The sequence below is a fragment of the Xyrauchen texanus genome, chromosome 11 (assembly GCF_025860055.1).
Source record: "Xyrauchen texanus isolate HMW12.3.18 chromosome 11, RBS_HiC_50CHRs, whole genome shotgun sequence".
NCBI classification, from domain to species: Eukaryota; Metazoa; Chordata; class Actinopteri; order Cypriniformes; family Catostomidae; genus Xyrauchen; species Xyrauchen texanus.
The window spans coordinates 4,264,056-4,496,956 of NC_068286.1; the positions used below are offsets into that span (position 1 = coordinate 4,264,056).

Here is a 232,901-nt window from a genome sequence, read left to right on the forward strand (position 1 = left end):
AACTTCTGACTATTGTGAGATCAATTAAAAGTGAAACAATCTGTCTGTAAACAATTGTTGGAAAAATTACTCATGTCATGCACAAAGTAGATGTCCTAAATGACTTGCCATAACTATGGTTTGCTTATATTAAATCTGTGGAGTGGTTCAAAAAATTAGTTTTAATGACTTGTAAAGTGTATGTAAACTTCTGATTTCAACTGTATTTATTTATTAATCTTTATCTTTGACCTCAATGGAAAACTCTTTAGCTTTTATTTACTCACCTGTCCTTGAGATTCATTAAAGGAACAGTTCACCCATAAAAGAAAATCCTCTCATCGTTTACTCATCCTCATGTCATCCCAGATGTGAATGACTTTTGCATTTTTTAGAAGAATATCGCACCTCTTTTTGTCCTCTCAATGCAAGTCAATGGACACCAGAAATTTGAACTTTCAAAGTTCTGACCACACTTTTCTTGCATTGAATGGATGAAAAGAGCCGAGATATTCTTCTAAAAAAAAAAAAAAGTGTTTTCTGCAGGTTTTAGTGTTAATATTTAAAATGACCAGTATCACACAACGTTTTATCTAGTAAGAGTCAAACACCAACATTTTAAACTTTGTTCAATTAACTTTTATTATGAAATTATAATAAAGTATCTTGTCCAAAACATTATTATTATTATTATTATTTAAAAAAAAAAAAAAAGCTTTATTTAGGGTCAACTGAAGAATAGTATGCAAGAGAGAATATGTTTGATCTTCTGTAATATAATCATTTGTTATATATTTATGTAGAGCATCCTTCTGTTTGTAGCTTATTCTCGAGAGTAGTGATGCCGATGTACGATTCCCTGTACTGTGCAGTATGACTTTCCTCTCTTGTTGGCCAGTATTCAATCCAGGTCTGCTCATCCAAGATGTACTGTATTCTAAAAACAACAGAAGTAGAACACAAAACTTGACTTAGTTTGCTGGTTACACTTGGGTATAAACAACCATCTAAGCATTTTCAATAAATTAACCATCATTTATTTAACACATAAAAGAGACACACAGTGGACACCTACCTTCCTCCTAGCTTAGGCAGATCAATGGATTTGCCCATTATGAGGTACGACTTTCCTTCTTGTAATAACAAAGATTCTCTGCATTTTGGATGACCCAGAAAGGCTCTTTCCTGTCCTTCCACTTCTTCATCAGAGCCTAGAGGACAGTACAGTACTTAAAAACTATTCTGTTGTAAAGGAACAAGATGTGGGTGATTAAATGATGACACCATTGGTGAGTGAACTATCTCTTTAAGACTAATAGGACTGAGAAAGACTGACCAGGAGCATCTGCATGTCATTTCTTGCATTTTATGGAATCCGGTCAAGATACACGTAACATGCTCAACAAAGAGACATTTCCACATACATTGTGAACACAAGAGAAAAATGAAACTTACCTTCTTTCAGGACTTTCTCCACCTTCATTTTATAAAAGTCTGAGTGTTGTGACAGATCCATTTTCACCACTTTGACTTTATAAACTGTAAAACAGTACAATGTGCTATTTCAATATCTACACCAGATCAGTAATGTGGAATGAAAACATTTATTACTTGACGGTCATGAAAAACAGTTTGTATGTATGTAAATTTTGAATGTGTTTACCATAATCCATGCCAGCTTCACAGGCTTTATCCGAACGCAAATCTTCGTCGACATTGTTTTTTTTCTGGTAACTGCAGTTTTCTATGTTAAGAGATGACGAAGCACACTTGCAATAATCACCACCAAAATCAATACCACTTTTCCATATAAAGGGCCATATAACAGTCATTATATAACACACACACACACACACACACACACACACACACACACACACACACACACACACACACACACACACACACACACACATATATATATACATATATATATACACACAACAAATTTTCAACATTTATCTTCCATGTCTTCATTCACTAGATGGATGTCTTTGACCACTGTGCCATGTTTCGCTGTGTTTTCAGCATCTCTTGTACAGGACAGTTGCAGTGGCATGTCAGGTTATACAGATCTTCAACTGTTAAAACGCATTTCGAGACTCCTGCGTTCTGCTCTATTCATTGCGCGAATTAGTTGCGAGTTTGTTCTGAATGGTCACTATTTTTTTTTTAAATGCCTTCGCCAATAGTTACATGATTGTTACACATGCTCAAGAAAATTAAAATAAATGCTTCTCTGTCTAATGTGTGAAATTATTTAAAAAATTATTATTTTCTCAAGGTCCCTGATCATCGAACAGTGCTCTTAACAGTGGATTACTTTTGGATTTTGTCACAACTTAATGCAGCTTTGCAAAGAAGTTCATATTAAATGATGGGATAGTGCAAACTAGAGGTCGACAGATGGTGGATTTTGCAGATACTATAAGGTGGTGGAAAAGGCAGACAAAAAATTAATCGGTCCATTGTTTTTAAGTTACTTTACAATGCTAAAAAACTTTGTCTTTTCTTACTTTGACGGCTAAAGTCATGGAGGCTACAAGAATAAAATACAAGATTCAGTTTTTTCTGCAACAAAACTACAGAAAATTACCATAAGAAAATTGGGATTTGGTGCATAAAGCAAAAACTATAAACAAGCCTGATTTTCACAGAGGACTCTTATTTTAAATTGACGGAGACTTGACTCGGTTACAATGGTCTACATTAAAGTAAAGCAAAATGGATCTAGCAGCATTCTTCACAGAACTAACCCAGGCGGATTTATCAATCCGCAAGTTTTCATACTTCTTCTCCCCGGTTGCCATCCACACCGGTTTTTATGACACTTCCCTGAAAACCATCTACCGACTCGGACTACCAACATGCCGGCAGAGGGAATTGCTGGAACCCGGAGATCACACATGGAAGGAGTATGTGAGGCTCGTTTTGGAAAAACTTGCTGCCAAGGAACCACCTCTCTCGATCCTGGGTTCAGCTTCTGAGCTTTCCACGCCTGCCACGGTCAACGCCCACGCCTACCACGGCTGACTTCCAGCACTCTCGTCCGTCCCAGTGCCAGCGTTGCCAGCCTCGTCCGTCCCAGAGCCAGCGTTGCAAGCCTCGTCTGTCCCAGAGCCAGCGTGAATGGCCTCGTCCGCCCGGAGGAGGAGGAGAAGAGGAAGGGCCTCTGCTCTCCAGTCTCTGCCTTCCATGGCTCCTTCCACAGAACCCTCCATGGCTCTGCCTTCCACGTTCAGCGAACCAGAGCTCACTCATGCCACGGTCAACGAATCAGCGCCTGAAGCCTCGACCGTCAGTGAGCCAGCGCCTGTAGCCCTGACCGTCAGTGAGCCAGCGCCTGTATCCTCAACCATACCAGAGCTGGCGCCATCGCCTGTAGCCTCGACCGTACCAGAGCCAAAGCCAAAGCCTGTAGCCTCGACCGTACCAGAGCCAAAGCCTGTAGCCTCGACCGTACCAGAGCCAGAGCCAGCACCTGTAACCTCGACCGTCCCAGAGCCAGCACATGAAGCCTCGACATTTCCCATGACCGCGCCTCCTGCTGGCCGAAGGAGAAAGAGAAGGAAGAGAGCAGCTTCTCCCCAGTCTCCGCTAGTACTCACGACCACTGAGGTCACCCTCGAGCCTCCCAGGGCTCCGCCTCCTGAGCCTGACAGGGCTCCGCCTTCTACGGCTCCGCCTCCTGAGCCTTCCATGACTCAGCCTTCCACATCTCTGTCCCCAGAGTTCTCCATGACTCCGCCTACCACGGCCATGTCTCCAGAACCTTCTACAGCTCTGCCTCCTGAGTCTTCCACGGCTCCGCCCTCCATAGCTCCGCCACCTGAATCTTCCATGGCTCTGCCTTCCACGGCTCCGCCCTCGGAGTTCTCCATGGCTGTGGCTCTGTGGCTACCTCCCGGGCCTCCTGACCCAGTTCCTGTCCTGTGGCCACCTCCCAGGCCTCCTGACTCAGTCCCTGTCCTGTGGCCACCTCCCAGGCTTCCTGACTCAATCCCTGTCCTGTGGCCAACTCCCAGGCCTCCCGACTCAATCCCTGTCCTGTGGCCACCTCCCAGGCCTCCTGACCCAGTCCCTATCCTGTGGCCACCTCCCAGGCCTCCTGACCCAGTCCCAGTCTTGTGCCCCCCTTGGACTGCTGTCTGTCCTTTGTGCCCACCTTGGACTGCCTGTCTGTCCTTTGTGCCCACCTTGGACTGCCTGTTTGCCTTGTGCCCACTTGGACTGTCTCTTTGCCCCTTGTGCCCCCCTTGGACTGTCTGTTTTCCCCTTGTGCCCTCCTTGACTGTGTTCCTGCCTTGCCCTTCGACGATGTTTCTCATGTTTATATTTTGTTGTCCCCTCGTGGATGTTTAGTTAATTTTAGTTATCTTGTTCACCTTTTCCTCTTTCATTAAAGAAGCTGCATTTAGATCCTCACTCCTCGTCTGCCCTCGTCTTAATCATAACACCAGGTTGTGGAGGACAAGTCTCAGTTGCCTCCACTTCTGAGACGTCAATCCGCACATCTTATCTCGTGACTCGTTGTGCATGACACTGCAGAGACTCGCAGCATGTGGAGGCTCATGCTACTCTCCACAAGCCATGCACGACTTACGTGACCACAAGGAGGTTGCCACATGTGAACACATAGGTTTGCTAGCAATTTGGTTATTTAGGAGACCTGGTTTGAGTCACTCAGCACACCCTATATTTGAACCTGCGACTCCAGGGGTGGTAGTCAAATTTACTTGCTGAGCTACCCAGGCCCACTAGCTTTATATAGCTTTTATATTCACCAGGATTTTGTGTATTTTTCCACATTTTTGTTATAGAGGAACACAGCAGAAGAAAGAAAAAACTATCTTCATGGATTTTTTCCGATAACCTATAGTTGCCAAAAAGCAACTATCAGCACAGATTACTCAGCAAAACCGATATATCGGTCTAACTCTAGAGCAAACTATATTAATACCCAAATGGAAAATGGTCATTAAACTCTTTTTGCAATGACACTGTCTAAATGCTACAAAGATACATGACCCCTTTAAACTTTTGCACTGAAGTGTCCTTCTTGCACTGTTTCTGGGTTACAATACCTTCTGCGCACTGACATATTTCCTTGTTTAAGCACAGTCGGTTTAGAGCGCCATCTTTCTTTTCAGGGTGGTAGAACTTTGTACAGCGTGCATCTAAGAAAACACATGGGTTTCATGAAAGAGAGGTGGGTATAGAATATAGCATTGGATCATCCAAAAACAACAAACTATATAATATAACATAATAAAGTATAATTTATAATGTATGTGCCAGCAGATTACCTGGAGAGTAATATTCATACACAGTCACTGCAGCAGGTTGAAGTAAACCCACATTATTCATCTTGTGTATTCTGAAGGAAATCCTTTCATGCTCTTTATGAGAAACCTAATAACACCGAAATCAAAGCAAATTTATAACAGCAGAAAATTATTTCCAATACTCCCCGAAATAAAACTTTGTACCATATACAAACCTTTTTATATCTTGTAATCCAAAATAGAAGTTTATCTTACTGCATTTGCTTCTGAAGAAACTCTTTATGCATTAATTATAAATCAATTCAGAAATAATTTAATTATCCAAGTCGTCTTTTATATGAAGCCAAATCCCTGATTAAGCTCATCACTCCCTCAAAAGTCTTTTATTTGATAGTAAGCAAGGAATCATTAAGATCATTGAATTATTGGGAAAAAAAGGTGGAAATGCAGCTTCAGCACTTTTCAATCTTTACTTTTCAGTAATTCAATGGTTCGGAGTTAATTATATGGCTAATAAAATGGTTAACATATGTACATGTTTCTTGAGACATTTTTTAGGTTTTAGTCCCTAAAACGCCACCAATAAATGTGCTTGCTTGGAAACTGTGACGAAGCAAGTGGAGAATGAGGAGCTAGATGCAGCGGTTTATTCAAAAAACATAGAAAAACTCAGAAAAAAGCAAAACAAGGGAGACCTGGCACAGAGCATCAAAAAACATGCAAGAACTAACAAGGAAACTAAAAGGGCTTATATACAAAAAGGAACAAACAAGGGAATTAGGAACACCTGGGGAAACAATCAGGGAAGGAGAACTAATCAGAGGAAAACCAATCATAAAATGAAACTACAAAGGACTACAAAAACCAAACAGGAAACAGGAACTAAACTAAACTTCAAAATAACAGCACAAAAACAAAAGACAACAGAGAACATGACAGAGCCCCCGCTTTAAGGAGCGGATTCCAGACGCTCCAAAAAAGCAAAATAAAACAAGAAAAACAAAAAACAAATTGTCCAAGGGGGCAAACAGGCAGTCCAAGGGGGCAAACAGGCAGACCAAGGGGGCAAACAGGCAGACCAAGGGGGCACAGGGGACAAACAGGCAGTCCAAGGGGGCACAAGGGGCTGACAGAGCAGCCCAAGTGGGCACAAGGGGCTGACAGAGCAGTCCACAGGATGGGGACTGGGTCAGGGGGCCTGGAAGGAGGCCACAGGACAGGGACCGGGTCAGGGAGCCTGGGAGGAGGCCACAAGACAGGGGCTGGGTCAGGAGGCCTGAGAGGAGGCCACAAGACAGGGGCTGGGTCAGGAGGCCTGAGAGGAGGCCACCGGACAGGGGCAGGTTCAGGGGGCCTGGGAGACGGAGCCAAGGGAGGCTCAGGGGGCGGAGCTGAGAGAGGCTCAGGAGACAGAGCCGTGGAAGGCGAAGCCATGGAAGGCTCGGGAGGCGGAGCCGCAGGAGGCTCAGGAAGTGGAGCCGTGGGAGGCTCAGGAGGCAGAGCCGAGGGAGGTGGTGCCGTAGGAGGCTCTAGAGACGGAGCCGTGGAAGGCTCGGGAGGCAGAGCTAAGGGAGGTGGCGCCGAAGGAGGCTCTGGAGGCGGAGTCCTGGAAGGCTCTGGAGGCGGAGCTGTAGGAGGGGGAGCCGTGGAAGGCTCAGGAATTGAAGCCATGGGAGGCTCGAGGAGCAGAGCCCTGGAAGGCGGAGCCGTGGAAAGCTCGGGAGGCGGAGCTGAGGGAGGTGGCGCCGTAGGAGGCTCTAGAGGTGGAGCCCTGGAATGCTCTGGAGGCGGAGCTGTAGGAGGCGGAGCCGTGGAAGGCTCAGGAATTGAAGCCCTGGGAGGCTCGGGAGGTGGAGCCCTGGAAAGCGGAGACCTGGGAGACTCGGGAGGTGGAGCACTGGAAGGCGGAGCCCTGGGAGGCTCGGGAGGTGGAGCCCTGGAAGGGGAAGCCCTGGGAGGATCGGGAGGCGGAGCCCTGGGTGGCTCGGGAGGCGGAGCCCTTGAAGGGGAAGCCCTGGGAGGCTCGGGAGGCGGAGCCCTGAGAGGCTCGGGAGGCGGAGCCCTTGAAGGGAAAGCCCTGGGAGGCAGAGTCCTGGGAGGCTCGGGAGGCGTAGCCCTGGGAGGCGGAGCCCTGGGTGGCTCGGGAGGCGGAGCTCTGGGAGGCGGAGCCCTGGGTGGCTCAGGAGGCGGAGCCCTGGGAGGCTCGGGAGGCGGAGCCCTTGAAGGGGAAGCCCTGGGAGGCTCTGGGACGGTCGAGGCTACAGGCGCTGGCTCGCTGACCGTGGCAGGCGGAGACTAGGGAGCAGAAGTTTTTCCTCTTCTCCTCCTCCTCCTCCTCCTCCGAGCGAATGGAGCTGGCTCGGTGGCCGTGGCAGGCGTGGGCTCTTGCTCGCTGACCGTGGCAGGCGTGGGCTCTGGCTGGTTGGCCGAAGCAGGCATGGGGCGATGAGCCATGGAAGTCTGGGGGGTGACCTCAGTGGGAGGAGATGATAAACCCTCCTCCTCTACACCCACAGTGAACGGCGAGCCGCTCACTCGTAGAGTCTCCTCCACAAACTCGAGGAGCGTCCAGTGAGGTTCCGCCGGAGGCAACAGCTCCTTTAGTGAACTACAGAGACCTGCCCTGAAGAAAACCACCAAGGAAAATTCTGGGTAGTCCACCAAATTTGCCAGATCTAGGAACTCACGTACGTGATCCTCAACTGGACGGTCCTCTTGCCTGAGGAGGAGAATTCTGACAGCTGCTAGATCCATAAGGTAGGTTAGTTCTTCTGTGACGAAGCAGGCGGAGAATGAGGATCTAGATGCAGCGGTTTATTCAAAAAACATAAAGAAAAACTCAGAAAAAAGCAAAACAAGAGAGACCTGGCACAGAGCATCAAAAAACATGCAAGAACTAACCAGGAAACAAGGAAACTAAAAGGGCTTATATACAAAAAGGAACAAACAAGGGAATAAGGAACACCTGGGGAAACAATTAGGGAAGGAGAACTAATCAGGGGAAAACCAATCATAAAATGAAACTACAAAGGACTACAAAAACCAAACAGGAACTAAACTAAACTTCAAAATAACAGCACAAAAGCAAAAGACAACAGAGAACATGACAGAAACAACCCAAGCCGCCATTACCGTTGTTGCTATAGTAACCTGTATGTCTCATGGAAATTTCATCCATTTGAAACGTTTAAGACATTCGGAAAGATTGTTTTCAACCTGAAACTACTTCAAAGCCGTGCAGTTATGGAGAATTACTCAACACATCAGAACGTCTGTCAACCAATCAGAATCAAGAATTCAACAATGCTGTGCTATAAACCAAAGTGCATATTTTCTTTTAAATTCTCTTTTAGTGTTGCTTTAGACATCTGACAACACAATCGGCTGAAATACCTTATCTAAGTAGATGATGAGGGATCCTCGCTCCGAGAGCTCTTTGTCCATCTCAAATTTCTGAATAGTACGATCCTTCCCTGTGGCTAACTGAAAGTACAAAAAAAGAAAAGTCAATAAATGATATGATCCAATGTTGTTCATTTTGATGTCTTATATTTTGCATTATTCTTCTTGAATATACAGCGAGGTCTGAATTATTAATGCAATTATTTGCTATTTTCTACAGAACTATTACAGTTCTTTCCACTAAATTATCTTATTAGCATAACAATTTGAGTAAAAAGTATAATTGTAAAATTAGCATGGATTTTATCATTTCTTAGTGTTTGGTATGTCCCTCTTTTGCTTTGGAAGGAAAAGGAAATCAGTACGAAAATCTGACCTTTTGTACAGATTTAACATGGTCAGTGTCACAAATTTGCTTGTTTTATTAGAGACCTACATTTTTCAAAATCCTCAAACTTTGCTTATTTCCATGTTTAAGTTGTATCTTCAACACCAGGTGTTCAATGTGGACTTTTGAACCTCATTGTACATACAGTGTAAGCTGTTCCACAAAGGGCAAACTGGAATCTAGAGCAATTGATTCGTTCTATTCAGACTTGAAGCATCATTGCATCAATTTATCATCACAGTACCTCTGCAAGATCTCCTTCATCCACTTTATACCCGGTCAGTAAGCTGATATCCATAATTGTCATGGTGGCATCATTTGTCTGGCTTTTGTAGCTGTAAAGACAAATCAATGGCAAAAGTTCTTTACAGGTTAATAATAGTTTTGCTCCATCCACTCTGGATCCATCCAGTCTGCATTTGTGTGAATTTGACAGATTACAGTTACTGACTTTCAATTAAATTAGGTGCTGTACTTTTCTGTACTTTTTTTGGGTTACACATTTCTAAAATACTTTTTCCTTACACATTTAAAACATGGAATATGTTCTTGTGTACGTCTGTTTGCGTTTGTGATTCTGTGACAGCTAAAAGTGCATTTTATTCTCTTATCTTTTACTTATAAGTACCCACATGCCCTCCTAGATGTGTATGAGTTTCTTTGCTTTTTTCAGCAGAACACAATGATTTTAGAAAAACAGTATCTCTGCTGAGATGAATGAGTGAATGAAAATCACATCAAGGAAACATAAAAGTAATCCACACGACTCCAGTGTTTAAATCCATATCTTCAGATGCAATATAATAAAAATAGGGATTTATAGTAAATAAAAATGACATAAACATAGTTCTGTTTCTCACCCACATCTATTATATTGCATCTAAATAAATGGATTTAACCACACAAGATATGGATGTCCGTGGGCTGTTTGTGTTTTTCTAAAATAACTGAAGTCTGCAATTGCAAGCAAGCCATCTCTAACATGTCCATGTTCAGTTTCATGAACTATAGCTTATTTTTGGAATTGACTAGTCCTTATCCACTTGTGACTCAGCTTTACTTCTTTTAATGCACTGTTGTTGTAACCAAAATCACCTGTACAAGACACAATTATGTGGGTTTTAAAAGTGACAACATGGATGAGTCGCTTACTTGCTTTTTAGACGATGAATGGATTTGTACTTACTTTTACTTAAAGTAGTATTTTTATGAATTACTTTTTCACCACAACATAAATATTTTTTTATGGTGATTTCAAGAGACAACAACTGAAAACGAAATAGGTAAAGTATGGACTAAGAACGACTCGGTTACTAGCGTAACCTCGGTTCCCTGAGAGGAGGGAACGAGTATTGCGTAAGTAGCTTACGCTATGGGAAAACTCCGTTTCTCGAGAAATATTGAAGTCTTTATGTAAAATGCATTGCAGCTGCACAGGTGACAGCCAATGGGCGCGCGCCTCGCGTTCGCGCGCTCAGAGCCTGCCGAAATTAGCATGGGCACCCCGTCATGCGAGTTCCTTTAGGTTCAATCGACTGAAGCGAACTGACTAAGCACAAGCACGGCAGCTTACGCAATACTCATTCCCTCCTCTCAGGGAACCGAGGTTACGCTAGTAACCGAGTCGTTCCCTATAGAGAGGTCTCTCCTATTGCGTAAGTAGCTTACGCTATGGGAACACCATGTAAAACGCCGTGCGTGCTGACTTCGCTCTATAAAACCAGAGGCAGGTGCCTGAGCTTTAAAGCAAAGTGATTATTCCCCAAGCCGGCCAACGGCGAGCTATATACTGGGATATTACAGAGCGTCCTTGCCCAAGGCGGGGCGCTCTTTGTACAAACACAAGCACACATCTTATGTACTGAGCTTTTTATGTACTGATACGCATAATAAATCCTCTAAGTCGGTCAGAGACGGACCTTATAAGGGAGGAGGTGATGCCCAGCATACACACACTCTATTCCATTCTATAGTCAGGCTGATAGAATGTTGGAATGCAATGAGGGGACCTGTAGGTTATAAAACCTGATAAATGTCGAAGCGAGACTCAGCCTGCCGCCGCACAAATACCTTCAATGGGTATCCCACTCGACCACGCCCACGAGGAGGCCATGCGCCTCGTAGAGTGAGCTCTGATGCCTAAGGGGCATTGAAGGCCCTTGGCTTCATAAGCCAGCGCTATAGCATCCACTATCCAGCGCGATATTCTTTGCTTTGAGACAGCGAGACCCTTAGTTCGGCCGCCAAAGCATACGAATAATTGTTTCGTCTGTCTGAACAGGGCAGAACGTTCCAAATATACTCTGACGCCCTGACCGGGCAGAGTAAATTTGCGTCGCCTTCGTCTGCTGGGGACGATAGCGCTGCCAGAGATATCACCTGTGCTCTGAAGGGTGTAGAGAGCACTTTAGGAATATACCCGTGCTTTGGCCTAAGGACAACTCTGCAGTCGTTAGGTCCAAATTCCAGGCAAGCAGCGTTTGATGACAGCGCGTGCAGGTCGCCCACTCTTTTAACTGAAGCGACGCCAGCAAGAGCGGTTTTGAGCGAGAGCTGCTTAAGGTGCACGGTTTGGAGAGGTTCGAACGGGGCACCCTTGAGTGCGTCCAGGACCGTGGCCAGGTCCCAGATCGGCACCGAAGGTGGGCGAGGAGGGTTCATCCTCCTAGCGCCTCTTAGGAAACGAACGATCAGATCGTTTTTCCCTAATGAATGTCCTTTATCAGGATTGTGTGACGCCGCTATGGCAGCCACATAGACTTTGAGCGTGGAGGGTGTGCGGCCCGCCTCCAGCAGCTCCTGCAAAAAGGCGAGTACACTTGGTATCTCGCGACGTTTTGGGGTTCAAACTCTTGGTATCACACCAGTCACTGAACACTTTCCACTTTCGGGCATACAAGCACCTCGTAGAGGGCTCACGCCTCAGTAATGGTTCTCAAAACTCCACTGGGGAGGTTCTCGGGAACCCGTTGAGGGGCCATGCATGGAGGGCCCACAGATCGGGCGGGATGAAGAATCATCCCGCTGGCCTGTCCGAGGAGGTCTTGCCTCAGCGGAATCGGCCATGGGGCAGATTGCATCATCTGTATCAGTTCTGGAAACCACGTCTGGTTTTTCCAGAGTGGGGCTACCAGGAGCACTGCACATTTTACCTCCCTGATCCGACTGATGACCTGAGGTAGCATCGCGATCGGGGAAAAGCATACAAGGGCGGCTCGGCCAAACTTGGGCGAAGCGTCCGTGCTTTTTGAGAAGAAGAGAGGGCAGTGCGCGTCGAAGAGGTCGACCTCTGCCTCGCCAAAGGTTTGCCATAACCACTGAACCGTCAGAGGGTGGAGAGACCATTCTCCTGGGAAAACCTTGTCTCTGGATAGCATGTCCGCTCCTTGGTTCAGGACACCTGGCACGTGCGCTGCGCTTAGCGAGCGCAGGTGGTGTTGTGACCATAGGATGAGCTCCCTGGCCATAGAGTGCAGGGAGCTCGACCTGAGTCCACCTTGGCGATTTATATACGAAACTACCGTCATGTTGTCCGTTCGGACCAGGACGTGTTCGTTTTTTAGGTACGGAAGCAGGGGTCTGAGAGCCAAGGCGACCGCTTTCATTTCCAGACAGTTTATGTGTAGGCGCTTTTCGGGTTTGACCAAAACCGGAGACAGGCCTGCCCTCGTAAAGGGCCCCCATCCTATTTTGGAGGCATCTGTCATGATCATTTTTCTCCGCGTACTCACGCCCAGACTCACGCCGGTTTGATACCAGTTGATGGCTTTCCAGGGCGTCAGGGCTTTTATACAGCCGTGATTCGCTCTGATCAAAAAGTGGCCTGAGCGCCACGCGTGAGTGGGGACACGGCTCTTGAGCCAACGCTGGAGAGGACGCATGTGCAACAATCCTAGCTGGAGTACAGCTGATGCCGAGGCCATGAGACCGAGCATTCTTTGAAATCGTTTGACGGGGGCGTGCGCGCCCGTTTTGAATGATGTTGCAAGGCGTCGAATAGAGAGCGCGTGCTCTGATGAGAGGCGCGCTGTCATCTGCACTGAGTCTAGCACTATTCCCAGAAAAGAGATATTCTGGCTGGGGGATAGCACGCTCTTTGCAAAATTGATTCTCAGACCCAGGCATTCTAGATGGCTGATAATCCAAGATCTGTGCATCATTAACTGGTCCTCTGATTGTGCTATGATTAGCCAATCGTCGAGGTAATTCAGTATTCGCACTCCCTGCTGTCTCAGGGGGGAAAGTGCCGTGTCCATACATTTCGTGAATGTACGGGGGGCCAATGATAGGCCGAATGGTAGTACTGTGTACTGGTATGACTGTCCCTCAAGCTGAATCTCAGAAAGGGCCTGTGATGAGGCGCTATCGAATGTGAAAGTAAGCGTCTTACAAATCCACTGATAGAAACCAATCCCCGGGCTGAACTTGCGCGAGGATATGTTTGGTTGTTAACATTCTGAACGAGCGAATCATTAAAGCTTTGTTCAGATGTCTGAGATCCAGGATGGGGCGAAGGCCACCGTCCTTTTGCGACGAGAAAATAGCGGCTGTAAAACCCGCCTAGCTCAAAGAGGGAGGAACAGTTTCTATAGCCCTTCTCTATCAGTTTGAGCACCTCGGTGCGTAGAACATGTGACACATCTTTTCTCACTTTCGTCTCAACCACCGCTGAAAAGCGGGGTGGTCTGCGAGCGAACTGAAGTGAGTATCCGTGTTTTATTATGTTCAAAACCCATTTCGGCAAGTCGGGGATTTTTTCCCAGGCTTCTGCTCGCACAGATATGGGCTGATTGCTGGCTGGGGGCGTGTCGCAGTGACGTATGGGCCCCACCGGCAAATCGCTTTGTGCTAACACAGAGTTTACAGCTCTCAGAGGCGCAGGTGCGCGCTGAGCAGCCGTATTGAGTGCCAAGTGCAGGGGTGCGTGTGAGAGTACAGGCACGTGCGCTATCTCCGAGATGCTCACAGCATGATTCGGAGAGATGCTTGAAACTGTATGAACAGTGTTTTGGGGTGGGGGTGCATACATCATAATAGGCACGCGCGCCACATTCATAAAGCTTTCCGCATTTAGCGGGGAGTTTCTTTGCTCGCGCATTGCATCTGTGATGCTTGCGGCATGAAATAGAGAGCTGTTTGAAACTGTATGGGTAGCTGTGTGTAGGGGTGCGTGCAGTACAGCAGGCATGCGGCTACACTTATAGTATTTCCGTTTTTACTGGGGAAGTGTTTATAACTGTGGGAACAGTGCTTGTGTGTAGTGGTGCATACATGACAATAGGCACACGATCTACATTTTTGGGACATCCAGCCTGAACTGGGGAGGTATTTGGCACTGTTTGGACAGTATTGATATGTGGGAATGCGCACTTTAGTGTGGACATGTGAACCCTTAGTGACACAGGCAGAAAATGACTCTTTTCGTGATTTCTGTGTGTCGCCGTAAAACGGCGCTTTGATTGCAGGTGAGCGAGTTTTATGACTGGCCCATTGACTGCTGTATAGACATTTCCAGCCACCTGTAAGGGGACTGGGTAATGTTTTAGATGTTTGAGAGAGAGCGGTCCGGCTTTTGTGAGACACGTACTCTCTCTTTTTCTTCCTGTTGCTAGGAAGACTTACGAGGCTCCGTGTTCAGAGTGATTCTGGGCCGAGGACCTCGTTGCTCGTGCGGCTTTCTTCGGCCAGCGGAACGCGAGCGGCGTCAAGCGTCCTTTTCAGTTCTGCTCTTCGGCTGGGAGATGGGCGGCTCTGCCCTGGCTCGCTGCTGCTGCTGGGGCGGTTTCTGAGACAAGCTGGAGCGCTTGGGCAGGAAGTGATGCATAGCTTGCAAATCCTTCCGAGCCTCAGTGAAGCGCTCAGTGAATTCTCTCACCGCCGGTCCGAACAGGCCGCTTGGAGTGACAGGCGCGTCAAGAAATGGTGCCTTATCCGCGTCCTTCATCTCCGTTAGCGTTAGCCACAGATGGTGCTCAAGGACGGTCAAATTAGCCATGGCCCGGCCGATGGATTGGGCGGTGGCCTTTGTGGCTCGCGAGGGCTACGTCCGTGAGCGCTGCGCAGGTCCTTGAAAGCCTCGGGTTCAGGTCCAGACTTGTCCATGGTGCGGAGGAGTTTGGCCTGAAAAACGTGTAGGACCGCCATCGAATGCAGCGCTGACGCAGCTTGGCCGGCGGCGGCGTATGCGTGACCGGCGACAGCTGAGGTGGTTCTGCAGGGCTTCGAGGGGTGAGAAGCTCTGGCCTTCCATCCAGCGGTGGAGGGTGGGCATAGATGGTTGGCCACGGTCTCCTCGAGGGGCGGAGTTGCCTCGTAGCCTCTTTCTCTCGCGCCGTCCACTGAGGAGCGAGGAAGAAAAAGAAGGCTTTAGGCTGAACAGAGTGCGGGGCTTTCCACGACTTTGTGAGCTCGTCGTGGACCTCAGGGAAGAAAGGAGAGGGTCTCTGTTGGGGGCCTGCCGGCGCTCTGCAGGAACCACTCGTCCAGCCGGCTGCGGGCGGGTTCTTCCGGGAAGACCAGTTGAGCCCGAGGTCTTCCACGGCTTTTGATAGGATACTGGACGATTTCCGAGTCCATGCTGGTGCCCGCTGCGTGTACGCTGATGTCGATGGCGCAGGGTCGAACGAGCCCGGCCAGTCGTCGGATGCAGCGTCAAGAGAGAGGCTGTCATCCTTTCCATCGTCGCCCCTGATGTGCCGAACGAGACGAGACCCACCGCTTTGTTGGAGGGGTGCAGGTCCGCCTCGTGAAATGGACTGGCGGCGGGAGATTTCTGGTAGCAGTGATGCACGCGGGGACTGGGCCGGCGTGACGTCACCGAAGTCGCCGTGCTCTGGCAGCCTCTGTGAGCGGCGCTTTTTCTTGCGCGGCTCGAACGGAGGTGGCAGCACGGTGGAAGCCGGCTCGTTTGCGGTGAAAAGCTCGGCGAGGCCCAAGGAGTCGCATTCGGGGCATCCGCCCTGAATGAGTGCAGCTTCTGCGTGGTCCAGACCCAGGCAGCGAGTGCAGATGATGTGCCAATCTCCGTCGTGAAGAGGGCCTCTGCACGAGGCGCAGGCTGAAGGCATTTGAAACAACGCCTTGGAAAATTACTCTTTTACTTTTAAAAGCGTTGCGGGGGCGAGCGCTTGCAGTAAAGGATATGCGATGCATGCCGGATGGCGTAGCAGAAGGCTTCGAAGGCGGCTGAAGGCGCTGACGTCCTCTTAGCAGTCCCGCTGTAAGCTTGTCAACGGCGGCGAAAGACTCCAACAATCCAGAGGATCCAGCGAAGAGAAGGTCTTCGCTGAAGGAGATTAAATCTAAAGGAACTCTCATGACAGGGTGCCCATTATATAGCCTGCCTATGCTAATTTCGGCAGGCTCTGAGCGCGCGAACGCAAGTTCAGAGTCGCCCCGTCATTGGTTCGAGCAGCTGCCGCGGCACAGCCAATGACCGAGCTGCCTCGCTCATCGCTGTCTGCTGTGCAGCTGCAATGCATTTTACATAAAGACTTCAATATTTCTCGAGAAACAGAGTTTTCCCATAGCGTAAGCTACTTACGCAATAGGAGAGACCTCTCGATAGGGAAGCCAAGTTTAAATTAGTTTAAAACGTTTTTTGTTTGATGGTTATATTGACATTACAGTTAAATAAACAGCTTACTAGCTTTGTTCATTAATTCAAAGTCCAACTGTCAAAACTTCAATGTAAACAAACCCACAAATGTTCAAGATAAAAGGACTTTTGTGGGTTTGTTTACATTAAAATTTTTGACAGTTGGAGTTTGAATTAAGGAGCATTCCATTGGCTCATTTGAACATTCCATCAATGTATCTGTAAGTCTATGGGACATTTCAAATATTTGGTCATCCTCTGCATGAACACCGACAGTTTGATAGATTTGCCGCACTATTCCAGACCAAACTTGAAAGTAAGTAAGTAAAGTTTATTTATAAAGCGCTTTTCACAGATAAAATCACAAAGTGGAGGATAAGTAAAAACAAAGTATAAAATGTATATACATGTGTAAGATTAAAGTGACAATAGTGAAAACCCATCAACCAAAAGTCTTCTTAAATAAACATGTTTTCAGAGCCTTTTTAAAAGAAAGCACTACGAGGAGTTGTTTTACAAATTTGTACCTTGGTTTATAGATTTATAAATAAGCACTAAACAAGCTTTTTTGAAAAACAATATGTTATAATAATAAAATGGTTTATTTATTGTGTTTGTGTGTGTGTGTGTGTGTGTGTGTGTGTGTGTGTGTGTGTGTGTGTGTGTGTGTGAGCGTGTATTTATCACTTTGTGGGGACCAAATGTCCCCATAAGGATAGTAAAACCCGAAATGTTTGACCTTGTGGGGACATTTTGTCGGTCCCCATGAGGAAAACAGCTTATAAATCATACTAAATTATGTTTTTTGAAAATGTAAAAATGCAGAAAGTTTTCTGTGAGGGTTAGGTTTAGGGGTAGGGTTAGGTTTAGGGGATAGAATATAAAGTTTGTACAGTATAAAAACCATTATGTCTATGGAAAGTCCCCATAAAACATGGAAACACAACTGACTGTGTGTGTGTGTGTGTGTGTGTGTGTGTGTGTGTGTGTGTGTGTGTGTGTGTGTGTGTGTGTGTTTGTATATATATATATTTATTTGTTTACTTACAGGACTTTAACAGTAAGTTTGTAACTTTCAATGGCTCCTTGGTATTTTGCTGAAGAGAAAAAACACATTAGAAAAGAGAATAAGCAATGAATAAAGAGGTACACTGGGGGTTTTGGTTTAGGACTAAAATTATGGAAAGAGTTTCAGAAAGCACAACAATTCTCTGTCAGTCCTACCATTGTGTTCTGGATTCATTGCGACACTTAGATCGAAATGTTTACAGTCAGCCTCCTTCACAACAGGCTTGGCATAGTACAGGGTAAACACCTGAAATAAACAAAATACACTTGGGTTAGATGTTTCAACATTTTTTAAAAGAATCTTGCTCTTGACTACTGTGTAAATGAACACTCACGGATAGAGTGGCTGTTCCAGTTCCTTTAGCAGTTACATTGAAGATATTTTTCATCTGGACCTGTTGAGTGAACATAGACAGATATCAGCATGATGCATGCATGATACAGTATGAACATTATTCATTTCCTTTATCTGTCTCCTCACCTTGTCTGATCTTGTGACATGCATAGTATCCTTTCTGAAACTCCATTTGACTGGTTTGCTTCTTCCTGCAACAGACAGCTCAACGTCCAGATCAAAATTCTGTTGGTTCTTCACCTGTGTGCGGTATTCAGCCACTGCCTGGAACACCATGATGGTTGCCTAGAAGAGAAGGGTGCGTAAAATGTTGGCTTATTAATTCAACTGATTATGCTTTTCATTTTGTAACATTTTAAGGGATAGTTCACGCTCAAATGATAATGATGTCATTTACTCACCCTCATGTCATTCCAAACCCATCATTCTTTCTAAGGTAGAATAAAAGTACCCCTACAGTATATCCTCACCATATAATGAAAGTGAAACTTTCAAGAAAAAGTACAGCCAAAATAAAAAGCAGCATAAAAGTATTACAAAAGTGGTCCATCTGTCTTCACAAGTTATATACTAACTTTTTTCTGTGAGGAACAGACCAAAATTTCAGTCATTATTATGTTGGCTTTTTGAAGCCAACATACAGTTATTTGACAAACATGTAGCTTTCAAGCTACATCCACCAAATTTGGCACAGACCTTCAGAATGTTCTGGAATAGCTGGCCCTGTGTTTTCGAACTGATCACACTTGCGGTTTTTGCAAAAGGTAAAATTACATAAACTTACATTGACAGAATGTTTAAACGGGACAACGGAATGCTCGTTATTTCAAACTCCATCTATCAGTCTGTCCGTCCACTAAAGTAAGTCAGTTCAACTCTAAAAACTTAAGCTGACTTTACTCAATTGATTGTTTAAACTTGTTCCCATAATTGAATTTGAGTAGCGGCATCTCCAAAACTTGGGTCATTATGTTCACTTTACTTTGTGTTCATGTAGAATTATCTAAACTGCTTAAATGAATGTAACTAGATGCAACTAGACTGAACTCAGATTTAAATATTGCTGTTTCTAATTGATAATTTTGGTAACACAAAATAAGTTTCCATTCGTTAACATTAGTTCATGCATTCGGTATCATGATCTAACAATGATCAATATAGTATTATTACAGAATTTATAAATCTTTGTTCATTTTAGTTAATAAAAAATACAATTGTTCATTGTTAATTAATATTAGTTCATAGTACATTAACTTATGTTAATTCATGCAACATTTGATTTTAAAAATGCTGTAAAATTATTGTTCATTTTTAGGTAATGTTGAGTAATGTAGTTAACTAATGTTAACGAATAGAACCTCATTGTAAAGTATTACTTACATTTACATCATACAATAACAGCTTAAAAAAGAAGATGATAACCGATTTAATCAATCATTAAATAATCTTAATTCCCCACTGATATACATGTACTTCAGGTGCTCATGCACAAGGTAAGGTGAAATAGAGCTAACAGGGTCCAACTTGACCAAAGAGGGCACAAATCACCCTTAAGGTGACGTCACAAGAAACATCTATTTGCAACAAAACAACATAAATTATGCTATAAAAGAGCTAAAAATGTAAATGCCACCATAAATTTTCTTTGACCAAAGAAACAATTCAGTAATTCAAGTGCAAGGAATTCTGGGTATTCCACATAGTTTAATTGTGTATTATATATTTCTAGGATAAATAAATTCAAGGTTAAGAGTTATGAGCTCAAAATGTAACATTTCAAGTCATGTTTAAGACAATATTAGGGTTTACAGTGTAGAAATGGATCAGTCCAATTAATGAACAAATAATTTAGTTTTGTAGATCATAATGATTATTTGACTCAAAAGAATGAATCATTCACAAATCGGACCTCGTTGCTACTTGCATGAACTCTCATGGTGGATTTCAAGATTTTCAGTAAACAGCTACTTCAATTTTGCTCGGTTTTTCACACAAAGCTCACAGTCTTATGGCTTCAGAAGACTTGCACAAGTTGTTGGAACACTTTATGATACTTGAATGGTGCCTTTTTTGTCATTTTGAATATTGAGTCACAGTCCTCATTCAGTTTCATTATATAGAAAAGAGCAGACAGTATATTCTTCAAAATTTTACAGAATTGTAACTTTTGGCTAAACTATTCCTTTAAATATAAATGTGTTTGCCTATTTATGTTGGCTTGAAAAAGCCATGGTTTAGAGTAGGAGCTGATCCATATCTATCAAACTCAAATGACAATTTGTTACTGTACCTGTGTGGTTCCACTTGCACCATACTGAGCCTGTTGTCTGGCCAGCCAGTGCACGGCCTCTCCAGCTTTGTCATAATCTCTTGCCCTTACGAGTGCGAGCACTGCATAGGCTGTAGCTTCTAGAGAGTGATGTTTTTGATTGGTGTTCCAAGCAGTTCCTTCTGTTTAAGAGACACAATAACAATACATACAAGATGGTGTCGCTTTTTCATTCTCTATTCATACCATTACTGTGAAGATTACTAATGATTTCTGAACACAAAATGGCTTTCAGGCTAGAACTAGGAAAGCCTTCTCTTCCATAATGATCACTTATTGCCAAACTCATTGAATTGCTTCATGATGTATAAAACATTCTGTCTTTATGGATCTGGTTGTGATGCTACTCACCTTCCATTTTGGTGGAATGCTTCATCAGCAGGTCTTTATTGAGTTTGTCCGCATTGGCCATGGCGTAGGACGTCATCGCAACAGCATAAGGATTGGTCATTTTTGGAAGTCTGGCTTCCAAATAGTCGACTGCCTTCCTCATACTGTCATGAAGACTCTATAAAGTGTGCGTAAGTGAGGTTAAAACCAAGAGTGAGAGATCAGTGCAAACAGTAGCAGGACAACATGCTAACTCCTGTTACTTACACCATCTGATTGGGCACAAATCTTGACGCCCTCTTGCATGGCAATCAGGACAAATGCAGTGAGAGATGCATCAGCATCATTACCCCGTACATCACCCTAAAAGCACAAATCAACACACTGTCACAAAAGACCATCAGACAGTGTTGTTTATTTTACTTGTTTTGTGTGTTAAAGTGGCTAATCACAGCAAAATTCAACTTACGACCATCTCTCCATGAACTACAGGTGCTTCTTCTTTAAAGGAGCCATCTGGCAGTTGTTTATTGAGAACCAGCCACTGGAGAGTGCTGCAGATCACATTCTCATTTATAGTAATGAGGTTATTAGCCATAGCAAACACTTTTGCCACATATGCTGTTAGCCTTTAACAGACACACAAAACAGAAACAAAAGCCTGTTAATGTTACATATGCATAATGGGAGAAAATGGTCATAAACAGCAGAAGGCTTATTTCTCAAAAGCATTTATTGAAATGAAAAACATTTTACCACGTGCTGCTTGGTCTGTGTATAAAGGTAGCGTATGAGCCATCTGGTTTACGGTAGGCCAGCTCCCCTAGATAACCTAAACCAAAAAATAATAACCCCATAAAAGTTTAGGCCCATTCTGTTTCGTTGAAAATGCTTTTGATTTTATTTGAATCCCACTTCTGATTCTTTATCTTACAGGAATAGTTCACTCAAAAATGAAAGTCCTGTCATCATTTGCTCAACCTGACGTTGTTCCAAACCCAAATGAATTTTTTCCGTGGAACACAAAAGGACATTTTAGGCAGAATGACAGTATAAGTCACCATTCATTGTCGTTGTAGAGAAAAAGATGCAATGAAAGTGAACGGTGACTCACATCCTGCACAACATCTACTTTTGTGTTCCACAGAAGCCATCTGGGGTTGGAACAACATCCAGTAATGGTGAGTAAATAATGACTGAATTGTCATTTTTGGCTGAACTATCTTTTTAATTTATTGTATTCTGCTGACCTGTGTTGATGTGTTTAATGGCTTCATCACGGCGGTGCATGCCAACAGCATCCCACTGATTGGTGCTGTCCAGGTAATGAGTGGCAATGAGAGGTAGTGTCATATAGATCATGTTCTGCTCTCCAGAGCCTCTGGGCTGGATGATAAACCGACCCATGAAATCTCCACTGATGGCCTGCTCAACTGTCTGTGTGATTTCTTCACCTGGAGGCATGAAAGAGTGATGCAATGATTTCAGTTCAGTTCCTTTATTATCATTGAACAAATATTACAACATTTTTCATTGAGGCAGTGTACATGTAAATGGATGTATAGAATTCACCTCTCCTTAAAACAAAACAAGCAAACATTTCTGAACACAAATGCAAAACCATAATGTAAATGCAATATATGCTAAACATGTGTCACACCGTGCGCTAGTGACTGTCATTCTTTTCAGTGCAAACACAGAGGGCCGAGCATGGATGCAGATTTCCCCATTCAGATCTGATCCACAAGCTCACAATTTGATTTCAATTCCATTTAATTCCAATTCTGTTGGGTACATTTCCGTTGTAATGTCCATTTTGATTACACATGAACGAACTCAGCTAATGCTGGTATTTATCACAGGTGGGAGCATGTCACACATGTTCAAGTCACAAGCAAGTCTCAATTCTTAACCATCAAGTCTCAAGTGCAGTGTAGACAAATCAAGCAAATCAAGTCGAGTCAAGCTACAGTACTAAAATAAATAGAGGTGCAGCAGAAATATAGCTGTTACCCAGGTAACGCCTGTACACAAAGCAGCCCTGCACTTATAAACAATACTTTATTAGGCATTATACCAGGGGTCGGGAACCTATAGATCGCAAGCCACAAGTGGCTCTTTGTTAAATATCAAGTGGCTCGCTGGGTGTCTAGCATTCACCGACCCATAGGGCTGGGTATTGCTCAAACATATTCAATATTCAATACCGATATCTTGACTCTGATACCGGTTCCTAAAAGATACTTTTTTCGATACCAATTTATGAAATCAGTTTTAACAAGATTACAAATATTACCTCAAGAAAGCTTTGAAAAAATATTCACCATATAATCGGATATCGCAATATTCTAAATGCGATTATCATTAAAATATTTTTTACATATCACCAGCCCAAAAGCAAAGTTTAATTATTCATGAACAACTGTAAAAGTAATTTTATGGAGATCGCACAAACACATGTACTCAATTCCATATTGCAACGTGTTACATATTAATGTTTGCATATTTGTTTGTTTTTGAGTAGTCTGTGGGCAAAATAATCATTTTATTTGATTGAAAAACATTGTTTTTGAAAATAGTAAATTATTTGTTTGTGGTAGGACTCTTTTGAATAAAATTGGCTCCTATGTGAAAAAAGTTTCCCGACCCCTGCATTAAACGGAGGTTAGATGAAAAGTAAATGCCATCGAAACTTTAATGAAGACAGTCAGTTCCCTTCAGAGATACATTTATATAAAATAGTCATAAAAGTATTGATTCAAGGCTTTAGTTAAAAAACAATGAGAGGCGGTATGGCGACGAGCTGAGTGAACGCACGTTAATCTGCTCCTCTACCCTGTTGACTAATTCCTTCTTAAATATTGGTTTGGAACGGGTACAAAACCTCCATATTTATAGATAAACTAAGGGTAATGCCGTTGTCACAGAAGAAAGTCGGTCAGGGGCGGAATAAAACCCTTCAAGCTAAATTATCTGACTTTACGAGTGCTAACGTTAACGTTAGCAAGAAATCCGCGGCTAACCTCGAAGCCATGGACTCCGACGAGGCTAGCTCGACTCCTGAGGAAAAATCGTCGGACAAAAGTAATGATACGGAGGAGGGAGGGTCCGGTCATATGGCAGCTTCCATTCTGACTGCTATAAACGACATGAAAACGGAGTTTTCCACCAAGTTTGATGGCATATTGTCCGCGATTGAAAGTGTCAGGAAAGATATCACTGACTGTGCAGAGCGTGTCACCGAGGCAGAAACAAGGATTTCGACAACTGAAGATAACGTCACCTCGCTCCAAACAAAAGTTTGTGTCCTAGAAAATAAAAACAAGGACATGGAGGGAAAACTTCTGGACCTGGAGACGAGATCAAGGCGCTCCAATCTGAGGCTGGTCAATTTGCCTGAGGGAGCGGAGGGGGACGACGCGTGTGCCTTTTTGGAGAGCTGGCTACCGGACACACTGTAACTGCCGTTGGGGCGCACCAAACTAACAGTGGAGAGGGCTCATAGAATCGGACCAGGAACACACAATAACCCCTCACCCCGAACGTTGATAATGAAGTTTTTGGACTTCAGGGATAAAGAACTGGTGACGAAAGCAGCCAAAACAAAAAGAGAGGTGCGTTACAAGAACCATACAGTGAGATTTTACTAAGACGTGGCGGCAGGTGTTCACAAGAAGCAAAAGCAGTTTGACGAGGTGAGACGGCAGCTCCGTTTAATGGGTCTCTGATATGGCATCATCCCTCCTGCCCGACTGCTGGTGACTTATAAAGAACGGCCTCATATCTTTAATAACCATGTCGAGGCGGAGGACTTCATCAAACGGATCAGGTCAGAAGGGGGACCGGACTGAATTATGAGTAATCGACTTGGAATGTCGCGGTTTACAAAGTAGAAGGTATCAGAAGACGTGAAATTAATGGTTCATGACTGAGCCGAGCTAACACAAACTACATGGTTAAATATATATCTTTGTTTAGTATGTTGAAGGCTTTTTCTTAGAGTTTATAGTTACTGTTAAGTTATGTTTCTCTCCTTTCTCTGTGCACTTTAAGTCTAAGCGCTTTAGGTATTTCCTTTTTATTTATTTTTTCTCCTCTTTATAAACAATATTAAGAGGTAAAATGTATCTCTTATTCAATTTTAAGGTAATTATGATTATACTACCGTATTTCTTTTGGGTTTGGATTCTCTTAGAACAATATGGTGCCTTCACAGAGTGAAATTCGATTTAGTTCATGGTAAAAGGAGGTTTACGAAAGAAATTTGTAATGTTCAATTATGGTAGCATGGAGCGTAAGATTGATGTTATTAGTTGTGTATCTTCTTCTAGCTCAGTGATACTGTTTTAACCACAGGTTAACAGTTAACAGCTATCTGGAAGTCTTAAGATTATAAGGGGAGGGTTTCAGGCTAAGTGTCCTGAATATGGGTGTTGGGCTGAGTATAGTGTTCATCAGTAGTATTACTTCAAGAAACACACCTGATGTACAACGAGGATTTGAGAATCAGGAGGAGATGGAGAGGCAAGGTTTTTTCTGCATCGTTTAACTCTCAGGCTAGGGGTGTCACTATTTTAGTGCATGAGTCAATACCATTCCAGGTGAATAAGGTTATCAACGACAAATTTGGACGACACCTTATTATTCAAGGAATTATACTAAAAGAGCAAATTATCTTGGCGAACATCTATGCACCAAATATAGATGATCCCAACTTTTTTCAAAACTTTTTTCTTATTTTATCCAATCTTCCTGGTAAATGTGTGGTGGCGGGCGATTTTAATTGTGCATTAGATCCGGCAAAGGATAGGAGCTCTGGAGCTGTAGATTCTCACAGTCGTAGCAGGGTAACTATATATCACTTTATGAAAGAATTGAACCTAATAGATATCTGGAGGGAAGAAAATCCTGACGATTTAAAGTTTTCGTGTTACTCCGGTACACACAAGTCCTATTCAAGAATTGATTTCTTCTTGATATCTGCAGAGTTAAGGCACAAAATCAAGGAATGTACTTATGATGCTATCCTAATTTCAGATCATGCTCCCAATTCATCGGTATATCAAGACTCAAAGCTAGTTAAAGATGCTAGGATTTGGCGTTGCAGACAAAAGTGGCTGACTGACCCCGGCTTTGTCTCTTTTCTGGATGAACAAATCGGGTTCTATTTTGAAACTAATACAACAGAAACTTCAGCAAGTACAAGATGGGAGGCCTTTAAGGCTTATATTAGAGGTCAAATAATTAGCATCACAAGCTCTAAAGCTAGATCGACTTTTGAAAAGGCAAAAAATTTGGAGACAAATATAACGAAAATGGAAAATGAATATTATCAAACAAGGTCAACAGAATCTAATCAAAAGCTATTGCTGCTTAGAACACAATATAACGAATTATCTGCATCAAGAGCGGTGGCCAGTCTGTTGCGACTTAAGCAATCTTTCTACGATCAAGGTGAAAAACCTGGGAAAGTTCTTGCTTGGCGTCTTAAGCAGCTACAGAGCGAAAAAGTTATAATCTCACTGCTGAGCGATCAAGGAGAACCCATTGTAGATCCAACAGAGATTAATGAAACCTTCAAGACATTTCATGAGGGTCTTTATAGTTCCGAAATGATTAATGACAATTCTGAACTTAAAGCATTTTTAAATAGTATAAATATACCCAAGATACCAGAAATTCTTAAGGCAAATTTGGGAAAAGATATCACTGTAGAGGAAATTTCTTTAGCAATTGACAGCATTAAAGCAGGGAAAACTCCCGGACCTGATGGTCTCCCAATTGAAATCTATAAAAAATGTAAAAATAAATTAACTCTGAAATGGTACCTTGCCGTCATTGTTAAGAGGAGCATTAATTACTCTGCTCCCGAAGGCAGGTAAACCAACTAACAAATGTGAAAACTGGAGACCTATTAGCCTGCTAAATGCAGATTTGAAAATACTTTGTAAGATTTTAGCAAAAAGAATCAAAGACATAATAACTACAATAATTGGGAGGGACCAGAACGGGTTTATTCGTGGCAGACAAGGCTTCCATAATGTCAGAAGGATCTTAAATATTCTTTACCATCAGAAGGAGGCCCCAGATACTGCTTTGCTGTCACTCGATGCTGAAAAAGCATTTGACAGAGTGGAATGGTCTTATTTGTTCGAGGTTTTGGCTCGCTTTGGTTTAGGGGAGACGTTTTGTAATTGGAAAAGATTACTTTATAAGGAACCATATGCACAAATTTTAACTAACAGTAATATTTCAAAAATTATAAAAATAAAGAGAGGGTGTAGACAAGGGGACCCTTTGTCTCCATTGCTGTTCATTATGGCAATTGAACCCCTTGCAATTGCAGTGAGGTCAAATGATAGCATTTCTGGAATAACTATAGGACGGACGGAGCATCGTTTAGCTTTATATGCAGACGACATAATTGTTTTTCTCAAAAATACTAACAAATCCATCCCGGCTTTGCTAGATTTGATTGGGAAGTTCAGCAAGATCTCAGGTTATAAGATTAATAAGTCTAAAACATCCATTATATTATTAAACCAAGTAGACAGGGAAAATCCACCTAATGTAGTATCACAATTTAAGGTCGTCAATTGCTTCCCTTATTTAGGCATTCAAATTGTCCCATTGCTTAACAATATCATAGAAAGTAATTATAGACCAGTTATGCAAGGGATTTCAACTTCTTTAGATAGATGGGCTGCTTTACCAGTGTTGTTAATGGGGAAGATAAATACTCTCAAAATGAATGTACTACTTATGCTGTTGTATTTGTTTCAAAGTTTGCCTTTGCCTCCACCAAGCAACTTATTTTCTCAGCTGAAGACACTTTTCATTAAGTTTCTATGGAACAATAGACGCTCCAGACAGCGCCTTTCATTGTTGTACTTGCCTTATGACAGAGGTGGGCTTAAATGCCCAAATCCACTATGGTACTACTGGGCGGCGCAACTAAGAACAATGATGTTCTACTATTCTGAGGAGAATGTGCCACTTTGGAGAGAAATGGAAGGCGATACATTGAAGTTGCCTTTGCCCATTTACTTGTACTCAGCTAAATTTAAGAAACTTAAAAATACCACCAAGAACCCTATGGTTAAAAATATGATTAGCGTGTGGCAACAGGTCAAGACATTTCTCCAAGTAGCTGACTCGCTCTCAGTATTTAGTCCGATATGGGGAAATGATCTCTTCCCCCCAGGAGAGGGTGAGGGAGGGTTTAAAATTTGGGCTGATCAGGGGTTACAAAAAATAGGAGATCTTTATAGCCCTGACGGTACACATCTGATGTCTTTTGACGAAATTGTTGTCAAGCATGACATAGCGCGCAGCCAGTTTTTCAGATATTTACAACCGAGAGATTTTATTAGAACTCAACAAAATCAGTCCTTGTCCATTCCTAGCTTATCAAAGTTCGAAGAAATGATGGTGAGGGACTGCCAGGGAGGGGGCGTGATTTCCAAAATATATAATGAACTGGTTGGTGAATCCTCAGAATCATCAGTACATAAACTTGAGTCCTGGAGAGAGGACCTACAGGAGAATATCTCCATTGAGGAGTGGGAAAGGGCGTGTATCAAGGCACAAAGACAAACTGTGAACTCACGTTTAAAACTTTTGCAGTACAACTGGTTAATGCGTTCTTATATGACCCCAGTTAAACTTAACAAATTTAATAACGACATACCGGATGTTTGCATAAAATGAGACAAGGAGAAGGGCACAATCTTCCATTGTTTGTGGCAATGTTTTCAAATAAAATAATTTTGGGGAGAAGTGAAACAGTGTATTGAGGAAATTTTAGAGATAAAATTACATTTAGATCCCAAAATGTTTCTATTGGGTATCTATCCAGCTAACTGTAGCATAAGAAAGAAGCATAGAATATTTTTAGATATAGGTTTGTTGCTGGCCAAAAGAGTTATTGCTACTTCCTGGAAAGAGGTGGCTAGACCAAGGATAGGTAGATGGCTTTCAGAATTAATAGCAACGCTGCCCTTAGAAAAGATCACGTATGCAATCAGAGGAAAGTTACCGATTTTTGATAACATCTGGGGCCCCTTTAGTAACTTTCTTGGTAATAAAGACCTATCTCGTGTGGTGGAGATGTCTGGGGACGATCCATAAGTAACCTGCAGTTCACTTGGAAAATGTTTACTAATTCATGTGTATTGCACACTGGTGAGAACTGTGCATGGTAGGTTTTGTACTTATTCTCTCCATTAAATAAAAATAAATAAATAAATAAATAAATATATATATATATATATATATATATATATATATATATATATATATATATATATATATATATTTATTTATTTTTTATTTTTTATGTAGCATTTGTTTTATTATTTTATAGTACATTTTTGTTTCCTTTGTTTTTAGTTATTCATTTGTATTAGTTATTGGTGTTATGAGGTCATGTTTTGGATAGTCTGATGGACAAAGTTCTGTGGGTTGTGGGGCAAGAGTTTTCTGAGTTTATGTAATGTTATTATGTTTGAAAATATAGATATTGTTGGAAAAAAAAACAATGAGAGCACTTGGTTCCCCTTCTGTCGCTCTCTCCACGTTGTGTCAGAGAAGCAACACTAGGGGTCTCTCTTGAGTGCCGATATACACTTCTGATCTATGAAAAAAGGCCAAATCAATGAGAAGTTGGCAGCCGGTATTTGCATATCCCGCCCCCGGACATACGGGTATTTAAGCAGGGCAAATACGGGAGTTCATTCAGAAAATTTATTCTGAGCCGATGGTCATGTCTGCAATTGCTGCGAGTTACACACCAGTTCCTGTATTCCTCTGCTGCATGCTGTTGGATCTTACGGCACATAACAGCGGCTTTCTCCTGTTTGCACGGCTGTGCATTCCTGCCCCTGGGCGCTTCGACAGCGCAGATAAAAAAGAACTTTCACGAGTCCTTTTTATAAAAGAGTGATTTTATTAAAAGAGTAATTTCCTCTAAAAGAGCAAAACACAGCGGCGTTGAATGTCCTTTTAAGGACGCGTCTTTATAAAGATGCCTTTCCGCCCCTGTGTTGTTCCTGGATGCGGTAGAGTGATCTCCGCTTCAGACGGCCACAGGCGTTGCCTCGTGTGTCTGGGTAGCGATCACACCGAGGCTGCGTTTGTGGATGGTTCATGTTCTCACTGCGAGAACATGACCATGACAACGTTAGGGTCGCGGCTCGCTTACAACCGTAAGCAAGCCACTCCAGCCGCCCCCAGCGTTGCTCCTTCTTCCCACGGGATTGAGGACAATGCGGTTGGCAATGGAGGCGATTTGGGGATGGCAGCGGGTGCAGCTCCGCCGGGTACGCCCCCTCGGACCACCCACACCCCGGCACGCTCGTTGACTCCAGTCCGTGCTCGAGGCAACGGCGACTCGCCTTACAGCCAGTCAGCCTATCCTCTAGAGACAGAAGCAGATGAGCTCGCCGCGGCATCGGAGGGTGCAGTATCTGACGCTGAGTACTCCCCTGGGCTGCCGCTTTTGGGCCTGCACGCCCAGGCTGAGGCCGACGCACAGATGACCGACATGCTTTCCCGGGCAGCCAACAGCGTGGGCTTGGATTGGAACCCTCCATCCTCCCCACAGCCATCACGGCTGGATGACTGGTCCCTAGGGTCTGGGTGCCGCTCACAGCCTCGCCCCCCCCGTCCCATTCTTCCCGGAGGTGCATGATGAGCTGACGTCTTCGTGGAGAGCACACCTCTCCACTTGTCACACCGCCACCTGCTCATCCGCCCTCGCCACCCTCGACGGCGGAGCGCACCACGGGTACACGGCGATTCCCCAGGTGGATAGGGCAGTTGCGCTCCACTTATGCCCCGGAAGCCCTACCACCTGGCGGGGCCGCCCTGTACTTCCTTCCCGGACCTGTAGAGCAACCTCCTCGCTGACCGCGAAGGCCTAAAGCTCAAGGTGTATGTCACCACTCACCACGACACGATAGACGGCAAGTCTCTTGGTAAGCACGACTTAATTATCAGGTTCCTAAAAGGTGCCCGGAGGCTAACTCTGCATCAGATTGTCTCTCGATCGTCCTCATGGGCCTCCAGAGACCCCCCTTCGAGCCGCTAGATTCAGCTGGACTCAGGGCCCTCTCTCTCAAGACTGCCCTGCTGAACCTGCAAGTGTTCTCTGTTAGCGACTCTTGCATGGAGTTCGTTCCGGCAGACACATACGTGATCCTAAGACCACGACCGGGCTATGTGTCCAAGGTTCCTACCACACCCTTCAGAGATCAGGTAGTGAACCTGCATGCGCTGCCCCGGGAGGAGGTAGACCCAGCCCTTTCGTTGCGGTGTCCGGTACGTGCTTTGCGTATCTATCTGGACCGCACGCAGAGCTCTAGACGCTCTGAGCAGCTCTTTGTCTGCTTCGGGAGACAGCAGAAAGGGAACGCTGTCTCCAAACAGAGGCTTGCCCACTGGGTTGTCGACACCATTTCATTGGCTTATCACACCCAGGCCGTGCCCCCCCCCTTGCGGGTCCGACCTCACTCCACCAGGAGTGTTGCGTCCTCATGGGCACTGGCTATGGGCACCTCCCTAGCAGACATCTGCAGAGCAGCAGGGTGGGCAACACCTAAGACATTTACGAGATTTTACAATCTCCGAGTTGAGTCTGTATCGTCCCGTGTTCTCTCAGGTCCGAGCCCATAGAACACGCTGACGATCTGGCCGGGTGAATCGCTTGCGCCTGGCACCCTTTCCCTCAGCCGAGGTAAAATAGTGCGCCTCTGTTCCCAGGAGACCCCATCTTTGGGTCCCTGGTTGACTCCTCCCTAGCCCTTTTTGGGTCCGCAGTTCAGCGGAGGAACTCGCCGACCCAAGCCACTATGGGTACCCAATCTACCCTGTACTGGAATAGGTGCTCCACAGGTAAGGCCTCCTGTTCGGACTCCCCCTGTGTGTAATCCTGCGGTACTGTCCCCTCACGAGCGGACCCCCGTGTCTCCCTTAGACAGTTACAGCTGCCTCGGTCGCCGTGCTGTAAGCTTCCCCCCTCTATGAGGCTGGATCTACCACCACACCAACTTTCCCACATAGGTCCTAAACAGGCCATGTGATGTATTTGCCACTCTTTGCCTCCTCTGCAGGGTAGGTGTGGCCTCCGCAGGGTCTTTTCCCCTTGAAAGGAGGGCTAAGACCCCCTTCCCTTAATGCATGTAAGGGCCGCGGCCGTAGTTGCTCTATGCGAGAAACATAGAGAGAAAAGAGGCCCAGCCAGGCTGGCCCGTTCCCAGGTTGGCGGCCATCACCTTGTTCCCCCCTCCAGGGTAACCAGAAGGACTCTGATGGCTTGAATGGGGCATTGGGGAAGGGTACGTGCAGTCTGATACAGCTGGTCACCTTTGCACGTAAGAATACCTGCCCGCTCCTGTATCAGCAGTACACGTACACGGCTCAGCGCATGGCATGTTTAAAAGTGGACCCCTAGTGTCGCTTTTCTGACACAACATGGAGAGAGCGACAGAAGGGGCACATCTAGGTTACGTATGTAACCTCCGTTCCCCGATGGAGAGAACGAGACATTGTGTCTTCCCCGCCACGTCGCTGAGCCGAGCCACTGTTGAGCCGAGCCATTTCTGCTCCTCAGAAAAATCCTGAATTAACTCCCATATTTGCCCCGCTTAAATACCCGTATGTCCGGGGGCGGGATATGCAAATACCGGCTGCCAACTTCTCATTGTCCTTTTTTCATAGATCAGAGGTATATATCGGCGCTCAAGAGAGACCACTAGTGTCGCTTCTCTGACACAACGTGGAACGGAGGTTACATACGTAACCTAGATGATTTCGTCATGAGTCATTCTGTATTTTTTTACTAGTCACATTTTAAATAAAGTGTTGTGACTGCAAATCTGCCTGTTATTTATATTGCCAACAAATGGTTCTGATATATTGCTGACTGTTGAGAAGGTTTAGAAAAGGCACACACACACACACACACACACACACACACACACACATTTAGAGGCAATGTTGGGTAATTTCAAACTTGTCGTGCTACAAAACATGAGATTAATCGTGAATCATTTTCATTTACTGACAACCCTCAAACATTTGAACAGTAATTTTACATATTAATCTTTCTGGATAATGAAATTATTTACTTATCTTTCCTTGTGGTTTTTGAAACATCTGGTAAAATTCGAGGTTGTGGTGGTTGTATCGGATAATTTTGCATTGCATATTTTCATACTTCTTTATTCACATGGTCCAATTCGAAATCTTTATATCCAACAGAGATTATTTTGGGAACTGGACAATCATCTGTCATTTTGGCGCATTGTTAGCGCAGCGTTAACTGCGCAGATGCAGATCAGTGGTGCTGGCGGGCCTACATTTTTTGCATATGAATTAATTGGTCACAATATTTTTTAAACATTTCATTACGGTTTATAATAAGTTATTGAAAATACTAATAAAAAAAAAAAACAGTCAAGTCTGGAGTCGCTAGTTCTCAAGTCAAACAAACAAAACTATCTGCATTGATCTTTGCAGTTGACCGATATTTCCAAACAGCAAATATTGGCTCCGAATAATCGGTAAAACTGATATCTCATATGGACACAGGAGTTGATTTAAATGGAATACTTCATCATCATCATTATTATTATCATTACAGTCTCGAAAGGCTCTCCTCGCCGGGCCCTCGCGGGCCGGCTATTCCAGGCAAATCGGCGTCCCGCGGCGCTGCGGTATCATTACATTTAGGGGGGATTCTGACTTAAAGGCGTTCAGTTATAATCCCACAGATGGTAGCTTCGCACCTGTGGCTCCTCAGCCAAGCACACGTGCCAAATGTCTGAACCTGCAGTTCCTCTCGTACTGAGCAGGATTACTTATGCAACAAAACATCATCAAGAGGGTAAAACTAACCTGTCTCACGATGGTCTAACACGTGTGCGATTAGTGAATCGTGCCAGCTGTAATTGTAATCTCTAATTGTAATTAATTTTTTGATTAATTGTGCAGCCTATGTAATATATAATACAGGTGAAAATCTAAAAATTAGAATATCGTGCAAAAGTTCATTAATTTCAGTAATTCAACTTAAAAGGTGAAACTAATATATTATATAGACTCATTACAAACAAAGTAAGATATTTCAAGCCTTTATTTGATATAATTTTGATGATTATGGCTTACAGCTTATGAAAACCCCAAATTCAGAATCTCAGAAAATTAGAATATTGTGAAAAGGTTCAGTACTGTAGGCTCAAAGTGTCACACTCTAATCAGCTAATTAATCCAAAACACCTGCAAAGGGTTCCTGAGCCTTTAAATGGTCTCTCAGTCTGGTTCAGTTGAATTCACAATCATGGGGAAGACTGCTGACCTGACAGTTGTGCAGAAAACCATCATTGACACCCTCCACAAGGAGGGAAAGCCTCAAAAGGTAATTGCAAAAGAAGTTGGATGTTCTCAAAGTGCTGTATCAAAGCACATTAATAGAAAGTTAAGTGGAAGGGAAATGTGTGGAAGAAAAAGGTGCAGAAGCAGCAGGGATGACCGTAGACTGGAGAGGATTGTCAGGAAAAGGCCATTCAAATGTGTGGGGGAGCTTCACAAGGAGTGGACATGGGCTTCAAATGTCGTATTCCTCTTGTCAAGCCGCTCCTGAACAACAAACAACGTCAGAAGCATCTTACCTGGGCTAAAGAAAAAAAGAACTGGTCTGTTGCTCAGTGGTCCAAAGTCCTCTTTTCTGATGAGAGCAAATTTTGCATCTCATTTGGAAACCAAGGTCCCAGAGTCTGGAGGAAGAATGGAGAGGCACACAATCCAAGATGCTTGAAGTCCAGTGTGAAGTTTCCACAGTCTGTGTTGGTTTGGGGAGCCATGTCATCGGCTGGTGTTGGTCCACTGTGCTTTATTAAGTCCAGAGTCAACGCAGCCGTCTTCCGGGACATTTTAGAGCACTTCATGCTTCCTTCAGCAGACAAGCTTTATGGAGATGCTGACTTCATTTTCCAGCAGGACTTGTCACCTGCCCACACTGCCAAAAGTACCAAAACCTGGTTCAATGACCATGGTACTGTGCTTGATTGGCCAGCAAACTCGCCTGACCTGAACCCCATAGAGAATCTATGGGGCATTGCCAAGAGAAAGATGAGAGACATGAGACCAAACAATGCAGAAGAGCTGAAGACCGCTATTGAAGCATCTTGGTCTTCCATAACACCTCAGCAGTGCCACAGGCTGATAGCATCCATGCCACGCCGCATTGAGGCAGTAATTAATGCAAAAGGGGCCCAAACCAAGTACTGAGTACATATGCATGATTATACTTTTCAGAGGGCCGACATTTCTGTATTTAAAATCCTTTTTTTTTATTGATTTCATGTAATATTCTAATTTTCTGAGATTCTGAATTTGGGGTTTTCATAAGCTGTAAGCCATAATCATCAAAATTATATCAAATAAAGGCTTGAAATATCTTACTTTGCTTGTAATGAGTCTATATAATATATTAGTTTCACCTTTTAAGTTGAATTACTGAAATTAATGAACTTTTGCACGATATTCTAATTTTTCGAGTTTCACCTGTATATAAATAAAAAGCTTTCATAAGGAAAAATTATTTTAGCAAATTTCCCCCTGAATGTTCATGGAAACACAACATATTACTTTGCCTTTTCCCTTACCAGTCACTGTGATGTGCGTGCTAGCAGGCGTATCTGGGACCCAATCCTCTGGTATGTCTGTTCTTACAGATATATGTTGCTCTCCATCTTTTCCTTATGGGATGAAAAAAGAGAGGAACATGATGATGCAGAAAGTGTAATGAGGCATCTTCATAATAGGAAGGACAATGTGTGATGTCAAGAAATGGTCAAACATCTTTTGGCTACGCTAATTCGCTGGTCAGAGTTCACAAACATAAAAGTTTGTGCGCAGTGAAAGAAAACACCTCTTTGCATTGGCTTGCATGTCTGCTTTCCTGCATATGAATGGAAGTGAATGGAGAGCCAAGGCAAGTGTGACCTTTACTGGTTGGAAGTATAATCCAAGAAGTTAAATCTCACCGTACTTAGCAGGATTGAGCTCCACCTTTTTGACCTGTAATGGAACTAGCACACCCTCCGACTGAAAGAGAAAGAGAGAGAGTTTTTCAGCATCCTATCAAAAATGACAATTAGTCTTGTTAAAGCATATACACTCACCTAAAGGATTATTAGGAACACCATACTAATACTGTTTGACCCCCTTTCGCCTTCAGAACTGCCTTAATTCTACGTGGCATTGATTCAACAAGGTGCTGAAAGCATTCTTTAGAAATGTTGGCCCATATTGATAGGATAGCATCTTTCAGTTGATGGAGATTTGTGGGATGCACATCCAGGGCACGAAGCTCCCGTTCCACCACATCCCAAAGATGCTCTATTGGGTTGAGATCTGGTGACTGTGGGGGCCATTTTAGTACAGTGAACTCATTGTCATGTTCAAGAAACCAATTTGAAATGATTCGAGCTTTGTGACATGGTGCATTATCCTGCTGGAAGTAGCCATCAGAGGATGGGTACATGGTGGCCATAAAGGGATGGACATGGTCAGAAACAATGCTCAGGTAGGCCGTGGCATGTAAACGATGCCCAATTGGCACTAAGGGGCCTAAAGTGTGCCAAGAAAACATCCCCCACACCATTACACCACCACCAGCCTGCACAGTGGTAACAAGGCATGATGGATCCATGTTCTCATTCTGTTTACGCCAAATTCTGACTCTACCATCTGAATGTCTCAACAGAATTCGAGACTCATCAGACCAGGCAACATTTTTCCAGTCTTCAACTGTCCAATTTTGGTGAGCTCTTGCAAATTGTAGCCTCTTTTTCCTATTTGTAGTGGAGATGAGTGGTACCCGGTGGGGTCTTCTGCTGTTGTAGCCCATCCGCCTCAAGGTTGTGTGTGTTGTGGCTTCACAAATGCTTTGCTGCATACCTCGGTTGTAACAAGTGGTTATTTCAGGCAAAGTTGCTCTTCTATCAGCTTGAATCAGTCGGCCCATTCTCCTCTGACCTCTAGCATCAACAAGGCATTTTCGCCCACAGGACTGCTGCATCCTGGATGTTTTTCCCTTTTCACACCATTCTTTGTAAACCCTAGAAATGGTTGTGCGTGAAAATCCCAGTAACTGAGCAGATTGTGAAATACTCAGACCGGCCCGTCTGGCACCAACAACCATGCCACGCTCAAAATTGCTTAAATCACCTTTCTTTCCCATTCTGACATTCAGTTTGGAGTTCAGGAGATTGTCTTGACCAGGACCACACCTCTAAATGCATTGAAGCAACTGCCATGTGATTGGTTGATTAGATAATTGCATTAATGAGAAATTGAACAGGTGTTCCTAATAATCCTTTAGGTGAGTGTATATTTATTCTTATTTTACAATCAAAACAACTGTAATAGGAGTGACAGATTTCACATCAGACTTACCACCACCTTCAAGGTCTTCTTCACTCCATCAGTGCTGACAGAGTCATACGATGCAGCTTTCAGTTCAATCACATGATTGCCCACCGTCATGGGAATAATCACAAATGAAACCGCTCTGGTGGATTGGCCCTGGACTTCTACCACTGTGCTGTATTTCTTCTTCTTACTGGCAGCGCTGCAAACATTTTCTGTCTCCATAAACTCCACACGCACCTGGTGAAAATCAGACAGTGGGGAGGACCTTGTCAAAATTTTGGAGGAGCGAGGAGTCTTGTGGAAGAACTTGTCTAGCCTGCACAAAGCCCAGAGGACTCCGATTTGAGTTTGACCTCGTTCGTGTCCCATTACCATTTGCAAAAAAATAAATAAATGTTGCCCAAAATCAAAACATAAAAAGGTCTAGGTTACTGGTTTAACCTCCATTACCTGATGGAAGGAACGAGACGTTGTGTCGAAGCGACACTAGGGGTATCTCTGATCTATGAGAAAAGGCCAATGAGAAATTGGCAGACAGAATTTGCATGTCCCGTCCCCGGACATACGGGTATAAAGGGAGGGAAATGCGTCTGTTTCATTCACGATTTTTCTGAGGAGCCGACAATGAGAATCGGCCGCAACAGTGGCTCGGTTCAGTGACGTGGCCGGGAGGACACAACGTCTCGTTCCCTCCATCAGGGAACGGAGGTTACAACAGTAACCTAGACGTTCCCTGTCTGTCACTCACTTCGACGTTGTGTCGAAGAAGCGACACAAGGTGTCCAATTTAAATCACGCCATGTGCTGAACCGTGTAAGTGGGCTGCTAACAGGTATTTTACGTGCCAAAGCGACAAGCTGTGTCAGACTGCATGAACCCTTCCCCAATGCCCCATCAAATTGTCAAAACCTTATGGTTCTTTACCGCCGATAGGGGGGGGATCAAGGCGACGTGCCAAGCATGGGAGCAGGCCGTGCCTTTTCTCTCTCTATGTTTCTCGCATAGAGTTAAAGCGGCTGGGGCCATCTTAACGGTTTCACGTGCATCGGGGAAGGCGATCTTTCCCAGATCCTATTCTTTCATGGGGGAAAGACCCTGCGGAGACCACACCTGCCCAAAGTGGGGGAGGTAAAGAGTGGTGAGATACATCACATGGGCCTTTATTTCACATGTGGAAAGTTGTGCAGTGGTAGATCCTGCTTCATCGGGAGGGAGGAATTGCTACAGACACGGCGACCAGGGGGCAGTGGGAACAGCCTCCCCTCCAACCTCTCCTGCAGAAATGAGAGCACTGATCTAACTGCGCACCTCTGTGGGTCTTCAGCCCGGGAAGAAACCAATTTGCGAACAAGCACCACTTCAGGGTTTAAAGTTTCCTGGTAGAGGGAGCTCTGGCTTTGTTGATCGTGTCTACGACCGCAGGTGGTAGACCAGCTAGATCTTCCACATTCCGTCCAGGGCCCAGACATGGAGATTCCAGAGGTCTGGGTGCGGATGCCAGAGGGAGCCCCGTTCCTGATAAAGAAGGTCCTTCCAGAGGGGAATTCGCAAGGGAGGGGTTGTTGCGAGGATTACGAGATGGGCCAATAGGGGGTCACTAGAGAGACTTGGCTGGTGTGCGGCTGTGAGCGGCATGCAGGCCCAAGGAACCAATCGAGTAGCCGTGAGGGGGAGAAAGAGCACTCGCGCTTGTGGCAGCATGGGAAAGCATAGCGGACATCTGCACGTCAGCCTCAGACTGGCGAGCAGACCCGAAGGTGGCGGTCTAGGAGAGTCATCGGCATCAGATACGCCGCTGTGACGCCCTCCAATGCAGCGGCGATGTTGTCATCCAATTCCGGAGGCTCAAGGGAGAATGCCGGCTGGCCCAATCTCGGACGGAAGCAAGCAAGCGTGCCAGGGGGTTCACGGGGATTTACCCAGCAGAACCAAGCCCATCATTATCCCCAAATCGCCTTTATCACCAGCGGTGCCGGCCCCAATCCCGTAGGAAGGAGGTGAGGTGTGGGGGGTGGCTGAAGTGGCTTTCTCTCGTGAAGAAAGAAAGCCGTGACTATGCTCTCGCACTGAGAACATGAACCATTCATAAAACGCTGCCTGCACACGAGGCAGCTTTTATGACCGTCAGAAGTGGAGAGAAATCAACCGCATCCAGAAACTACACAGAGGCGGAAAGACATCTTTAAAAAGACGCATCCTGAAAAGGACATTCAATGCCAGCTGTGTATTGATCTTATAGAGAAATAAAATCTTTTAAGAGAAAACATTCTCTTTTAAAAGCGCTGTCGAAGCGCCCTGGGGCAAAGCTGCACTGCTGTGCAGAGAAGGAGAAAGCCACTGATATGCACCGTAGATCCAACAGCAATCGAACAGCAGAGATGGGAGGAACAGTGTGTGACTCGCAGCTCGCTGCATGCACAACCATTGGCTCCGAAGAAAATTTCTGAATGAAACAGATGCATTTCCCTCCCTTCATACCTGTATGTCTGAGTGCGGGACATGCAAATTCTGTATGCCAATTTCTCATAGATCAGAGATGGAAAAGGATCTCAAGAGAGACCCCTAGTGACACAACGTCAACGTGAGCGACAGACAGACGGGGAACAATATCCAAAACTATGCTTTAGTTTGAGTCAAGACTAGCTCAAAAACATACATTACTCTGTGATATGAGTCATGGAATTAATTTATCCTGATTTTTGGAAAATGATTTCACTAAAGCACAAATGATTATAAATGATCAACATTTGTACACCTCATCTGATATTTTACAGACAGACTGACCTTCGTCTTCCCTTTGTTGTAGTTGTGAATAATGGCTCTGATTTCTACTTGTTCGTTGCGCACAGCTGAATAAGGCATCTTCAGATCAATGAAAAAGTTCTTGTAAGTGATCATCTCCTCCGGTTCTGCCACACAGATACCTTTGGAGAAGAAGACGTTTACAGAGAATGTTTTAAACTGGCAGAATTATTTCTGTTTCTGCATGTTTTGAATGTCAAAAAGTTCTGCATGTTTGTAGCTTCACTCTTACTGTTTGTTTGTGACAGGCTGATGGCTAAGATTTGCCAGGTAGTGATCGATTCATTCAGGTAGATTCCATTTCTTGTAAATGATGTTGTTTGACTGGAATATGAGGAAAGGACAAGTAAAGATCAGAGCAAACAGCATCCCCAGCACTCATATTGGAGGTGCCCATTTGTAATAACTCACTTTTACATAAAAAATAGCTCATTGAAAAACATTCACAAAACCGGCGAAGCCTCAGCTTGCATGTTCAAAATATTTAGATGCAGTGCATCAGAATGGAACTTTATGGAGGAGTATGGAAGTATATTTATAACAAATGTCTTTAAAACAAAAAAGCACACTGAATTGCACTAATTGAAAAATAAATGCATGGCATTAACAGTGCTTGCATTTTTGGGGGATGCAATTTCACATAAATGTAACATCAATTACTCGCCCTCATGCCATCCAAGATGTGCATGACTTTCTTCAGCAGAACACAAATTAAGATTTTTAGAAGAATATCTCAGCTTTGTAGGTCCATACAGTACAAGTGAATTGGTGCCAAATGTTTGATGCAGCAAAAAGCTCATAAAGGGAGCAAAACAGTAATACACAGTGTTCAGAAAATCCATGTCTTCAGAAGTGATATGATAAGTGTGGGTGACAAAAAGATCAATATTTACATCCATTTTTGCTAGTAATACTTCTCCATGCCTAGTAGGGGGCAATATGCATGAAGAATGTGAAGACATGGATTTAACCACTGGAGTCTTATGGATTACTCATAATGTGCAGTGCTGTGCTCCCTAGGACTAAAAGTGAGAATCACGGATGTAGATGAAGTCACAGCTTTTGTCTATCAGGTGATGTTCACTCACCAGTTCTTATATTTGCAAGCTGGTAGATCTATCTCCTCCCAAAGCCAAGCCTCAGGGAACTTTGTCCGTGATAAGATCTTATCAGACTCTATATAGTAGTCATCATCATCTTCACCTGTAACGGATTACAAAATACAATTCAGGGAAAATCAGATCATATACAGTATTGTAACGTATAGGAAGGAAGTTCAGGAGCTGGATCTAGGTGCGGCAAAAGAGTTTAATGAAAAAACAATAAACAAGTACAAAATAACGGGTAAACACAGGAACAAATAAAACACCCAGGATGGGGAAATAATGACATAAACATCCACGAAGGGCACGGGCAAAACAAGTTAATACATTCAAATTCAACAACTGATAATGAATGATCAAACAACAGGGCTTAAATACACAAAAAGACACATGAGTAAATGAAACATAGGTGAGGACAATAGAAGACAGCTGGCAGTGATGAGGGCAGGGAATTATGGGAAGTGTAGTCCATGGGGAACAGATGACAAAGGCAAAACACAGGGCAGAAAACAGTGAATCGTGACATAGCCCCCCTTTTAAGGAGCGGATTCTAGACGCTCCCAAAAACAGACAAAAAACAAACAAAAAAATTGTCCATGGGGTGTGAAAAAAAAAGAAAAAGGGAAAACAGGCAGTTCAAGGGGACACTAGAGGCAAGGGGATGATGGGAACAGTACAAAGACAGGGAGGTAGGGCCAAGATGGAGCCGGGGACCAGGTAGACCAGAGCTGGTCATGCAGACGGCTAGGAGACCAAGGGGACCAGAGCAGATCAGGCAGGTGGCCAGAAGACCAAGAGGACCCAAGCAGATCTGGGGGACGGCCTGGAGACCAAGGGGATGACCTCAAGGTGGGGACCGGGTCTGGAGGCCTGGGAGGTGGCCACAGTACAGGGACCGGGTCAGGAAGCCTGGGAGGCAGCCACAGGATGGGGACTGGGTCAGGAGGCCCGGGAGGGCCTTCCTTAATACCTTAGTTAGGTTTTACAACTTGCATTTATTTTCCCTCTCTTCCCAGATATTGACAGAGAAAGAAGGTTGATCACTGACCAATTGGTTAGTATTGGTGTTTTAAACTATGGTGTCTCCATTCATGCTGGTGTGAATTAGAGCAGGTGTGCAATATATCACTACACTGTTGGTTAGTGTCATTATACAAAGCCCTTGTCAAGACAACTGGTCTGCTCCCCTCCTTTCCGCTAACCGGGAAGATGTGTTAAGACATTGTTCCACTGCCCGTTACCCTGTCTTGACATCAAGACATTTTATATTGGTTTATTGTTACCACTTCTTTCCTATTTCTAAATATGAAGAGGTGGCTACAGCAATGCTTTTGACTACTATAATGGGCAGTAGGCATTGCATATCAGATCTTCGGCATTACAGTATACAGCTCCTTTTACATAAGCTTCTCATGCCATGTTAAAGTTACCATCTTGAAAGGGAACGTCTCGGTTTCTACACAACCTTGGTTCCCTGAAAGTAGGGAATGAGATGCTAAGTAGCTGTGCTGCAACTTCAATTATTTTGGTGTTAAGGGTCTAAGAGATGCACTCTCTTTTTGTGTTTCTACTTTTTAAAAGTGGTAAATAACTTGGGAAGCTACAGTTTCAAAGTAGCTTCACCAAAAATGTAGGGGAGTAGTGGTATATTGGAAACTACTTTGTAACTACTAATGTAAGCGTAAGCATAATTCTAGCAGGAAGAATCAGGCATCACATCCCATCACAATACAGCCTCCGGTTTATAAGGCTGTTAGCTGCCTCTCGTTGTTCAAATACTTCCATGTTTTCACCCCCATCCCACCCCATCTCCACAAGTTTAGGTCCCATACTGGGCGGGGGTAAGCTCTGCTCCCAGATATCGCCTCCAGCAGGATCTGACAGTTCAAGCCTCAACTGTGTGCAGAACAGTAGGATGGGGCTTGCAACAAATGATACAAGTATCTTTTCGATCACATTAATAAAATAATCTTGAGATTTTCTGATAGAACCAGAGTTCTCTAAAGTTGGGAAACATGAATCTTTGTGTTTGAGGCCAAAATATTGACTTAAAAATGTAAATATGGGAATGGTTCAAGATCTTTAACACAGTGAAAAAACATGATCAAATAATATTTTTTCATCTTTTTACAAATCATTTTAATGGTTTGTTTTAAATCAGAATAAATTGGTGTGAAAAATACAGCTTCTCACCCAGTGTAGTGGTGACATGCCAAAGACTCTCAGCTCTCCGTCGTCTCTTTGGAGGGGCGGGACAGTCAAGTTCTAGAGGACGATTAATCAGAATGAATTAGCATATTGTACTAAAACTCTGATGACTACAATGCAGATGTAAAATAATTATTTTGTAAACTTATTAGAGTCTTTCAAGTTCTATCATCAGTGACACTAACATCACTTACCTTGAAGAAAGAATAAAATATTTACCTGTTCTGGTGTTGGTGCCTCCTGCACTGTTGGACTCAAACATCAGACCTGCATCATAAAAAACCCCCATACTGTCCTTTCCACTACCTGCTGTACAGCCAGTGTCATGTTTCTCTATGATGTCCCAGATCTAGAAGTGACATCAAGAAAGAAACATTGAGACCAGTGAAGTATGTTTTATACCAGTAAGAGTCATGAGCTGTTTGTACCACTGTATGTAGTCTGATGAAGATTCATCACCTTAGTCTGAGTGAGTCTGTTCTTGTTAAGGACCTGCACAGCCTTGTCAACCACCACCAGTCCAACTTTAGCTCCAGGGTCTCCAGTTATTTGCAAGCTGAACTCTTTTCCTGGTTTATAATACATTGCCTTGTCCTTCACCTCAAGTTTGAGCTATTTTTAAAATGAGAATTAGGCTGGTTTAAGACATTTTTTTTTTTACAGCAAGACACTGATAGCTTGTCCAAGTTAATGCCTTCCCTCTAAAACAGGGGTCGGGAACCTATGGCTCGTTAGCCACAAGTGGTTCTTTGTTCAAAATCAAGTGGCTCGCTAGGTCTGTCACCATTCACCAACACATGAACCTTTAAAACGTTCTAGAGATAATGTTCCAGCAGAAAGTGTGGATGCGATTGCAAAGCTTGAAGTCAATGACAGTTTTGATTTCCTTGCTTCCGAATTTGTATATTTGTATCATACAGCTACTCCTGGTGAACAAGGTTTGAAATGAACACCTGCCAAATGCGGATTTTGCATGCAGAATATTTTGCTGATGTACCAGACACTGTGGAAGGTGACCTGTTAGACTTCTCTGAGTGATATATTACAAGAAATTAGACACAAAGATGCGCATTTGACAAAAGGTGATTATATTTTGAAGACCAGACGAAGAAAAGCCGCCGATGCGCATCTGATATATTGTGTGCGTGCAGTGAGCTCTGAGTGCAATGAAAGCTCCGACACACAATCATTCATAGAGTTCTGGGACACGTTTCCCTATAACTATTGATCTTAGCTGTTAAGAGCATTTTCTACGTGCGATTTATGAATGTTTGTTATTTTTTACGTGCAGCCAGGGTGTGATATAGCACCCACCACCCGCAAAATGCGATGAGCCTTAATCCAGTTAGCGAGCTCCTCGTTCAGTATTTCATGTGTGGGTAAATTTGCTCATCTACCTGCAACAAGTGGGTGACCTGTAAGATGTCTCGCAGCGACACGTCAAGAAATGCTGTTATTCAAAAAGACACGCAATCGAAGAAACACATTTTATTATATTTTTAAGAACAGATAAATGAAAAGCCGTCAGTGCTCATGCCTGATTCATTGTTTGTTCAGAGGCATGCAGCGGGACCCTGTCTCGTGAAACAAGCCCATGTAAAGAGTTATCTCTCTTTGAAGAATAATGTAGCCTATGAGAATGCCACAAATCATCTTGTGAGGTGCTGTGATGGAGCAGTTTGCTCTTACACATTGTGAACGCAACTCTGCAGGTTCAGTAATATATGCAGGTACCTTTGTATTAAAGAAACAAAGACGAAAATTATTAAATCATAAAGTAATACATTACACGTTCACCTTGAACCTAAAATTGAGTTCTAGTTTCTTTTCTTTAGGCAGCATTAACTGCATTACCAAAATGCAATACAAACACATTCCATAAGAACACACATTTGGCAGCATTTTTTGGGAACACAAGGGAACTTATTAGGCTTATTTATTATGATGATTATTATAATTATCTTTACATTTATAATTGTCTTTAGTTCTTAATTGGCACCTGCTGCCACATACTGATACTTGCGTAATGGCAAATGGGGCCGTTGGAGACCATAAATGTTTGTATTTGGGGGGTTATTTATAAGATTTTTTAAACACTTTGTTTTTGTCGTTTCGTTTAAAGTGCAATTTGAATTTAGAAATGCCTTTTTGTTTACGTTTTCCGTGTTTCAATAATTTAATGTAATGTTTAAAGCAAAATCAATAAAGCAAAAATATTCACCATATAATCGGATATTACGATAATTTAAATGCGATTATCATTAAAATATTTTTTTTACATATCACCAGCCCAAAAGCAAAGTTTAATTATTCATGAACAACTGTAAAAGTAATTTTATGGAGATCGCACAAACACGTGTACTCATTTCCATATTGCAACATGTTACCTATTAATGTTTGCATATTTGTTTGTTTTTGAGTAGTCTGTGGGCAATTTAAACATATTTTATTTTATTGAAAAACGTTGTATTTGAAAATAGTAAGTTATTCATTTGTGGTATGGCTCTTTCGAAAAAATGCATCAACCAAAAATGTTACAATTGGCTCCTAAGTGAAAAAAGGATCCCAACCCCTGCTCTAAGGTGCCGAATGCAGGTTCAAGGTCAGACTTTTTAATCGTCAGCTTCACACAATTGACGGGAACTGTCAAAACGAGCCTTATCGCTCTCCCTCTCCCGCAGACTGACACATGACCACGCACACATGCCACAATCAGTTAATGTGTTACATGCTTTGATCATATTGATAATTTCTTCTGATTGTTTACCCACCGTTCCCATGCACGTGTCCTTCACATCAACCCAGACTGAGTCAGACACCACCTCAGAGCCCACATGGTAATAAGCCACAAAGCGGAAGGAAGGCAGCATGTTTTTGGTCACAGGTAGAGACAAAGTCACTAGAGCTTGTTCTTTCCTCTTAAACCTGTCGGCTTGCACAATCTGCCCTCTACTTAAGATCTGAAAATATACCAGAAACAGAGTTGAGTAAAAAGACTGTAAAGCATTTTGAACAAAAAAACATCTCTCACCATGTATGTATAATCTTGATTTTTGGCTCCTGGACTGTTTCCCGTGTACAAGTTGACTCTCATTTGATCACCAATCTCAAGCTCTGCAGCATCAATGCCAATGTGCAGGTAGTTTTTGGAGTCACCTTTGGGTATGTAGGCTTGAGCTGTCATCTTATTCACCGCCTGCTGTTCTTTACTTAACATTGGATCTTTGGTCTTCACCTAAAAATATATATTGATTTGAACCAGCACAACCAACAAAGAGCTATTTCAACAACACTTTTCTGATTGTTGACTAAAGCTCAGATCTGATTTGAATCATCTTTCACTAGTTCACCAGTAAAACTGACTGAGCGTCAGTGCAGTTGAGATGGCAGATCTTACAGTGATCTCCAGTGTAGAAGATCCTCCCTGAGAATTGATGGTAACCTTCGCAATGCCATTGGCTTTGGTTCGACCGTTGACCCCTCCAGGGTTGACCTCCACTTCCACATTTTTAGCAGGTGTCTGGTCGGGATTTGTCACATAAACCTTTTTGGAAAAAAATGAATAATAATAAATAATTGTGGTTTATTGAGCAAATTTATAATATAACCAATTGGATTGGACATTGGATAGCATTAAAAATTGTTGCTTTCTTCTCAAAGTTTTCTACCGAGAAATCAAAGGGCATTCCAGGTTTAAAGAATTGCGGTGTTCTTTTGAAGTGAATGGTGTACGGTGATGTCACAATCTGAATACCTCTCCTGTGAGCTTCTACCATTTCACTGCCTGAAACAAACACACACAAAATTACTCACCCTTATCAACAGTTTACACTCACACACATACTGTACAGTGAATCAGCATAGATTAACAGTACCAGTATACGGTTTCAATCTTACCACTTTCTGTTAAAACACTGACTGAAACATAGATTGAGTGTCCAACCAGCTGTTCAATGTTTGGAAAGGTCTTAAGTATCATATCGCTGGTCAGCTCTGCAGAGCTCTTTCCTTTATTGATCTATTTAGAAATAAAACAGAGAACGGCCTCAGTATACCAGAAGTGTATGATTGTGTTATTGTGTCATTGTGCATAACTGTGAAAGTGATCCCAAGTTTAATATTTTAGCTCAGATCTGTAGAGCTCACCCGAACCCTTTGCAGAGAGGCAGCAATCCTTGTTTTACTGTCATCTTTCATCACGCCAAACACCACAAATCCATATCCTTCTACCTTCTGTCCAAACAGGTAACTAAAAAAACAAATACAATTTATAAATGACTGTTAATTAGCCAAAATTGAAAATGCAAGATGACAGGTGATGGGCGAGTTGCGACATGCAACTAACAACTAACCGCCTTAGTTGTCATCGTTTTGTCCATCCGGACCAACACGTGCTTGACCTGGATCAACGGCAATAGCCTCCGCAGGGCGAGCAGTACTGCCAGTAACTCTAGGCAGTTGATGTGCCAATGCAGGCGAGGTCCTGTCCTCATCTCGACCAGGTTCAGCGTGCGCTGTGACTTTAGACGCACAGAGGGTGAGGTCGGTTGCCGAGCGCAGCTCTTGTAGCACACCGGGATCAGAAATACCCTTGTGCAGCTCTTTCAAAGCCTTGGCGTGGTGGACCTGTAAGAGGGCCATGGCATGCAGGGCGGAGGTGGCCTGACCGGCAGCACTGTAGTCTTTAGTCGCCAGAGATGACATCATCCTACAGGCTTGTGAAGGGAGTGCCGGGCGATTGTGACAGGTGGTGGCGCTCAGCGGGCACAGGTGTGCCGCGATCATCTTATCCACCTGGGGTATCTCGGCATAACCTCGGCTGCCCCACAGTCGAGGGTAGTGAGAGCGGACGAGCCAAAGGATTGCGTTCGGGCAGTGAAAGGTGCCCTCCGCGATTGCGTCAGCTCCTCATGAAACTCAGAGAAGAAGGGGACTGGACGGGGCGCCGAACCCAGATACCAGTCATCAAGCCACGAGTGCTCAGGGGCGGAGTGGAGGATTCCACTTAAGCCCAACACCTGCAGCAGCCCGTACAAGCATGGTGGTCAGCTCCGCGTCAGCATCAAATTGGGCTGCCACACCCAAAGGCGGCAGCCCGGTCGAGTCCTCGGCATCTGACATCACCAAGGCACTCTCCGATGCAACGATCGACATCTCATCCGGCTCACGAGTTCTGAAAGAGAAATTAGGCTGGCACTGAGGTGAGCTGCCTGTCTCATCCCAGAACTAGGCTGGCGCAAACGAGCGTACCGGGGAGTGGGCGGTCCATGGGGTTTTACCTGGCGGAATCGTACCCACTGAAGTCACCAAATCACTTTCAGCATCAACCGGGGCGGCCTCGTACCCATAGGTAGAAGGACCAGCATGGGGGACAGTTCTCACAATGAGAACATGAACCTTCCACAAATGCTCCCTCAATGTGATCCAGGCCCAGAAAAATGAGGTAGTGATCCTGACCATCGGAGGCGGAGAGGTAACGACCGCATCCAGGAACTGCACAGTGACAGAATGACGCATCATTAAAAAGACGTTCAACGCCACCGAGTCTGCTCTAATAGTAGAAAAAATACTCTTTTAGAGGAAAAGCTCTTTTAAAGCACTGTCAAAGTGCTCAGAGGCATAGTTTGCAGTGGAGGGCAGAGTGGAGAGAAACCACTGGAATGTGCCGTATATCCAACAGCATACGCTCTGAAGAGACGAATGGTTTGTGATAGTATTTCAGCTTGTTGAAACACATCCGCTCGGCTCAGAAGAACAAATCTGAATGAATCCACATTCCAGCCTCCCTTTTAAACCCGTTTTTTGGGGGGAGTGGCATGCAAATTCTACTCACCAATTCTCATTGGCCTTTTCTCAAAGATCTGATGGTATCTCGGGCTCTCAAGATCGACCCCTAGTGTCACTACATCAGCACAACGTCGAGTGGGTGACAGAAGGGGAACAGGAATGACAAGACAAGTTGAAAAAGTCGTTGGTCAATACGGTTGTAGAAGAGGAGAACATTCTGAAAATTGTGCTGTCACTCCTGTTTAACTCTAGTGTACTGTAGGTGAGATGGCAGGTTTCACAGTGATCCCCAGGGTAAAAGTTTCTGGCTGAGAGTTGATGGTTGTCTTTGCAATACTATTTTCTTTGTTTTAACTCTGACCCCAACCTTAATAAGCCCTGTCCCTCCAGACTGGTTTCAAATCACACCCTCAGAAGACGAAATGGATAAGAATATATCTTACTTTGCAGTAATGTCGACTGTCAGACTCTTAGCACGCACATAGAAGAATGACTCACTGGGTGTTAATGTGACTTCAAATGTTGGTAGCACTAGAGACCAAACATAAGACACACATAGATAGATAAATACATACATTCTTTTAAGTTGTGATCTCATTCTTCTACAACATACTGGTTTGTCGATGAACATCTTACCATATTCTTTGACCTCAAATTCGGCAGTAAACATCTTCTGTGGAGTGTTTATGCATCGTGTGATCACCTTCCAGATCCCAGGGCTTAAAACATAAACATGTCAGAATTCATAGCAATAAAATAGATGATAATAGACCACGAATAGAGATGAATCTGACAACAAATAGAGATCTTACCTACAGCTATTGTCAAGACTTTTTTATTAAATAACTTAAATGTCTTGAAGCAGACGGCAAAATTAAAAATGAATTTTAGTCGGTTCATTTGAGTACACTAAATTCAGTCTTGATTGCACTTCACACATGTACTTAACACACCTGGCAACCTCAGGTATGGTGTATGTTCCAGACTTCATCCCATTAACTGGCAATATCTTCACTTGCACAAGGGTGATGTTTTGTGGAGTCTTAGTAGACATTGAAATCATACAAGATTATTAAACAGTGCCTGATAAAGATGGTCATTATAGCTGTGTTGACAAATATGTACCATGATTTCCACAGAGATTCCAGACTGACTGAGAGGTGTCAGATTGGGAGTCAGAGAGAATATCCTGTATTTAACTACAGAAAAAGAAATATGATTTTTAATGGTTGGTTTTCTCTATTAATCTATTTGACAAACAGTGGAAACGTGAAATCATCCAGAATGACAAGAACTATTGCTAATTTTATTAGGATTATTAATAGAACAGGGCTGCATTTCAGTAGATCATTGAAACCATTGAAGCCAATAGTCTCTACGATCAACTTAAACTTACAATGCTGTTGGGAAATGCAGCTCAATGTTATTTGTACAGATAACACGAGATTACAGTCTGCATTAATGCATTCTCTTTAACACTATCTTACCTGTGCTAGCAGGTGTGTAGATGGGCTTGTCGGTTTGTACAAATATAAATCCAGACTGGAATGAGACCATGACCACTTTCTCTAGAAGGTTGCCTGGAAATTCAGCTTGTAGATACACGTACTGCTTCTCCAGAGGATCATCAGTGAAATAGTTTTTATCATCAGGAATCTGAACAACAGAAAATTAAGTCATATACATCAAAGAATTTACAGCACAAAGTTTCAGAGGCTTAAATGCACTTAAAATTCATCATAGCATAAATACAAGATACGCTTGGGACATAAGAATGGTGGTGTCACCTTTATATCTGTAAGGATCTGGTAATTGTTTTCTGCAGTCAGGGTCACTTGTTTTGACATCATCTCTATGATTTTGTGTGGGTGGTTCTTCACTGTGATCTTCACATTCAGGGGTCCTCCGGTGTAGTCCTGAGCCTCCACAAACACATTTTCCGAGGAACCCACCCTCAGCAAATTAGGAGCTGAGAGAGCATATCTGAGAAAACAACAATCAAGTAGTTTGAATGCTTAAAGTCAGACATACGGGAGACCAGAGTACGCAGTGTCAGTATACTGTAGCCTGGACTCCCCTATACATAAATATATCGATACACAGTTTTAAATACTCACAGTGGGTCACACAGTGTCAGCAGGGGTGAAGAGAGAAGAACTACAGTGAGCCACAGCAGCTTCACTTCCATCCTGTCCGTCTGTGTGTGTCTTGCTGTGAGTGTCTGTTGACATGCAGCACCTCAGATTTATACTCCCTTCACTATCAATCAGATTTCATCTCCCTCTGACACCCCTCGTCCTATCATAGAGATTACATAAGACACTGGGAAAGAGGAGGATCTTGGATTTTCTGCAAAATAATTTGATCTAAATTATTTTCTTTCTTCCATGAAATACACATACAATTTTAATTAGTTTTAGTTCTTCTATTCCAAGTCTTAAAGCCATACAAATCTTTATGTGAGGAACAAATGGTTATTGAAATCATCATTCACAGTTTATTACTTCTATTGTAATCTGTTATTATCAAATCTTATTCATCCTCGTGTTTAATTGAAAAGTGGCCAATTTAGATGCGTTGTACACCAATGCAATATTATATTATTATTACTATTATTAGTAGTATTACTATTATTAATTAAAATATGTCAACTTTAAGTAATATTGCGTTTATAAGTCTTTAGATTTGGCATCCTGCAGAACTTATAAACTGTACAGCACTTTTTCAAGAGCACATGAGAATGTGAAGAGTTAACTGCAGTCAAATACAGATTTCCCGTAAATGACCTGCACAAATTTCTTGTGTACATTCAACCTTTGGTAAATTGGCAGCTGCTCTGTTGATTTTTTAGGTTAAGAGAATATTGATCGGTACATTTCCATGATGATGTGTATGTAAACTGCAGCTCTTCAGTGAGGTGTGTTGACAGACCTGATTAGTTTACATTGCTCAACATTTTAATGTTTTTGTGCAATGGAGTATTTAATGTTATTAAATGTGTGATTTCAATAATTTAATAGGCTTTAATTTCCTACTTAATAATTCATAATATCGCTAGTTTAAAAACACTTTGCATCAATATTTTAATGTGAGGATCGATCCTCTCGATGCACAACATAAATAGAGTCAATACTACAAGATAGATCCGCTAACCCTATATCACACAGAGAGCTGATTTCTCAGGACATCTATTTCAGTGATTTCAGAGATATTTCAGAGCATAGCGCTTCAGTCCAACGTCTCCATTGTTCACCAGCATCTTGAATTGTCATCATGTTTTGCCACTGCCTTCAGCTTCTTTTGCTACCTTACCATGTGTTATTTGACTGTCCGAGTCTACGACTGCCTTGGGGGATCCAATCAAGTGCAGTTCTACTGATGTCTTGTAGAGGCCGATGGAGGGCATGACCAATCCATCACCACCTACGTTTCTTGATGTCACTGGCCATTGCATTTCTACCTGTGAACTCAAGCAAATGTTGGTTGGAGATACAGTTGGATCAAAAGATATGTAAGAATACGATGAAGGCATTTAATGGCAAACACTTGCAAACGTTTGATGTTCTGATTTGTGATACCCCAAGTTTCACAGCCACACAGGAGCACACTCTCTACATAAGCACCAGAGATAAGAAGCTTCACGTAGATTACTTCCACACCTTGCTCAACGCGAAATAGGCTTGGACGAGCTCAGTTGATGTGATTGAATCAACATCAGTTCCACCTCTTTTGATAACTTTGCAGCCAAGAAAACAGAATTCCTCAACGTCTTTGACTGCCCCATCTATACGCGCTTGCTCATTTACTAACCTGTGTTGTGTGTGTCTGTGTGTTAGTTTAGTTTTATGTTGTACTTGTAGATCGAACAAAATCTCATTGGTATTTAAGGAGAAGTTGACTGTGGTGTATGATTGTACTTATTGGTCACCTAAAATCTAGTTAATCCATACCTACATGCTTATAAACTTTGATTTCACTATATTTGTGATTTTGTCAGAGGCCACGACTAGAATCTCTAGAATTATGTGCACTTCAACTTATCACTGGCCAAATAGGTTGAGCAGATGTAAAAATGTATTCTTTCAATATTCCCTAAACTAATTATTAATTCTCTTATTGAGCTAAATTCCATACACTGAACTGCTGTATAAAAGTAAGATCACACTCGCAATAATGCTGAATATTCATCTATAGTGGCATCATGCCTATGGTCGAATAACAGCCATGCTGATCGATGCACACACAGCATTCTTGCTCATGTGATATTGCTTCATTCAATTTCCCAACCTTCAGATGTGCAATCATTAACCACAAGTTTGAAATCCCAAATTGCCTGCTTATGTGGGGAGAGCCACTGATATTAAAGCATTATTGCACAAGCAAGAGTGTTGCATAGCCTTATATGTACAGTGTACATGTGGCCACAGGCAAGTAATCACAGCTGTGCTGATTTAAGGCCATACAGCACGATTGCAAGTGTGATATTGCTTTTAAACAACAGTTCAATGAACAAGTTAATAAAAACATATGAGGAAAATCTAAATAGTCTCACAAAATAACTCACTTGTGCATGGAACTACTTTCTTAAACCATGGATTGGGATCTGCCATTTTTAGTATAAAAGATGCGCCCAATCTTTCATTACTACTTCGAAAATGTCACTTTAGAACTAGTAACGATGGCTTGGGCTGTTTCTAACATGTTATTGGAGAAATAATATGTTACATGTTAGGTATGTGTGAGTGAGCATGTGTGTGTGTGTGTGTCAGGTCAAGTCATATTTATTTGTATAGCACCTTTCACAACACACATCATTTCAAAGCAGCTTTACAGAAGATCAGGCATTAACAGAAGATACAAATGTAATATCAATAATGTCTTATCAATGTGTAGATTGATCAAATACGATTATGAATAGTGTTTAAAATAAGCAATTACTCCAGGTAGGGAAGAAGGTATTGCCCCAAGTGAAGCCGAAATGGGCTTACTCAGAAGGGTGGCGGGCTTCTCCCTTAGAGATAGGGTGAGGAGCTCAGTCATCTGTGAGGAGCTCGGAGTAGAGCCGCTGCTCCTTTGTGTCGAAAGGAGTTAGTTGAAGTGGTTTGGGCATCAGGTAAGGATGCCCCCTGGCCGCCTCCCTAGGGAGGTGTTTCAGGCACATCCAGCTGGGAGGAGGCCTCGTGGAAGACCCAGGATTAGGTGGAGAGATTACATCTCCACACTGGCCTGGGAACGCATCGGGGTCCCCCAGTCAGAGCTGGTTAATGTGGCCCAGGATAGGAAAGTTTGGGGGCCCCTGCTGGAGCAGCTGCCCCTGCGACCCGACTTTGGATAAGCGGTTGAAGTTGCATGGATGGATGGATGTATTTATAACCCCAGTGAGCAAGCCGAAGGCGACTGTGGCAAGGAACACAAAACTCCATAAGATGTTGATTGATGGAGAAAAATAAACTTGGGAGAAACCAGAATCAGTGTGGGGGCCAGTTCCTCTCTGACTAACATCATGATTATAATGACAATATTAATTATGTATAGTGCAAGTCGTGGTTTAAAATTATTAAACTGAGTAAGTGTTAAGGGACAGTGTTTAAACATTAAACATTTAGTTTGAATTTTAAGATTAATGACTAATGTCTTTAAGTCCATCCTGGATTAACTGCAGAAGTTAACATTGATGTAGTTGTCCTTGTTAGTTGGCTGAAGAATTTTTTTGTTGGCAATCAATTGAAAGCCTATGTATTCCATTTCAAGAGTGTAGTCCATCATTAGACCAAGGTGATGCAGGCAGAGACCAGTGAGGTGCATCGCAGTTCAACCAGTAATTTTGGTGAGGTCTATCCTAAGTCCAAGTTTCAGACAGTGGCATAAGATGTATCGCATGTCTTGTGGTTTGAGTTGGCATCAGTTCATCCTCTGAAGTTTCTCGTAATAATCTGATGTGAAGTTTGGCTTGCACCGACTGCTATTAGTAATCATCAAACAGTAACCCATAGCAGTGGAGTCTAACACAAAGCAGGTATGAAGCTGGATCTAGCCTGTTCTGGTGACCTCAGAATAGGAGTCCCGAGGTTGAGACAGGAAAACAAATAAAATTATATTAGCATAGATGCTATTCAATTTATTGCAGAGTTAGAGATCATGATCAATGTTTCTGGTTCCGGCAGAACTAGCCAAAGCAGCCTAATTGTGAGTTGAAGGAAAGAATTAGGTGTATGCTTGGCTAAATTGATGAGTCTTTAGTCTAGACTTAAACTGATTGAGTGTGTCTGCATCTCAAACTGTGTTAGGGAGACTATTCCATAGTTTAGGAGCCAAATATGAAAAGGATCTGCCTCCTTTTGTGGATTTTGATATTTTAGGAACTATTAACAGGCCAGAATTTTTGGCGCTGGAGGCAATTTACTCCAAACACGTTTGCTCCAGTCCGATTCTGAAATGAGACCAGCCCACCTCACAGCCAGCATGACGTCTCTTTTGGGGCTAGCGAGCAGGATGAATCTTCGATTGCTGCATAGGAGAGCACACTGGCATTGTCGGACGCCGATGACTCTTTGTCGACTGGACTGCCACCTTCTGGTCTGCCTGCCCAGTCTGAGGCTGACCGCAATGTTTGCACAGGCCGCCACGAGCATCAGGTTGGACTGGAACACTCCGTCATCCCCTCGCAGTTAGATGATTGGTTCCTAGGTTTGGGGTGCTGCTCATAGAACTAAATATTTTGACCCACCACATTCATCCAGTCCAGAGTGTAAAGAAGAAGACACCCAAATCCTTCCCAATGTCATCCAAAAGGATAACACCAAAGTGACTGTAGAGACACCAGTGGACCTATCAACACAAACAAAAACAGAGGGATAACACTAAAGTGCATGGAAACAAAAAAGAGCATCTAATATCTACATCCTCTCAAGGCACAGCAGATCAGGTATTACTTAAAATCTTATCTTGTAAACTAATTTTCCCAGTATTTTCCATCTTACTAACCATGAAAATATTATTGGCAGGTCCAAAACCTTTGGTCAAAAAAGGCATGTGAAGTGGTAGTTTAAAAAGCCAACTTTCACTCTCCATCACTCGGAGTTCAAATCTCTGGAACCACACAAATGGCTCGTGGGAGAGGCAAGAATAATCATGTGTGATTTAAGTGTTTCAACTGCCGAATGTGCACGGTCAACATTTTACACATCTGAGAAGCTATCAGTTACTATTCTGTAACATCTAATATGCATTTTACATGTAATATTTCATAGTATATATCATTTGATCTTTTACTCAGACAACTGAATGTTTCTTCCAAATAATCTTACACCAAATGGTACAAAACACCGTTTATCTCCAGAATCACTTCTCGGCTGGTGTCATCATCAATGGAGACCGAGATGCTGTACGCGGATAGAGCCTACGGAAGGTGCAACTTTATTATTATACACTGAAGACCTGAAAGCACACCTTTAACAGACTTTACTGATGTGACACAATCAAACATTTATTTCAGGTGGACTTTGGAAACTATAAGGCCATACGTTTTCTGAATGTCAATAGGAACCACTGGAAGTTTTTGGGAAAAGCTTTCAAAATTACCAATAAGTCTGACCCCTTCATGGATCTGAAGTCAAAACTCAGCTTTGATTTTAAATATTTATTTTACCAGTTTCTGCATGCATCCTCTGGTCAAGTGTTTGTGATTGACCCAGCAGGATATCAGGAGGAGAAGGACCAGATTGAGGTAAAAACACCCTTCAAAACTGTTAAAATAGCACTAAACCCAAAACAAATGAATAACAATCATTTTAAGTGTATTACCCTTAACTGTGTCATACATTATTCCTAAAGACAATGCATTAAGATGAGGTTTGTGTGCCATGCCAAAAGTGACTGGAGTGATGTGAAGTGGCAAGGAGGTTTTTGTAAATCACACAACCCAGCAGGACTCTTCCAGTGGTGGATTTGTCATGCAGGTATTTTGTTCTCATATTGCAAGTGTCCATGTAGTGAAGACAATAAATAAATGAAATTCTTTATTGAACAAGAACTATTATTTATTATACAGTGAAGCCTCACACTTCACAATATCAGTCCAACTGAAGAAATTGCGGTAAAGTTAGACTCACAGACATTCGGGTTCATACCCATTAAACTCAGACCGTTTGCCATAAAGGTGTCAAATCAACTGCAAATTACTCAGAATATTATTCCTTCTGTTGCACAAGGCTTATTTGTGTGTGTGGCAGTGGGGGCGTGGTCAAGCGCCCGTCGGGGAGAGGAAGCGGTAAGGGCGCTTGCACCTGAGCTAAATCATGTCTAACACCTGTCTCTAATTCTAGTGAGCACGGGGAGAGCGGCATAAAAGCAGCCACAGAACCTCCAGAGTTGGAGAGAGAGTGACAAGGGAACCTAGTGGTCCCAAGAAAGACTTTAAGAATTGTTGTAGAAAAAGTGTGTGAAGGAATATTAAAACCCTGTTACCTGTGAAAGTTTTCTGTGTTTTCCCTCTCTCGGAGTGAGAGCGTTCCACAATGTGTTTTTCCTTTGGTAGTTTAGCCAAAACATTTCTCCTTACACAGCACTATCCTTTCGTTAGTAGTATTTTGGTTTGTTTTTATATATGCCAGCAACATGAGTAACAGAGTCACCAGATTCCCTCACTATAGGGGTCGAGCATGTACCATTCTCTTGGTGTATGCCATGCATGCACACGAATTCGCGAGCAAGCGCCACTTTAGGGTGTAAAGAGAATGAATATCCCTCATCCAACTTGAAAGGAACGCAGCATCACTGTGTACCCTGACAAAACTAATAATTTAAATCGCAAATATTATTAGATATATTTTTACAGGTATTATAGACCTCCTTGATAGACTCATATGAAAAAGTATGATTTTTGAATGTCTGTTCGGGAGATGTTCATTTCACAAACAGTCATGCTGCAGTTAAAATTAGGTTAGCTTGAGCATTAAGTGTCATTTCAAGTTCTGGCTTTTGTGTTTATAAAATGTCAATTGGTATTATTAGTTAGCTGCAGCATAATGTATGATGCCCAAAAGCATAGGGTGTCTTATTCATTGTGAAACTACAGAAGAACTGCAAGGTGGAAATAAAAACATTAAAAAGCACAAGATTACATGTTTACTGTTAGTGGCGCCTGGTGGCCAAGGTTGGTACCGCATGCATATATTTGAAGAAAGAAAAAAAAAACATTTTTGAAGAGAGAAAAAAACTATTTTGAAGAGAGAGAATCTTTTATGCTCGTTTCAAGGGAAATAACACCGCCCTCGTGGAGAGAGCTCTTGCGGTCGAAGCTACAGAGGTTAGCACTCTCCGTCTCTGTAGCTTCCAATGGGTGAATATCCATAAAGCTGTGGGTCTAGACTTTAAAACATCCACCATTGTGCCTGTACCAAAGCAATCCAAAATCACTTGCTTAAATGACTGGTGTCCTGTTGCTCTGACCCCATCATCAGCAAATGCTTTGAGAGACTAATCAGAGATCACATCTGCTCTGTGCTGCCCACCTCTCTGGACCCATTGCAGTTTGCCTACCGCAACAACCGTTCCACTGATGATGCCATTGCATCTACTCTACACACTGCTATCTCCCATCTGGAGAAAAGGAACACATATGTGAGAATGCTGTTTGTAGACTACAGCTCAGCATTCAACACCATAGTGCCCTCCAAGCTTGATGAGAAACTCCGGGCTCTGGGCTTAAACAGCTCGCTGTGCAGCTGGATCTTGGATTTCCTGTCAGGCAGACGTCAGGTGGTTAGAATGGGCAGCAACATCTCCTCATCACTGACCCTCAACACTGGAGCCCTGCAGGGCTGTGTTCTCAGCCCACTCCTGTATTTACTATACACACATGACTGTGTGGCAACACATAGCTCCAATGCCATCATCAAGTTTGCTGACGATACGACGGTGGCAGGTCTTATCACTGACAATGACGAAACAGCCTACAGAGAGGAGGTGCACACTCTGACACGCTGGTGTCAGGAGCACAACCTCTCCCTCAACGTCAGGAAGACCATTGAGCTTTTGTGGGATCAGTTAGACTGTAAAGTGCGTGAGAAGTGCTCGACAAGACAGTCACATCTATGGCAAGTGCTACAGGAAGTGTGGGGTGAAAGGTCAAGTGCTACAGGAAGTGTGGGGGGTGAAAGGTCAAGTGCTACAGGAAGTGTGGGGTGAAAGGTCACCTGAGGATCTGGACAAACTGACCGCTAGAATAGCAAGGATCTGCAAAGTTGTCATTGCTGCACATGGAGGATTATTTAACGAGAATTCTTTGAAGTAGTTTAAGAAGTTCTGAACATTGTAATAGTAATTTATCACGTTATTAATGTCCTGACTATACATTATGACCAGTTGAATACCACTTTGGTGAATAAAAGTACCAATTTCTTTCCATAATAGCAAAAATCTGTACATTTATTCCAAACCCCACAAAATTATTTTACTGCAGATTTTGAAGTCAAAGAATATGGTAAAAGCTAGTACATTTATATATTTTGTTGAAAATAACCAAATTAGTTATGTTATGTATTTGAACTGTTATGTTCTGTTTTATGGCCATAACTTGACTCAAAATGTCATTAAGTGATTTTATCACATTAAAACATGTTAACACACTTATAGTTTATATCTTGTGGCTGTACTTTTAAAAAGTCAGAATTTTAGCGCATTCGTATTGGCCCCATTCACTTTCATCATAAGTGTTGTCAGAGGTCGAACAAAGGCCAATGGCATTGCAAAACTCACCCAGGAGATCAGTGTAAGACTTGCCATCTCAAATTCACTTTCACATGCTGACTCTGTGTCTCAATTCAAATTCTACATTTGTTTCCTTTCATTCTCTTGTTTGCTGGTCCTAATTAGCATTAGCATCAAATCAAGATATTTTCTACTTTCAGGCAGAAACCAAAGATCCAAATCTAAGCGATGAACAGCAAGCAGAGCAGAAAATAACAGCTCATGCCTACGTAGCAAAAAGTGGCTCCAAGAACTTCCTTCGTGTTGCCATTGATGCTGCAGAGTTTCAGATTAGTGATCAAATGAAAGTCAACCTGAACCTGGGAAAAAGTACAGGAGTCCAAGACCAAGATTTCACCTTCGTATACAGTATCATACAGTTCTCCAGTTTAGTCAATCTGTGACCTGTTTTTATCATAAGGTGCACGCAAACCACACTTCTGCACTATTCTGTGTCATTTAAAGAGTAAATATAGTGACACCATGGTATTTTTTTAAAGTACCTTGGAGTGCCATGACAGTATCATGAAATATGAACACGATCAATCACTCAGTACTATGGCATTACCCTGGTAACGTGGTGCACGGTGTGAAGGCATGATGAGAAAGTGCGATCGACTTGCGCCCCTGCTGCCCTCCTTCTGTAGGACAGCCTGCAAATTCACATCATCGTGATCTGTGGTTGACTTCTGCCGAAATGTAGATAGATTGCTTTTATACCAATTGCATGAACACATGAACATTTTAGCTTTATGTGGAAACTGAGCCTTAAACCCCTTTAGCTTTAAGTTAGTGACCCCATCACAACTCAATCCTGATTTGTGAAACGTGCATGAGTCTTCTTGTGTGGTCAGTATCGTTGATCTTGTCTGCATGGGGACTTTCAGACTGAGGTACAACTTGGTTGAGCAGATCTGGATTGGTCAACACTGGCCAACACAAGATGAAGCCCAAACTGAACAACTTACAAAGATAAGTACATTGGCGTCACTGCACTGGCCCACCACCATTCCCATATTCTCTGGAAGAACGATGTACTGGCACAAAGATTTAAGTAATGCATTAAAAGAACTGTTGTTATGACTTATTCAACATGCCCTGAAATTAACTTCAAATTCATAAAATAACATTTAATTGTGTTTTTAACTCTCAACCATTTGCTAAACCAGGCATTATTTACCGAGCTACATGAATCTGCAAAACACACCGGTTCATTTGATGATTGTGAAAGACGAACATGCGCAATAACAGGCCAGACCCATTTCTGATAAAAGAGATGTCATGGTTGCGTGAGAAACACGTCAGATCTATATTGAACATATTTAGTATAAAGTTAATGAGCACAATCATGATAAAAGATGCATATATAAGATATAATCTACTGAACCTGTAAGGTCTGTTCTCAGTTACACCTGCATGTATAAAATATAGACATAAGGTGTTAAAATCATGCTAACAGCAGCTGTACTGATTGAGCAATTGTGGTTTTTTATTTCATGTGCACAAAGAGTTTGCAGGCAGATAACAACACATTTCTCCATTTGGGTGGAAAAGGTGAGCACCAGCTTTTGTTTTAGTTGTTTATGCACTAAAGAAAATATACACAATAACTGATAACATGATTGATAAAGTTTATAAAGGAGGGTACAAAAGAGAACTCATTGAGATTTTTTGGATTGTGTAAAAATTACAATTCTGCACTATTTTGATCAATTAGCAAATCATGCTGATTAACATGAGCATCAGGTTTTCTACAAATCATTATCATTAGAAAACACAACACAATGACTGCATATATTAATATACTGTCTTTTTAATGAATCATCAAAATCTATTGATTATTATTGGTTAATGAATTTATAAATTAACATTAAAGGTATACGGGAAAAAAGGAGGCAAGAACCTGCTTGACAATTTAAATAATTGTATAATGAAAAACTAAACACAAAGAAAAACACACAAAGTTGTCGGACAGCTGTCTGTAAATCCCTCTCTCTGTCCCACTGCAGTCTCCATTCGGCCTATATCCCTCTCTGAGGCTTGATTAGCCTGATTAGGGGCCGGATGTGTAGCATCATGACCCGGCCCCGCCCTCTCACATTCCTCCCTTGTTCCCTCAGGCCAGGGGAGCCCCCGGCATGCCGTACACCCCCCCCCCACTTTCCCTGTCGGCGGTGTCTTACCCTGCCGTACTTCAGCAGCTGGTAAGGGTCTCCTCCGCCCCTGGCAGTGGATCTAGGAGCCCCTTCTCCCTTTGCGGTCGGCGGCCGTTTGTCTGTTCTCAGGCGGCCGGGCTCCTCCATCCTCTGGCGCATGGCCGTGGCTGCTCCGTTGGGGTGGATGGTAGTGGTGAGGACTCTACTACAGCACATTCCTCCTCCTTCCCGGGTTTCGGCACCAGTGTAAAGGTATCCAGGAAAGGAGGAGGCACGAACTGGCTTGACAATATAAATAATAGTTTAATGAAGAACTAAACAAAAAGACAAACACACAAATGTTTCAGACAGCTGCCGTTAAATCTCTCTCCCTGTCCCACTGCAGTCTCCAGTCGGCCTTTATCCCTCTCAGAGGATGACATCTAATGTATTAACTAATATTAACATATAGAACCGTTTTGTAAAGTGTCACCCATTAATTAATTTGATATATTCAATGCATAATACTGCAGGGACATTGAGAGAGGAGGTCCGACTATAACTAGATTTCACAAGTTTAATTGCACAGAGCCACACATTTAAGTGTGCACTGCTGAATCATGGCCCAGCTTCCTCCACCCATCTTACCCAATAACGGACAGCTATAATGAAGATGATGATGAGGAGGATGCTTTGAGGGAGGGACTCAAACCACGATAAATACATTGTGAATTTCATTCTGATAGTTAAGAGACAGTGAGGACGAGACAGGCATGATGCGGGTGGGTTCAGTGTGGCTGGCTGCTGTAATCGTTTCCTTTCCTCTTCTGGCACTCTGTCAACCCCTGTGAGTATAACAACACACACATACACATTCAATAAAAACACACATATATATATATATATATATATTTGGAACTGTGCTATTTTAGGATTTGTTCCTTATCCCAGGTAATAAGAATAGGACACATTCTTCTATATCCTTCTCTTCGCGCTTCTTAAATTCATCTTTGATCTGTTGTTAAAGTTACATTCTCTCGGCTCCCAATCTGCTGAGGGTGGGAGCTTCTGAGAAAGTGTTTGTGGAGGCGCAGGACTATAATGGAGCAAATCTCAATGTTAAAATCTCGGTGAGAAGCTCTCAAGATAACAGGCCTGAACTGACGAGCACATCGGTCACTCTGACCGCTGCCAAGAACTTCCAGGAGCTGGTGGAGATCGAGGTAAGCGCTCTACATGTATGAGATTATTTGATGTGGGAAACAGAGTGAAGGGAATGCACGGGATCTCTTCAAATAATGTTTAATTAGCTTCCAATAGTTCTAATATCCAGGCTAGGATTTTATGTGTTAGCATGTCATTTCTCATTGAGCAGTATTGTGTCCCCCTTCTCTCTCTGTAGGTGCCTGGTGATGCGTATTCTTTTGAGAAGGGACTGCAGCAGTATGCGTACCTTCAAGCCCAGTTTCCACAGAAGCTGCTGGAGAAACAGGTCATGTTGACCTTCCAATCCGGACACATATTTTTACAGACTGATAAGACCATATACACTCCAGACAGCATGGGTGCGTAACTTATAAAGCCAATATTTTCAAAAATATTCTTTTTATTGAACGATCAAAGCAGGTTTGTCTCCTGAGATCTAATGCAAAGGAACACGTACTGCACATGTCTTCTGCTCCAGTTTATTACAGGGTGTTCTCACTGAGTCCGGGCATGACACAGCCTCTGGAAAGTGGAGTCAGAGTGGAGATCTTGGTAAGTGTGTGCTCTTGACTGTTTGTATGATTATGTATTGCAGCGGGACCCAAAAGTCTCTGTCATCCTAGTAGAAATAGTTTTTGTGTGCATGAGCATTTACATTTGTATTTATATATACAGTATCCGACTGACAGTAGTGATGAAATCTGAATAAAAATCTGTGATGTTAACAGACACCTGACGGCATCAGTCTTCAGACTAAATCTGTGTATCCCAAAGGAGGAATGACCTCAGGAACATTCACCCTCACTGATCCAGCCAGGTGAGTGTGTGTGTGTGAGTGAGTGAGGGTGTGTGTTCATGAGTGTGTGTTCATGTGTGTGTTCATGTATGTGTGTGCGTGTGTGTGTGTATGTGTGGGTGAGTGTGTGTGTGTGTGTGTGCATGTGTGAGTGTGTGTGTATGTGTGCGTGTGTGTTTGAATGTGAGTGTCTGTGTGTGTGCAGGTGTGTGAGCGTGTGTGTGTGTGTGATTGTGTGTGTGTGTGAGTGTGTGTGTGCATGTGTGTGTGAATATGTGAATATGTTTGTGTGTGTGTGTGTGTGTATGTGAGTGTGTGAGTGTGTGTGTGTGTGTGTGTGAATGTGTGTGTGTGAATGTGTTTGTGTGTGTGTGTGTATTTGAATGTGTTTGTGTGCATGTGTGTGTGTGACGGTGTGTGTGGGTGTGAGATCGTGTGTGTGTGAGTGTGTGTGAGCGTGTATTTATCACTTTGTGGGGACCAAATGTCCCCATAAGGATAGTAAAACCCGAAATTTTTGACCTTGTGGGGACATTTTGTCGGTCCCCATGAGGAAAACAGCTTATAAATCATACTAAATTATGTTTTTTGAAAATGTAAAAATGCAGAATGTTTTCTGTGAGGGTTAGGTTTAGGGGTAGGGTTAGGTTTAGGGGATAGAATATAAAGTTTGTACAGTATAAAAACCATTATGTCTATGGAAAGTCCCCATAAAACATGGAAACACTACATGTGTGTGTGTGTGTGTGCATGTGAGTGTGTGTGTGTGTGCGTGTGTTTGTGTGTGTGAGAATGTGTGTGCGCATGTGTATGTGAGTGTGTGTGAATGTGTTTGTGTGTGAGAGAATGCGTATGTGTGTGTGTGAGAGTGTGTGTGTGTGTGTGTGTATTTGAATGTGTTTGTGTGCGTATATGTGTGTTTGAATGTGTGTGAATGTGTGTGTGTGCGCGCGTGCGTGTGTGTGTGTGTGCGTGCGTGCGTGCGTGTGTGGTGTCTATTCCAATACTTTGTTGTGACGAGGAGGAGGGCGTAGCCAGGCCATGAGAATACACAGCCGGCGCTGAGTCAACTCAAGAGAGAGAGACGCACTGTGTTTGTGTCGATGTGTTTTATTTGTTTTAAGTTTCTGTCATTAAAGTCTAAGTTGACTGTTCTGCCAGATCCTGCCACCTCCTTGCCCAACCTTACCCGTTACATTTGTATTTTAGGGTAACAAAATAAAAATGTAATAATGCAGATTGAGTTTATTTGCACTTTATATGAACAGCACGGTACAAATTGGTGACACATCACTTTTTTTGTGCAATTTTGTGTGCAAACCGGTTATCATATAATTTACCCCTTGTTCAAAAAAACTGAAAAGTACATAAAAATGTGACACCCAGTAAGAGTTTATTGGGACCATTTTACAACATGTTGAGAAGACAAGTAAATAATTTTTTATATAGATTTTAATACATTTTTAAATAACAAAATCTCAGAAATCTATTTAATAATATATAAATGTACTGAAATATTATAATTTTAAGCTATTTAAAAATGTTTTTTTTTTTTTTTATTATTACTTTATTATATATCAATATATTTCAGCTTATATTGATGATACTCAATATTTATCGTGTTTTTATAGTATTTGCTCTGAAATAACTTTTTTATTTTATTTTTTTTTTTAAATCAGAGGAACCACCAATACAATGCAGGAAATATAAGTCTAGTAAAAAATAATGAATGCATGTTTACTGCAGTTTTTCGCTATATGAACACAAGGAACAATTAAATGTAATCGGTTTTACAGGTGACACTCGAAAAATTAGAATATCATGCAAAAGTTCATTAATTTCAGTAATTCAACTTAAAAGGTGAAACTAATATATTATATAGACTCATTACAAGCAAAGTAAGATATTTCAAGCCTTTATTTGATATAATTTTGATGATTATGGCTTACAGCTTATGAAAACCCCAAATTCAGAATCTCAGAAAATTAGAATATTGTGAAAAGGTTCAGTATTGTAGGCTCAAAGTGTCACACTCTAATCAGCTAAACACCTGCAAAGGGTTCCTGAGCCTTTAAATGGTCTCTCAGTCTGGTTCAGTTGAATTCACAATCATGGGGAAGACTGCTGACCTGACAGTTGTGCAGAAAACCATCATTGACACCCTCCACAAGGAGGGAAAGCCTCAAAAGGTAATTGCAAAAGAAGTTGGATGTTCTCAAAGTGCTGTATCAAAGCACATTAATAGAAAGTTAAGTGGAAGGGAAAAGTGTGGAAGAAAAGGGTGCAGAAGCAGCAGGGATGACCGTGAGCCTGGAGAGGATTGTCAGGAAAAGGCCATTCAAATGTGTGGGGAGCTTCACAAGGAGTGGACTGAGGCTGGAGTTACTGCATCAAGAGCCACCACACACAGACGGGTCCTGGACATGGGCTTCAAATGTCAAACGTCTTACCTGGGCTAAAGAAAAAAGAACTGGTCTGTTGCTCAGTGGTCCAAAGTCCTCTTTTCTGATGAGAGCAAATTTTGCATCTCATTTGGAAACCAAGGTCCCAGAGTCTGGAGGAAGAATGGAGAGGCACACAATCCAAGATGCTTGAAGTCCAGTGTGAAGTTTCCACAGTCTGTGTTGGTTTGGGGAGCCATGTCATCGGCTGGTGTTGGTCCACTGTGCTTTATTAAGTCCAGAGTCAACGCAGCCGTCTTCCGGGACATTTTAGATCACTTCATGCTTCCTTCAGCAGACAAGCTTTATGGAGATGCTGACTTCATTTTCCAGCAGGACTTGGCACCTGCCCACACTGCCAAAAGTACCAAAACCTGGTTCAATGACCATGGTATTACTGTGCTTGATTGGCCAGCAAACTCGCCTGACCTGAACCCCATAGAGAATCTATGGGGCATTGCCAAGAGAAAGATGAGAGACATGAGACCAAACAATGCAGAAGAGCTGAAGACCGCTATTGAAGCATCTTGGTCTTCCATAACACCTCAGCAGTGCCACAGGCTGATAGCATCCATGCCACGCCGCATTGAGGCAGTAATTAATGCAAAAGGGGCCCAAAACAAGTACTGAGTACATATGCATGATTATACTTTTCAGAGGGCCGACATTTCTGTATTTAAAATCCTTTTTTATTGATTTCTTGTAATATTCTAATTTTCTGAGATTCTGAATTTGGGGTTTTCATAAGCTGTAAGCCATAATCATCAAAATTATATCAAATAAAGGCTTGAAATATCTTACTTTGCTTGTAATGAGTCTATATAATATATTAGTTTCACCTTTTAAGTTGAATTACTGAAATTAATGAACTTTTGCACGATATTCTAATTTTTCGAGTTTCACCTGTATTTAGTTGCACCAATATACAACAATACGCATTTGTATAAACCATAATTTGCCCCGCTATATTTTTACTGAAACACTGTTTGTGAATGAACAGGGTGTGCAAACACAAAAAAGTTCACACACTGACATATAAAATTGTATATAATACTGAATTATTACTACACGATTACTGGTTCTCGCTCTCGGTGGGGCGTGTGCTGAGTTGTGCGTGGATACCGCAGAGAATAGCATGAAGTCTCCACACGCACTAGGTCTCTGCGGTAACGCACTCAACAAGCCACGTGATAAGATGCACGGATTGACGGTCCCAGACTCGGAGGCAACTGAGATTCGGATTGCCACCATATATGCAATATATACAACACAAATGGGCGCCATTAAGGGGGGGCACCGGTAAAACACCAATTTAGTTTTTTTTTACAAAAAAGTGCCTGTTGTTTTTAAATAAGATTGTGAAATGACAAATAAATGACTTTTGACCCTATTGGTTCATTAGTCCAGGGATGTGGAGAGTCGTGGCGTGGCATCAGAACAGTCCACAGAAGAACTTCTCCAGTGAGTTTGAGGTCAAAGAATACGGTAAGTGTCTGAGAGCGTTTTTGAACATTATATGATAATGCACTCATGATATTATCTATCCAGTGACATGAACACAGGTTCTTTTTTTTCCTCTTCCAGTCCTGCCCAGCTTTGAGGTGTCCTTGAGACCACAAAAATCCTTTTTCTACATCAATGATAACAGTCTATCGGTTGATATCGAGGCCAAGTAGAGTATAATACTATTTTATCACGAACAATTATGACTGAATGCGTGATGTGTTTCTTAAATCAACATTAATTTAGATGTCACTACATTTATTCTGTGCTTTTATTATTGCGTTTATGTTCTTGTGTGCTTTTTCCCTGCAGATATTTGTTTGGGGAGAAGGTCAAAGGTCATGGATTTGTTGTATTTGGTGTGCTGACTGAAGATAAAGGGAAATTAAGTATACCAGGTTCCTTACAGAGAGTACAGGTACTACATGCAAACACAGTTTTTTGCCATTTGTTTATATGCATTTGAGATGTGTTTAGTATACGGTTATGCTCAAAAGTTTGCGTACCCTTGGATAATTGGTAATTTTTGTACCTTTTTTAAAGAAAAAATTAGTGAGCGGGCGAAACACATTTCTTGTATTTCTTATGGGATTCATATTCAACTGCAGGTTATAACAGAATTGCACAATCATAAAACAAAACATGAAATAACCCCTGTTGAAAAGTTTGCACACCCTTAGTTCTTAATACTGTGTATGGCCCCCTTTAGCATCAATGACAGCGTGCGGTCTTTCGTAATAGTTGTCTATGAGGCCCCAAATTCTTGCAGGTGGTATAACTGCCCATTCGTCTTGGCAAAATGCCTCCAGGTCGTCTTACTGTACATGAACCGCACGTTTGAGATCTCCCCAGAGTGGCTGGATGATATTAAGGTCAGGGGACTGTGATGGCCACTCCAGAACCTTCACCTTTTTCTGCTGTGACCACTGGAGGGTCAACTTGGCCTCGTGCTTAGGCTGTATTGCTGTGCAGGAAAGTCCAAGAGCGTCCCATGCGCAGCTTTCGTGCAGAAGAATGCAAATTGTCTGCTGGTATTTTCTGATAACATGCTGCATTCATCTTGCCATCAATTTTCACAAGATTCCCCATGCCTTTAGAGCTCAACCCCCCCACGCAAAATGTCACAATTTCTGCCAGGGTATGCAAACTTTGAGCACAACTGTATGTAGTTAGTATAGACCCAGACTGTTGGTTGTGCGTGTACTGTCAGATTCGGGATGGCACTGCAAGAGCGGAGCTGAAGAGACAACACATCCTGGAAACCTTCCCAGACATAAAGCAGCTTGTTGGCCAATCACTGTACATCGCTGTCAGTGTGTTAACCGAGACTGGTAAGCACCACACACACACATTACATTTGCCCTTTACTCTAATTCTGTGCTTGTGTAACAGGAGCCAGCTGGCAGAGGTGGGTAGAGTAGCCAAAAAATAATCCAAAAACTTAAGCAACTGCCTTGCTGCCTAATCAGTAATTGGCTTCAATGACAGTTGACATTTTCTCCAAAAATGTACTCTGAAGTAAATGTAACGGAATAAGTGTAGCCCGTTCCTACCCACCTGGTATGAGATAGCTATGCGGTATGATGCCGGTTCGAATCCCGCTCAGAGCGGGTCGAGCAGGACCAGTTACACTTCTAAACTGCGGCTCTGTTTTGATAGGGAGATGGACAGCAGGGAAAAACAATGCTAAATGAAATGCAACTAACCATATAATCGCAATATAAAAACGCTTCCCATATCTTTTGTTGTCGATGACATTAGTCGTGTTTCCATTGAAACTCAGTATTTTGGCACAAATTCATCTGTCACTTGGTATTTAATACTTTAATGTAGGGGGTCTGGGTAGCTCATCGAGTTAAGACGCTGACTACCAAACCTGGAATTGCAAGTTCTAATCCAGGGTGTGATGAGTGACTCCAGTCAGGCTTCCTAAGCAACCAATTGACCTGGTTGCTAGGATGGGTAAAGTCACGCTGGGTTAACCTCCTCATGGTCGCAAAAAATGTGGTTCGGTGGAGCGTGTGGTGAATTGTGTGTGGATGCCATGGAGAATAGTGCGAAGCCTCCATACGCAATACGTCTCCGCGGTAACGTGCTCAACAAGCCACATGATAAGATGCGTGAATTGACGGTTTCAGACATGGAGGCAACTCAGAAGAGATTCGTCCTCCACCACCCGGATTGAGGCACTATGCCACCACGAGGACTTAGAGAACATTGGGAAGTGGGCATGGCAAATTGGGGTGAAAATGGAAGAACTTTTGCTCAATTAACAACTATGATATAGTGTTGGGCTGCCACTTGATGTCCAATGTAGAATCTGGGTCGTGAGGCAAAACTAGTTCCAATATTTGATATTTTCCTTCCATTCGTATGCAGTAAATTATGAATTTGAAGCTATATAGTGTGTTTATCATTAACTATGTAAATGTGTTATCTATTTTTATAGTATTCACATGTTTGTTTCAGGCAGTGAAATGGTGGAGGCTCAGAGAAGAGGCATTGAAATTGTGACATCACCGTACACCATCCACTTCAAAAGAACACCACAATACTTCAAACCTGGAATGCCCTTTGATATCTCGGTATAAAACATTGAATAAAAATGAAAAACTTGAGAGGGTAATAGTGGATGCTAATCACCTGTAAACCAGATTATAAAAACAATGTTGAATCCTCTACAAACTGCTGATTTCATAAAGCACACTTTACATTAGATGATGTTTTGATGCTGCTAGATTTTATTTTGCTTCTTTTATCTACCCAAAAATGTTAATCCTCTCATCATTTACTCAAATTATGATTTTTAGGTCAATACAATGCAAGTGAATGAGTGCCAAAATGTTGAAGTTCAAAAATCAGATTAAGGCATCATAAATTAATCCATACAACTCCAGTGTTTTAATCCATATTTTCAGAAGAGATATGATAGGTGTGGGTGAGACACAGATGAATATTTAAGACAACATTTTTTCTAGACATTCTTCTCCTGGCCCAGTAGGGGGCAATATGCAAGAAACATGTGAACCACCAAAAAACACAGGAAGAAGAATGTGAAAGGCGACAATACTGATTTAACCACTGAAGTCTTATGGATTACTTTTATTATAGTTTACTTTTGTATTGATTTATGTGATGTTTGGAGCTTCAAAATGTTGGCAACCATTGACTGCAGTGTGAAGACCAACATAGTTTAGATATTCTTCTAAAATCTATGTTTGTATTCAGCATAAGAACGAAAGTCATACACATCTGGGATGGAATTAGGGTGAGTAAATGATGAGAGGATTAACATTTTTGGTTGAACTATACCTTTAAGTTCCCAAAACCATAATAACATTTGACAATAGCAACACCAAGGTCCTGGGTCTGATTCCTAGGGAACACATGTACTGATAAGAAATTTATATCTTGAATGCATTATAAATCGCTTTGGGTAATTTTATTTTATTTTTATTTTTTATTTTTTGGTGTGGGCTCTGGGTTTTGCTACAAGGTTTATGTGACAAATCCCGACCAGACACCTGCTGAAAATGTGGAAGTGGAGGTCATGCCTGGAGGGGTCAGAGGTTGGACTAAAGCCAATGGCATTGCAAAGGCTACCATCAATTCTCAGGGAGGATCTGCTACACTGGAGATCACTGTAAGATCTGCCATCTCAACTGCACTGACGCTCAGTCAGTTTTACTGGTGAACTAGTGAGAGAGGATTCAAATAAAATCTGAGCTTGAGTCAAAACCAGATAAATGGACTTTTGCTAGACAAGCTGTTAGTTAATGGATGTTTGTGCATATCAATCTGTATTTCCAGGTAAAGACCAAAGACCCACAATTAAGCTCTGAACAGCAGGCAGTGAAGAAGATGACCGCTCAAGCCTACAAGCCCAAAGGTGGCTCCAACAACTACCTTCATATTGGCATTGATGCTGCAGAGCTTGAGATTGGTGATCAAATCAAAGTCAACCTGAACCTTGGAAAAAGCCCTGGAGTCCAAAACCAGGATTTCACCTACATGGTGAGTGACAGTCAAATCATGTTTCCTGAAGACACGTTATTAAAGGAAATGTTCTGTCATAATTTGTATAAAAATTCTGTCATCATTTGTATAGTTTTGCATTGCATTAATCCTATGAATAAATGAGTGTTATAAATGCATTAACGTTTTATTTACTCCTGTCTCTGTCTTATATTTTCAGATCCTAAGTAAAGGGCAGGTTGTGAATGCTGACAGATTTAGGAGAAGAGGACAATCTTTAGTGACTCTATCTCTCACTGTGACCAAAGACATGGTGCCTTCCTTCCGCTTTGTGGCTTATTACCATGTGGGCTCATCTGAGGTGGTGTCTGACTCAGTCTGGGTTGATGTGAAGGACACGTGCATGGGAACGGTGTGTCCGGCCTGCTCATACAATACCACACATCTGTGTTGGTTTACTTACAAATCGCTGTGTTGTCTGATCTACTGTGTCGTCTTATCTCCCAGCTTAAACTGGAAGTTCAGGATGCAGCACGTGCCTATGAACCAGGTGAAGAGTTTAGTCTAAAAGTAACAGGAAACCCTGGGGCAAAGGTCGGGCTGGTGGCTGTGGATAAAGGTGTTTATGTCCTCAACAACAAGAACAGACTCACTCAATCAAAGGTTTGCAGATCAGAATAGAAAAATTATCTTTCCATTATAACTGAAAAGAGGCATCATTTCTTACATTTACATACATGTATTCAGTTAGCAGCTTTTATTTTGTATACAACAGAAGTCAAGTCAATTTTATTTGTATAGCGCCTTTCACAACACACATCGTTTCAAAGCAGCTTTACAGAAGATCAGCATTAACAGACGATAAAACTGTAATGTCTATAAAGTCGATTAATCATCATTGTGTAATTTAGATATAATACGATTTTTAAATATGGTGTTTAAAAATAATTAAATGATAATTGTATTAATAACCCCAGTGAGCAAGTTGTAGGCGACTGGCAATTCAGCAATTCAGTTTGGTTGTGCATGCAGGAAGGCCAGCCCAAAGAGCATTGCAGTAGTCCAGACTAGAGGTTCCAAAATCCTGGACAAGGATAAACAGATGGATTAATAGTCCGTTGGTTTTCTTACAACAGTATTGATTTTTCTCTTTGTCAGATCTGGGATGTTGTTGAGAAACAAGACACTGGCTGCACGGCTGGAAGTGGAAAAGACAGTATGCAGGTTTTCAGTGATGCCGGTCTGCTGTTTGAGTCCAGCACTGCTGGAGGAACCAGCATCAGAACAAGTAATTGCATGAATTATTTGATATGTTTAAAATGATCCCCTGATGTACAGACTTCACTCTCATAAATAGGGATGGTGCAGGATGACTAGTCATCCATCAGTTTATCTTGGTTTTGTTTTAGCTTTAACTTTAGCGCTGATGCTTTAAATGGAATGAAAGGCAACCTCTTGGACAGCCAGTGTGGTAAAGTCTCATGGTAGAATATGGTGTCTTAATTCAACTCATTAAAAGCAAAAGCTACAGCCATCAAAGCACCACTTGACTAACCTGTAGATGAATGAATCTTTAGTGAACCTCAGTAACTCTAGTGATATGTTAATGCTCTGTTCTAGATCCAGTTTGTCCCTCTCCATCTCGTAGAAAACGTCGAGAAACTATAACACATCTCTGGGAGTCTCTAGGTAAGAAGGCAGTTTGCAACAATAATACTAATAACTGTATTGGTTTTTCAGTCTTTCAGAGCTTGTTGAACACACATACAGTAACTCTAAAAAGCATTTGGACACTAACGTTGTATATTTTAAGTATGGGAATGGCCTCAATTTATTTGTAAATCTATAGCTCACAAAATGACAAATCGGACAATCATTTTTAATCAGTCCTCTCTGTCTCTTTCCATAGTGAAGAAATACTCTGGCCTTCAGAAGGACTGTTGTATGGATGGAATGAAGAATATGGTCGATTTGACGTACACCTGTGAATATCGAGCAGGATTCATTATGGATGGAGAGGAATGCACACGTGCTTTCCTGCACTGCTGCGGCGAGATGACCAAACACCAGGAAGAGTCAGCTAATGAGGCAGAACAGTCTTTAGCTCGCAGTAAGGGCATTCTCGATATTTGTGAATTTTGATACTGGTGTAGTGTGCTCATAAAGGGGTAACAATCATATGGGTATTTGGCTTAATGGGCTGGAATGAAGTGCAATATTTTTGACCATTGCATCACATCTCATTTTGTGCAGGAGTGTTTTTTAGATGCTGTGTCATGTTAAAAATAACTTAAAACGTGTCTCAAGACACCAACGTTTTGCTCTATTGTTTGTTCGAAGCAAAGAGAACTTCCTTGGATTTACTTTAGAAAAGTATGTTAGAAAAGCGTGTCAGATGATATGCCAGACTGAGGTGTTTGACAATATTGGTCAGTAACTTTGTGAGGTGGATCTTAAACTGTTGATACGCAATCGTTCGCACTCGGTGGTGACGTCACTCTGTTTACATTTAATATATAATTTACCGTCTATAAATGTAATTAATGTTAACAAATTCTACATCTTTTCAAAGATCTAAGGGATCAACATTGATATCCGACCTATGTTTTACGATAGCAATCCTCCAGAAACAGCAATTGAGTTATTTGTGCAGGAGTACAAATGAAACATGCAATATCAAAACTGGACTTCATATGTTTTTATGAAAACACGATCGCCAGATGAATCCAATTCAACACACTTGGGTCAATCGTCCATGACAAGCATTCATTGAAAAACATCCAATAGCACTTTTTGTCCATAAAAGTGATAAATCTGAGAAATATTGATATATTCTCCATTGTTTACATGAGATCTCGCCTGGAAGATTTACCCTTCGTTGTCGTTCGTCAACAAACTGCAATCTGAGCAGCATTCATGTTGTAAAACTGTATATGATCTTCTATATTAGAGTCTCATAAACAAAATGAGCCCGTCTCCAAAGTCTATTTTTAAAAATGGGGCATTTTTTTATTCATAATAGCCGAGCAGTGCAGTCAGATTTAGTGTTGTCTTTGAGAGGCTAAGCCTTAATTTTACTCTTTACTCCGCCCATTGATTTTACAGAGAAAAAAGCATCAGGAACCTCATTTTTTATTAGATCATTTTCAAATTGGAAACATAACTTCTTTAGACTTGTGGCTTTGAGGACATTGTATTTCTGGGTTGTCTTGGCACTTTTATTATTGTTTTTTTAGATTATAAAACATGTTCAGCACAAAATATTTCCATTACTATAAACTTCAGCTTCTCCAACTTTAAAAAGTAACAACATATATGAATTCTGAAACTTGAGAAATAAAGCCCAAAGTGTCTTCTTTCAAAAGATGCTACAACTGTGTCCATACTCCAAAGGGTCCCGTAAATACAACCATTTAAGTTCAGGTATTTCATTTTCATGGTTTTTGCTCAAAAAGGTGGTGCGTATCAACAGGTTAAGGAAGGGACACTTGGAATAAAGTTGGGCAAATATATACCTTGCACAGAGTAAGATCTCTGTTTTGTGCCGTAAACGCCCCAGTCTTTGATCCACAGGTGAAAACGAGGAGTTTATGAACTCTGATGACATCGTGTCACGTACACTCTTCCCTGAAAGTTGGCTGTGGGAGGAAGTGATGTTGCCCAACTGTCCGTCAATTAACATCAACTGGTGAGTGACTTGCAGTTTCCGAATGACAACGCTCAGTGAAAACATGAAATGCAGTTTCCAATAGCCAGAGATGCTCCTGTTTTAGTAAAAGATTATTTTTCTTTTAGTCAAACAACATCCCTTCCTAGAAACAGACTGCAGCTGAAAGACTCCATCACTACCTGGGAAATCACGGCCATCAGCTTGTCCAAGACTCATGGTACTGACTGTTGCTATAAACACAGAAGACCAGAAGCCATTTCAGCCATTTTAGTATTCTGAATAAATAAATGACAAAAACTGAGCATGCTGCAATCATTGCAATGTTCTAGGCATGCACTTTATTTGCTGCCTTATTCAAGAAGAAGCAGCTGTTTCACTTGTTTTTCTCTCTACACAGGTATCTGTGTTGCTGATGTCCATGAGATGAGAGTGGTGAAGGAATTCTTTATTGACCTAAAGATACCTTACTCAGCTGTACGCAACGAGCAAATTGAAATCAAGGCTATTATTCACAACTTGTACAATAACAGATTAAAGGTACGATTTACAAAGGCTAACTTTGTTCGATTGCACCTCAATGTTATCATTAACAGCCTTCCTTTCCATAAAAGTCACATATTTATCAACCTTTTTATAACTGGAAATTGGACTAAAATGGGATTTGAATTTATTTTAATAGGTACGTGTAGAAATGAAAGCAACCAAGGACGTCTGCAGTCTGGCCAGCAGAAAAGGGAGATACCAAACTGTAGTGACGGTAGAAGCAAAATCATCCTATTTGGTTCCTTTTGTCATCGTCCCAGTTGCTTTGGGAAGGCACACCATAGAGGTCAAGGCATCTGCCTCAGGACGTGCGAGCGACGGAGTGAAGAAAAACCTCCTGGTGGTGGTGAGACCAACAAACCATCTTGATCAAATGACAAACACACAGAAGTTCATAACCGGGGATCATTAACCAGCATATGTAAACCCCTCTTTTTTAGCAAGGTTATGTCCTTATTCTACTATGGCAACACTTTTAACTGGCTATTTGTTCTGAAAACAAGGAGTATGTATTCTCTTAGTATTATGTCCTCGCTCTTGGCTTTCATTTGTTCTTTATGTTTCTCTTCCTGGTAGGCTGAAGGCATTTTGACTAAACTTGGGGAAAATGTGCAATTAACCCCTTCTAAAAAAGGTAAGATACTTCCACCAACACACTTATGCACAAAAAGGTACAAACATTTTGCTACCCCTTTCACCCAGTGTTGCATAATGACAGCATTGACATAGCAAGCTCAAAATCGAATATGATCAAAGCGTTCAACAGTACCTTCATTTCTGCATGATCTAGACTTATCAGGTTGCTCCGGGGGGATTGTCCCTGTAATAAGTGCACTGTAAGTCACTTTGATAAAAGCGTCTGGTAAATGCATAAATGTAAATGCATTGCAAGGCTGAACAATTGGACCTATTAATTGTGTAAATGTGGTCTTAGAGAGAAACAAACATGTGCAGGTTTATTTTAGTAGAGTTAATATTACAACAGTGGGACTCACAGGGTTAAACTTGGACCGAATAATAAAGAAAAGCAGCTACATAGATGGGAACTCCTTTAATACTGTTTAAAAATCATCCCAGGGTGATACCTCAAGATGTTGGTTGAGAAAATGTCAATAGTACATTTCTGCAAAATCTAGGCAAATGGTGACTACTATGAAGCTGCTAAAATATAGAAGGACACTAAATAATGACCACAATCATCGAGCAACACTTGATCAAATTCCTGTCATGGATACACAAAGTTCAGTGGTCTTCTATTGTTGTAAGTGAATCATGAATGTACAGCTGTTGTCTCTCTGGAACAGGTGGTCAACATGTGGAGGTGATCAAGAGCCTCATACTAAGTGATCAGGCACCCAACACACCAGAGAGCACATATATATCCGCAACAGGTGATTCTCCTGACATCTGCTCCCATATATTTGTAACATCATAGTACGCCTGTGTTACCAGTGTGTAATCTCTTTGTGTGCAGGAGAGCAAATCAGTATAACAATTGAGAAAGCTATTAGTGGTGCAGCCATGGGCTCTCTGGTTATTCAGCCTGGTGGTTGTGGAGAGCAGAACATGATTGGCTTAACGATGCCCGTCATTGCAACACATTACCTGGACAAAACCAATCAGTGGCACACAGTGGCAGCTGGGTTGAGACAGAGAGCTATAACCTATATAGCAAGAGGTACATAACAAAACACAATCTTGGAGAGACAGTTAAAAAATATATATTCAAGTAACATTCAAATTGTACTTGTCTCAAAAATCTAAGGAGGCATTTGCCCATTCAGTTTGATTGGGTATTAAACTAAATTATATAAGCCATTTTTTTAAGAGCGCAGCATCTAAGGCCGAAACATACTCTACGCAAGGATGTGAACGCAGATGCAATCGCTTGTCCACCACACAGGAGCTCAGCCCAGCTTAAAATGCTTAATGTGTTCTTGTGTTACTGTGGCAGGAATAAACCTCAATACTCAAGGGGGCGATAGAGTTACCTTCAAAAGTCTGTGCCATTAAACTGGATGTGTTATTATTCAGGGAAGTTGCTATAAATATACTTCTTGCTCAGCAATATTCTCTTCGAATGGTTGATCCACCTAGAAAGCGTTTGACTTGAAAGATAAAACTCACCGTAGAAACGGACAAAAACGAATCTCACTATAGCGCCCCTTGTGGCAACGCTAAGAATGCAATGCATACTTGCATTGGGTTATGATTGGCGGTCTGACACATTTCATAAGGCAACGATGTGTGAAAATCGGAAAACGCATCTGCGTTCACGTACTTGCCCAGAGTACGTTTCGGCCAAAATCAGTGGCCATGTCTATGTTGCGCTTAGAATTAGCTCTCTCGTGAAAACTGGATAAGCAGCCCGCTGTTGTTGCGCCAAGCGCAGGCACAAATATTGAGCCCATAGAGTCTGTTCACTTAATTGTATTTTTTGTCAAACAGGTTACAATCAACAGCTGGCATATCGTAAAGCTGACGGGTCCTATGCCGCATGGATCAATCATCCAAGCAGTACCTGGTAACTAATATTTTCTACATAGTTCTGTTGCTTTTCATACCACTCTTTTACCGTGCGTTCAGACCAGAGGAGGCGAGAGCATCAACATTCACTCCGGCTGCCCTGCCAACAACGCTATGGAAGATTTGTGGACGCGCTGACGTAATTGAAATAGGCAGCAACATTCGTTCAGAATACACTATATTTTAAAGGGCTGCAAAACATCCAGACATGTTGACCGGTATCTTTTTGTCGACCTATCACAAGTAGCGAATATCCTCATGAAATCGATTGATGGTAGAAAGTAATTAAAATTATGGTTGTTTGTTACAAAAATAAACCAAATAAAATACATTTGTAATAATAACTGTGGTCCTGGTTGTTTAGTGCAATGGGTCAAATCAGTGTTTATTATGGGAAAACCCACCACGGCAATAATCAGTTTCTCCTCCATTTTGTCTGCGGAACTATTGTTTGGTGGGAACCAAAGTTTACACAGTTGTGCTCTCTAGACTTTGCTAGAGCGGAGCACTTCTATACTCCAATAGGTTGCCGCCGAACCGCGTCAAAGCTCATTAACATAATGTTGGCTGCACTTTCCTCTGACACCCATAATGGCCAAGACGCGCCGGCCAAATCCGGCCGATATTACGCTCTCAACGCCTCTGGTCTGAACGCACCATTAGTGCTAGTGAGTATTTGATACAGATTTCCCCATTTGATTTTATTCGATCCAGATTAATTTGGGGAATATTTCAGTTATAATGTACATTTAAAGCAATTTGATGATTCTCAATACCGATTTTAATAGCTCAAAAAAATAATGACTTATTTGAGTAAACATTATGTAATCTCAAGTAATTATTCAAGACGAGTAAAGAGTAAAATATGTACAATTATCAAACTGCAAGCAATCGAACGCTTAAAAAACGACAGTACAAAGAAACGCATTGAGGTATTTTACTGCAGTATCATGTATTCATTCAAAAATGTAAAGAAGTAAGAAATGCAACATTTAACAAAACTACATAAAGTTCTGGTCTACACTGTATAATACTCATAATTAGGGATGCATTGATCCGATACCTGGATTGGTATTGGCTCCGATACAGACGTCTTTAGATGGATTGTGCATTGGTCCGAGCACGATCCAAATCCAATACTGTGTGTTAGTCATGTTCGTTACTATCAAGCTCCAAAAATGACATGAAAGAACCATAAAGGCGCCATTAAAGTAGTCCATATGACTTGAGCATTTTATTCAAAGCCACTTTAAGATATGCAATAGCTTATCGCAAAAGGCTGTGTTTAAAGAATTAGTTCACCCAACATTTACTCACCCTCATGCCATCCCAGATGTGTGACTTTTTATCTTCTGCAGAGCACAAATGAAGATTTTTTGAAGAATATTTCAGCTCTGTTGGTCCATATAATGTAAGTGAATGGGTGCCAAATTTTTAAGCTCCAAAATCCACTTAAAAGGGCATATAAAAGTCCTCCAGACAACTCTGTTGGTTAAATCCATGTCTTCAATAGTGATATGATAGGTGTGGTTGAGAAACAAATCAATATACACATTCTCCATCTTCTGCGGCAATGCCGTACTGTGAGCACTCTTAAAAGCCTTGAAGGCCCGGGTAAACATAATTTTTCCACTTTTCGGCTCATTCGCGCCTGTTGCCTTTCAAGTATACTACTTTGACTGCTAACGAATAAGAACCAGCTCAACGATGCGCACACATGGGGACTGTCTGTGTAACGGGAGCCAGCTGGTACGTGCTATGGCCTCAAGAGGCACACTAGCGACTGATGCTAGGGGCTGTAGCCTTTAGCCTCCTCATTAGCGTGCCAGCCTCCCATGCCGGAGATACCAGTTCGAGTCCCGTTTGGAGCAGGTCGAGCAGGACCAGTTAAAGTGGTACCATAACCAGGGATGGGAGTGAGGTTTAGGGGGGTGAGTGTAACGGGAGCCAGCTGGTACATGATAGCTATGCAGTATGTGTAAACCTCACTCCCCTGGCCTCAAGAGGTGCACTAGCGACTGGCGCTAGAGGCTGTAGCCTTTAGCCTCCTCATTAGCACGCCTGCCTCCCATGCCAGAGAAACCGGTTCAAATCCCATTCAGAGCAGGCCAAATCTGGGCCACAGTCTGTACTGATGACGAAATTTGCGTCATCATTGTGCGTAGACCAATCAGCAACGTGGACAACCAAGATCACACGTGTACACACATAAGCCACCTTGCAGTCAGTCAGACAAACAGCACGGGTACCTCAATAAGAAAATTAAAATGAATCCCTATATATTCTTGTTTTTGCATAGTTTTTTCTTTACTCTCCTTTTGAATGGTTGTAACCAGTGGTTGTCTTGCGATTGGCTGGTCGATAGACGTTATGAGCAACTCAATATTCAGGATCATTGAAATGAACATTGCGATTAATCTAGATTTTGTTGTTGTTGTTATTTTACCCAGCCCTACTCACTATGACCATGACTGTTCTGCTTTCTTCTAAAGGTTGACAGCATATGTTGCTAAAGTATTCGCCATGGCTAATGATGTCATCAACATTAACAAGGACATAATCTGCAGTGCCCTCAAGTGGCTCATACTTAACAAACAGTTACCTGATGGAGTTTTCAGAGAAGATGCTCCTGTAATTCATGGAGAGATGATTGTGAGTTTAAATGGTTTTAAAATGGACTTTTGTGTTTTCATTTTTCTTTCTTTATATTATCTGTCTTTGTAAAGCACTGAATTACCACTGTGTATGAAAGGTGCTAAATATAGAAACTTGCCATCAGTGGCGGTTCTAGCTTGTATGGTGCCCTGGTGAACTACCAAGGGGGGTGTCCATGCCACTCCTGGCAAGCATCCAGTGCCACCCCTGGACAAATTAGTTAGTTGGAGTGGGGGCTAAAACCGCCACTGCTTGCCCTGCCCTCCTTTTGACAAAATTACAGCTAAATAATCATTATACTACAACAAAAACATCAGTATTTCGGGTATATAAAAGTAGCACTTAGCCAAGCATTTTTGCACATATTTTTACACTGTAAAATGAACATATATAGTTATTTTCTCATCCAATTCTTCTTCCTTTTTAAAGTCTTTACAGTACTTTAACTATGATACCATTATGCCATCACAGGGGAACGTTCGTGGACAAGATACAGAAGCCTCGATGACGGCATTCGTTCTTATTGCTCTGCAGGAGGGGAGAACAATTTGTGCCAGCAGCATTTCTGTGAGAAAACTACAAAAAGATAAATGTGTCTCTAGCTTTATTGAGTTAAAAAACAAATAATCAAACCTCTCAATCTATGTATTTAATTAACTGATTTTCACTGTTCTCTCTCTTATTCCTCTGTTCTCCTTAGAGTTATGCTAATAGCATATATAAAGCCACCGTGTACCTAAGATCTCGATTGAATCATCTGAATAATCCATATGCAGTTGCAATGACATCTTATGCTCTAGCTCTTGAAAATGCACTTGACAAACAAGCCCTGTTAACAAAAGCCTCTGCAGGTAAATAATACTTATTTTTCTCTAATGTGAGCAATACATTTCATTCGGTTCACCAAAAATTATTGGGCAAATGTGCTTTAAAATCTTAAACGTCCTGTAGAATGTGGGTTTGTGTCTTTGTATTTAATCTCATATAGATGGCAGTCACTGGCCTGTCGCTGGAGGCATTTATTTTACTCTGGAGGCTTCGGCTTATGCGCTCCTGGCTCTTGTAAAGGCCAAAGACTTTCAGAGAGCAGCTCCAATTGTAAACTGGCTCAACAACCAGAGGCAGTCCAGTGGAGGATACGGGACGACACAGGTACACCGTAGGTCCTGAAACTAGACATGTCAAGGCAAACTTTGATGGTGGTTTAAACAAAGGCTTTTCTGAAAGGTTAAAATAGTTTCAAAAGTTTGAAGGTTTAATATTTTATTGACATTACAATATATTAGATTTTTTTTTTGACAGTTGGAGTTTGAATAGTTTTGGACAAGTTTTTTTACATTTAAATTTTTGACAGTTGGATTTTTAATAGTTTTGGTCAGGTTTGTTAACATTTGAATTTTTGACAGTTGGAGTTTGAATAGTTTTGGACAGGTTTGTTTACATTAGAATTTTTGACAGTCGGAGTTTGAATAGTTTTGGACAGGTTTGTTTACGTTTGAATTTTTGACAGTTGGAGATTGAATAATTTTGGTCAGGTTTGTTAACATTTGAATTTTTGACAGTTGGAGAAGAATAATTTTGGTCAGGTTTGTTAACATTTGAATTTTTAACAGTTGGAGTTTGAATAGTTTTGGTCAGGTTTGTTTACATTAAAATTTTTGACAGTTGGAGTTTGAATAGTTTTGGTCAGGTTTGTTTACATTTGAATTTTTGACAGTAGGAGTTTGAATAGTTTTGGTCAGGTTTGTTTACATTTGAATTTTTGACAGTTGGAGTTTGAATAGTTTAGGGTTATTTGAATATTTAAAGCTCCAGGTGGAGTTATAATTTTGGTCTTTATAAGTTATTTTATTATTTATTTATATTTACCAGTAGGAACACGGAAACACATGCCCGTCATGTCTTTCCATATATTAAATAAATAATGTCTGAGACATTTAAGAACAGACCGTAACACTTAAAATGACTCTAAAAAGCAGCTAGTCCAGTTCACACTTGTCTTCTCATTCTTGTGTCACAGGCCACCATCATGGTGTTCCAGGCCGTAGCTGAATACAGGATTCAAGTGAAAGAGGTAAAGCTGTTAGACATGGAGGTGACAATCCAGGTGTCAGGCAACCAGCGGCCCATTGTGTGGAGGTTCGACAAAGACAACGCTCATCTCTCACAAACAGAGAAGGTGTGTATGTGTTTATGTTGAGAAACAGAAAACTACAGAAGTAAGAATAAGTCTTTATTTCTGGCTGTAAGAATGGCTGATTATATGGCTAAATGATAGTTATTATTTTTTATACAGTAGTAGGTCCTCGTGGTGACGCGGTTACTCAATCCGGGTGGCGGAGGACGAGTCTCAGTTGCCTCCGCTTCTGAGACCGTCAATCTGCTCATCTGATCACGTGACTCGTTGTGCATGACACCGCGGAGACTCACAGCATGTGGAGGCTCATGCTACTTTCCGCGATCCACACACAACTCACCACACGCCCCATTGAGAGCGAGAACCACTAATCACCACAAATTACCCCATGTGACTCTACCAACTGGGCAACTGGGCCAATTTGGTTGCTTAGGAGACCTGGCTGGAATCACTCAGTACGCCATGGATTCAAACTTGTGACTCCGGGGGCGGTAGTCAGCGTCAATACTCGCAGGCCCCTCAATGATTGTTATTATTATTATTTTTGATACTAATTAGTAATACTAATTCATATTCAATCTGAGATATTTTATCAAGATGAATGTATTTTGTAAGAAAATGTAAATGTATTAATTTTACCATATTTATTAATTTATTATCAATTTGAACATGTTAATCAACAGATCCCAACCAGCAGGGAGATCAACATCATTGCTAAAGGTTCTGGAGAGGCCTCTGTCACGGTGAGTGAATAATGAAACTGCTTTGTCCTGTTCAAGCTGCTCAGAAGTACTCATATATAGTTCTTCTCATATACGTATATAGTTATTATGGTGGGCTCTTTTGAATTGGACCTGCAAAAACCACCCAGAACTTCGTGATTGACCTCAGTAGTTCACATGATGAGCTGTCCTAGAGATTCAGCTTACTCAGACTGGCAACGATTATCACCAATTGTTCAATGAATCTACATTCAGAAAACTCTTTTGTTGCTTTTTCCTCTGCAGATTGTGACGGAGTACTATGCAAAATCAAAAGTGAGCAATACCGTTTGCAAGAACTTCGATCTGGATTTGACATTTGAAAAAGAGGGTCGAGGTTAGGTCTTGTTTTCCAAATTCATAATTAGTCTATTTGTAATTCCCCTATTCTCAATAGCGATTCTCATTAGATCGCAGTAAGAAAAATACTGTAATAAACCGATTCTTTAATTGCTAACTAAGATATCATCAGTAATGAGTTTTTGCAGTATGGGAATCAGAATAAGGGTGTAAAATATAATTATTTTCATCAAATTAATGTCACAATGCAAACAATTTTCATGCAAAGTTGAACTTTTTATTTCTTCTTTGGATTTTGGGGTGATATACGACTAGGGCATGTTCTTGAACGTTTTTTGAGACTTGTTTTCTCTTTCTCTTTCTTTTTAGTTACATATAACGGAGCAAGTGAGAGTTATAAACTCACAATCAATACCAGGTGGGCAAACAAGTGACTTTTCATTTCAACGTTTCTGTTCTAATCAACATTAAATCAAAGTTCAAACTTCAGTTTTGATTAATTCTGTAAAGTGAATATTCCTATGAATGTGCAATTCTTTTACGTTTATTATTAAATTGACTTGAACTGAAATGGTAGGCTGTGGCAAGAAATACTTGTGGCACTTTCTATGAATAGGATGCAAAAAATGTGACATTGGATGGGTTGAAAACTAGCTACTTTTAAGCTAGGTTCATTTATAATGTTACATAATAGTTTATCTAACATATCTAATAGTTCTCCCAAAATACACACACACATATTGTTACGTTCCCGTGTTGTCTGCCCCGTGTTTTCTGTTTCACATGTCACTTATCCCGTTCCATGTCACGTTTTCCTTGTTGTCCGCTCCGTGTTTCACTTGTCTTTGTCTAAAGAACTACAATTCCCACAATCCCGGCCTGCACTCATCATTGTTCTCACCTGTGTCTCGTTTAGTCTTCATTGTGTCTGTGTATTTAAACCCTGTTGTTTTCCTTTTCCTTTGTCGTTCGTTGTAGCGTTTCATGTTCGTACCTATGTCTGCCCTGTTCCTTGATGTTTGCCCGTCGTGGATGTTTTATCAAACCCGTTTACCCCTGGATGTTATTTTGTGTTTCAGTTTGATTTTCCCATCGCGGACTTTTCATTTGTTCCTGTGTTTGTTCATTTGTATTCTTTTCCTTTGCTTGTTCAATAAACGCGTTTGGATCCAAACCTCCCGTCTGCCTTCTCCTGCCTTTCCACACCATCATTACAGAACGATCGACCGCAAAAATGGATCCAGCGGCGTTCTTCGTGGAACTAACACGGATGGACCTAAATATTCGTGAGTTCTCCCACTTTTTCTCCTGCGTGGACGGCGGTACTGGTTAGGATGACAACCTCCTGAAGGTCGTTTATAGGATCGGTGTACCTAAACACCGATGTTACGATTTGCCGGAGATCGGAGACTACACCTGGCAAGAGTATGTGGAGCTCATTGTGGAGACTTTCGCGACAGAGCAACCACCTCTCTCAATCCCGGGTGCAGCTTCAGAGCTCACGCCTGCCACGGTCAGCGAGCCTGAGCCCACGCCTGCCACGGTCAGCGAGCCTGAGCCCACGCCTGCCACGGTCAGCGAGCCTGAGCCCAAACCAGCCACGGCCAGCGAGCCTGAAGCCACGCCGACCACAAACAGCACTCCAGCATTGTCAGCCTCATCCGCCCGGAGGAAGAGGAGAAAGGGAAGGGTCTCTGCTCTCCAGCCTCCGTCTACCGCAGCTCCGTCTCCAGAACCCCCCATGGCTCTGCCCTCAGCGTCCAGTGAACCCAAGCTCGCGCATACCACGGTCAACCAGCCAATGCCTGTAGCCTCAAACGTCAGTGAGCCAGTGCCTTTAGCCTCAAACGTCAGTGAGCCAGTGCCTATAGCCTCAAACGTCAGTGAGCCAGTGCCTGTAGCCTCGACCGTCCCTGAGCCAGCGCCAGTGGCCTCGACCGTCCCTGAGCCAGCGCCAGTGGCCTCGACCGTCCCTGAGCCAGCGCCAGTGGCCTCGACCGTCCCTGAGCCAGCGCCAGTGGCCTCGACCGTCCCTGAGCCAGCGCCAGTGGCCTCGACCGTCCCTGAGCCAGCGCCAGTGGCCTCGACCGTCCCTGAGCCAGCGCCAGTGGCCTCGACCGTCCCTGAGCCAGCGCCAGTGGCCTCGACCATCCCTGAGCCAGCGCCAGTGGCCTCGACCGTCCAAGTGCCAGCGCCCCTCGAGTCACTCGAGTCTTCCAGGGCTCCTCCTCCCGAGCCTTCCAGGGCTCCGTTTCCCGAGCCTAAGAGGGCTCCACCTCTCAAGTTTCTCGAGCCTTCCGGGGCTCCGCCTCTCGAGCCACCCAGGGCTCCGCCTCTCGAGCCGCCCAGGGCTCCGCCCCCCGAGCCTCCTACGGCTCCACCTCCCGAGCCTTTCACGGCTCCACCTCCCGAGCCTCCTACGGCTCTTCTCCCAGAGACTCCAGAGCCTCCTACGGCTCTGCCTCTAGAGCATCCTACAGTGCCCCCTCCCTCGGCTCTGCCTCCAGAGCCTTCCAGGCCTCCACCTCTAGAGCCGCCTACAGCGCCATCTCCCTCGGCTCCATCTCCTGAGCCTCTCACGGCTCCGCCTCCTGAGCCCCCAGGGCTTTCCATAGTTCCGCCTCCCTCGGCTCCGCCCCCTGGGTCTCCCTCGGCTCCGCCTCCTGGGTCTCCCTCAGCTCTGCCTCCAGAGTCTCCCTCAGCTCCGCCTCCTGAGCCTCTAGAACCTCCTTCAGTTCCACCCCCTGAGCCTCCCTCTGCTCCGCCCCCTGAGCCTCCAGAGCTTTCCATGGCTCCTCCTCCTGAGTCTTCCTCGGCTCAGCCTCCTGAACCTCCCGAGCCTTCCTCGGCTCCGCCTCCTGAGCCTCCCTCAGCTCCGCCCCCTGAGCCTCCCACGGCTCCGCCTCCCTCGGCCCTGCCTACAGAACCTTCTAGGTTCCGCCAACCACGACTCCGCCTCCGAAGCCTCCCTCGGCACCGCCTTCAGAGCCTTCTTTGCCCTCGCCTCCTTCGGCTCCGCCTCCTGAACCTCCCTCGGCTTTGCCTCTAGTGGCTCCCTCAGCTCCGCCTTCTGAGCCTTCTACGCCATCGCCTCCCTCGGCTCCGCCTCCCGAGTCTCCCTCGGCTCCGCCTCCCGAGCCTTCCACGGCGCTGCCTCTCAAGCCTTCTACGGCTCCGCCCACAGTGTACCCCAAGGCGCCGCCTCTCAAGCCTTCTACGGCTCCGCCCACAGTGTACCCCACGGCTCTGCCTGCCTCTGCTCTGCCCCCGTCTCATATCCCCATAGACTGCCTGTCGGCCCTCTTGGTCTCCCTGGTCTGCCTGTCCGTCCCTTGTGCCTCCGTGGACTGCCTGATTGCCCCTTGTGCCTCCTTGGTCTGTCTCTGTGTCCCTTGTGCCTCCTTGGTCTGTCTCTGTGTCCGTTGTGTCCCCTTTGGTCTGTCTGTTTTCCCCCTTTTCTAGCCCCTCTCTCCTTGAACATTTGTTTATTTTTGCAATTTTTTTGTTTCTTAGGACCGTCTGGAATCTGGTCCTTTTGAGGGGGGATTATGTTACGTTCCCGTGTTGTCTGCCCCGTGTTTTCTGTTTCACATGTCACTTATCCCGTTCCATGTCACGTTTTCCTTGTTGTCCGCTCCGTGTTTCACTTGTTTTGTCTATAGAACTACAATTCCCACAATCCCGGCCTCCCTCACTGCCTGCACTCATCATTGTACTCACCTGTGTCTCGTTTAGTCTTCATTGTGTCTGTGTATTTAAACCCTGTTGTTTTCCTTTTCCTTTGTCATTCGTTGTAGCATTTCATGTTCGTACCTATGTTTGCCCATCGTGGATGTTTTATCAACCCGTTTACCCCTGGATGTTGTTTTGTGTTTCAGTTTGATTTTCCCATCGCGGACTTTTCATTTGTTCCTGTGTTGTTAATTTGTATTATTTTTCCTTTGCTTGTTCAATAAACGCGTTTGGATCCAAACCTCCTGTCTGCCTTCTCCTGCCTTTCCACACCATCATTACATATATATATATATATATACAGGTATACTGTATATATGTATATAATTATTGTGTTTGATAAAGCTCAGATTTGATGTCTCCACAGATATCTGTCAGCTGACCGTGATGCCACCATGTCTATCCTGGATGTATCGTTACTGACGGGATTTGTTGTGGATGAAAACGATCTGAAAGCGGTCTGGAGAATTTGCAGTTTTATCACATTCGCTATTGCAAAAAGGGGAAAAACTGTTATAAAATCCAAGTGCTTTAATACTGAATAATCTATATCCTAAAATATAGTGTTAGCCCCAACAAAATGTGCATAATGGGTCTCATTCACTAACCACTAATTCACTTACATTGTTGGTATTCTTTGCGTCGTCAATTTACTATTACAATATTTCACAAAATATTACTAATGTTTTGTTTCTACTAAGATGAATTAAAGGTCATAACTCTATTAAACATGAAGTGACTGTCCCCATTTGCAGTTGTCGACTGGACGTGACAGGCTGATTCAGAAATTTGAGATGGATAAGCAGCTTTCAGAGCGGGGATCCCTCATCATCTACCTGGACAAGGTCTCTGCATGCAACTGCTTTGATGCATAAAAAACAAAATTGTACCATAAGAATGGTCATTGTTATAGACTGACACTATTCTGTGGAGCACTTCTAATGAATGTGTGTAGTCTGGTTTATGCTCAGTTTCAAATAAACCGTTACACATGTGCTCTGTGTGCAGATTTCTCATAAACGGAAAGATAGAATTGCCTTCAGGCTGCACAGGGTTATGAACGGAGGTTACCTACAACCAGCTGCTGTCACTGTATATGAATACTACTCTATAGGTATGAAACCGATACATGCACATACATGCAAATGATCTCAAAATCTCTTTGTGGAGTGGGAAACATGTCCAACTTCATTTCAATTCACTTCTATTTCCTCATATGGACTAGTCCTGCCTCAGACAGCACGCTCACACACCGTTTGATGCACATTGCAAATATAACCTAATTTTGACCCTGATCTGTGTTGCTTGTGACCCTTGTCCTGTCATTCCTGCTGTTTAGAAAATCGCTGTATGAAGTTTTACCATCCATCCAGGAAAGAGGGAGCTCTTAAAAAAATCTGTGATAAGGACGTCTGTCAGTGTGCTGAAGGTAATGTGTAGTATCATTGTATCTCAAGACAATAAAAGAAAGAAATGCAGCGTTGTACTGTTAATCTACAGTGGGTTGATGTCTCTGTCCATTGCTGATGTAGAAAACTGCAGTCTTCAAAGAAAAGAGGGAATTGATGAAGCTCAACGTAATAAGAAAGCATGTGAACCTATAATGGATTATGGTAAAAAAAAAAACTCTATGTGTGTGTGTTTATGTGTGAATGTATTTAACTTTTGTTCAGTCATGACAACTTTCGGAATAGATTTTATAATGGAAATGACAAGTTAGTAGGAACTAAGTGTAGGAATGAAGACTTTCTACTGCTAAAAATAAAGACAAGCTTTGCCGAGCATGTAGACATGCTTCTGCGGCACCATTAGACATTTATACAATCCTCTTGAAGCAGGTCTAGGGAGAAAATCTTAATAGCTCTAGATTTGCAAGCAAGTATAAATATTTGCTTCTGCTAAGAAAACAGACATGCTGCACAATTTGACATTCTGTGAAGCGGATCTAGACAGGTGGTGCTGGGGAGGAGGAGGGACTCTTCCTCTAAATGTCTCCTCACAGGACATCTCTAAGGGAAAACAATTATGAATGGAACGCACCCTTATGCCATGTATATGTTATAGGGCATCCAAAGCAGTGCTATCCTCTTTTAAAATAATACAGACATTGCCTTTACTCACCTAAAGAGATGGGCTATAAGGTGCGATAACACACACAGGCTGTGAACCACCACAGCACGATCTCACGTGAATAAAGGACACTTGAGCATTTTGAGTGCTTCAATACAGGACAACGCTCAAGAGTCTCCCTTTCCGACTCTTTTATGCTTCAATATGGAACACAAAACCTTAATACGGGACGTTTCGCTACCCGCTAAATCACAGGACAATAGCCATCCCGTGTGGGATAAAATACGGGACGTTTGGCAAAATCGGGACAGTTGTAAACCTTTGCATATGCCACCTCTCCAATTTTAAGCCCATTTCTGTGAAGAATGTATTAATATTTGGATGCCCTCATGAAAAATATCTGATGATAAACAATCACGCATAGTAAATGGTCTGCACTTAAATAGCGTTACCAAAGCGCTTTACACTGTGTTCCATTCACACTCACACACCAATGGCATGCAAGGCACTAGCCTGCCACTGGGAGCAACTTGGGGTTCAGTGTCTTGCCCAAGGACACTTCAGCATGTGGAGTCGTGTGGGCCGGGAATCAAACCACCAACCCTGATATTAGTGGTCGACCTGCTCTACCAGCTGAGCCACAGCCACATGGTCAACATATACAAGTTTACATCTTTACTATGACAACTAATGTAGACGTGCCTGCAAAATAAATTGCAGTCTGAACAGAATAAAATATCAGATCTGTCCACGTGTAACCTGCAGGTTGAACAGTCAGTCTAAAAAATCGGATTTGATAAAAAAATCAGAGTTTTCCTTCAGTGTGAACAAAGATTTTCATAGCACTCTGTAGTGAGACCAACTACATGTGAACAACTGAGGCAATTTAAATGCTACACAAAAGGTGGGTTACCCAAGTTGATTGGCTAACCGCTTACATGTCAGAGGGCCTATCAGTTTACACCATGCGTGCCGATTAGCTTAATGGATTACATGCCAAAGAACCAGATTGGGCCATGAAATACATTCCATTCCTTTCCAAGTCCATTGACTAATGCTGCGTTCACACCGGACGCGAATAGCGCGTCAAATTCGCGCCTACCGCGTCTAGTTATACGCTTGACCACTTTGAATCCATTTGCGCGTCAAGAGCGAAATTGACGCGCGTAAAAAAACAAAAGTTTGAAGCGAAATTTACGCGCGTGATGCGCGTCGGAGGCGAAATCCGATGAAACTCCGGAGGCGAAACCCATTGACGGCCATCTTTTTACAAACTGTAAACCCTCGCTCTGAGTTTGCATGTTTTGATGTCCACATGTTCTTGTTCAAGAAATTACAGTGACTGTAGCATTTCTATCGTAAAGAAGTGGACAAATATTAAAGATTAATTTGTATTTACAACTTACCAGGTTGCCCAATCTCCTCACTGACCCTCTTCCAAGCGAGGTCCTTTTTGTTCCTGTCTCTGTAAAAATATGAAGTGGAATCGTACAATTCTGGGTGACTGCTTACAGCAAGAATTAATTTTTCCTCCATAAGTTAGCTGTCAGTGATTTTGGAATGAAAGATTCCGAGCGGGAGTTTCCGTCACTTTACCTCCTGAGTGACAGCAGGCAGCTAGGCTCCTGATTGGTTAACGCGGCGCGAACTGACGCCAAAGTTCAGATTTTTCAACTCGGACGGCAGACCATTGTTGCCAACTTAGCGACTTTGTCGTTATTTTTAGCGACTTTTCAGACCCCTTTAGCGACATTTTTTCAAAAAAGCGACTAGCGACAAATCTAGCGACTTTTTGGACAAACCTTAGCAACTTTTTAATTCCAAATATCGCCAGTACTGCAAGCGTGAGGTCTTACTTCCCCGCTGCGTCTGCTCTGTTCAGTGAGCGGAGCAGCACATTCCGTTGACTGCACGCCAGCGGACATAGACATGAATGAGCTGCGCATGTGTACGCCGTGTTAGCAGGAACCAATCAGTGATCACATAGCAGCTGCCGTTGTCTAACAGAAAATATGTAATTGAGAACCGTTTTACTGGACATTCGGCTATATACTTATATCAAAACAGTATGAGCACGGTTTAGGGGAGGTAACCGTTATTATAAACTGAAGTAGGCTACAGTACCGACAAATTAGGCAGAATGCAAATAAGACGCAATGACGTCATTAATATGCTAATGACGCATGACGTCATCTGGCGACATTCAGCTGCTTTTCGAGCAGGCTTTAGCTACTTTCCATTGAAAATAGTTGGCAACACTGCGGCAGACGCGAATTCGCGTCAAACGCGTGAATGCACAAAATGCACCATTCGCGCGTAATGCGCCAGGCGCTCAATTCGCGCCATTCGCGCGAACTTGACGCGCGAATGAGGCGTATTCGCGTCTACCGCGCCGCAGGAATTTTTTACACGCGTAACGCGTCTTTGCATTGACTTAACATTGAAATCACTCGTGCCTGACGCGCTATTCACATCCGGTGTGAACCCAGCATAACAGATGTTCCTACCAGCTTGCACCATGTAGAGTTTCATGACTGAACTTAGTTTCATTAACAGTAAAAAGTTACCCCGTTGAGATAAGTTATGGTGCGTTCACATACAATGCGAATCGAGCGTTTCGCACGACACGATTACATACAAAGCCAATGCAAAGACGCGAATAGATGCAAATTCACGGTGGGTGAGGCGAATGAAGCGAATGGCGCCAAGCGAAAACGCGAAAACGCTTCAGTCACATGTTCGTGCGAGATAACATGTTTCACCTCTTTCAACGCTTTGATCAGCATTGAGATTGTCCGGATGTCACTGATGTATTGACGTAGTAGCAGAAGAAATCAGGAAAAATGGGTGAGAAAATGATTGTAGTAATGGGTTCGTGGGCACCCGGAATTGTACGACACAACGTCAACGTATCTGCGACTTACACAACAGATACAGAGCAGCAATCGTTGTGATATCGGCAATGGTTTATGACGGAAAGATACGTTGTCTTGGAAGTCCCTCCTCCTGTCCTTTTCCAGAAGAGAAGGGGGAATACTCGCGGGTTCGCGTTTTAATCCATTTACATTACATTTATGCATTTGGCAGACGCTTTTATCCAAAGCGACTTACAGAGCCCTTATTATAGGGACAATCCCCCTGGAGCAACCTGGAGTTAAGTGCCTTGCTCAAGGACACAATGGTGGCGGCAGTGGGGCTCGAACCAGCATCCTTCTGATAACCAGATTACCAGTTATGTGCTTAGACCACTACACCACCACCACATCCAAATATTGAGGGTGTGCAGGAAATTTACATTTACGCATTTGGCAGACGCTTTTATCCAAAGTGACTTACAGTGCACTTATTACAGGGACAATCCCCCCGGAGCAACCTGGAGTTAAGTGCCTTGCTCAAGGACACAATGGTGGTGGTTGTGGGGTTAGAACCTGTGACCTTCCTGTAACCTGTGACCTTCTGATTAACAGCCCTGTGCTTTTAGCCACTACGCCACCACCACTTTAATCCAGCGGTCAAACACGCGCAAGCAATGCGAGGTGTAACTTTTCCGACGATATATGTGAACGCACAGTCAGACTGTTTTATGTGTGTGCATGAGTGTGTGTGTGTGAGTGTGTGAGCTCAATGGGTTTTTGTGCACACACTCCACAACAGTTAATGAAACCTTTTCTTTATTATTTTATTTGTATGCTAGTCTATGTGGTGATCACTAAGATGTTAATACACCATATCATTAAGTAGATGTAAATTTTGGTATTTTTTTTTTACAGTTTATAAAGCTGTTCTGATAAGTGAAGATGAGGACGCTTCAACGGTATATTATGATATGAAGATTGAGCAAGTCCTCAAAACAGGTATAATTCCTCACTCATGTCAGAGTGTGCTAGTATACGATACACATACAATTTTTCATGGCATGCACAGTTCATCCATGAACGGGGCATAAAGTAGCAAATTGGGCAAATTTTGATTTCATATTGAATTTAAATGGAGAAGAAGCTGTAAAAGTCCATAAGTCACCACACTTGAATTTGTTTAGGACCAGAAAAAGACATTGCGGGGAAACGACGTACTTTCACCATACAGATCTCTTGCAAAGACGCTTTGGCTCTAGAGCAGAACAAGAGTTATCTCATCATGGGCCAGACTGCAGATGTGCAAGTGCAGGGCCAAATGTGAGTGTGAATAAATTCTGTTTATTTGCAAATGCTGTCTGCACTGTATTTGAGATCGATTCACTAAAGAAATGATTCAAATCAGGTAAATATACAAACACGCCCACCCCAAAAATGCAAGATGACATTTTTGCTTCTGTGGAACATAGCAGGGGATGTTTTAGCCTCAGTCGCCATGCGTTTACATTGCATGGAAAAAAGATACAATGAAAGTGAATGGCGACTGAGGCTGCAGTCCCTAACATTCAGCCTAACATCCCGTTTTGTGTTCCACAGAAGAAAGTAAGTCATATATGTTTGGAACAAGATGAGGTGAGTAAAGTTGAATTGTTGGGTGAACTATTTTAAATACACTCTCTCTGATTCTCCTTTAGCATCCAGTATGGTATGGGTGAGAGGACGTGGGTGGAGCACTGGCCCAGCAAGGAAGAGAGCAAGACCAGTCCTGAACTCAAAGTAAAATATGACGGCATGCAGAGTCTCCAGCAGGACCTGGTCTTCGGCTGTAGGGCATAAGTCGGGATGTCTGGCTTTACGTAATGTCAGGGTTTATGCTACATAATTACAAACCTGGTTCAGGACAGCTTCACTTTGGAGGTTTTGGTTTTAAATGCAAGTTAGATATGATTTTGCACACTTTTGTTGCTTTTTAGTAAATGTTACTGTTACTTAGCAGTGATTTGTACCAGCAGTATTAGTAATGTTGATGGTTTATGGTAAGAGATTATAAACTGTATTAGTTGTCAAGCCTTTTCTTTTCATGTGGAGCGATTGCCCACCAGTGAATTTAAATGTTCTCCTCATAAATACAAAATGCAATGTTTACACATTTAAGCAAATTTCCAAAATAAAAATCATAAAAAAAGCACGATCAAAAGACCATGAATTGGCCCATTCTTCACTATAAAGTACCAAAACAACAAACATATGACTTGATTTGTTTTGTATAAACTAGTTGAAAGAGGAGGAACATGTATTTCAAATTAGGCAAATAAACAACGACATCTTCAATTAATATTACGGGTTCAATACATGTTAAGCTCAGTCGACAGCATTTGAGGCATAATATATTGATATGGCTTCCACAAAAAAATATTTCAACCATATATTAAAAAGTGGTGAAATTTGGCACACTCACAGGAAAGTCTCAACATGGACCATGGGGGAGATTGGGGGGGGGTTAGGGGGTCGTCACTTTAATACAGTGAAAAAGATACTCTATTCACATAGCATAAATGTATAAATAAATACAAATTTCCAATAATCTTTTCAATGTCCATGTACTAACATACACTATTTGATGCCATGAGTGTCTTCATTTACTATTACTATTATTTTGAATGGCCATTGAAAATGAAGCAATATGATTACAAATTTACCTGGTCACAAAAAGTGGTCCGTTAATTTACCTGATGGACTTTGACCTTTTGCTGACCCTTTATGCTTCAGAGCTGATGTGTGCTTCTAAATCACTTGCACCTTTATTAGCAACGGACACAAAAGTGCAGTTTTACATGTCATACATTCAGATTCCCACAGGTCTCCACCTGGACGAAAGCAGGGGAACTTTTTGTGCAAATCTTCTGTAAATTTGCACTTTCGTTTGGGCATTGTTTCCACTCAGCTGTCAACAGTTTGATGCCGAACACACCAGCGGAGAGATTGACAGGCAGGATGTAGAGGTTTGTGCTGAGCGCGGTGTCTCTTCGGCTCATGTGTGTTCTCTTGGTGGCCACCGATATAGTGCAGCATATCAAGATTATGGCAGATAGAGAAATATTAGAACTGAGTTACAATAATATTATTCATGTGTATAACCATATTGCAAACAGGTTACAGGCTAGTTTCACTAATCAAACTGCTCAGTAAAGCCAGTTACAAATCAGCTTCAACTCTTTGAGTCAGAAGAAGATGAGATGAGAGTTAACAATCTTACTGCTGAGAATGACCAGTAGCAGAACCTCTTCAACTATTTAAGTTGAGTGAAATTGGTGATGGAGACCAGGATTAATGATCTTACGGTTGGAAAATGTCAGTGTAAGGGGGTTAAGATGGGCAAGGAGGAGGCGAAAACCGGCATATCAATATAAATCATAATTTATTGAAACTCAAAACCAAAACACACCGTCGAACCGTCGTTACCGGCCGCCTTTATCCCTCGCGCGCCCCAACAGGCCGATTGGGGACCGGCCGTGCGACATTCTAGCCCGGCCCCACCCCCCTCCGCTCCACACTCCTCCCGGCGTTACCTCAGGCCGGGGTGCCACCGGCATGACCTAAACCCCCCCCCCTTCTTTCCCTGGGGAGGGGCGTGCTTTGTGCCCCGTCAGGTCAGGGAAAACAAGAACAAAAAAAATAGGTGAGGGAAAAGGCCAACACGGTGCGATAGAGAGAGAGAGAGGAGAGAGAGAAGCAGCTCACTCACCGCTTCTCTGATGTACCGTCGCGTGGTCCTCGAACACTCCACCACACTCTCCGGCGGAGGACAGCCGCTCCTCTCCGGGCGAACCGGAGTCAAACCTCCGACCCCCAGCGGACAGAACGCCCCTCTGCTTTTCTGGCGGCACCTGGGGACATTCCTCCGCCCCTGGCAGCGGCCCTACCGCTCCAGGTGATCGGGGAGTTACTTCCCTCCTCCCCTCGTGAACGGCGGTCTTCCCTCGACCCCTATGTGTTTCTGGGGGATGGCAGGGCACTCCTCCGCCCCTGGCAGCGGCTCCAGGTGGTCATGGAATCCAGTCCCCGTTCGCCCCGCGGACGGCGGCCGTTCCCCGCGGTCGGGCTACTCCTTCGCCCGGCAGATGGCAGCGGCGCTCCCCTGGGTGGACGGCAGTGTCGAGGACTCTGCGACGGGCATCCCTCCTCCTTCCCGGGCCTCGGCACCAATGTAAGGGGGTTAAGATGGGCAAGGAGGCGGCGAGAACCGGCTTGTCAATATACATCATAATTTAATGAAACTCAAAACCAAAACACACAAACATCAACACACACGACGAACATGCCCGTAATTCTCTCTCTCTCGAACAGTCGTCACCAGCCGCCTTTAACCCTCGCACGCTACATCAGGCCGATTGGGGACCGGGTGTGCGACATTCTAGCCCGGCCCCGCCCCCCTCCGCTCCACAGTCAGTTACAGATCACCTTTGACACTTTGAGTCAGAAGAAACTGGATTTAGAGACCAGAGTCAGAAGTCTAACTAGAGACCAGGATCAATGATCTAACATCTGTGAAAGGTCAGATGCAGAGCAGCTTCAATTCTGAATAAAACGAAACTGGATTTAGAGACCAAAGTCAATGGTCTAACTGCTGAGAAAGCAAGTTACATGGAAGTGTTGACTCTATAAATAAGAAGAAACTGGGGTTAGAGACCAGGGTCAATGATCTAACATTTGAGAAAGGTCTATTGCAGAACAGCTTCAATTCTTTGAGTCAGAAGAATTTGCAGTTGCAGACCAGCTTAGACTCTAGACAAAACACGTGTGATGATCCCATCTTTATGAACTTATGTGCTACATTATACACATTAAATATACTGTATATTGACATTATAGTTTATTTATTTGTTACAATGTGTTACTACAATTATACAGTCTGGGTGTTGTGAAGTTTATTTAAGCTGTCAGTTGTAGGATTTGTAATATTTATTTGGCAGAAGTGCAAATAATGTAAGATGCTATTTGTAATCCTAATTAAATACTAACATACATTATAAGGGCATCACTGAATCTGCTGTGCTGGGTAGATTGCTTTCAAACTACACAACAAAGATTGCAATCAGTTATGAAATCTCACATATCCGATTACTAATAAATTACTTTTGGATTACTCACAACCTAACTCTGCTTTTTGAGTTTATATTTGAGTTTAATAGGCATTTCTTATGGGAGTTTAGGGGGCCTGGGTATTGTTGTGAGTTACAATCTTAAACAATGTATGCCTGCTAACAAATGATGTGTGTAACTAACTAGAAAATATATGTTAAAACCAAAAACCCTAAAAGGATAATTGAATGTGAATAAATACAATTTTTACCTTGAAAACTCGACTTCGTCCCCTCAAAAACCAACACGACAGTATCTCAGCAAGTATTGACGCTGACTACCGCCCCTGGAGTCGTGAGTTCATATCCAGGGTGTGCTGAGTGACTCCAGCTAGGTCTCCTAAACAACCAAATTGGTCCGATTGCTAGGGAGGGTAGAGTCACATGGGGTAACCTCCTCGTGGTGGTGATTAGTGGTTCTCTCAATGGGGCGTGTGGTGAGGTGTGTGTGGATCGTGGAGAGTAGCATGAGTCTCCACATGCTGTGAGTCTCCGCGGTGTCATGCACAACGAGTCACATGATAAGATGCGCGGATTGGCGGTCTCAGAAGAGGAGGCAACTGACACTTGTTCTCTGCCACCCGGATGGAGGCGAGTAACCGCACCACCATGAGGACCTACTAAGTATTGGGAATTGGGCATTCCAAATTGGGAGAAAAGGGGATAAAAATATATATATAATTTTATGGGAGTTTTTTTTTAGATATATGGACAGTGTGGTAAGAGATCAGACCAGTTATATTTAAGAATGAATGCTACAAAAAAGGCCTTAAAGTTATTTCTAAAGCAAAAGTGCATTCATTAACATTTTTAAATCCGAGTACAAAATCAATACATGAAACTAAAACTAATGTTACAGCGCCAATGCAATTGGTTTACATTGTGATTTGTGAATATGAAATGATGTGTATTTGGGAATTTTGATGGACAAAACCTTTCCAAAGCCATAGCTAATAATGAATATCAGGTTTGTGTGCAATTTCACAACCTTCCCCCTCTCTTTTGAAAACACTTGAAGAGTTACTGAACATAAATGGTAGGTAGGCTATCATTTAATGTTTAAAAAGTAACTGTAGTCCGATATTGAGTATTTTAAATTGTAATTGAATCCAATTACAAGATCTTGATTTTCATCATCTGATTACATAATCCAGATTACATGTAATACGTTACTACCCAGCACTGACCGTATCCTGTCAGAAATCTGTGTTTGAAATGAATGTGGGATGCACTTTTTGAACTAATTTAACTGGCTTGTAGTTCAAATAATGTCAGAGTAATTTTCCTCAAAAGGTCATGTCATGAAAAAATTACAATATAAAAAAAGGTCGGCAAAATACAGTAGTTCCTGTTTTTTTGTGAGGGAAGAGTGCAGTTCTACTGTAAATAACTGAACATATCAGCTACGATGAGTTCATTGACTCTTCTTGGTTATCTGTTGGTACCATAATCCCTCATATAGCTAAACTCAATTTTAATTGGTTTCTTTTGTTTGTGATTTGTTTTAATGAAAACACTTAAGTGTATTTGATTGAATAATTGAGTATTATTTCTATAAGTTCAACATTATGTGTGTTTACGGCCAGTTTTGGTCTCATTATACAAAAAGTAGACAAACGCAATAAAAGAAAGGCTTATGTAGGCATGAATTGCACTTAAGAAAGCATGTACTCAACATGTGATTTAAATGAACTGCACAAGCTGAATCATCAGCAGTATGTAAATTCTAGGGAGGTACTCTAAATAAAAGCCAGCACTCAGCATCCTGAAGACCACAACTCTTCTGTGAACACACTGATGAAGCAATGGAGAACATTTTTGAAGATGACGAACACAAAAACTCCAATGAGAGAGACGCATGTACAGAAGATATGTACACTTATACGGACACAGCTGGAATTCAAAAGCTTCGTTTCATCTGGACTGAAGCAAAAGCTCGAAATTTTGGTAAGCACTGAATTTAGTGTTAACCAGAGTTAATGTCACTTAATAACAAATATCTGATGATTAGTTAAATGTTACTTCATGGGTAATCTGTCAGTTTCTACTGTCTGTCATTCATATGTGGAAGAAATGCAGTTTTAATTAATACATTTGAAATTTAAACTAATGTTTTTCTTTTCTGCCAGCTGACTGTGGATATAAAGATACTTAAACCCCCTATTTCCTTTAAGCAATGATATCAATTCTAGGTGACTTGAAACTTTTTTCTAATAATATGGAGATAACTGTTATTTTGTGTGTTTTGTCCATGTTTTACAGGAAAAAATAGACGTTTTGTGCTGAGCATCGTGTGTCTTGGACTCATGTGTGTTTTATTGGGGATCGGCATCATTGTGCAACATCACAAACTCACAGAAGAGCGAGACCTGTTGAAGATGAGTTATATGGACATAGAAAAAGAGTACAACCAAACTAACAACAGGTTGCTGGTGAATTACAGTGATCAAACTATTGCAAAAGATCGATTGCAGAGCAGCTTCAACTCTTTGAATCAGACGAATCTGGAGTTGGAGACCAGAGTCAACAGTCTAACTATTGAAAAGGACCAATTGCAGAGCAGCTTCAACTCTTTGAATCAGAAGAAACTGGAGTTGGAAAGCAAGGTCAACACTTCGTGTGACGGACATAAGAAAAATCAAGGTTAGTAGAAGCTTCTGTGTAGTTCATTTTTTCTTGTGTGTGTGTGTGTGTGTGTGTGTGTGTGTGTGTGTGTGTGTGTGTGTGTGTGTGTATAGACATTATATGCAATGTTAAAAAAGTAAATTTCAGTTTAGTTTATTCTTCTGTTTGTGGACGTGGTTAGTTTGGTTCTTCATATCCAGTGAGGAGAAGAGCTGGTATGAGAGCAGACAGTTCTGCAGGGATCGTGGTGGAGATCTGGTCATCATCAACACTGAAGAGAAACAGGTATAAGTTTGTGTGTGTTAGAATATAAGAGAGAGGGGAATAGGGCTGGGCTATAAATCTATATATTTTTCATAACAAAAAACTCCACTGTATCGATGAAAAGCTTTTGAGAAATCTTTAGCCTGTGTTCTACACAGGGGCGATTCTAGGGTCAGAGCTTTAGGGGTGCTGAGCACCCAATGAGCCCCACTGCCCCACCACCCACCCTCTTTTCACACAAAAATAAAAAATATGTCTATTGAAAAATAACTTTATCATTTTAACATTGGTTGAACTAACTCCAAAATCCAGAATTTTTTTCTTCTTTTTAGACCTTTTCAGAGCACCAGCTTAATTGTGAGAGTTCACACAGACAGCCCCCTGTAACAAACACTTCTTCACTCAGCTGGTTTTCCTGACCGTTAACTCCATGTGCCTCCTTTTGTATCAACAGTCATCAGATTGGTTAGATTAGATTCAACTTTATTGTCATTGAACAAAGTAACAGGTACTTGGACAACAAAATGTAATTCATCTTCTGTAAATTATTTACAAAAAATGGTTCTTGAAAGGCTCTTTTTTGTGTGCCAAACTGAGTATGAGGGTATTGAGACAGCTTTAACTGTTTAGGACCAGTGTCCTTATCCCCTAAGTCTGAACAGCTCTCTTCTGTCTCTGCTGCTTTGGCTTGGTGGTCTCTATGTTGCACTCCCGCTGTCTCTTCATTTCTTTCACTAGTCAATTCCCTCTCATCCCTTATGGACTCTCCCTGTTGTTTTCCTCCTCCTTTATTATGAAAAAATGTGGTGTAAAATAATGTTACAAAAAGTAAATGTAATATAGGCTACTTAATGCCAATAAGTTAGTATAGGAGTATGAGTAGTTACTGTTTTGTTTGCCACTATTCACTATATGTCAATTTATTGTTGTTGTTTCCTCACCTGGTTTTTCCTGCATGCTCTCCCTTTCCCTTTCTCATTCTCCATCTCCCTCTCTTTCCCTTTCTCCTTCTCCATCTCCCTCTCTTTCCCTTTCTCCTTCTCCATCTCACTCTCTTTCCCTTTCTCCTTCTCCATCTTCCTCTCTTTCCCTTTCTCCTTCTCCATCTTCCTCTCTTTCCCTTTCTCCATCTCCCTCTCTTTCCCTTTCTCCTTCTCCATCTTCCTCTCTTTCCCTTTCTCCCTCTCTTTCCCTTTCTCCTTCTCCATCTCCCTCTCTTTCCCTTTCTCCTTCTCCATCTCCCTCTTTTTCCCTTTCTCCTTCTCCATCTTCCTCTCTTTCCCTTTCTCCTTCTCCATCTCCCTCTCTTTCCCTTTCTCCTTCTCCATCTCCCTCTCTTTCCCTTTCTCCTTCTCCATCTTCCTCTCTTTCCCTTTCTCCTTCTCCATCTCCCTCTCTTTCCCTTTCTCCTTCTCCATCTCCCTCTCTATCTCCCTCTCTTTCCCTTTCTCCTTCTCCATCTCCATCTCCCTCTCTTTCCCTTTCTCCTTCTCCTTCTCCATCTCCCTCTCTTTCCCTTGGCACTGACAATCCTACACAAATATATTGTAGGCAGGAGAGTTGAGGTCAGTTTGTCATGTCACAAAAATGTCATGGAGACCATTTACAGATTCTAATGATATGATCAAAAGGCACACAGAGGCGTGTTATTTTAAATGTCTTTATTATTATTATTATTGGGCTTAGAAACTTTTTTAAATCACAAATTCCTTTCACAAGAGAAGCTGTATTCTCCATTGTGGGTTTGAAATAAATAAAATAAATAAAAGCAGGGGACCATTGCCTAGATAAGTAATTTGATACAACAACAGATAGCTGGTTTGCATTATCTGTTACTTTAGCTTAACACTTTTCAGAAGAACAAAAAAAACAAGACAGAGGTCATTATGGACTGTCCCTAGTCTCTCACCTGAATCTGTCTTTTTTCTTTTAAAGAACTGTCGTATGTCCATTGCTCACTGGCAGGCCACACACACACACACACACACACACACACACAGACACAGAGAGAGAAAGAGAGAGAGAGAGAGTAATGCTAGGAGTTCAGCCTGGTTCAGGTTAAATCCTCTGTGTGTGAGGAATGAATAAATACAGCAAAAGCAAAACATTAAACTTTCTTTTATTGTCTAGTTTGATAGTCAGCCACAACTGAAAAATAACAGATATAAATCTAGGAATGAATAACAATTCATTTAAAAAGCCACAGTGAGTGTTTTCACACATACTGGTGGTATACAGTGATATGTTTGTTTTACTCTGGTCCAAACGCCAGGGCTTCATGTTTCCATGACGACTGACCAGAAAAGACGCACGTGATGTCATGTTTACATGACTCCCGATTGTTAAAATGAGTATCAAATTAACGATAAACTTTACCAACAGAGACACACGTACGCACTACACATGTACGCAGTTTATTTGTCGCGCTGCTGTTTTTGTTTCACGCTCCAGCAGTTAATAAACAGAACTGCACGCGTCTTGCGGAAGAACATTGTAACCGGCGCTACTTCTCTCCGTTTATGACTATGGACGAGTCACCCAGGTCCTGTGCTACTCCACAGCGGCGGTGACCCGCTGGACTAAAATAGTCTGAAAATAAACACTTATTATAGGTGTACTATGGTGATTCAGGATACTGACTCCAGTACTCACCGATATGGTTTCGGAATCGGAACAACTCTAGGTAAAAGGAAAGAAGTGTGAGACACAGCTTTGGAGCAACTTAGTTGATTCACAACACTACATAACGGGTTCTCCCTCTGTGTGTGTTTCGCGCTGGATGACGGTCGTGCTGAGCGGTGCAGGTACAGAGGAGAAGTAGAAGAAGAGAAGAGGATGATACCATTTGCTAAGCGGGGGTGTTTTCATTTTCATCCTTAACACATACATTTTAAACCACAAACTACGGAGTATGTTTTGGACATTATTTAACCTTGTCAAAGACGAACAAATTTTAAGAATAACAACATTTCTTACTCCAAGTTTTAGGGTTGCTGAGCTCCTTCTTAGGGGTGCTGAAGCACCCCTAAAAAGGGGCTAGACTCGCCCTTGGTTCTACATCTAGATTATCAGGTGTGTGTTGCTAAAAACGCAAGCAGTTCAGCTTTCTTATCGTACGTTTCGACAGGTGTGTGGTGAGCGAGCACTTTCAATTTCTTCCTATAAAAGTCGAGCGCCATGCTCGCGAGGTGGATTGAAGAATTGACAGCAGCAAGAGGTCAAGCGGTTCCCTAGCATTGGGAACCGCTTGTAAACCACAGCCTCAGACTGTATTCAGTTGCTTATGTCCCCGCTATGCCAGTCACCGCGTTCCGGGTCCGGACCCCCGACTGACTCCATACGGACCGCAAGATGTCATGAGTATGGTTGCACCCTATCATCGTCTCTAGTGATCAGCGCGACAAAACAACAGCACCGGTTACATCATGTCTGATGTTTCTGCACTGTATTCTTGAATATTTTTCCCTAGTACTGAACACGCATCATTTATGCCCTGTCCCACTCTTCATGTGTTTCCTCTTTTCCCCGTATGTGAGTAAACATTAGGTGCACATAAGTTATCGTGTTTCCAGAGCACCTTTAGACCAAGTTTTTTCTTTCTGAATTTAGTTTTATTAATCTGCATGTCACAAGCCTTTAATAATAAACAAAGAGATTTTTGTTCTACTTTTGTGAAATTATTCAGATGTCATTATCTCTGACATGGATGAAAGACAATAAAAATGGTCCATTCAGACTTTTACATTTTCTACATGTTCTCTCAGGAGATACCCCTGAACCCCCATGCTGTATCATTCCTCGGTCTCAAGGGCTTATATGCCCCCATACTTGGGCATCTGAAATATGAAAATAATTTGAATGTAAAAAAGATATATACTGTCACTATGATTCAAAATGAACAGATCATCTTTTAACATTCATATCCAACTTCACTCACTGTTGACACCAATACAGTGTCTCCATCCCTTCAAAGTCGCAACCTTGGAGTTATTTTTGACAATAACCTCTCCTTTGAACACCACATACAACAAATCACCAAAACTGCCTTTTTTCACCTCAAAAACATCTCCAGACTTCGCCCATCACTCTCTTTCTCCGCTGCAGAAATCCTCATCCACGCCTTCATCACCTGCAGAATCGATTACTGCATCAGCATCCTATACGGTACCTCAACCAAAACATTAAATAAACTCCAGTACATCCAGAATTCTGCTGCTCATCTGCTCACTCACACCCGCACCGGTGACCACATTACCCCTGTCCTCCAGAACCTCCATTGGCTTCCGGTCCCACAACAAATTCAATTCAAAATCCTCCTCCTCACACAAAAAGCCCTTCATAACCAGGCCCCTTCCTACCTCACTGACCTGCTTCACCGCCACAACCCATCCCGTAGCCTTCGGCTCATCTGGCGCCAACCTCCTGACTCCACCTCTCAGGACAAAGCATCGAACCTGGGGCTGACAGAGCCTTCTCTATAGCTGCCCCCTCACTTTGGAACTCTCTCCCAAAACAAATCCGTGACTGCACCGACCTTCTAGCGTTCAAATCATTGACTAAAACTCACCATTTTAAAATTGCTTTTAATGTGTAGTTAAGTTTGATGTGTTTCTAGTGTTTTTACCATTTGATGTTGTTTTTGCTGCTTTTATGATTTTATGTAAAGTGTCTTTGAGTATTCAGAAAAACGCTCACAAATAAAATGTATTATTATTATTATTATTATTATTATTACACTCAATTGATAAACTATAAATTATTGTAATATTTTAGTAGAGGATCCCTCAGACACCACTGCTTTGGCCCCTCTCTGGGCCCCCAATGCAGTTTTGTTTAGACAATTTTGACTGTTTAGGATTGGACTGTTTTTTCTCTCCTTTACGTCTGTGTAAAGCGGGTAACGGGAAAGGAGGAGGTAAGAACCGGCTTGACAACATATATAATTGTTTAATCAAGAAATAAACGAAAAACACACAAACATAAACACACAGAGCAGCTGCCTGTAATTCTCTCTCTCTCTCCTGAACCGTCGTCACCAGCCACCGTCATCCCTTGCGCGCCCCCATCAGGCTGATTGGGGACAGGGCGTGCGTTGTTCCAGCCCGGCCCCGCACTCCGCTCTACAGTCTGCCAACTTGGAAATTCCCAAAAATCAGCAGATGTGAATGTATATTATGATAAATATCGATATCGAATGATATGAAAAAACATTTTGTGATAATATTTTTGGCCATATCGCCCAGTCTAGAAGGGAATCTCATTAATTTCCTGTTTTACACACAGAGGTACGTCAGTTCATTGGTCAACGGGAGAGCGTGGATTGGTTTGTCTGACATCGAGAATGAGGGCAACATGAAATGGGTGGACAATTCACCACTGAAGAAAGGGTAAGTGCTGAACCACTCACAGAATACAGACGTGTAGAGGTGTATTTATTTATTTATCATTCTTATTTCATGGTTTCTGAATAAATAAATACTTTAGGACTATTTTGATCCTGAAGAGAATCTGATTAAATATTATTCAGGTTTTGGAACACAAATGAGCCAAATGATGATGAAGGGAAAGAGGACTGTGTTGAAGTGCTTTCTTCAAACCCCTTTCAGAAAAACTGGAATGATCTCCCATGCTCAGAGAAGAGAAAATGGATTTGTGAGAATTAGGTTTGAATTAGGTAATATGCACAAAGAATGCAATTGATCCAAAATGAGGATGAGTAAATGATGAGAATATTCGTTTTGGAATAAATGATCCCTTTAATCCTCTGGTAGTAACCTGAACAGCACGCAGCTGAACTGGGAAAACTTTGCTTTGATAATCGTCTCGCTCAGATATTATAACCATTAAACTGGAATGTGACACATGGTGAAGTGGTGTGTTATGCCAAAGAAACAATTTAAATTGTTGATGTTTACTGCCAAGTGCATCTAATTTATTCATAAAAACTAGCAATTGTGCAAAAACAGAACAATGGGCGGAGATTTGCTTAAACCCTATTCGGACGGGATTCATTTTATATGGATGCTGTTTTTGTTGGGAAAATTAGAAGACACAAGCACGTAATTTAGTGGTTTGAGCAGAGTGAATGGGGTAAATTGTGTTTCGGATTGTATGTTGTTCAGACACTGCATCCCCGCTTTTCACAACATATTTTCCAGAAAGACTTAAATCAAATGTCATAGTGTGAAGGGATTGTCCACATTTTTAATACAAGAGTGCAGGATTACAGGCTCGCTATGTCACAAGACAGATATTCCAATCAATTTCTTCTAATAATCCCAGATACAGTATATGATAATCATTTACATTCCCTTCATAAATAATCAGCACAGCTAAATATATTTTCTGATGGTCAGTTACGCATAACAGCAGTATGTAAATTCAGTATACACACCCATCTCTGCGATTTATGCAAATCGATGGTAAACATTACAGACGTTCGCTGTAATAATTTCTTTACAAACATATGTTCGGAAAACTATTTCCATTATGTGATGACATGCGGAATGTGATAAAGGTCTATATACTGTAAGCAAAATTCTACAGCAGCACTAATTTCATTATTTATAAACTTCTTTTATGATATAAAGTTTCTTTTTTACTTTTCTGTAGTTCCTCTAATCAAGAGTGGATGTTAGGATTTTTTTAAACTTGTATTAAACAATTAAACAATGTAAAATTGTCATAATTACCATAATATAGTGACAAAATCCTCATAGGGTGAATCCGGTAATCTGGGCCATTGGGTCATGTGACACCTGACCTCTGATGTGTTCAATTCTTGCTCCATCACAAGCAGGTCTATATCATCATGTGAATCAGTTGTTGGTCTGAAGTATTGAGATGACAATCACCATAAATTAACACAAGTGCAAAGTACCAGATTTCCCTAATTCACCCTATTATTTTGATATCGTGTCTTCTTTTCTGATTTTTTCAAAATTAGGGCAATAGTCAATGTGCTTTTGTAAACTGTCACTGTTACTAAAGTAATAAACTCATAAAAATATTTTTGTGTTTGTTTCATGTTTGATTTTCTAACACACATTAACACAACCATCTCTGATTTCATCATATAAAGTATCCACCTTATTTTGCAATGCTAAAGTAAGCAGCGGCTGCATTTCAGGCGAATTTGAAAAATGTTCCGCTGGCATTGACCGCAGTGTAAATAACTAGAAGGTTATAATAACAGAATCTAGTGATATGGGCTTATAAACTATCACACAACTGCAGGATGTACAGCAGAATTATGTGTTTCTCGTCTCCATGTAAACCTCCATTTATATGTACCTGTATAACCTCCAATTATTATTATCAAATATATTTTAAGCAAAATTCTACAGCAGCGCTAATTTGATTATTTATAAATTTATATGATGATATAAAGTTTCTTATTTACTTTTCTGTAATGTCCACAATCAAGAGTGGATATTAGAATTTTTTAAAAACTTAAAAAGGAAATGGGAAGAGGGAAAATGTAAAATTGTCATAATTGCCATAATACAGTGACTCGATGTTGTGTCGATGTAGTTACATTAGGGGTCGCTCTTGAAAGTCCTGAACACTTTTCTTTGAGAAAAGGCCAATGAGAATTGGCGAGTGTAATTTGCATGCCACTCCCCTTGATATAGGGGAAAAAAGGAGCTGGAATGCCCACTCCATTCAGATTTTCTCTTCAGTGCCAAGCGGTTGTACTATCAGCGAGCTGAACACTACTGCTGTTCCATTCATCTCTTAAGAAGTGTATCAATTGGATATACGGCACATTTCCAGTGGCTTTCTCTCCTTCTGCACAACGAGTGCAGATTTCGCCCCTGGATGCTTTGACAGCGCTAAAAAGGTATACATTCCTGCTAAAGAGTATATTTTCTCTATTAGAGCACACACATTGACGTTGAATGTCTTTTTAAAGATGCGTTTTTATAAAGATGCCTTTACGTCTTTGTGTGATTCCTGAATTCGGTTGTTATCTCTCCGCTTCCGATCAGCGATCACACTGAGGCAGCGTTTGTGGATGGTTCATGTTCTCATTACGAAAATATGACCATGGCAACGTTGCGTTCACGGCTTTCCTTCTTCTGGGGGAAAGCCACTCTAGCTGCCCCCCACGCTGCACCTTCGTCACATGGGTATGAGGCACCGCTCACTGCCATTACCCCCCTCCCTCCGGTTCCTTTCTTCATGGAGGTGCATGATGAACTCACGAGGTCACGGAGGGCACCTTTCGCTGCCCAAAACACATTTTCGGCTTCATCCACTCTCACTACCCTCGACAACGGAGCGGCCCACAGGTACATGGAGGTCCCTCAGGTGGATAAGGCAGTTGCGACAAAGCCTATGGTGCTGCTGGACAGGACGCCTCGACCCTGCATGCCATAGCGCTCCTGCAGGTACACCAGGCCAAGGTACTAAAAGAACTGCATGTGGCTTGTCCTGATCCCGATGTGCTGCTCTCAGCGACCGACCTCGCTCTGGGGCAAAGGTCACGGCGCGTGCACTCGGGCAGGTCATGTCCACCTTGGTGGTCCAGAAGCGCCACCTGTTGCTGAATCTGGTCGAGATGAGGGACGCCAACAAAGCACGCTTTCACAACGTGCCCATCTCCCAGATTGGAATTTTCGGCGACACCGTTGAGGACTTCGCCCAGCAGTTCTCAGTGGTGAAGAAGCAGATGGAGGCCATCCAGCACATCTTGCCCCGGCACGGCTCAAGATCCCGCACCCCATCTGCTCGCCGAGGGTGTCCCCCTGCGGCGGCAAAAGCCCAGGCAGCTCCTCTTCAGCCCGAGCCCAGTTCTCGGTCCCAGAGCCCCAGACAGGAAGCTGACTCCCCTATCTCCCAGGCCAGCATGAGGACCCGGAGATGGAGGACCCAGGAAGTGAGACATCCGCTAATGAGCTGGTATCCAGACCACTCCATCCCCCGGTGGAGGGCTGGGAGGTAAATCTTTTGTTTCCTTTTCCTTTTTGTTTGCTGCACCCCGAATGGCGTACCCTAATTTTCAAAATAGAGCAGTTTCCCAGCCAAATCGAATAATCTGTGGAGAGACAACTTAGAGAGAAATGGCTGCTTGCGTGGCCTGCTCCCATGCTAGTTACGTCGCTTCCCCCCCCTCAGGGATGTGAACTACATGATGTCTTTTGGGGCATTGGGGGAGGTTACGTGCAGGCTCATGCACCTGCTGTTACGCACACAGCAGCCTGCTTGCACCTGCATCAGCAGTTCATGTAACATGGTTCAGCTGTTGTGGCATTTTTCTATAGGGAACCTTAGAGTCAGTACATTGACATGACGTTGAGTGAGTGACAGAAGGGGAATGTCATGGTTACTGTTGTAACCTCTGTTCCCTGATGGAGGGAATGAGATGTTGTGTCCCTCTTGCCACAACACTGTTATAGCCACTGAAATGGCCGGACCTTGTCTCGGCTCCACAGCACAAAACCTGAATGGAGTAGTGGGTTTCCAGCTCCTTTTATACCCTTATGTCCAGGGAGTGGCATGGAAATTCCACTCGGCAATTCTCGTTGTCCTTTTCTCAAAGAATGGGAGGTGTTCAGGGCTCTCAAGAGCGACCCCTAGTGTCACTACATTGACACATTGTCTCGTTCCCTCCATCAGGGAATGGAGGTTACGACAGTAACTGTTGAATCCAGTAATCTGGGCCATTGGGTGGTATGACACCTGACCTCTGATGAGTTCAATTCTTGCTCCATCACAAGCAGGTCTATATTATCATGTGTCTCAGTTGTTGGTCTGGTAAAGTAGTACTTGTCATCTCAATACTTGAGATGACAATCACCATAAATTAACACAAGTGCAAAGTACCAGATTCCCCTAATTCACCCTATATTAGATATTGTCTGTCTGTTAATAAACTTATTTTCAGTTTTTTTCAAAATTAGGGAAATAGTCAATGTGCTTTTGTAAACTGTCACTATTATTAAAGTAATAAACTCATAAAAATATTTGTGTGTCTATTTCATGTTTTCTAACACACATTAACACACCAATCTCTGAGATCATCATATAAAGTATCCACCTTATTTTGCAATGCGAAAGAAAGCAGAGGCTGCATTTTCTTGCAATATTTCTAATGAAAATGTTTCTTGTGAAAATGTTCCACCAGCATTGACTGCAGTGTAAATAACTAGAAGGTTATAATACCAGAATCTAGTGTTATGGGCTTATAAACTATCACACAACCACAAGATGTACAGCAGAATTATATGCTAATGTTGGATAATTTTCTAGCATCAGTATTTATAGTAAAAGAGTAAGGAAATCATTGACTTGTTGCTGTGATGTTGCATTGAAGAGACGGTAATAAAATCTGCTTCTTTCTTTACCGAGATTGTGACGATAGAGTGTGAGCCCCGCCCATTACAGAGATCTCAGAACTGCCCTCAGATGCTGCGTATGCCTCTGCCAATCATTGCTATAGATGATGATGTCATCTAGATAGGCATCGGCAGAAGCCGAAAGCGGCCGGAGGATAGGGTCCATTTGACACTGAAACGTAGCCGGGCCCCAAACAAACAGAACGGAAGCGTCACAAATTTGTGAAATCCAAATGGCATTGAGAAGGCAGTTTTTTCATGGGAAATTGGTGTCAAGGGGATCTGCCAAAAACCTTTTGTCAAATCCAATGTTGAATAAAATCGAGCAGTACCTAACCGATCGAGCAACTCATCAACGCAGGGCATCGGGTATGCATCAAATTTAGACACCGTGTTGACTTTTCTATAATCCACACTGAACACACTGGAGTGGGAGTGGGAGTGGCGTAGTGGGCTAAAGCACATAACTGTTAATCAGAAGGTCGCTGGTTCGATCCCCACAGCCACCACCACTGTGTCCTTGAGCAAGGCACTTAACTCCAGGTTGCTCCGGGGGGATTGTCCCTGTAATAAGTGCACTGTAAGTCACTTTGGATAAAAGCGTCTGCCAAATGCATAAATGTAAATTAACCATCGCTCTTGGGAACTAAAATAACTGGGCTGGACCAATCGCTGTGGATTTCCTCTATTACCCCTATATCGAGCATCACATCCAATTCTTCCCGAACTATTTTATTTTTGTGTTTGGGTGTCTCGATGTGGTGTTGGATGAGGTTCTTACGACCCGGTAGAGGGGAGAACACGTCTGCAAATTCTTGTTGCAACTTGGCAACCCCTGTGAGCTGGTACAGTGAGATTAGGTTTGAGTGTTATGATTAGGTTTTTTATTAGGTTTTTTATTTACCTCTGGCCCGAGCTCCGCACTCTCCGGAACTACCATAGCCAATGTCACAGGGACTGCCTCCCTCCACAATTTCAGGTGGCTGAGGTGATATATTTGATGTGCGCCCCCCCTATCGGTTTGCGTTACCTCATAATCAAGATCCCCCACTCGTCGTGTGACCTCAAAGGGTCCTTGCCATTTGGAGTAATTTGGAGCACGATGTGGGGAGTAATACGAGTACCTTATCTCCCGGTGCAAATTCACATATCCGAGCTCCCCTGTTATACAGTCGGCTTTGTCATTCTTGAGCTTGGAGCAAATTCTCCTGTGTTAGTTGCCCCAAGGTGTGCAGTTTTGCTCTAAGATCAAGAGCGTACTGGATTTCATTCTTGCTATCTGAAGGTCCCTCCTCTCAAGCTTCACAGATGACATTAAGAACCCCATGCGGGCACCTCCCATACACAGCTCGAAACCCTGTGGAGGCTTGCAGGACCTCTCATACTGCAAATAATAGGGGGTTGAGCCATTTATCCCAATTTCTTCCATCCCTGTGCACAAACTTATGAATCATGTTCTTAAGGTTTTTATTAAATCTGTTTGTGGATGGTAAACGCTGGTGCGGATTGACTTAATGCCCAATAACTCATACAGCTTGCATAGTGTCCGTGACATACAAGTGCCCAGATCGGTAAGGATTTCTTTTGGAATCCCCACCTGGGAGATTAGTTTGAAGAGTGCCTCCGCAACACTACCTGCTGAGATGTTGCGCAAAGGCACTGCTTTCGGATATCGCGTTGCATAATTTACAAGGATTAATACAAAGCGATGTCCACGCGCTGACCGCTCTAATGGCCCTAATGGTTCTCTCGAAGGGGACCTTGTAGTAGTTTCTGCCAATTTTGTGAAAAATCACTCAACATCTTTGGGAATTTGATTTCAGAAGAATAGACTTTATTATCACACAATAAAGCCGAGTTGCCTGCAGTAAAACCACAACAACAACTAACTCATATCTGGGTTTGGTTCACTTAAATACTTCTCCTCAAACAAGGTGGGGCTTTTTTAAACATGCATTATCTATCATCCTCTTCTTTGACTCTGGTCTGACCATTTTAAGAAGTGAACAGGAAACACCTGCCTCACCATATATTTTCTCAGCAGTCATGAAAGCACACATGTAAAAGCTATTTCTGTTTCTGCACACACCGTCAAATAGTCACACATATGTTGAGCACACATTCATCACGTCCACAGGCCTTTACACACACAGTAAACTGCATGTTTGCCCGTCAGACATAACTGTGGTACAAATCAACAATGTTTACATTGATTACACCTGATTAATGTATACTTAACTTGATTAAAATATACTACATATCCCTCCTCTGTGACGTTTTAGTCACAAATTAACATATTTACGCATGTGCGTGCTCCTGGTTCAGCCTTGTTTTTGGTTGTCACAGTTATGTAGAGTGTACCAAACTTATTTTTTAAATGTATTTCCTTCTACACTAATCTTCAACGGCAATATTTTGATTTTTTTTTTTTTCAATTCCTTTCACCTTTACTTTTTAATACACAAAGTTCATTCACATCACTTCATTATTTATTTATTTTGCTTTCTCATTTCTTTGAGATTTTACACAGTGGACTTCTAGATTTGAGTATTTCCACTGGAGTTTTACCTTATGTAATATAACAACACTTATCTTAACTACAACCTTTGCTTAAATTCCAATTACTTAGTTAACTTCAGTTTAATGCAATACACTGGACTAAAAGCTTTATTATTTGTCCAGATAATGTGATTTCCCAAATGGAATTAAGTCACTTTACTGTTCTTTATAATAGAAATATTCTAACTCGTCACTTTAATATAAACTTTTTCTCTAAGCACAGTTATACCTCTTGAATGTATAGATTCTCTATATGAAGTCCATTACTTTTATGTTACAGACTAGTTCAGAGGTCTGGCATATTTTTACAGACAGCTGCCATCCTAAAAAAAAAACTCACAAGCTAAGAGTTAACTTTCTGTTTACGCAGCAAAGGCTGAGTCTTTCTACCTTGGTCACACACCCTACAATATCTCTTGAATGTATAGATTCTCTGCATGAAGTCAAATACATTTCTATGCTACAGTCTAGTTTAGGAGTTATGTTCTATCCCATTCCAATCAACAGCTGCTAGACTAAGAACAGCCAAGACTAAATGTTTTCCAGCCAGTTGTGAGTTAACTTTTTTTTTCTAATTTTGTTTTACATCTATGTTATCTCACTGTTTTTATTTTTTTTTTTTATTGTTAGTTTATACTCTATTAAATGTATCTTTCTATATATATATTTATATTTATATTTATCATTGGTTTTATCTACACTTTACAACCAGAATATTTATTAGGTGCCTTCTCTGCCTGTAATTATCAGCTCTCTTCTGCCTCCATATATTGATGGAAGGTTGAAAATAGCCCAAATATATTTTCTCTGCTTTAAATTGCATATATACACCTCACCAGTTATGCAGCACAGGCTGATATTTTTGAACATTTTTAGTTTTCTATATTTTAACAAAGTTAATTATTCCAAAGTTTCTCGAGACAGGCTTTCATTCCAATCTTTGTACTGGGCTTATATTTTTATTCAGTCATACTTTTTCATACACACTCACTCTTCACACACTTTCAAATACAGATACAGATACTCTCACAACTACAGAAATGTCACACTTATTACAAACACAAGGCCTTCATGAACACAGAGCTCTTAAGAAATACAATACAATTTTGCAATTATTATTATTCCTATCCTAAGTAACCTGCAGGATTTATTTTTATTTATTTATTTACTTTTTAATCTTTTATTGCCTATTCAGTCCTCTTATTACTATTCCAAAGAGCGGTTTTCGCAAAATTACTTCTTAAATTTTATCTGCCTTTATTTACTGCTATTTCATCTAGACCCTTAAAAGGTAAGCAACTTTTGCTTGCCAGTTTGCCTGTGGTGGTAAGAACGCTCAAAAAGCTCTTCTAAACCAATAAAGAAAGGAAAAAAAGAATAAATAAAGGGTTTTGATTCCAGAAGAAATAATTTGTATTTGCTGTTAATGGTGGCCACCTGTTTGTGTTGCCTTCCCAGCCAGCCCGTGATGAAATTACTCTGCTCTCTTCTGTCCCTGTTCGGGCACCATTTGTAGTAGTTTCTGCCAATTTTGTGAAAAATCACTCAACATCTTTGGGATTTTGATTTCAGAAGAATAGAATTTATTATCACACAATAAAGCCGAGTTGCCTGCAGTAAAACCACAACAACAACTAACTCATCTCTGGGTTTGGTTCACTTAAATACTTCTCCTCAAACAAGGTGGGGCTTTTTTAAACATGCATTATCTATCATCCTCTTCTTTGACTCTGGTCTGACCATTTTAAGAAGTGAACAGGAAACACCTGCCTCACCATATATTTTCTCAGCAGTCATGAGAGCACACATGTAAAAGCTATTTCTGTTTCTGCACACACCGTCAAATGGTCACACATATGTTGAGCACACATTCCATCACGTCCACAGGCCTTTACACACACACAGTAAACTGCATGTTTGCCCGTCAGACATAACTGTGATACAAATCAACAATGTTTACATTGATTACACCTGATTAATGTATACTTAACTTGATAAAATATACTACAACCTCAATCAGTGGAAGGGGGCACAACAGTGCTTTTGGGGTGGCGTGGATTCACCATCTGACATTCACGGCATGCCGCACACCACCTGCAGACATCGCCGCCAATAAAAATGGGCTATTAAGTGGTTCAGTGTCTTACTTTCCCCTATGTTACCTGCCATCGGATTATAGTGAGCCACCTGGAACACCATTTCCCTGCGGCTCCGTGGTATTAAGAGCTGGGTTGTATCTTCTTTTGTTTTAGCGTCCTGCGTCACTCTAAACAACCGCTTGTTTATAATCTAAAAATAGGGATATGAAAGTGCATCGCTTGGTCAGAGTTGTTGACCATCAATCATTCTCAATTGGTTGAAGGCATACTTGAGGGTTTTGTCTTGTGACTGCTCCAAAGGGAAATCCCCTTTGGGAAATCCCCCGAGGACGGTAGGGGCTGAACCTTCTCCCCTCCCCTCACGCCATCTTGACGTGGAGCTGAAGAAGATGGCCCTGGCTCCACCTGGATAAAGAGCATCACGCACTTCACATCTCACAGCTTTTACGCAGGACCCATCCGCACATATTCTCTTTAATACAGTACAAAATTCAGGCCAATTAGTCCCCAGAATCAGCAGATGTGTGAGGCGGGAACAAACCACGGCCTCCACTCTATGTTTTGTTCCCTGACATGTATTTTCAAGGGTCACCACAGGGTATTTGTGAATATCCCCATGCACACACTTCACCCTCACCATTTTAGCTCTGCCCAATGCCCCGTGTTGAACCAAGCGTTGGTGGATAGTGGTTTGATTACAACCTGTGTCCTCCAAAGCTTGGTGAGTACCCCCCTTGATTCTTACCAGTATACGGTACGCTCCAGTTCGGTCGGGGGCAGCCTGCGGGGCATCGGGGATCCAGACCACCGTCCCCAGCTCTATCACATTGTGTGTGGATCGTGGAGAGTAGCATGAGCCTCCACATGCTGTGAGTCTCTGCGATGTCATACACAACGAGTCACATGATAAGATGCGTGGATTGGCGGTCTTAGAAGAGGAGGCAACTGACACTTGTTCTCTGCCACCCGGATGGAGGCGAGTAACCGCACCACCATGAGGACCTACTAAGTATTGGGAATTGGGCATTCCAAATTGGGAGAAAAGGGGATAAAAATATATATATAATTTTATGGGAGTTTTTTTTAGATATATGGACAGTGTGGTAAGAGATCAGACCAGTTATATTTAAGAATGAATGCTACAAAAAAGGCCTCAAAGTTATTTCTAAAGCAAAAGTGCATTCATTAACATTTTTGAAGCTGAGTACAAAATCAATACATGAAACTAAAACTAATGTTACAGCGCCAATGCAATTGGTTTACATTGTGATTTGTGAATATGAAATGATGTGTATTTGGGAATTTTGATGGACAAAACCTTTCCAAAGCCATAGCTAATAATGAATATCAGGTTTGTGTGCAATTTCACAACCTTCCCCCCTCTTTTGAAAACACTTGAAGAGTTACTGAACATAAATGGTAGGTAGGCTATCATATAATGTTTAAAAAGTAACTGTAGTCCGATATTGAGTATTTTAAATTGTAATTGAATCCAATTACAAGATCTTGATTTTCATCATCTGATTACATAATCCAGATTACATGTAATACGTTACTACCCAGCACTGACCGTATCCTGTCAGAAATCTGTGTTTGAAATGAATGTGGGATGCACTTTTTTGAACTAATTTAACTGGCTTGTAGTTAAAGAGTAATTTTCCTCAAAAGGTCATGTCATGAAAAAATTACAATATAAAAAAAGGTCGGCAAAATACAGTAGTTCCTGTTTTTTGGTGTGGGAAGAGTGCAGTTCTACTGTAAATAACTGAACATATCAGCTACGATGAGTTCATTGACTCTTCTTGGTTATCTGTTGGTACCATAATCCCTCATATAGCTAAACTCAATTTTAATTGGTTTCTTTTGTTTGTGATTTGTTTTAATGAAAACACTTAAGTGTATTTGATTGAATAATTGAGTATTATTTCTATAAATTCAACATTATGTGTGTTTACGGACAGTTTTGGTCTCATTATACAAAAAATAGACAAACGCAATAAAAGAAAGGCTTATGTAGGCATGAATTGCACTTAAGAAAGCATGTACTCAACATGTGATTTAAATGAACTGCACAAGCCGAATCATCAGCAGTATGTAAATTCTAGGGAGGTACTCTAAATAAAAGCCAGCACTCAGCATCCTGAAGACCACAGCTCTTCTGTGAACACACTGAAGTGAAGCAATGGAGAACATTTTTGAAAATGAAGGAACTTGGAGTTAGAAAGTGAGGTCAACTCTACTAGTGATGAGCTAAAAAACACAAATCAATGTGTGTGTGTAGTGGAGCGGTAGCTACGAACTTGGCGACCCGAGTTCGATTCCCGCTCATGGCCAACATTAGTGACGATTATCTTACCCGGTCCCGGGCCTCCCCTAGGTCGACTCAGCCTAAAATGAGTACCTGGTGCGGTGTGTAAAACATCACCACTGGGGAGACAAAGGCGGTCAGGCGTGGTGCTGGCCACCCACCCCCTCGTGTACCGTTCCGGCCTTCATAGGTGCTTGCTAACAGCACTTGCCCCTACAGTCTGTTAAGGCTAAATGGGGGATCTTTGTCTTTGTTTTGTGTGTGTGTGTGTGTGTGTGTGTGTGTGTGTGTCTGTGTTTGTGTGTGTGGGAACAGGTTTTTTCTTCATATCCATTGAAAAGAAGAGTTGGTCTGACAGCAGACAGTTCTGCAGGGATCGTGGTAGAGATCTGATCATTATCAACACTGAAGAGAAACAGGTAGTTTGTTTTGTGTGTGCGTGCATGCATATGTGTTAGAGAAGAGATAGAGATTAATCACATTTATTTCCTGTTTTTGTACACATGCACAGAGGTTCGTATCTTCATTCAAGGAGAACGTGTGGATTGGTTTGTCTGACATCGAGAATGAGGGCAACATGAAATGGGTGGATAATTCACCACTGAATAAAGGGTAAGTGCTGAACCACTCACAGAAAAGCAGTGTTTTCACTAAGAGCCTCACTTGCCTCTGAGCTTTGAGTAAAGGCCAATGAGAATTGGCGAACAGAATATTCTTTCTATTCTTTGTAAATAATTTCAGCATTTTTAGGTTCAGAGTAATTGAAGTTACAAATACATGTTTTCTGTCATTTCTCATAGGGCTTCCTTGCTAGAAATTTTCTGATCTGAAATATATAGTTCATCCAAAAAAGAAAATTCTCTCATTATTTACTCACCCTCATGATATCTCAGGTGTGTATGACTTTCTTTCTTCACCAGGAAACATCTGAGAAAAAAAAAAAAAAAACTCAGCTCAGTAGATCCTTAAAATGCAAACGAATGAAACATTTCAGAAATATTTATCATAATCTATAACACTGCAATATATCAAATGACAGCTACGTTAATACTATTCTATTTGTTTCCCTGTCTGAACCTCGAGATGCACATTTTTCACACCAGAAGTGATCGTGTTGCTTTAGAAGACATTCATTGAACAGATGGTGTCGAATGGATGACTTTTATGTTGACTGTCTTTGATTTTAGGAGCTTCAAAAGAGAAATCTCTTTTCCTAACCTATATACATGCATTTTAAGGACCTACTGTATAGTACAGTATATTTGTTTGTGTATTTGGAAACTGACATTTTACCACGAGAGGAGCTGGTCTGACAGCATACTGTACTGCAGTATTGTTTGAAATAAAGATTAGATGTGTGTGAGACCAAATACTAGGACCAGTCAGCACTATTTCTTCCTCCCTGCCATTCCCTTGACATCGAGAAAGATGGCACCATGACACAGGTGAATAATTCACCACTGAATAAAGGCTAAGTGCTGAACCCAGAGATGTTCACGAGTCTTTCGTCATGAGTCTGAGTCGAGTCTCAAGTCATGAAACATTTAATCTTTTATATATATATATATATGTAACGGGAATATGTATTTAAAATACAAAATATAAGTAACTATAATCCATTACAGTTACAATTTAAATCATTGGTAATTATAATACAGTTACATAATTTGATTACTGAAGACATTACTTTGCATTTTATTGTCATCTGTTTCATTTAATATTAAGTTCTTCAGATGGAAAAGATTTATACATATATATGATGCGATCCAAAGTGCATTTGATCAGCGGTGAAACACTTTCTGATGATGTGTTACATTCATACGAGCAGACAGAGAAGTAAGTTTGGAGCAGAAGAAATAGAAATGAACCTTGTGTAAATTGAGAGCTTTATGCTAAGCTAAAATGCTATTTCTTGTCATTTTACATGCACATGTTACCAGACACGATCATATTTTTTTATTAAGAATTATAATTTTTTTCTAATAAGACCTTTGATATTAGGGCAAAAATCGTATTCTTGATAATAATTTTTGTATCGTTTTCCTGTAAAAATATCTAAAAATCCTTAAAACAAGATCAGTTTGATTTATCTTGTTTAGAAGCAACACTGCAGAAGATATTTGGGTTTTTCAGAGAATGTATTATTAACATGTGTATTTTGTCTTACTGTACTGGCAGAGATTTTATAGTCAAAATAAGTGAAAGAATCTACAAGTGCTGAAGAAGTAACGTCCTGGTTAATTCTGTAACCTCCGTTCCCTGATGGAGGGAATGGAGGTTGTGTCGATGAAGTGACACTAGGGGTCTCTCTTGGGATTCCGAGACACCTTTGATCTTTGATAAAAGGCCAATGGGAATTGGCGAGTGGTATTTGCATGCCACTTCCCTGAACATACGTGTATAAAGGAGCTGGTGTGCGAGCTGCTCATTCAGGTTTTGTGCTGAGGAGCCGAGGGAGAAGGTCCTGGCTATTTCAGCGGGTAGTCCAGTATTGTGGAAGGAGGGACACATCATCTCGTTCCCTCCATCATGGAACGGAGTTTACAGAAATAACCAGGACGTTCCCTATCTGTCACTCACTCGACGTTGTGTCGATGATTGACACTAGGGGTCCCTATACAAAACGCCACAACTAGCTGAACTGTGTTATGTGAACTGGTGGAATGATGCACCAGGCCAACACGTACCCTCCCCCAATGCAGTTATGAGTGTCGAAAGGCCAAAAAATAGGGACAGGCTAGCCCAGTTCCTCTTTATATCAAAGCTGGGTCTTGCCTCCTCCTGAGGCAGCACTTTCAGGTTCACCACCTGATCCCTAAATGGGGTTGTGGGAACCTTGGGCACATAACCCGGTTGGGGTCTCAAGATCAAGTGAGAGTAGCCCGGACCAAACTCCAGGCACATTTCGCTGACAGAGAACACTTGCAGGTCTCCTACCCTCTTGATGGAAGTGAGTGCATTCAAGAAGGCAGTCTTTAAAGAGTGTGCATTAAGCTCAGCTGACTCCAAAGGCTCAAAGGGGAATACTCGCAGACCCTGAAGGACTACAGAGAGGTCCCATGCGGGATCGAGGCACCTCCTGGTGCCTCTCAGGAACCTGAGGATCAGGTCGTGCTTCCTTAAGGACTCACCGTCCACTGTGTTGTGGTGTGCCGCTATAGTGGCTACATACACCTTCAAGGTGGAAGGGGACAGTATTGCCAACAACTCAAGGCAGTTGATGTGCCAAAGTGGCCGCGGGCCCGTCCACGAGCCGGCGGCTGCGTGCCTGTTGCATACAGAGACCCAGCCCATTTTGGAAGCATCTGTCATAACCACGACACACCTGGAGACATATTCTAGGGGAACACCTCCTCGCAGAAATAAGGCTCGAGCCTTACGCTAGCGGCTGCCTGGGAAAGCATGTCCTTCATTTTGGCGTCAGCCTGCAACTGGGCGACCGTACATAAGGAAGGACACGCGGGCCCCGAATAAGAGATCAAACTCGTCCTGAGACGAGTTCTGGTCGTGATGTTTGGATATTTATGGTAAAGTTATTGCCCCTGTTCCTGAAGATTGAAACAGGGGCCATGTTTAGGTCATTTAGGGATTTGAGGCTGACCATTTGCACCCCGACATGGAAATATTGTATTACCTAACAAAGAGAGTATTTGGGAAACCTGTTTGAAATCAGTGATTTTTAGTAATTGACAAGCATCACTATTACTATAGCTCATACTTAGAGTTAGTGATTTGAACAAACCCCTATCCCCAAATATTAAACCAACATGATCACACAGAAAATCAACATCCTACAAGCGGCATCCCATCAGACATTTTTGCATCAGTTCAAGTGTGTTTACATTTTCATTTGCCGCTACTGATAGCTTGTTGTTCGTGTGATATTCGTGAAGGGTATGACCTTTAAACTCCACTGAATGTTAGGTTCAGTATTGGGTTTTGGGAGAGTAGAGTTATTAAAATATGCATTCCTGTTGTGACTGTATTACGCAATTTACAAAAAAAATATAACTCGCTTTTGGCGCCACCCGGTGGACATTCACCTCAAGAACACTTCCAGCTTTGTCCACTGGGGGCAGTGGCTGGAATTTCAGTATGCAGAAACAGCTGAAAATGTCCCATTGACTTATGCTGCTTTCCATTCAAAGTGAGATGGGGGATATCTCCAATCTCTGACCATAAAGGCATTCCATTGCTAGATGCTCGCAGACAATGATTTAGCCATTTAAGGGACCTGATTTCGTAGAGACTCGGGGGTGGGCTCTAGACTTGGACCAGTAGGCTACAACTTAATGATGCTATCCAACCAGAACACCCTAGCAACCAACTTGTGTAAGGGAGTTTTGTGCAACATGTGTTGTGCACACAGGGCTGCTCAATGTCAGTTTCTAAAGAAATTAACCCACATCCTCTTTAGTGGACTCTGTGAAACAAAGACACAAAAAAATCCTAAAGATCATCAGCTCATCTGTGAAGGCAGTGCAAATAATGGAACCGCAACCCATCTATGAAAACACTGAATGCAAAATCAAGTCAAACAAGAGAACACAGAGTGAAGATGACTATATTTATGCTAACGAAGAGACACGTGGACCTCAAAATATGATTTGCAACCAGACTGAATCAAAACCTAAGAACAACAGTAAGCAGAAAGTTTGGTGTGATGAAGAGTTGGTGTATGAGGAACTGTTGAGTACTCAATGTTGTTCGTAGTTCTTTTGTAGGAGCAATTAGTTATTGTTTTTGTTGTTATATAAAAAATCGATATTTTTATGTATTAATATGGAATAATTTTTTTACGTTTTCAACTTATTTCTTGATGTCATGTTTTTAATGTAGCCCTTATTTCTTATGACTTCTTCTTATGACACAGAGTGAATGTATTTTTTCTTTTTCTGTTTGACAGAAGGAAGTAGATGTTTTGTGCTGAGCGCAGTGTGTCTTGGGCTCATTTGTGTTCTCCTGGCATCTGGCATTATAATGATGCATGTCAAGAACAAGGCAGAGAGAGGAAAAAGTAATCTGAGATACAGAGATGTGCTCAAACAGATCAACCAAACAACAAACATATCACAGGCCAAATACAGTGAACTAACTGCTGAGAAAAAACAGTTACAGAACAACGTTGACTCTTTGAATAAGAAGAATCTGGATTTGGAGAGCAGAGTTGTGTCTTTGAGGAATGAACTAAAGAAAAATGCTCCTGAACGAGGTTTGTCGAAGTCAGTTGCTTTGAATACCTTTAACTGTTAATTTACCTCTCACATAGTCAAGAAAACGTATTTGTTTCGTTTTTTGGTTTAGTGAAAGCAAACGGGTGGCACTGGTACTTCATATCCAGTGAGGAGAAGAGCTGGTCTGAGAGCAGACAGTTCTGCAGGGATCGTGGTGGAGATCTGGTCATTATCAACACTGAAGAGGAACAGGTAGAAGTTTGTGTAAGTGTGTTAAAGAAGAAAAAGAGAGGAATCACACTATAACTTGTTTTTATCCTCAAACAGAGGTTCATTACTTCACTCTTCAAGGAGATTGTGTGGATTGGTTTATCTGTCATCGAGAATGAGGGCAAAATGAAATGGGTGGATAATTCACCACTGAAGAAAGGGTAAGTGCTCAACCACTTTCAGAAAAGTAGTGTAACTGTGCATTTGTTATCTTTAAATCTTTTATTATTTTTATTCTTAGAAAATTATTTCAGCATGTTTAGCATCAGAATATATGAAAACCTGATTACATGTTATTCAGGTTTTGGAAGCGTAATGAACCGAATAATTTGGGTGGAGATGAAGACTGTGTTGATCTGAATCCTGCATTACCATTCCTGGAAAACTGGAATGATCTTCCGTGCTCAGTTAGGAGAAAATGCATTTGTGAGAATTAGCTTTGTCATGGTAAAAACTTTCCGTTCTGTCATTTCTCACAGTGTTTCCTATCATTTGTGACACTGTAATTGAAAATTCCCTTTTTTTCCATGTACAATTTGGCTGCTTCGTTTAATTGATTATTTTTTATTTTTTTGTCTTCATTAATTCCAAAATTATAAAGAATGTTTGAATTAATTTTGTTGAAATGTAAACGGTTAATTTTTTCTACAATATTAATAAATGAATTCACAGCAGAATTTATCATGTTATAGTTTACAATTTACATTTGCATTTAGTCGTTTAGCAGACGCTTTTATCACAAGCCACTTACAAATGAAAACATAAGCAAGTCAACTTTCAAAATGAAAAGATTGTTGATATAATCCTTTAAACTGTCAGCATTAGTCAATAGCAAACAGATATATAAAACAATGTGCAGTATCTGATCAATACAAACATTTCTAAAAGCATAAAGAGCCTCATTCTGACATCTACTCATCAATGTTATGTAAGTTACTCTAAAAAGTAATCCACAGCAAATCAGTCATTACTTCTCTAAAACATGAAATCAGATTACTTTATTAATTATTTAAGTAAGCTTAAGTGTAAGCATAGTTCTATATATCAGTCATTGCTTTAAAAGTCTGCTCACAATCTATCACATTGCCGTTTCAGTGTGCTAACACGGCAACCTCCTCCACCCCACTGCCATAGGTTGAGTCCCGTACTGCACTGGGGTAGGCTCCTCGCCCCCTGCCTCCTATCTCTGGCAGGATCTGACATTTTGAGAATAGCAATCTCATCTGACTGGCAGACAGGGTTTATGACAAAAGGGACATCACATTTCTGCATTCACTATTATTTCATCAAATAAATGTCACATCAACTTTAATTAAGTCTGCGAGTCTTTCTGATAGAAATCACATTATTTATAACCTTTCTTGTAAGTTAGTTTCTAAAGCACTTCATAATAATGTCTATATAACATTATTTTAGAAATATCCTTAACCCAAGAAATGAACTTTAAAGTAATAACGTTAGTAATTGTAATGTGATTACAATAATTTAAATTGTAATGTGCTATTGTACTGTAGACCATCTGGTGTTAAGATGCATTTCAGGTGATCGGATCACATGTGCTCAGCTCTAAATGCAGGTCTAAGGGTATAAAATAACAGCCTGATTGGAAAATTTAAAAAGTGGATATATACTGTACACAAACACGAGAACTTCAACATGCACGGACACTTATGAGAAGCATCTGCAGCTCAGGTTAATACAGGCAATCCACTAAAATATCTGACATTTTTGCTCAAAATGTTGCTTTTGTGCTTAGATTCAATTTCAGATGCATCTGGGAGAAATGGCGCGCCATTTATTTTTCGCTCTTTCTTTGTCTTTTCTGACTTTGTTGCGGTTTATTATCATACAGTAACACACGTGGTCTTAGACTAAAAAGCAATTAGCTTACATTAACTTATTTCTTTGTAATCAGATTACATAATTAATGCACTTATTTATCAAGTCATATTTAGTGGAGAGTCTCACACAAAGCAGTATAAACTAATTTTATTTTAGATGTGTTTAAGAAAAAGGATCACAAGAAAAAGTTCTCATGTGAAAACCAAATCTGTGAACACACTGTACCTAACATATGCATGTGTTAAACAGTGTGCAAGAGTGTGCAAAATACCCTTGTTTTAGGCATTCACAAAAAAAAGAGGAAGAGTCTGAGCTCAGTAGAGGCTGCGTGTGCCATGTCTGTGTTGTCAGTGTTTTTCCCTTTCATTTCTCACAGGTGCTGCCCAGCAGTTTGCATAGCTCATAAAACTGATCGGCAGAACCTGAGTCCCTTTATTTTCTCCTTTATATAAGCTCTCCTCTGCCAGGTGTTCACTGCGGGCAGATGGTTGGTTGGCAACACTGGGGTGTGACTGAAGCAGAGGTGGAGGGAAGTGATGTAGGATCAGGAAGCGAACTGGAAATAGAGGATGAATGTTGTGGTGGAGAAAGAGGAGGTAAGAAAATGAAAATTGGACTATAGTCTGGAGTAAACTTTATGGATCAGATAGTGAAAGGGAAAAACAGCAGGACAAAAGAAAGAAGGAAGAATTTAAGGTAATGATAAAATTCATGTCAGATAATACGAATGCATTGAATCCATTGAAAAAAAAAAGCACTCAAAGAAGCGATTGGGAACGGAAAGTTGCAACTTTTTTGTAAGGATAGTAGACAACAAAGACAGGTACTAGATTCAAAGACATTAGTAGGACAAAAACTTTGTGTACACGGTTGGAAGAAAAGAAACGGATGAAGGGAGTCATTTCAGGGGTCCCAACTGATGTCTCAGAAGACACAAGTTTAACAGGGGCAACAGTGGTAGATGTCAAACGACTGAAATATGTCAAAGAAAAAGAAAGGCTGGATAGCCTTTCTATAATGGTGCAGTTTGAGGAAGAAAAGCTACCAGAAAGAATATTTCTTGAGTTCATAAGCTATGCTGTTAGACCATATGTTCCCCTTAGATGTTATACGTGTCAAAAGTACGGACATGTGGCAGCTGATATAAGGGGAAGTGTGCAAGGTGCAGTGGAGAATATGAATGTGAAAATGTGGACAGGATGTGAAACCTAAATGTTGTAATTGTGGAAGTGAACATAGCGCTGGCTATGGTGGATGTCATGTAAGAAAAGAAGCAGTGAAAATTCAAAACATCTAGTTTTCAGAAGGGTTGAAATACACAGAAGCAACAAAGAGGGTTAAGAAGGTAGATCAAAAAGAACACAGGTCTACACAAGATGATATAACTAGAATAAAAGAAAGTCACAGTTGTAGCAAGGTGAATGCAAATACGATGCTAGTAGACAAAGTGTCATTCACTGCCTTTATGGCTGAAGTAATAAATTGCTCTGCTCAAACAGAAAATAGAACAGGAAAGATTAAAATCATAATTAGGGCAGCAGAAAAGCATCTGGAGGTAGAAGAAGTGACTGTGGAATAAATACACGAGAAAATCAAGATGCAGAATACAAACTCTCAAACAGCATGTGGTGGATTGTAATGGTTTTTACAATATTACAGTGGAATGCAAGAAGTCTAGTTGCTAATGGGCAGGAGTTTAAGAAATTTGTTGATAATTTTGAAAGTAAACAACAAATTATATGTATACAGGAAACATGGCTTAAAACAAATGTAAACTTTGTGATACAGGGATATACTAGTACGAAGAGATAGGGGTGTTGGAAATGGTGATGGAGTTGCTACTTTTGTACATCAAGGAATAGGGTTTAGAACAGTGCAGATCAATAATGGGTATGAGTCACTGGTGGTTGAAGTATGGACTGAATCACAAAGTATAAGAGTAATTAATTCATGCCCCCTAGGGCATGAACTCCCTAGGGGGCACAATCTTACCCTAGGAAAGTCCACCAGCTGCGTACGACAAGGTGATGTTCCTTAGCCGACAGCAGGCTTCTGGTGGGCGTGTAGTTCTGCAGAAATTATTTTAGGTATGCTGGAGCAGAGCCAGTGGCTGTTTTGTATGCCAGCATCAGAGCCTTGTGCCAACATCAGAGTGGTGTAACATGTGCTCTTTTTGGTTCATTAAAGACCAGACGTGCTGCTGCATTCTGGATCATTTGCAGAGGTCTAATTGCACATGCAGGAAGGCCTGCAATGAGTGCGTTACAGTAGTCCAGTCTAGTTATGACAAGTGACTGAACAAGCAGTTGTGTGGCATGTTCAGAGAGGAAGGGTCTTATCTTCCTGATATTGTAGAGTGTAAATCTACATGATCTTGCCATTTTTGAGATGTGGTCTGTGAAATTTAGCTTGTTATTGATGGTTACCCCAAGATTTCTGACCGTTTTGGAATGTGTTACTGTAGTTATACCCAGCTGCACTGTGATGTTGTGTTCAACAGCAGGATTGGATGGAAAGACAAGGAGTTCGGTCTTGGCTGGATTGAGTTGCAGGTGGTGTTCCTTCATCCAGACTGAGATGTCTGCCAGGCAGGCAGCGATTTGAGCGGTCACTGTGGTGTCGTTGGGCTGGAAAGACAAGTAGAGTTGCGTGTCATAGCAGTGGTAAGAGAAACCATGTGACTGAATGATGGGTCCCAGTAATGTTGTGCATATAGAGAAGAGAAGTAGCCCAAGCACTGATCCCTGAGGTACCTCGGTAAGTAATTGATGTGGCTTGGATACTTCACCTCTCCAGGCTACCTTGAAGGACCTACCTGAGAGATAGGAGTTAAATCAGTCAAGCACAGTTACTGTGATGCCCAGAGTAAAGAGGGTGGAGAGAAGGATCTGATGATTGACTGTGTCAAAGGCTGCAGAAAGGTCCAGCAGAATCAGAATGGATGATCTGGATTCAGCTTTCGCCTGTCTCAGCTGTGTAGCATGTCCACTTTTTAAGCCTGGATGATTGTCATCCAGCAGCTTGTTCTGTGTGAGATAGGCGGAGATCTGATTGAAAACTGCCCTTTCAAGTGTTTTCGCCATGAATGGGATGAGAGAGACTGGTCTGTATTATTCTACTTGTGTGCGGTTAAGTGTGGGTTTCTTCAGAAGCGGGATTACTCGAGCCTGCTTAAATGTAGTGGGAAAAGTGCCTCCAAGTAGAGATTTGTTAATTATGTGTGTGAGTCCAGGTAAGATGGACGAAGAGATGGCCTGGAGAAGGTGAGAAGGAATGGGTTCAAGGGGACAGGTGGTGGGGTGGTTGCAGTGGAGGAGTTTAGAGACCTCAGTGTCAGTCAGAGGAGAGAACATAGAGACAGAAGAGTTGCATACAGGAGACAGGTGTTTGGTGTCCTGTGGTCCTGTGAATGTATTGCTGATGGTTGTAACATTATTAGTAAAAAATGTGGTGAAGACATCTGCTGTCAGTGATGTTTCTGGTGGTGGAGGAGAGAGAAGTGTGTTGAATGTTCTAAACAAGCTGCAGGTGTCTGTGGTGCTGTTGATCTTGTTCTGTAATAGGAGGTTTTTGCAGCTTTAATGTTATCTGAGAAAGTTGCAAGCAGAATCTGATACTTACTTAGATCTGCTGGATTTTATATTTCAGACAACAGTCCGATGTTCTCGAAGGATGTCAGACAGCAGGGGCAGGGTGGTGTAGTACATGCTGGTCTAGAGGAGAGAGGACAGATGTTGTCTAGAAAGGTTGTTAAAGTAAGTTATATCAAATTCTGAAAAAGCAGAAGTGTTGGCTGAAAATGGTGTCAAGGTCCACAGTAACAGGAATATATCAGAAGAAATACGAAATGAGAGAAAATCAAAATATTTTAGAGCAAAGAGGTGTAGAAGAAAGCATAGTGGATGAAGTTTTTACCATGTATGAACTAAATCAGGCAGGGGTGAGAAACACTTCTCCTGGTAAAGATGAAATATGCAATGTAATGATTAGACATCTATCAGAGAACTGAAATAATATTGTATTACATATTTTTAATACAGTGTGGAAGTTAGGAAAGCTTCCCTCCTCTTGGAAACATGGCATAATTATTCCAATTATAAGCCAGGGAAAGATCATTCACAAGTGTCAAGTTATAGACCAATTGCATTAACATCTAGCCTTTGTAAATGAATGAAAAGAATGGTAATGGATAGACTGACTTATGTCCTAGAATCAAAAAGGTCTTTTATGTCAACATCAGATTGGTTTTAGAAAAGGAAGAAAGGAAGAAGAGTTTAGAATCTGATTTTAGAAAGGCTCAGGTCAATAAAGAAGTATTCATTGGAGTGTTTTTAGATGTGGAAAAAGCGTATGATATGATGTGGAAGGAAGGACCACATGAATGTTTTGAGGTGTTTGGCAGGTATAGATTGGGGTGCTGACCGGCAGTCTCTGAAAATAATATACTGTGCTCATAAGGTCTACAGTAGACTATGCGAGTATTATTTATGGAACAGCCTCAGCATCTCTGCTTGATAAAGTAAATATAATACAAAATCAAGCATTAAGAATATGCTGTGGAGCATTTTAAACATCACCTGTGTCAACTCTACAGGTTGAAATGGGTGAGATGCCGCTGGAGTTTTGTAGGTTAAAACTGAAATTGATATATTGGGCAACTGTAAAAGGGCATTCAGAAGCACATCAAGTTAAAATAGTATCAGAAAACATGAATATAGAAATCTAGATATCTTTGGATGGAAAGAAAATAAAGATGCTCATCAAACTGGAATAAGTAAATGTCCTGTTTACCCTACTGTAGTATTGCCAGCAACATAGCTATTCCCAATGCCTGTAGTTGACTTTCAACTTCTAGTGAGTATAAATGATAAAAACAGACAAGAACCTAAAGAAACAATTGTACAGAAATATTTGGATCAGAAATATGTATCCGTATTTCAGCTATATACAGATGGATCTAAAGATCCTGAAACAGGACATACAGCATCAGCAGTGTATATACCAAGGTTCAGGAACAAAATAGCAAAAAAAACATCTAATCATATATCAGTATATACAACAGAAATGCTTACAATGGCTATTCAGTGGGTGGAAAATATCAAAATACCTGAAGTGGTCATATGTTCGGACTCTTTTGCAGCATTATTAAGTCTAAAAAGTGGAAAATCATCAACTAGGCAAGACATTTTATCAGATATGTTACTGTTCAGAATACATCAAACAAATACATCAAACAAGAACAGTTATCTCATTTTATGGGTACCCGCTCATATATAGGGGTAGAAGGAAATGAAGTGGCGGATCAAATAGCAAAACAAGCATTAAAACCCTCAGATATAGAGTTTAATGTTCCAATGAGAAAATTGGAATTAATAGAACATTTATGCATTTGGCAGACGCTTTTATCCAAAGCGACTTACAGTGCACTTATTACAGGGACAATCCCCCCGGAGCAACCTGGAGTTAAGTGTCTTACTCAAGGGCCCAACAGTGGCATCTTGGTGGTGCTGGGGCTTGTACCCCTGACCTTCTGGTTAGTAACCCTGAGCCTCAACCACTGAGCCACCACTGTCCCAGGGTTAATTAAAGGAAGGGTTAATTAAAGGAGCTGTAAAGGATAAGTGGCAAAGAAAATGGGACAGTGAAAATAAAGGACGATGTCTATATAATATTCAGAGAATAGTTGGGAGTGAGAGGAGAAGTTTTGGGAATAGAGGGGAACGCAGCATAATATCCCTTCCTCTACGTCAATGCTCCACACTCCATCCCAGTAGATTTGTCAACCGCCAAAAAACTTCAAAGAAGAAGAAAGAAGTTTAGTGAGTTTGTTTGTTGTTCCCTATCTTGTCGATTTCCTGTGCCTGAATATTCTCTAGTTGGTTAGTTTCTTTTCCTTTTTCTGTTTCTGTTGGTTTAGTGCCTTGTGGCCAAATTTATGTTGATAATTTTTCTCCATCTTGAGAGTTTTTGTTTGTATCCTGTCTTTCTGATAAATAAAACTTATTTTGCCTTCATCAATACATTTGGGTCCTCATCTCATCGGTGATCCCAACACAAGGATGATGACACCCCCACACAAACAGAAGTGGAAGCTTCCACACTTCAGAAAAGAAGGAAGAAGCCCAGCTCCCGCGGCCACAGAGGCCGTTTCTCCTTCCCTGTCAGCGTTCATGGCCATGGAGGCCATTCCCCATTGCCATCCAACACATGAAGCTGCCATCAATGACTCTATCCTGTTCCCTGATACTTTTGAAGAGCCTGTTCCCTGTGGCCGTCGCTGAGCCAGTCCAGTTCCCTGTAGTCATTGAGTCTGTCCCCTGTGGTCACCTCCATCTGTCCAGTTTCCAGCAGCCACTGCTCAGTCGGACAACCTCCAAGCGGCCACCACTATGTCTTATCCCTACTTGGCACCCACCACCACAGCCGACCCAGCCCAAGTCCAGTATGACCCCTGTCCAGCATCCGCCACCCACTCTGCTGACCTCTGTCCTCGCCTCCACTCCTTCCTTGTTCCCTCCCAGGTCAATGGACCCCATCTCTGACCTGAAGACTCCTCCCAGGCCTCGGGATCCCACACCTTTTCTCAAACTTCCTTCCTGGTTTCCCTCCTTTCCCTCCCCTTTTTGTTATTTTTGTTCTGTGTTAGTACCTGTTCTGTTTGTCTTGTTTGTATTTATGTTCCCTTTTTTGGGACACCAGGAGACGTCCCTTTGAGAGGGGGTAGAGTCAGGACCCTGTCACTTAGTCAGTCTGGGTTTTTGTTGTGTCAGGGTCCTGACACTGTTGTTCTGTGTCTGTGATTTGTCTCTGAGCACATGGATTCAGGTTGTGATTTCCCTGCCGTGCAACTACGGTCGGTCTTGTGTTTCATGTTCATGATCCAAGGGTCTGGATCCTGACTCTCTTGTCTAGTTCGGTCTCTGTTCTGGTGTCGGGATCCGGACACTCATGATCCATGTCTTGTCTAGTATGTGTTTGTGTTGAGCACATGGCTCAGGATTTTTCTCCCATGCGCTCTCTATGGCTTTGGTTTTATTCTTTGTGTGAGCGCACTGCTTTGGGTTTAGTTCCTTTGGCATACCCTCTTCTGTCTGTTTGGTGATTCATGTTCAGAGTGTGGTGTCTGAACCCTGTGGTGTGGTGGTGTGTGGGTGTTCTCCACCTCCTCACAGGTGCTGCCCAGCAGCAATCAGCATGGCCAGCACCTGTGTCCCTTTATTTATACTCTCCTCTGCCTCTTCAGTTTGTTCCCTGTCTTGTTGGTTTCCTGTGCCTGTTGATTCTCTGGTAGTTTTATTTCTTGTCCTTTTTCTGTTGGTTTAGTGCCTTGTGACCAAATTTATGTACATTTTTCTCCATTTGTGAGTTTGTTTGTATCCTGTCTTTCTGTTAAATAAAACATATTTGCCTCCATTTCTGCGTTTGGGTCCTCATATCATCGGTGATCATGACATACAGAAACTTGATGCTTTCAATGAAAGATTTATTTATATGCTAGGGAGTCCTCAACATTATTTAATATTAAATTATATTTGTCTGTTTTTGTATATTATGTTGGTTGCATTTTTATTTTCCATTGCTCTCAGTGGAGAAAGATGTTTTCTTCAGTACAATAGTGTAGTTATGAAATCTACCAACAGGGGCTAACTGCTAAAACAGAGTGGACAGAGTGCAGTTGAGTCTGCTGACTCATGATGTCTAACACTGTAAATCCTAAAATATGTACAAAACAAATTCAGATTTAAACAACTTTACAGCTCAGATTAACTTGTTTTGAACCTGGAATATTCCTTTAATAAAAGTAATTGCAAAAAACACATATTGTTGAAAAACTGAACTGATCCCCTGTTTAAAAAAGGCACTGTAACCAATATGTTCTCACGTTTGCGCTCACAACATGCATGTTTTAAACATCTAATTCCTCTTTCTAAAAGCAGTATGCAAAATAACGCCCTTGTTTTAGGCATGCGCAAAAAAGACAGAAGAGTCTTTGTCTCAGGGCCCTGTCTGAGAGTCTGAGCTCAGAAGAGGCTAAAAAACATTCTTTCAAGTCATGGAAATGGAGGACATTTATGCAAATGTCGAACACAATAACTGCAACAGACCAGTTAAGGAAGACCTGGATGAAGATAAAGACATTTATGTCAACAAGGACACATTTGGTTCACAAAAACAAAGTTGCAGCCAGAATGAGTCTAAAGCCCAAATCCAAGGTGAGCAGAAATTTTAACATGTCAATAATAGTTGAGTTCTGTGTACAGGTACATCCTGGACTGTCTACTTTAAGATACCTGAATTGTGTTTATACGTTGAATTGTCTTGATATTGTTATAGAGCGGCCAATCCATTTAAATGTAGACATTCAGTGTACTCTATAGATACTTCAGGAAAAGACAGTTAAGATAACAACTCATTTGAAATGCTGTTTTTCATAAAAATTAATATAATTGACATTTATTTGAGTTCGATTTTTTAATTTTTAACAGGAGGAAGTAGATGTTTCGTGGTGAGCACAGTGTGTCTTGGGCTCATATGTGTTCTTCTGGTGATCACCATTATAGTGCAACAAATGAAGATCACATCAGATAGAGAAATAAAGCTGAACTATAAAAACATGGCTGAAGAATTCAACCAAACTGTAAACAGGATGCAGGTCAATTACAGCGATCTAACAATTGAAAAAGTCCAATTGCAGAGCAGTTTCAACTCTTTGGATCAGAAGAAACTGGAGTTGGAGACCAGAGTCAACAGTCTAACTATTGAAAAAGAGCAATTGCAGAGCAGCTTCAACTCTTTGGATCAGAAGAAACTGGCGGTAGAGGCTGAGCTAATGAAAAAGAATTCTCAACGAGGTTTGTGGGTAATAACAGCTGTTCATAGTTTCACTGTCCTCATTTTCTTTATTCTGTTTATTCATGTCTGATTTGAACTAACAGGGTACTACTTTGTCAATGAGCATAAGAGCTGGTCTGACAGCAGAAAGTTCTGCAGGGATCGTGGTGGAGATCTGATCATCATCAACACTGAAGAGAAACAGGTAGAAGTTTCTGAGAGTAAATGTGAGTGTTTTATAAGAGAGGTGGTATCACACTGCATTTTGTTTAATCCACAAACAGAGGTTCATATCTTCAATCATCAAGGAGAGAGTGTGGATTGGTTTGTCTGACATCGAGAATGAGGGCAACATGAAATGGGTGGATAATTCCCCACTGAAGAAAGGGTAAGTGCTAAACCACCCACAACTTGAGATATATATATATATATATATTAGGGCTGTCGATTTAACACGTTTATTCAGTGCGATTCATTTTACAAAAAATAACGTTTTAAAAATGTTAATGTGGCAGGGCGGAGGGCTGGGTCGTGATCCTACGCACCCGGTCCCGTATTAGGCCATGCCACAGTTAAACAATTAATCGCAATGCCCCGGACCGTAATAAGGAAGATTCCTGAGAAATGAAAGCTTGTAGTACCACCTGTTTACTCCAGAGGGCAGTAAGTGAAACTTCAACTGTATGACCAACGCACAGTTTATACAGTGAACAGAGAAACGATTGTTTGGTTGTGCATTTGATTTTTAAATAAATCGTCCTCCTTATGTGATCCACACTGAGTAAATGCACTTTATAGCTGTCTGGGTTCTGAATATTTGAGAATCAGATTACATGTTTTTCAGGTTTTGGATAGTAAATGAACCAAATGATGCTGATAGAGCGGAGGACTGTGTTGAAATAAATCCCTCATTACCAGCAGAGAACAACTGGAATGATCTCCCATGCTCAGCAAGTAAAAGATGGATTTGTGAGAATTAGCTTTCATGTCTTCAACTTTATGATATTTTATCATGCTTTTACTTATATTATTCTCTGAAATGATTGCATGTCTGATAAAAGTTCCTTGTCAATAAAAATTAATTTAACAATATTCTCGCTGTTCATATTATTTACAGTACTTTCATTTTTTATATTCAAAATAAAGAGCTGATTTTTAAGGAATATTCCTGGCTCAATACCTGTTAAGATCAATGGAGAGTTGTGGGATAATCTTGATTACCAGACAAAATATTTTTGACTCGTCCCTCCTTTTATTTGAAAAAAAAGCAAAAATCGAGGTTACAGTGAGGCACTTACAATGGAAGTGAATGGGGCCATTTTTGTGGGTTTAAAGTAGTGTCGTGCTTTTGAGGAGACAAAGTCAATTTTTCAAGGTAAAAATTTTAAAAATAAAAGTATAATAATCATTCACCCATTCGTCTGCTTGGCCCGTAAGCTCCGCTCGAAAAGACCCCGTTTCTCCTGTGTTCCCTTCTTTTCTACATTTCTGACCCAGGGTGTATTCCTTTGTTCTGAATCTCCAATATATTAAGAGATAAGTTTCAATCATTCTGTTGGTTTGTTTTTTCTGCAGTGGCACGGCTAGTTTTGCAATGTTCTATTGGTTTGTTTTTATCACCTCCCTGCCTAGAGAACTTCCTGTCCTAGACACTGTTTCTAAGTTCCGCCCACATCCTGTGTCAGAAATGCAGCTGCAGTTTATCACGCCTTCACATTCAATGATCATTTTAATGTTTCAGTTTTAGTGCATATTTTCTAGTTAGTAACATACATCAATCATCATTTGTTTGGAGGCATACATTGTTTAAGATTAAGACACAACAATTCCCTCCTTTTACACCATTCATGATGTAAACACTGTCCCTTCGATGCTTCGTCAGGTGTGATACTCAGTGCCGATTCTTTCTCTATTAAACCTGCACTGGTATCCCATTCTCTTAGAGCCATCTACTGCACCTATACAGGCGATCAGCTGGCCCCTCGGTCCTGGGATCCCACGGTTGCCCACTTTGCTACAAAATACAAGGAAAAACTTAATGCAATTGTATCTGCTGTGTGGAGAGGAAAACCTGTCGTGCAGTGTAATACAGTTTTAATGCAAGTAACTTTTCTTGACAGGAATCTCTTCCACGACCCCGCTGCACCAGCGGTCACCTGTAAGGCATAAGGCTAGAAAATGTCATTATTTACAGTATTACATGTGCTATAGTAAATGGGGACTCTGAATCGTCCCCTATCACTGCTTCTGTTTCTTCTAAGGTACTTTGGCAGATTCTAGACATCTATCTTTTTCATGCAGCTCAGCCAAATCAGTTCTAACCTCCGCAGTTCTGCGTGAGGGGGCCTGTGAGGGTACACAATGTGTCAGGTGGTGTCAATTAGCTCCTGTCTTACCCCTTACTTTTAGGGCATGGGGGGTGCACTCCACCACTTCCCAAGGCACTGTCCACCTGGGTTCAGACCACTTTCTCTTGTGGACCTTCACCCGTACCCAGTCACCAGGCTTGACAGGAGGCTCTGTGGTCTCTTCCGTTTCTCACCTCTTTGGCATGAGTACAGCATGCTTCACAGGGGTCATTTGCGTGGTTACGATTCCTCTTCTCATCTATTTTGGCCCATCAACATCTACTGCTCCGAAGGCATAGTTAGTGTCGGTGTAGATATTTACTCTTTTGCCCTCACTTATTTTGAGTGCGGTGATTTCGGCCAGCTGAGCTGAGGCCGGTTGTGGGATAATCTGAGCGTCCATTGTGGTGATATTTTGCCTTATTGTTTAACCACTGAATAGGAGGCCATATTCCCATGATTTCCCTTATAGCAACATCCCTAGCTGTACAGGGTTAAGTCTGGTTCCTCCAGGGGTTCTGTGTGTAGTTCCATTCTTATCTTCAGATCTTTTGCTGCCCTGAATTCACAGTCATGTGGCTCTTGTCCTTCAAAGTTCATTCCTGTTGTCATGTTTACCCCTGTGGCGGTGTAGGTAATATGAGGTTGTTTCCACGTTTCAGCGATCTTTAGTTTTCTTACTGTTGAAAATGTGAAGGCTGCTGAGTTTAGGTATGCCACCACTCCATGCAAGGTGTTCACTATGAGTGGATGGCACATAACGATGTGGGCCGTTTTTCTATTGCTTTGCAGAGTGCTGCTAAATGTCTCGTGCATCCCACCTGGCCTTTTTCCACATTGTCCAGCTTTGAGCTGTGGTACATAAGTACTCTCCTTTCTCCCTCCTTTTTCTGAAACAGAACAGCATTCACCTTCCCACCTGTTTCAGAAACATCCAGGAAGAAGGGTTTTTTGTAATCTGATGTACTGAGGTGTGCTGCTTGTGCCAATGCCTGTTTCGTGTGGGTGAATGCCTCGTCAGCTTCTGCTGTCCATGAAAGAGTGGCAGCAAGGTTTCTGTGTCCTACCTCAGCCATCATATCTCTCAGGGGTTGTGTTAACGCCACATAGTTTGGTACATGGTTCCTGTTGTATCAGGTAAATCCTAGAGAACCCAACATTTGTTGAACTGTCTTGGGTTTACCATGTGAGAGTATGTTGGTTCTTTGTGCTCGGGAGCTTGTTCAGGTGAGTTTTGGGGAGCTATTTTTCTGTTTACCTTAATTACCGGTATTGTCCCGCATCTTTTATTGTAACTTGTCGGATTACCCAGGTTGCAGTGTTGTCTGTGCGTGCAGTGAATATCTTCCCACACTTTTGATCAGCATATGATGCATTTCACGGTGCCAGAGGAACTCACAGACATTTCCGGTAGTCTGGAGCGCTATCTGGTGGTGTGTAGGAGGAGACAGCAGGTTTTTAAACCACCAGTAGAGTCTTGCTCTTGCTGCTAAGCACTGAGGTGCTTGACATGCTTTTTTTTCATGTCTTATTCTCTGGCCCTCCAGTGGTACTTCCAGTGTTTTTAAAGTTTATAAATGCATACTATGTTTCATTCTACATCAATTTAATCTGTACCTTCAGAGATAATTCAAACAATGAATTATATCTAAAACATTTAAAAAGTTCGTATTTTCAAAATAAACATTCTTAGCATTCCCTTTTAATTCTGGTTACATTACCTTGTAACATTACCTTGTAACATGGATCTCATCAATACATGATGAGTTGAGTAAGCCGTAAAGGGCACCTTTTACTGCCCGAAACCGGCTTCCTCGCTCCTCCGCTCTCACTACCCTCGACGGAGGAGCTTCCGCCCTGCATGCCATGGCCCCTCCTTCAACCAAGGCACTTCAAAACTTGCACTTGCGTAGTCCTGTTCTTGATGTGCTGCTGGAACTGCGCTCAATGACCGATCGCGCCCCCCGGGCCACGAAGGTCAGAAGCGCTGGAACTCGAACGGGCGATGGCCAACCTTGTGGTCCAGAAACGTAATCTAATAACAGAATAATAAACATAAACATAATAACAGTAACAAGGAGTAACAAAATTAAAAAAAGGTTTGGGGTTCCCCTTCTCCCATCCCAGCAATCAATGATCACTTGAGTTTAAAATCCAAAACAAATCATTTATTTAATCAAAACAAGAGAAGGGAGTCAAAATGGCTTCAGGAGGGGGCAAAGGCCAAAATAACAAACAAAACTTAAATATCTGTTAAAACTACCTTACCTAACAAAGAAAAAGTGCAAATGAACAACATTATCTTCCCTACCTCCCTCACCAACCAAAACACAGGAGAGAAGATAAAAAGTTGAAAATAAATAAATGGCACCCACCTCCCTACAGCTTCCACACTTAAATAGTATTTACAATATTTACTCAATGATTAAGGTTAACTTCAAGTTACCTTCAACTCACTATTTACAACAATAGATGGTGACCACAACAACACTATGTAGCAGCAATACATCAAACACAACTGTCTGGGATGGGAAAAAGGGAAGTTCGATTGCAGTGAAGATCTGCTTCGATTTATCCTGTTTCCCTCTCCTCACCAACCAATCCAGACAGGGGGGTGATTGGTAATCATCATTGAAGACACCTGACCCAATGTTAATCACCCTGCAAGGAGGCCGGAGGAAGAGAGAGATAGAGAGAGAAACAAAACAGGAAAACCACAACACATAGTGGACAAAATCTCCAATTGCAATAAGGCCAATGCCATACATCTATAGATGTAATTGAACAAAATATGTTGACAAAGGAAGGAACCAACAAATACGTCCTGGGATGTAACAGACTGATCAGTTGCACTTCAGCTTGGCAATACTGACTCCACTAACGAGAAGACTATTTGGGAAACCTGTTTGGAATCAGTGAATTTTTTAGTAACAGCCAAGAATCACTATTACTATTGTGGATGTGTACTTAAGCCCAAAGTGTACTTTGATATTCCAATTAGTTCAGATTACATCTGCCTTTAGAGCTTCTTGTCAGCAATGACTCAACTTTGAGTGTTGCCACCTTGTGGACCCGCTTATTAGTGCAAATAATTCCAGGCCCATCAGACATTTTGGCTTCAATTAGAGTATGTTCACCTTCATCTTTGGCACTACTGATGGTACATTGAGCGTGTGGAAACCAGGAAGTACTTGTGTTCAAATAAATAATAAGTGCAATCCAGAAGTTGTATTTCTGCTCTAAAATGCCATTTTCACTCCACTGATGGTTAGGGAGTATAGAGTGAATAAAATATGCATTCCTGCTGTGATTGTAATAAGTCATTTACAGCTATAAATATAACTCACTTTTGGCGCCACCCTGTGGACGTTTCACCTCAACAACACCTCCAGCTTTGACTACTGGGGGCAGTGATTTGAATTTTGTTATGCAGAAACTGCTGAAAACGTCCCTTAGACTTATGCTGTTTTTTTTTATGTGTGATATTGGGGTAGCTGTGGCTCAGGTGGTAGAGCAGGTTGGCCACTAATCGCAGGGTTGGAGGCCCACATGACGCCACATGCCAAAGTGTCCTTGGGCAACACACTGAGTGGCAGGCTAGCGCCTTGCATGGCAGCTCTGCCATCATTGGTGTGTGTGAGTGTGTGTGTGTGTGAATGGGTCAATGAGTCACAGTGTGAAGCGCTTTGAATAACACTAAGGTTAAAAAAGTGCTATATAAGTTCAGAACATTTACCATATTCCAATTTGAAATCTTGTGGACGAAAAAAAACTGTAATTGAAGGAGGGACTCTGGCCATATCTAGGGACCTGAATACCGTAGAGACTTGGGGGGTGGGCTCTAGCAGCCACTCAGAATACCTTGGAAACCAAATAGAAAATGCTGGGAAAGATTGTGTAAGGGAGCTTTGCTCAACATGTGTTTGGTAATTTGAGCTTCACCACATCCTCTTAAAGGGACTCAAACTGTGAAACAATGTACACAACATCCTAAAAACCATAAGCTCATCTGTGAAGACAGAGCAAAAAATGGAACCCCAGCCCATCTATGAAAATTATGGACGCAAAAACTGCAACAAGTCAAGTGGGAAAGAACAAAGCGGAGAATATATTTATGCTAATGAAGAGACACGTGGACCTCAAAATTTGAGTTGCAGACAGACCCAGGCAAAAACCCAAAACCACAGTAAGCAGAAAGTTCAGTGAGATGCAAAGTTGGTATCTCAAGTTTGAGGAACTGTGAACTGTTGGATACTTTTTTATCAGTTCTTTTCTAAGAGCAATTAGTCATTGTTTCTGTTGTTATATATAAATATTTGTAAGGCTTAATGTGGTCTTGTTTTTCTGTTTTCAACATATTTTCTTGATTTTACGTTTTTTAGAGAGAAAACGTCGTTAGAGATCAAAACTTGCACATAATTAAACAGTCCTTCTGCTTTTAAAGACAAAAGTGGATTATAGTTGATTTAAAATGGTCTGTCGAATAATACCGAATTTTATTTTCCTGTTTGACAGAGGGATGTAAATGTTTTGTGCTGAGCGCAGTGTGTCTTGGGCTCATTTGTGTTCTCCTGGCATCTGGCATTATAATGATGCATGCCAAGAACATGGCAGAGAGAGAAGAAAGTAATCTGAGATACAGAGATGTAGTCATACAGAGCAACCAAACTACTAATATGTTACAGGCCAAATACAATGAACTAACTGCTGAGAAAGACCGACTACAGAGAAGCTTCATGTCTTTGAATCAGAATTTGGAGACCAGAGTTGAACAAGGTTTGCCAAAGTCAGTTTCTTTGAATACATTTAACTGTTAATTTACTTCTTGCATAGTAAAGAAAACTGTATTTGTTTTGTGTTTAGTGAAAGCAAACAGGTGGCACTGGTACTTCATATCCAGTGAGAAGAAGAGCTGGTCTCAGAGCAGAGAGATCTGTCGGGATCGTGGCGGAGATCTGGTCATCATCAACACTGAAGAGGAACAGGTAGACTTTCTGAGGGTAAATGTGAGAGTTTTATAAGAGGGAGATGAGTGGGATAACACTGCATTCTGTTTTTATCCACAAACAGAGGTTCATATCTTCATTCAAGGAGAGAGTGTGGATTGGTTTGTCTGACATCGAGAAAGAGGGCAACATGAAATGGGTGGATAATTCACCACTGACGAAATCGTAAGTTCAAACTACTCACAGAAAAGCAATTTCCTGGTTGCTGAATGAGTAAATACTTTATGGCTGTTTAGTTCCTGAATAATTGAGACTCTTATAAACTCATGTTATTCAGATTTTGGAGTAAGAAACATCGTGAAAAGAAGGACTGTGTTGAAGTGAGTCCAGCTAAAGATGTCCTGAAAAACTGGAATGTTTATCCATGCTCAGAGAAGAGAAAATGGATTTGTGAGAATTGGGTTTGGTCCCCTCTTGCATGACATAATGCTTTCACATTTTAAATGTTATTGTGATCACATCATGTCTCATTTAAACTCCAGTTCAAATTTTAGCACATTTCAGCATACCTTGTAAACTGCTTTTAAAATACCATTTGATGATGTATCATGTTCTGCAAAGAACAAAATTGAGATGCTGAGATGAAACATGTTTGAATGAAAATGTCAAATGGATTATTTCTTATTGCTACTGTATAACAAACTCATCCTGTTTCTCAGAGTGAATCCTAGTAATCATGGGACATTGAGAAATGTGACACACCTGACCATTTGTTCATTTCCTGCTCCATCACAATCAGGTCTATGTTATCTGTAATGACTGTATTTTAGTTATAATGTGTCTCATATGTTGGTCTGAGGTGTCAATCACAGTAAATTGCATATAAACAAAGAGCAATAAAGTGCCGGATTCCTTAAATCACCAATGTATTTTGATATTGAGATTTTCATATATAGGCGAAAAGTAAAGAAGCTTTCTCTTTTAATAAAAATGTTAAATTGTCAGTAATAAACAGAGTTTTTGTCTGTATTTCCTATAATATAAAATAGATTTATAGACACTCTTAGCTTGTGGTATGTTAGTGTTAATCTCACTCAGTTCTCTGAGATCTTCAGTTGAAGTATGTTTTGGTGAAGATTAGTAGGTTTAAAGAAGTGAAAAGGGAACTCTTGAAATGTAAGCGCAGTGTAGTTCTAGCAGGAAGACTAGCAGCTGTACATCATCGCACCATTAGCTGGGTAACTCCTAGCCAATCACATGTAAGCCATTGCTTTATAGCTCTGCTCATAATCACATTGCTGTTTCGGTGTGCTAACACGGCAACCTCCTCCACCCCACCACCATGTGTTGAGTCCCGTCCTGCATGGGGGTAGGCTACTCGCCCCTGCCTCCTATCTCCAGCAGGATCTGATGGTTCCGAGTACAACTTCGGACTGCCAGATGGGGCCTAAGCAAAAGAGATAAATTACATTTCTGTTTTATATTCATCAAATAAACGTCATCTAAAACTTTACTCAAATCAGCGAGTCTTCCTCATCTTCTATCTTAGACAAGCACATCCTGGCAATTTTAGAAATATGCACTGAAATAAACTATGAGTGGGAACTGCCTATGCTGCTTGAAAGAACTATTTCAAGTTAGAAGCAGATGTCAGAGTATTAATTATGTGAGGGACAATGTACAGTCAGCCGTTCGTTGTCAAAAAATAAACCCGTCATGGTGATCATGACTCAGATGGAGGGGACATGCAGGACTGCATTAACACATGGGCTTACTGGGGCTTGATCACAGAGACAGGTGAAAACAGAGAAACCCATCTGTGTAGCGCATGGTCATAGAGTAACAACATCCTGCATCCACCAAATGTGGCCAAATGTGATATTGCTCATTGTGTCAGGGCGGAGGGTGGGGCCGGGTCTTGATCATACACACCCGGTCCCTTATCAGGCTAATCAAGCCTCCGATTGGGATAAAGACCGCCTGCCGCCTGGAAGAGGACGACGGCCGCCGACCGCGAGGGGAGAAGGGGCTCCTAACCGACCGCCTGGAGCGGTCAGGGCCGCTGCCAGGGGCGGAGGAGTCCCCTACCAGCTGCTGAAAGGCGGCGGGGTCTGAGACCGCCGACCGCGAGCGGGGGTCGCTGCCGACCGTCTGCCTGAGATAGCGAGGGAGGAATGTGGCAGGGCAGATAGCGGGGCCGGGTCGTGATCATACACACCCGGTCCCTTATCAGGCTAATCAAGCCTCCGAGAAGGATAAAGGCTAACTGCGGAGGATTGTGCGGGAGAAAGAGATCGTGTGCGTGTTTGTGTCTTTTATGTTTCTCATTAAAATATTATTTACATCGTCAAGCCAGTTCTCGCCTCCTCCTTTCCATTGACTTCTTTACACTCATGCATTCAATATTCCCTTTATACTGTTGTGACTGCCAGACAATGCACCATAGAGGGAAAATGGAGCAATCGATCAGATTAGACTGTGCACAAAGGAAGTGAAAAAAGGCTAAATGTCAACTGATTAAAGTTCTCTCTTTGAGATGGCCGATAATACACAGCAGCCACGAAAAGATACAACATATCCAGTGAGGAGAAGAGCTGGTCTGGGAGCAGACAGTTCTGTAGAGATCGTGGTGGAGATCTGATCATCATCAACACTGAAGAAAAACAGGTAGAAGTTTGTGTGTGTTTGCGTGTGTGTTTGCATGTGTTGGAGTGTGTGTGTGTGTGTGTGTGTGTGTGAGCCACTTCCTGTTAAGTGAGGTATATAATCCAGATCATCCTGTAGACTTCAGCTCATCTTTGAAGACACTGATGAAGTCATGGAACTGGAGGATATTTATGAAGATGCTGAAAACGAGAACAGCAAGTCCAGTAAGAGATCCCTGGACAGAGATGAAGATGTTATTGATGATGAGGAGACAGATGCCCATCAAAAGTGGACTTTCAGTCAAATCAAAAGAAAAGATCGAAACCGCAGTAAGAAGAAGGTTTCATGTGAAAAAAAAATGTATTTCTCTTTTTAAAGGGGCAGTTGTTCCAGGACATTGTGTGACTGAAACTGAAATACTTTATTAGCACTGTTTTTGGTTTTTAATGTTGCACTTCTACAACAACATATTAAAACATGACTATGCTCTTTAAAAAACGTCTATTTTTAAGACAAAGTTTTGAGTTGATTTGAAGCTTTGTTTATAATAATATGGTATTATTAATTAGTCATTTCTGTTTGTGTGTTTGTGTTTGTCAGGAGGAAGTGTTCGTTGTGTGTTGAGCACAGTGTGTTTCGGGCTCTTTTACGCTCTCCTGTTCACCGTCAATATAGTTCTGCGTACCAGGATCACTGCTGACACAGACCTGTTAAAGATGAGATACAAGAACACGGTTTATGAGTACAACAAATGTACAGAAATGTTTCATGTCAATTACAGTAATCTAACTAGTGAAAAAGATCCATTTCAGAACAGCTACAAATCTTTGATGCAGAAGAATCTGGAGTTGGAGACCAGAATCAAGTCTTTGAGTGATGAACTGAAGAACAAACATTCTGAACGAGGTTTGTAGGACTCAGTTGCTTTGAAGAGAGTTTCGCTTCACTGTTCACGTAAAACATCATTTGTGTTTGTTTTGAGTTTAGTTAAATCAAACGGGTGGCACTCGTTCTTCATATCCAGTGAGGAGAAGAGCTGGTCTGACAGCAGACAGTTCTGTAGAGATCGTGGTGGAGATCTGATCATCATCAACACTGAAGAGAAACAGGTAGAAGTTTGTGTGTGTGTGTCTGTGTCTAAATGTGCATGTGTGTGTTTTTGTGTTACAGGAGAGAAATAAAAGAATTCACACTTTATTAATGTGTTATATTCACACAGAGGTTCATATCTTCATTCAAGGAGAGAGCGTGGATTGGTTTGTCTGACATCGAGAATAAGGGCAACATGAAATGGGTGGACAGTTCAACACTGAATAAAGGGTAAGTCACTCGCAAAAGAAAGAAAAACATTGTGTACGTGTGTATTTATTTGTTTCTTTTTATTTTCATTATTCTTAATTCTTGGTCTCTAAAGCAGTAAATCAATGATCTGAATAATTGACTTCTGATTACAGATTTTGGGACAAAAATGAGCCGAATGACAACTTTGGAAATGAGAACTGTGTTGAAATGCTTCCTTTAAAACCCATTCTGAGCAACTGGAATGATCTCCAATGCTCAGAGTTGAGAACATGGATTTGTGAGAATTAGGATTCATCACTTTATTATATATGCTCTAATTATTCTGCATGATTGTGGCATTGCTAGTGTCATGCTCTAACCCCAGTTCCTGTAAGCGGTTAGGTTTAGGGGTGACCTGACCTGTTAATTTAATATTGTTCATTCTGTTTTCCTCAGTGAAGTTAAGTTAATCTGACTGTATGTTATTTCCTGTTTTCAGGTTAGTTATTTTCCCCTCTTTCTCATGGAGCTGTTTTTTCCTCCTTTTTTTAATCTCTCCTTCCAATAAATCAATATTAGATCTATGATCATTGTATTTTGGGGTTTTTGATCTGATGGTTGTGCAGGGAGCACACCTCTCTTCTCGTAATAATAGTTTGTTGTTGATCTCACACAGTTTTCTGAAATCTCCTGTTGAAGTATGTGGTAAAGATTAGAGGTTTCTATGAAGTGAAAGAGGAACTCAGAAGAGACATTTCTGAACTATCATAGACAAACACAGCCTGGCAATTTTAGAAATATGCATTGAAATAAACTATAGTGGGAACTGCCTTTGATGCTTCAAATAATTGCAAGTCAGAAGCAGACGTATGAATATTACTTATGTAAAAGATAATGTACAGTCAGCCAGTCATTAGTAGCATAATGGGGGCACACAGGCTCCGACATGGCCAAATTATGTTGTTTACAAAATATGTATTCAGTGTTAAAATACACTGAATATCCCTGACTGTAAAAAAAAATAAAAATAAAAGAAATATATATATTAACGGTGTTAGTGTTTTTTTATGTAAAGACATTACTCTCTAAGATAAAGACAGAACAATGTTTGGCCCTGTCAGAGTTTTTACCCCTGCAAGTAAGTTGTCACGATTCCCCATTGTCTGCTCAGTGTTTCTCCCCTGTCTCCTGTTCTAAACTACACTTCCCATAATCCCCTGCCCTCATCACTGCCAGTGTCATTGTTCTCACCTGAGTTTAATTTAGTCATCATCCTTCTGTGTATTTAAGCCCTGTTGTTTGTTCATTCGTTGTCTTTGACTGTGTTCCTGCCGTGCCCTCCGTGGTTGTTTCTAGTGTTTACATTTTTGTTATCCCGTCGTGGATGTTTTGTTTGTTCCCTGTGTTTTTATTTATTCTGTGTTTTCTTTATTTAATAAAGAGCTGCATTTAGATCCTCACTCCTCACCTGCCCTCGTCTGAATCCTAACATAAGTAGTTGAAGCATTTATTTATTGTTGTTATACTTACATAGAGGTACATCACTTTACTGGTCAAGCAGAATTATTTAATTGTATTTTTCTGACACAGAGACATATTGCATGGGTGGATAATTCACCACTTATTAAAGGGTAAAAAAAACACATTGCTAGCATGTAGTTAGATGTTGCTAGCACGTTGCTGAGCGTTACTAGCATGTTTTACCTTGTTTCTAGGTGTTATTTGCATGTAGCTTGGTGTCTCTAGCATTATTCACCACAATGCTAAGCAATGCTAGCATATTTTTAGGTATTGCTAGCATGCTTTAACCTGTAGCTAAGCACTGCTAGCATATAGCTAGCTGTTGCTACAATTTTTCATTGTATACGTGTGTATATATTTATTAACTTTTTATTGTCAGTGTTTTTCATTCAGCCTAGTCTCATAGAATGTGCATTACTATCTACATTTTTGCAAACTGAGTTTTAAGTGCCACGTTCTACGTTTTGCCGAAGTTTCCTGGTGAAATGAACACTAAAGGCGCTACAGCAACTGTGTTTTATTCACTTTCAAACAAATCACAACCGATTATTTATTTTTTTATTATTATTATAATAATCGTAATTATTACTAGTATTATTTAAATTCAGCTGCAAGGATTTTCACTGGTATGAAGACTACTGAACATATAATGCCCTCCCTTATTCAACTTCATTGGCTACCTGTCCAATATTGGCTCCACTATTAAATTTTACTGCTCATTAAAGCTACTTCTAATTTGGCCTCCCTTTATCTGTCAGACCTACATACATTCTCCAAAGATACATTCCATTGCATTCCTTTTAAAAGGGTTAAGGGAATGGAGGAGGCGAGAACCGGATTGGCAATATAAATAATATTTGGTGGAAAACACACAAACATAAACACACAGAGCAGCTGCAAGTCATTCTCTCTCTCTCCCGAACCCGGTCCCCAACCATCAGGCTGATGGGGGGACCGGGTGTGCGTTGTTCCAGTCCGGCCCCGCCCTCCTCCGCTCTGCATGGTTTAAACTTAGTTCTATGGATGCTACAGCTTTTAGTTGCTTTGCACAAAACTTTGGATCTCATTGCCACTCCGTATCCGTCAGCTGGATTCCATCTCAAGGTTTAAATCTCAGATAAAACATACTTGTTCAAATTAGCCTACTTGTTAAATAATTCATATACATGTGTTTTTAGGTTACTTTGTATTAGTTTTTATTGATCTTATCTTGTTCAAATTGTATGTTTTGCTGTTCTTTGTATTTTCACTCACTGTATTGTTGCTTTTTTATGCTGTAAGGGGTCCTTGAGTGCTGTGAAAGGCGGCAATAAATAAAATCTATTATTATTACTTTATTAACACTTACTGTATTTTTTTGCACTGTCAGTCTACTATGTTATGATAACTAGAAATGAAAACTAGAAATTATTCCACTTGTATTACAGACTCACCTACATTTACAAACTTTCCAACATGAATAGCTTCTGCGGTTGCTCACCTGTAATTAGCTTTTTGTATTGGACTTTGAACTCGGTAGACCCCGATTCAAGACATGACAAACCCGCTAGCTGACTTGTGAGATGAAAGTGTCATAAAAGTGACTTGAAATGAAGGGGTTGCCTCAGAAAATTTGCTTTTTTGATGTTGTATTTGTTTTTTCCAGACTATAGGTTAGGTTTAGGTATTCGTTTAGGGAAAGGATGTCTGTTTTGTTGCTTTTAAAACAATATTGCTTATATTTACGTTAAAGTTTTAGGTTAGGGAGGAATGCTTAATCATTGAAATCTAATATTCACCTTAAAAATCTCTTCTGATTGTGACACAATTCACTCGCTTTTGGCGCCCCCCGCTGGACAATTCACTATGAAACTGCAACCAAACGTGAAATGAAGCATGTAATATCGATTTGCAAAAATACTGCCACAATCACGTATTTTCATGAAATCAAGCTGTTTTCATTCTCGGTTACTGAATAAGGAAATCATTGATATTAATAATTGTCTCCATAGTAATAAACTCACAGGATTTTTGTTTTTATTTTATATTTCCTAGTTTTCTGTATTAAACTTTACATGATGGTCAAGATTTGGCTGGTCACATGGTCCAGTCTGCCGCCTGCTGGTAGATGCTGTAACTATGTACTAATTTGTATGTACAATATATATAAATTATGAAGAAAGATTTGTGTTTTAAACCTGCTCTTAGAAGATTTGCAATACATTATTACAACACCTTTATAACATCTCGGTTGTGTGGTGTTTTAGGGGTAAATTCATAATAATTAGCATATTTGTTATAAAGTGAGACTGAATCTGATCAGTTTTAGGGTCATGTGATATTACATTTTTCACCCAGTTCACCCAAAAATAAAAAATAATCTCATTATTTACTCACCCTCATGATATCTCAGGTGTGTATGACTTTCAGTCTTCACCAGGACATGTCAGAAGTAAAATAGAAACATATCTCAGCTCAGCAGATCCTTAAAATGCAAGTGGATGGAGTTTTCTCTTTTGATGCTCCAAAAATCACAGACAGTCAGTATAAACATCATCCATAAGTATCATTAAGTTAATGTCTTCTAAAGTGATGCGATCACTTTTGGTACCAATAAAGATCAATATTTAAGTACTTTTTAACTATAATACAACACTTCACGAGAGGGTGGAGTCCAAGCGGTCTCTCGTGTGATGTATTCGCCTTGCCATGATACAGATGTAATCTCACGTTCTCCTCTCGGTTGAGACATCCAGGATGAGCACACAAATGCATCATTGTGAGTCAAGAAGTAGATAAATATAGATCTAAACCAAAACCAACCAAGCTACTGTACAACGTTCCTCCTCACTTGTAAACAGTGGTTGTGATGCAAGTGCCTCAGTTCTCGCATGTTTCAAATGCCAATGCGATTACATCATACACGCGTACCGCTGCAGAGCAGATGCATGATTTAGAGCAGGACTTGGGAACGTCAGGCATCAGAGCTGTATAAGGCTCGCAAGACTATTTTACTCAGCCCACGAGGCCATTTGAGGAAAAATATGAAAAGTAAATAAATGTCCCTGATTCAATTAACTGTAAAAAAAAAAAAAAACATCCATTAAAATAATGTTTAGCAGGGTGGAGGGTGGAGCCGGGTCGTGATTCGGAACACCCGGCCCCTAATTGGGCTGATTAGCCCGAGAGGGATAAAGGCCGTCAGGAGATGGCAGTGCAGGAGAGAGACAGATTTACGGACCGCTGTACTACATCTGAGTGTTTGTGTTTGTCTTTTTGGTTCAATTCTCAATTAAAATTTTATTTATATTGTCAAGCTGGTTCTCGCCTCCTCTTTTCCATTAATCCCTTTACACTGGTGCAGAAACCTGGGAAGGAGGAGGGATGCGCCGTAGTAGAGTCCTCGTCTCTACCTCGTCTAAAAAACCTGGCCTGGATCCTGACAACCCCAACAACTTCCGCCCCATCTCTAACCTACCTTTCCTGTCTAAAATCCTGGAACGCTCGGTCGCCTCTCAACTAAAACACCACCTCCTATCAAATCAGCTCTACGAAACCTTTCAGTCTGGATTCCGTACTCATCACTCTACTGAAACTACACTACTCAAAGTAACAAATTACCTCCTGCTCGCCTCTGACTCTAGTTCCCTCTCCATCCTCCTCCTACTTGACCTCTCTGCCGCCTTCGACACCATTGACCACTCCATCCTTTTACAACGCCAACAACATCTTGGCATCTCTGGCTCAGCTCTCTCCTGGTTCACCTCCTACCTTACCAACAGATCTCAATTCATATCCATCAACAACTGTACGTCTCACACCATACCTGTCAATCACGGAGTCCCTCAAGGCTCGGTGCTAGGTCCCCTTCTGTTTATCCTGTACATGCTTCCCCTTGGACTTGGACTTATCATTCATAAGCATGGATTAAAATTCCATAGTTATGCAGACGACACACAACTATACCTTAGCACCAGATCCATCACTCCTGCCACAGTATTAACCATCACAAACTGCCTCTCTGCAATAAAATCCTGGATGAACGCCAACTTCCTTAAACTAAATTGCAATAAATCGGAAATCATCGTCATTGGTCCCAAATCACTCCTCCCCTCCTCCCAAGACTTCACTCTCTCCGTTGATGGCCATACAGTTACCACCTCTACCCAGATCCGAAATCTTGGTTTCATTTTTGACCCCACACTCACATTTAAGCCCCATATCCGTCATATCACCAAAACTGCCTTTTTCCACCTACGTAATATTGCTCGTCTACGTCCTACCCTCTCCACATCTGCTGCGAAAACTCTCATTCATGCATTCATTACATCAAGACTCGACTACTGCAATAGTCTCCTATATGGTCTCCCATCCTCTGATATAAAAAACTGCAATACGTTCAAAACTCCGCTGCCCGCCTCCTCACCCACACCCGCTCCAGAGACCACATCACCCCTGTCCTTCAACAGCTTCACTGGCTCCCTGTACAACAGCGCATCCATTACAAAGTTCTGCTCATCACTTACAAAGCCCTCAATAACTTGGCACCTCCATATCTCACAGACCTCTTACAGCATCACCGCCCCTACCGACGCCTCCGCTCTGCCGACTTAGGCCTTCTCAAACCCATCACCAAATCAATACACCGAACTTTGGGGGACCGAGCATTCGCCATCGCTGCCCCCACCCTTTGGAACTCCCCATCCACATCAGAAACTCGGACTCACTAACCACCTACAAAAAACTGCTCAAAACCCATCTGTTTCACCTTGCCTACAATCTATAATACCACTCTCACCATTGATTGTTTCATTTGTAAAGCGTCTTTGAGTTCCTTGGAAAGCGCTATATAAGACTTATGTATTATTATTATTATTACCATCCACCCCAAAGGAGCAGCCATGGCCATCCACCGGAGGACAGAGGAGCACGGCTGCCTGGAGGCGGAGGAACGGTCCCCGACCATGAAGGGAGGAGGGGCTCCCAACCAACTGCCTGGAACGGTTACCGCTACCAGGGGCAGGTCAGACCCCTACCGTCCAACAAAAACTTGGTGGGGCGTTGCGTCCGCAAGGGGCCGGAGGACTAACTCTGATACCACCCGAGGAGGCGCGGCTGTCATCCATTAGAAGGTGGAGGAGTGGCCGAGCACCAGACTACATTTACATTTTAAGTACATTTCTCTCTCTCTCTCTTCTCTCTCTCTTCCGCGGCCGCTCTGTGTTGGCCTCTTCCCTCTCTTTTTAAATGTTTTATTAATTTGGCATGATTGTGGTTACGCCGTTTAGGTATCACATTTTCTTTTTCCCTCCCCTTGTCCCCTCCCCTGATCCAGGTAGACGGGAATGACCTGCTGGCAGACGAGGCACAAGTAATGCCCCTGAACCCCCCTCCAACCACCAAGCGGGAGGGGGGGGATGTACGTCATACCAGGACTCACTGGCCTGAGAGAACAGAGGACGATTGTAGCAGGGTGGAGGGTGGGGTCGGTTAGTGATTCTGAACACCTGGCCCCTAATTGGGCTGATTAGCCCGAGAGGGATAAAGGACGACTGGAGATGGCAGTGCAACAGAGAGAGAGCTACGGACAGCTGTCTGATCCCATTGTGTGTGTCTTTTTGGTTAAGTTAATCAATAAAATATGATTTATATTGTCAAGCCGGATCTCGCCTCCTCATTTCCATTAATCCCATTACAGTGAGTTTGCTTGAATAATCCAATTTTGTGTCAAAAACATTTTGAACTAAATATGAAATTCGGTAGAAAAAGTATGAGAAACATATCATCAGCAAAATGGGTTCTCATCTATTGAAGATTAAACGTTACACATCATTGTAAAGCTGGGATTCTCTGTTTGGGCTTCTAGACAACTCAGAATAGAGTAGAAGCTCTTAGCACATAAAAAAGACTTGCTGTCTATGGGTGAGGGCAAGAATGTGTTTGAGCACCAGCTACATTTTAGATCTGTATAATGTGATGGAAACTGATAGAGATAACATTATTTTTTCTAGTAATTGCTGCCATCCAGTGGAATAAAATAAGATTTTTGCTAAAAAAAAATAGAGGACACAGAACTGAAATGGCATGCTTTTAAACTTTAGAAATACAAATGTCATTATGTTTATCATAAAATATACAATGTTATTTATTAATTATTCCAAATTTCTTAAAATGTAGGGCGTTATCTGTAATATGAGACCATTTTTATCAAATTAGTCCACTGTAGGCATGAATATGAATGTGTGAAACTAATTTAAACCCACAATCAGAAGCAATTGTATGGCCCACAAATTATTTTGTAAATACTCAAATGGCCCTTAATGGAAAAAAGGTGCACCACCCCTGATTAAATATGTATTTTTTCTCACCAAAAGTGACCATGTCATATTAGAGGGAAGTAATATAACAGATTGTGTCAAATGGATGACGTTTATGCTGACTGTCTGTGATTTTTGGAGCTTCAAAAGAGAAATCTCCATATACTTGCATTTTAAGGACCTACTGAGTTGAGATATTTTTCAGGGTTTTTTTTGTTCAAATATGTTCTGCTGAAGAAAAAAGTCATACATACCTGGGATATCATGAGGGTGAGCAAATAATGATATCATTTAAATATTTGGGTGAACAATCCCTTTTTTATGAACACTGAGCTTGAGGTCTGTTGGTGTTGATTTAACACACACACACATACACACAAACACACACACACACAGACAGACACACACACACACACACAAACACACACACACAGACAGACACACACACACATACACACAAACACACAGACAGACACACACACACACAAACACACAGACAGACACACACACACACAAACACACACAGACAGACACATACACACAAACACACACACACACACACACACATGTTGGTGCAGCTATCATTATGAGGACTCATAGCCATAATGATTTTTATACTGTATGAACTGTTGATTATATCCCCTACCCCTCACAAAAAACATTCTGCATTTTTACATTTGCAATAAAACATTGTTTAGTATTAGTATAGTTTTTAAGTTATTTGAATTATGGGGACACTTGAAATATCCTCATAAACCACATTTATAGCCGAATACCCTTTTTATTACCAGTTTGTAATGTAAAAAAATGTCCTCGTAAACCACCCAAACCCACACACACTCACACACAACAACAACAACGACGCTTGTGCCAGGGTATGTGCACATTGAGGCGACGTGAAGTGTCGAACGCCCGCTGGCAGGAGGTCACGGGACAAATCCAACAGGTGACACGTGTCGACTGACTGAGATGACTGGCTAATGCACCACCTGCGCCCCCTACTGTGTAAACTTGCTGTGCTTTAGCCACCTGGCGCTCTGCTCATTGTTGTGAGCGTCGCTCCTCTGCCCTCTGTTGTTGTTGGAGGGCACCTGCCTCCAACTGGCCAGTAGAGTCCTTCACGAGCCTCCTCCAAAGAGGCCGATCTTGACACCACTGGTACCAGTCATCGGCAAGTCCACTCAGCTCCACATCCCCCTGTACCGCATCACTCCATCTCTTCTCCAGCCCGTGTCACACCCGCTTAGCCCCCTCCATCCAGCCGAACAAAAGCTGTTTAGGCATGCGGTGGCCGGGCATGCGGGCTACATGACCCAGCCAACGCAACCTTGCCTGCCGGAGGAGCTCACCGATGGGACTCTTTCCACATCTTTCAAAGATTTGTGAGCTCCTCACACACTCCAGCCTGGTTAAACCCAGGATGGATCTTAGGCAGGCCAGCCTAAATGTTTCTAACCAGCGAAGATGTTCCATTAGGGGGGGTCCACGTTTCGCAAGCATAGAGAAGGGAGGGAATGACCATGGACGAGAATACCTGAAGCTTCGTGTGGAGCGACAAAACGGGTAGCTTCCACAGAGCATTACGCAACTGATGAAATTACAATGCTGCTCGACTGATTTCGGAGTGAGACCTCTGCTATCAAACCGGAGCTGGTCATAAGCACACTGCCCAGGTATGGCAAACACTCCACTCTCTCCACAACTGCCCCATCACCAATTGGGAGCTGTGGGGGTGGAGTGTCCGATGGTGCATAATACCCAGGCAGGTGCTTAGTTTTGGTTGGGCTGATGGTAAGGCCCCATCTCTTAGTGGCAAGCTCTAGGTTCATCAGCAGCGCCTCCAACTCCTCCTCTGAGTGAGCAGCAATCACGTTCACATTTACATTTATGCATTTGGCAGACACTTTTATCCAAAGCAACTTACAGCGCACTTATTACAGGGACAATCCCCCTGGAGCAACCTGGAGTTAAGTGCCTTGCTCAAGGACACAATGGTGGTGGCTGTGGGGATCGAACCAGTGACCTTCTGATTACCAGATTACCAGTTATGTGCTTTAGACCACTACACCACCACCACTATTCCACAATCCCTTGACCGCACCTGGGCATCGATCAACCTCCCATTATATCTGTACCAAATGGAAATTCCTCTGGTACAGCCATTGAAGGCGTGTATGAAATCATAGGCCTTGACCAGGTCAAAAAAGCAGAGATGTAGGTCTTGCTGGAATTCCCTACACCTCTGCTGTAGCAGACGGACAGAAAATATGGCATCTGTGCAAGACCGCCCTTTCCTGAAACCAAACTGGGGCTCTGCAAGCCTCTCCTCAGCGTGCCTGGCAAGGTGATGTTGAATAATCCTTGCCAGGACCTTTCCCGGCACACTGAGGAGCGAGATGCCTCTATAGTTGTTACAATTAGTGCGGTCCCCCTTTTTAAAGAGAGAAACCACCAGGGCATCCTTCCAATCCTGCAGAACCCGCCCATTGGTCCAGACTGTTGTTATGATGTCATGTAGGGTAGTCTGTGCACAAACGCCACCCTCCCTCAGCATTTCGATTGGGAGATCATCTCTGCCCGGTGCCTTTCCTGGTCTCAGGCTCCGGATCGCCTTCAGTACTTCCTCCAAAGATGGCACCTCAGCCAGCCTCCCACAGGGAGTGACTTCTTCCTCCAATATTTGAGGTCACACACACACACACACACACACACATGCACATTAATCCATCTTTGAGATGTTCTGATTAAGATTATATGATGTATATAAATGGTAAAAGACGAGGGACAGGAAATCAGATATTTCACAAGACAGTTCACATAATGCCTGCTGACACATCTACAGTGTATATAGTCCTTAATACTTATTTGTATTTATTGATGGTTGCTCACTTTTTCTTGCAGATAACTTGCAGATGAAAATGCATGCTTACTTATGCATGCGTGCATGCTATGCATCTTATGTCAAGCCAAAGCACTTTTTTAATTTCTGAGTCTTGTTTTTCCGTCTTGAAGGATAGGCCTACTATCTGATCAATGAAGACACATCCTGTTAAGTGAGGTATATAATCCAGATCATCCTGTAGACTTCAGCTCATCTTTGAAGACACTGATGAAGTCATGGAACTGGAGGATATTTATGAAGATGCTGAAAACGAGAACAGCAAGTCCAGTAAGAGATCCCTGGACAGAGATGAAGATGTTATTGATGATGAGGAGACAGATGCCCATCAAAAGTGGACTTTCAGTCAAATCAAAAGAAAAGATCGAAACCGCAGTAAGAAGAAGGTTTCATGTGAAAAAAAAATGTATTTCTCTTTTTAAAGGGGCAGTTGTTCCAGGACATTGTGTGACTGAAACTGAAATACTTTATTAGCACTGTTTTTGGTTTTTAATGTTGCACTTCTACAACAACATATTAAAACATGACTATGCTCTTTAAAAAACGTCTATTTTTAAGACAAAGTTGATTTGAAGCTTTGTTTATAATAATATGGTATTATTAATTAGTCATTTCTGTTTGTGTGTTTGTGTTTGTCAGGAGGAAGTGTTCGTTGTGTGTTGAGCACAGTGTGTTTCGGGCTCTTTTATGCTCTCCTGTTCACCGTCAATATAGTTCTGCGTACCAGGATCACTGCTGACACAGACCTGTTAAAGATGAGATACAAGAACACGGTTTATGAGTACAACAAATGTACAGAAATGTTTCATGTCAATTACAGTAATCTAACTAGTGAAAAAGATCCATTTCAGAACAGCTACAAATCTTTGATGCAGAAGAATCTGGAGTTGGAGACCAGAATCAAGTCTTTGAGTGATGAACTGAAGAACAAACATTCTGAACGAGGTTTGTAGGACTCAGTTGCTTTGAAGAGAGTTTCGCTTCACTGTTCACGTAAAACATCATTTGTGTTTGTTTTGAGTTTAGTTAAATCAAACGGGTGGCACTCGTTCTTCATATCCAGTGAGGAGAAGAGCTGGTCTGACAGCAGACAGTTCTGTAGAGATCGTGGTGGAGATCTGATCATCATCAACACTGAAGAGAAACAGGTAGAAGTTTGGACAAGTTTTTGAGTGTTACAGGAGAGAAATAAATGGATTTCATGCTTTACTAATGTGTTATATTCACACAGAGCTACATCAGTTCATTTGTCAAGGACAAAGCGTGGATTGGTTTGTCTGACATCATGAATGAGGGCAACATGACATGGGTGGATAATTCAACACTGAATAAAGGATAAGTGCTGAACCACTCACATTTACTCACTTTTTACTTATAAACTTCTTTTTATTCTCACTATTCTTAATTATTGGCACCAGAATGAGTAAAATAACTGACAATCTTCATTTATATTTATATTTATAACACATTATTCAGATTTTGGGACACAAATGAGCCAAATGACAGTCTAGGATATGAGGACTGTGTTGAAGTGCTTCCTTTGAAACTCTTCCTGAACAACTGGAATGATATCCCATGCTCAGAGAAGAGAAGATGGATTTGTGAGAATTAGGATTCATCCCTTCCTGTCATGAAAGTTAACTTTGTGTTATTGCCATCATATAATTTCTGATTAAAGTTCCTGTTATTATAAATCCTGTCATCTTACCAAAAAACATAATGTTGTTGTTATTTTCTTATCGCTATAACAGCATCCTGTTTCTTGTAGAGTTAATCTGATACACTGAGTGATGTGTCACGTGACCTCCGGTTTGTTCATTTCCTGCTCCATCACAAGCAGCTCTATGTTATCAAGACTATATTCTAGACATGGGTGAACTGGGAAGAGAAATCAGCCCTGGACTTGAAATAATAACAGGCCCAAAAGTTGTTGAGAGGGGTGGTGGCGGCGGTGGGGGTGGGGGGGTTGTAGGGATAGGCTTTAGGGACAAGGACCAATCAAGTAGCGGGAGACAGAATTCGGCAAAACACCTGCCCACCATGAAAAGTCCTGGTTCTCACAATGGCCAATCTGCCGCTGATTCTAGCTATCATGTGTCTCAGTGGTCTGAAGTTCTAAGTGCAATAAAGTCACAGATTTTGCGGTAAAATGATCATAGTGTTGAGGTCATTCCTGCGGCAACCATCCTGAACAACTGGAATGATCTTGGATGCCCAGTGAAGAGAAAATGGAATGAGGGGTAATGCAAACAACAGTGTATAAGTGACACTGTAAGCTACACTGTATTTTGCAGTTTGTTCATTGAATGTTTTCAGACTTTTTTGAGGCACACCGAGCTTATGTTCTGTTGGCGTTAATTTCACTCAAACAACTCTTCAGTCAAAACACGTAGCAGTGTAAATCTGAGCCTGCAAGACTAATGTTAAATATTCCATTAATGCTTCATTTCTGAGGGGAGAATCCATGATTTGGTACCATTGGTTGCCCCATTCAGCAAAGCACTTAAATAGATAAATCATCCCCAAAATTAAACTCATAATTTCATCATTTACCCACTCTCAGTCATGTTGTTCAATGGCTTTCTTTCCTCCGTGGAATACAACAGAAGATTATAGGCAGAATGTTAGTCACCATTCACTTTCATTGTATGGAAAAAAGACTCCATGTACACAAATGATGACTGAAACATAACTTGGTTTGGATAAGAACATCATCTCATCTACAGTCATGTATGTGTATGTATGAGTTTATTATTTCTGGGACCCTAAGCAAAGATCTCTCTGTTTTCCATTCCATTATGTGGTAATATTAATATTTAAATCTAAAAGAGATGTTTAAAATGATATATCGTCCTAATAAGCTCTCTGGGATTCTGTTATGTACAAAAGATGTGCAGAACACATTGATTCTTTCAATCGCTTGTGGCCAGTAGAGGGCCCCATATTTATACCATCTCTGTGGAATAAATAGCAGAACACTGACACCTACAGATACTCATAAGCCACATACAAATGTCCAGTTAAGGCAATTTTAGGGTGTTTGAGTCAGATTGGTCACAGACTCTTGATGGCTTTTGTAGCCACCATCATGGTCATGGAAAAATATACATGTTCATTCTTTTGCCTAGGGTTGAAGAAAACAGCTTATCTGGTTTTGGATGCTGGTACTTTACATAGGATACTGGTGTGCTGGTGTTCCAACATGGCTTCTGGAATACATCTTAACCAGAGAGACTTCCTACATAATCCACATAACAATTGAATTTTGCTGGTGAACAGCATTGAAATGCTTGTCTATCAGCTAGATCAACATCAAACCAGCATAACTGGGATCTTATGCCTACCCCTCAGGTCATTTTCACTGTTGGGACAGAGGTGCATCACTTCATTGGTCATGCTGAATATGTGGATTGGTTTGTCTTATACCATGAAAGAGGGAAGCATGACATGGGTGGATAATTCAACACTGAATAAAGGGTAAGCCACTCACATTTACTCACTTTTTACTTATAAACTTCATCGTAGGTGCCTGAATGAGTAAAATAACTGACAATCTGATCACACGTTATTCAGATGTTGGAACACAAATGAGCCAAATGACGACTGGGGGAACGAGGACTGTGTTGAAGTGCTTTCTTCAAAACCCTTCCTGAACAACCGGAATGATCTCTCATATCAAGAGAAGATGGATTTGTGAGAATTAGGTTTCATTCCTTCCTGTCATGAGTTGACTTTGTATTTTTGTGTTAAAAATTAAGAGTGAATGGATGAAACTTACGACAAAAATGTAAAATGGTCTGTATTTTCTTATCGCTATAATAAACACACAGTACAGTGCAAGTACAAAGTACCATAAAGTCCCAGATTACCCAAATGTACCCTAATATTCTGATATAACATGTCTGTGAATGAACTGCTTTTGTGATTTTCAAAATTAGGCAAATATTTTGATGATTTCTCTTAGATAAAAAATTGTAAAATAAAATTATTACCATTGTAAAAATAAATAAAACAAATCTCATGTATTTCTTTACTTTCTATAGGAAACGTTATGTGATGGTCAAGGTTTGGCTGGTTAGTATGGGATAGTTTACCCCTGCTGTTAGATGCTGTAACTACACAATTATGGGCACAGGAACACATCTTTCTCCATTGAAAGCCACTCAAAGGTAACTGTGTATTGTGAGTAAATCTAATTATTTGTAAGCATCACATAAATTGCATATATATATATATATATATATATATAGTGATGACTCCTACAAGCATGACATATTTTTTCTAGTGCGTTCAGTTGATTAAAATTTTAAATCACGATTAATTGCATAAATTTTTAAGTTAAAGGGTTAATTTGCCCAAATATGAATATTCTCTCATATTTTACTCACCATCATGCATCCCAGGTGTGTGTGACTTTCTTTACCAGAACACATTTGAAGAAAGAAATATTTCAGCTCAGTAGGTCCTTAAAATACAAGTGGATGGTGATCAGACTTTTGAACCAGCATAAATGTCATCTATATGACTTTAGTGGTTAAATTAAATTACGATCACTTTTAGTGCAAGAAAGATCAATATGTAAGTATTTTTTGAACTCTAAATCATCGTTTCCAGTCAGCAGCGGTATGCGCGTGTGATGTAATCACGTTGGCATGTTCACACGAAAATTGACGCACATGCGTCAATGCGTCACAACCAGAAGAGCAGCGCTGTTTACAAGTGAGTAGGAGGAACGCAGTACAGAAGCTTCGTTGGTTTTGGTTTAGATCTGTATTTGTATCTGTTTCTCTACTCACAATGGTGCATTTGTGTGCTCATCCTGGATGTCTCAACAGAGAAAATCGTGAGATTATGTCTGTAAAATGCCAATGCGAATTCTTTGAATGACGGTGAGAAATGATGTGAGAATTTAAATTTTTGGGTGAACTAACCCTATAAAGCTGAAGCATGTATCTTTTTCAGTGTTAAAATAATTTCTTCTATCTCAGTTTAATATGCAGAGACAACTACAAGTAAGTCATTCAGAAGTTCATTTTCTCGAAAACTGTAAACGCTTTGACTCTGTTTACAGCTGGAGTTAAGATGTGTCTCAGGTGATCCGATCACATGTGGTCAGACGAGACACATCACTGTTTACACCTGGTTGCTTAAATGCGTCTCCTGTGACCACTTGTGATCGGATTTGGAGGGGAGGGACTGTGTTTCATGACGACATCAATCACTCTGTCAGTGTGTTACTGCATGGCAATAAAGTGCAACAAAGTCAGAAAAGACAAAGAAAGCAAATTTAAATTAATCTAAGCACAAAAGCATTATTTTGAGCAGAATTGTCTGTTATTTTAGTGGATTAGTTGAATTTACCTGAGCTGCAGATGTTCGTGTCCCTGCATGTTGATTTCAGACACTGAAGAAGATCTGTGATTTTCCATGCTTGTGTGTATCCGCTTTTTAACATTTTCCAATCAGACAATATTTCCTTTTAAACCGCTTGTAACCAGCAAAGTTTAAACTCTTGTTTTAGCGCAGCGGTTGATTGACAATTGAGAGGTGTCACTTCGCTGCTGTCTGGGATGTATACAAGACAGATTAGCATTTACATCACAAATACAATTTGGTACTTTTTCTAACTTCGCTCTGCATTTCACTATGGGAATCGCTTTGGGCGTGACCAACTACGGAAACTCTTATGACACCAAGTTTGTCTTTGACTGACAGGTCAACCTGAGAGCAGGCTCCGCCCCACCTCTATTACCTCGGTCGACCCCTACTTAAGGCAATATATGCCTTAACTTGAGGCATGAAGCTATTCATGCTTTCTTCCCATCAGAGATTACAGCAAGCTCTCTCAGTGCATCTGGATTTCTCACTGATTTTGTTTAACTGTTTACAGATGGGCCATTTTTAGAACCCACCGTAGAACGTGACGTCAGCTTAAAATTGTTCCTGTTTAGACTGTTTATACGTATGCATCATTCTAAAGTCAGCAGATCATCTGTGAAGACACTGAACAAATAATGGAATTAGAGGACATTTATGAAAATATTGAACGCAGGGATGAGGATGTTTATGCTAATGAGAACGCACTTGGACCTGGCAAACTGAGTCACAGACCGACTGAACCAAAAGCTCCAAATCACAGTAAGCAAAAGGTTTTGTGTGAAGTAGTGCTGGTGTCACATGATAGTAATTTGAGGAATCATGAACTGTAAAATGTTGGTTTGATTATTTCTTTTTCTAGGAGCAATGTAATGTTTTCTGTTTTTATATCAAACGGTTTAATGGATTGAAATGGAATAATTTTTCTCTTTACTTTTTCAAGTTGTTTGAATATTTTTTGGTAGTACTGCAATTAAAAACAAACAGGATATGTCTTTAATAAAAAAGTGTATCTATTTTTATATACAATGATGAATTTCAGTTTATTTGAAATGTTGTTTCTAAAAATATACTGTAGAGTGAATTATTTGTGTTTTACAGGAGTGTGGAGCGGAGGGAGGCGGGGCAATGTCGGAATATCGCGCGCCCGGTCCCCAATCGGTCTGATGAGGCGCGCAAGGGATAAAGGCAGCTGGTGACGATGGTTCGAGAGAGAGAATTACGGGCATGTCCGTCATGTGTGTGTTTATGTTCGTGTGTTTTGGTTTTGAGTTTAATTAAATATGATTTAAGCCGGTTCTCTCCTCCTCCTTGCCCATCTTAACCCCCTTACAAGGAGGAAGTAGATGTTTCACGGTGAGCACAGTGTGTCTTGGGCTCATATGTGTTCTTCTGGTGATCACCATTATAGTGCAACAAATGAAGATCATTACATTTACATTTATGCATTTGGCAGACGCTTTTATCCAAAGCAACTTACAGTGCACTTATTACAGGGACAATCCCCCCGGAGCAACCTGGAGTTAAGTGCCTTGCTCAAGGGCCCAACAGTGGCATCTTGGTGGCTTGAACCCCTGACCTTCTGGTCAGTAACCTGAGCCTCAACCACTGAGCCACCACTGCCCCACATTGCAGTTCATTGCAGAGAGAGAAATAAAGCTATACTATAAAAATATGGTTGGAGAAATGAATGAAAAATTAAACAGGTTGCAAGTCAATTACAGTGATCTAACTATTGAAAAAGACCAATTGCAGATCAGCTTCAACTCTTTGGATCAGAAGGAACTGGAGTTGGAGACCAGAGTCCAAACAACCAATTGGCCCAATTGCTAGGGTGGGTATAGTCACGTTGGGTTGACCTCCTCATGGTTGCTATAATGTGGTTCTCGCTCTCTTGGGGCGCATGGTGAGTTGTGCATGGATGCCGTGGAGAATAGCGTGAAGCCTCCACACACGGTAGGTCTCCACAGTAACGCGCTCAACAAGCCACGTGATAAGATACGCAGATTGACATCTCAGATGTGGAGGCAACTGAGATACGTCCTCCGCCACCCAGATTGAGGTGAGAGAAGGAGTCACTAAGCCACCACGAGGACCTAGAACTGGATATGCCAAATTCGGTAGAAAAGAGGACAACCCCCCAAAAAAAAAACAAAAAAACAAAAGGATGGAGATTGGATCAGTCAGATGAAGGTGACTAGCTTTGTGGGATAGGTGATACTGGTCAGGGGCATGCTGCTGAGGATATGGGCTGTGATAGGTTCATCCAATTGGACCATTGAAACTTTCCACTTGGAAGCCACGTCGATGTCCATAAAGTTCCCTTCAGTTCCGGAATCCACCAATGCAGAGACAGAGTGACTGGTTTATCCACACTGCAGCCAGGCTGGGAGAAGAGAGAGTAATCTGGGGGTTTTGTCCAGGGGTGTTGCGCTTGCCGGTAATCAACTGCCTACTGACGAGTGGTGTCTTTTACTGGACAGGAAGTGGAGAATTGACCAGGATGGGCACAATGAAAACAGAGTGCTTGAATGAGACGTCGCTGGTTCTCTTTATGAGATTTCTGGGCCCTCCCGAACTGCTTGGGCTCTGCCTCGGACCATGATTCCAATGACCTGGCCTAAACTGTGGACAGGGTATGGTGGTCAGCCACCCAGGCAGGTGGAGAATGGCGGCGTAGGGCCAGACGTTGATCAAAGGGATAGACTTTGTCCTGGATGTCGTCGGAAAGCCCATGCAGAAACTGTTCCCACATGGCATGATTGTTCCTCTAACAAGATGCAGCAAGGGTGCAGAACTCAATGGCATAGTCCGTGACCAGCCAATCTCCCTGAGACAGTCTGGATAAAGCCCTCACAACCTCACGAACTTGAGCCGAGCAATCAAACACTCGGCAGAGCTCCGTGGCGAATACTTGGAATGAAGCGCAACAGGATGTCAGTTGTCCCACTTGGCGGTTCCCCATTCACCAGCCCTTTCGGTGAGGAGCATGATAATGCATGCCATCTTCATTGTCTCCGATGGGAAAGCAGAGGACTGCAATGTGAAGAACAAGAAACATTGAGAAAGGAAAGTGTGGCAAGACCTGCCTCACCTGAGAAGGGGGCTGGAGGTTTGAGACAAGTCTCTGAGGGTCCAGAAATGTGGGGAACCGCCAGATCTGGTGAGGACACTTCCTGAGTGGGACCAGTATTGGGAGGCTGGCAGAGATGTTAGACAACAGAGGTGAGCTCAGCAAGCTGTGACGCCATCATCTCCAGAGCCTGGTTAGTAGCAGAGATCTGATCCTGCTGACGTCCCAGTAAAACTCCCTGCTGACATGGCGGAGCGAAGACTGGATTCCTCCTCTGGATCCATCCAGACTAAATTGTTCTGTCAGAATGAGACAATGAAACCCAAGAGCAGAGGAACAATTCACAGAATTTATTCACAATAAATTATAACTTCATCAGGGCTGGTGAACCCAGCACCGACTGCAGTATGAAGGCGATGAGTGTGTTTTTGGTGTGTTTGTGCTTCGTGGTCATGTAGAGAGCAGATCTATGAGGAATCTTCTGTGAAGAGTCGTATGTGCAGAAAACAAGCGCACAGCAAATTGGAAGGTAACCACACTGCCGACATGTGGGCAGAGATGGGCAACCAATATAGATACACGAGAAAGGGCCAACTAAGGCAGAGAGAGTGAGGTGAGATTCTTGAACACCCAACTACAATCTAGCAAAGAATATGACACAATGAAGGGATTAAATAGGAAGAGAAACAGGTGGTGCTAACATGTTAATTAGTGACATGAAAACCGTTCCCATGGGAACAATCTGTAATGCATCTGTATGCCAGGTGTAAATGGGGTCTTAGCACCACAAGTGGACATTTAACCTCAGAACTCCTGTGATGCGTGTAAGGCAAAATGTATTATCATTTTGCAAAAGTTTTTCCACAGTCATGAAATCAGGCTGCAAAATTCACTCAAAAACAAAATATGCTTAAACATCATGATCTTCCTAAAAGTACAGCATCAATATTAATGTCTCTGAAGTAAATAAACAGGATTTCAACTTCAACTTCAAGCATTGAGTCGCCGAAGGCAAGATTATGACATGGTGTGGAACCAACTCAGACTTGACTGGTACATTACGTGGAACATACTGGTTTATACTGGTTTTAAATTCCCGTCTGTTTTGTGTCCTTGCTAAATGCACAGACTTTTCCAACTCAACCCTGAAGTCCATGTACTTCAACAGCATAGTGCTGAGTCTGATTAAATGTTTTGAATGTACAATACACAGTCAACCATAGTCTGCAACTGAGAAGAGTTTCTCTAAGTGAGACAAAAGAGTGTAAAGACTGTAACGTGAAATGGAAATCTTTTTCTCGAAGGCCAGTGTCTGAATTTACCACTTCCTGTTCACACTCTTTATAAAACACAGTATGCATCATTCTAAAGTCAGCAGATCATCTGTGAAGACACTGAACAAATAATGGAATTAGAGGACATTTATGAAAATATTGCATGCAGGGATGAGGATGTTTATGCTAATGAGGATGCACTTGGACCTGGCAAACTGAGTCACAGACAGACTGAACCAAAAGCTCCAAACCACAGTAAGCAGAAAGTGTCATGTGAAGTAGTGCTGGTGTCCCATGATAGTAGTTTTTGAGAAATTAAGAACTGTAAAATGTTGGCGTCGAGCAGGCTAAGGCGTGGCTGTGACATGAAGCAGGCTGAGGCCTGGCTGTGACATGGCGTGGAGCAGACTCAGGCGTGGCTGTGACATGGCGTGGAGCAGACTCAGGCGTGGCTGTGGTATAGGCGGAGCATAGGCTGAGTCTCAGAAATGACCTCTGTGGTCATGAACCCTGACAGAGTATTGGAAACAACCTTTGTGGTCATGAACCCTGACTGAGATTTGGAAACAACCTTTGTGGTCATGAACCCTGACAGAGACTTGGAAACAACCTTTGTGGTCATGAACCCTGACAGAGACTTGTAAACGACCTCTGTGGTCATGAACCCTGACAGAAACTTGGAAACGACCTCTGTGGTCGTGTACATGGGCAGAGACTTGGAAACAGAAGCCTTTCTCCTCCTCATACTCCGGGAGTCCAAAGTTGGCAGCGCAGGCTCTGGGATGAGGCTGGCAACGCAGGCTCTGGGACGGACGAGACTGGCAACGCAGGCTCTGGGATGGATGAGATTGGCAACGCAGGCTCTGGGATGGATGAGACTGGAAACACAGGCTCTGGGACGGACGAAGCTTCCAGCTCATTATGGCAGCCCTGGGCATTGGCTCGTTGGCCATGGCAGGCAGGAGTACTGACAAGCTGTGAGGAAGGGTCTTCTTGACCCTACACACTGACATCAGTGGTTGATCATTCAACTTCAAGCATTGAGTCGCCGAAGGCAAGATTATGACATGGTGTGGAACCAACTCAGACTTGACTGGTACATGATGTGGAACAGACTCAAACTTGACTGCAATATAGCATGGAGCAGACTTAAACTGGATTGGGACATGGCGTGGAGCAGGCTGAGCCGTGGCTGTGACATGGTGTGGAGCAGACTCAAGAGTGGGAGGCTTGGAAACCGGGTTCAGGGTAGGGAGAGGAGGATCCTCTAAATCAAGATTTTCTACAGTTACACTCACATTTTCTTCCCATGTATCTCCTGTCTCCTGTCGCTGGCAACTCCCTCCACTGGTGTGCGATGAGTCAGATAGAGTACATGGACTTCAGGGTTGAGTTGGAAAAGTCTGTGCATTTAGCAAGGACACAAAACAGACGGGAATATTCCGGGATGGGTAACTTCGCTCAGGTCAGCTGAATGAAGGGCACTTCTAGATCCATTTTGGTGGGTCAGTTTTTTCTGTTACAAGGGGGGAGGTCACAGGAGCAGGATCTAAATGCAGCTTAAAAGTATTTAATAAAATAAACAAAGTACAGATTAACGGGGTAAACACAGGAACAAAAGAAACATCCAAGATGGGAAAAACATAAGAACAGAGAAAGTATGAACAACGGGAACGGGTCAAGAACAGGGGGTCAAAACACATACAACAGCTGACAAGGAATGAGCAAACAACAGGGCATTAAATACACAAAGACCAATGAGTAAATTAAACACAGTTTAGCACAATGGAAGACAGGTGGCAGTGATGAGGGAAGGGAATTATGGGAAGTGTAGTCCATGGGAAACAGATGACAGATGCAAAAAACAGTCAGGGCAACAATGAATCGTGACAAATACAAGTTTTGCTAGTGAACAGAACTGGAATGCTTGTTCACAAGCTAGAACAATTTAAAACCAGTATAAACCAGCCTGGATCATTATTTTAATTCATGACAGTCTAATCGGGTTTTTTCAGTGCACATGTGAAACAGCATAGTGCTGAGCCTGATTAAATGTACAATACACAGTCAACCATAGTCTGCAACTGAGAAGAGTTTCTCTTAGTGAGACAAATGAGTGTAAAGACTGTAACGTGAAATGGAAATCTTTTTCTCGAAGGCCAGTGTCTGACTTTACCACTTCCTGTTCACACGCTTTATAAAACACAGTGTGCATCATTCTAAAGTCTGCAGATCATCTGTGAAGACGCTGAACAAATAATGGAATTAGAGGACATTTATCAAAATATTGAATGCAGGGATGAGGATGAGGATAATTATGTTAATGAGGACACACTTGGACCTGGCAAACTGAGTCACAGACCGACTGAACCAAAAGCTCCAAATAACAGTAAGCAGAACGTTTTGTGTAAAGTAGTGCTTGTGTCCCATGATACTCACTTTTGAGGAACCATGAACTGTAAAATGTTGGTTTGATTATTTCTTTTTCTAGGAGCAATGTCATGTTTTCTATTTTCATATCAACGGTTTAATGGATTGATATGGAATAATATTTCTCCGTCCGTTTCAAGTTTTTTGTATATTTTTTTTTGGTAGCTCTGCAATTAAAAAACAAACATGATATGTCTTTAATAAAAAAAAGTGTATCTATTTTTCAATTCAATGGTAAATTTGAGTTTATGTGAAACAATGTTTCTAAACATATACAGTAGAGTGAATTATTTGTGTTTTACAGGAGGAAGTAGATGTTTCCTGGTGAGCACAGTGTGTCTTGGGCTCATATGTGTTCTTCTGGTGATCACCATTATAGTGCAACAAATGAAGATCACATCAGATAGAGAAATAAAGCTGAACTATAAAAACATGGCTGAAGAATTTAATGAAAAATTAAACAGGTTGCAAGTCAATTACAGCGATCTAACTATTGAAAAGGACCAATTGCAGAGCAGCTTCAACTCTTTGGATCAGAAGAAACTGGAGTTGGAGACCAGAGTCAACAGTCTAACTATTGAAAAGGACCAATTGCAGATCAGCTTCAACTCTTTGAATCAGAAGAAACTGGAGTTGGAGACCAGAGTCAACAGTCTAACTATTGAAAAGGACCAATTGCAGAGCAGCTTCAACTCTTTGAATCAGAAGAAACTGGAGTTGGAGACCAGAGTCAACAGTCTAACTATTGAAAAGGACCAATTGCAGATTAGATTCAACTCTTTGAATCAGAAGAAACTGGAGTTGGAGACCAGAGTCAACAGTCTAACTATTGAAAAGGACCAATTGCAGAGCAGCTTCAACTCTTTGGATCAGAAGAAACTGGAGTTGGAGACCAGAGTCAACAGTCTAACTATTGAAAAGGACCAATTGCAGATCAGCTTCAACTCTTTGAATCAGAAGAAACTGGAGTTGGAGACCAGAGTCAACAGTCTAACTATTGAAAAGGACCAATTGCAGAGCAGCTTCAACTCTTTGGATCAGAAGAAACTGGAGTTGGAGACCAGAGTCAACAGTCTAACTATTGAAAAGGACCAATTGCAGATCAGCTTCAACTCTTTGAATCAGAAGAAACTGGAGTTGGAAAGGAGGAAAAAACAAGGTTAGTCCAAGTTTCTGTGTAGTTCCTTTTTTCTTACACACGCACACACACACACACATATATAGACAGTATATGCAATGTTAAATAAGTACATTTCAGTTTAGTTTATTCTTCTGTTTGTGGACGTGGTTAGTTTGGTTCTTCATATCCAGTGAGGAGAAGAGCTGGTCTGACAGCAGACAGTTCTGCAGGGATCGTGGTGGAGATCTGGTCATCATCAACACTGAAGAGGAACAGGTATAAGTTTGTGTGTTTTAAAAAACGAGAGAGGGGAATAGGGCTGGGCTATAAAACAATCTCAATATTTATCGCGATAAAAAACTCCGCTTTTGAGAAATGTTCGATTTTTAGCCTGTGTTCTACATCTAGATGTTCAGGTGTGTGATGCTAAAAACACAAGCAGTTCAGCTTTCTTATCGTACGTTTCGACAGGTGTGTGGTGAGCGAGCACTTTCAATTTCTTCCTATAAAAGTCGAGCGCCATGCTCGCGAGGTGGATTGAAGAATTGACAGCAGCAAGAGGTCAAGCGGTTCCCTAGCATTGGGAACCGCTTGTAAACCGCAGCCTCAGACTGTATCCAGTTGCTTATTTCCCCGCTACACCAATCACCGCGTTCCGTGTCCGGACCCCCGACTGACTCCATCCAGACTGCAAGACATCACGAGTATGGTTGAGTCTCTAGTGATCAGTGCGACAAAACAACAGTGCTGTGTAAAGGAGTTAATGGAAAAAGGAGGTGAGAACAGGCTTGAGAATATAAATAATATTTTAATTATGAACTTAACAAAAAGACAAACACACAAAGGTGTCGGGCAGCTGCCCGTAAATCTCTCTCTCTCACTCTCTCGGTCACACTGCAGTCGCTAGTCGACCTTTATCCCTCTCTGAGGCTTGATTAGCCTGATTAGGGGCGGGGTCTGTAACATCACGACCGAGCCCCGCCCTCCGTCCTGTCACATTCTGTTTACATCATGTCTGATGTTTCTGCACTGTATTCTTGAATATTTTTCCCTAGTACTGAACACGCATCATTTATGCCCTGTCCCACTCTTCACGTGTTTCCTCTTTTCCTCGTATGTGAGTAAACATTAGGTGCACATAAGTTATTGTGTTTCCAGAGCACCTTTAGACCAAGTTTTTTCTTCCTGAATTTAGTTTTATTAATGTCAAAAGCCTTTAATAATAAACAAATAGATTTTTGTTCTACTTTTGTGAAATTATTCAGATGTCATTATCTCTGACATGGATGAAAGACAATAAAAATGGTCCATTCAGACTTTTACATTTTCTACATGTTCTCTCAGGAGATACCCCTGAACCCCCATGCTGTATCATTCCTCGGTCTCAAGGGCTTATATGCCCCCATACTTGGGCATCTGAAATATGAAAATAATTTGAATGTAAAAAAGATATATACTGTCACTATGATTCAAAATGAACAGATCATCTTTTAACATTCATATCCAACTACACTCACTTTTGACACCAATACAGTGTCTCCATCCCTTCAAAGTCGCAACCTTGGAGTTATTTTTGACAATAACCTCTCCTTTGAACACCACATACAACAAATCACCAAAACTGCCTTTTTTCACCTCAAAAACATCTCCAGACTTCGCCCATCACTCTCTTTCTCCGCTGCAGAAATCCTCATCCACGCCTTCATCACCTGCAGAATCGATTACTGCATCAGCATCCTATACGGTACCTCAACCAAAACATTAAATAAACTCCAGTACATCCAGAATTCTGCTGCTCGTCTGCTCACTCACACCCGCACCGGTGACCACATTAACCCTGTCCTCCAGAACCTCCATTGGCTTCCGGTCCCACAACAAATTCAATTCAAAATCCTCCTCCTCACACAAAAAGCCCTTCATAACCAGGCCCCTTCCTACCTCACTGACCTGCTTCACCACCACAACCCATCCCGTAGCCTTCGCTCATCTGACGCCAACCTCCTGACTCCACCTCTCAGGACAAAGCATCGAACCTGGGGCGACAGAGCCTTCTCTATAGCTGCCCCCTCACTTTGGAACTCTCTCCCAAAACAAATCCGTGACTGCACCGACCTTCTAGCGTTCAAATCATTGACTAAAACTCACCATTTTAAAATTGCTTTTAATGTGTAGTTAAGTTTGATGTGTTTCTAGTGTTTTTACCATTTGATGTTGTTTTTGCTGCTTTTATGATTTTATGTAAAGTGTCTTTGAGTATTCAGAAAAACGCTCACAAATAAAATGTATTATTATTATTATTATTATTACACTCAATTGATAAACTATAAATTATTGTAATATTTTACTAGAGGATCCCCCTCAGACAGTCTCTGGGCCCCCAATGCAGTTTTGTTTAGACTATTTGAATGTTTAGGTTTTTTTTCTCTTCTTTACATCTGCCAACTTAATTAAAACAAATATGCAAATGTTAATGATAAATATCGATATCGAATGATATGAAAAAGATTGTTGTGATAATATTTTTGGCCATATCGCCCAATCTAGAAGGGAATCTCATTAATTTCCTGTTTTACACACAGAGGTACGTCAGTTCATTGGTCAACGGGAGAGTGTGGATTGGTTTGTCTGACATCGAGAATGAGGGCAACATGAAATGGGTGGATAATTCACCACTGAAGAAAGGGTAAGTGCAGAACCACTCACAGAATACAGACGTGTAGAGGTGTATTTATTTATTTATCATTCTTATTTCATGGTTTCTGAATAAATAAATACTTTAGGGCTATTTTGATCCTGAAGAGAATCTGATTAAATATTATTCAGGTTTTGGAACACAGATGAGCCAAATGACAAGGGAGGAACCGAGGACTGTGTTGAAGTGCTTTCTTCAAACCCCTTCCAGAGCAACTGGAATGATCTCCCATGCTCAGAGAAGAGAAGATGGATTTGTGAGAATTAGGATTCATCCCTTGCTGTCAAAAAAGTTTAAGGGACAGTCCACCAAAAATGAAAAATCTCATCATTTACTCACCCTCATGCATCCCAGATGTGTATGACTTTCTTTCTTATGCTGAAATCAAATTATGATTTTCAGAAGAATATTTCAGTAATTGGTGACCAGAACTTTGAAACTCCAAAAAGTTAAAACTCAGGCAGCATTAAAGTAATCCATAAGACTCCAGATAATAAATCCATGTCTTCTGAAGTGATATGATAGGTGTAAGTGAGAAACAGATCAATATTTAAGTCCATTTTTTCCTTTTAATCTCCACCTTTGACAAGCCCCGACCAGTAGATGGCGAACTGGCAATATGCACGAAGAATGCAATTGATCCAAAATGAGGATGAGTAAATGATGAGAATATTCGTTTTGAAATAAATGATCCCTTTAATCCTCTGGTAGTAACCTGAACAGCACGCAGCTGAAATGGGAAAACTTTGCTTTGATAATCGTCTCGCTCAGATATTATAACCATTAAACTGGAATGTGACACATGGTGAAGTGGTGTGTTATGCCAAAGAAACAATTTAAATTGTTGATGTTTACTGCCAAGTGCATCTAATTTATTCATAAAAACTAGCAATTGTGCAAAAACAGAACAATGGGCGGAGATTTGCTTAAACCCTATTCGGACGGGATTCATTTTATATGGATGCTGTTTTTTGTTGGGAAAATTAGAAGACACAAGCACGTAATTTAGTGGTTTGAGCAGAGTGAATGGGGTAAATTGTGTTTCGGATTGTATGTTGTTCAGACACTGCATCCCCGCTTTTCACAACATATTTTCCAGAAAGACTTAAATCAAATGTCATAGTGTGAAGGGATTGTCCACATTTTTAATACAAGAGTGCAGGATTACAGGCTCGCTATGTCACAAGACAGATATTCCAATCAATTTCTTCTAATAATCCCAGATACAGTATATGATAATCATTTACATTCCCTTCATAAATAATCAGCACAGCTAAATATATTTTCTGATGGTCAGTTACGCATAACAGCAGTATGTAAATTCAGTATACACACCCATCTCTGCGATTTATGCAAATCGATGGTAAACATTACAGACGTTCAGCTGTAATAATTTCTTTACAAACATATGTTCGGAAAACTATTTCCATTATGTGATGACATGCGGAATGTGATAAAGGTCTATATACTGTAAGCAAAATTCTACAGCAGCGCTAATTTCATTATTTATAAACTTCTTTTATGATATAAAGTTTCTTTTTTACTTTTCTGTAGTGTCCTCTAATCAAGAGTGGATGTTAGGATTTTTTTAAACTTGTATTAAACAATTAAACAATATAAAATTGACATAATTACCATAATATAGTGACAAAATCCTCATAGGGTGTATCCGGTAATCTGGGCCATTGGGTCATGTGACACCTGACCTCTGATGTGTTCAATTCTTGCTCCATCACAAGCAGGTCTATATCATCATGTGACTCAGTTGTTGGTCTGAAGTATTGAGATGACAATCACCATAAATTAACACAAGTGCAAAGTACCAGATTTCCCTAATTCACCCTATTATTCTGATATTGTGTCTTCTTTTCTGATTTTTTCAAAATTAGGGCAATAGTCAATGTGCTTTTGTAAACTGTCACTGTTACTAAAGTAATAAACTCATAAAATATTTTTGTGTCTGTTTCATGTTTGATTTTCTAACACACATTAACACAACCATCTCTGATTTCATCATATAAAGTATCCACCTTATTTTGCAATGCTAAAGTAAGCAGCGGCTGCATTTCAGGCGAATTTGAAAAATGTTCCGCTGGCAATGACCGCAGTGTAAATAACTAGAAGGTTATAATAACAGAATCTAGTGATATGGGCTTATAAACTATCACACAACCGCAGGATGTACAGCAGAATTATGTGTTTCTCGTCTCCATGTAAACCTCCATTTATATGTACCTGTATAACCTCCAATTATGCCTTTATTTATTTCCAAAGGTGAGGTTTCATAAGCCATGCTGAATTTGATCTGCATGTCTGTTTACTATACACTGCTAAGAATGAGAGAATGCTCTCTAACAATAACGGAGATTAAAATGCATTTATTACTTTGCCAAAATGAAACAAGATGCAGTTTTGGTGCAAAGAAAGTTGAAGTAGCTTTCTCATATCTGCTGGTTGTGTAAAGTTTGTGTCAGATGGCGTAGAGGACTGTCCGTGTCAGCACATGATTTAATTAATACTGCCAGTGCAACTGTGTCTGATAAAACAATGACAAATTGCAATAAACAGTAAAACGTCTGGTTACTATCGTAACCTCCATTCTCTGATGGATGGAACGAGACGTTGTGTCGATGAAGTGACATTAGGGATCGATCTTGAGAGCCCAACACACCTTCAGATCTTTGAGAAAAGGCCAATGTGAAGTAGGTGAATTGGGGAGCTGAATTTGCATGCCGCTCCCCAACATACGGGTATAAAAAGAGGAGGGCAGATTAATTCATTCAGGTTTTTGAACTGAGGAGCCGAGACAAGGTCCCAGCCTTTACAGCGGTCAAGTTCTGTCCGTGGCAGGAGGGACACAATGTCTCATTCCCTCCATCAGGGAAGGGAGGTTACGACAGTAACCGAGATGTTCCCCTTCTGTCACTCACTCAATGTTGTATCGATGAAGTGACACTAGGGGTCCACATACGAAACGCCACAGGACTGAACTGGTCACGTGTATTGCCGATGCAGGTGCGGGCGAGCTACTATGAGCATAGGCGCACAAGCACTCGGGCTGCACCGAGCCTCCCCAGACGCCCAAAGACGTCATGTGCTTCCCAATTACTACGAGGGGGGTGGAGCCAAGATGGGAGCAGGCCACTCCAGCCGCTGCCTTTTCTCTCTAAGTTTTCTCCTTGAGAAGTAGATTTTGGGGCCAAGGAATGCTCGTAAATGCGCCGGGGAAGGCGTTCATTCCATTCCTATTCTTTCAGGGGGAAAAGACCCTGCGGAGGCCACATCCTGGCCTAGAACGAGGGGAGGTTATAGAGTGGCGGAAACACCATGTGGGCCAAGTGGCCGGGCATGGGGAAGTGTGGTGGTAAGCCCCGCCCATCATGGGGAGGGAATTCTGTAGCACAGCAACAGCAGGGGGACAGCTGAGGAGGCACTCCCTCGGAAGAAGGTGAGCCGTGCTCTGAGAGTGGCCATGGTCATGCTCTCACAGTGAGGGCATGAACCATCCACGAATGCTTCCTCAATGTGACATTGGCCAAGACACGTGAGGCAGTGTTAGTGACCGTCAGAGGTGGAGAGGTAATGACCACATCCAGGAACTGCAGAGGCAGAATAACATCTTTAAAAAGACGTGTTTTTAAAAGATCAACACCACCTGACCACACACTTTTAGAGAAAATAAACTCTTTCAGTAGCGCTGTCAAAGCGCCCAGGGGTGTAATCTGCATCGGAGCACAGACGAAGAGAGACCGCTGTAAAGTGCCGTAGATCCAACAGCAATTCGCTTCTGAAGGAGAGAAGGTGAAGGTGGTGTGGAGCAGACGACTCAGCAAGCTGTAGTGCGACCGCTTAGATCCGAAGAAAAAAAAAACTAAATGAATTAATCTGCCCTCCTCCTTTTATACCTGTATACAAATTCAGCTTGCCAATTCGCCTACTTCTCATTAGCCTTTTCTCAAAGATCTGAAGGTGTGTTGGGCTCTCAAGATCGACCCCTAGCGTCACTTCATCGACACAATGTTGAGTGAGTGACAGAAGGGGAACTATGTGCGCTCAAAACCAATGAGTTTATGAAAATCGTAATTAATGATAATAATATGTCAACATTTAGTGCCAGCCTGTAATATAAAGCAGCATAATGTATATTTTTGTATCGCTAAAATTGCTGGAAGTAGCTTATACGGAAGTGTTCTACATTCAAAATTGATAATGGCAGCGCCCTAGTTACGCTGGAAAATAAGGTGGATAAGACTAGGGCTCTTAGCCAGCCCTTCCGCTAGACATTGAGGAGCACGAATCACGCTGTTCATGTGACCTGTCAGAAGCACTTATTTTTTTCGACCAATCACAGAAGTAAGTATAGAGCATGTTGGAACCATCATAGCCTAGTGATTTTTAGAAATTACTGTCAAGTAAAAAATCAACTCAGGGGGGCCTGGGTATCTCAGCAAGTATTGACGTTGACTACCACCCCTGGAGTCACGAGTTCGAATCCAGGACATGCTGAGTGAATCCAACCAGGTCTCCTAAGCAACCAAATTGGCCCAGTTGCTATGGTGGGTAGAGTCACATGGGGTAACCTCCTTGTGGTCACTATAATGTAGTTCTCGCTCTCGGTGGGGCGAGTGTTGAGTTGTGCATGGATGCCGCGGAGAATAGCGTGAAGCCTCCACATGTGCTATTTCTCTGCAGTAACACGCTCAACAAGCCACGTGATAAGATGCGTGGATTGACGTTTTCAGACACGGAGGCAACTGAGATTCATCCAAATCCACCAGGATTGAGGTGAGTCACTACACCACAACGAAGACTTAGAGCACATTGGGAATTGGGCATGCCAAATTGTGGAGAAAAGGGGAGAATTTAGTAAGTGATTTTCAGGTGTTGAAATGTGTTTGAAACATTCTCCACATCCAGAAGAATTGGTGCTGATCTGCAGCTGCCGTTCAAGTTTTTACATGTGATTTAAATCAGGACAGGGAAATAGCCAACACAGATAGAGGGATCTTAGCGGGAAATGTTCCATTTCTGGAGGGGAGAATCCATGATTTGGTACCATTGGTTGTCCCATTCTGCAAAGCACTTAAATAGATAAATCATCCCCAAAATTAAACTCATCATTTCATCATTTACTTACTCTCAGTCATGTTGTTCAATGGCTTTCTTTCCTCCGTGGAATACAACAGAAGATTATAGACAGAATGTTAGTCACCATTCACTTTCATTGTATGGAAAAAAGACTCCATGTACACAAATGATGACTGAAACATAATTTGGTTTGGATAAGAACATCATCTCATCTACAATCATGTATGTGTATGTATGAGTTTATTATTTCTGGGACCCTAAGCAAAGATCTCTCTGTTTTCCATTCCATTATGTGGTAATATTAATATTTAAATCTAAAAGAGATGTTTAAAATGATATATCGTCCTAATAAGCTCTCTGGGTTTCTGTTATGTACAAAAGATGTGCAGAACACATTGATTCATTCAATCACTTGTGGCCAGTAGAGGGCCCCATATTTATTTATTTATACCATCTCTGTGGAATAAATAGCAGAACACTGACACCTACAGATACTCATAAGCCACATACAAATGTCCAGTTAAGGCAGTTTTATGTTGTTTGAGTCAGATTGGTCACAGACTCTTGATGGCTTTTGTAGCCACCATCATGGTCATGGAAAAATATACATGTTCATTCTTTTGCCTAGGGTTGAAGAAAACAGCTTATCTGGTTTTGGATGCTGGTTCTTTACATAGGATACTGGTGTGCTGGTGTTCCAACATGGCTTCTGGAATATATCTTAACCAGAGAGACTTCTTACATAATCTACATAACAATTGAATTTTGCTGGTGAATATAGTAGAATAATCATAATCATTTTAGAATAATCATTTTTTGATGTCATATATCGTTCATTTATGAAATGTATCTCTTGTATTCTCTTTTGCTGACTGACAATGTATTAATATTGCAGCACATGCTCAAACAAGGTCACCAGGTCATCTTAAGTGAAAAAGTACAGATGTATGTGATCTTTGTCTTGTGATCAAATTGACGTCATTACTAGGAGAATGATATGTGTAAAAGAGTCTCTTGTTGTGTAAAAAGTCCTGCATACTAATGCATTTAAGTAGATATGTATGACGTAAATATGTATGTATGTTTTTGCAGATGTATGCATGTTATTGCAGACATATGTATAATGTATGTCTTTGTCTTTTTTTAAAAATAGAGAGCTGGGGACTTTTCCACCAATAATTACTTAAAGTGAGAATTAAAACATATTGGTGGCATAAGAGAGAGATTAGGGTAACTTCCTCATTGGACAGAGATAACAGATAGAAAGATAACAAAGGTATATAACTGAGACCCTAAGAGGATAGAGTCAGGACAGACAGCTGACTGGACTCATGTTTGTTGATTCTCAATAAACTACAACTTTGGCATCTGGAACTCAAGACTCTGAGAGTTTTCTTACAACTTAGAGAGATTCATCGCGATATTCCACGACATATCTTTGGCGCCCAACGTGGGGCTGGCATTGAGGTCAAGGGGGCAGAGGTCGCTGGTGGGACGGCTTAGTTGAATTTACCTGAGCTGCAGATGTTCGTGTCCCTGCATGTTGATTTCAGACACTGAAGAAGATCTGTGATTTTCCATGCTTGTGTGTATCCGCTTTTTAACATTTTCCAATCAGACAATATTTCCTTTTAAACCGCTTGTAACCAGCAAAGTTTAAACTCTTGTTTTAGCGCAGCGGTTGATTGACAATTGAGAGGTGTCACTTCGCTGCTGTCTGGGATGTATACAAGACAGATTAGCATTTACATCACAAATACAATTTGGTACATTTTCTAACTTCGCTCTGCGTTTCACTATGGGAATCGCTTTGGGCGTGACCGGCTATGGAAACTCTTATGACACCAAGTCTGTCTTTGACTGACAGGTTGAACTGAGAGCAGGCTCCGCACCTCTGTGGACCCCTACTGAAGTCATTCGTGCTTTCTTCCCATCAGAGATTACAGCAAGCTCTCTCAGTGCATCCGGATTTTGCGCTGATTTTGTTTAACTGTTTACAGATGGGCTGTTTTTGGAACCAACCGTCGAACGTAACGTCAGCTTAAGACTGGATTGTGACACACTTGAGAATAGTGCTATTCCAGATGTTTGCTCAGTTTAGTCGGAACAGGCGAGCTATTCAATGGTCATTAATTGCATCTTAAGGCTTTCCATGTCAAGGCGAGCCTTTAGGACGGCTGGGCTAACAACCCTGCTAACTCCAACAGGCTAACATGTTTTACGACGAGTCTTTTGGTTCTCTATCTTATTCATCAGCATTTATATCGACGGCCATCACCCCCCACCAAAGGGAATGAGTTGAAGAACAGAGAGGCTGCATCCCATCTTTGTTGATGCTCAGGCATCATTAATGGATCCGCAAACATGCGTTCACTGTTTGGCAATGCCTAGGAAAATAATTGAAAGAAGGCTGAGAGTGGCGGTAGCTTGCCAGCAGGACCCCTGCTTGTCTGGCGCTACTGCAAAAACTGCAGCTGCTGGCCATCACATGCAAGCTACCACAAGCATTGCAGATATGATGGAAGCTGAGTCCCCGGACATGCCTCCACAGTTTGAGGGTCTTCTTGACCAGGAGGAGGAAGGCCAGGGTGGTGTGGACGCAGAGGGTGATGCCAACTCTGACCTCCTTGATTTGGATGATATTGAAAAATAGGACGACTCACCCTTTCCTGCTCAACAGTTTAGGCCCCTCAGCACGACTGACCCTGCGTCTTAGGCAAACAGTAACCTGTACGAGGTATGTAAACAGGCTGTGGTGAAATTGGGCATAGCTTGGCCATCAGACCTATATGCTGAAGGGGCAGAGAGGGACCTCTACATTGGGAAATGGCTGCCATCCGCACAGCCCCCACAAGACAGCTGTTACCCGCAGTCCCCGCTTGCATGAAGGAGATGTGCCATTATTGGTCGAGCCCCTTTAAGAGCAAGATCCCGATCAGGAGTTTCTCTAAGCTAGATTTTAAAGAGATATGAGATCTGGGGCTGGCCGACCCCCAGCAGTAGAGTCTTCAGTAGCTTACCATCTTCACATGAATCATCACACCATTCCTGCTGCCTCTCAAATTTCACTGCCCTGAGTGCAGGAAGGTTACAGACTTTCACTCTTGCTGTGGGGCTGCAGATGTAGCCCTGAATCTGCGTGTTGACAGTGAAATTTAGATTTCATTGGTTCTGTGTCATGAATTTAGTTTATTAAAAACAGTAAACAGTAAAAATTCAATTATAATCACTCATAGCATGGAGCTGCTAAATAAACCATGTGACTGCACTCCTGTGTGACGCTCTTGGAAAATACAGCCTAATAGTCACATGCTAATAGCATCTGGTCACTAGCATTTGTTGTGTTTTGGTTGCTGGTCCCCTACATGGGATACTGGTGTAATGGTGTTCCAACAAGGCATCTTGACTAGCTTAACCAGTAAAACTTCTTTTTTTTGCTGGTGAACAGAATTGTAAGGCTCGTCCACAAGCTAGACCAATTTCAAACCAGTATAAACCAGCCTGGACCATATTTTTAATTAATGCCAGTCTAAGCTGGTCTTTTCAGCGGAAATGTGAAACAGCATAGTGCTGAGTCTGATTAAATGTGTTGAATGTACAATACTCTGTTAACCACAGTCTGCAACTGTGAAAAAAAAAATTCTCTAAGTGAGACAAAAGACTGTAAAATGACGTGGTATAACTTTTCTCAAAGGCCAGTATATGAATTTACCACTTCCTGTTCACACTCTTAATAAAACACAGTATACATCGTTCTAAAGTCCACAGATCATCTGTGAAGACGCTGAACAAATAATGGAATTAGAGGACATTTATCAAAATATTGAATGCAGGGATGAGGATGAGGATGATTATGTTAATGAGGACGCACTTGGACCTGGCAAACTGAGTCACAGACCGACTGAACCAAAAGCTCCAAATCACAGTAAGCAGAACGTTTTGTGTAAAGTAGTGCTTGTGTCCCATGATACTCACTTTTGAGGAACCATGAACTGTAAAATGTTGGTTTGATTATTTCTTTTTGTAGGAGCAATGTAATGTTTTCTATTTTTATATCAAACGGTTTAATGGATTGATATGGAATTAAATTGTTTGTATATTTTTTTGTAGTTCTGCAATTAAAAAACAAACATGATTTGTATTTGTAATAAAAAAGTGTATCCATTTTTAAATTCAATGGTAAATTAGAGTTTATGTGAAATGTTGTTTCTAAAAATATACTGTAGAGTGAATTATTTGTGTTTTGCAGGAGGAAGTAGATGTTTTGTGGTGAGCACAGTGTGGCTTGTGCTCATATGTGTTCTTCTGCTGATCGCCATTATAGTGCAACAAATGAAGATCACGGCAGAGAGAGAAATAAAGCTATACTATAAAAACATGGCTGAAGAATTTAATGAAAAAATAAATAGGTTGCAAGTCAATTACAGCGATATAACAATTGAAAAAGACCAATTGCAGAGCAGCTTCAACTCTTTGAATCAGAAGAAATTGGAAAGCAAGGTCAACTCTTCGTGTGACGAACATCAGAAAAAACAAGGTTAGTCCAAGTTTCTGTGTAGTTAATTTTTTCTTGTATATAACCATACACACACACATACAGGTGCTAGTCATATAATTAGAATATAATCAAAAAGTTGATTTATTTCAGTAATTCCATTCAAAAAGTGAAACTTGGATAATGTATACATTCATTCCACACAGACTGATATATTTCAAGTGTTCATTCCTTTTAATTGATGATTATAACTGACTAATGAAACTAATGAAAATCCCAAATTCAGTATCTCCGAAAATTAGAATATTACTTAAGACCAATACAAAAAAAGGATTTTTAGAAATGTTGGCCAACTGAAAAGTATGAACATGAAAAGTATGAGCATGTACAGCACCCAATACTTAGTTGGGGCTCCTTTTGCCTGAATTACTGCAGCAATGCGGCGTGGCATGGAGTCGATCAGTCTGTGGCACTGCTCAGGTGTTATGAGAGCCCAGGTTGCTCTGATAGTGGCCTTCAGCTCTTCTGCATTGATGGGTTTGGTGTATCGCATCTTCCTCTTCACAATACCCCATAGATTTTCTATAGGTTTAAGGTCAGGTGAGTTTGCTGGCCAATTAAGAACAGGGATACCATGGTCCTTAAACCAGGTACTGGTAGCTTTGGCACTGTGTGCAGGTGCCAAGTCCTGTTGGAAAATTAAATCTGCATCTCCATAAAGTTGGTCAGCAGCAGGAAGCATGAAGTGCTCTAAAACTTCCTGGTAGACGGCTGCGTTGACCTTGGACCTCAGAAAACACAGTGGACCAACACCAGCAGATGACATGGCACCCCAAACCATCACTGACTGTGGAAACTTTACACTGGACTTCAAGCAACGTGGATTCTGTGCCTCTCCTCTCTTCCTCCTGACTCTGGGACCTTAATTTCCAAAGGAAATGCAAAATTTAATTTCATCAGAGAACATAACTTTGGACCACTCCAGTCCTTTTTGTCTTTAGCCCAGGCGAGACGCTTCTGACGCCGTGTCTTGTTCAAGAGTGGCTTGACACAAGGAATGCGACAGCTGAAACCCATGTCTTGCATACGTCTGTGCGTGGTGGTTCTTGAAGTACTGACCCCAGCTGCAGTCCACTCTTTGTGAATCTCCCCCACATTTTTGAATGGGTTATGTTTCACAATCCTCTCCAGGGTGCGGTTATCCCTATTGCTTGTACACTTTTTTCTACCACATCTTTTCCTTCCCTTCGCTTCTCTATTAATGTGCTTGGACACAGAGCTCTGTGAACAGCCAGCCTCTTTAGCAATGACCTTTTGTGTCTTGCCCTCCTTGTGCAAGGTGTCAATGGTCGTCCTTTGGACAGCTGTCAAGTCAGCAGTCTTCCCCATGATTGTGTAGCCTACAGAACTAGACTGAGAGACCATTTAAAGGCCTTTGCAGGTGTTTTGAGTTAATTAGCTGATTAGAGTTTGGCACCCGGTGTCTTCAAAGATTTTGGGGTTTTTCATTAGTTGTTAAAAGGAATGAACACTTGAAATATATCAGTCTGTGTGGAATGAATGTATACATTATCAAAGTTTCACTTTTTGAATGGAATTACTGAAATAAATCAACTTTTTGATGATATTCTAATTATATGACCAGCACCTGTATATATATATATATATATATATATATATATATATATATATATATATATATATATACAGTATATGCAATGTTAAATAAGTACATTTCAGTTTAGTTTATTCTTCTGTTTGTGGATGTGGTTAGTTTGGTTCTTCATATCCAGTGAGGAGAAGAGCTGGTCTGAGAGCAGACAGTTCTGCAGGGATCGTGGTGGAGATCTGATCATCATCAACACTGAAGAGAAACAGGTAGAGTTTGTGTGTGTTAGAATATAAGAGAGAGGGGGAATCACATTAATTTCCTGTTTTACACACAGAGGTACGTCAGTTCATTGGTCAACGGGAGAGTGTGGATTGGTTTGTCTGACATCGAGAATGAGGGCGACATGAAATGGGTGGATAATTCACCACTGAAGAAAGGGTAAGTGCTGAACCACTCACAGAATACAGACATGTTGAGGTGCATTTATTTATTTATCATTCTTATTTCATGGTTTCTGAATAAATAAATACTTTAGGGCTATTTCGATCCTGAAGAATTGAGAATCTGATTAAATATTATTCAGGTTTTGGAACACAAATGAGCCAAATGATGATGAAGGGAAAGAGGACTGTGTTGAAGTGAATTCTGCAAACCCCTTTCAGAACAGCTGGAATGATCTCCCATGCTCATTGAAGAGAAAATGGATTTGTGAGAATTAGGTTAGATCCCCTGAGGCAACTACGTGTTTATATTTGTGTTTTTTTGTTTAAGTTTTCATTAAATAATACTTTGATAGTTCATCCGGTTCCTCCCTCACTCTCATCATTTACTCACCCTCATGCCATGACAGATGTGTTTGACTTTCTTTCTTACGCTGAACACAAATTAAGATATTAAGAAGAATATTTCAGTTCTGTTGGTCCTCACAATGCAAGTAAAGTTCTTATTTACATGAAATCATCACCTTTAGCAAGTCCCGACCAGTAGGTGGTGAACTGGCGATACGCACCAAGAATGCAATTGCACCCAAAATGAGGATGAGTAAATGATTTTTTTGGGAGAATTTAAATGAGAGAATTTTTTTGGGGGGTAAACTATCCCTTTAATCCTCTGGTAGTAACCTGAACAACGCACAGCTCTTCATGAACTGGGAAAACTTTGCTTTGATAATCGCCTCACTCAGACACTATAACCATTAAACTCGAATGTGTCACATGGCGAAGTGGTGTGTTATGCCAAAGAAACGATATAAATTGTTGATGTTTACTGCCATTTTTTTAATGGCCGATGCCAATACCAATATCTAGAGAGCAGGGTGGCAGATAGACCAATACAATGCCGATATATCACAAATTAATATAGTAACAAACATAAAATAACAAAACTCCACACCTTGGGGCAACTAACACAGGAGAATTTGCTCCAAGCTCAAGAACGACAGAGCCGTCTGTATAACGGGAACTCGGCTAAGGGAATTTGCACTGGGAGATAAGGTACTACTCCCCACATTGAGCTCCAAATTACTCGCCAAGTGGCAAGGACCCTTTGAGGTCACACGTCGAGTGGGTGAACTCGATTATGAGGTAAAGCGAACCGATAGAGGGGCACACATCAAATGTATCACCTCAACCTCCTAAAGTTGTGGAGGGAGGCAGCCCTGGTGACATTGGCTACTGTAGTTCCGGAGAGGGCGGAGCTCGGGCCGGAGGTAAACACAAAACACAATCACGTCACCACTGTGCAGAGATCACCTCTCACCGTACTAACTCGCAGGTTTCCAAATTACAACAAGAATTTGTGGATGTGTTTTCCCATCTGTCTGGTCACACAACCTCATCCAACACCACATCGAGACCGACCTGGGGGTGGTGGTATGTACCCCTCCCTAGCGTTTGCCCGAACATAAAAATACATTGTTTGGGAAAAATGTATGCAATGCTCGATATGGGAGTAATAGAGGAATCCCACAGCGACTGGTCCAGTCCGGTTGTTCTAGTGCCTAAGAGTGACGGGTCTGTACGGTTCCGTTTCAATGTGGTTTCTAAATGTAATGCCTAACCAATGCCTCATATTGATGAGTTGCTCGACTGACAGGGCACTGCTCATTTTTACTCAACACTGGATTTGATAAAGGGTTATTGGCAGATCCCCTTGATACCAATTTCCCGTGAAAAAACGACTTTCTCCACACTGTTCGGATTACACCAATTTGTGACACTTCTGTGTCGTTTTGTTTGGGGCTCCGGCCATGTTTTATCGCCTCATGGACCGAATCCTCAGAGCGCATATGGCTTACGCGGCAGCCTATTTGGATGACATCATAATTCATAGCAATGACTGGCAGCGGCATGTGCAGCATCTGAGGGCGGCTCTGAGTTCGCTGCGACAGGCAGGGCTCACAGCAAACCCTAAGAAGTGTGCGATTGGGTGGGTGGAGGTACGGTCTCTGGGGTTCCACTTGGGCCATGAGCAGCTGTGTCCCCAAATTGACAAGAACAATTATCATATGCATCAAAGTAAAATAAAAAGGATTAGGCTGCAAATACTTGTGCAGGATGGGGACTATTTCTTCTTCCGCTCATCTTAACATGCTGAAAGACACAAGAAATGTTTGCACCGTCATGTGTGTTAATAATAATTGTAAAAAAAAATAGTTAACTATGGATTTACTACTTTTGTAAGGATAAACAAAACAGAAGTCTAAGAATTTTCTGTTTAGGCTCACAAATGTAAAAACAAATATTATAATAATGAGTTAAATTATGACTAGAAATTATATTTTAAATTACCCATTTTATCCTAAGACATAATAATTAAAAAAAAAATCTTTTTAATAGTAGTATTGGTATCGATGATATTGGACTTGAAATGATCGGTATTGGATGGAAAAAAAAGAAGTGGTATTACACATACCTACCTTAGATCACGCAAAAAACATGCTATTTTTCAATCTGGTCTAACTAATGCGCATGTGCGTTTTCAAGTTTATTGACAGGTGGCGTCTGTGTCTAAATGGTTATAGATTAAGTTACTGTTTACAAGCAAACGCTCCGCCCAGCCTGTTCTGGGATCTTTTGGTTCCCCAAAAAGAGCTGTTGTCTATGGGCACTTCACTCAAATTAAGCTTAAACAGCCCAAAAAGTGCTGTTTGTGGAGTTGAAACACCCCATTTCCCACAGATTAATGGACATTAGTGTTTCTTCAGATTTCCACCAGATCATCATTTAACATAAATTATATTTCACGGGTCACCGTCATTGTTATCACGTCTGCTCTATTAGACACAATTGACCCGCAGCAGCTGTTGGTGAATGTAAACTTTTTACATATAAATTGCATAAACTGAATGCAAACTGCTTTTTTTATTTCCAAAGTGCTGTCGCTGTGACAGATATGATCTAACATTGATCTTATTTGACCAGATGTAACTGACCGCATTGACTACTGTCTGTGAAAGGATAAATTAATAAAAATAATATCATACTGCAAAAATTATGTCTGCATTTATTTTGAATACAGTAAATAATATTGTTCAATTAAAAACAGCTATTATTAAGTTTTGATATGGAATATTATCATATTGAAGTGAGAATAGTGTTATTTATTGTATGTGGGTGAGTCATTTAAGCAGTAAAGACACATATTGCATGTCTAGAGGTAGTTTTCATTTTTAGATATCACATTTCTTAAGCTATAGAAGTGTGTTAAATGTGAGGATGTGTATTTATTAACCTGTTACATGTCCAACATGATCATACAGGCTCATTGAACCAAGTTTAAACATGTTTTGCTGATATTTCAGAAAATAACCCATAATCTTTTCAATGTAAACCATAGATAAACAAATGCTTGTAAAGGATGGCGCCGCAGATGGCCGCCTCGGTGTGGAGCTCTCCAATTTTTTTGTTGTTTTTGTTTGTTTGTCCTGTGTTTGGTAATCTTTTACCAGTCAGGTTTAACCATGGACAAACTGCTGAACATTCGGCAGCACATACCAGATCATCTTTTCCCGGTTTTTGAATATTCAGACGTTTTGCTGGACATTTTAGTTGGAGGCGTGGCTGTGTTGTTTAGACGCGCTACGAGACACAGGCGAGGGAGACGAGTTAGCGCGCTGGTTAAACTCCGTCAGCGAGGCGTTCAAACAGCACTGCCGAGCATTCATCTCGCAAATCTCCGCTCTCTTCCCAACAAAACTGATGAACTACATCTCCTCACACATACTAATAAGGACTTTTCAAACTCTGCTGCCTTGTGGTTCCCTGAAACCTGGCTGAGTGAAGCCATTCCGGACAGTGCATTACATCTGCCGGGCTTTCAGCTGTTCGAGCGGATCGTAACGCGGAGTTAATGGGGAAAACGAGAGGCGGAGGGACATGCTTTTACATCAAAGAAAGTTGGTGTACAGATGTAACAACGTTATAGAGGATGTGCTGTCCTAATCTGGAAGAGCTCTTTATTAACTGTAAGCCATTCTAACTCGCAGCGGGAGTTTTTTTCTTTTATTCTGGTGAGTGTTTACATTCCTCCAAACGAGTCTGGGAACTTAGCGCTGCAACAGCTGGCTGATCAAAATCTCAGACACAGAACAACAATTAACAAAGCAAATCTCACACGCGAACTGCCCAAATACAGACAGCACATTACATGCCCTACCAGAGACAGGAATATATTGGATCACTGCTACACAACAATAAAGGATGCATATCGCTCTGTCCCACGTGCAGCTTTGGGACTCTCTGATCACTGTCTGGTTCATCATCTTCCGACCTACAGGCAGAAATTAAAACTGTAAGGAGATGGACTAATGAAGCAGAGCTGGATGAGCTCACAGATACTGCTACATCATACATCAGTTTCTGTGAGGGTATGTGGATCCCTACTAGGACATTTTTATCATTCAACAATGATAAACCATGGTTCACAGGAAAACTCAGACAGCTTCGTCATGCCAAAGAGGAGGTTTACAGGGGTGGGGATAAAGTATTATATAATCAGGCCAGGAACACACTGAATAACGAAATCAGAGTGGCTAAAAGAAGCTACTCGGAGAAGCTGAAAAACAAGCTTTCGGCTAGCGACCCTGCATCAGTGTGGAGTGGCCTAAAACAACTTACTAATTAAAGGACTCCTACCCCCAGCCCTGTGGTGGACCAACGACTGGCTGACGACCTGAATGTGTTCTATTGCAGATTCAAAAGGCCCAATTTCACACAAACATTAACACCTCCTGCAACCCCCCTCCTCCCCCCTCCTGCTACACTACCTGCACTCAAGATCTGTGAGGACGATGTGTGTAGTATCTTTCGGAAGCAAAGGTCAAGGAAGGCTCCAGGCCCAGATGGCATCTCACCAGCGTTCCTCCGATCCTGTGCTAACCAACTGGCCCCCATCTTCACTCAGATCTTCAATAGATCACTGGAGCAGTGTGAAGTCCCATGCTGCTTCAAACGCTTAGTTACAATCCCTGTCCCTAAGAAACCTAAAATCACAGGACTTAATGACTACAGACCTGTCGCCCTGACATCTCAAGTCATTTGAGAGACTGGTGTTGGACCACCTGAAGGACATCACTGGACCCTTTCTGGATCCCCTTCAAATAGCTTATCGAGCAAAGAGGTCAGTGGATGATGCAGTCAACATGGGATTGCACTCTGGACCCTGCTCACCCTGCCCACTACCTTTTTGAACTGTTGCCTTCTGGCCGGCGCTTCAGAGCTCTGAGCACCAGAACCGTCAGACACAGGAACGTTTTTTTCCCTCAGGCCATCCATCTAATGAACAATTAAATTGCCCCATTGAGCAATAATTAATTAAGTCTATTTATATTATCCAAAATATCCACTTCTGACATTACATACATTGCTCTGTACATAATATACTGTATTTTTGTTCTTTATGTAACAGATTGTAATAGATTTGCACTACGAGTGTGTATGTGGGTATGTATGAAGGTGAGTGTATGTACGTATATGTATAATTATTTATTTTTAATTACCTATGTCTTGCTGCTGTTTTTGGTATTGTTTGTATTGTTGTACACTGGAAGCTCCTGTCACCAAGACAAATTGCTTGTATGTGTAAGCACACTTGGCAATAAAGCTGATTCTGATTTATAATAACTTTTATTAACATTAAAATGCATCTTTACATTCTATAAAGCATAAAAGCTGATCAAAACCGCAGCTCTGCCCATTTCCACAATTGAACTCTGCAGCTCGAAAGAACCCAGAAGTGGTTTCCTGAAGTGTGAGATCATAGTCATAGTACATTCATCTATTTGTGGATTACTTGCAGCTCTCCGGCAAGAAATGTGTCAGAAGTCACAAATGCACCACAAGCGACCCACAAATGAATGCTGGACAGAGTTGTGTTTGTGAGTTAAAACATATATTTGTAAATCTCATTTTTTATTTTTGAATCTCTTCCCATTTGTACGTAAATTAGAAACAATTCTAACCCCATTTTCAAAGGTGGCCTGACTTGCCTTGAGAGCGTGCGAGGTCTCCAGTCCAGCAGGAGGCGGCAGAGAGCAAGTTTCTCTGACTGACCTGATCAGGGAAGAAGACACAACACATCCAGAGCAGAGCACTTGCTGTTGTCGTTCAGTCTCTTTGCTGCATTTAGAGACATTTCACTTCAGGATCCAGCGGAATTAATGACAGGTTCTTCAAGATGCTCCAGCAATATGGACGAACATCGACTATCTGACTAGTATAAAACCCTTCAATAACAACCTGCTAAAGTAGAGGATCATCTCCTGAAACTGACTCTGCTTTCACACTTCCGCTGGATCTAACACCGATTTGAGGATCTTTTGAGAGACACAAGGCCTCTTTGTGTTGATGCATCATGGCCAAAGTGCAGGTGCTCAATGTGGCTGTTCTGGACAATCCGAGTCCTTTTGGAAACCCCTTTCAGTTCGAGATTACCTTTGAGTGCATGGAAGATCTCCCTGAAGGTGAGATTTGACACATTAACACAGTTTCATACAGATACTGCAATTATTGGTTAAATGAATGGGCCATTGGAGGCTTTAGCTGCGTTTTACCGTGTCGATATTACTTAAACAGTAGGCTTTATAGGAATGTTAACGTTAAGCGGGAAAAGCGTTTTCGACGGTATTGTTGAAGTGCGCCGCTCGATATTTTGGCGCCGAGTTCTATGACACCGCGAGGCCACGCCTCCTGGAGCTCTATGCGTGACAGATGCATCTATGGCTGTCCCTATTGGTCAACTCGTAGGTGATGTAATAGACAGCGATAACGGTTACGAGTAGTAGAATCTCCACCTTGAAACCTTTTCTCTTGTTAATCCATTTTAACTTATCCCCTGGCTTTATTTGGTTTATTATTATTTGTTGTTTTTTCCTCTATCTTTTCTGTTTATGCTCTTTGATGCTACTATCCTTGTAACAATAAAAAATGTTCTATAATAAATAAATACAAAATAAATGGTAGAATCCACTGATCTATATAGATCAGTGGTAGAATCTCCACAGTTGTTGTGTTTAGTCAGAGGCTTTTTAGCAGAGACGGGCCACTGCTATTAAAATTAATAGGAGAAATTGGAACGCAGAACCAAGGAGTTCTGATGAAGCCCCGCCTTACAGTTGAAAGAGCCAATCACCTTTTAGATACAGACATCACTTGACAATGGACTCTAGAACGCGCATGCGCATTAACTGTACAAGCTGGGAAATTTGCGTAATATGAGGTCAAGAAGCACATTTTATGATTCCACACAGAAATGTAAAAATAAATTCATGTATAAATATATATGGGAATATATTAATATATGTGGGAATAAATAAATATAAAAATAAATGTACTCATAAATTAAAAATAAAAAACAATGCAAAATAAATGAATAAATATAGAAAATAATAAAGGAATAAAGTCATACAATAATAATTTCAGGAATAAATTTAATTAAAAAGTAATTATATTTGTTTTATCAAGACATTTATTCCTTTATTATTTTTGCAGGTTTGGGCCTCCATATAAAAGGACTTTTTGATTTTATTTTCTCCCAATAAACGAAATGGCTGCAAACAACACATAACACTTTCCTGTGACTATGCACTGTAAAATTACCCTCATCTATGATTTAAATGACAAACAGTCATCTTTTGATCTAGCATTTTTAAAATCACATACTTTGAGACAACATACTTAAGGATTTTCAAATGTGGTTAAATTAATAGTTTTTCAGTTACTGTTTAATAAGTGAAATGAGAACTTAGGATTTGGTGTAAAAAGCCCCCTTGTTGCAGTGCCTAAATATGGTGGTGACTAAAGGTACGTGTACATGACAACGATGTACTAAAAACGGAAACCTTTTTCCTTTGCATTTTTTAAACGTTTCACGTACAGATGTCAACATTGTCAAAACAATCCCCGTTTACATGGACCCTTGAAAACGACTAAAACGCTGTATTGCGCATTCCAGGCCAGTAGTTGGCAATGTCACTTTGTAAAGAAACATTACACTCCTGCGCACATAAGCATTCTTCCACAGAGCAGTGAATACAACAAAGATAGCGATCGCTGGTCGTAGTAGTGATGCAGTAAATCTAAACTTTGCTGGAGAAGCGTCAATAAACTCAAAATCTTGAGCAGCACAAACACAGTCCTGTAGTCTGCCATTGTAGTTTTGAATGTCTCGCGCGTTGTTTTGAAGTACTCGTGCGCATGCCTATAGACTGAACACGTAATACGCGTGCGCATGACGTCATTGTTTTCACAAATACGCATTTTTGTATGTTTACATGGAGATGATAACGGCAACGTTTTTAAAAACTTGCACTTTGAAACCTGTTTTCAAAAGTGTGCGTTTTCAGGCCCCAAAACGCTGTTGTCATTTAAACGAACAGCCAAAATTCATAAAGTTTTTAGTTGAAAACGTAGTCGTGTAAACGGCCCTTCATTTTGCCCTTTCTTTATCCCCCCTATATTATCTATGCTGCCGTTTGCCCCATGTTGGGGCCTTGGCTTTTATCCTAAAGGCCAAAACATACTCTGCGCAAGTTCGTGAATGCAGACGCAAGTGTGCGCTGCATTCTCAGCGTTGCCACAAGGGGCGCTAATGCATATTTTCATCTTTCAATCAACATCTGCCATTGTGGGCTCGTGCAGCAATTTGAGTTGAATCTTTTTGAAAAATAAAGACTACTTTTTGTCCTTATTTCACTATCGACTCATCTAACACATCCAGGCTGCATCCGAAACGTAGGCAGCTGACTTCCTGTCTAATCAGTTAATGCTTAACTGACAGCTCTTCAGGAAACTGGTCTCCAAACAATTTGAAAAACACCTTATTTTCATCCTGCCTCTGTATATGCCTCCAAAGGCAGCCTTTTCCTGGTTTTGGACGCCACCCTCTTGTGGTCTGAGGTTTGTAACCGCCGAGCAACTCGAGCACACGTAATGTATGTACTACGGGACCACGCGTTGGCCAAGCGCTTGCGTCTGCGTACTTGCATGAAGCATTTTTCGGCCTTAAGTGTGTGTGGTATATTTTTGAAGAAATATAAAAAAAAAAATATATATATATATATATATGTAAACATGAAAATGTATTATTCTTCATACACTTTGGAACCCCCCAAAAAAAGCTTTTTCCTTGAGGGGGCCTTTAGCCCTTTTGTGCCGTGATCATTTTGCCATGGTTGATAGAAAATGTATATAAACATCTCTTTTAAACAAAATTAATTTTAATTGTGTAAAAGCGCAAATCTATAATGAGCCTAATTTACATAGAAAAGAGTCGTGTTTGCACAGAAAAGTATAACAATTACTTATTTTACATACGTGCAGCACAATTTCAGCGCTGATTGCGCCTGCTTAAACTAAATTGCGGGTGTTTTGTGAATAATGCGCAGGTTTCAGTTCCTCCAACTCTATTCTTGCGAACGTCCTGTCTTGTATTGTACAGTATGAGTCGAGAATGAGCTTGTGTGTTTAACATCAAATGAGATCTCTAATGACTTCTAGGGTATATCTTCACTGTTATAAATAGCATTTGTTCATCTGTTTCTTTCACACTCAGATCTAGAGTGGAAGATCATCTACGTGGGCTCTGCGGAGAGTGAGGAGTACGACCAGGTTCTGGACTCGGTTCTGGTCGGCCCGGTTCCTGCAGGCAGACATATGTTCGTGTTTCAGGTGTGCCTGTTATTCTGTTTTGGAAGAAAATAAAACTTGTTTCTGATTCAGTGTTTCTTCCTTAATCCAAATCTCAGCTCTAAAGTGAACAGTATTTGTGATTAGAGAAAGTTTTTTTTTTTATAACAATTAATGTTTCCCCTCTGAGGAAATACTTTGTCAAGTACTGCCACCTAGAGATGAACTGAGATAGTACATCTGTAAATTTGTATTTGATTTTGTACAGTGAAATGCATAAATAATACTAGATTATTTAATAAAGTCAGAATGAATAAAATGAACCAAAATACACAGAATTGTTTTTCTCTGTTTACCTGATTGACAGGCGGATGCTCCAAACACAGGACTGATCCCTGAGAGTGACGCCGTGGGCGTAACTGTCGTGCTGATCACATGCACCTATCGCGGACAAGAATTCATTCGCATTGGCTACTATGTGAACAACGAGTATACGGACCCTGAGCTGCGGGAAAATCCACCAGTCAAGCCAAACTACACACAGGTTAGTGAAAATGGCATAAAAGACCCTTTCTCTTTTGGGATCTGTTGTTCCAGACTCTTTATGTTGGAAAAAATGTTCCAGGAGTTACCGATATACAGTATGGTTTATATGTGTATATACAGTTAAAGTCAGAAGTTTACATAAACTTAGGTTGAAATCATTAAAACACATTTTTTAACCACTTCACAGATTTCATATTAGCAAACTGTAGTTTTGGCAAGTTGTTTAGGACATCTATTTTGTGCAAGACACGAGTAATCTTTCCAACAATGGTTTACAGACCGATTGCTTCACTTTTAATTGACTATATCACAATTCAAATGGGTCAGAAGTTTACATACACAAAGTTAACTGTATCTTTAAACAGCTTGGAAAATTCCAGAAAATGATGTCAAGCATTTAGGCAATTAGCCAGTTAGCTTCTGATAGGAGGTGAACTGAATTGGAGGTGTACCTGTGGATGTATTTTAAGGCCTACTTTATGGCATGTGTGCACGCAGAGGGGTAATCACTGGCATGCCAGCAACAGGGAGAGAGGAGTTGACTATTTTATTTAGATGAAATTCCGTACCTGCATTCCAATCTACATCTTGATGTAATCCTTCCTCATGATCACACAAAATGTTTTCATGAGCTGAATGGGAGACTAAACTAAAAGTTAAAATGTGATGAGACAGCAGTATGCCCAACAGGCGCGTGCAAGCCATTCGCACATCACAAGCCGGCAGCGCTTCACGTTCGCTTAATCGCGTGCGTAAACACGCCAGCTTCGCTTCGGTCAGGCTGTGCAGATGACAGCATACATTCAGTGTTTCAGTTGTTTCTTAATGCTTTCAGAACAACATGTGATGTAATAAGGAAAACACCACTATGAAACCTTGAAATTTCCAACCCAGCAACAGGTACACCCTCCTTTTAAGCAGTCACACTCAAAATTACATTCAAAGATTAAAAGAGAAAACATAAAAAGTCTAATCAAAATATAAATTAAACCTGGAAATAAAGTATTACGATTTTGTAAGTGTGATTCACTGAAAATGGCTAAATAGTTGATCGGCTTTGATGTGCGAATGGCTTGCTTGCAACACAAGTCATCTTGCACTTTTATGTGGCTTTTCCACTGCACGATACAACTCGACTCTGCTCACTTTTTGGTGGTTTTCCACTGTGGATAGTACCTGGTACCTGATACTTTTTTAGTACCACCTCTGTCGAGGTTCCAAGTGAGCCGAGCCGATACTAAATGTGATGTCAGAATCATGCAGATCACTGATTGGTCGGAGAGAATCGTCACTACCAGCATCACTGTATTTCCGACATGTGACATCAATCCGCTAGTTTTAAAGTTAGCAACAGCGATAGCAGTATCATTTGTTCACGTAACAAATGATACATGTGACACAGCCATTTTTTTTTTTTTGTGCGTGTGTGCAAAACCACGCCGTGGCCAATAAACGAGGTGCAGACATTCCGCTCATTAGCGACGAGTGAAACTAAATAGTCTCTCAGGAAGTGTCTCAGCTGTTGGCTGCACACGGCTACCACCGGACCTACCAACAGTGCAGGGAAACTACAGAACCATCAATGAAAAGTGGAAGTGGTTCGACCAAATGGACGCCATCTAAACCGGCGAGCAATGGGAGGGAGAGTGCCCTGGACTGATGGAGGATGGTACGTTTTGTTACGTTAACTCTATACTCTGCTTGAAAGCTTCACAATATTTACAGCTACTGGAAAGCTTTTGAAACAACCAGACCAATTTAACTGATACACTTGTGTAAAATAACCATTCAACAGCTGCTTTATGCAGCACAATGAGCTAGTAGTTAACCGCTCGCGCTCGTGTTATTGTTTATTGTTTTGTGTCGTGTTTAAGATGATGCCATGGCAGTAGAGTGACATTATCTATGACGATCAGCCTATAATCCCACCCACATTGAGGCAGCACTAAACTGCAGTGAAAAAAATAAATAAATTAACGATTAAATTAGAAAAATGCAAAATAGAAATATTTTCACAAGTGGACTCAAACTTCAGAAAATCACATACATGCGCATCTATAATACAGCTCTGGAAAATCTTAAATCAGTATCTCTACACACGGGCAGAATGTTCATATGTTCACTGGAACTTCACAAGTCTGGTTCATCTTTGGGAGCAATTTCCAAATACCTAAAAGTACCACGTTCATTTGTACAAACAATAGTATGCAAGTATAAACACCATGTAACCACACAGCATCACACCGCTCAGGAAGGAGATGCATTCTGTCTCTAGAGATGAACGTAGTTTGGTGCAAAAAGTGCAAATCAATCCCAGAACAACAGCAAAGGACCTTGTGAAGATGCTGGAGGAAACAGTTAGACGAGTATCTAGATCCACAGCAAAACGAGTCCTATATTAGCATATCCTGAAATGCTGCTCAGCAAGGAAGAAGCCACTGCTCCAAAACTACCATAAAAAAGCCAGACTACAGTTTGCAAGTGCACATGGGGACAAAGATCTTGGAGAAATGTCCTCTGGTCTGATGAAACTAAAATTTAACTGTTTGGCCATAATGACCATCGTTATGTTTGGAGGAAAAATGGTGAGGTCGCAAGCCAAAGAACACCATCCCAACAGTGAAGCATGGCGGTGCAGCATCATATTTTGGGGGTGCTTTGCTGCAGGAGGGACTGGTGCACTTCACAAAATAGATGACATCATGAGGAAGGAAAATTATGTGGATATATTGAAGCAACATCTCAAAACATCAGCCAGGAAGTTAAAGCTCGGTTGCAAGTGGGTCTTCCAAATGGACAATGACCTCAAGCATACTTCCAAAGTTGTGGCAAAATGGCTTAAGGACAACAAAGTCAAGGTACTGGAGTGGCATCACAAAGCCCTGACCTCAAACGATGTGTGAACAAGGAGGTCTACAAACCGGACTCAGTTACACCAGTTCTGTCTGGAGCGAATGGGACAAACTTCCAGCAACTTATTGTGAGAAGCTTGTGGAAGGATCCCCAAAACATTTGACCCAAGTTAAACAATTTAAAGGCAATGCTGCCAAATACAAAGTGTATGTGAACTTCTGACCCACTGGGAATGTGATGAAAGAAATAAAAGCTGAAATAAATAATTCTCTCTACTGTTATTCTGATATTTCACATTCTTAAAATAAAGTAGTGATCCGAACTGACCTAAGACAGGGAATGTTTTCTATAAATGTCAGGAATTGTGAAAAAACTCAAGGTCTGAGGTGTATGTAAACTTCTGACTTCAACTAACTATGACTCTTTGGTAAACAAAGTTGTGGCAGTGTGGTGCAGTGGCTGAATCTCTAAACTTGCGATCCGAAGGTTGTTGGTTTGAGAACAATACCTGTTTTGGGTCATGCATTGTGCAACCATTTTGGTGCTTGGCTCCATTATTAATTTGCTTTTGTTTTTAAATTCGGTCATGATGTGTTACACACCCAGAGCCAACAAAATAAATTGTGAAGTTAAAAATTGTGTTTTACTAGTCACATAGTTAGTAGACTAGTAATTGCTTGATTACCCAATTACTCATGCACATCCGTAATATGGGTTATTTACTGGTGAACTGGAATGAAGAATGAATACAAATGTATTGAAAGCGAATACAAATGGGAAAGCACTTTAACACTCAAGAGACATTGTTCATCTTGTTATATTTTGAGAGTGTGTTTTGGGAAACGCAGATCTGCTGCATTTGAAATATGGTGATGCAGGCCAGATCAAAGAGGCAGGTGTCTGCCGTTTATTGTCCAGTATAATTTGTAGTTCATTAATTCGGCTGTACAGTTCTGGGCCGCTACAATCATGCATGTTGTTTCAGAATCCTAGAATTCATTCTGTTTACGAATCGTTGATACGGCTTGATAAATATGTAAGATGCCGTTCACATTAGATACTGTTTGCGTACATTAGAGTCATTAGCAGTCTGGGAAACCGCATCAGTGATCTATACTTGGAATGGTCATGGCATGTTATTCCAGCGTAGATAGCTTCATTGATCGTAACGAAAGTGATCTAGTTCTGTCATGATGTGCCGCTCACTTCCAGTGCAGCTTGGGTTTTCGGCCTGTTTTAGGGTGTGGAGTCAGGTTGGGGTAGTCATCGCGTCCTATTGTTGGTGTCTGTATTAACATTGTAACTAACAGGTGCACCATTACCATGAATACAGCCATGACCCATATTGATGATGTCCTCTTCTTATTTGATCTAACAGCGTTCATCGTTTGAGATAACCGCAGTAATGTCGCACTTTAAATTCCAAACCACATACTGTGATGTCCAATTAGTGACATTTTAAACGAATATAATGTGGAATTGCGAGCAATGTAAAGTTCTGGTGCAGTAGGGAGTTATGTAATGCGCACCAAATAAACTCGGACCATCTTGGTGACCTGAACCGCGGACTTCAATGAAATCAAGCCGCACTTGGAGCTCCTCCTGAAGAAGATGTGAAGTATTAACGCCTCTGCGATAGTTCATGCCACACTTGCACAAAAATATAAACAAGTCTTACCATGTAAAGTGGACCTAAAAGAGACGTAATATTCTGATGATTACTCAAGGAATAGTAAGTCATGTTTTAGAACTCTGATTGCTTGAAGTTGTCGAGGTGAAGTCACGTTTGGCTAAAATGCATTCATTTGCATATTTTTTGATGTATTTTACCTAACACGCTCTCATGGTGAAATCGTAAAGGTTCTTAAGACTTTTCGAAATTAAGCAAATTCGTATTTTATCATACGACTTTCACTACATCTAATGACGTCACTCAACATCGTTTCCATATATGCGAAAACACTCTGCTGATCGGTTAAGTTTAGATTAGGGATTTTGGTAAGGGCATAATATTAAAAAGCTTGTCCTTGATGCCTCGCATGCGGAACCCGCGCTGCCGCGTTACACATCCGGCATTTGCATGTGATCAAATCGTACAAATTAATACGAACGAAATAGACAACTTTTAAAATATGTATGACTTTTCAAGTGAATAACAACAATAAAACAACTGTGCAAACAATATCTAAAGCCAATAGACACCTTATTTTAAACGCAATATAAACTATTACTACTTTAACTAGTTCAACATGATCTTCCCATTATGTTTAGAACTTAAATATGGGAAAACAGGACATGGAAATAAAATATTTTCTCTTTATCAGAAACAATGGTTTTATTCAGTAAATAATGTTCTCTGGATACCAACATTGAGTTTTACCAGTAATAATGACCATAAACTAAACAAATATTTATCGGAAGTGGGGCATTGCAATCTATTTTTTTAAACATTATCATCATAAAAGCAAATTATCTGAACTTACGCACTTACGAAAATCTGCAAACTTGCCGCTAAATGGTCCATTGTTGCCAAAGGTTTGCTGGAGGTTCACCATTATCGGCGAAGAGCAGCAGACTTCTGCCAAACATCTGCGGCAAATCTAAAGCTAATTTTGCATGTGAAAATAACAAGCGTTATTCGATATATATCTCTAATTATGTATTTGCTCTAAAATGGCTCAAAGGTGTTTTTATTTTTATTAATGGAACCATCATTTCATCTAAACAGCCACTGTAGTCAATACATGAAATATATAATAAATACATTAAATAAAAAAATATAATAATTTTTTCCAATTTTGTAATCGTGGAATCATGACACCCCTAAAATGTATTTGTCTTTCTATTCCTGCGGCAAATTTGTTAACAGAGCTGTACAGGAACAATGGCAATGAGTGACATTTTAAGGTGGATCAAAGGAATATTCCGGATTTAATTCAAGTTAAACTCTGTCAAAACTATTTGTGGCGGAATGTTGATTTCCACACAAAAAAGTCCCTCGTTTATTTAAAAAAAAAAAATATCATAATTTTGCGATTGCATTAAGGCAATTACAATAGAAGTAAAATGGGGCCAGCCAACAAAAGCTGTAATGTAAACATTATGCATTTAAGCATGATTTCAGTGTGATTAAAAGCCCTTACTAACCTTTATCCAATACTACATCTCTGTTGCCATGACAACAAAACCATATAATACTATAAATCATCAGCTCCTGATTAAAGATTGTGCAGTGTGACTAGGACTCTTATTCTGTTTTCATTCTTTGCGTGTGCTCTTTTACAGCTGCAGAGGAACATCTTGGCATCAAACCCTCGAGTAACCCGTTTCCACATCAACTGGGAAGCAACGGTGGACAAGATGGAAGATTCTGAGAATGTTGATCCCGCCCCCAACACCATGCTCCCGCCCACCTCCATGCCTGGCAAAGCCCCGCCCCTCGGACTGATGCCCGATAACTCCATGGACTGCTTATAGTGCACACGTACACACTAGCATACGTTTGGTTATAAATAAATAAACATATTGTTTTGCATTTATACACTGAAATGTGCGTACAGTTGGACAGACGGTGTGTAAGGGTGTAATTCAACACGTCCACACATATATTCACCTCAGTTATCTGGCACTTATTGGTCTGATACCATACCTGAACTGGCGTCTTCTCGCACTTTCCATCCTGGACAGGGGACGGCACCTGCTGCACCAGCAGACATGAACTGTTTTCTTCATCTGCCCACTATTTTCCTAACTCGGGATCTTTTTTTGGTTCGTGTCACAATTCCAACTGTTTGTTGTAATGTGACCTTATTATTATTTTATTAAAACGTCATGTTTGACCTATCCTGTACACCCGTTTGGAGTTTAAGTTTGTTGCCTTTTTTCTTTTGATGTGATAAAGAGAAAGATAGTATTTGATTTAATAAATATTACATTTGTTTTTTGTAAAACTGTCTTTGGTTTTCCCTCCATCTTCACGCTCTTTTAAACCACTCATGTGTGTCTTTTTATGAGCTTTTAGAGATGGCACTTTGTTTGATGCAGACATCACATCATCCCTCTATTCTCTATCCTCTGATCTGGCTCTGGAAATATGCACACTGGGGGTCAGAGGTCACGTGGACACAGTTGTTATGAAAGCAGTGATTTAGGTAATGGATGTCAAAACCTAATGACTTACATTTATGCAGGAAAATGACCGTTGATGCTCGTTGTGCATGACACCGCGGAGACTCACAGCATGTGGAGGCTCATGCTACTCTCCACGATCCACACATAACTCACCACACGCCCCATTGAGAGAACCACTAATCACCACCATGAGGAGGTTACCCCATGTGACTCTACCCTCCCTAGCAACCGGGCCAACTTAGTTGCTAAGGAAACCTGTCTGGAGTCACTCAGCACGCCCTGGATTCAAACTCATGACTCCAGCGGTGTGATAGTCAGCGTCAATACTCGCTGAGATACCCAGGACCCCCCGTCCCTCCTTTTCTTTAAAATTAGCACAATCAATGGAAGTGAATGGGGGGCCAATCAGTAAACATTAACATACTGTTTCAAAGTCATATGATTTCAAACAAAGATTTTTAGAAGAATATTTCAGCTCTGTGGGTCCATACAATGAGAAGTGAATGGTGACCCAAATGTTAAAGCTCCAAAAATCTCATAAAGTCAGAATAAAAGTAATCCAGACGACTCCAGTGGTTTAATCCATGTCTTCAGAAGAAATATGATAAGTGTACGTGAGAAACAGATCAATATTTAAGTCTTTTTTACTATAAATCTCCTCACTGCCCAGTAGCATGAGGGTTTGTAAATGATGAGAGAATCTCCATTTTTGGTTGAACTATCCCAGAAAGTGTTTTTACAAAATTATAAGTTTCACATTTCTGCCTTTAAACCCTCCAAAAATGGCCCACTTTCACTTCTATTACCTCACTGTAAATTCGACAAATTTTAAATATCGATATATTTTATTATTATTATTTTATTTTTTTTGCTTGCCTTTATGTATAAATAATTTAGCCAGTGTATTTGCCATGTTTACTTTCCACATAACAATAACGGGTTTCTTTCAATAATCAAAGTTTCGTGTACAGTGAACTTTAAAAATACAGTATTTCAAGGGCTCCGCACATCTGTCCGTCTCTTTCCGTCTGACCAATGAGGGGAGCCGGTGGGCGGGATCATCTCGGAGGCGGAGTCAGTGTCGATGGCCACGGGAAGCGCAGCTGCATCAACGAGCTCTCGTTGAACCTGCACACTTGCGCCGTGTTTTTCGGCCGCGGTATCCCACCGGAAGGACACCGCTCCTGCGAGCGTCGCTTACAGAACACCCCCGAGGGCAGGAGGCGAGAGAGAGGACTGCGGGGCCGCGGAGGAGAGTCAGGCAAGCCAGGAAAGGACGCCCGAGCCCGGTTTGATGCTGGCGGCCCATCAGTTCATAAGGGACCGCTGTTTATCCTAGAAACGATCGGACGCGTCAACGGTCCTCTGTTTTCACGTTCAAAGCCGTTCGGAGAACACCTTTCGCCCGAACGCACCGTGAGAGCCGCGACAGACACGGCAGCATCCTTCCGTACCTGCGGCTCTCCAGCGCCTGACAGGCCCAGAGTCATGGGCAACACGCCGGCCGCCAAACGGGGCAACGAGATGGAAAGCGGTGGGTGTTTTTCAGTCATCATCATTATAATAATAATAATCGATAAGGGCGATCGGCATCATAAAAAGCTCAAGAACATCGTCGTGCATGTGCGAGTCTTCAGCAGAGATGCTGATGCTGTCATGGCGACTACAGCCTCAAACAGTGTGTTGTTTCAGGGTTATTTGTGTGTTTATTAGACTGAGGGGGGCTAATCAGGGCCCCCTGACTGTATCTTGCTCTGGGCCACTTGCCTATTAAAAAGTACAGTTTAGAATTTGTTGTGGGACCCCTTGGACCTTTGGCCCCCTAGAATCGTCACCACCTTTCACCCCACTAGCTTAAGGTGTGTTACTGAGCTTTTCACACATGAAATTGTTAACCCTGGGTCAATTTTAGCCCTGGGTCATCTTGTGATTTAGTTTTCACTGTTGAGAATACTTCAAAGGAATATTTGGTGATCAATACGTCTCGATTATGAAATTTGGCTGATTGTCAAATAAATAGTTGTGCTTATTTTCTGCATGTGTTCTTCATAAACCTTAAGAAGTCATTTTTACATATTTAACAAAATATATCAATCAAATAATAAAATGGGGATAAACTATAGTTTCCTTTTAAGGCTTTAAAATAATGTTTTGAATATCAAAATATTTCAAAATACTTAAAATATGTTTTGAACTCGTGTATTTGATTTTTTTTTTTATAAATACACCGGGTCGGAGTATCGCGCGCCCAGTCCCCAATCGGCCTGATGAGGCGCGCGAGGGATAAAGGCGGCCGGTGACGGTGGTTCGAGAGAGAGAGAATTACGGGCATGTCCGTCATGTGTGTGTTTGTGTATGCTTTTGGTTTAAGTTCTCATTAAATATCATTTATGTTGACAAGCCGGTTCTCGCCTCCTCCTTGCCCATCCTTTAACTGTTTTACACACGGTTAGATCAAATAATCACATTTAGATCAAATAATCACATTTAGATCAAATAATTACATTTAGATCAAATAATCACGGTTAGATCAAATAATCACGGTTAGATCAAATAATCGTGGTTAGATCAAATAATCACATTTAGATCAAGTAACGGTTAGATCAAATAATCATGGTTAGATCAAATAATCACATTTAGATCAAGTAACCGCGGTTAGATCAAATAATCACGGTTAGATCAAATAATCGTGGTTAGATCAAATAATCACATTTTGATCAAATAATCACATTTAGATCAAGTAACCGCGGTTAGATCAAATAATCACATTTAGATCAAATAATCACATTTAGATCAAGTAACCGCGGTTAGATCACATAATAACAGTTTGATCAAATAATCACGGTTAGATCAAATAATCGTGATTAGATCAAATAATCACATTTTGATCAAATAATCACAGTTAGATCAAATAATCACATTTAGATAAAATAATCACGGTTAGATCAAATAATCACATTTAGATCAAATAATCACGGTGTGGTGCGGAGGGGGGCAGGGCCGGGTCGGAGTATCGCGCGCCCGGTCCCCAATCGGCCTGATGAGGCGCGCGAGGGATAAAGGCGGCCGGTGACGGTGGTTCGAGAGAGAGAGAATTACGGGCATGTCCGTCATGTGTGTGTTTGTGTATGCTTTTGGTTTAAGTTCTCATTAAATATCATTTATGTTGACAAGCCGGTTCTCGCCTCCTCCTTGCCCATCCTTTAACTGTTTTACACACGGTTAGATCAAATAATCACATTTAGACCAAATAATCACATTTAGATCAAATAATCACAGTTAGATCAAATAATCACATTTAGATCAAGTAACCGCGGTTAGATCAAATAATCGTGGTTAGATCAAATAATCATATTTAGATCAAATAATCACATTTTGATCAAAAAATCACGGTTAGATCAAATAATCACGGTAAGATCAAATAATCGTGGTTAGATCAAATAATCGTGGTTAGATCAAATAATCACATTTAGATCAAATAATCACATTTAGATCAAATAATCACGGTTAGATAAAATAATCACATTTAGATCAAATAATCACGGTTAGATAAAATAATCACATTTAGATCAAATAATCACGGTTAGATAAAATAATCACATTTAGATCAAGTAACCGCGGTTAGATCAAATAATCACATTTAGATCAAATAATCACATTTAGATAAAATAATCACGGTTAGATCAAGTAACCGCGGTTAGATCAAATAATCGTGGTTAGATCAAATAATCACATTTAGATCAAATAATCACGGTTAGATCAAATAATCACGGTTAGATAAAATAATCACATTTAGATCAAATAATCACGGTTAGATAAAATAATCACATTTAGATCAAATAATCACGGTTAGATAAAATAATTACATTTAGATCAAGTAACCGCGGTTAGATCAAATAATCACGGTTAGATAAAATAATCACATTTAGATAAAATAATCACGGTTAGATAAAATAATCACATTTAGATCAAGTAACCGCGGTTAGATCAAATAATCACATTTTGATCAAATAATCACATTTAGATCAAATAATCGTGGTTAGATCAAATAATCATGGTTAGATCAAATAATCACATTTAGATCAAATAATCACATTTAGATCAAGTAACCGCGGTTAGATCAAATAATCACATTTAGATAAAATAATCACGGTTGGATAAAATAATCACATTTAGATCAAGTAACCGCGGTTAGATCAAATAATCGTGGTTAGATCAAATAATCACATTTAGATCAAATAATCACATTTTGATCAAATAATCACGGTGTAGATTTAAATGATCAAAAATGTAGTACAATCTACTTAACGACTTGAGTCCTGAGTAAATTTAACTTAAACATTTCAGTTAATCCAATAACTTTATTAACAGTCTGATGAACATGGTTCTTAAACTCAAATTGTACTTAACATTTGATTAAAATAGTACAAATTTCGAACTTTCCTTATTTATACATGTTTGATCATGTACCACATGACCGATGGACTTCCACAGAGAAGTTAAATGTATGCTATGTTGTCTATTACACAACTTCACCTCACTTTAATGGCAACACATGATGACGGTAACAATCAACAGGTATTTGTGTGATTATGAATGGGTAATGTTGTGTAGAACTTCAGAAAGCTTTATCATCAAACGTAACAACAAAGTAAATAAACTTGCAAACAGTGAAACCATGAAAGCTCATTAATTATCGAAGCCTGCCAATCACCAGCTTATATTTATATATGTAGAGTACAACAGGGCTAAACACGGAATAGCATCAAACACTGCCACAGCACTTTCCTAAACACCTGCCAGTCACTATAAACTGCACAATGAGATCATCGCGTGTTGTGTCCGAAGGCTGATTTTGAGGCAGTTTGATGTAATATTTGATATTTTTTAGATGGTTGTAATGTTAGAAGGTGGAAGATTGCAGCCTGTACATGCTAACCCAGGGTTAATGTTTTTATTTGCAAATGGTTAATAATGTTGATTGGACCAATAATTTCACAAATGTTTAAAACTGACTGAAATGTTAGTCGATGTCTGGTCTGTCTCTCCCCGTAGTCAAAGAGTTTCTGGCCTTTGCCAAAGAAGATTTCCTCAGGAAATGGGAGAGTCCTGCACAGGTGAGTGGATCGGAGGAGATTGTATGGCATTCCCGTACATGGGTTGGTGTGTCTGTAACAGTATTGTTATGGAATTATTTGGGCTCTCTTGGGCCATCATCACTATTACTATTGCCCAAATTTAGGGTTAGTCATTGGAACAAATCCCTAATCAATGGATTAAACATTCATGCCACAGACATGATTGGTATCTGAAATCATGCGAATTGTTACAATGTACTTTCTTTATTTGTTTTTATCCCCTTTCCTCCCCAATTTGGAATGCCCAATTCCCACTACTTAGTAGGTCCTTGTGGTGGTGCGGTTACTCGCCTCAATCCGGGTGGCGGAGGACGAGTCTCAGTTGCCTCCGCTTCTGAGACCGTCAATCGGCGCATCTGATCACGTGACTCGTTGTGCATGACACCGCGGAGACTCACAGCATGTGGAGACTCATGCTACTCTCCACGATCCACACACAACTCACCACACGCCCCATTGAGAGAACCACTAATCACCACCACGAGGAGGTTACCCCATGTGACTCTACCCTCCCTAGCAACCGGGCCAATTTGGTTGCTTAGGAGACCTGTCTTGAAATGTACTTTCTAAACAATCAGACTTATGCAATTTTTTTTGGCCTGGTGGACAATTACACTTCCAAAAAATCCCATAGACTTACATTGAAGAAGGCATATCTAGAGAGCAGAGTATCATAGAGGCTTTACTCCATCCAGGACACTCTAGTGACCGCATAGAAATGTGCCGAAAACTACTCGTATGCCTTAACAACCGAATACAAATGCCATAGCAACTTCCCATTTGTAATTGAGTTTGTGCTCCTCAGAACACAGCGTGTCTGGAGGACTTTGACCGGTTGAAAACTCTGGGCACGGGGTCGTTTGGCCGGGTGATGTTGGCGAGGCACAGAGAGACCGGGCAGCATTACGCCATGAAGATACTTAACAAACAGAAGGTAGGCGGAGCTAATGTCGATGAGACTGGACGGTCACGGTTTACCTAAAACTTCATCAAGATGTTATTTTTGATAAATCTGTTGAAAACATTTCACCACTTAAACAAAAGAAAAAAGTGTATACAAAATTGTTAAATATTTTATATATAATAAATCTATATTTTAATGTTCATTTTTTAGGGCCATTAATAATTTTTACTTTGTGACATTATTTTCATGATCTTTAAGAACATTTTCCTCCAAACTTATTATGTATCTAGATATTTTATAATATTAATCAGCATAAATTAAAAGTAGAACAACAAATTCAACCAACGAAAATAAACTTCTCACTATTAAATATATAATTAATGTATTTCCGCATTACAGTAACGAGATGTTCAATGACGTGACTGTTTTTGTCCATATCTATTCATTTATTTAAAAATACATTACAAATACAATTTACTTGAATACACTTTAGACCCTCAAGACTGTGTGTGAAGTTTTATTTTGTCATATTATTAAATATTAATATTTCCACATTTTTATGAAAAGGCACATTATGTTCTGGTCAAACGCTGTAACCTTGAGAAAACGTTTTGATATTTATGACTTTAATTAAAATCGTATTTGTAAATATTCAGCTTTTTTTTTTATTAAAGATTAATGGTGCGTTCATATACAACGTGAAGCGAGCGTTTCGCGTGGAGCAATTTCATACAAAGTCAATGCAAAGACGCGAATAGACGCTACTTCGCGGCGGGTGGCACGAATGTTGCGACTCCACGTGAAATCGCTTCATTCGCGTATTCGTTTACATTTTTCAACTCAAGCGAGAAATCTGCATGATGTGTTGTCGTGAAAGCCTATCGGCATTGAGATTGTCCGGATGTCACTGACGTACTAGCAGAAGAAATCTGGAAAAATGGATGAAAACTTTGTTGTAGCGGTGTTTGGGCACAACGGCATACATGTGCAGAGACCGGACGATAAAAGACATCGCTTGGAGGAACGTGAGCGAGGAAGTTGGTCGACCTGGTAAGTTCTGAAAATATGCACATCTACTCGATTCCAGCTATTGGTTGAACTTTACTATGAACAAGTCGTAGAAGCCCCTCCCCCTGTCCTTTTCCGGAAGAGAAGCGGGAATACTCGCGGGGTCGCGTTACTCGCGTGAACGCGAGTTTAAACACAAATTTATAATCCAGCGGTCAAACTCGCGTGAGCAATGCGAGGTGAAAATTTGAACGCTTTTGGATGTGAACGCACCATAAATTTCGTACATTCTCATGTATTTAAGAATTTAACATATTCGCGTTAAAATCGTTAAATAATTGTTTGTTTTTTAAATGCGGTAAAGGTTTTTCAAAAATTATGAAACCAAAGACAATATTTCTTAAGTTAAAGTTAAAGCATGTTTTTTTTTAATATATATTTCTCGTTTTTCTCAGTTCGGACATGCTGTCCATTTTGTCCATTACAGGAAAAGGGTTTTTTTTTTGCTTTTCTTTGATGTAGGGGTGAAATATGACCTAAACAGGTTCCTGCCATTCATAAGATTCACTCTTTTATTGTTTCTCTCTCAGGTTGTGAAGCTGAAGCAGATCGAACACACATTAAATGAGAAGCGGATACTGCAGGCCGTCAGCTTCCCTTTCTTGGTGCGGTTAGAGTACTCCTTCAAGGTACATTGAGTTTCAGCAGAACGTGAATAACTGGTTAATACATGTAATCAACCCCTAAAGGCATGAGAATTTCCCAAACACTCGTACATATTCGGGCCTTTAGAGACCGTGTGTGTGTGTGTGTGTGTGTGTGTGTGTGTCTGTCTGTCTGTCTGTCTGTGTGTGTGTGTTTTAGGATAACACTAATCTGTACATGGTGATGCAGTACGTTCAGGGAGGGGAGATGTTTTCACACCTGCGCAGAATCGGCAGGTTCAGGTAAACGTATTTACATTCTAGATATACAAAGAGATTTACTGTAATAGTTCCTGAAGGACAATTCAGAAGTGCAGAACAGCAGCAACATCAAACATAATGTGCACAAATACGAACAAGAGCGTGTCTTGGAGCAACCAGCTGATATAAATGTGTCTTTTCTCTTTGTTTCTCTCTCTGTGTCCTCTTGGCTTTCTCTTCTGTAGTGAACCCCATGCGCGGTTTTACGCTTCACAAATAGTTTTGACATTCGAATATCTGCATGCTCTTGACCTGATCTACAGAGACCTTAAACCAGAGAACCTCCTCATCGATCAGCAGGGCTATATCCAGGTAACACACACGAGCATGGCTGCATTGTTCATTTAAAAGCGGTACAGCAAGACAACGTGCTGATTTACGATTTTCTGCACAAATCTGATTTCTATTTGGTGAAGTTGTTCACATGAACTTTTATAAGTGAGCCATGTCAGAACTAGGGATGGGACCATATATCAAATTTCGATATATTGCGAACCAATAAAATGACGAGGCAAAACTCTGTCCATGTGATCATAAATGAAATGTCCCGTCAAACATCATCATCTCTCTATCTCTTGATTTACCACTACTGCTACTATTTACACTGTTTACAGGGTTCACACAAGGTTCTTAAAGAGCCTAAATTTAGTAAACTGTTGAAAAGTGCTTGAGATTCAAATGGACCATTTCCTCCGTGTAATGTGTATCCATCAAAGATGAGATTTAGTCAGATAAAAAGATACAAAGATATATTAATTTTACGGATGGGATAAAAAAAAGAGACTTCTCTCGTTAGTGAATGAACCTGTGAGATGCGCGTTAAACTCTTAAAGGGACAGTACCAGCGTAGCGCTTTATGCAAATGAATGTAAACTCAGTGTTATTACTCGACGGCTCATATAATTATTATTTATACAATTTCAAGAAATAATATTAGTTGATAGTGTCGAATTTTTATATTTTTAAAAAGTTCAAATGTGATTATAATAATCAAAAAATGTAACTTTTTCAGGGCAGGTTCTGCTCAGTTCTATGTAGGCCTTAGAAGGCTTATTTGTTTGTGATCTTTTCTTACGGTGAAAGGTACATATTTAAATTGTGCATTAAAGAACTTTATTTTGAATACAAATGTATATTTTGCACAAGCATTAAAAAAAAAAAAAAAGTTTTATGTCAAACTTTGTCATTAAAGTTTACAGAATCGGGATGGTATCAATCAGTAAACCTCGTGAGATAACCATATCGTCCCATAACTAGTCAGAACTCACCTGCATTCGTAAAAACATCAAAACATCATTATAAGATTTTAAATATTTCATATTTCAACCCTTCTCATATATCATATTTTGTTATTATATTAAATTTGAAGATCTAAGATAGTGATTCAATCTTAAACGTACATATTAACGTTACAATTTTACATTGTATTGTATCTAATATACAACGGTTTTAAACATATTTTTGCACCTTTCTGTGCAATTTTCATATTCCTTAGAGATGCGAGCATTTACATTACTGATGTATTTGATTTTCATTTTATTCATTGTATTTGAAGTGTTTTTAGGAAGCCACTGATTAAAAAAATCCTGATTTTTATGCATGTTTTGTTTTTGTTTGAAAAATAAACATTTTCTCTGAGAGAGATGGTGCAATTCATATGAATAGTAGCTCAACTGTTAGACAATGGCGCTAGCAATGCCAAGACCATGGGTTCGATTCCCAGGGAACACACAAACTGATAACATGTTTACATTGAGTGCATTGCAATTCACATTGGATATAAACATCTGCCAAATGCATTAAAAAAAGGTCAAGATTAGAATTGAAAATGTCAGATGTAGTGTGGATTGTGGGGTGGGGGTCATGTCAGATTTGGGTGCTTCTGCAAAAGGGAACCTGTAATGTAAATGAACAATGTCAGCTTCACAGATGTTCTGCATGTAATCTTGCCTGTACTGTCCCCTCCTGGCTTTATCAATTGCAACATCAAAGAAACGTTTGTGATATCTATACAAACATGCTTGTATACATCACTGCGCCGTCTGTGCCACCTTTGTTTCAGGTGACTGATTTTGGTTTCGCGAAGCGGGTCAAGGGTCGCACGTGGACATTGTGTGGCACGCCTGAGTATCTGGCCCCAGAGATTATCCTCAGCAAGGTGAGCCATGCGTCCCAGTTTCTCTGAATTTTACACGTTTTGTTACAAAGGAACATATTCTCTGATATGCTCACTCTTTTATAGGGTTATAATAAGGCTGTGGACTGGTGGGCTCTGGGTGTATTGATGTACGAGATGGCTGCTGGTTACCCTCCGTTTTTCGCCGATCAACCCATTCAGATCTACGAAAAGATTGTCTCAGGAAAGGTAAGCTCACTGAGACCGCTTAAATGTGGCCAAAACTACCTATTGAGTTCCACCAACTCGGATTGGGGTGAATCACTATGTGACCACGAGGACTTTAAAGCACATTGGGAATTGGGCATGCCAAATTGGGGGGAAAAAGGGCAAAAAAGAAATAACTCCCACTGGAGTTACTCCCACCTCCCTTTGCTCTGCCCAGATGCTGCTTGACTCCACACTGCTCACCACATATCCCCATCATTGAATTCCATTTCTAGGGAGGGAGCATCGATGGGTCACACCGGTCTCCGGATCTGACCTGTGCCTGCCTGGGATAAGGTACAGGGAAAAAGAGAGGAGAAAGGGAAGAGGGGGTGGTGATATCAAAAGGGAGAGAGAAAGCAGAGAGAGACGGGCTTGCTGGCTCCGGACACCCCATCAACTGGCTCTCAGCTCGCTGTCGTGCTTCCGTCTGCGATGCCGTGTGATGGCACTGGACCACTCAGCGGTCCCTTCTGGTTGCTGGATGATGCGTGCTCCAGTGCCACTGGATGGAGCACTCCATCACGATCCTTGGAAGCAACCTTCCTCCTCCTGGGACCGGATACATAGACATGTATACATAGATACATATGATACATAGACATTTAATGACACTTTCCAGTGTATAAATAAACAAACAGCTGCCATCCATCCATCTTCAACCGCTTATCCGAAGTCGGGTCGCAGGGGCAGCAGCTCCAGCAGGGGGACCCAAACTTCCCTATCCCGAGCCACATTAACCAGCTCTGATTGAGGGTCCCCGAGGCGTTCACAGACCAGTGTGGAGATGTAATCTCTCCACCTAATCCTGGGTCTTCCCCGAGGCCTCCTCCCAGCTGGACGTGCCTGAAACACCTCCCTAGGGAGGCGCCCAGGGGGCATCCTTACCAGATGCCCAAACCACCTCAACTGACTCCTTTCGACAAAAAAGAGCAGCGGCTCTACTCTGAGCTCCTCACGGATGAATGAGCTCCTCACCCTATCTCTAAGGGAGAAGCCCGCCACCCTTCTGAGGAAGCCCATTTCGGCTGCTTGTACTCGCAACCTAGTTCTTTCGGTCATGACCCAGCCTTCATGACCATAGGTGAGGGTAGAAACGAAAATTGACCGGTAGATCGAGAGCTCTGCCTTCCGGCTCAGCTCTCTTTTCGTTACAACGGTGCGATAGAGTGTGTGCAATACCACCCCCGCTGCCCCGATTCTCCGGCCAACCTCCCGCTCCATTGTCCCCTCACTCGTGAACAAGACCCCGAGGTACTTGAACTCCTTCATTTGGGGCAATATCTCCTTCCCTACCCGGTGTATCTGAAGCCAGCTGCGTCAAATCATAAAAACATTCAGACACGGACACGCTTCGTACATCTCTCTCCCATCTGCCACCATCTCTTCTCCTTAAATACTCCCGCCTCCCCTCGCTAGAACGGAAGTCATTCGCCACTTATCTACCCGGCCTCGCTCTACCCAGATGCCGCTCGGCTCCGTCCTTTTATGTACAGTTTTGACGGTTTTCGTCTTGTCCCAGACCAAGACTTTGATTATTAACTATAATAATCTCAACAAAGAGTGAAATCAACGTTAACATTAAAACATGACAACATTTCCATCACATCAAACAATTTTGCCCCTAATAAAATGTATTCAAAAGTGAGTGTGCTTGTAAACCAAGTGAAAGTGAAGACACAATGAGAGAAGTGATGTTTGAGGAAAACAAAGCAGCATGTTTTACTGGCCGTCATTTCCAATCAAGCTGTAATTTTACCAAATGATGCAATGAAGAAAAAAGATTTATTAATGGCATAAATATCCTGTGATGCATGGCAAAAAGTACAATCAGTGAACTCTCCAAACTGACTATTGAAATTTCAGGCTTTTACTTCTGTTCTAGATGATGTGTATATATGTTGTCATCATGTGACCAAATATCACCAATTAGTTTAGCTCTACAATCCATTGCATCATAAAGCAGAGGTCACTCTCTTCTTACACAAAATCTCAGTTAGTCATGTGAATATTGCTGTGTAAGTTTTAGCAATGCTTTGTATAAAGAAAATGTATTGCCATTTACACTGCTAAACACACCTATTTTAGCCTGACACAATCCTATGTGTTGTTCAAAGCATCAAACCTTTCCAATCTCATTTAATTCTAATGTCAACCATCCCTAAATCCAAAGTAAACCCACTCAAAATTCCCAGGATAAATTATACACAATGCAAAGTCATTTCAACTCCAACCAGCCTCCCATCTTGTAAATAACACCTATTAACTATTTATCATTCTTACCAACCAACACGAATCTCTTTCTTGGAAATCCCAACATATTACAGGTCTAAAGTCCAAATTAAAGGGTGGATTTGTCTGCCTTAAAAGTAGCACTTTAAAGTAAAATACAGCTGTCATTTCTGTCTTTAAACAGGTACGATTCCCGTCTCACTTCAGTTCTGACTTGAAGGACCTGTTGAGAAACCTGCTGCAGGTGGACCTGACCAAGCGTTATGGCAACCTTAAAAATGGAGTAAATGACATCAAAGGACACAAGTGGTTTTCCAGTACTGACTGGATAGCCATTTACCAGCGGAGGGTGAGAAACACATTTCCAATCCTCATTTTAAGTAATCTCAATCACTCTGTAGTTCATATTGACCAGAGTTGGGGTCGACAATGAGTGCTAAATGTTTACTGAACAGTAAAATGACAGTAAACTCCTTCTTTACAGTGCTTTGTTTACATGTTGACTCTTCAGCATTGTTTTTGTCATAAATGTTACTCCGTGTCCCAACCAAGCGTGATGTGACAAGTCATTTTTCAATCCACGTGGAAGGCGAAAATGCTGCACAACCCAACAGTCACTGCCAATCTTAAAAATTCTTGGCCAAGAACTCAGCACTCACTGAGCGCTCTATTAGGAATTCTGTGGTCCTAATAATGTGCCCGACGTGATCTTCTGCTATTGTAGCCCATCTGCCTCAAGTTTTGACGTGTTGTGCATTCTGACATGCTTTTCTGCTCACTACAATTGTATTGAGTGGTTATCTGATTTACTGTAGACTTTGTCAGTTCAAACCAGAACTTAGTCAGTTCTCTGTTGACCTCTCATCAACAAGATGTTTCCGTTCGCAGAACTGCCGCTCTCTGGATGTTTTATGTGCCATTCTGAGTAAATTCTAGAGTAAAGTTGTGTGTGAAAAACCTGGGGGATCAGCAGTTACAGAAATACTCAAACCAGCCCATCTGGCACCAACAATCATGCCATGCTCCAAATCACTGAGATCATATATTTCCCCATTCTGATGGTTGATGTGAACATTAACTGAAGCTGCTGACCCATCTGGCACCACCAATCATGCCATGCTCCAAATCACTGAGATCATATATTTTCCCCATTCTGATGGTTGATGTGAACATTAACTGAAGCTGCTGACCCATCTGGCACCACCAATCATGCCATGCTCCAAATCACTGAGATCATATATTTTCCCCATTCTGATGGTTGATGTGAACATTAACTGAAGCTGCTGACCCATCTGGCACCACCAATCATGCCATGCTCCAAATCACTGAGATCATATATTTTCCCCATTCTGATGGTTGATGTGAACATTAACTGAAGCTGCTGACCCGTCTGGCACCACCAATCATGCCATGCTCCAAATCACTGAGATCATATATTTTCCCCATTCTGATGGTTGATGTCAACATTAACTGAAGCTGCTGACCCATCTGGCACCACCAATCATGCCATGCTAGAATCACGGAGATCATATATTTTCCCCATTCTGATGGTTGATGTGAACATTAACTGAAGCTGCTGACTCATCTGGCACCACCAATCATGCCACGCTCCAAATCACGGAGATCATATATTTTCCCCATTCTGATGGTTGACGTGAACATTAACTGAAGCTCCTGACCCATCTGGCACCAACCATCATGCCATGCTCCAAATCACTGAGATTATATATTTTCCCCATATCTGATGGTTGATGTGAACATTAACTGAAGCTGCTGACCCATCTGGCACCACCAATCATGCCACGCTCCAATACACTGAGATCATATATTTTCCCCATTCTGATGGTTGATGTGAACATTAACTGAAGCTGCTGACCCATCTGGCACCACCAATCATGCCATGCTAGAATCACGGAGATCATATATTTTCCCCATTCTGATGGTTGATGTGAACATTAACTGAAGCTGCTGACCCATCTGGCACCACCAATCATGCCATGCTCCAAATCACTGAGATCATATATTTTCCCCATTCTGATGGTTGATGTGAACATTAACTGAAGCTCCTAACCCATCTGGCACCAACCATCATGCCATGCTAGAATCACGGAGCTCATATATTTTCCCCATTCTGATGGTTGATGTGAACATTAACTGAAGCTGCTGACCCATCTGGCACCACCAATCATGCCATGCTAGAATCACGGAGATCATATATTTTCCCCATTCTGATGGTTGATGTGAACATTAACTGAAGCTGCTGACCCATCTGGCACCACCAATCATGCCATGCTCCAAATCACTGAGATCATATATTTTCCCCATTCTGATGGTTGATATGAACATTAACTGAAGCTGCTGACCCATCTGGCACCACCAATCATGCCACGCTCCAAATCACTGAGATCATATATTTTCCCCATTCTGATGGTTGATGTGAACATTAACTGAAGCTGCTGACCCATCTGGCACCTCTTGCCTTTCGCAGTCATTATGGCAAAACTCAAACTGACATAGAAGAGACTCGTTTTCATTGCTCGCTTTATCACACATGGTTGGGACACATCTGGCTTTCTTGAGATCGTCATACTAAACACTTAAAGGAGTATTCAGAGCTCAATCAACAGCAATACTCAACGTTTCCGATCTATAGCCACAAGACGTAAACAATATGCATGTAAACATGATTCTAGTGCGATAAAATCACATACTGACCTTTCACTTAATTACCCAGTATATTCCATTAACATTAAACAAACGTAATAACAACATGTATGTTATAACAGGTGGAGGCCCCATTTGTGCCTAAATGCAGAGGTCCCGGGGACACCAGCAACTTTGATGACTACGAGGAAGAAGAAATCCGTGTATCGTTCACGGAGAAGTGTGGAAAAGAATTTGCCGAGTTCTAGCGGAAGAGGCGACCAAATAAAGAGAGAGAGAGAGAGAGAGAGAGATAAAGTGCATGAATCTTTTAAGCGATCCTTCCTCCTGTACAAACTGCAGAGAAACCAGCGGAAGAGTGCAGAGAAGACCTCCAGGGATAAACAGTGAGGCCTTTTTCATCTCCTCTATTTTAATCATGTTTGTAATTTTCTTTTCTTTTTTAAAATCTCTGTTCATGTGATATGAATTAAGATGGATTCGATAGGGTGTAGTTGTCAGCCAGCGGACTGGGATGGTTGTTACCGCACAAAAAGAGAGAGGGGGTTAGTTATAATCCTGAACAGATACCACAACGGTGCGACGCAAGTCTCCGCTAGGTCACCATAACAACCACACAAACAAAAAGACAATAAATGTGTATTCCTGTGTAATAACCGAAATATTTTTGGTCCTGTGTACTGTCATGTGTTTCTTTATTCTTCAAAATGCACTGAAGGGATGACCGTGAAAATGGCAGTGAAAAGAAGCCATGAGCACCATTTCTATTTTCTTCTTTCAGCTGTAGGTCCACCGCTCTCTGTAAAATATTCACTGATGAACTTTGAACTTTCACTGATGAAATGTGCCATGAAATCCTACAAGTGTCAATATCATCGTCAGTTGTTTCATTGATTAGCTGGTGAGTACACACCCGACTGACGGCCTTGACTGTGCAGAAGGGGGAATTCATGTTTTAGTTTTGTTCGTTTAGTATTGTTACAACTACTGTGTAATCGTTACGGCTCTCATTGGGTTACATTTATAATACCTGACAAAACTGCACACACACTTTGTGCGCAATTCAGACGGACAAGGCCTTGCGGTTGACACCTTCCAGCGAGTCGCTGCATCGCCATTTCTTCCTCCTGTTTTCTTCCATTTGTGCATATTTTCACATAGGCAAAGTCTTCTCTCTGAATGGGTGCAGTGCATCTGGCTCCTTTTTGGGTGAGAATTTGTCACACGCAAATCTTAAACTCTAGGCTACAAATACCTCCGGAGCAGGAGGTGAACTCAGTGGATTCCAGTGCTAACTTCTGAGGACATGGTTCAAGTTAATTGTGATATTTTGCACCACAAGAATCATTCCAATAAAGTATTACTATAAATACCAAACAGGTCTCGTGTCCCTTTTATGTGCAGTAGTGGTCACATTTGCCTTCGCTCCTATTTGGGAAACTGTCACACACGTCCAGAGGTGTGTAGTGGGACATTGCACCATTTTCCCTGAAGAAGAGTGAGGGATGAGGGGGGGATTGTTTCTCACCCACTGCTCCAGAACGTCCAAAACAGTTGTGTATGTTGCCATCTTGTCATGGTTATTAAGCGTTATACAACTGTGCAGAGAAATCATTACACTGTATTTTACAGTGTTCATGTTACTGAGTGATTCATACTAATCAACTGTATGTATTTTTATTGGTATTACTATAATAATGATTACATTTACATTTATGCATTTGGCAGACGCTTTTATCCAAAGCGTCTTAAAGTGCACTTATTACAGCGACAATCCCCCCAGAGCAACCTGGAGTTAAGTGCCTTACTCAAGGACACATTGGTGGTGGCTGTGGGGATCGAACCAGTGACCTTATGATTACCAGATTACCAGTTATGTTCTTTAGACCACTACACCACCACCACTCCATTACTGATTACTAGAATAATCATTTTGAAAATGTGTTAAAGTACGACACTTACAATGGAAGCAGTGGCGTAGCCAAGGGTGGGCCGGGGTGGACCTGGGCCCTCCCAAATTAGACCCAGGCCTGCCCAGAATATTAGGGATTATTCTTTGACTTCAAATATATATATGTATGTATATACAGTATATAAAACAGTATATAAAATATTCTGAAAGTGTGCGAGGACTGTTTGAATCTGCCGTTAATGGAAATTTGGTTAAAAAAAAGAAAGTGTGGCTCGTCCATTTTTATTGAGGTCCACCTTAAGTTATTTTCTGGCTACTCCCATGAATGGAAGTGAATGGGGTCAAACCGTAAACATTAAAATACTCACCGTTTCAAAAGTTTAGCAACAAGATGTAAACAATATGTTTGTAAACACTGATTTAGTGCGCTAAAATCGCTTATAAACCTTTTGTGAGGTAAGTTGGCCGTTTGTTACTTTGTTGCCATGACGATGTTATGCCGTAAACCCTAAAACTACCATTTAAAGTCTTTACAGCTCAAATAATTCACTTGTTTTAACAGAATAATTAATGTAAGTGCTTTAATAAAGTTATAAACTTCAAATTTCTGCCTTTTTAAACCCTCCAAAAATGGGCCCCATTGACTTCCATTGTAAGTGCCTCACTGTAACCTCCATTTTGCTGTTTTTAAAGAAGGAGGGGGGACGCATCAATCTTATTTTAATCGGCATTATGCCACACGTGTGGTCGATTAAGCTGGTATTGAGCCTGAAATATTTCTTCAGACGTTGCATTTGTGAAATGTGTTCCAGGAGCATGCTCAGATGGTGCCGACTTCATTCATGACATTGTGTCAAATAGTTCTTCAGAACAGGGTCATTTCCTTAATGTTGTGCATAAAATTACCCAGTGTGTGCAAATTATACACATCATCTATAGTTGACACATTCTTCTCATAATTGTTAATCACCCCCCTTTGTTTATCGTTACTGCAGCAAAAAAATAAATAAATTATATATATATATATATATTAGCCGATTTTTAAGATTTACACATTTTAATTTCTTAACAAAATTACATAGAAATTAATTGTGTAATTTTTACAAATATTTTTATAAAACTTTATATTAATTTAATTATATTATATATATAGAGAGAGAGATTATTAACAATAATAAACTTAAATATTTTATTTTTTATTTTACTAAATTAAATCTTAAAAGTATTTGTGTGTGTGTATAATTGAGCAATTAAATAAACACCATTCATACGTTTTTGTTATTTTTTCCACCACAATCTTTATAGTAGTACAATATTTATTAATAATTTATATTAATATAATTTTTTTTTTTACATTTCTTATCATTGTAATGTGTCAAGGGCAGTCAGTGAGGGTGCATCAAATATTAAATTCAGTTAAATGTAAACTAACACAGACATCGCATATTACAAAAGCCCGCTGAGAAAGGTGCGCAGAATGCAACTCCGCAATACCACCTTAAATAGCCCCAATGCATCAGCGCAGCGGAGGGTTCTCCCCGCGAGTAGTCCACCTTAAGCGCACATAGAGGGTAAACGCAGGCGTAGAGCGAGGCTTCCGCTTCATTCCCAGCCGGAGACGAGAGAGAGAGGCGCTCGGCCAAAGCCAACGGAACGCGTACCGCAACATGTCGGAGCCGAAATACCGACAATGGATCCTGGAAACCATCGACTCCCTGCGCTCGAGAAAAGCCCGACCGGACCTGGAGAGGATCTGCCGAATGGTGCGACGGAGACACGGCTCAGACCCGGACCAAACCAGGGCTGAACTAGAAAAACTGATCGAGGAGCAAACTGTGCTCAAAGTTAGCTACAAAGGCTCCATTTCTTACCGGAATGCCGCAAAAGTGCAAAGAAAATGCCGCAAGAGAATGGAGCAAACCAGCGGCAGTGGCGAGTCGGTGCGCGAACAAACCAAACACGCCAACGGCGACAGCGCGCACAGTTTCACGGACCACGGAGAATGCGAAGATAGGCATCCGGAGGACAGAGGGGTGAGTGCGTGCCCGGACCACCTGCCCCAAACATCGCTTTACACTCTTGAAGGGGGAGAAAAGGATTTACCTAGCGGAAACTGGTTTAGTTGTGGCGCAACGGGCAGCTCTGTCGGGAGCGTCAACGCAAGTGCATCGAAAGACGACAGATTAATCGCTCGGGCGGGAGGAAGCGGCTCCGCGCTCCGCGGCGATGCTTCAAGTGCGTGCATACGGCCCGACGGAGAAAACACACTCGGTGTCGGCCACGAGGAGGGCAATGAAGACCAGGAACAGAAAACTTGCTCGAGCGTCAACAGTCCGCCTCCGAGAAACAAGCTCCCCGCGTCCCCCAAACCCAAGGGGTCTGGGACGCGCTCCTGTGAGACCAGCGCTGATCTAGGCGACCGGCTGGTTGTTGCGGTCCGAAGTCTGTCCGAGAGGCTCCAACGGGGCCACGAACCACTGGCGCTGAAAGATATCCTCGGTCACCTAGGCACGCAGAGCGGGATGCCCGGGGAAAAGCTGACACGCAATCGCGTCAAAGTGGTGCTGGAGCGCGAGATTGAGATGGGTCGCCTGCGCAGGAGCCGCCTCGGCCACATCACTCTTCCCGCGAGGGGGATGGGGGCGGCCAAGCCGTCCGCGCGGCTCCTGAAGAGCGCACTGCAGGACGGACATCTCGCGAAAAAGGTAACTTAATATTTCCGACACGTCCGGCGTTACCCCCCTTCCTCGTATGAATACATGCTCGTGCTCTGAGAAAAAGCGAAAGAAAAGAAGCGTAGGACAAAACAGCCCCGCGGCATCTGATTTCCGCTCTTTTCTCATGCACAAGTGTGCGCCAGAGCATGCAAACATTTGGACAGAATGCGTTTCTGGGTTTTGCGCTTGTTCGGAGACCGTGTTCGTGCGTGTTGCGCGAGACACGCAACTGTCTGCGTGCCCTGTCTCACTTAAGCGTCTCAGCACAAAAGGTGCGTGTACGCGCGAGACATCGTCGCTTCTCTTGTTCCGTTGCTCTAAGAGACACTCGGTGCACACAAGCGCGCACGTCGAGATGCAGACGCGGACATTGTTCATGATTCATAGATTTATGTCTACGTGGACCACACGAAATTATTGTTACTTGAATTAACGGGCAGGGCCAATGATTGTTTTTTTGTGCTTAAGTTATGCTGGATATTTTTCACTAGACGGCGTCTGTACTTTAGACGCGCGGAAAATGTGAAGGGGAGGAGGGGGCAGGCCCGCTTCTGTGTGTGGAGCAGTGGCGTAGCCAAGGGTGGGTCGGGATGGGGCCGGGCCCACCTTAATTAGACCAGAATATCACAGATTATTCTTTGACTTCAAATATATATTTATAAAATGGTAAAAAAAAAATAAATAATGCATGTAAAAATGCAACATTCTGATTTCTGAAAGGGTGAAAGAACTGTTTGAATGTGCCGCCTTTCTGTTATTAAGGAAAATTTGGTAAAAAATACATTTGCTGGAAAATGTGGCCCTTCCATTTTTATTGAGGCCCGCCCAAAAGTATTATTCTGGCTACGCCCTCGGGCGAGCTGTCGCTCATACTTCGGTCAAATGAGGTAAAAGCAGTTGCGATGGTGGAAATTCTCAGATTAATCGATAATTGCGGCTTATACGCCTCTTAGTTCCGCTCTGTGCGGCTCAGTTTGAGCGATGTGCGTTCGTTGCGTTTCATGTTGCGCTGATTGGATCTCTCACGTACTGTCCCACTCACCTGCAGACCACCGCTAAATTGATGAGTTACTTGGTGCCTCTAATGGAAATCTCCGGCAAGAAAATCTGTAGCTGACGTCCGGACAGTCACAAGTTGGCTTGGTTAAGAACACAGCACATCGGCGCTTCTGATTGGCGATGAAATCCTGCGCCGCACAAGGGCAATGGTCGGTTTAAAAGGCGCCGATAGCAACACCGCTGCGTAGGGGGCATCATGATTCAACGGTTTTGTTTTCCGTACATTTCCAGCCTTAATGTGATGAAGTTTAACCTCTGTCGTGGTTGACACTAGGATCATGAATTTACTTTTAAAGTCACTAAAACCAAAGCAGTAATGTTTTATAACGACTTGTGTTGGTTAAAACAGGACCAGACGGAATCAGGGGTGGTAGAGCGGGTCGGCCACTAATCTCAGGGTTGGTGGTTCGATTCCCGGCCCACATGACTCCACATGTTGAAGTGTCCTTGGGCAAGACACTGAACCCCAAGTTGCTCCCAATGGCAGGCTAGTGCCTTACATGCAGCTCTGCCACCATTGGTGTGTGAATGGCTGAACGAGTCACAGTTTAAAGCGCTTTGAATACCGTTAAGGTTAAAAAGGCGCAGAACATTTACCATTTACGGAATTGCCCGCGCGCAGGACTGCAAAAAATTCCACCGAATTGTGACATCTGTCATTCACATAAGTTCAACTTATTTGATCGTTTGTTGATGACACATTTTGGCTAATTTAATGATGCTTTTAGCTACCGATAAGAGTATAGTCATATTTAATACATTTTGTTTAATTTCCCATTTCGCAAAATTTCCCTAAAAATCAGCGCAGAACGTGCGTCTGCGGATTCAGTCAATATTGGTTTTGAGGAATATTCTGCATTCAATATGAGTTCAGCTCAATGGACTGAAAACTGTTGTTGAATACTACGAAAAATATTTCAATGGGCCCCTCTTTTTTCTTTAAAACAGCCAAAATCAAGGTGACAGTGAGGCTCTAACAATGGAAATGTGTGGGGTAAATTGTCCGATGGTTTAGGGGCAGAAATGTGAAGCTTATCATTTTAGAAAAGCACCTAATTTTTTTTTTCATCTGTTAAAACGTTTGTATTACTTGAGCTGTACAATTGTTTAAATCGTCATATTGGTTGCTTTGTCGTCATGGCAACAAAGTTGTGAAATTGGCTATAACTTTACACAGAAAAGGTTAGTAATAATTGATCTATTGTCACACATTATACTTACATTTTTGCATATATACAGTGAAATTCTTTTTTTGGCCACATATCCCAGCTAAGCTGGGGTCAGAGCACCGGTAGGGAGCAGATGGGTTAAAGGGCCCTGTTCAAGGGCCCAACAGTGGCGTCTTGACCCCTGACCTTCTGGTCAGTAACCCAGAGCCTTGACCAACATCCACCACTGCTATACTCTGTCACTGGGACCCATATAAAGCCTTTCTCAAAGAAAAGGAGGGATTAGTCGAAATATAAAGCCTTTTGAAATGGATTGCCATGTGTTTCTCAATCCCTGTTTGTAGGAAGAGGAAGAACGAATGGAGACAGAGGGTGAGGAGGAGGGAACGAAGGAAAATTCAGTGAGCACAGCTGAGGATGTTCCCAAGACCGTTACTGATGAGGGTCCCACAGGCGTCGAAGCCTGCACGGACCACACCTCAACTGACATGGAAGTTGAGGCTGATAATGGCAACAGTTTACGAATGACGTCTGAGGGGAAACCCCAGTTAACCCAGCCACTGGAGTCGTCAAACCAATCCGCCGTACAGCAGGAAGTCGATGTGGGTGGAAGTGAAGGTACTTGCCGTGTTTGGCTGTTTCATAATAGAAGCAGTTCCAGTTCAGCAGATGCTGAAGATTCGACTGTTTGATCTGTCTTAAAACTGCTTTGATTTCCAGCCGGCTTCTCAAGAAATCACTGAACTATAGTTGATTTTAACCATAGGATATCCTTAAAATGTCACAATCTCCAGATGAGAACTCACTCAGTCAAAACAAGAGGCTTTAAAGTACAAGTACGAATGAAAAGAATAGCAGGTGCTTATTTAGACGTATCAAAAATCCACTGTAGTAGAAAACAGCAAGTGTGAATGTATTGAAGACCTTCAGGTCAGAGACACAATGGCAGTGTCAAATCTGACATGACTTTTTGTCACAATATCTTTGTTTTTATATTATCGTAATAATCCATAAAAGTAAAGGACACTAACAGTTAATATTGAAAATTACGTTTTGAAAAGATCTCTATACTTGTGCTCATATTCACTGTTAGTGTTGAACTAATACCACCGAAACAGGGTGTGCTGAGTGACTCCAGCCAGGTCTCCTAAGCAACCAAATTGGCCCGGTTGCTAGGGTGTATAGAGTCACATGGGGTAACCTCCTCGTGGTCGCTATAATGTGGTATCCGCTCTCGGTGTGGTGAGTTGATGCCGCAGAGAATAGCGTGAAGCCTCCACACGCGCTAGGTCTCCATGGTAACGTGCTCAACAAGCCACATGATAAGATGCGCGGATTGGCGGTCTCAGACGCGGAGGCAACTGAGATTCGTCCTCCGACACCCGGATTGTCACTTCGCCACCACGAGGACTTGGAGCACATTGGGTATTCCAAATTGTTCGCATAAACTCGTACGACTTCATCACGAGCAAATTCCCGGATGCACAAGTTCCGCGCACGAGGCGTTAAGGACAAACGTATTAATATTAATAAGCCAAACCCCTTATCTAAACTTAACCAATCAGTAAACATGACAGAAGCTGCTGTGTGTGACAGAAGCAAGTAATTGTCACGTATTAGATAGAAAAGTCGTCCAGTGACGTCATTGGCTGTGGTGGAAGTCGTATGATTTCAAACGAGTGCAGTCGCATGATATCATAGGAATTAACCACATTTATAAAAGTCGTACGAATCCTGCCGATTTCGATGTACGAGTGTGTTGTTGTATTAGTTAATATTTAGTTAATGCACTGTGAACTAACAATGAACAACTGTTATTTTATTAACTAACATTAACAAAGATTTATAAATGATGTAACAAATGTATTGTTCATTGTTTGTTCATGATGCCTAATGCATTTACTAAAGTTAACAAATGGGACCTACATTACCCATGATTCAGCAGATAGAGCTCCACAAATCAGAGAACAGTGGCCAACAAAGCCCGCCAAAAGAGCTCTGCAGCGACCGCCCACTTTCATGACGCACTGTGAATGATGCAGACGAGTCGCTCTCTGCACTCTCAAACTACATATCCTGTTTGAATGTATCGGAATATTTTGCAGTAAACTTAAAATATCTTCTTTCCAAACATATAATCAACAATAAAATCAACAGTTTTATACATTTGGTTACGTTATTCACAACTTCCGGATCTGGTTGCGAGCATGCGTTTGCGAGGGGTGTATTGGGTTTTGGGGGGGTCGTGTTGGGTTATGGGGGGTCGTGTTGGGTTAGGGGTCATGTTGGGTTAGGGGTCGTGTTAGGATTAGGGGTCGTGTTGGGTTAGGGGTCGTGTTAGGTTAGGGGTCGTGTTAGGATTAGGGGTCGTGTTGGGTTAGGGGTCGTGTTGGGTTAGGGGTCGTGTTAGGATTAGGGGTCGTGTTGGGTTAGGGGTCGTGTTGGGTTAGGGGTCGTGTTAGGATTAGGGGTCGTGTTGGGTTAGGGGTCGTGTTGGGATTAGGGTCGTGTTGGGTTATGGGGGTTCGTGTTGGGTTATGGGGGTTCGTGTTGGGTTAGGGGTTGTGTTAGGATTAGGGGTCGTGTTAGGATTAGGGTTAGGGGTCGTGTTGGGTTGGGTTTAGGGGTCGGGTTAGGATTAGGGGTTATGTTAGGGTTAGGGGTCGTGTTGGGTTGGGTTTAGGGGTCAGTGTTAGGGTTAGTGGTCGTGTTGGGTTTAGTGGTCGTGTTGGGTTTAGGGGTCGTGTTGGGTTTAGGGGTCGTGTTAGGGTTAGGATTAGGGTCGTGTTGGGTTTAGGGGTCATGTTACGATTAGGGGTCGTGTTGGGTTTAGGGGATAGAATCTATAGTTTGTACAGTATAAAAATCATTATGTCTATGAAAAGTCCTCATAAGACCAACGTGTGTGTGTGTGTGAGAGAGAGAGGAGAGAGAGAGAGAGTATGTGTGTGTGTGTGTGTGTGTGTGTGTGTGTTAGTTAATATACTGACTCTGGATGTGTGGCAATTGCATACGTGTCATAACCAGAAATGATGTCATTAAAACCTCTCTGTCTCTTTATCGGTCTCTTTCAGAGAACACAATGTCTGTAGAGTCTGAGGATGCTGGTTTTGAGAACAGTGCAGTTACACCTGATCTGCTACATCCAAGCACGGAGGTAACGACAGGCATTAGAAGTTTATTTTTTAAGGTGAAGTGAGTATTTTTTTTTATGCAAATCCGTTTGGTGCCACAGAATTTATTCACTTCACCTTAAAAATGATATCAATGTATTGTCTGTCATTTCTTTTCAACTGTTGTACATTGGTTTTTATATCTCTTGAGTATTGACTGACTACATCTGTCTTTGTCTTTTCTGACATTTCTTTTTTTTCCATTTAGGATCATGTAATTGTGATGTCAGAACCTGTAAAGGCTCCACTGTCAATTCCTTTAAGAAACTGTAAGTCCTTATCACATTTTGTGTTCATTGGTTGGTTACTTAATACAATAAGTAATAACTTAAAATGGGACGTGATCATGTGTGTCTTTATAACTAAAACTAGCAACTCTTCTAACTTACAGTAACTACATTGTTCAGAAGCGTAGTTTTTCCAGTAATGAGCTGCAGCATCACAAAACATTACATTTGTTACATTTTATTGTGCGTGCAGCAACGGAGCAAAGGGAGGAACCAAACATGCTAACCTAAATGGTCAAATTTCTATTTAATGCAGCGCTGGGGGATCCAAAAAATGGTGAATCAAATGAATCGGTTCTTTTGGACCGTTAATGTAAATCAACCGGTTACAGTAAGCGATTCACTTTGGGAAATCCAATTAATTTATTGAGTCGGTTCGTTCAGACGCATCATGCAAATGAACTAGTTCACATAAATTATTCATTTGAGCCCTGTGCACACTTATAGGGGCTTTGCCTTAATTTCTGCTGTTTATCACAATATTTCGACTCATTTATATAAAATAGTATTTTCTAGTTTTATTAGTTTGTATTTAGTATAAATGTATAATTTCAATTGGACTGTTTTATATTTAAAACTATTTTACTCTCCAAAGCGTCAATGCAGTGAGCTACTTTGTTTTGGGGTTTTTTTCTCCCCAATTTGGAACGCCTTATTTCCAATGTGCTCTAAACCCTCGTGATGGTGTAGTGACTCGCCTCAATCCGGGTGGACGAATCTCAGTTGCCTCCACATCTGAGACTTGTTGAGTGTGTTACCACGGAGACATAGTGCATGTGGAGACTTCACGATATTCTCTGCGGCGTCCACGCACAACTCAACACGCGCCTCACCGAGAGTGAGAACCACATTATAGTGACCACGAGGAGGTTACCCCATGTGACTCTACCCTCCCTAACAACCGGCCCAATTTAGTTGCTTAGGAGACCTGACTGGAGTCACTCAGCACACCCTGGATTCAAACTCGTGACAGTCAGCGTCAATACTGCGCTGAGCTACCCAGGCCCCCCGCTACTTTGCATTAGTAACTAGTTTAGCGAACTATTTTTTAAGAGTAGATTATAACTTGAGAAGCTAACACTATTATAACTATTATATGTACGTGTGTGTGTGTGTGTGTGTGTGTGTGTGTGTGTGTGTGTGTGTGTGTGTGTGTGTGTGTATATATATATATATATATATATATATATATATATATACACTGTGTGATTCTTTTACACTGATGTGTGTTGTATTTTCATCAGGTTCAGGCTGTAAGATGGAAGTGTCGTCATGTCTGCTGACTCCCTCTGCCTCTCCAGGAGCAGCCGAGGAACGAGGGATGAATGAAGGAATGTGAGTACAATACAAAGAGTGAGTGAGAAAGAGGGTAGAGCAGAGAGAAAGGGCTTTGTTAGGGGGACAAAAAAGGGTGTAAATCTCTGTAAAACACCAACTGACTATCCAACAGAATCAGCAAGAGTGAATCGCAGTAAAAGAAATGAAAAACAAGCAAAATGATTGTTTGATTGTTAGCAGGTTGTATTTGACGAGTTGTGATATAGATTTTTCTCTGCTTTTTCAACATGCATTTGCAATGAACTGTGACATAATAAGCGACAGACTTGCAGACTTTGAGTTTTCATTCAGTGTCCTGTGCCGTTTCAGTGGTGGCTTTGTGAAGTTGGAGTCAAATGGTTTGAACCCGGCTGACTGGACTGTAGCAGACGTGGCCAGCTATTTCACTGCTGCTGGATTCCCGGAGCAGGCCCTCGCCTTCAGGACACAGGTACACATCTAAAGTGCATCATATAGCCGACTTGAGGACTTAAGCGTTTACTGGACTTAAAGACAGAAGGATACCGTTACTCTGTTAGGCACCTCAGGACATTGATGGAGTGAAAGAGTTCAAATCTGAATCAGTGATATTGAGCTTTTGAACTAATGTGTTTGAAGACCAACGTCCCCAAAGACACTTATTTTAATTTGAGAGATATAAGAGAGCAATTTAAGGTTAAAAGAATATTCCAGTTTCAATTCAAGTGAAGCTCAACTCCAGCCAGGTCTCCTTGGCAACCAAATTGGCCCGGTTGCTAGGGAGGATAGAGTCACATGGGGTAACTTCTCTGTAGTGAGTTGTGTGTGGATGCCACGGAGAATATCGTGAAGCCTCCACATGTGCTATATCTCTGCGGTAACACGCTCAACAAGCCACGTGATAAGATGCATGGGTTGACTGTCTCAGACGCGGAGGTAGCTGGGATTCGTCCCCCGCCACCCAGGTTGAGGCGAGTCACTATGCCACCACGAGGACTTGGAGAACATTGGGAATTGGGCATTCAAAATTGAAGGGTTCATAAGGATACGTTGTTTTATTGTATAAATTGCTGAAAATTCAGACTTGTGTGACTAGGCCTTTTAAAATGTTGTTCTTGACAGGAAATCGACGGGAAGTCCCTCCTCCTAATGCAGAGGAATGATGTGCTAACAGGCCTGTCAATCAGACTGGGTCCCGCCCTAAAGATCTATGAACGTCACGTGAAGGTGTTGCAGAGGACCCACTTCCAAGACGATGAATCATTCTGCTGATACAGGCACATGTTTGCTATTGTATCTTACAAATGAACTTCTATGTACATAAACCAAACATTCTGTGCACTTAAAGGCGACATATTATGCCCCTTTTTACCTCAGGTGTCCCCAGAATGTGTCTGTCAAGTTTCAGCTCAAAACACCTCACAGATCGTTTATTCTACCATCCCTTTACACCCCTGTGTGAACAACGGGCTGTTTTAGTGTCTGTAGCTTTAAATGCAAATAGCTGCTGCTCCCCACACCCCTTTCTGGAAGTGGGCTGTGCCTTTCCTGCTGTTGCCATGGATACCCCGCCAACAACAATGCAGGAGAACTTAAATGGTTAGAAAATTATAAATAACACGGAGAACACACCAAGTCATTCATCTTACTGTATTGTGGCATAACAAAGGTTGAGTTACGAAATATGAAAAACAGCTATAGTTGTCGAAAATACCACTGTCATTTCATAATCGTTTTTTAAATAATTACCGGTTTTATTAAGCGGAAAATCATCATTGCATGACCACTCAAGCGGGACTGTGGAGGACGCCAATCAGTTTATATCGTAACCGAAGCAGAGCTACAGCTTCATTGTTCTGGAATAAGGTAGTTAGGGACTTAAAATGGTATAAAGTGTGAAACTTGCCACTTTTGGGTCATGGAGAGTTGGTATCGATCCATCCTTGATCCTTCGCTTTGAAGCAAATCCAGCCTTGTGTTGACCATCACTGATGAAGCTGTCCGAGTTAGCACAAGCGGCTCTAGCGAGGAGATAAATATGGCGGACTTTGCGCTGCTCACTCAGGTTTAATGATGACGGATCGAAGCTACTCTGGTGGATCTCTTCACCAGCCATGGGCGGTACCTTCTCCCCTTTTCACGTCATTAGGCACTCCTAACCTGAATGGCTCGTTCAGAGACACCGTTTTCTATTGATGGGGAAAGGAAAGAAGTGAGGGGATGGTATTTTACCATATTTTGTGGTTGTCTACACACACTGGGGACACGTGATTATGTTAAAAACAATCAAAAAGTGTATTTTGCATAATATGTCCCCTTTAATGCCTCTCTGACATGGATTCTGCTGCTCGAATTGTGACTTTTGACCCTGAATAAATGCCATCAACTGGATTGGATCTGCATAATCTCTTAAGGGCACTAGAGGGCAGAACATTACCTTTTCTTTTGTTTCACCTCAATGGTTAAATTGTTTTCTGTGGAAGTAAACGAATACTTGGAGATTCTGATATTGCACAGAAATTGTAAAAGAACTGTTTTTTTCTCAATGTTGAGGGAAGACATCTTGAGGAAAACCTGAATAAGCTGCATCATTCTGAAAGAGGTACAAAAGAGGTACAGAGTGAACTTTCTGAATCAGCTAAAGGAATTTTCTGCAACAAAGTTACCGGGAGTCAGAGAGTCAAGAAATTGGGCAGTTTAAGCGTCGGACACTGCTGACCATGTGATTGACCATTTGAGTTTCGCAATGCAGCACCTACCGATGGGAATACAGACAGTGAAGCTCACGAATCCGCCGCTGATGCAGTTGGATATTGCAGTCAAGTCAGAACGGCTGCTTGAAACCAACAGAACTTCAACTTGGCGACCTGCACCAATTTATTCGCTGTCAGTCTGAACAGCCTTTAAGGGTCAACATACTGGTCAACTCTTGTTGCAAGGACGCCGACCCTTGTCTTCCCTCAAAATGGATTTTTGGCGCCAATCTAGTAACACATTCAAGAAGAAGAAAAAAACATTCAAAACGTTCTAGGGCGGCTTAGTGGGTAGCACTGCCGCCTCGCAGCAAGAAGGGTTTGAGTCCTGGCTCAATCGGGCCTTTCTGTGTGGAGTTTGCATGTGCTCCGGTTTCCCCCACAGTCCAATAGACATGCAGGTTAAGTTCATTGGAGACCCTAAATTGCTGTAGGTGTGAGTGAGAATGTGTATGTTGCCGTGTGATGGAGTGGCCACCTGTCCCGGGTGTTTCCCTTGCCCTACATAGGACAAGTGGCTATAGAAGATGAATGGATGGATTGCGAAAGTCCCATCCAGAGTTCTTCTGGCCACGTCAAATGTGAAGTGACAACCGGATTTAGCTGAAGTGTGTACGTGGTCAACATGTATGCAGATTTCTTGCACGCAATCAAGCAGGCTTATCTCACTGAGGATGTCCCTTCAAAGCCTGCAACACAACAACTTACTGTTTGACCTCATTTAACCTCGGATTCATAAGCCATATTAATTTGGCACATGGAATGTTACCATTGATAACTGCAAAGCATTTGTAAATAACTATTGGAGGTGAAGTCCAAGTTGCAAAGCAATGGACGTATTCCTCCAACAGCAGTTTTACCATGTGTCTTGATTGTCTGCAAATGCACCGAGAGCACCCAGAAGCCATTGCTGTTTTTAAATATTAACATTTGTAAATAACGTCAGCCCGTCTTCCATTACTGTTGACAGTTCCTGTAAATGATAATAAAGTTTCCATTTAACACATATCAAGAATTGACTCCATGAAGAGAAGAGACTTTATTTAAAGGACAACACATTTCTAACAAGCTTATAAGACCAAAACATGGATGTCTTATGACCATTTATTCAAGTGTCTTCTACATTGTCAGTTATGAAGGAGTCATCAGACTCGTTAATGGGACTGTTACTGTTTTTATTGGGGGGGGGGGGTCATTGGGGGGGTTATTGTGTCAGTAAAGGCGAGTTCATTTCCATCTTGAAGTAATCCTGGATGAGTTACGATTGCTTTGTCCAATAGGTCAATCTGATTTCAGATTATAGAAACCTCCAATTCCACGCAAACCTGATTTATTTATTAGTATGTTGTTTGTTTTTTATATATAGTCTGTTAATAACGATTCCTTGTCTAAAATATGCAGAGGTACTTTGGTTGATTTATGTTCTCATGTTGTCCTGATACCACACGCAACATAAATCTGTGTCCCCAGTCAAGCTGGAGTCATTGCAACGGTTATCAAGCATGCAGTTTCATCATTTCTACTTCTTTTGACGAAGCAGAACAACAACACAGTGTGGATTGTACTGCAGTTGTACATAACGTCATTAACAGCATTGTTGGACCAATGAGGTTCAAACAACGGATGTGCTGATTAGCGACACAGATACTTTGGTTTTCGGGAAACAATGTGACTTGCTACTTCGTTTCTCTGTCTATGTATCTTACTGCGGTGGGTTGGATGTGAGCTATTGGACGTTGCTTGGGAAACACACCTTTGCTTGAGCAGTCAAGCCTAGCAACTTCGGCCCACCGAATGGCGTGAGCCTGGGGCGGAGCTATCCATTTAGGATGCAATGGGAGACGGGGAGTTTTAGGGAAATTTGTAATTTTTTGGGATCCCTTTTGATTCCAATTGAAGTGATGCAGAAAAG

The 232,901-nt window shown here is 41.6% G+C and overlaps 13 protein-coding genes across 16 annotated transcripts; 11 read left to right on the forward strand and 2 right to left on the reverse strand.

The window, feature by feature from the left end:
- Window positions 1–623: 623 nt before the first annotated feature.
- Window positions 624–51,324, reverse strand: LOC127651146 (complement C3-like). The gene is made up of 40 exons (XM_052136847.1): window positions 51,188–51,324; window positions 50,858–51,053; window positions 50,558–50,726; window positions 50,196–50,269; window positions 50,024–50,112; window positions 49,707–49,789; window positions 49,514–49,601; window positions 47,430–47,532; window positions 47,181–47,301; window positions 46,952–47,067; window positions 46,681–46,827; window positions 46,315–46,518; window positions 46,055–46,243; window positions 43,743–43,895; window positions 43,503–43,632; window positions 43,269–43,340; window positions 41,061–41,175; window positions 40,205–40,296; window positions 39,955–40,094; window positions 37,195–37,407; window positions 35,781–35,841; window positions 35,400–35,492; window positions 21,984–22,187; window positions 21,490–21,565; window positions 21,203–21,362; window positions 21,001–21,096; window positions 20,755–20,911; window positions 20,365–20,525; window positions 18,201–18,359; window positions 18,055–18,114; window positions 17,876–17,966; window positions 17,700–17,748; window positions 9,299–9,389; window positions 8,658–8,747; window positions 5,286–5,391; window positions 5,064–5,156; window positions 1,643–1,723; window positions 1,435–1,518; window positions 1,055–1,190; window positions 624–916 (listed from the first exon to the last, which is right to left on the reverse strand). The coding sequence occupies exons 1-40, from the start codon at window positions 51,256–51,258 to the stop codon at window positions 775–777; spliced, it is 4,755 nt and encodes a 1,584-aa protein (XP_051992807.1). The 5' UTR covers window positions 51,259–51,324; the 3' UTR covers window positions 624–774.
- Window positions 51,325–62,662: 11,338 nt separating this feature from the next.
- Window positions 62,663–95,312, forward strand: c3a.4 (complement C3a, tandem duplicate 4). Its single transcript, XM_052137233.1, has 41 exons — window positions 62,663–62,801; window positions 62,982–63,177; window positions 63,357–63,519; window positions 63,639–63,712; window positions 63,889–63,977; window positions 67,800–67,882; window positions 67,982–68,069; window positions 68,213–68,318; window positions 69,111–69,231; window positions 70,370–70,485; window positions 71,397–71,543; window positions 71,711–71,914; window positions 72,096–72,287; window positions 72,383–72,538; window positions 73,034–73,163; window positions 73,496–73,564; window positions 73,785–73,985; window positions 75,449–75,563; window positions 75,671–75,762; window positions 75,943–76,082; window positions 76,225–76,434; window positions 76,665–76,722; window positions 77,393–77,479; window positions 77,563–77,766; window positions 78,537–78,612; window positions 81,107–81,266; window positions 81,741–81,836; window positions 81,970–82,120; window positions 82,258–82,421; window positions 83,290–83,448; window positions 84,090–84,149; window positions 84,414–84,504; window positions 84,837–84,885; window positions 88,567–88,657; window positions 88,955–89,044; window positions 89,208–89,313; window positions 89,539–89,628; window positions 89,732–89,812; window positions 94,040–94,123; window positions 94,309–94,444; window positions 94,819–95,312. The coding sequence occupies exons 1-41, from the start codon at window positions 62,728–62,730 to the stop codon at window positions 94,958–94,960; spliced, it is 4,941 nt and encodes a 1,646-aa protein (XP_051993193.1). The 5' UTR covers window positions 62,663–62,727; the 3' UTR covers window positions 94,961–95,312.
- Window positions 95,313–100,027: 4,715 nt separating this feature from the next.
- Window positions 100,028–111,063, forward strand: LOC127651645 (CD209 antigen-like protein C). Its single transcript, XM_052137585.1, has 5 exons — window positions 100,028–100,212; window positions 100,528–100,908; window positions 101,072–101,175; window positions 106,438–106,541; window positions 106,682–111,063. Exons 1-5 carry the CDS (start codon window positions 100,071–100,073, stop codon window positions 106,815–106,817), a joined length of 867 nt encoding a protein of 288 aa, XP_051993545.1. The 5' UTR covers window positions 100,028–100,070; the 3' UTR covers window positions 106,818–111,063.
- LOC127651650 (zinc finger CCCH domain-containing protein 13-like) lies at window positions 101,183–172,090 on the reverse strand. The gene is made up of 2 exons (XM_052137594.1): window positions 171,640–172,090; window positions 101,183–105,425 (listed from the first exon to the last, which is right to left on the reverse strand). Exon 2 carries the CDS (start codon window positions 102,654–102,656, stop codon window positions 102,075–102,077), a length of 582 nt encoding a protein of 193 aa, XP_051993554.1. The 5' UTR covers window positions 102,657–105,425; window positions 171,640–172,090; the 3' UTR covers window positions 101,183–102,074.
- Window positions 122,918–124,708, forward strand: LOC127651647 (CD209 antigen-like). The gene is made up of 5 exons (XM_052137588.1): window positions 122,918–123,102; window positions 123,367–123,672; window positions 123,765–123,886; window positions 123,962–124,065; window positions 124,206–124,708. The coding sequence occupies exons 1-5, from the start codon at window positions 122,949–122,951 to the stop codon at window positions 124,339–124,341; spliced, it is 822 nt and encodes a 273-aa protein (XP_051993548.1). The 5' UTR covers window positions 122,918–122,948; the 3' UTR covers window positions 124,342–124,708.
- On the forward strand, window positions 126,288–143,363 carry LOC127651649 (C-type lectin domain family 4 member E-like). Of its 4 annotated transcripts, none has more exons than XM_052137592.1 (5): window positions 126,288–126,342; window positions 141,612–141,702; window positions 141,790–141,911; window positions 141,997–142,097; window positions 142,210–143,363. In XM_052137592.1, exons 1-5 carry the CDS (start codon window positions 126,316–126,318, stop codon window positions 142,352–142,354), a joined length of 486 nt encoding a protein of 161 aa, XP_051993552.1. In that variant the 5' UTR covers window positions 126,288–126,315; the 3' UTR covers window positions 142,355–143,363. The 4 variants fall into 4 exon arrangements, with proteins under 4 accessions (XP_051993552.1, XP_051993550.1, XP_051993553.1 ...); XM_052137590.1 differs by lacking the exon at window positions 126,288–126,342 and adding an exon at window positions 138,663–141,112 and having other exon boundaries at window positions 141,442–141,702; XM_052137593.1 differs by lacking the exon at window positions 126,288–126,342 and adding an exon at window positions 140,992–141,112.
- On the forward strand, window positions 133,586–135,660 carry LOC127651646 (C-type lectin domain family 4 member E-like). Its single transcript, XM_052137586.1, has 5 exons — window positions 133,586–133,959; window positions 134,233–134,598; window positions 134,683–134,783; window positions 134,863–134,966; window positions 135,423–135,660. The coding sequence occupies exons 1-5, from the start codon at window positions 133,800–133,802 to the stop codon at window positions 135,556–135,558; spliced, it is 867 nt and encodes a 288-aa protein (XP_051993546.1). The 5' UTR covers window positions 133,586–133,799; the 3' UTR covers window positions 135,559–135,660.
- Window positions 143,596–147,670, forward strand: LOC127651648 (CD209 antigen-like protein E). The gene is made up of 5 exons (XM_052137589.1): window positions 143,596–144,847; window positions 145,119–145,424; window positions 145,506–145,627; window positions 145,738–145,838; window positions 145,973–147,670. Exons 1-5 carry the CDS (start codon window positions 144,691–144,693, stop codon window positions 146,106–146,108), a joined length of 822 nt encoding a protein of 273 aa, XP_051993549.1. The 5' UTR covers window positions 143,596–144,690; the 3' UTR covers window positions 146,109–147,670.
- Window positions 167,306–172,747, forward strand: LOC127652036 (CD209 antigen-like). The gene is made up of 5 exons (XM_052138095.1): window positions 167,306–167,486; window positions 168,973–169,827; window positions 169,961–170,064; window positions 172,368–172,471; window positions 172,612–172,747. The coding sequence occupies exons 1-5, from the start codon at window positions 167,306–167,308 to the stop codon at window positions 172,745–172,747; spliced, it is 1,380 nt and encodes a 459-aa protein (XP_051994055.1).
- Window positions 172,748–181,363: 8,616 nt separating this feature from the next.
- LOC127652037 (CD209 antigen-like protein E) lies at window positions 181,364–184,976 on the forward strand. Its single transcript, XM_052138096.1, has 5 exons — window positions 181,364–181,493; window positions 181,818–182,105; window positions 183,838–183,941; window positions 184,010–184,113; window positions 184,259–184,976. Exons 1-5 carry the CDS (start codon window positions 181,364–181,366, stop codon window positions 184,392–184,394), a joined length of 762 nt encoding a protein of 253 aa, XP_051994056.1. The 3' UTR covers window positions 184,395–184,976.
- Window positions 184,977–190,238: 5,262 nt separating this feature from the next.
- Window positions 190,239–201,100, forward strand: LOC127651808 (histone chaperone asf1b-B). Its single transcript, XM_052137830.1, has 4 exons — window positions 190,239–190,636; window positions 193,726–193,841; window positions 194,167–194,343; window positions 200,484–201,100. Exons 1-4 carry the CDS (start codon window positions 190,528–190,530, stop codon window positions 200,673–200,675), a joined length of 594 nt encoding a protein of 197 aa, XP_051993790.1. The 5' UTR covers window positions 190,239–190,527; the 3' UTR covers window positions 200,676–201,100.
- A 1,322-nt stretch (window positions 201,101–202,422) lies between these two features.
- Window positions 202,423–217,991, forward strand: LOC127651560 (cAMP-dependent protein kinase catalytic subunit alpha-like). The gene is made up of 10 exons (XM_052137455.1): window positions 202,423–202,863; window positions 206,385–206,446; window positions 207,273–207,401; window positions 208,970–209,068; window positions 209,244–209,326; window positions 209,530–209,656; window positions 211,407–211,502; window positions 211,587–211,709; window positions 214,144–214,308; window positions 216,746–217,991. The coding sequence occupies exons 1-10, from the start codon at window positions 202,818–202,820 to the stop codon at window positions 216,869–216,871; spliced, it is 1,056 nt and encodes a 351-aa protein (XP_051993415.1). The 5' UTR covers window positions 202,423–202,817; the 3' UTR covers window positions 216,872–217,991.
- A 2,169-nt stretch (window positions 217,992–220,160) lies between these two features.
- LOC127651878 (sterile alpha motif domain-containing protein 1-like) lies at window positions 220,161–232,142 on the forward strand. Its single transcript, XM_052137917.1, has 7 exons — window positions 220,161–221,240; window positions 223,825–224,098; window positions 226,555–226,637; window positions 226,862–226,922; window positions 228,185–228,275; window positions 228,588–228,708; window positions 229,359–232,142. Exons 1-7 carry the CDS (start codon window positions 220,203–220,205, stop codon window positions 229,506–229,508), a joined length of 1,818 nt encoding a protein of 605 aa, XP_051993877.1. The 5' UTR covers window positions 220,161–220,202; the 3' UTR covers window positions 229,509–232,142.
- Window positions 232,143–232,901: the final 759 nt, after the last annotated feature.

Bases quoted from the DNA above. Each gene is read 5' to 3' on its own strand.
- LOC127651146 (XM_052136847.1), bottom strand. From the start codon at position 51,258: ATGGAAGTGAAGCTGCTGTGGCTCACTGTAGTTCTTCTCTCTTCACCC. The intron at 1,724-5,063 runs GTATTGTAACCC...CTCTTAACATAG, and splicing joins AATATGTCAGTGCGCAGAAG to AAAACTGCAGTTACCAGAAA. The intron at 917-1,054 runs GTAGGTGTCCAC...TGTTGTTTTTAG, and splicing joins CTGCCTAAGCTAGGAGGAAG to AATACAGTACATCTTGGATG.
- c3a.4 (XM_052137233.1), top strand. From the start codon at position 62,728: ATGATGCGGGTGGGTTCAGTGTGGCTGGCTGCTGTAATCGTTTCCTTT. The intron at 63,178-63,356 runs GTAAGCGCTCTA...CTCTCTCTGTAG, and splicing joins AGGAGCTGGTGGAGATCGAG to GTGCCTGGTGATGCGTATTC. The intron at 67,883-67,981 runs GTAAGTGTCTGA...TTCCTCTTCCAG, and splicing joins GTTTGAGGTCAAAGAATACG to TCCTGCCCAGCTTTGAGGTG.
- LOC127651645 (XM_052137585.1), top strand. From the start codon at position 100,071: ATGGAGAACATTTTTGAAGATGACGAACACAAAAACTCCAATGAGAGA. The intron at 101,176-106,437 runs GTATAAGTTTGT...TTTTACACACAG, and splicing joins TCAACACTGAAGAGAAACAG to AGGTACGTCAGTTCATTGGT. The intron at 106,542-106,681 runs GTAAGTGCTGAA...AATATTATTCAG, and splicing joins AATTCACCACTGAAGAAAGG to GTTTTGGAACACAAATGAGC.
- LOC127651650 (XM_052137594.1), bottom strand. From the start codon at position 102,656: ATGGAGAAGGAGAAGGAGAAAGGGAAAGAGAGGGAGATGGAGATGGAG.
- LOC127651647 (XM_052137588.1), top strand. From the start codon at position 122,949: ATGGAACCGCAACCCATCTATGAAAACACTGAATGCAAAATCAAGTCA. The intron at 123,103-123,366 runs GTAAGCAGAAAG...TCTGTTTGACAG, and splicing joins ATCAAAACCTAAGAACAACA to AAGGAAGTAGATGTTTTGTG. The intron at 123,887-123,961 runs GTAGAAGTTTGT...ATCCTCAAACAG, and splicing joins TCAACACTGAAGAGGAACAG to AGGTTCATTACTTCACTCTT.
- LOC127651646 (XM_052137586.1), top strand. From the start codon at position 133,800: ATGGAAATGGAGGACATTTATGCAAATGTCGAACACAATAACTGCAAC. The intron at 133,960-134,232 runs GTGAGCAGAAAT...AATTTTTAACAG, and splicing joins GTCTAAAGCCCAAATCCAAG to GAGGAAGTAGATGTTTCGTG. The intron at 134,784-134,862 runs GTAGAAGTTTCT...ATCCACAAACAG, and splicing joins TCAACACTGAAGAGAAACAG to AGGTTCATATCTTCAATCAT.
- LOC127651649 (XM_052137590.1), top strand. From the start codon at position 140,956: ATGGAACCCCAGCCCATCTATGAAAATTATGGACGCAAAAACTGCAAC. The intron at 141,113-141,441 runs GTAAGCAGAAAG...CCTGTTTGACAG, and splicing joins GGCAAAAACCCAAAACCACA to AGGGATGTAAATGTTTTGTG. The intron at 141,703-141,789 runs GTTTGCCAAAGT...TTTTGTGTTTAG, and splicing joins GGAGACCAGAGTTGAACAAG to TGAAAGCAAACAGGTGGCAC.
- LOC127651648 (XM_052137589.1), top strand. From the start codon at position 144,691: ATGGAACTGGAGGATATTTATGAAGATGCTGAAAACGAGAACAGCAAG. The intron at 145,425-145,505 runs GTTTGTAGGACT...TTTTGAGTTTAG, and splicing joins GAACAAACATTCTGAACGAG to TTAAATCAAACGGGTGGCAC. The intron at 145,839-145,972 runs GTAAGTCACTCG...TTCTGATTACAG, and splicing joins AGTTCAACACTGAATAAAGG to ATTTTGGGACAAAAATGAGC.
- LOC127652036 (XM_052138095.1), top strand. From the start codon at position 167,306: ATGGTGTGGAACCAACTCAGACTTGACTGGTACATGATGTGGAACAGA. The intron at 167,487-168,972 runs GTAGGGAGAGGA...TGTGTTTTACAG, and splicing joins GCTTGGAAACCGGGTTCAGG to GAGGAAGTAGATGTTTCCTG. The intron at 172,472-172,611 runs GTAAGTGCAGAA...AATATTATTCAG, and splicing joins AATTCACCACTGAAGAAAGG to GTTTTGGAACACAGATGAGC.
- LOC127652037 (XM_052138096.1), top strand. From the start codon at position 181,364: ATGGAATTAGAGGACATTTATCAAAATATTGAATGCAGGGATGAGGAT. The intron at 182,106-183,837 runs GTTAGTCCAAGT...GGATGTGGTTAG, and splicing joins CGAACATCAGAAAAAACAAG to TTTGGTTCTTCATATCCAGT. The intron at 183,942-184,009 runs GTAGAGTTTGTG...TTTTACACACAG, and splicing joins TCAACACTGAAGAGAAACAG to AGGTACGTCAGTTCATTGGT.
- LOC127651808 (XM_052137830.1), top strand. From the start codon at position 190,528: ATGGCCAAAGTGCAGGTGCTCAATGTGGCTGTTCTGGACAATCCGAGT. The intron at 193,842-194,166 runs GTGTGCCTGTTA...CCTGATTGACAG, and splicing joins GACATATGTTCGTGTTTCAG to GCGGATGCTCCAAACACAGG. The intron at 194,344-200,483 runs GTTAGTGAAAAT...GCTCTTTTACAG, and splicing joins TCAAGCCAAACTACACACAG to CTGCAGAGGAACATCTTGGC.
- LOC127651560 (XM_052137455.1), top strand. From the start codon at position 202,818: ATGGGCAACACGCCGGCCGCCAAACGGGGCAACGAGATGGAAAGCG. The intron at 209,327-209,529 runs GTAAACGTATTT...TCTCTTCTGTAG, and splicing joins CGCAGAATCGGCAGGTTCAG to TGAACCCCATGCGCGGTTTT. The intron at 211,503-211,586 runs GTGAGCCATGCG...ACTCTTTTATAG, and splicing joins CAGAGATTATCCTCAGCAAG to GGTTATAATAAGGCTGTGGA.
- LOC127651878 (XM_052137917.1), top strand. From the start codon at position 220,203: ATGTCGGAGCCGAAATACCGACAATGGATCCTGGAAACCATCGACTCC. The intron at 226,638-226,861 runs GTAACGACAGGC...TTTTCCATTTAG, and splicing joins TGCTACATCCAAGCACGGAG to GATCATGTAATTGTGATGTC. The intron at 228,276-228,587 runs GTGAGTACAATA...GTGCCGTTTCAG, and splicing joins CGAGGGATGAATGAAGGAAT to TGGTGGCTTTGTGAAGTTGG.